The 288,358-nt window shown below is 38.8% G+C and overlaps 6 protein-coding genes across 19 annotated transcripts in view; 2 read left to right on the forward strand and 4 right to left on the reverse strand.

Annotated features, from left to right (window-relative positions):
• Positions 1 to 5,829, forward strand: part of OCIAD2 (OCIA domain containing 2) — a 10,790-nt gene extending 4,961 nt beyond the window's left edge. The window contains 5 exon segments of the mRNA XM_052781016.1: positions 77 to 170; positions 1,032 to 1,085; positions 3,308 to 3,355; positions 4,386 to 4,489; positions 5,746 to 5,829. Of these exon segments, the coding sequence (XP_052636976.1) occupies positions 77 to 170; positions 1,032 to 1,085; positions 3,308 to 3,355; positions 4,386 to 4,489; positions 5,746 to 5,829 (384 nt within the window).
• A 14,287-nt stretch (positions 5,830 to 20,116) lies between these two features.
• Positions 20,117 to 37,705, reverse strand: OCIAD1 (OCIA domain containing 1). 2 transcript variants are annotated; one of them, XM_052780113.1, is made up of 8 exons: positions 37,546 to 37,680; positions 36,640 to 36,724; positions 32,804 to 32,857; positions 32,267 to 32,314; positions 27,307 to 27,436; positions 24,934 to 25,142; positions 23,440 to 23,589; positions 20,117 to 20,557 (listed from the first exon to the last, which is right to left on the reverse strand). In XM_052780113.1, the coding sequence occupies exons 1-8, from the start codon at positions 37,594 to 37,596 to the stop codon at positions 20,520 to 20,522; spliced, it is 765 nt and encodes a 254-aa protein (XP_052636073.1). In that variant the 5' UTR covers positions 37,597 to 37,680; the 3' UTR covers positions 20,117 to 20,519. The 2 variants fall into 2 exon arrangements, with proteins under 2 accessions (XP_052636073.1, XP_052636074.1); XM_052780114.1 differs by lacking the exon at positions 36,640 to 36,724 and having other exon boundaries at positions 37,546 to 37,705.
• A 5,811-nt stretch (positions 37,706 to 43,516) lies between these two features.
• FRYL (FRY like transcription coactivator) lies at positions 43,517 to 220,337 on the forward strand. Of its 12 annotated transcripts, none has more exons than XM_052780108.1 (64): positions 43,517 to 43,699; positions 58,237 to 58,443; positions 116,845 to 117,044; positions 123,459 to 123,512; positions 129,340 to 129,479; positions 129,932 to 130,028; positions 132,470 to 132,549; positions 133,059 to 133,139; positions 133,611 to 133,779; positions 134,812 to 134,904; positions 137,975 to 138,073; positions 139,629 to 139,730; positions 142,534 to 142,578; positions 145,818 to 145,921; positions 146,564 to 146,672; positions 147,656 to 147,742; positions 148,396 to 148,567; positions 149,178 to 149,310; positions 149,563 to 149,670; positions 150,938 to 151,175; positions 151,818 to 152,003; positions 152,094 to 152,180; positions 152,978 to 153,246; positions 153,666 to 153,861; positions 154,802 to 154,926; positions 157,742 to 157,799; positions 159,366 to 159,457; positions 161,092 to 161,264; positions 161,736 to 161,896; positions 162,433 to 162,543; positions 163,475 to 163,629; positions 163,876 to 163,975; positions 164,954 to 165,122; positions 165,883 to 166,142; positions 167,055 to 167,195; positions 168,985 to 169,153; positions 170,480 to 170,564; positions 172,269 to 172,381; positions 174,787 to 174,937; positions 175,290 to 175,393; positions 175,937 to 176,122; positions 177,705 to 177,909; positions 178,841 to 178,962; positions 179,431 to 179,621; positions 180,331 to 180,425; positions 181,645 to 182,252; positions 182,868 to 182,965; positions 183,929 to 184,099; positions 185,099 to 185,239; positions 187,376 to 187,573; positions 188,830 to 188,991; positions 189,277 to 189,351; positions 190,846 to 191,022; positions 193,734 to 193,937; positions 194,834 to 195,004; positions 199,082 to 199,335; positions 201,652 to 201,859; positions 203,875 to 204,024; positions 207,018 to 207,116; positions 211,791 to 211,859; positions 215,231 to 215,248; positions 216,194 to 216,304; positions 217,689 to 217,885; positions 218,256 to 220,337. In XM_052780108.1, exons 3-64 carry the CDS (start codon positions 116,925 to 116,927, stop codon positions 218,512 to 218,514), a joined length of 9,105 nt encoding a protein of 3,034 aa, XP_052636068.1. In that variant the 5' UTR covers positions 43,517 to 43,699; positions 58,237 to 58,443; positions 116,845 to 116,924; the 3' UTR covers positions 218,515 to 220,337. The 12 variants fall into 12 exon arrangements, with proteins under 12 accessions (XP_052636068.1, XP_052636069.1, XP_052636070.1 ...); XM_052780109.1 differs by lacking the exon at positions 43,517 to 43,699 and adding an exon at positions 52,263 to 52,279; XM_052780110.1 differs by lacking the exon at positions 43,517 to 43,699 and adding an exon at positions 55,582 to 55,597.
• Positions 220,338 to 223,474: 3,137 nt separating this feature from the next.
• ZAR1 (zygote arrest 1) lies at positions 223,475 to 225,206 on the reverse strand. Its single transcript, XM_052810947.1, has 4 exons — positions 224,194 to 225,206; positions 224,015 to 224,107; positions 223,848 to 223,922; positions 223,475 to 223,773 (listed from the first exon to the last, which is right to left on the reverse strand). Exons 1-4 carry the CDS (start codon positions 225,148 to 225,150, stop codon positions 223,630 to 223,632), a joined length of 1,269 nt encoding a protein of 422 aa, XP_052666907.1. The 5' UTR covers positions 225,151 to 225,206; the 3' UTR covers positions 223,475 to 223,629.
• A 186-nt stretch (positions 225,207 to 225,392) lies between these two features.
• On the reverse strand, positions 225,393 to 228,169 carry SLC10A4 (solute carrier family 10 member 4). Its single transcript, XM_052780115.1, has 3 exons — positions 227,670 to 228,169; positions 227,050 to 227,191; positions 225,393 to 226,363 (listed from the first exon to the last, which is right to left on the reverse strand). The coding sequence occupies exons 1-3, from the start codon at positions 228,035 to 228,037 to the stop codon at positions 225,848 to 225,850; spliced, it is 1,026 nt and encodes a 341-aa protein (XP_052636075.1). The 5' UTR covers positions 228,038 to 228,169; the 3' UTR covers positions 225,393 to 225,847.
• A 16,728-nt stretch (positions 228,170 to 244,897) lies between these two features.
• On the reverse strand, positions 244,898 to 281,061 carry SLAIN2 (SLAIN motif family member 2). Of its 2 annotated transcripts, XM_052780117.1 has the most exons (9): positions 280,492 to 281,061; positions 270,664 to 270,812; positions 264,725 to 264,889; positions 263,095 to 263,256; positions 261,495 to 261,854; positions 258,923 to 259,060; positions 253,801 to 253,878; positions 249,092 to 249,410; positions 244,898 to 247,561 (listed from the first exon to the last, which is right to left on the reverse strand). In XM_052780117.1, the coding sequence occupies exons 1-9, from the start codon at positions 280,851 to 280,853 to the stop codon at positions 247,495 to 247,497; spliced, it is 1,800 nt and encodes a 599-aa protein (XP_052636077.1). In that variant the 5' UTR covers positions 280,854 to 281,061; the 3' UTR covers positions 244,898 to 247,494. The 2 variants fall into 2 exon arrangements, with proteins under 2 accessions (XP_052636077.1, XP_052636078.1); XM_052780118.1 differs by lacking the exon at positions 253,801 to 253,878 and having other exon boundaries at positions 280,492 to 281,059.
• Between the last annotated feature and the right edge of the window lie 7,297 nt (positions 281,062 to 288,358).

Genomic DNA, 288,358 nt, shown 5'->3' on the forward strand with positions numbered 1-288,358 from the left:
TGTCTTATTTAATTGATTTATTTTTTTCTTCCTGTGAGATTAAATTCAATAAGCTAACCCAAGTTTATCTTTTCAGCCAATGTTCTATTGTCCCATCTCTCACATTCACAGTGCTGGAGAAATTGCAAAGATCTGTGAAGAATGCAAAAAGGAAAGTTTCTAGTACAGAGGTGAGTAATCCAAACTTGTTCTTATCACGCTGAGAATGACTTCTTGATGTACTTACACAAAACTGGCTGCAAAATGCCATGCCATTTATTGTAATACATTGGGTTTTGTTGGAGTATTATTGTGGGTTAACTCTTGTCGTCTTATTTTAAGGTGAGTGATGTGTTATTATAGGGTTAATTGATTTATTTGTGTAATCATTGCAGGTAAAGGTGGTTGAAGTAAGGTCTTGTTTAATATGAACTTACTTTAGCAATCATAGAGCTGGTTCTATTCTTGAAGTCCATTATTAAAACAACCTTAGGAATGTTTTACTTTATTACATAGTTATTCTTGCCTTTGAATGAAAGGCAGGCATGGCTATGTGTCTTGGGTTTGTGAAATTCTTTAGGTGTTAGGACATCTAAAACATCAGTTACTCAGTGCTTTAGTGCCTTTTAAGTCCACCATGTCAGTTTGTATCTAAATTACACATTTTCTGAAAGTAGAAGATTGAAAAGGGTTTCAGCATTTAATCAGTGCTGCTGTCATTACTAGTGTTGCAGTACTGAGAGGAGATATTCAGATTATGGAAGCTATTATTTAATAAATATATATTATGAATTAGCTCCAGGTGCTACAGCATGCTTGATGTCTGGCACTGCGTGAACACATCCTTGCTTTGAAGAGGTAGTAATCTGAATGAGCAGATGTAATAGGTGATTAAGACAGTATGCAAAGTTAATGTTTAGAAGATGAGTAATGTGTTTAACATTATAAACATATAAAACATTTAATGTATAAAACACTTAACATATAAAAGAGTAATGTATTTAACAAATTTTGGCTCATACCAGATTCTTTCCTCCTCTTTATTTTTACAGCTCTTCCTTTGTCTCTTGGGAGCATGCTTGTAACCCAGGGGCTAGCCTCAAAAGGTAAACATAAAAAATACGTGATGGTCCTCAGTTATGAAGTTGAGACTCTGGAATTACTACTGAAATGCAAGTTTCCCTAAAGCCTGCTGTTTTTCAAGATGAATATTCCTCTCACTCATCACCATCATTGTTATAGTGATTCGATCATTATGTATGCATTGCCACAGTCATTCTTTTGTAAGACTGTGAACTGAAAAGAGAATTCACTAGTTCAAAGACTGGTGGCTAGATTCTGTCACCATGGTCACATGTATAGAGTCTTCACTGGGGTTGCTTGTAGGGCAGAGCGTAGTACAACCTGAGCAGGGGCATTAGAATCAGGTACTGTAGCTCTAAGTGTTGGTTTATTTGAAAAATGCTGGCAATGTTTTTACAGTGACCATATATCAATATGAATACAGCTGTGGTGCAAAGGGACAAGGAATACTGCCAAAGTGAGGAGACAGAGGTTTTTTATAGAGATTGTTTGCGATCTGCATGCTAAAACAAAAGAGAATTGTATTCCATTTCTGTTGTGGATGAGCCTGGTTCTACGCATTGCACCTTGAGTTTCCCTCTGGGGGTCTTGACTAATAATAAGGTTGAGGTTACCATTTTGGGTAAAGAGTGAAGGGCATCCACCCTGAAGACCACTGAGATGGGTGTATCCCACAGGAGCAAATAAGACAATCCTTCAGCCTGCATCAGTAACTGGTTACACCAAGGGCAGTTAGGAGAAGACAAAAATCACAGGATCTGAAGCAAGAAGCAGAAAAGAATCCAGGGGCTCTAAGACATGGGTGGTGGGAGACAGCAAATGGAGGAGGTGGAAATGGCTCAGCCTTTTGTCACTGTGTGTGACTGCAAGTCCCTTGTTTTGTTCCAGCCACTATTACCATGTTTCCTCCTCATCACATTCATTTTCTTTTTTACTAAGATGATCAGGAGGACTAGAGTAGAAAACCTAAAAGCGGTGCTATACCACAAGAGGCTGATGTGGGTTCCCTACTGCTTCCTTGACCTATAAGCTTGTAGGCAGACGGGGAGGGAAGGAGCAAGGGAGAGTGTGTGCAGGAAAGCAAAGGATTATGCATTTGAAAAAGGGTGAGTAGTGGTAGGAAGGACACTGGGGTTGTCTCAGTAGCTAACATGTCAGCCTCTGGTACGGGGTACTCAGTTTCTCTCCATTGTACTTGGATGTTTCTGATCAGCTGTGAAATAACAAATGCCCATATTAAATAATCATTACTGTGTGTCAACAACTAGGGGAGGGCCTGTTTAGAAACAAACAACAGTTTTGTTCCTCCCTCCCCTGAGAGACCCAGTTTAAAATTGCATAGATGCCAGTGGAGGAAGGCCCTTGCACTTAGCATAGACTGAATGCTTCTCTGTCTACACACGCCTCTCTGGTGACTGCACACAGTACAGTGGCTCTAGAAGAAGCTGGAGCTTCTGAGCCTCATTAACACTGTCTGAATGCATGTAACAGTGCAAACAGTGTTCACTCCCCTTCCCTTTGCCATGGTAATCTTGCTGCGTGGAGCCCTCCTCCACAGCATGGCACTCCTCTGGCAGACCCACATGCACTCAGAGCCATACTGGTTCCACCTCCTGGTGTTTACTGGGGGGAGGTAGATTTTGGTGGGAAAAGCTAAAGATAATCTTTCGGTTTTCTTATTCAGCACACTGTATTCTCCTGTTACAAGGCCAAAATGTATGATCTCTCCTCTCCAGAGGAGGAGGCTAGATACCCATGGTACAGTTTAACACAAGTTTAATCAATAGCCACAGAAAACTATTGAAGAACAGTTTGGGCCTGCTTGTTGCAGCACGAGGAGCTGGACCCTGAGTAAGAGATTTCAGTTCACTATTATATTTGCAAGGTTGGTTTGTGCTGAAAGATAAACCACCATCTCCTCCTCCGACAGTGCTGCAGGTGTCACCAGTGGCAGCCATGCTGCTTTCATGTTGATTTACACTCCGAACCCCTGCCTGAACTGAATACTGCAAAGTCCAGATTTTTTTCCTCCTATGACTTAGGAATGCCCCAAAACAGATGCACTAAGAACTAGAGGAATAGAAAGAGCCCGGATGTCCTAAATTTGAGTTAATGGACTTTTAAATTTTTGTACAGCATTCACCTTCAGAAATGCAAAAGCTTGTAGGAAGAATACTGTCTTGGTTTTGAATGCTGGTGAATTCCTCAAGTGAATAAGCTTTCTGACTATTCCCTTTTATTTTAGGCATTTTCTCAGCAAGCCCAAGATTTGGTGCATTACCTAAGATGGCAAGTAAGTTGTACCCAATTCTAAAAGGAAAGGAAAGATTGTTTACAGGCGATATGCAGACCTTGGATGCATCTCTCTGAATCTCTTTTCAAACTCTTCCTTTTTTTGAATTTATGAGATGTTACCGCAGTGCTTTAGGGAATCAGAATTCTGCTGTGTTTAAAAAGAAAGGTATGAAATAAGGTTCTTTTAATGTAAACATTTTCAGTAGCAGCTCATACTTACTTAATATATCCTCTCAAATTGGTAAAAACTCCAGTCTCACCTTTGTTTTATAAATAATGTCAGCCACATTGATCAGCCATGCTTAGCAGATCACACAGTTTATGGTATCAAGGAGCCATCGTAGTATAATATATAAAATAGTATGTTCCTTTTCATATGTTCGTTTGGCTGATCTTAACTAATTCGTGAACATGTCGGTGAAGAAAAATAAAAGCACAGAAACCATACAGTACAGTAAAGTACTGCTCTTAAATGGCAAGAAATGAAGTTGATTCCCTCTTCAGCAGAAGGTCAACAGAAAATTGAGGATGTTGAATATTTTTATTTTTATTCTGACTTTGTAATGAGTGAAAGCCCCGGTGCCAGAGTATGGCAGGCTGACATTCTAGCTTTTTAGAAGCCCAGAGAAGATAGTGTTAAAATTTTGATCATTGGAAATATACCATGGTGTGCATACAGGGGTGAGAGAAATTAGTGCTGACGTTGTGAATTAATTTCATTGTGGGCTTTCCTTATAATCCGTTCCTCTCAATCTGAAATCTTATAATTCCATCTGAAATCTTATAATTCCATCTGAATATGATGTCCTTTTCCTGTATGCATTGTTTTGGACCAGTTGCTATGTCTCATGATAGGTAGCTGGTTTTCAATAGTTATTGAAATCATCCCTGTGTAACTTCTCATGTGTTTGTGACATGTTTTGAGAAGACATGATACATGCGATTTGTCATATGATTAAAATGGAGCCAATTGCAGACTCTTGATTTAAGCTCCTGTATTAACAATGTTTTCTCATCTGTCTTTATAGTTGCTGAAGTCTTAAGTTTTGCCATTGGAAAGCTGTCATGCATAGGAGAATGCTAAAAAAAGTTCCAGAAAATTGGTATTGTACCATTTGGTCCACAACAAAAAGGGGTTGTGCTTATTTAAATTATTAATCCTAGATCAAAATAGTCTAAAACATAGTAAAAATTATATGCAGCAAAGCTGTGAATTTAAATTCTGTGATCAGGTCATGAGGTACTACTCATATTCTTAGGCTATATATGACAATATTAGAAACTACTAAATATTCTTCAGAAAATGCAAATTAAACTCAGTGTAATACAAGTTATTAGGAAATCCATGATTTAAATGAAATTATCATACTTTTAAGTGTGATGGAACAGCAGTTACTAGTTCTCTTTTCACGTAGTATTTTGCCTCTAAGCGTCTGATGATCATCTACGATATCACTCGGCCCTTTGAGTCTTCCTTTGTACCATACATTGGGCCAAATATACTCCAGATTTTTTTTACACTAGCCTCATATTTTAATAATTTCAATGTCAGCCCACATTCCAACCTCCTCCTCTGTGGCTTTGTCCAACCTCATACTGTCATGCCAAACCATAAAGAGCACAAACTGCAAGGGGATTTTTTCCACCTTGCAACTCTACCCATATGATAGATCTCAATGGTTGCCTTCTGTCACCTGTCACCTCCGTGTTTTAGTCATTGTTTTCTAAACTTCACGTAAAGTACTCTTTCCTGTCAAACCACACTCTGACTTCCTTCCAAGCTCCTCCTTCAACTGCCAGTACTACTTTTCATTCTCAGTATGGCTTCTTATATGCACCTTTCACACGCAAAATACATTTCCAAAAATCCTACCACAAAATCATTCTCCTCTGTCTTTCCACATCTTTCCCCCATACCAACGTGAGCTTTTATGCCTATGAAAATGCCTGACTGATAATGGGAAGCTTCTTCATTGTTCATATATCTCTCTACTTCCATTCTTCCCCCACATCACAAAGCTATTACTTTCCTCAGTTGGTGTTACACAAAGTGGCTATTCGTCACTCTTTTGTATTACATGTCTTGCTCCTAACTCTGTTTGCTCATTATTGATAGGTACAATGGCAAGGACTGTCTTCTCCTGCTTAGAGAATCCTGTTATATTTTGGCAATTGCTGGAAACAGTAGTTAATAATAATTAACGGGGTTTTATTGGATGAGACATTTAGATGTCATCTTTTGCAGTTTATGTCCCATAAAGCAGTTACAAAAATTGGAGAATATAGGCAAGAGATTACTTCTTCAAGAACATTTGCCAGCATGCTATATGGTTGTATTAGAAGAAATCCAGCAAAATTCTTGAATATTTTATCTGCTTTCAATATTGTAGGCATTGTCATCATACTTGTAAGGAATGTGAAGCAAAATTGGGATTGAATGAGAAAGAAGGATCAATTCCTTCAGCATCTTAGTCCCAGATAGGCAACCTTGAAATCTAAAATAAATTCACATTTTATTTTGCATGTTGAGTGGTATTCTTGTTTGAAACCTTTGGACAATATAGTGAAAATCATGGGTTTTAATCAAAAATATTAATTTTTAATCATTTTGATTAAAATCTGAGCATTATTCAGGGAAATATTCTGTATCTATAGATTCTAATTAAATTTGTTTCTTCATTTTTACCTTACATACCTTTCATGCTAATTTTAAATCCCCCATTTCTGAGGAATTTCTGCTTTAGCTGTAGCAGAGTATTGATTATTCACCTAATCGGCATTAATTTGGATTAACTACTTGTATGAAAACAAATATAACTCCTTTCAATTTCCAACTTTTTTACTTAAGAATCAAATAATTATGGATAATGTTGATATTTAAGAATACATTGAAATATTGAGAATCTAAAAGCAGGCACAGTTGAGGGTGGGTTGGTTTGTTTATTTGGGGTGTGTGTGGGTTCCATCCAGTACTATGGTTTGGCCAGAGCCTTAGTGAGGGTAGTATAAGAGTGGTGCTGGAACATATACATGGTGGGGCAAGGGAGACAGCCCATGTAATGTTTTTTCCCCGGAAAGGGGAAAGTTCCCTTTGTGAAAAAGGAGGCTTTACAGGGTGGAAGGCAGGGGAGTGTTTAAAAAGCACTTTCACTCTTTGTCTATGAAAAACAGGCCAGCAGCTGGGCTTTTTAAAAGCATTTTTCACACATTCTGCTTGTGGTAAGCTGGCCTACATTTCTCACAGGCAGGAGAATGTGTGAAAGTGTTTGTAAATAGCTTGGCTGCCTGCAAGAGAGGAGAGCAGAGGGCCTGTTTGAAATCCTGCCACGTGAGTTTGTTATGGCTCTAACTGTAGCTTGGAACAGAAGTCTGATGGAGAAATTGTTGGACTGAGTCTCTTCAGCATATATTATGTAGGAATTTAGACAAGGATATTGACAATGGTGCCTTTCTTGCTCTAAAGTGCATGGCTGCAATCTATAAGGAGGAGTATCCTAGCAGGACCTGTTTACTTACCAGAAGAGAGATTTTGATGGATTTTTACTATGCAACACTATGTTACAGCAGTAAGGATTGTCCTTAAGGAAGCCGTTAGAATAAATTCCTGGTTTTCATCAACTTTGCTGCTGCTTGATGATACTATGTCAAGAGCTGCAAGCACTCGGCCGCTAGCAGAAAATGCACTTTGGCTTAGGCTCACCTAATAGGGTTGCTGCCAAAATGGGCAGTGCTTCTCTTGTGCCAGCTATAGAGATCGTGAAACAGTGTAGCCCTCCAGATCAGCTTGCTGCTCTAGCTGGGTATCAAGCCCATAAGAAAAGGGAAAAAAAAATCAAAGCCAGAAAACCTTTCTGAGGGGTAACTTGCTAGTGCCAGCATGAAGGAGGGAGCAAGCTAGGCTTAGATAACTGTGAATGAATGTCGCCCTAAATCCATTAGCAGTTGTGAGCTTAATTAAGCCCTTGCACTACTGTGCTGATTAAGTGCTTTTGAAGATTTTCTCTTAAATAAATGTTTGCTTATGTAGGCCAGTGTCCTTACCTATTTCAAATAAGGACCCCAAAGCACATTTAATTGAGGATGGTCACTTACTAGCAATTACCTGTGTAGTGGAATCAAATGTTGATGGTGGGATTTACCTCCACTGTTTGTCGGAGCTGGAGCTTGCAGAACCCTAAATCCAAACACATTTTCTTTTTCAGCTTTTTCCATTTTTCAGCCTTCTTCCATGAGCTGACAGTATTTTTTCTGGTGTACAAGTTCCAATTAGCTTTTAAATAAATTCCAAATTGTCCCAAATACAAAGGAGTCTTGTAGCTGTATGAAGGGAAGAATGCAGGATGCTACAGGCCCCTCTGTTTTCGTCCTGAAACGGGTCCTGGAATTTCTGCTGTGGGACCTGTTCCCTGTTCCAGCTCAGATGTTCGTCAAAGACCTTGATTGCTTTTTACTAGCCACTTAAGTCTTGTCTGTTGTTTAAAAGGGCTAGAAAGCTCAGTCAGAAACATAGCCTGAAAACAAATGCAAGACAAGTGTATTTCTTTCAAATTTTAATTGCTGGGAGGAAAGAGCCATTGTATTTGTGCCAGTGTGGTATTTTGAATTTGCCAGAAATCAGTTTTCATGGACAAGTTTTAGAGACTTAGGAAAATAAATACTGTAAGCATTGTGTTGTTTTCTGTATTGTTGAACAGTGAAAATAATAACCTCATAACCTCTTTCATGTTTTAATCGAAATTCTTCATTTAGCGTGCTTTGCTCTAAAAATGTACAGAGACCCTACCAAGCACATCTCACCACTATCCATGCTAAGCATACATCGCAAGCTCTGGCATTGCCTAGGAGGACCGCCTGGATAAAACTATACTCATGCTGATGAATCTAAGGGTAATTTCTTTTATCCTCAGGGACTTTGCAGAGTTCTTGGAGAAATTACGAAGAAGCTGCACATTTTACATCAAAACCAAGGTGCCACTCAGCTAAATAATGTTCCTTTCATCCCATTTACAGATGTGGTGAAAATGATAAAAATCCTGTGGCTCAGCTTCTTCCTTCAAGGCCTTATTCTGTAGAGAAGAAATAATGTCTTTGGTTTGGTGTAAATAGGGTTATTGGAAGTGCTTGCATAATGTTAGATAGTTCTGTTCATAGTAAATACCAATTTCTTGTAATGCACTTTTTAGTTTTTCTTCTCCTTACTCTTCTCAGCATGTTTTTTTTTTCTCCCTCCAGTGCAATTTAGTTCTTAGTGCTGAAAAAATAAATTTGTCTGTTGTACTTAGATGCTGATAATACTTTGTGTAGCAAGCAAAATGCCATATGCTGGAATGTTTGTCTTCTACGTCAAAAGGAAAGAGTGCAAGGATGTTTAAATGATTTTGCAGTTAAGCAGCTATCCAGTCTTTGAACTGACTCCTTGTTTATGGAGCGTTTTAAAAGTACTAAGCTAGAAGTTCATTACGGTATGGTCACACTGCAATTACTGTGCTGAACCAACTTTTAATATGCCAGTTTTACATAAAAATCCACTTTGCCAGGGATATCAAAAGCATGTGTCACATTCATAATGAGCAAGAAGATCCAGTAGTTTGGAACAGTTTATGGTCTGGGCACAATCCAAGGTTAGTAGATGTTGAGAAAAAATGAGATGGCATGCACTCTATACAAACAGCATGACATAAAAACTTTAATGAAGTATCTCAGGAAGTCAAGAGCAGACATTTCCCCTAAACACAGTGATGGTGTTCACATGGAAACAAAATGTACAGCTACTGAAAAGTTTGTGCTTCACTGTTAGTTGGTGAAGCCCATCTTCTGTGGGTGTTTTTGTTTGTTTTTATACTATGCCAATGGTTAGTAACCCTCTTTTGAACCAGCTTCTTTGGGCATCTTTACCTGGGCACAGAGGGGTTCTGCAAGCAGGGTATATAGAATGTAAAAGTATAAAGTAACTATTAATTGGCTACTACACACAAGAGAGATTCTGGATTTAACAACCTGTTAGGCTAAATGCTCACCACCCTGATAGGGCATTTGGAGAGTCTTTCCTAGCCAGGCAGCTGGCAGCTGGGAGGAGAAAGGTTACACTAACTAGCCTCCCTGTTTTTTTTTTTTTCCCTTTAAGATTTTATACCTTTCCAAATCGGTATTTGCCCTCTTGAATTCATGAACTGCTAAGAACCCCTGTCTGAACAGGGGCTTTAATTTTACACTTTCTATCTTTCTACAGACTTTTTCCACAGCTCTTTCTCAGCAGTCTGAGTCATGGGTACGTAGCTGTGCTGTATCATCAGAGCTGATGCTTGCTGTACAGGCAGGTAAGCCTTGGGGAGCCTTCAGCTGGGGCTACAGCAAGAGAGAGTTACACAACCACAGAGAAGTCAGCCTCCTTTGTGAAAATAATGTAATTATCACAAGTGTAGTGTGATAGCCAGCAAAACTTGTATGGTGACATGTCTTAGTTACTTTCCCTTCATCTGACATCTGCTGTCAAGATAACAGCAACAAACTGCACCAAGGTTAGTCATGCCTGGGTTATCTGAGGCAAGCCGTTAGGTCCGTGTGATGCTGAGGAGGTTGATGCATGTGACAGTCTGACCTTTCATGTCAGACTCTCAGAGGTTGTTCTTGTGGTCAGTGTTACCTGCTGGTGTTACAACTCAGCTACTTAGCTTTGCTTTAAATGTAATTTTGTTCAGGCTTCCTATTACTTTGCTGTAATAAATGTACTGTTATATAAAAACTATTGTCTCCTTTTTTTTCTAAATTTATTTCCATACTTTGCAAGAGGCAATACTCTGATTAGCTAATTGTGTGGATGTAAGTTCTTGAGTTACTGTGACACTGTTAAGAAAAAAAGGCTGTTTGTGAATCTAAGATGTCTTAGCACTAAATTTGTGCATATCAAAGGGAAAATGAGCACAGCTTATGGGTAAACTGTTCTTTAGAAGGTCTTTAAAGCATTTTTCTGTACTTCAGAGGATTTATGTCCAAACAATTTTTTAAGCCTGTCAGGTGTCAGGCTCCACATGATACTCCTTGATCTGAGAAATAACAGGGGGTATGTTTTGGCAACGTTGTTATTTAATTTTGTTAAAATACAATTTCTCAACCAACAATCTAGTCATGTGTGCAGCTGAGCTACAGCCTTTATAATGAGGTAGTAATGATGTTGCAATATTTCTTAAATACAACTTTAAAATTTTAAAATAATGTAAAATTTAAGTTAACTGACTCTCCCAAAAGCACCAGCTACAAAAGGATAGGGAAGACTCATAACTCATTCTGTACCATGTTATTTAATTTGACAAAATTGGAGCCACCTGGCTTTCATTGTGCTGTGACTTACAGGTGTGTTGGAATTTTCCTGGTAGCTGTATGTGTGTTGTAGGGATGGAATCAGACAGATGCTGGATTTTTTAGCATTGGATGGTTTACAGGACCTAGTTAAACTTTTAAGCTTCTTAAGATTTGACAAATAAATATGAAAAAGTGCCTTGTAGTTCACAGGAGAATTTCTGTAAGAAAGCAGGTGTTGGGGTGTTAGTGTATGATATAGAAAGGAACACTTAAATGCATACTGATTATTTTATGTTACTACTTCATGCAAAAGGGAGACAGGAAGAGCTGGACAAAACCTCATGTGCTCTCATGGCCAGAGCCTCAGGATTCTTCTACTTGGGAAGACAAGCTCCTGATGATTAACAAAGAGTGCTCTAAGAACTGTAAGTTAGTACAGCCGTTTTGTACTAATTATGCACAATTTAATGAGCTAACCTATGTTGACTGTTACTATCATCCATTCCATACAAGTCGGTTAAAGAATTTGGTTTTAATTGAAGCAGAAGTTGAATACATTGAATTTAGGGGTGACCTATTAAAAAAAACAGGGAAAGATTTGAGGTAATCAGTTGCTTCTGTTATCTTTAGTTCAGTCTGGAATACAAGGGGAAGAGATCTCCAGGAGGAAAAATAGTTGACCTTACAAAGGATCAAGCATTGTTTATATAGTGCTAAAACTTTTTTTAGTATTTTCTTGTACTAATAATAGGATATACATTCCCTTTTGGCAGGAAGATGTTACAAAAAGGCTAAAAAGATCCAATGAACATACATAGCTTCCTATTAATCATTTGTATCTGGAAAGTAGAGCTTACTTTCTTCACCCAGAGACGAGGCAGTTTAACTGTGCTTAGGCATATCACAGCTTAGTTGAAGTCCGCATACTTGCTAAAATCAAGAAACGAAATGCAACCTTCAGCTGTAATGCATGCAAAGTGAGTAGCTTTATGTAAGCCTCAATCCACTTTATGAAATTATGACTAGAAAAAGGGTCAGAGTAAAAGAGGAAAGCTGTAATAACATTAACCTCAAACAACTGCTTGTCTTTGGGGACTTTTGTATTAGCTGTTTGAAATCATTTTACAGATGCTGTATTCAATCCAAATTAAAAAAAAAAAAAGTTGCGTTTTAGAAGAGGAAGCAATTGTGGGTTGAAAACAAAGCACATTCCTGTTTAAATCCTGACTTAGTAGTTGGACTTTAGGCAAGCCAGCTGGTCTATAATTCTCTTTTAAAACTGGGAATGAAGGGGAGATGAAAGCTCACAAACCAAGTTTTTATAAATCCCTATCAAAAATAAGATTGGGGGCTTATTTAATTATATTTTGAGAGGAGAATGAGAGAATAGAGCATGCTGTGCAAGGACAGTTAATGGGAGGGGAGGGCTCTGGGGCGGGCTGGTAAGAAGAGAGCAAGCTCTGGGGCAGGAGTTACAACAGGAACATGCTGGACCAGGCCAAGTGCGAAGTATGAAAAGGCAGCTAGCTCAGGCACCACTCTGGTACCTCTGACAGCGATCCTGATTTGGGAGCAGCAGCTTCTTCCTCATGACTATTTCTACCAGTGAAAGAGCTGCTGGTAAGTTGTCCTACTCACCCAACTCATTTTTGGCATCACACACAGGAGCTCTATTTGAGAGAGCCAAAGAAAGGGATCCAACTTCTGACGTCAGTATTGCAGTAGTTCCACATCTTGAAAATACCAAACCACTTGTACTTACAGACTTAGCTTTTATAAAGTGTACTGTTTTCCCAAGTGTGTACTTCATTTGAGGAATTGCATCTGAAATATAGGTGGATTTGTAACATCCTAGTCCTATAGTGCCATAAGTATACCTATGACATTATTATGAAGAATCATTACAGCTTTCACAGCAGGATGTTATGCCTTACAAATCTATTAATGTTTTTTTGAAAGAGTGGACATGGGAACAAAGGGATCTACTCCATACTATGCACTTGCTTTGGTATGGGTTTGGAGGTTTTTTGCTTTTTTTTTTTTTCTGATAAGTCTCTCAAGAAAATGAGGCTCTCAAGAAATAAATTAGACTCTTCTCAAGGCCAGTTTAAAATCTAGAAGGCTTGAGAGGGCTTCTGGGGACATGCTAGGGGGCCTCTGGTCAACATATTAACAGACAATCTGACAAAGGAAAACATGACTAAGTTTCTTGATGACAAAATGATAGAGCTAGGAAAAAAATCTCCATACTGAGAGTCTGAGTAATAAGCTTCATTGTCATGGGGAAAAATACTAACTGCATCACACAGTTGGTTTTAAATTACTCTGACATTCTCAGTACAGAGTTCTGGGAGTGATTTTGCATAGTTTTGCATAGTTGCAAGACAGAAGATCGGTGGTCTATGACAGCCAAAAGGCAAGTAGAACATTAACAATTCCTAGGAAAAAACTGGGGAAAAAATAGACTTATACTATAGAGCCATTCTGTGGCATGCCCTTATGTTGAATATTGTGGTGCTTCCAATGCACCTCAGAAAGTGTACAACAGACCTGAGAGACAGAAAAAGGAGGAAAAAAAAAAAAAAAAGAATGACCAGAGGTACAAAATGGTTTCTTCACAAGAGATTAAGCAACTCACTTTCCAGGTTGAAAACAACTTGAGGAACATGATATCTGTAACAGTGTGAAAGATGAGTAGGGAACAAGTAATTGCTGTTTTTTGCAAAATGACAACTGGTCGGCGCTCAGTGAAATCAGATTTAAAGCAAACAGAAAAGAAGCACTTCTTTACACAGCACAATTCCATCATGGAATTCTTGCCACAGGATATGGTGGAAACAAACAAAATGGCTCCAAAAGGCATGATCTATACAGAGGCTTCATCGCTGTGAAACACTTGGATTTGCATGATCCAAATGCAACCTTTGTGTCAGGAAGCTTCTCACCTCTGATCAGAGAAGGACAGGAGGGCATTCCGGTGGAGAATCGCCTTCTAGAAGGATCACTAGCCATCGTGGGAGACAGGGTGACCATTATAGTGATTGTTATATTCCTACAGCTGTTGAAAAACCAAGTTAAGAGCCTCACCAAATGAACTAAAACCCAGGTAGCTAATACCTAGAAGTGGAGACTGAAATATCTTCATGTGCAGAGAGCACAAGATTCAAGATTCCTGAGAAATCACACCTTTAAGTCATTTTAATTACAATATAGTATTTTTCTCTGCTGATGAAGGGTAAAAAAATACTAGGGTGGGAATGGATGTTCTTCCTGTTGTCTTTGACATACAGATTGTTCAGGAGCAATGGAACGTCCAAAGCTGATGCTAGAATCTTGCATAAAAAACCCCACTTACCTGAACTTTTAAGCGTTACTTCCCACATACACACGTTTCGAGCATTCAGCAGCAACACTGTGTTGGTTAGGCACGTCGGCAAGCTCGGGTGTTTTGGAGCAAGAAACAGCTTTAATACTTCCTCCCAGAGGAGTATTTTAAACGCAGCCTTTGCTCATGCCGGCTGTAGGCTGAGGTCTGCGATGGCTGAACTGGCCGTGCCCAAGCTTACTTCCCGCGACATTGTCCCACGTATAATACTTCAAAACACAGGTCTGAAACCTTACCCAGCAGCAAATGCTTGCCATCTAATCACGCCCATTCTCCTGATTAGCTCCACGGATCCAGCGGATCGTAACAATCTTGGGAGCTGCCTCCGGCCGTTGCCAGACACGCAGCCTGCCCTTGTGCCGGTCGGGGTTTGAGACCATGCTGCCAAGCAGCTGGCAGCTCTGGCGGGCGGCCGCCGGTCGGGCAGCTGCTCTGCCAGCCCGCCCTTCTCCCCTTTTCTGCCCGTGCAGCGAGAACTTGCACGGGCCGAAGGGGGTCCTTCGCGTTCACTCGTTGCTCCCGCAAGCGTGGTGTGTGACTTGGGTCTACAACGCAGCCTTCGAAGTCGGCTGATGGCTGCGCATTAACTAGCAAGTAGGGGGGACCCTAAAAAACACCCATGGCTCTTCGACGCAAGCGCATATACGCTGACTGCATGACACTGTACCAGCAGCAATGTTTTCTGCTTAGCAGGGCTTATTTAGAAGACAATTTAGACGTGTTAATAATCCATCACTGACGTTTAGGCGTCAGCTACTGCAACCAAATTCACCCTTTCCTGTATCACGCTGTTTTAAAATGCTAGTTATCCGGAGGTAGTTAGGATTAGCAGTTATATTTAAACTACAGAATTAAGCCAAACAAAATTATTTATTTTGGCATTAGATTTATCCAGAACCTAATTTTAGCTTGATAAGAAAAAATAAAATCTAATGCACTAGAAATGTGCTTCTACTGTGGATTAGAGAGAGTAGAAAAGAATGTATAGCATCCCATGTAAGGAACAAATTGAAAATTTTGGGGTTTAGAAGCAGTTCATGCCAAGATTGCATATCCTGAAAATAGAGTTCTACATCATCACTGAGCAACTGGAAAAAAGCCACAAAGGTTATATCCTATGGATTGTTAATCCTGAATAATTGAGTTTTGGCAAAGGAAATCTATCAAACTCTCAGTTTCTCTTTCATCTTAAGATTTTTTTTGCATTTCAAGGATAAGTGAAAGTTGTATGTGATTGAATATCCTTTTTATCAGATGATTGTGCAATGTCTTTATCATACATCCTTTTTTGTTTACTGCAGTATTGCATTATGAAAGTAAGTAGCTCATAGAAGACTCTTGCTCTTTAGTTTTGCAAAGCTATGCTTCTGCTAAACAGAGGACATTATAACTGCATGTTGAAACTATGCGTATTGTCGTGTATCTTAAAATCTCAGGAAATTTTGAATCAATCAAAAAAATAACAGTAAACAAGTGGTAAATATTAAAACAGCAACATGTAAGTAGCATAGTAACTGGTATTCATTAGCATTAAAGAGAACAAACAGAAACAAATGCGTTAAATCATGGCTGTTAATGTTTTGATTCTTTTAAGGATTATAATGTTTTTATTTATCTGAAGTAAATACACACAAATTATCCCCAAGGGCTTATCATCTACTCTCCAGCAGCTCTCTCAGTAACCGTTAGATCCAAGAATTCATTTACTTTTCGTCACATCTTATAACATGAGCAGTTAGGCATTTCTGGTTTTGCTATATGGCTTTACTTCAGTTAAATAAAAATGCTAGTTGTTTTATTTTCCTCATTATTTGGAAAGAATAATTCACTTGATGATCTTCAATTCACTTGATGATGGACTGGAAATCTGTGCCCTGGCTAAGGTTGTTCATGTATAAGACCCCCTGGTATTCCTTGGTTCAGGTTCTAATGCAGCTACTCAAAGATACCTCAAAACTTCTGTCTGATGATGGTGGTTTATGCCCAGTTCTTATATTAGCAAAGAAAATACTAAAGTATAAACTCAAGGTATATCTGTGTCCAAACCTGCATTGGCTTAGCTGAACTAGGGCAAACCCACATGAACACACCCAAGGCAAGAGCCTGAAATAGTAACGAGATGCAAATTGTCCCATTTATTGCCTTGAGATTAAAATCCAAACATGATTTGTTGATTTCTACGAACAACTTAATAGGTGACCAAACGGTAAAAAGGTAAAGGGATATTAACAGTGCTATTGTCTCACTTAAGGAATTAGAGAGATAACTTAGCCTGGTTGCAGGTCAGACAGATTGGGTTGCAAGCAGAGCCCTACTATGAAAGGTTTGATGTATGTATGACAGCCAAGAAGCTGAGCTGGGTGTGCATCCTCCAGTGTGCATGGATTGAATGAGGTCCTCGCTAAGGGCCACCGAACGAAGAGTCCAGCATGGGGAAAACAAACAAGTCTTTTAGCTTCCAACAAACAGCAGACAAGTCAGGATTGCTTCTTGAATCTCAAGGAGGCAAGAAATTTGTGGGTTCATTTGGGAGTAGTACATATGATTTCCCCAGGCTTCCGCAAATCTGCTTAACTTTCATTCAGCTAATCAAATTACTTTTCATTTACACTTTTCTCTTTCAAGTAGATCTGTTCCAAACAACTTCAGTAGGAACAACCCCCCAGAAAGGTCAGATTCTGTACTTGCTTGGGACTCTGAACATGCCTGCTAATCTGGGAAAAGACAAAAACATTCAAGACCAGGATTTTTGGTGGAGCTTTACCAGCTGTTAAAGAGCTTTTCACAACCCTCTCTCTGTGTTCATGCATGTCAGTAACAACTGACTTGAGGATGATGCTACTAGCTCCTTTAAACTGGCCATGCAACTGCTTATTTTTAAGAGTTTTAAGAAATTGTGAAAGCAGTTACTTTAAAGGTTTTTCTAGAAATGTTCACAGTGAAGCACTTGGACACATTTCCTGGTGTTTGATTTAAGGTGTAAGAGTTAATTTTTTTTATGTAGTTAAAATTTATTTCGAGGAATGAAAGAAAATTTACTTAGCTTTACAATAAATATTGAGTTAATTCACATTTATTAATGAACATGTAGGTATGATGGCCCATAAGACAACTTTGAGTCTTTTTTAATGCCACCGTTTTTGTGGTTAGGTCAGATTGTAAACATACACAACTGGAAATACAAATGGTAATGCAAAGTGAAATTCTTACTGTGATTTTTGAAGAGTAGTGAGGGACCTATATTCCAGGAAAACAGCTGGCCTGGTTAATGAATTAAGAAAAATATGGTGCGTATTAGCTGGAAACACGTGCAAGCATAAAACAAGAGGGTCTATCATGCTTTCTGCACACATTCACCATTCTTACTAGTTCTTTGTATCTAGGCACATTGCTTTCACAGACAATATCCCTGCCGTGAGCTCTAAGACACTTGAACTCAGTTAAAAAAATCCCCCCAAATCATGTAAGTGCAGTATGAGCAAGCTGCTCATGAGTAACTGGGTAGGTGCTATGAAATCAGGAGACTCAAAAAAACCTACTCTGAAACAAGGTGGTACTAATGGAAGATGTGCAGGAAAAGGGAAGGAAGAAAACTGAATTCCCACAGCTATTTAGTAAATCAGGGGTTCAACACACGTTGCCACAGCAAACTGAACATGACCCAACTTTGACAAAATACCAGTTTCCAATACGCTTTAAATTAGCAGCTATGATTGCGAACTCTCCTGTATTTAATACTTATTAAGGATGTGATGTAAAGCCAAAGAATTTTAAATTGTTTCATGGTAAACCCAACTTGTTCCCAAGTACAAAAAAAAGTATGTCCTCTAAGACACATTAACTAGATGCAACAGAATGAAAACATTATATTCAATTTAGGAATCTTATGTATACACAATGTTACCTTAAGCAGAGACATTAAACCTTTAAAACAACAGTAATTATATATGCCTTTTATTTTCTCCTTTAAGAAAGGGAAAAAAAATTCTAATACAGTTTATATAAAACACTGTGTTTGCCACCTAAAATATTAATTTGAGGCAAGACGCTTTGAAGGAAGTCTCATTTTCAGATCACGGGCTTTTGATAATTGTATCAACTGCTAATTATCAGTTACCAGCATACAAAACGAGCATTCTCCAAACACTATAGTTTGTGAGAACTAGGTCTGAAATAGGCATTACCTATTCAGCATTTAAATGGCACAGGGTTAAATACTCTGCCCTCTGTGCCTGTTCTGTACTAGCTGGTCCACAGTCAGTATTCTGCCAGGAAGATGAACACAGAAATAACTAGAAGTACCCAGTAAGACAAAATACATACAGCAGTACATACACAACAATCAGTACTGGCAGGACGGATTCAAGTGTGCTGCACAGCAAATGCCCTGAGATCGAGAACTGGAGAACGGCCAGAAACAGGAGCATAAGGGCTTCAACCAACCCAGGGTTCCAGTGAATTATGAAGTACTTGATTACACATAAGTAAGTTTAGTGGCACAACAGTAACTTTTGCAGTGAATGTTGAGAAACAGAGGGAGTCTCACTTTACAGTGGAGTGTCCACACTGCAGAGGTATTTACATTAACTCACACAGTCAACTCCTGAGATGATCATTCCCTTACACAAATAAACAACTTGCAGTATAAGCATGCATTAAGATTCCCGAGAGAAACAAAAGTTACTATATCCTTATATTCTTTTACTTGAGAAAATCCAGTATCATCCCCAAACCCCCCAAATTAAAAAAAAAAAATTTTATTGGCAAGCTTATTGTTCAATAGTTTGTGTCTTCTAGGTGTTGTTATTTGCTCAATGTTGTAAGCCTGCTCCTGTGTTTTCTCACTTGGAGACTTCTCATTCATCCAAAATTTTCATTTGTTCAAAAGAAAAAACATTTCTTCTTTTTACAGATGGAGACCCACCACTATAGGAATCTGGTCCAGTTTTTATAATCTAAATCTGCCTCCTGTCACTTGCATAACTCACAACTAAGAAACTTAGTATTTTCATGGTAAATCTAACCAGCTTTGGAACAGTGCACTAAAAAACACAGCAATGTAATTCTGGCAGACTTCGTGTATTTTCAGAGTTCTCTCATCACAGCCACGAGAAGCATTCTCTGTAAGTTAAATTTTTGATACAGCTTCAAGATTATCTCATTAGCACATTCCTTTTTTTAGAAGATCAGCTTTTCTGAAAGCAATCTTCCTGTTTTGATTATTGTAAGTAGTATTTGGCTCTTTAAGCATCCTCATCTTCCCCCTCATTTCAGCTGATTGCTCTGTACCCCCCCCAAATAATCTTCTCATTCACGCTGCTCTGCCGCTAGACCACTAAATCAATAAGGTCTCTGAAAATTTTCATCTTGGTAGGTAAGTTATTTTTCATCTCCAACAAGGATGTCAGGAATGCCTTTATGCTATCAACTTCATCATAGCTTTTGCTCCCCTCCAGCCAAGACCCCAAAATAAACACAATGCTGCAAGATGAAACAGCACAGCTGAGACTATGAGAATCCCTAATGGAAGACAACATTTTGATTGAGACAGAGCAGGCAATGCAAACATTAGGAAATACACTTCAGTAATTTTGACAATGTAGCTCTTTTCTTACAGGTAATAATAATGCAATATTCCATTGATCAGGATCTTTTCTCCATAAACATGGGGGTTTTTGTCATGACATGCACAAATTCAGAAATAAGGCTAAATTCACAAAACCCAATATTAACAGTCAAGATACCATTCAAACTTTTACCAAGGTTTGTCAGGTTTAACCTTCTGCACTTAAATGTAGCTATTTTAAATATCTGCAGTTTCATTCAATCATTTTCTTCCAAAATGACTGTCTGAAGAGACCCAGTGTGGGCAAGTCAGAATATCGGTCTAAAAATATAGCTGGCACTCTGAAACTGTTTTGAAAAAACAGTGAAGTATGCTTACTTATGTGTTTGGCTCGGTTCCTCAGCCCTTTTCCCCTGAATAGTTCAGTATTATTCCAGACATTACTAACCAAGCGAGACAACAATCTGAGGTTTCCAGCATATCCCTTTCAGACAAAACAAAGTGAGAGATGAGTTCTACAGGTAACTTTTAATGCAAGTCTTGAAAATTTGACAAGATTCTGATATTTTTCCCTTCCCAACACATGTGATTGCATTTATTTACATATATTTTTACCTTTTGCTAAACATTTATATTAGTTATTGCCAGTTACCCTTTTCATTCTTAAACAATAGCACAAATGGTTTATAGTCATGAACCTCACAATAGCCTTGCTTGCCATTTATGCAAAATTAAAAAAAAATTAAGCCTAAATACTTTTTTTTTAATCTTCCAGCAAGTCAGGATTTTCTCCTCATTTATTAATAGCTGTGCCTGGCAGAACACACCAAAGGTGCTGATACTCGTGACTAATCTAGATGAAGTTCAAGGTAGGTGACAGGAGATAATTTTCTTCAGTTCTTCATTCGGCTCTCACTCATCCCAGGTATCTCCATATTTATTTACTTTAACTAAAGAAAAGAAGAAAAAGTAGTCACATATGATTTAATTTAACTGCAAAAGTTTATCTTACACAGTGCTGAAAAGCATGATGAAATGCATTATCATTTAAAGTGGTGAGTGGGGAGAGTGTCAGTCACAGCACAACAAACACCTAATTAAAGATACTTCTGAATAAATGGGGAGAAGAGTTTGTTAATCATTATTCTTTAATGAATTAATATTCAGTCAAGAGGCCTACTGTGCTAATTCCTGCTCTACAGAATTTGTAATTACTTTGAAACAAATGTAACATGTGGATGAAACAAAGACAATTGGAGGAAACAGGCAAGGAATGTTATGATAAATAATGTGGCTACTTAATCTAGTTACGTGCACAATTGGATGGATTCAGGATAGTTAAAAACATGTTCAAAGACAAACAAACAGAAATCAGTAATCCCTACTAGGAAACTACTCAGCCGTTATTATTTGGCAGCTTCCTTAGTATAGGAGTGAGTCAGAGAGTAAAAAAACCAGGGTACTAGTCTTAACGGATTTATTCAGAAGTATGTCATATGTAACTGAACAATGACCAGAAAGTGAAAAGATGCTCTCTTGAAAGTGAGCTGTAAAGTAGTCTGCAACTGACTGCCATCACTGACAGGGTAAAGGATGGATCTATACGATCCAGTAGGAATACTGACACTAGTCAGGCACCCCTTTATAAATCTACTTGCAGGTTAATGACTAAGCCCACTGGCTATTAATACCTATCTGCAGTAGAATGAGCGGAACAGAGCAGAATGCATGGTTCTTGTTTCAGGGCGATGTCAGCAAACTTAGCATAACGCACTGACAAATCTCTTTTAAGCTGATTGATATTGCACTGAGGCACAATGAGAAGCTCTCTCAAAGTACAATTTGATTTCCATTTCTATTAACCATGGTAGCTGAGCAGGCTGTGCTCATTCCCTGGAAAATGGTCCAGTTCAGATCACTATGCAGATGCACGTATTTGTACGGCTACAATGAACGGAGAAGGCACCAGCAGATGGAAGTTAGTAACTGCTTAAAACTGGTTTAAACGTGGTTTGTTTTCCCTTATGTCCTTGCAACAGAGGGCAGAAACCACTCTCCTATTTGCTAGTCTGGTTCCTATGACACAGAGGTAAGAGGATGAACAAAGGCATAATGACTCAGGATGAATGAACAGGCATACAACAAGTAACATGTCCAGTGGGACACAAGAATCTAAATCAGATCTTAGCTTGCAATGTCAGTAGAATCCCTGAACTGTAGATTTAAACGTGCTTCCGCTTGTGAAACATTTCTGAATTTTTGTATTCCCTCCTTACTCTTTTTCCTAAAAATACAGAGATACTCTTAAAAGTTTATTTACAAATCTCATGCACTGCTCAGTGTAGTTCTGTTCTCAAAGCCTGAGTATAACCATCAAAGGGAACACAGAAACATAACAGACAGAATGCAGTATTTGATCAACATTTTATAGAGGTCTTTCATAGACCTCGAATAACTAAAAATAAAATAATGAATGCATATTCTCATTTCACAGCCACAAGTTTTACCATGGGATATGGCAAGGTTTGCAGAATACTGCTTAAGATTTGCATGTATGGTTTTCAAGCGACTTTTCCAGGCTTTCTATTTGTGGAGAAATAGCTTGGAAAAGAAACATCGCGTAAATCAATGAAGCGTCAGCTGATGGAATTTAGAAGCAATCTGAAACTACAGCTTCAATAGTTTTTTCATGTCTCATTTGGCATAGTCACATGATAAGAGAAAAAGGCTTTCATCCTTAAAATAACAGATTTAAATCATTACCCAATAACTGTTTATAATTTTTATTTCAAGACTGTGTAGGTCTGTCCAAAGACAGATGATCTGGAGAAAGTAATTCACCAGCATTAAATAGACTGACACTCTTAAGTAATGCTGTTCCAAAGCTTACTATCACTGCTTCAGAACTTTTTGCTTTAACATACTTTTCTATACTTTTTACCACCTGTTATGCCTAATAGGAGACATTAGCTATTCCTACAAATCTTGTTGCAACATGATTGACAAGACTGGACACTGCATACAAACCCAAACTGCATACAAACCCAAACAATTCAAGCTGACTAGTCCAGCAGTGTGTTAAATGGTAAAACATTCCTCTTACTAACATCATTTTCACAGATGCCACACTAAATTAAAAAAGTTCTAGAGCAAGCAATTATGAATTGCTTCTGTGTCTCCTTTTCAAAAAATTGATTGAGTCAGAAGGTTGACTGAATGGCATCTTATTCTTCAGGACGTTGCATTCTTATTTTGCTGTGTAAAGTTTTGTTTTTCACTGTGAAAACAAATCTCAATATTCCTGCCAAATACTGTTTCCTTCCTTTGAGTTTTAATGTAGAAAACGAACCTCTACAAACAATGCCTCTATAGAAATCCACTAATTCCACATGAAACAATTCATAAAAATAAATACCCCCCTCCAAAACCATCAACCATGTGCTCTATTTTGAGAGAACAATGCTATCTAAAACATACACCCTCTTCCATAGCTAAAACTCTTCAGTATAGCTCTGAGCTCAGAGAATTCTTTGTTGAAAGAGGTTGTTCGATATATTCAATAAATCAAAAGTTATGAGATTCTCAGTCTGGCACCAAGCAATATGGCTAGAGAAGAGAAATTATAATTTGCTATTGGAAGATCAATATTTTTGAAAGAAGAATTTATCTGAAATCTAAAACTACAGACCACATCACATATGAGATACCTGCAGATACGGTAAAAATAAATTGCTTAAAGGGTAAGCAGAACTGAGCCTTGGGTTTGTAACCATTTTTAACATTATTGCCAATATTTGAATTTACTACGTATTTCTGTAAATCAGTGTATTACCTTCCTTAGCTGGTTTTTCCTGTGAAAACTTGTTTGGAGTTTCTGCCTTTGGTGGTAGCATTACCTCATATGTCTCTCTGTGTTTATTCCTTAATTCCTCATATGTGATGCCTTTTTTTTTACGACTTTCTTCTGGAATTGGAGCAGGATCTGAAAACAAAACAAACATCAAAATACTAGAAATAGCATCACACACCAAAACTTGGCTACAACCTGTTCTAGAATGCCAGTTAATTACAGCTCAATCCCAAATGAAAAGGAGCATGACAGCTGCAATTCTAAATGCAACTGACAATATATGTGTTCTTTAATTAATCCATTTCTTTTAGCCTTTTCATTTTGTCAAACTGCTTTGGAAGACTGGCAGTTAACTCCTTTTCTTCATTTTACCCAACAGAAATCCTAACAACCATGTGGTAGCTGATGGATAGAATAGTTCTGGTCACTTTATGTAAAATTTATGATAATCATACATTTGATATATTTAGGATTTCTGAAGAGAAATCTAGGTGAAGCTCAAGGGTTTGCACTCAGGCTTTAAATTCTGCTTTCAAAGAATTAGGACTATATCCATCATACGTCACCTGATAAACATTTTATCCTTTTATCTACATTTATAATGCAGAAATCTTGGTTCTATAATTAAGGTTCTACCAACTATTGATATTTGTGAGGAAGTGTAATTACCATTTCCTTGACACATTTACATCTGATACTTTTAGGTAACTAAAACCGAGTTTCATGAAAGGGCTTTTTTGTGAAATAAAACCTTTTCCATAAAGGAGTTAAAAAATCCAAACTAATTCAAAGTACAAAACTCTGCACTTGACAGTAACTTCCTCCTTTGTGTACCAGAGACCTGAATTCAGAATCGTGGAAGGAGGGGAACAGCTGCACAGAACAGTACTTGAAAACCATTTTAATTCTCTGTGAGAAAATCAGCTGTTGCCGGACAGAACACAATATGCATTCAGTTCTCAGAAGATTTAAATGTTTGCCACCTTATAAAAAAGAGTTTAATGTCACTGAATTATAGTAGTATACAGTTACAGCACCACTGCTAGTAAAAATTAAATAACCTCAGAAAGGATAGCAGACAAATGGTAGAAACTATAGCTTATTTAGTGCAGTGAAAGGATGGCATATTCACCTTAATTTCAGTCAAAAAGAACTTCAAGTCAGGCTGAGTTTTTTGCAGGTTTAGTTTCACAACAGGTTAAACCACGTAAGTTCATTTACAATCTTTACTTGCAATTAGAGCTACAAAGCATGAAGAAAACCTGAATTTAGTTTACAGTTAGAACACAAAATAATACATCTATCTATCTTCTGTGTAAAAATTCTGGGAACTTCAAGCCATTTCATTCAGAACCACTATATAGTACCATGTATGTTTGCATGGGATTAAAATACCTAGTTTAGTAAGAGCAAGTATCTAAGAGAAAGGCAAGTCATTGTACTACAAAACCTGCTAAATATTAAGACAAAACACACCTTGAACAGTGTAATCGGTGATTCCTGTAGGTGAAGATTCATTCAGGGAAGCACTGAATGGAACGGGTTCATAACTTGAGAGGGCTCTATCTGTTGAACTATAATCATCTGAATAGCTAGAAGAAAGTGGAAATCCAGATCTTGGAGAAGAAGATTCAGTAAATGACTGAGAAGGCATGTCTGAAAATTCAGATTTCCGACTGGAACGGCTGGAAAATAATACAATTAAATACAGAAATACTAATGTTAAAAATGGAACTATAAGAGTAACAATATGTGCAGTTTAAGAAAATATTATTTTACTCTAAATGGTTTAGTTTCCAACATGAATTATTGTCTTAAAAAAAAGTTTTGGGTTTTTTTTTCCCCTCTACATTGCAAAGATCTATATAGTCCCTTCCCCATCACTTCCCTTCCTCCCAGAAACTTAACTCATGCCTGAAAATCTCCAGAACAGAAGACAAAAGAGAAAGTATTTTGGACTTTACAAGACAAAAATGACAATCCCTTCCCCCAGGGAGTCTTCAGACAGAAAATGCATCAGACACAAGTAGCATACAGGGTGTGCCCATGTAACTAGTGGTAGCATAAACTATAATTATTTTTAAAGGCCTTTTAGGAAGAATTTGCAATTTAAAACCCTTCATCATTAGAAGCTGCTGTAATTGATCAGTACCAAATAGCAGAAGAAAAGGAGAATGAAGAGCTGTCTTGGAGAAATTAAATTATGAAGTTTTATTGAGTTGCTGAATTCAGCAGGAACATTAACGAATTTTCTCTTAAGAGAGAAAGGTAAGATCATATAAAGAATATTCTGGAAACTGATGCCTGATATTCTAAAGTATTCACTACATACTCGGAACAGCCCTGCAATCCACTACACAACATGTCTCTCTATCAAGAATGCCACCACTTGGTGCCACTAGAATGTCTCTAGAGTATTTATTAATTTTTAACTTTAAATTTCTGCTTAGCTGTACTTTTTGTTCCATATGAAAAACATCTGCAGTTAGTCTTTGTATTATTCTCACAATAAACATACAGAGCTATGCCATTTTATTGCCTCAATTATATTTTTAAAGTATACGCAAACACAGCTTTAAAGAACTATCTAATCTTTTAGCTCCCTACCTATTTTTAACTGCAAATCAGAATTACCAAAATACATTAATTAGAAGATGTAAAATGACCAAGAAAATGTAGTGATTTCTGTTGCTGGCTTAAAGTAGCATGTGTGGACAATAATGCAATTTGAATGAATATAACCATTCAACCAAGGAAAAAAGGAATTTATCACTTAGGACACAAAATTTTACAGATACAAAAGAATGGGCCATTAAAGGTTGAAGGAACTTATTGGTGCAGCAGATGATGGCATTTAAACAGTTCTCACCTAGAGTAAACACAGTTAACGATCATGACAATTTCTTATTAGAAACTGGTGGGGAGTGAAGGGACAAGTCCAGCTCCAATTCAGCTGAGTTTATACTGTAAATGTATAAAGTGGTAATTCCTAAAATTATGTTTGATGCCATAAAAATGTACACATTTCAAAATAAAGATAAATCTCACAGACCAAACTGTCATAAATCTAAACGTATAAAGTAATTAAGAATTTAATCAAATCCTTTATAAACATTTAACAAATCTTAGCACATACATAGCAGGACTACTACTCACTATCCAAACACTATTCTCCCAGTTTTGAATCAAGGCTTTAAGTGAGATATTCCGAAAGTAGTTTGCAATTAAAAACCACTTCATGTAGAAAACATTCTGGAACAAAACAGGAAATAGTTTTAAGAACCTGATGAGTTTCTCGTATGTACAGCATAATGCTGTTACAGATGTAAAGGATTAAACAAACAGCAGTAAGTTTGACCACCATGCTTCTTCCTGCACTGATATTGTTTACTGAGCTCTTTCCTTTGATAAACACTGAAATCATTTCCACCCTCTTCCTACTTCAATCAAACTAAACTATGGGAAAAACTTCCAGAACGTAACACTATTTCAGTTAACTTAGTTTACTTCTAAACTAAGGAGGGAACTTCTGCTGTCACACTACTGTAAGTAAATTCCACAGGAAAACATCATCTTAATTTATAAGGAATACATTTTGCTAAGTAAAATGTTTTTCTACTCCTCAAAGTGATCAGTTGTATGTAAAGAGCTCAAAATGCATGTTTTATAGCTGGCCAACTGGTAACAGAAACAGCTTCCTGAAAGTGGTAGAGTTGGGGTAATAGGGGAAAGAGGGAAGGTGCAGCTCTGAAGGTCTTTGAAAGCTGCAAATGTAGCCTTGATCTGTTGGTGTTTAAAATGTCCTATTCAAGAATAAGTTTTAAATTTAAAAGAGAATTAAATTCTTACTTATGTGAACTATGTCTCTGAGCTTGTCGTAGAACATCTCCTATTGGGGAATCCTTCAGTTTCTTAAATTTCTCGCTACAGATTGGCAAGTAGGATATCTTTCCAGCCAGGTATCCACACATTCCAGCAACTTTTTTAAAAGAAAAAAAAATGGTTTTATATGCTGTATCATAATATTCAACATAGTTTAAAAATAATAATTTCAAATAAATTATACATTATCTTCAGTAAAAGAAAAAAAACCAGTTTAGATCTAAACCAAAAACATGCAGCAATCATCTCTCTCCACTTCCTCTGCAGACAAAGGTACTAAAACCAAATGCAACAGCTGAACAGAGACATAGAACAATGATTTAGACACGGCATGAGCATCAGATGATTTCAGCTAGTACTTGATTAATGAAAGGTGACAAAAAAAGGAAAATAATTGCCATCAGTTTTTCCCCAAGATCCAGAAATAACGATTAACTATCAAAGATGATAAAACAGTCAGGAATCATCAAAGGCAGTAAATTCTGCTAATTTAATCCATCGGAACAGTCAGATTTTGAAAAGGCTTTCACTAGTACGAAGAGAAGTCTAAATAAACTTAGCATTAGGCTCAGTATCTTCTGAAGAGGATTCTATGATACAGTTGCTGGAGGGCAAACTACTGAATTAGCTGAACCCTTGCAATCACTAGGCAAATGCTTTCAATTTAGTGCATGAGCTATCTTCATCTGCTAGACAGGACACAGGAATGAATGATCATGATAGTTCTTTCCGGGCTTAAAACTGATGATTTGATGGAAATCAACTGGCTCCTTCAAGTTTTATGAGTGGGTCAAACGGCATATGAAGGATTCAATGGCAATCAATAGAAGTTTTGTTGTTGACTTTGCAGGAGAAAAGGACTAGACCCTTCTTTCATATGCAACAAGTATTTTCTAAATACAAAGGCTAAAGATTCTCAATCATCTTTGAAAAGAGTTAATTACCAGTAACATTAATCCTCTGAGGTTCTCACACTGTAGATTACATTGCCTGGCAATCAATATAAAAGGGGATTCTACCCTGCCCTGCTGTACCGATACTGGAATTGTGATTCCTGTTAGTGCTGGTTTTGGCTGGGATAGAGCTGGTTTTCTTCAGAGTGGCTGGTAAGGGGCTATGTTTTGGATTTGTGCTGGAAACAGTGTTGATGATGCAGGGATGTTTTTGTTACTGCTGAGCAGTGCTTACACAGCATCAGGGCCTTTTCTGCTTCTCACACTGCCCCGCCAGCGGGTGGGCTGGGGGTGCACAGGAAGCTGGGGGGGGACACAGCTGGGACAGCTGACCCCAACTGACCAAAGGGATACTCCAGACCATAGGACATCGTGCTCAGCATATAAAGCTGGAGGAAGAAGAAGGAAGGGGGGGACATTCGGAGTGATGGCGTTTTGTCTTCCCAAGTAACCATTACGCGTGATGGAGCCCTGCTTTCCTGGAGATGGCTGAACACCTGCCTGCCGATGGGAAGTAGTAAATGAATTGCTTGTTTTGCTTTGCTTGCGTGCACAGCTTTTGCTTTACCTATTAGACTGTCTTTATCACAGCCCATGAATTTTCTCACTTTTACCCTTCTGATTCTCTCCCCCATCCCACTGAGGGAGGTAAGTGAGCAGCTGTGTGGTGTTTGGTTGCCGGCTGGGGTTAAACCACGATACTGTTCTAATGTCTGTATTTTCAAAAGGAGGTTAAAAATCCTTTTCCAAGGGAAAAGGGAAGAACAGCCACAACTATGAGTGAAGTTTACAAATGAGAAATGTGAGCGTTTAGCTGTTTAGCAGTTCAAAAAAATTGGAAGACACCTCAAATGCTGTAAATATGCACAAAGGGAAAAATTACAAGCCCCTAAAAGGAAAAATGGCCCAACAAGAATTCAAAATAAATGTTTAGCAAATTAAAGCTAAGCAGTAAAGATGATTACTCTTTGGCATAAATTACGAAGAGGAGGTTTCCTTTTCTTGAGGCCTTCCAGTCAAGAAAAGTGGAAGCATCTCTCTGGAAGATGTTTCACCCAAAGTAATTATTGGCTAAAATATTTGGCTTCTCTTATTACAGAACTAACAGCCAGATGATCCACATTTTTGAAGCTAGCACAGTAAATTACATATTGCTTCTCTCTGCTTCTTCTGTATTCACTGTGACAAGCCCTTAGAGAAGCTGATCAGAGATCAATAAAAGAGGCCAGGTCCCACTGCAGGCTAACATGAAGTAGGATATACGGATCTTACCCTTCTTTGCCAAAGAGGGGTAGAGGACCAATATCTCTGTGCTGTGTTGAAGGGGATGCTGTCAATGTAGTGTATCAGTCACGACTAACCAGAAGTTCCATTAAATTGTCAGAGTGCCTAGAAGGCTACTGAGAAAAGTTATGAGTAATTCCTATAGCCAGAAGAACATCCTGGAATCTGAAAATTCCTATCTAGAAAATGAAACACCTCTCAACTTCCAGATAAAACCAAGAGGGGCAAAGCAGGGAAAGATGCAAGACAGAGACTAAAGAAAATCAGACTCAACTGTGTGTGTTAGATATAAAAGACCAATTACTGTAATCAGGCATAGATACTCTTCAGAATAAGAATCTAACAAGCACAAGTGACACACACACCGTTATCAGACAGACTATTGTAATCAAGATGCAGCAGCAATATGCTCAGATCAGTGACACCAGAAAAGCAAGAACTGTCTTGTTTAACATCAGCTAGCAGCAGTGCCTGGAATTGCATATGCTCTTCTTTCAGAATTCATGGAGGAAAAAAAGCCAAACCAACACACAACTGCACTGCTTCCTTTAATCAGATTTCACTGCAGGAGGAATGTGCAGTTAAATTAGGAGACATAATTTGGACCTGTAAACTATGTCCCTGGCAATAATTTTCAGGAAGATCCTGCAGGCAGTAGGCACATCTGACCTAAGTAATATGAGGATGAAATGAAAACCACTTAACTCAGGCCTTTGACACTCCAACTATGTCCCAGAAAAATCCCCATATTTAAAGTGCACATAAATCACACCAAGTTACCTACTGAAAAACAACCAAAACACACACTTTATGGAAAATTCTTTTAGTATGAAATGAAAGTCCATATGCCTCCACTGTACATAAAAAAGGAGAAGCCAGAAGTATTTTGGCTTCTAACCTTAAGATCAAGAATAGTTGGTCCAGTCCAGCTGCTCCTTATTTTTTCCCTTGATTCCAAACTTAGTTCTATTAAATAGGAGGAATGTGGCCCTTAATTAGAAATGTGTAGGAGCTATCAGGAAAATAGTAATTCTATTATTTATTAGAAATGTTTGTGTTATACCATTGTTTGGCATTCAAAGAAAGCGAGTAGAATTTAGCATAAACAAATGGCAGCTCTAGTCTCTCACATTCATTTATCTGCTTAAACAACACTTCCTTCACCACAAATCATGGGTTTTACCCTCTTCCCACTGAAGTAAACTGTAAGAGTAACTGGCTGTATCTGGGCAGATTGGCAAGATGGCAACTTCCTGTTTTACTGTCATGTATTCCATTGAAAAGGTTAATTTATTAATTTAGTTTTGATTATACTTAAATCAAAATCATTCACATGAAATTGCTGTTTTCCTACAATTGTACATACATAATGTCCAGGAAAAAAAGGCACTAAAATAGCTTGAATGGGACAAGTGAGACCCATGAATAAAGACCTTCAAATTAGGAAGGGAGGGGTGCGTGTACTCTGGCAAAGTAATTTAAAGTAAGCTTGTACAGTATCTATTTACAATGGATTTATCTTAATTATCACATTACACTTGTCAAGCAATTTTATGGAAAGCCTATAAACAAAACTTGTCCAAAACATGCTGCACAAATTCAAAGACGGTGAATAAATGAAATGTTCTACTTCTTGACATTGAATAGGTTCTTGCAGTATAAGATGTTGTAGTTAAGAAACATAGCTAAAAAGTTGCTGACTGATAGAATTAACTGCAGGAAAGTGAAACTTATTCGTTTGATATATCAGATCATTTACTAGTATCTCCAGGCACAGTTGTACCAATGTAAGCATTGATTCTATAAGTGCCAGATTCTCCACCTGGGCCAGGATAACGCTTGTTAGACATACAAACTGGGGGATGAGAGGCTGGAGAACAGCCCCGCAGAAAAAGAACTGGGGGTTTGGGTTGATGGCAAGTTGAATAGGAGTCAGTGTGCCCTGGTAGCCAAAAGGGTCAACTGTGTCCTGGGGTGCATCAAGCATAGCATCGCTAGCTGGTCAAGGGAGGCGATTGTCCCACTCTACACTGCGCTGGTGTGGCCCCACCTTGAGTACTGTGTGCAGTTTTGGGCACCTCAATATAAGAAGGACATCAAACTATTAGAGTATGTCCAGAGGAGGGTGACCGAAATGGTGAAAGGTCTCCAGTACGAGACCTACAAGGAGTGGCTGAGGTCACTTGGTTTGTTCAGCTTGGAGAAGACAAGGCTCTGAGGGCTGAACTCATCACAATGTACAGCTTCCTCAAAGGGGGCAGTGGAGGGGGAGGTGCTGATCTCCTCTGTCTGGTGACCAGCGACAGGACACGAGGAGATGGATTGAAGCTGCAGGCTGCATCAGGGGAAGTTCAGACTGGACATTAGGAAAAGGTTCTTCACTGAGAGGGTGGTCGGTCACTGGAACAGACTCCCCAGGGAAGTGGTCATGGCACCAAGCCTGTCAGAGTTCAAGGAGTATCTGGATGACGCTTTTAGTTATATGGTTTAGTTTTATGTAGTCCTGCAAGGAGCACGGAGTTGGACTCAACAATTCTTATGGATCCCTTCCAACTTGAGATATTCTATGATTCTACAGAGTGGAGTCACAGTGAATCAGCCAGCTAGTCTCATGGGAATTACATCTGCATAACAGACTCCAGAACCTAAGGCATGAATACAAGCTGAATTTATATGTAGCTTTTACTTACATGCAACTTTTGTAAAAGAGCCAAATCTTGAGCTATCTCTTAGAATACCTGAAAATGAGGATCAAAGTAATTAGTAATAAGTTATTAAGAATTAAGCTGAAAAACATCAACTGTAGTTATGTTTGTAGGCTAGTTTGTAGTTATGTTTGTAGGCAGCAGGTTACTCTTTTACACTTAATGTTGAAGAAAATTCAAGAAAACCTAAGATCTGAATTTCCCATAAAATTATAAAAATCTAAGAATTACCTCTTTAATCATATCACACACAGTATTACTACACACTATAGAATATATTGTTTCATAATCATCGAGATATTGCATTTGTCAAACAACATAAAATGAGCAAGAATTTGCTTTTAATTTAAAGTTTTCCTCCTTCTTTAGTTTTAGGAACTGCAAGTCATGTAGCTGAAGAGGCTGAACTTCTTTTAAGTACAAGTAGATTAGACATTGTATTATTATAGTAACTTTATTAACAGCAGAAATATATTTCATCTCAACAAATCCAAATTAACCCGAAGTATGTTTACACTTTACCTCTCCTAATTAAGAAACTAGTAGCAAGCATGCTCGCTGCAGCCAAAGGAAAAGCTGTGAAGAAGAAGAAGAAAAGTTGCTTAAATTATGATTTTCAGTATTTTCAACCAGACTTAACAAAATATGCAATAAAGTGAGAGCTGCTAGGCCTTACTAAGCTCACTTGTCTAAGAATATAAACATATATATAATTAAGAAACTGTATATAAATTATTAAACATTCTCCATTCCAGTTTTTAAGACCTACTACAAATTATGCAGTACTGGTTAATAAGTCATCCTGTCTTCATTAGACTTCATGCTTTCTAAAATACAAAAGCCAATGGCAGATGGGATAAAGCTCTAAGGACAAGACTCCAGGTCTAGCTGCAACTGCTACAGCAGCAAGGTGCAGAACTTTAAACCAGAGAAGCATACACAGTTCTTCAGGATGGAAGGCAGTTACACAGAGGCCAGTGCCTCTAAAAATTTTTGATAACCAAAAGTCTTGATTTTAACATAAGAACTTTGGAAAAAGTCTAACTCTTACAGAGATATAAATCAAATTGATTACAATTAGGTAACATGTTTTACTGATCAGCAAATTAAAGAACAGGGCAACTTTTTCTGTAGCTTACGGATCAAACTATACAACTCAGGGGTAGGGTCAGGAATGCAGAGAAGATGACAAACATGGAAAAGTATTACTGCCTATCGCAATCAGCTTAACGGTTCACGTCGATTTTTATCATAATGAAAGACTTCAGGTGGCAGGAAGCATTTGAAGATGGCAAGAAACAAAAGGAATGCTTATTTCAAGCAATGATAATCATGAATTGGGAAGATTAACTTTGAAACTATTTGTAAAGACCACCACCCCTACAAAAGATACAGTGACACTGAAATAATGAACAAGACAAAAGACTAAAGTTAATTACATTAAAGATTTAGATATGTCATAATGAAATTACATCTTATGCAAGTCTGAAAATGTAGATGTTACAAAAAGGCTCAATGACTTTAACCATACCTAGAGGGGATATTTTTGCAACAGCGCTAGATGTTTATAGTGTTTTGATGCACACAATCTGCTAATTAGGTTCATATTTGAAGATAAATGATATTTTTTAGCATTTGGACAGCACAATATTAAAGTATACTTTGCAAACTAACAGTTTATTCCTTCACAAATTCTGACAGGTCTAAACTAGGTTAGGAGTCCAACCAGCATTTTAGGGTAAATATGACTGGATGTCACTTTTAAGAAAAAGTATTGTCTCCTTGGTTCAAAGCAAGACTACAGTAACACTTCAAAATAGAGAATAAGTTCTTCCAATCTATTAAAGATTAAAACCCTGATGCTTTTAGAGATACTGGACCTGGATTTTCCAAAATTTAGAGTTCTAGATTTTCTGAGATATAGAATGGCAGTGCAGATTTGAAGCTAAACTGTAAGAGAAAAAAAAACAAGGGGGAGGGTGTGTGTTAAAAAAAATAATTTAAAAATCTGCAAGAACTTATTACAGAGAACTTCAGTCTGACCCTTAGAGGTTTGAAATGATCTACAGGCCCAACACAAATATTCCGGACATCAAAGACAGGTTACACACTTCAGTGGAAACAGCTGCTAGTATGTGAGCATATAAATGACTTGAAATGGTAACTAGAAATTAGAAGAATAATAGGTAAATGAAAATTGGGTTCATACATAAAAACTAATATGAATAATTATTCAAGTGTAGAAAAAACAAAAGCAGCTTAATAAATCATAAAATATCAATGCTTTTCACTGCTATGGGCAAAAAGTACTTTTTCTGCTTCAGGAACAGAATAAATTACAGGAAAAAATAATGGAAGGCTGATACATCAACAGCACATAATTAAGGATGGGAATGTAACGTACCCTAGTCAAAATGGTTTTCTGAGGAAAAAGTCATATTGATCTGGTTTAATTTTGTTAGCGAGATTAAAAGTGCAAAGGATAAAATTCTGGATTGTAGTGTGAATTTTTAACAGTATCAGAATTTATATTATATGATAATGTGATTAAAAACTAGTAATACCAGTAAAGCATACATTAAACTGAATTATGAAATAACTAGCAAGCATTTCTGAAATAGAAGCTGGCAACAGAAACTACAGGAAAACAGAGGGGGTTTGTAAGAATGGGTAAAAATTGGCTACACTTGAAATTTGAATAAACAAACTGAAGATACACAAATTTATAGTAATATCTGCGAATAACAAGAACTGATACAATAAGAAGTGAGGATGTCAGGGCAGTCACACAGGCAGCCCATACCTCTTGCAAAGGGACATTCAAATAATATGTATTTAATACAGGAAATACAACAATCTAGGTACATGTGACGCAGAACAATGAAACAAAGACAGGAGACCTAGAAAACAGTGATGGGCTTTAGGCTCTCCCAGTGAGATAACAGCACAGTGCACAACCCCTGGAAAAAAAGCTCTCAATTACTTTTGTGGCACCCTAAAGTGAAATTACTCAATAAACTAATTTGGGGCTTCTCAAAAATACCTTCATGTTGTTTCTTCAGTCTCTGTATAAAGATGCACAGGGCAGTAAGTTACGTTGACAATCAAGTACTCACAGCAGAACACCTCAAGAAGAACAAACAACGCCCTCCCATCTTGTCTTTCAGGTGAGAGATTATCAATAAGCCATAACCAATCATCATCTTACTATTAATGAACCTGACTCTTTTCACTTACAAAAATATAAGGAAAATGGCTAGATTTTAGCAAACAAGCTGAAGGTTTCCAAGTATTTGAATAAAAGTGGAAGAGGAGAATGCCAAAGCAATGGAGAAAGATAAAGCAGAACTTGGGATCATTAATTGAAAATCAGAATGCCTTTGAAGTTGCCCCTGAAAGTACTGGCTTCCAGGAGAAATCAGAGGCCCAGTGTGCTAAATTTAGCAAATCAGCTGCTAAATTCTTCATCCGTCCTGGTTTCTGCTAAGCCACCTATCAGCATCAGAAGTAATCTACCAGCGTGCGATAAAACAGTGGGTAACAATCACATCAGAAGGCTTGTTCAAACCTCCTGACCAGGTGCATAAAAACCAGGTATGCCTTGGACATTTGGATTACAGAAACAATGTTAAGAAGTAAGGCAATCAATTCTCAAAGTTTTCTGAAAAAAACCCGTAACATTGGTATTTCAAGTAAATGAAGATGAGACATAAAGTATTCTGTGAAAACAATACAAGTTTATTATACCTGTGTACTAGCTGTAGTACAGAAATCATTACTGACTGCAGAATCATGCTTGAGAATCTTGCCTTTTATTTACAGGGGAAATACGCCCAAACGTCTGGCCATGCAAAGACGCAGGAATTTTCTCCAAAAGTTGAGCTAAGCGACTACTTATACACTGTTCTTTTCACAAGTCTCCATAAAGACAGAAAGCAATGGTTCTAAGTTAAACTGTTTTATTCTTGCATTCTAGAGATAACAACAAAAATTGAAAGTAAAAATGTAGAAATAACAACAAAAAATATTCAGAAACATAAATGAGACTCCATTAATTGTATCTGTTTTCAGACTTTTAATAAGCATATTAATTTAAAATATGAAGGGATCTTGTTATAAAGAATAAACCTTACAAATTATGTTGCACCTTTCACAAAATTCCTGTCCTGCAAACTCCTAACAAATGTAAGTCTTACATGTATCAACATTTACTGGGATGCAATTTTAGACTATGTGAAGCTTGCTAATGAACTGTTGTGATATATTGACCTGGGCCTGCCTTCCTTAATGTCTCAGATAACAACAAAAACTAAGGGTGGAAGAAAAGCAAGCCAAATATACCAGCAAACAGAACTTACCTCTATATCGGGCACTCTCTTCAGCACATTCCTTGAGGAGTCTCCTTTCCTCCTCTGTTGGCACATAAGGCTTAGGTATTTCCCTCTTTCATTAGGGAAATAAATTAGAAAAGAAAGAGCAAAAGAAAGGTTTGGGGGGATTTTTCAATTAAAAACTTTGTCTAACTTTCACACCTTGTAACGCCTGTACTTTCAGACAGCTATATTCAAGGAACTGGTGCCTTCTGTCTATAAATGTCACGTGAAATATAGCATTAAAAAAATCCAGTGCTTCTGCAAATCACATGAGAGAGGAGAAAACATTTTGTGCATAGTCAAATCCCAACTCACTCCACTCCTTTTTCTTCAGAGAAGCCTGCTTTGGTCCTTTGCAACCAACTTTCCAAACAGATGGAATCTGACAGCTCATTAAATCCCTTTTAAAATATTTGCCAGCGTTTTAATTACACAACGCGTGTTGGCCGTTTACATGCATGTATTTAGGGAAAGCTGGCCAGCTGTTTTGCCATCAGGTGAGAAGTTTCTGCCGGAGGTGCGTGACCCCCTCCTGCCCTGAAAGGCGTGCGACCAGGCACCCTGCCAGATCGCCGACCGGGAGAAGGGCAGACGTGAGAAAGCCGCCGGTAGCGGGAAGAATACCCCCCGCCGGGACCCGCCCCCCGCGAAAGGCCGCCGGAAAGGCCTCAAGGGCACTGACCCGGCGCCTCCGCGGGCCGCCAGGGAGCTCACGGCAGGGGCGGGCGAAAGGCTGACAGGAATCCCCCCTTCCCGGCCCGCGCGGGGCGAGCGCAGGCCCCGAGCCTGCCGCCTCGCCCTCAGCAGAAACAACCCCTAGCCCCACCGGGCTCCCGCACAGCTCTCGCCGTGCCCCCTCCCCCGGCAGCGCCGCCGAGCGAGCGACAGTACCTCGGCCGGGTCGCCGACCTCCCCGCCGCCGGGACCCTGCCCGGCCTCCATGGCGGGGCGGGGAGGGTAGTGCGAACCACCGCTGACCCGGAAGTCGACGCGACGGTGGTCGACGCGCTGGCTCCGCGCGCATGCGTGGAGGCGGTGGCGGTGTTGGGGCGGGGGGGTCCGTCCCCGTGGAGTGTCGTTAGGCCCCGGGGCTGCCGCTCGGGGCTTGCCGGGGCGGCGGGCGCTCCGCCGCCTTCCCCGGTGTGGAGGCCCGGCGGAGGGGCCCCGCGGTCGGCTGTGAGGGCGGCGTTGCTGGTGAAGCGGGGGCTGCGGCCGAGGGCCGCGTGTGTCTTCGCCTTCGGCAGCGGTGTGTCCTCGCTGGGAAAGCCGAGTGAGGGCGGTGGAAGGGCCTAGAGGTAGCAGCTGAGGCTCAGAGCGTTCCTTTCAATCGAAAATGTTTCCTTCCTGTGCTTTATCTTGTTTCCTGCTTGCTTAAAGAATGCCACCCTCTAATACGTTTGCAAGCAGGCACTGCTTCAGAAGTGGTGAATCCCTTTAAAAGTAATCCTGACGTGGTCGGTTTTGTTTTGCACAGCGTTAGTACGTGCATCGGTACTTCTTGGCTTTGTAACTGACTTGCAGTTTTTGATAAATGGTGGGAAAAAGCTTTTATCCGTCCACGCCTACCTTGAGTGATAGGTATGTTACCAATAGGTATGTTAACTCGTTGCTGGAGATACACGGCCAGAATTGACTAAACGGAAAGGATGTCTATTACCTAAAAAAGAGTTTATTTGAATCAGGACCAGGCAAGGACCTGGTGGGCAACTGTCTGAACTTGAAAGTGGTAGAGGTTTGGTGGTTAGGATTGTATTGAAGTGGGACATGAGGAGTCTGTGTGCTTGCCTCTAGCTAATGCTGTTGAAATGGCAGCACTAGTGGATGCTTGCAGTTTATCAGAAATCAGGAGAAGTTGAGGAAGATTAAGAAAAGGTGTTTCTGATAGTGTAATGTATGCTACGGCGTTTTCTCGTAAACGTTCAGTACTGTGGCTTGAATTCACCATATCCTGATCTGCCTCTACTTGCCTGGAATGCACCACTCCCTTTAAGCCTTTCCTGGAGCGACCCATTGTCTCTTCACCCTGGAATTCAAGTGAAGAGGCTTAAATTGCTACTGCCTGATGGCTGTACAAAAAAAGCCCATGCCTGAAGATGGGAGAGGGAAGGTTTTAGAGATTGGAGGTGACTGAAATTAGTAGGGAATGTGGATGTGAAATGTCTGAAATTAGTAGAGTATGCAACTATAAAATGAACACTGTGAGCATGTGAAGGACCTAGGACAAATGGACTAAGGAATGTGTGTGAAGTAGTAGGTTTGGCTGCCTGGAGTGGCTGGCCGCACCAAGAAAGCTGTAGAGGAGATGGATTTCTGAGTATTGGATTCTTGAAATAAGCTGGGAGGATAGAAACAGAAACTATGTATCATGGCGTTCTTAATTCATGGCTCTCATCATACAATAACTACATTTGTAATTTGTGTGAGATTGGAAGTAATCTGTGTTATCAGGCAATCTTCATTTCTGCCTGTCACCTGGGCCCACCCTAATGAAGCAGTCTCCAATACATGAACATGTTATGCACATTATTATTCGGCAGGCAAAAGATTTTGGCCTCATCAGCTCACGACAGTTTTATTTATGGGACTGTAGCACACTTATTAAGGCAACTTATTTCATGCTTCTTGCCACTTAGATTTCACTACACTCTAGGCAAAGAGTACAACTGGGTTTTTAAAGCCTGCCTTTTTGTACTGTAGGGCCTGTTTATGGACTGCACCTTCTCTAAACATGGAGCTTCAATGGGGAGGAAATGGCTATCAGTCTCCTTCATTGAAGAAAACAATGACTCTGAGCTGTTGTTTTGCCTCTCCCTTGTAAAATTAATAGTTATCCATTCAGTTTTCTCAGTTCACTATCCTCAAGTCCCTTAGACTTCCAATGGGGGGGGGGGGGAAGTATTAAAATCACGCAGCAAAACGGTGAGTTTACCATCTTTTAAAAAATCTTACCTAGTACAGTGTGCTTGTGAGATACTTAAAGGTACTTAAAAGTTTCACCTGGTTACACACATCCATTGTTAGCTTAGAACTGCAGTTGTAGGGCCATATTCAGCATAGATGGTAGAGCATATCCACATCCTTGGCACTGTGTTCTCTGTTCCTCAAGCCTCTTTTTGAAGTTCACCCATAGAAAGAAATCTTAACAAGGATGCCCTTTTTGACATCTGGTCTACTTCTACCACTTCTTTTATCCTCATGCCATCTTTCATGCAACTACTGAGAACTTCAGTTTAAAATCGGTGATGGTATCACCAAGTCCTTCTGATGCATTACATAAAATCTTGTCCTTGGGCAAGGCTTAAGGCTAGCTTTTTAACCTCTTCCTATAAATCTAATCTCTTGAATACTATTCCCTTCTCCTGTGACAGGTGTTGTTATCCAATATGGTACTTTTGTTTTAAAAAATCTCTGCACTAGAGTAGTCCTTTACAGATGACAAGGCTAACATTATTTCTTGGGAAGTTTTGAGCTGTTTGTTTTAATGACATGCACAATGACGGTTTGATGTTTCAGCAACTGTTTTGTAATTGCTGTTTTGTGTGTTTTTAAACAATCTACAAAACTGATAGATTATTTGTAAAGAGGAGTAGCGTAAAGTTATGTATTTTTGCACTGCCTCAGGAGTCAAAAAGCTCTTTTTAGATGTATTACAACTCATTTATGACTCTAAACTTTTTATCTTTTATGACTTGGTGTCATCCCAGAGTAATGAATATATTTGAGATTCAAAATACTGTAATACTGAAACTTGATGGTTAACCTTTGGAAATTTGAAATTTCTTTTGAAGGAGATGCCTCAAAGAAGGAGAAAGGAAAACTTTCAAACAATAAGATTCTTTTAAAATGAACTGATTACTTACGTAACAAGAAGTTGGAAGGTGTGAAAGTCAGATGGTTTCTAATTGCAGTACTTTGCAAAACAAATTCACTGGTGAATATTCAGAACTCTTGAAGCTGGAGCTCAAGAATTAATAGGGTGAATTATATGTAGACTATCAAGTGGTTTAAAAGCTTATCTTTCTGATAAATTCTTTTCCATCTCCTTGTTCAACAGTTAGTGACAGGCTTTATACAGATCCACTACAAAACAAAGAGGTGGCTTAACAACTAAATTTAGTTTTACGATACTGCACAAGACATAACTGAAACAAGTAGACGTGTGAAAGAGTTGGAGTATATGCTGATCCGGTAAGGAAAGTCGCCAAAACAAGTACTGGAAGTTTATGTGCTCAAGTACGTAGCTGGAATGGTGATTGGTTTGGTTTGGTTTGGTTTTTTTGTTGCTGTTGCTTTTTTGCTTGGTGCTCTGGACAATAGAGTAAAACACAACAGCTGAGAGCTGTTGATTCTTCAGTGGCTCCCAAGAGTTAACAGGACTGTATTTAGAAAAATCACTCTCTCCCTAATGAGGAAATAACAGCTCTTCATACCAAAAAAGAGCATTGTTGTAACCACTACAACTGGTGGCAAACAAAGAATCAGTTATTTGCCTGAAGCATTATGGCACATCAGCAAGAACCAATAGTGGGTGTCTGTGGAGCTGATACTCAAAGCCTCAATTAGTAAGGACTTTACCCACATTGATAATAATTACTATTAATAATAACTGGTACTGTAATGTACTTTGAAAAGTACTTTACGTGTTAACTAATCCTTAGGGCTATTTTGTAAAGCAGGCAGGTAACAGGAGAATCTGGGTTCTGAAAGTGATATGCTTGTGCATCCTGTAAGTTCAGGTGCTCAGGGTTAAATAACAATGGTCCGATTTTCATTGGCAGTGAGGTTCAGCTGCTCTCATTTCAATTACAGGTGTGTATATGTATTTATTGGGAAGATCAGGCTGAGCTCCTAGCTCGGGATACCTTCAAAATCAGAAGCAACTTGTGACATTGCTTCAGCCAATTGCCTGAAATTATGCACTACAGCAGTAGCAATGAATCCTGTTTTTCTTGTTAGGTGTTCTATTACCCAACATTTAGACTGTGGCACAATTGTTAAAATAGAATAAAAAAATACTCCATTCACAAAATTCTTAAATCTGCAGGAAAGAGGTAACCTAAAATATTATTCTCGGCTACCAGTGTATCATTATTTTTCTCCTCTCCTGCTTTCTTGTTCCTACTGGTTTCTGCAAGTTGATGTACATTATCTGTCTTAAGGGTGTGCAGCACATGGACATAAGTAGTTGACCATGAAGGGACCTTTTACTCCAAATAAACCAGAGCTGTACAAAGCATGTAATAGAACTTGGAGCTTCTCTTAACTGAGATTGGCAGCTGTTGTGCTGGTGCATTTGTTTTTTGAGTAAAAAGTATGCTTTTTACAGTTCCGTTTTTGTCGGGTATGCTTATTATAGTACAGTACTTGCAAGACAGGCTTATATTTGACAGTGGGGAAAAATGGTGACTTCAGGATTCTTTCTAATACTGTTTGCAGATCTGGTGTTATTTTATCATGCTTGACATGTATTTATTTTTCCTTTTTTTCTGCCTTTTGTTTTTTGGTTTTTTTTTTTTTTCCTTTTCAAGCCTGGAACTTTTAAGGCACTTCAAGAGAAAATATATAGTAACTTTCTAACCACTTAAGATGTTAATGTTGGTACTGTTTCTGTTTTTATTACTATCGGCTCCCAAATCTTTGCATTGTCTAGAAACGCGTTGTTACATTCAGCCACCAGACGCGTTGTATTAGTGAAATCCTAGCCAGCCCTAGTATGGGATGACTTTTCTGAGGATGTTGTGGTGAATTACCTCATTACCTTGCCTTTCCGTCTGTGTCACTTGCATTACGATAGACCTTGCAGATTGGCGCCTGGGGCAAGTACGTGAAATCAAAGTCGAGTGCCAATGGCAAAAGCAGCCGGAGCGTTTTATCTGCTGTGCAGGGGTGGTGGAAGCGGCCCCCCGCCCTGCCCTGCCCCGCAGTCTTCGTCGGAGCCAGCCAGGCTACTTCTGCGGGGGAAGCCCAGCCGTTCGCGTTGGTAGAACAAGGCGAATAATTCCTGGCAAAAAGGCGGCATCTGTGCATTTGCTCAGCTGGCCGAGACACAAGTATTTGCCCTTATTCCCGGTGGCGGGGGGGGGGGGGGGGAAGGGCGTCTTTTTCGGCGGTTGGCGAGGGGCGAAAGGGAGGCCGTGAGGAGGGCCGGCACGGCGCGGCCTGTCCGGCGGCACCCCTGCAGGGCCTCCTCGCTTCGTTAGCGAGGAAACTTCCTGGATGTTCCCCAGCCACGCCGCTGCATGCCCGGAGGGGCGTCTTAGTCCCGGCTCCCTGGGCGATACCGGCCGCCTTAACTGGTTTTTAACGACGGCGATCGGTCCTGCTCTCGCCGGTGGCGGGGAGGCTTCCTGGGCTGGCAGGGGACTGCACCTGTCCCGCCGGCGTCTGAGGCCGCCCTCCCGCCAGGCGAGCCCGCCGCCGCACCTGCGGGGAGCAGCTGGGGGCCGGGGCGCTCCCCGCCGCGGCCAGGCTGCGCGGGCGGGAGTTCGTCCGCCGTCCCTCAGCCGCCGGGGGAGGTCCGCGGGTGGGGGAGGAAGGGCGGGCAACGGCGCCTCAGAGCGCTCCCACGGCCGGGACGCGGAACTGGCTGCCGCCTCGGCCTATCGCAGCCGCAGGAAGCTGGCGGGCCGCCGCCAATAGGAAGCTCGGCTCCTCCCTCGCGGCCTTGCGCTTGGCCGAGGCGTCGGGCGGGGGCGGGGCCCGGAGGGCGGGCCGGACGCTCGGGAGCCAACGGGAAAGAGGCGGGGGGGCGGCCCCGCGTGAGTGCTGCGCGCCTGCCCCAGTGAGCGTCGGTTCCTGGTGGAGCGGCGCGTGCCAATGGGGAGGCGGGGGTGGGGGGGAGGCGGGGGTGGGCGGGAGGGACGAGCCGGACCGTCGAGTTACCGGAGGGGAGAGGCAGCGTCGGGATAAAGCCGGCGGGGGATGCCGGCGGCGCGACTCGCTCACCGGCTCCCACCAGAGTTGCTCTGAAGGGGACCGTAGCCGCGGTCAGGCGGCGGCTGCCCGGGGCTGCGACGGGAGGCAGCGCTTCGCACCGGCGGGAGAGGTGAGGCGGCGGAGCTGGGACCTGGTCGTGGCTGAGGTGGGGGGGAAGGAGGGGGCCGTCCGCCCGCCCCGGCGGAAACGGAGCGCGCGGGCCGGGGCGGGGGGAGCGGTGGGGTGTTGCGCGGCCCGCGCCGCTTTGTTTACGGCGGGGAGGGGAGCGCAGCGTGCCGCCGGGCGGCCCAGCGTGCCGCCGGGGGGGGGACGGACGGGACGCGGGGCCGAGGCGGGGAGGGCTCGGCCGTGCTGGCGTGCGCTTGGCGCCTCTCAGCCGCCTCCCCACTGGGCCGGAGCCCCGGCCCTCCTTCTCTGGGGAGACGGAGCCTCCGCCGGCCCCCCCCGCGGCCCGCGCCCTGTCTCCTCCCGCCCTTCCGCCCCGGCCCCGCCCGCGCAGCGCGGCCGGCGGCGGGGTGCCTGCCCGGCCTCCCCCCCCTCCCGGCGCGGTCTGCGGCCCCCCGGAGCCCCCGGGGTGGGCGCGGCGCTGGCACAGCCCCCGCGGGCCGAGCGGAAAGCAGCCGCCGCCGGGCTCCTCCCGCCCCGTGCCCGCACCCGTCCGACTGGCTCCGGTCGTCCCCCGCGGCAGCGGGGCCGGACAGCTGCCGGCCTGCGGCGCTCGGCGGCCGCCGAGGCAGCCACCGCCGCGGGGGACGGCGGGGCCGGGCGTGCGGCAGGCCGCCCGGGAATGGCGGGACGGAGCGGGGAGGGTGGCACGGAGCCGGGCTTTGTTCCCGGCCCCGCCCCAGCGCCGCTGCCGCCGCCGCCGGGGGGTGCCCGGGGGCTGCGCGGGCGCGGCGGGGCTCCGGCGGAGAAACGCGCGGGAGTCCCGGCTTGGGGTGGAGAAGGCGGCGCAGGCGGGCAGCGACCCTGCCGTCTGCCGCTCCCGCCCTCGGCGCGGCTGGCCGCGCTCGCTCGCCTGCCGAAATTTCGGCGAAACTTGCTGTAAAATCCCGAGCGTCCAGGCGAAGGTACGCGTGTGCGCGCCCTGCGCTGCCTGTGTAGCGCTTCGCTGAAGGAGTCGCTTTAAGGGGCCGGTAGGACCGAACTTGATCCTAACGGCACCTTAAAGACTCGTTTTTACGTTCTCGCGTAGGCGTTATCAGCGAGGCTTGTAAGTATTGCAGGGGCTTAATTAGTCCGTCCCCCCCCCCCCCCCCGCTTTCATACATATGCTTCCAGTGTTTTGGCTATGTGATGATTTTTGTTGACTGTAACGACACTCAGCTGCTCAGCGAACAATTCAATTTGTGTCTTAACCAGAAATCACTGGTCTGGCGATCAGGATTAACTCCAGGTAAAACGTCCTAAGGAATCACATGGAAAACATAAAAAACCCCTCCAAAACCCCAACCCCAAAGTATTTTGGTGGTCACTCGTACTGAATGAGTTGCAAAAGCAGTTTGCTAATACAGTTTTAAGAAATAGTAAGATAGTCTGGAGGTGAGGTAGCAAGAGTGTAACCTGGACTTCCTTCAGAATCATGGTTCTGAAATGTGCCTTAGGAAAGAGATATACTAAAGCAGAAAGCAAGTTCGTCTTTACTCTTACGTGCACTGCACATCTCCCAAGCTCAGACTTTGTGTAGGGAGAAAGGCTTAGATGGTAAGCCACTAAATGCAGACCAGAAAGAGCAAGGTGTTTATAAGTTATTGTGGTAGTAGGTGAAGAGCCACTCACATGGGCAGGAACAAGCAATGTGGAACATATAGAGTGCTGTGATAAAGAAGGTGACTTGCTGATTGTGGGTTGAGCAAAGAGTGAAATTAACTGTAGTTCTTAAGTATTTCCTCAATAAGTTGTTTCCTCAGTAGGCTGTTTGTGTCGCTTTGCTTCTGTGTTGTTACTGTCATGCTGAGGATATGCCCCGAATACTTCAGAATCTGTGTGGAAGATTGTTGAGCAGGCACTGGGAAACCACACACCGATTCTTATCTTGTGATGCTGTCACAGGAAGGAAACAACCCCTTGGTAAGAACTGTGTTGCAGGTTTATTAAGTTAAGTATTTAAAGATGAGAACGACATTCTCTCTGTCAAAAGCTTCCTCTATCTGCGGTTCATAGAGGCCCTTAGTGGTACTTGATGGCAGTTGTTGTCAGTAGACAACTGACTTCCCTGGGTGAATTGCTGCTGTGAATGGCTCCTTATTTATATTCCAAAATGGATTTGGTTAAAGCCTGTGCTGACTTCTTTCTGGAAGTGGTTTCCTTGGAGCAAAGCGGTGGTATGTTGCTTTGGGATGTTGTAGAAAACTGTTGCTGAACTTCATTTCAAAAGAAAAGTTGTTTAATTCTTCTGTGGGGTTAGTTAAGGTAAAGTTGAAATATTCAACTAATTCTGCTTCTGTTTAGCTGGCCTAGGCAAACCAAAGCACGGTGATAGCTGGTCCTCATGTAATAGCATAGTACCTTTGAGGAGGGAAGTTGAGGGTTGTAGGGCTGTAAGGCAAAAAGTAGAATTGTTCCGTTTTTCATGTCACTGTATTAACACTTTCCAGTGTCATCCTGCTAGGCCTCAACAGCTCAAGAATGGTCCTCAAATGTTTTTTTCACTGTGAGTGTTTGTATCTAATTTTGGGAGGTAAAATTAATTGGTATGCTGAAAGTTTTTGCTAATACAATTGAGAACACGCTGTCTGTATTTACTTTTTCTAAGAACTTAAGAAGATTATTACTACACCCCCACCCCCCCCCAGTGGCTATGCATCAAAGGAAACAACTTGGAAAACAGCATGTTCTGCATCAGGAGTTGCCTATTTTATATGCAGTTTTGTATTTCAGGGAGTTTTATCTTGGTCATCTTGTCTAATGATGGCTACTTCATTATTGCACAGAGGACTAAATGACTTTTTTTTTGTGTGTGTGTGTGTCTGAGTTCCTTAAGAGGCATGTAGGCAAACTTTACACTTCAGTGGACTCGCGTAATACAGAACACGGGTATATAATATGTTCCCTCTGGCTTAGAGAGCTGTGAGCTTTTAGCAATTTCTGTCTATATTTAAGCCTTAGCTTAACAGAAACCATGGGTGTCATATGCAAATAATAATGTGAGAGGAAGGTGCTATATGCACCCATGAGTTGCGTGAGTTACTGTGAGAAAAATGAGGGTAATAGTTCTGGGTTTGTGACCCCATAACTGTAATTACTGACTTGCGTTGCCTTACTGGTAGGAAATGCAATGTAGCTTATCTATCAGTGGGAGGGCAGCTGGTCTAGTGCACAGCCTAACTGGTTTACTGCTTTGTACTGCTTCTGCATGCTCGCACCCAAACAACTTTGAACCTTTATGACTTTTATATCTGTAATAATCCTCCCAGGAATGACTATGGGCTGGAGAGTAAGTGTTGCAATGTTAGAAGGCTTTAGGATTCAGTGTTATTCTTGTCCAGTCTCACTCCAAATCCCAGTGAACTCCAGTAATAGATGTTAGCCAGACTGACTCAGCTACCGTTGCTTCTGCCTTTTTTTATTGATTAAAATAGCAGTTGTTCTTTCTAGTATTTAGCTCACTTACTCTCAGTGTTTGACAGTTAATTCTCTAAGTATCTGTGTACTGCCGTATAGCTCTGTCTCTTCTAAGAGTTGTGTCGTCCTTCCTTCCCTCCCCTACCCCAATAATTATCTATTATAATCCCTAATTCCCTCTGACATGAACGCCTCCCAGGAAGAATGACAGAATACAATCTCAGATAGCAAGTGTCCAATACCATCACTGGAAGATATCAGAAAGGAATAAATCCCCTCAAGCTAGTTGAACAACAGTGTCTGCTCTTGACGTGGCTACAGTTTTGAGGGATTTTTGTGTTCTTCCCTAGTTTTTCCTAGTGATTTATGTTTGCATGCAAGAATGGAAGAGGAACAAATATTTTTAGAAAAATGAACTTCTAAAGTTGAGTTTGAGGTTCTCTGAAATGTCTTAAGTATTTGGTCTGATAAAATGGCCTAGTGCCCAGAAGCTGTTACTGTAAGCCTTGGGATTTTAATGGTTTGTTCTTTACATGGTTATTCTTGCCCTTGTCAATGTGAGCAACGTGAATGGTTTTTTGCAGTTAGTGACAATAGACAAAGCTGATCTGCGTGGAGTTTGCACAGATCTCCATACAGGCGTCCCTTTATTCTGCCATGCCGGCTCTGCTTTGGCAGGTGTCTGTACAAGTGTAAGTGAACTGTGCTTTTTCAGAGCTGGTGCTGGGTTAGTCTAAAATAGCTGGCTTTTCAGCAGGGTCTGTAGCAGGAGGCTTGGGACTATTGATATGAACACTTTAGTGGTACTGCTGGTCACTTTGGAGTTAGTGTGGTGACCTATTTTCTTCTTTCTCCCTGTTTTCCATAAAATGGGAGAAGACTCCTGGCTTGGGCATTTTTATCTCCTCTTCCCTTTGATTTTTAATTGAAATTACTTGAGATGATGATGATAATAAAACAAGCTTTGTGTGTTTTGCCATCTAACTATTGGGTGTGTTTTGCCATCTAACTATTGGAAGATTGCTTCAGATTTAAATAACTGATGCTTGGGAGTATTTGTAATTTTGAGGTTGTATGTTAAAGCAGTTTACATCAGTGGCAGTTGCCAACATTTTTTTTTTTTAGCTTAAATAGCCATGTTTATTTTGCTTATCTTCAGTATATTTCTAGAGAGAGTAGTATAATTTTGCTAAACCAGATAAACCAGACTCTTTCTTGTTTGGGTGAGATGTTTCCTGCTCACCCGATCATCCTAAAATCCCATTGTTGCTGCCTTTAATATATGAATTAGTCTTTTTAGCACACATTGACCAGACTTGTATGAAGTATTCCAGAGAAGGTTCCAGGGAGACTTTATCGAGGTCTCTTAATGCTCTGGTGGAAATACCTTGCCGGTAAACCTTAGGATCCTGTTTTCTTTCCTCAGTCCTCTCAAGGCTTCTCTGCTTTGTCTTTATAAGCTGCAACTTATAACAAAAAATATTACTACTCAAGTGTGTTATGTTAAATGGGATGAGAAGCTACAGGTTAAATACAGCACTCTTAAGTATCACTGTTGCTAACAGTCCTTGGGCCTACCATAGTTCAGGTCATGGTGGGAATGATGATAGTCATACTCATGCAGGAAGTATTCAAGGAGCTCAAAGACACCCCTAGCAATGTGTGAATAAGCAAGGGAGAAGAGCGGAAAGAAAAACTGGGTACCATTTTTAGAGACAAGAATGTGCTGAAAAGATCCTTATGAGAATATGGGTAAGACCTGCTCTGCAATATTCAACCCCACTTGTTTAGCCTTTCACACAAGACTTACTGCTGTTGACCTTTCACTGCTTGTTTTTTGTAGTAGTCTCAAAGACAACAATTGTGTGGGTTTTGCCAGCCCTATGCAGTTAAGTTTATTTGTTTGGAGTAGCTGAATATGATGTTGGATATGTTTATAAAATAAGAGCTGGGGAGAGTGGTGAAAACTACAAATACAGATAGTTTGTTGTACTTGGTCCAAAAGATAAGGCTCTAGTAATTCAATGTGGGAGACTGTTAAAAAAGATTAAAAGAAGTGTAATTCATTAAAAAAAAAAAAAAGTGAAGGAATATCTATACCATAAGGCTTGAGGATGTTATTATAAGATCAGGTCTTGGGAATTCACATTTGAAGTTGATATTGCTAAGATTGATTTTATTTCTCCAGTGACGTTGCCCAGTTTTGCAAAATGAAGCAGCATCTTCTTTTGTAAATGCCATGCCCTAAAGGGGACTTCGAGTTAACAGTAGACCTGGACAAACACTGATTTCTCTGTAGAGAAGCTAGCATGAAAGATAGGTTGAAGTGTTCCTAGGCATTTCTTTCTGTCTTGCATGCGAATAGTCCTTATCAACACCACTTCTGTTCTTGTGCTAAATCAGAAAGAACTGTTAGGGTTGTGTCTGTGGCAGCTGAACATTTTGACGTTGGCAGAATTTTCATGATTTAAATTGAACGGATCATCTTAAAAAAGATTGCTGTAAGCAAAAATGGTAAGATTTCTACCTCTGTAGACGTTGTCCAAAAAAGATGTTGTCCACAAAGCTGAAGAATTAGTGTCATGTGCACTGTGACTGCTGACTGGCCTGGTTATTCCCTGGGGTAGGGTGATGAGTAGTAGCTAGTCCCATGATGGCTGGTGCTGGTGCAGTGACTTGGGGAGCTCCTGGATACCCCACCTCAGCTCATAAAGAGAAAGGAGTTGGGAATGAGAGCTCTTGATCTCTGGAGGAGTAGCAATAAGGGTAGGTCTCCCCGACACCTTCACTTGGATATGGCAAACCTGTTTCTCTGTTTCCTGTAGACACAGAGATCATGGAAATCCTGCCTCATTCCCTCTGTTCCTTCAGTTTAGACCTCTCCTCTGCCTCCCCATTTGAACCTACTTGGTGGTAGATGTTGCATATAAAACTGAGGGTCAGAGCCGATTCTTCAGATGGATTCCATAGATATGTTTGTGTGTGTGTATATATATATATATATTTACACGTACCTACTTGCAGAATTAATAGGTGAATATAGAACAGCTGGTACAGGTGAGAAGTAGTGGATAGCAAGCGTGGGAACAGTAAACTAGGTAGATACAAGTACAAAATGAATAGAACAAGCTTTTGGGGCAGGAATCTGGGAGTCTGTACCTGCAGTTATACACATTTATTTAACACTTGTATACTTTTGGACCTTTGCTGTACTAGGGAAAAAAAACCACCCTGATTTAAAAACATTTAAGAACGTGTCTGTTACTGTATGTCATGATCAACCTTTGATATTATAGTCTGTTATTCAAAATCTCTAAGCCATCAGGTAGGCACAGATTATACTTGTATTTTTGTGGTGGGGGGGGTAAATTGTGTGAAACTGATTTGATCCAATTTGACTTGCATTTTTAAATTAAGAATAAATAGTTCTGTTTTCAAGTATTTCCTAGCCCCTGTAATTTTATAGTAGCTTTTATTGCATGCTCCCTTAAAACCATATCTAGTATATAAAACTCTTGCATATAACTATATAGTTGCAAGACATAAAATCTTTATGTGACTCTGGTTAGAGTGATGCAGGTGTTCTAAGTTTAAGAATTGGCATATGTTAGTGACACAAGTTCTCAAAAGGTATTTTGAATTTAGCAGATGGCTATTTGAAAACTAGTATGCATTTGTTGTGAGAAGAGTAGGATGCACAGGAGAGAGAGAGAGAATATCAGTAGGGCTTTTATAATGTTTTGTGCGTAGAAATAAGAAGAATATTTCAACTACTCTTCTGTTTGTCTTATTGTCATGCTGGAGAATGCTGACTGGCCTGATTTGGGCTTCTGTTAAACTGAAACAGCAAGTTCACGTCTCAGCCCATGTAAATACAGACCCTCTGAACTCTTCAGGTTGAATGCTGTTTAAGAGAAAAGAATGGGTAGACGTGGTCTACAAGTACAACGAAGTCCTCATTCCAGTCGTTGTATTACAAAAGCAATTACCACTACTGCCTTTTATATAGTGTTTGTATCAGATTTCAAGAGGCCAGAGAATATTGTACTAGATTGGGGTATATCAGATATAAGCATGTTTTTCTGCAACTGCTTGAGTAGATAAGAGATCTGCTAGCTGTTATACTTCAACATTGTCTGGTCAGCATATTTGAAGAACTATGAGCATTTTGTATATAGGACCTGAGTTTAACCTCTATTGAGGTTGCTTTGAGGGGAGGGAGCGGGGAAAGCAGCTTCCTACTTTGTTCAAGGGAGTAAAGTGGGGTTTTTGTGGTGGTGGCTTTTTATTTTTAATTTTTTTAAATTTAAATCCATATAGACTTTGGTACTGAATGTGTGTAAAGTTCATGTTGGTTCCTCCTAATGGTATATAATAGCTAAAGAAAAATTTTATTGCCACGTATTTTTCTTTGTACAAGCACAGTAATAAAACTGGTCAGTGATTTAATAGTTTTTGGCACTTTTTGAGAAAGAGAATGTATTTTTAGCTTTAACAGTCTGTTAAGGGAGGAAAAGTAGTACATAAGCTGTTGATTTTTCATTCAATAGTTCCAAGTGCTTGAACCCTGCTAGAAGTTGGTGTCCAAAAGCTTATTGAATTGAAAAGGATTGTTGGTTTTGGTTTGAGATACTTTCAAAAGTAGGAAATTGCCAAAAGCAGTTTGAAAGTGTGATATAAGTTCCTGTTCTTCAGATTTAATTATTTAGTTTCATGTTTATAGACTGATTTTTAGTTTAGTCTGTGCTTGCAATTCATTTTGTAAAAAGGAGAAAAAGGAGTTTAGTTTGTAAAGCCATTTGGCATTTTTTGCATTTTTCCTGTTGTTGCTATAGAGGTGGTGGTTCAGAGGTTGGAATTCGAGGCTTCTTGCCTACACTGCATGCTCATGGAAGTTCTCACTTTTGCTGTTGCTGAAACTTTGTTAATGTAGATAAGGTGAACGATGGTGTTCAGATCAATGGCTGCAAGAGCCTTAGTAGGAGCCACTGCAAATGCTCTAGATGCACTGTTTTGTTTTGTTGCAGGCAGCAGTGCATCTGAGGAAGAAGATGGTTGTTGCTCTTGGTTATGGTCTGCCATTTCCCCTCCCCAGTGCATGTGAAATAAGAAAGAACAAGTGATGGTAAATGTCTAGGTGACATAAGATTAGGCAAGCTGGATTCTTATTCGTTACTTCCCTTTGAAATACTCGTGTGTACTATTTAAAAATTTGCTCTGACACAGACTTAGTTTTGGCTGTTTTCCTGGTGGAAGCAACATCCATTTGAGGTAGTCCTAATATATGGATTGCTTGCAACCTCTGACGCTGAAAGAAGAGAGCTATAATTTTTTGGTCCTCTGCAGATCACTTGCAGATTGGACACTCTTATTTTGCAGTTTCTTGAAAAACAGCACAGAAATACTTTCTCTCAGATAGCTAGTCCCAACTTAAAATTGCTATAAGAGAAAATAATGAAGGTCACTGTTGTGGTTTAACCCCAGCCAGCAACTAGGCACCACGCAGCCACTTGTTCACTTCCCCCCTCCCTCCCTCCAGTGGGATGGGGGAGAGAATCGGGGAAAAAAAGTAAAACTCATGGGTTGAGTTAAAGACAGTTTTAATAGGACAGAAAGGAAGAAAATAATAATGACAATAATAATAAAAAAATAATTTGAATATGCAAAAGTGATGCACAATGCAGCTGCTCACCACTCACTGACCAATGCCTGGTCAGTTCCCAAATAGTGATCCACCCACCCTGCCTCGGCCAACTCCCCTCAGCTTATATACTAGGCATGATGTCACACAGTATGGAATACCCCTCTGGCCAGTTTGGGTCAGCTGTCCTGGCTGTGTCCCCTCCTGACTTCTTGTGTCCCTCCAGCCTTCTTGCTGGCTGGGCATGAGAGGCTGAAAAATCCTTGACTTAGTACAAACACTGCTTAGCAACAACTGAAAACATCAGTGTGTTATCAACATTCTTCTCATACTGAATCCAAAACATAACACTACCAGCTACTAGGAAGAAAATTAACTCTATCCCAGCTGAAACCAGTACAGTTACTTTTTTGGGGCCCAAAATAAAATCATTGGTTCTGTATTACAGCTGAGGAAACACTCCTCTAAGTCAACAATCGGAAAATAGCAGGGGTGAAGGTGGGAGACAGAGGGCGTTAGCACCAAGGGGAGGTGTAACTGAGCAAGTCTTGCATCACCCTGGCTTCTGAAGGTAGTGGGTTCCTTGGGCTGTGGCACTAATAAAGGCAATTTTTATTAAGAGGCTAATCTGAGAGACTTGAAAGGTCTTGTGCCTAGATGGAAATATCCACTGTGCTCTGGTAAAAACACAGTTTGAGTTTTGGCATATTTCTAATACTCTGAAATGAGATTCAGAAAGATAAAAAGTTATAATCAAAATTTAAAGAACAGGCAGGTTTTGTAGCACTGGCCCAATGGACATGATTTGTGATTCACCTACTATTCTTAGTCCCTTTTTGTGCTAACGAAGGAAAGAAGAATGCAAATACATATTTTTAAATTTTGAGTTATCATGTTCAAGTTATTACATTTGACACCAAGGCCTCCTCTGAAGTTTATCTTGCAAATCCTTCTCAACTACGAGTGGGGATTGTATGGGAGTCTTTTCAATTGAACTTTGTCAGTTTGTAAATGGAGAGCTATTTATAATTCTTGAGAGGAGAAAGTGTTGAACCAGTATAACAAATATAGTTCTCAGGTGCAGATGTTTGGCTATATTCCAAAGTTTTGGTATGACTGAGAGATGCATCCTTTTCTTCTTTTCCCATGATTCCTGTTAGGCGATTTTGATCTGTCTCGTGAGCGTTATCTCATTTCCGCATCAGTTACGTAGAAGCTGAACCTACCTCGATTTCTTGCTTATGACCTATGCATCTTCTGGCTGCAATATCTGTGTTTAATGAAGTTGTCCCCACCTTCCCCCCCTCCCCAGCCTCCAAAAGGCTTGCTTTTTGCATTGGGAACCCCTGCTTCTCTCCTGGTTATGACTTCCATGCTTCCCCATAGTTAATTGATCAGCAGCCACCCAGCCTCACTGGTTGTGTGGATTGTGGAGTGGAAAAAAGACTGTGTTTCAGTAAGGAGATAGTTGGTAAAATTGGGAAAGTACTGCATGACCACCATGTTCTTTACAGCATTTAATAACACTCAATTAGTCATGTAACTGGTTTTAGGTTGTGGTATTAAATATTGTTGTACTTTTGTTAAATTATTAATATATCTGAAACTCTTGCAAGAAGCAAAGAACCAAATAGTTACTAAAAATCTTCTGTTAAGACAAAGTGTGCCAAGCTTCAGTGAAGAAAGGGGGCAGATTTGGATATCAGCAACCTGGAAAGCTTCATTCCCCCTTTTTATTCTTGTAAAATCCAGTCTCATGGGGTAGTTAACTTAGAAATGGCTTCTGTAACATTCAGGTGCTCTCAAACTCTTTTTTTTTGTCATTTCTGGTACAGCCACTAATATAACTTATTTGGGAGGAAAGCAAGCGGTAAGCTAGGTACGGTCTAGCTGTGCAGGCCATTGCTGAAGATAAGGTTGGGAGAATGGAGGAACTGAGCAGCCCCTGAAAATCTTTCAGCCTGCTGGTAGCATCTCCCAGTGCTGTAGTGGAAAAATTTCTTAATTGGTCTGTAACAGGAAAGTCTTATATATGGTCAATATGTTGTATAGTAAATCTGGGTTATAGTTACAATATTTTTTTTCCCTTCCACCCCTTGCGTGAGGGGTGGTTGTAAGTCGTGCGCCTTGGGCTGAAGCCTGGCTTTACTTTGCTCTTTGGCCTGATATGTTTCTCCATTGTATGGGCTCTTACTGCATCTGCCATCACTTTGGGGAGGGAACAAGGGGGACAGTGACAGAGGACCAGAGCTCACAAGGGGTAGTGTGTTATGTTAGGAGTGCTTGTCACAGCAAGTTACTTAGCCAAGCTCTATGAAATGCTGAAGGTACAGGTCAGCCACATGTTTGAGTGACCATGGTGCCATTCTGTAAATCTTTGCCCCTAAACAGGTTTATTAGCAACTTTTTCTTTTAATTTTTTAAAATGATGTCTTAGAAACTAATATAATTCATCTTTGCCTTTATTCTACCGTTGTAAAAGGAAACACATAGCATATTGAAGTCTGCATAGGGTTTGTAGCACGGAAAACACTACTTATAGAGGTTGGCTAAAACTATTAATATTTCTTTCTTTCTTCTGAAGTATCTCATTAAGTCTTTTGGGCCAGTAATTATAAAAAGGCCCTAACTTAGTGTGTTCTACGTATCTTCTTAAATGCAGGTGCTGACACTGATTTCCTGCAACATTGGTTTTAATTCCCTTCCCTGAAGTTTTTGGAAGTGGTCTTCTGTACCACCTCTCCTACATTTAGCAATGGCAAAAAGCGTGCTGTATTGGAGCATCTAATTGCTGCTCAAAAGGTAAAGTTGAGTTCAGTCATGCGTAGTAGCCAACATTATAGCAGCTACTCTGTGAATATAATACATCAACTTGAAAATAATTGAGATTCTCTTTTAAACACATTCCCCCCTCTTCCCCCCCCCCCCCCAAATGTTCACCTAATAAATGTTATATATTCTGTTACTCAGACGGGTTTGAGGTTGGCTGGATTTTTAGCTGTGTTTTCCAATTCCAGGTGTTAGAGGAGTTCTGAAATTTTTTTTGGTATGAAAACTTAGGGGTAGCAGCAGTGTCCTTTGAATTATTTTTTTTTAAACCTTATGATAGCTAACCTCTTGTACTTTGTTATATAGTTTTGTCATGTTCTGCTTCTTAGCTTTTCATAGTTTTTTCATAGAAGTGAACCCCAAACACTGAACCTCCACCTGTGTGATACCTTTGACTTCAACTCTGATAATGTGTAGTTACATTTTAACTTCAAGTTGTAAGCTGCAGTTAGGACATGAAGCCCAATGAACTGCACTCCAGCAAAATGCTGTAGTTACTGTAATCTTTGCTCACATCCGTTTGGAGACTTTCAACCTTCCTGCTACCTTTACTGATACCTTTTTTCCCTGCAGTCAGACTTAATCTGATCAGATTGATTCAGTAGGATGCCTTAGGTTGTATTCGAATTCAACTGTAGTTGTACTTGGAAGTTCTGGGCAGCAGCTGCAATTTTAAGTTTATTATTGCTCAGTATGTACCACTAAAAAACCTGAATACCTCAAATGAGTTTTCCTGTGCCTCCCGCCCTCCGGGCTCTTTTCTAACACTCTGCCAGCTGAACTGAAAAGTCAGTATCTTGTCCTAAAGCTTGGACAGTCAAGTTAGTTCTCAGCTTAACTTTATTTTGTCCATTAAGCAGCTGGGCTATTGGGTAGCGTGCTGGGGCAGGGGGGGAGATTGAATCTGACGTGCTGAATGAAGATGTATGTGTTTGTATGTGTTTGCTCTGGAGACAGTGAGAAGGGAAGCCTCTAAACAGAATGGATTATGTATCTGTGAATGTATGTTTGACTTGAGAAAGTGAGCTAAAATGTCAGCATATGCCAAGGTGGTTTTCTGTCTGGGTATTCTTTCAATTTTATGGAGAGTAATATGGCATGGTTTTGATTTTGCTAAAGTGCTCTTCACAGTTAGTGTAATTGAGGAGGAGTTAAAGGACAGCCAACCCACTCGCTTCCAAACTGGAGTGGATGTAAGGTTTTCCCTTTTCTAAAAAAGGGGGGAAAAAGAAAAGAGTGAACAGTGCTGTTTATTAGTGTAGGCAGGATGAAAGGCCATATGTTTCTGCTGCACAGATAATGGTTTGCCTGCCCTAGTTGTCTAAAGAGGAAAAAGTGATGCTGATTTGATGCGCAGTACTGTCAAATGCACAAACTACAGAAAGCAGTTGACTTTTTTATTGAAGAGTTGCAGTTTAGCAGGTAAAATTCAGAGTTAGAATTTTATCTGTCTTTAAACGCTTCCCTTTATAACTGATCAAATTTTTTAAAAACTTGACTTGCTTTTTCAAGGAATTGTGTAGTATGTTCCCAACTTATATATAAACATCAGCTTGCTTCCTATTTGCAAAAGCTTTTTTAATTTTCCTGCTTGTCTCCAAGTCCCACTTTTAAACTTTGTTTTACATCTTAACATTTTCAGGATGTGGCTTTTTACCTTTCGGTTACACTTATTACGTGGGTTTCTCTTGTATTTTTGGAAATGCTAATTAAAAAGTAGAACAAACCATACATAAGAGAATTGATCATGACTGAATGGTTCACACATCCCTAAAGGAAAGTAGTGCATTCGTGTTGCATCAGAGCATGGATGAAGTCATGTTGGGTGTACAGGTCTTTTTACCTGTAATTTTTCAGGCTGTGACTTAAAAAAAAAAAATCCCCCCCCCCCCCCCACTAGATGATCAGGAGTGGTGGATTGCTGCTGCACGTTAAGACTTGAGTTGTTAAAATCAGTTAAAAGTGCTTGGTCTGCCTCCAGGGTAAAATTAAAAATGCTGAAGTGCTTTTGCTGTAGTTTGGTGGTATAGAAGAACAAAAACAAACTATGCTGTTTAGGCAAGTTGTGACAAGTATGCAAGTTGCATACTAACTTCTGTTGTGTAGGAATCTCCAGAAGTTCTCAAGGCTTTGTTAGGGAGACACAGCTGAAGGATTGTTTGTTTCTTTTTCTGACCACATCCTCATGCTAACCAAGTGTGTGTGGGGGGGGAATCAACAAAAATCAGAAAGAAATAAAAGGACTAATACGAAAAATTTTATTCAGAATGACTTGCATTTGAGAGTGATTGTGTATATGATTAAAAAAGTATGTTCGTAATTAAAGTACAATTAAAACTCTACATAAAGAATGACGTACGTAAAATAGGCTGAGTGTGGGAAGCTAGATTTTATTTTGGTGTCAGTTTTAATTTTTCATGGGGAAAAAATCATTAAGAATCATCAGCAGCTTCTGAGCAGAACAGCAATTCTGAAGACATACATAACAGATTTTTATTGTTTATGACTTTTCAGTGAAAAAAATCAGAATTCTAAAGCTTTTGGAAAATGTTGATATCTCCATTGAGTAAGTGTCTAGGGTTTGACTATGGTTTTTCTCATTTTCTTTTCAGCGTTCTGTACTTCATTTGTCTGTACTGTGTTTGGAGACCTTTCTCCAATATCTGGCTACATACCAGCTGACTTGTAGCTGTTTACATCTTTGTCTACTCTTGCATCTCTAAGCACACGTTGGACTCTGGGGAAAATGTCTTGATGGAGCCATCCTAAGTGTGATATGCTAACGGCTCTCGTCGGTGGTTAACAATGGCTTCTAAGTGGTAAGGCCTTTTTCACAATTCTGTCATAAATAAATTTTCACGGATCCAATTTTTTTTTTCCTTTTTGCTTATGTCTTTGTTATCTATATTGTACTGTTAACACACTTTGAACTACTACTTCAGATATCAGTTATCTGAATAGAAGGGTGTCTGTACTGTGTTAAATCAAATGCGAACATTTGATTTAACACAACATAGTAACTGATCATGGTCAAAAGTGAATGTCTAAGGAAGAGGTTAAGAACAGGGCAAGCAGCCTCCCATCTTCCAATCATCTGCAGCTCGGGGACTTCCTAAGTGAGATGTGGTTCCTGTACATTTAGTAATCCTCAAATTGTACCTTTAGTAATTCTCTCGTATAATTTCTGTATGTTCAATAATTCTCTCAAGTTTTCTTTCACAAACATGTGCTCAATACAAATCAGACTTCTTGGTGCTAATAGTCCTCCTTTACAATGTGCGGGCAGGTGTCTGAGCTCTGTCCTCTTGTGGATGAAGCCAGGTAATGCAGCTAATTAGTAAAGGCAGTCACAATTCCTTATATAGGTGCTCTGTTCTTTACTGCCCTTCACGTAAGCATTTTATCAGTAGTAAATAGATCTGTATTGCTGTCAAGCACAGGGCAATTATTATGGATAAAGCCCTTCTGAGCTGAAATGGATATGGATAGATCTAACTAATCCAACATCTAAACTTTCCTTAAAAAATAAAGCAGTGTACTGTTTCCCTATAGTCAAGTGGTAAAACTGATAGACTGTACTTCCTTTTGGCCTTTGAGAACAGAAAGTATATTGGTGTGACAGGAGGAAAATATTGAAGTGCAGTTGTTATGGTATTTGCTATGTAGACTTTCATATTCAAGACATTCTATATTAATTATGTATTCTATAATATTACTTTATAGAGTGTAATAGAATATTATATGTTCTATTATTAACTAATTATCGTTAATAATTAGAATGTTATATATTCTATAATATTTTTAGCATAGTTCTCGCTTTCCTGTATTGTATTGTCCTAGGTATTCTTTACAGGAGAAGTATATAATAAAATAGAATTTGAATGTATCATAAGTTCTGCCATTGGATCATCTCCAGTGTGTCATATCCCTGTTGTTTGCCTCTGTCACTGGCTTTTATTTCTACTTATAAAACATGCTGACTTGCTCGCTGTCTTTTGTTAGAATTTTATACCATAATTATTTTTGTTCTGTTGTATGTATTCTTTCTCTCAAAAGATAATAAATTTGTTGCTGCAGAAGTTTACCTTGAACATCCATATCTTTCTGTTGCTCAAGGAAGGCAAATACACTTTTTAATATTAGAGTAGGAACTCCGAATCAATCTTTTAAATGAAACAGGAAATGGAAGCAGAGGATTTGAGGATGTTAGTATCATTTTCTACTGTAAGTTGTTCTCTTGTGGGTGCTTATCATGCTTTGGACAACTCTAGTTTTACCTCACATTAAAAGGTTTTAATGATTACGTGTATTTCTACGTTCCTGTATGTCTATATAGAAAACGTGCTCCACTGACAAACATTGAGTGTTCAAGGTTGGATTGTGTAGTCTTTCCTTATTGGAAACAAGGCTGTTCAGTGCTGATCTAGTTCTTGGAATACTTCTCAGTAATTGTACTTCCTATACTTACTGCTAGATGTTTAAAAAGCAATCAGGTCGTAGGTTTAAAAAAATTTCCTTAGCTTCGGGTCCTTAGTTTTTTTATCTATTGTCTGTCTTCAGTATTAAAAACCTATTGTGTTGTGTGTAGGCAATAAACATGGTGGTTTGGGGTTTCTTTGTTTTGTCTTTACCTTTTGCTGAAGTGGAAAAAAAACAAGTTGTCTGTCAGGGTGTATTTTCCTGTCAGAGAATGCAGAGAGAGTCTTATCTCAAGTGTTTTCCTTTAAAAATACGTGTGAGAAGGAAAAATAATACATAACTGGAAAAATGTGCCAGCTGCCATTCTTCTGTGTTACTAATTTACTCCCTGAAATCGGTTCCCTGATCAGCAGACCTGGTTGCTCAGGGCTTTATCCAGTCAGGTCTCAAAAAAACTCTCATGGTGAAGACTACATGACCTCTCTGAAAAATTGTCTGGAGCATCAGTTATGCTGAAAAGCCTATTTCTGCCTAAAAATGAAATTGCTAAACAGTATTCAGAACAATTAATGTACCTGTTCATACATTACAAGTGTGTTTGCAGGTGTAGCACTTATGCTGGGGAAGAAAAACCTTAATCAAAGTTAATTAAGAAAATAAAGGACCATCAAGAGGAGAAAAGGTGGTTTGTTTGTTTTTTTTTCTTTTTTCTTTTTTCCTCTCCTTAAATAATCATTTAGGGTTAAAGTAACTTGGTACTTACTACCCTGTCCAGCGGTTTCATTAGCTCTGTCTATATAAATTGTAAGATGGATATTGGGGAAATAAATGGAAACATTTAAGTTCTTTTTCATTAGAAAGTTTCTATTAAGATGTGGTTTATATTTTACATAGCTCAGTGGCGTTCACCAACTTTTAATAGGGCTTTTTGTGGGCTTTTTTCGCCCTCTTCCTGCTTCATTTGAACATTAGTTCTCACTCTGGTGCCTGACTAGAGGTATGCTTCTGCTGAAGAGCTTTGCAGACCATGCTCACTTTCAGTGACAAACGACTTGCAGAATGCCTCACAAGTGATGCCTCATGTTGTTCAAATAATGTGGAACATGAGACACATCTGCAAGAAAAGAGGAGATGGAAATGCTAATAGGGACACAGAAAAGCTGCTTAACCTGTGAAGTGGGAAAGCTGTGTGTGTCAGACTGGGGGGGGGGGAAACTGTTGAACCTGTTTTGTAGGTTTTCCCTTCCCCAGGATTCCAGGGATATTTTTTTTTTTTGGTGCTGCTCGTGTCTAGAAGGTCAGGGTGTGTTATTCGGGTTTTTTTTCCTTTGGTGGTGGTGGTTTTTTTTTTTTTTTGGTAGCAACATCCAACCTGTTTTCAACCTTTTATAAAGCTTTTTCTTTTTGAACTTACTTTCTGTCACAGAGAACAGCTATGTATCTTTATCATGAATTGTAATTTTTAGTTTGATTAAAACAAAAATATGTTCATAAAGAAATCTTAATGTAATCTACTTGTATATTGAACATCATGTACAAGGCTCTATCAGTGGTGTACTTTAACACCTAAAATGAAATACATTTGGCCTTCAAAGAGACTTGGAACTGTTTCAGATTTCTTTCAGAAGTCTGCGTATGCATCAGCAAGAAGGTGGTGGAGAAAGAAACTTGTCTGCTAACTAACTTTGATCTTGATTAACTTCGCACTATTACAGCTCTGAAATTTATTTATATATAGCTATCTGTATGCATATGTATCTTAAAATCTTATATTTAACACTCTTTTTGGTCAGACAACTATTTTACTATTGGTTGTGGAGATGCTGCTGTTCTCCATGTGCAGCCAGCAACTGTTTGCTTGAAGAGAATTCACTTGAAGAGGTGCTTAATTTAAAAGAAACAGCAACTTCTTTATCAAGGTGTAGAGTAACTGCACAAGTTACAGTAAAGACTTTGTATTACAGTTTAAATCTATGATATGTAGTGGAATAGAAACCAGAAGTCTTTAGGGAACTGGAAAATGCTTATCCCTTGGCTAGTAGCTAATGAAAACACTGTATGTCTTTACAAAACAAGTAGTTTACTTCAAAGACGGGGAGACAATGATAGGCGCTTTTTCAAAGGTTTGGGTAAAGCACAAGTGATGCAGCTACTTCTGATATCTACTATGTAGTTGCAGAGCTTTCCTGTGGAAATTCTCTGTGAGTTCTCCTCCCTTGTGCTTCTGCCCAGCATGGCTTAACACATCCTGCCTTGCTTGGCCCAGGGCACTTTCCACGTGCAGCGCACCGCTGATCATGAAGTTCTCATCTCTGCTATCCTCCTTATCTCCTCCTCAGTAAGTATCTCTGGCTCAGAAATGGCTTATGATGCGGAGCAAGGCTCACTTCTGATGCAGACAATGCAGTAAAAAAAAAAAAAAAAAAAAAGTCCCTGATCCTCTGATTTGAGGCATACCTTAAAGGATATAAGGATTCAGGCTAAAATGTACAGCAGAGTCAAGGAAGGAATAACTGTGTTGTGCGAGGAAGAGGGCCCCCTCTCTTTAAGGTTTACATAGCTAATATTCTTAATTTTAACCACTTTTCATTGGCTTTTCTGTGTGAGTGATGAAAGAGAATCCTAGTGTGGGTAAAATCACAGTCTTGATGCCTCTGTGTATATTTCCATTTGTAGATAGTCTGCTGGCTTGAAACAATCTTATTAGAAGCTGACCTGCATGTGTTAAAAATGTGCATGTAACATTCTCTAGAGAATTTTTTTTCTTCCTGTTTAACACACAGCAACTTGAAAAGAATAGGTGTTTTTGAAAATTAGTTATTAAGAAATGGAAAGCAGTAAAGTGTGCGTTATGGTATCTTCCTTAAGGAGGAAGTAATTCCAGCGTCTGAAACCTTCTTGAAAAAGAATCCTCCTGTCTTTCACTATGACAGTTAGAAGTCTTTTATTAGTCTATTTAAAAAGTCACAAGTGAGGAAAGGACACAGGTCATCTTTAGTCTTTATATTCTAATCAGATGACTGGGGTGTCAATTTTTCTTTAAATAAAGGAATCCTTGCCTTCCTGGGTGATCATGTTCAGCTGTGTCCTTAAATTTCAATGGTTGCCTCTTTCTGCTCTTCAAAGGCAGGGTTTTTTCTTCTTGCTTCTGGAATAGGAACAGGCTTAACCTCTCCTTCACACAGGTGTAATACAGCAATTCTCTTCCAAACCGAAATAAGGAATGTTTTTCTTAATTTTTTTCACAACACATGCTAAATTCACATAATGCTTCTTCTGGTGTTAGAATAAGCCTTTTCAATCTGATGATGTGTGTTATTTAAATCTACACTATCACTATTTTGTCTTAATCTGTATTTTTCAAGTTAATCATTCATGATGCATCTGTCTGTTTTAGAGATCCATCTTAATTTGTGGTACTTGGAAAGAACTAGTACATCAAGGTGCTCCTTGAGTTTTTCTGTTTGTTGCCCCCAGGTCACTTGTCAGAATGCCTGAGCAGTGGAGCCTGTGTGAAGGAGCAGTACCTTTGCCTTGATTGCTGTCTTTTAGGGAAGGTCTGTTCACCCCATTTCTGAAGCTGCATAGTTAGTGTGCCATGTATTGTTTCTGCATTGTTTGGATTTTTTTTTTATTTATGGTGGTCTTGTTTATCTCTCTGCAATTTCATAAGCTTTACTGTGATAATACAACTCATTTTAGCAAGGAAACCTGCATGGGTGTGCATAAGTACATAAATGTTCCATACAGGATAAAAATGGAAGCTTTCTCTTGGGTGGCTCAGCAATTTGTTGGCTTAGGTTCCTTCATCTTCCCACGTATTTATTTAGTGAGTTTGATGTACTGAGATTTATTTATTCTAGCAGTGCATTTAGCAACTGTGTTTTCTTATTTGCTAATAATCCAAAATTGCTGGGTTTTGAACTTACATTCTTTTTTTTCTCCCCTGCTTACTAGAAACATTTTTGGACCTTAATTTAGTACCTACCTTAGTCAGACCTCTGTTTCATCTCAAGTATACTGTAGCTTTTCAAATAGGAAGAGTAAATGAGATTTTATCCAACATCTTACACTGAAAGTTAGTATTTCCTCTCCTATGCTTAAAGCCCTGAAACGAAAACTTTGCCAAACAAACCTGCATTACATCTATTCTCTTTCCTTTCTAGAAATTATAAAAGTGCAAATTGCTTGCCTTTTTTCTTTTAGAAATTAATACAGTCACTTAAAATACTTTAGTTCTGCTGTATGTGAACATCTATAGCATTGAAAGGATAGCTCTGTTTTCTGTTAAACATGAATGACATTTGTAAAATGTTTATGTACTAAAGCTACAATACTGGGGGTTCCCATAGGCCCACATGGAGCTCCTCTGGGAGCATCCTCTGCTGCGTCTGGTGGTTGTTACTGATTGTTGGTTTGTTTTTTTTTTTTTTTTTTCCTCCTTAAGACAGGAGGCAATTGAATGTTAATTAAAAAAACTTGTTCAATGGAAAGAATATCCATAAACATTCAATGTTTGCATACAGAAAAAAACCTTTACTCTCTTTTAGGGTTACAAAATTTACATAAAAGATTTGTTCTAAATTAATAGCTGGTATTCATCTGATGTATTACTATGGTAAATCATACTCAGATCAGGTACTGTCTGTTAAGTAAGTTTCTTAAGTATCTTTCTTTTCCACTGCCTTGAATTTAATATAATCATTATATGTTCCTAATAGGTAAGGAAGGCATCTTGATCTGAGCAGGAGTGTATTTGTTTTCATTTAATACAGGTGCCAATCTTTCTGTAAGCCATAAATGTTGAAGACTTCAGCCCAGAGTACCTAGTACAACTGCATTCATTGTAAGAACTGATAGATTGGGCTGTTTTCTATTTAAACCAAATTACATAGTTCTGGCAGCAGCATTTATTCTTTCTGGTTATGTTCAGATTATATGCAAGTGGAAATGCATTCAAGTTATTAAGTAAAAAGAAGGGGCAAAGGCGTCTGTATTTTGCAGAATTGGAGTGCTGTTGCTTTACACTGAAGGAAACCTTTCATTTAGGATTTAAAGAGGAAACCTACTACCATTTAAAAATATAAGCTTATATATTTCCGCTAGAAAAATCTTGTAACACTCTAGAGATGATTATTTCTGCCTTTGAGATAGGAGAGATGAGAAGGGAGAAGTTTTAAAGTTATGTCCCAGCATATCTGTGGGTAAGCATACATGATATCTAATTTTTTTTTCTGATAATCTGTTAAGAAAATAGATACATTAGTTTTAACTACCTATGTCCTCTGGCTAAGAGCAACCTTGTGAGGTCTCACAGATAGCATCTCTGTGTGAGAAATAATTTATGTTCAGCAACTTGATTTAGCTACCTTTGTTGCTGAACAAAGATGTAACTTAAGAAAATGAAGTTCTTATTTCTTCTATGACTAATTTTAATATTAACATGTGAATCTTGATCTCTAGTTGTACATCCTTCTTTGGCACTGTGGTTTTGTTATGAGAAAGAGATAACACTGAAATTTTATATAGGAGGACTATATATTATATGAGATTTAAAAATACATTGCTCCTCAGCTAATGTGAATCTTGTGATACAAATATTTCACTGTAATACTAGATAATATATGTAGTATTTCAGAGTTTTAGTAGTATGGTCTGTATAATGGAGCACAGAGGATGTACAGCTAAACTAGTAGAGACTTGAATATGTCAGTCCATGCGAATGGACTTGTGAATTTACCCACTCAGGTTTTTTTACTAGGTTGAGTATTAATTTCTACTTTGTGTTTTGCAGTATAGATAAACCTTCTGTGACCGTGTTTCAAAAACTGTCCATTTTGCAAGGGAAGAACTAAAATGGATTAGAGTGGATGAATGCTATGTAAACCAAGACAGAACCTGTATTTAATCTAGATGTGCAGAGGATTTTCATTGGTATTGGAAACTGAGCTTGTCCTGCATATTGTGAACTCAGTAAGCCTGCTTTTTTAAAATAATAGAAGCTATGGAGATGAGTCGCAATGCAAAAAAGATAATTATAGTTTCCACAGGTCAGTCATATTTTAAATATACCTTCCTTGTATAAAATTTTAAGCAATAAACTAAAATTAGGTCAAGCTTGGTAAGGGAAGCAAGATAAACTGGTGCTGTATGCACTTTTGGGATTGGAATGAAGGTTATTTTGAACAATAAACTATAGATTCTTTCCCTGGCCATTTGACTTTTACGCTTTGGGCGTGATTTTAGAAGTTGGCCATTCAAACATGAGGAAATTCTTCTACAGATGTGTACTTCCATGTAGTGCCAGAGAAAAGTCTAACAGAAACAGTGACAATGGCTGTGAAAATAGCCATCAACCAAAATATTTAAGAAAGGTGTGTTGAACCACTGTTGTTCTTTAGTAATTCTGGAGATGTATGTATGTGCTTGGTCTCTGGTTATCGCTTACTGTCTGTGTTCTGGCTTTTCTATAGGTAAACCTACATTAATGGTTGGCAACTCCATTCTTTGTATTTCTGTTCAGCACTTTAAAAGCTTTCGGTAAAGGTTTTCAGCTCTCGATTCCTTAGAGATCCAATTTCATAGCAGTGTTGCTATTGCTGGTCTGGCTTACTGGTAGCTGTTCCACAGAACAGCTTTTTGTTTTTTAAATGTTTTTTTAAAATGTCCTGTGCATAGAAACAACAACATCATGCTTGTCATCATTCACTTTGATCCTTTTATAAGGGAAAAAATCTGTCCACTTCTGTTGTTATGGGATTGTGTAATGACGTCTTCCCTTGGTGTTCCTACTTATATGGGAATGGGTATGATTCAGAGCATGTACTACTCTGGGAGTTGCTTTGAAATGCAAGTTCTTATTTGAAGAAAATCTGCTGGTGGAAGAAACTCATAGGTTTGGAAGATCTTGTGTGATACGTCAGTACTTGGAACAAGCAAGAGGTTAGCGACAGGAAGCCCAGATCCGTATCCTGACTGAGGATTGTGGAAGCTGTGGGATAGACAATACCTTGATCTTCTCAGGAACTCCTAATGAGTTCAGGAAAGCATTGTATTCTTGCATGCAACTTCAAGATAAGAACATTTATTACCTAATACGTAAATGGTAAAGATTTTGGGGCTTTTTTATTAAATGGGATAATATTGCACTCCCTCAGTGAACATAACAGTTGTTTTATGTTCAGCTTCTTCTGATGGATGTATTTTGCCAGGTATTTTATTTCTACTTGTATTTCACTTCTACTAATGCTAACTAAAGCCAAGCTCTTAAAAAACAAACAAACAAACAACCCACCAAAAACAAAGCAAGCACTCCAGAAATCCCCAAACTTCCAAAGAAAAAGCCCCACAACTTTCTCCAAAAAACCCTCCTTAAAGAGCAATTACAGCTTAAGTGACTGGAAGGAAATTGAAACTTTACCAAAAGCTGACAGTTTGTTACTTCCCTTTCATTTCTCAGGAAACAGAAAGCTAGACTTTCTTTGAGAAAAGCATGGGGACAACTGAAACTATTTGCATGTTTACATTAAAAAAAACAATAAAATGAAATAGAAAGGTTAAATGGCTTAGGTTTAAAGTATTTTTTATGCAAAATAATGGCTACAAGTTTACACTGATACAGAGATGGTTTATTGCAAAGTTGTACATTGCTTTGTCCCTGTTTATACTGGTCCTTAGGTTTTTTTTCTATGAAATTCATTAATTGAACTGGACCAAGGAAACCATTAATGCTAAGTGGCTTGGGAATTAACTGTAAAGCATGATTTTAAATTATATGAAGGATAGCCTGTTATCTTAAATATCTTCTAAAACTTTGAAACTTTCTGAAATGTAAAGTTAATTCCTTTAAATATGTCAGGTTCTTACAAGTGGTTAGTCCAAACTTTTGAAAGGTGAGATGACTCCACAATATGACAAATAAATTTTCTCCCTGTGCCTACAATTTGCTAGGTTATGTTGTCTATTCAATTTCTGTTTTTAAAGAAAAGAAAGAGATGTCTGTGACTATGTAATAGTTGTAAAGCAAAAAAAAGTGCAGTGTATACAGAGAAAGAAATGGACTTTGTCTTCCTTACCCCTACAGTCTTCTGTGTGAAATTATGACAGTGTCCTGCTAATGGGCTAACAAGTATAATGCAGCCGTCTAGTACCTCTCATGAGTTTAATGCAGGTGTGTTGATTTATACTTACAGGCTGGACTGCAGGTTCAATTTCTAGCTCTACTGTTTTATTCTGCTTCCAGTTACATGTCTCTGATCTTCACTTTTCTGGGGGGAAGAGCAGATTGTTTTCATTGGGATAAGACAAATTCTTAGGAATTAGGCTTCTATTCTGAGATTCAAGAAGGAAAAACTTCCCGTACTTGGGTTTGTTTGTTTTTGGTTTTTTTTTTTTTTTTCCCAAAATACTTGGGTGCTGTTGTAGTTGCTCTATTTCCTTAGCAGATTCACTCCCGCTTGAAACAGTGATGTCGGGTTTAAATTAGCAAATTGGAGAACTTGGTAATGATGCTTATCTGGTGCACACTAATGCTGTGTTCAATATGGGCTCAAAGATGCATAGTTAAAACCCTTGAGCTCAAGGAATAATAACATTTCTTGAAGGCCTGCAAACTGAGGTAGAGACCACTTTGCACAGCCTGGACCTCTCGCTTTTTCGCACGGCAAAACTCGCACCCTTTCTATACCGCTGGGTCTTTGCTGTTGAAACTGCTTTGGCAGTACCTGCAGCACCAGTGTCTGCAGGAGGGATAGTTTTGCTTTCGGGTTTTTTTTTGGCGTTGGTTTTTGTCCTACTGCCGTGGTCGTGTCGCTGAGAAGCCGGGAGAGAGCAAGGGTTCTCTCCGTGTGCCAGCCGGAGACGTGCCCCACGGCAGCAGCTGCCGCGGAAGGGGAGATCCCGCCTCAGCGGCGGGAGGTTTGCAGTGCGCGCTTCCCCCTTGCTGGCACCGGGACGCCTCCCGCTGCTGTTCCGCCCGCGCAGTGACGGCTAGGGGCTCTGGAAGACACGCTGCCACCGCGCCAACGAGGCCGCCCGGGAGCGTTGGCTTCTGCCGGTGTCCGGGCAGCCCGCGCAACCCGACGGGCGAGTCCAGGTTGAAGCCGGTCAGTCCCCTTTCGGGGCCGGCGGTACCAGCTCCTCGGGCCTGGCCCGGCGTGGCGGCGAGGAAGCCGCCGGAGGAGGAGGGCGGCGGTGGGAGCAGCTTGGCGCCGCCGCCGGCTGGGGGCGCTGCGGCCAAGCCCCGCCGCGCCGCGCTGGCCGGGTGGGGGGCGCGGGGTCCCCGTTCGGAACCCGCTGATTGCCTTGTCGGCGCGGTAACCAGGGCACCACGCTTCCTCCCGGCCTCCAAACCCCCCCAGGACCTGTTAGATATAAAGGAAGTTTCGTGTCCTCTCTCCCGCCGCAAGTAGGACCGGGGTGGGTTTGCCGTAGCAGGGTGGGATAGTTTTAAAAACATTCTGTGGTACAAAACTGAAGGTTTGTAATGCAGGCTCGTTCGCAAAGAGACCCATCAAATAATGCATGTTTATGGTAGGTCACAGGGCATCTAGGCTCTCTTCTAAAATTATGCTTCCCGGTATGTTGTCCGTTTCACAGTTGTCTTTTACTACCGTTATTGCTAACTCTAAAAATTCTCTAGACGGCAAGGCACTTGCAAGTAGTTTTCTCCTACATGGATCTTCCTGTCATTGATCGTGTTCTGTTTTTTCAGCATTTCTCATTGTTAGGATGTTCCTGCATCAGCAGGTTCACCTGCTCTAACAGAATTCCCATGTAGCCGCTCTTCCCGTGCACCCCAGCCAAACAGCTTTGCTGTTTGTGTCCTGAAAGGCCTAATGCAAAGGGACGGTGCTCTGAGAAGTGCTGTTACCCTCTGACCACTCACTGGGTCTCCCGGTGCGGTACTTCTGCACGTTTCATGATCTGTTCGTATTCCCTTCTGATGTGATGTCCTGCTGATGTGGATTCCTGTTAGTGAGGGATGTGGAGCTTGGACGTTATCTTCTTGCTATTTATATTGCTAGCTGTGGAATTGCGACGGGAAGCCTGAATGACCTCAGCAGACACTTCAGTGCAGAACTGGAGTCGTCCTTTGAGTGTAACAGAAGTGAAATACACATGGAAAGACATCAAAGGACTCACTGTAATACAGATAATAATTCTGTAGAAGCTCAACTCTCCCGTACTTTTTTTTATTTAGAGGTTCCAGAAAAATAAAGTATTAAAATTTATCAAATAAGGCTTTTTGTAGCCCGTTTGGTTTCTTTTGTTTAAGGATGAATTTGAGTATAACCGTTGTAAGACTTCTCATATGTTTTCCCCTGACAGATTATCTGTAAAGCTCACTCAGATTGTATAAAAACCACAGTTGTACATTGTACTGTTTAAGGAAGATGGCAAGAGCAACTGTGAGAGGAGTGTATGTGAAATGACATAGGCAGAAACGTAAACTTTGTATCTTACCTTCATTATTTATAAAATTCTGCTTTCATAGAACGTAATGAAGTGTGGAAGTCCTGGAGTTAACTACCATCCATCCATATACATATATAAATAAAAATATGTAAAAATATATAAAAATATGTATATATCCTCAATTATCTTCTGTAGAAAATTCTTTGATGTCCTTTTCTTAAGAGTCAAACAAAAGCCATCCTGAAAGAAAAAAAATCAATCAAAAGCTTTTTGGTTACATCTGCGTTATATAAGCTTTATTAGTTTATCAAGTTTAATATTGAAATACGATCATATGTGTGGTGGGTGGTCTTTATTCCTTGTTTGTGTTTTGTTTATAAATCCTGTTACTTGAAAGACTGTTAGGCTTTATCATTAAAAAAAGTATAGTTTCAACCCTTAGGTTTTTTTATTCATGGCCAATACACATATGCTGCATGTTGTGTAGAAAGTCACACCTTATGCATTTAACTGAAGTGACGCACTAGGTACTTGCACTTCATCTGTCGTCTCCACCCTGTGTCCACATGCATAATAAAACCTCCATAGGGTGGTTAAGAGCACTTTGGTATCTAGTGTGACCCTTTCAGAGGGTGTTTAAGTTAGATACAACTTGAATTATCTGATTACCCCCTCCTTTGTAAACTGCAGTTTGGCAGGTGGCTGGTTGGAAGTGTTCTCAGTCTCACAGAAGTGTCTGAATTCCTCTTTTGTTCCCAAATGATAGAAACTATAAAGTAGGTTTGTGGCAAGATTTTAAGGGCAAAAAAAAAAAAAAAAAAGAAATTCTATAGAAAATAATGCTATTACGAATAAATGATTGCTTCAGTTTGTAATTACTCATGATCTTTTATAATCCCAAATTATCTCTGTGGTATCTTATTATTTGTTCTGAAAACACATAAAACGCTTTTCTGAAAATATATTCTGTGTAATTTTTTTTGTATTGGTGCAAAAAATACTGTGAATGAAATCATTATAGGGACAATTTTTTTGCTTGATCTCCTAAATCTTTCACTGCAGGAAATAATATTCTAACAATGTGTCTTTTATGATAAGGTCAGAATTTTGTATTCCTCTACAGGGAAAAATCTGTGTAGAATTTTGTATTCATTTAGAAGAGAAATACAGACTAACTTGAGTATTTGGGGATTTTAATGCAGATTGGAATACAAAAGATATCACGTTTTCAGTCTATACAGAACTCGCAAAATATCTTAGGTGGCCACTTCAATGAACTTGTACCAAATTTTTCAAGTCGTGGTATTCTTAACTCAATTTAATACTTAAGAAGTGTGACAGTAGAGTTGGTCAGTAAAGGAGTTACAGGTTAATCCAGTTGAGCGGCCCCTTGTGAGCATTGAACTACTGGAGCTCTGAGACCTGAAGCAGGTTACTTTTTCATTGATGTTTTTGTTTGGGGTTTTTTTGTGGTGCGTTTTGTGTTTTTTGTTTTTTTGTTTTCTGGGGTTTTTTTGTTAGGAGCTAGACACAGTAGTGAATTTTGGATTAAATACCTTCTTTTAAGGAATGTATAGTAGTGTGGTATACTTCAGGCTAAGGTTGGATAACTGTGTTGAATGCATTCAGAAATGTCTTCGGACACTGAGTTGCTTTCATAAAAATAACAGAAGGATGCAGGCTGCTCCTCAGACATTCAGAGTGAGTGTTAGTGGATTTCTTCTGGGTGATGTATACAATCTTTGGAGGCAAGTGAGGTGGGAATATTACCTAGCAGTGAGTCTGTGGATCTCCACTCCAAGTCTAATAAATAAAGTAATACTTTCAATCATACAATGATACATATTCCCAAATGTAGAAAGCATTAAGGAATACTATTCTATGCCAATGTCTCTTTTTTCCCTTTGAGCTTTCTGCTCCAAATGCAAGGCATCTTTCATAACGGCTGCTTTAAGCTAAATATAGAACAACATTTTAACTTCCCCCAAATAAAAACAAAAAACTCAGCTAAACCAGGCACGTATGGAGAAGTAGCCTTAGGGATAAAATGGCCATTTGGACTAAATGAGACAGGTTATTTCTGTACTTGGTGTTTTCTGGAAGGTGGTTTGAGTATTTTAAGTGGTAAATATAGCATCAGAGTCTCTGCAAAACAGAACTTAATATTTAATAAATGTTAGTGTCTTCATAGCTAGTAGTTAAAACCATGTGAGAATGCAAATGGTTCAAATTGTGGTGCTGTAGACACTTTGTTTATAAAGCTGGTGCAGAGACTTTCTAAATGATAAGTGTTATCTTTCAAGTGCAGATGAACACTCTCTGTGCACTTAATGAAAATTAAAAGCTGTTGAACTCTGTCAGATAGGAATTTGAAAATACACTGTGCATTTTATTAGTGCTTAAAATTGTTGCAGTGCTAAATACGGTGTCTTCTACAAGCGCAGAGTTTAGCGTGTGTTGGTTAATATAGAGGCTTGTTGTTGTTTGGTTTTCTTATCAGTCCGTACAGTTAGACGTCTTTAAAATCTGCCTTGGGGCAGCTGGCAGCTGGTGTTGGCACCACCCAGGTTCACCGTGACATCACTAGGAGAGGTCTACCTCTGTGCTCAAGGAAGTTGGGGTGGGAGCCACACTCTGTAACGTGCAGCTAAACTGCTGAATTTAGTGAACGCTGAGAACACGGAGGGCATGTAAAAATGGAATTCCTGAAAAAAATTGTTCCCACTGTCGTTTCTGGAGATGTAGTTCCGGATGTTGGCAGTACTGCCCGTGAAAGCTCCCCAAGGCTACTGAAGATGAGACGTGTCAGACTGTTTTCGTTAGGACAGACAATAGATGAAGACGACGAGACACATGTTTTACATCCTGATTACAGCATGTATCCGTGTCATCAACCTGGTAAAAACCGATTACTAAGCTTTTTCTTCAGATCATGATTATTTTGCTAAATTGATGAATTAGATTATAAAAGGCCTTTTTATCACAGTCAGTATGATAATGGTGTCTTTAGTTTTAGAACTATTTTATCATTGACACACTGTCATGTCTTAGCGACCTATTTGAAAGCAATTTTACAGGATTTCTAATGTGCTCCTTGTCTTTGCATGCCTCTGTGACTTTTTTTTCCCCTTTTTGGGATAAGTATCCCCATGTAAGTTTTTAATTTGTAATGTAGCTATGATTAGGCACTAAGAGTTGTCTAGACAGATGTGTGCTGCACCGAGCTCTGACTGCAGTGCAGGGTTCAAGTTTTGTGTCATCTTTTCTCTCCCTGTTTTTCAAGTCGCCAAAGTTTTCAAAGGCTTTCCTTTTAAGAGCTTTTTCATTTCAAAAATGCTTATGCTTTCCTTTTTTTAGTGTTTTGAAGATTGCAGATTTTTTTAAATAAACATAATACGTAAATTAAAGAAGTCAGGTAAAATCTGGACATTGTATAGAGAATTTTTAACTTAAGAACATGGCTAAACTTGCTCATATGAAGTTTTTTTTTTTAACTGCCTGTGTCTAAATATTACAGTGTATTGTGCAATAAAAAGAAGTAGAATGAGTTAATGTTCCTTTTTCAGACAGTTCAACTGGGTGGCAATGGAAAATCCAGTTTTACTTTTTTTTTCTTTTTGCCTTCAGCTAAAATAGTAAGGTCTTGAGCCTTTATGGTCTTGGATCCTGATGGCTATCTGATGCACAGTTTTTACCCTTTGCTACATGGTGGCTATTTTCAGGAATTAGTGTGGCCTTGAAACTTTTTCCCTTATGTGTTTAACTGTAAAGTTGGGAGATGGTGACATTCATCTTATTGGGTGGTGAACTTATAGCCTTAACTATGGAATTAAGTTTGTGGTGGTGGTGGGAGAAAGGGGTTTCCTTGGAAAGACTTTTCTTAGCCTTTCTGATTGTAATATAAACCACTTTTTTTTTTTTTTTTTTTAATATGTCAGGTTGAGTAACGTTGGCAGCTGGGGAAAGTGGGGACAGTTCTGTTTTGTTAAACAAGTTGTTCTGTGTATAACAAATTAGAACAAATTAATGTAATTGTATAGACTATTGAAGACTTCTTACAGAATAAGGTCTGTTAAGACTGTTGCTGCCTATACACTTGAAAACTCTGATCAGAAGCTCATGGTATCTAAAAGAGTGATGCTCTTTTAGCCAGGTTCATGTCCTCATTTAACTTTGAATGCTGTAGAACCTTGAAGTTTGTCATTGGGTATCACCGTGAATGTGCACAGCTTAAATATCTCCGTAAGCATATCTCCTTAATTCTGCTTTCATATGCTGTATTGTGGTTTCTTTATAGCTCTCACTTTTAAATAATATTTTATTTCAAATGTTATAATTTCAGAGTAAATAGAATTGTCTTTGTGCCGGCTTAAAAGAAAATTCTATAGGCTGAAGTTTGTAGACAAAACAGATGCCTTCATCTAATTTTGTTCAATGTTTTGTCGATAGTTCGAGCAAATGAGGATAATAAACATAGAATACACCAGTCCTACTATTGAAGATGAATTCCTCTTTCTTGGTCATTAAATATTTGCCAAATGGTGATTATTAGGAGTGATTTTGTGTAAATCAGTAGTGCCTGACTAATATCACTTAATAGTGTGATGTCATCATTTGCGAAATGCAGACTTATAGTCTGTTCTGGGATCATGCTTTTACCATAGCAGATAGTAGCTGAATCCTCTTTAAATTATCTGCTTATTTCTATTTTTGTATCTTGGTAATGGAATGAACTGCTCTGCTGAAATAGAGCAAAAGAAGTACTGCGTTTACCAGTTGGGTATGCTGCAGAAGGCAGGTGCCGACAAAACAGGTAATAAAACAACAGAATGATTTGAAAAAAAATTATAAACGTTTACTTGCTTAATGTCAGCAGATGTGGTGTTAATGTACCACCAAATTTAATATAATGAAGCTGTTAAGGAGCTCAGTAGATTTTTAAAGCTAAGGTAGTTCATCCTGTAGATATGTTTTGAGTTTGAAACTGGGTTGTTTGTGGTGGTTTTTTTTTTTCTTTTTCCTTTCTGTTCCTTATTGCTGCTGTTTAGGAACATTTTTGTATTAATGAGAATTTAGGTGAAATACCAAGTCTGACAACTATTTTAAAGTATAAAAGTATTTTAGAAGGTCTTAAACCAGCCAACCAAACAAAAAACCTATTCCTGGTATTCAAAGCATAAAAGTATTATTTTGATAATACCACATAGTTGGGTTTGCATATATCTGACCTAAATATTTTTTGTGTGGAATTCAAGTGATGAGATTCTTTTTCTTTTTTTTTTTTTTTTTTGATTAAAACATTCATCAGTGTCGCCTTTCAAAATACTAACTCAATTAGTATATCCTTTGTTTTATAGCCGAAAACAAAACCTTAGAAATATATGGTCTGTGACACATCTTTTAAAATATGTAGCTTCTGTCAGAATAGTTTCAAGTGTATTTTGGAAATCTTTCATAACTGTCTTTTTAGATTTATAAGATTATTAGAACTCTAGAAGAAAAACACATCTTGCTGAATTATTTGCATATGATTGTGTGCATCACAACACTTAATAGATGTTAGTAAAAGAAAAGGCAGTTCTTTTAAATTTGCTGTAGCATTTAAGAATTTACATGCTCCCAGTTTTAAAAATTTCAAAGCTACAATCCAAATCAAACAAAGATGAGCTTGGAGGATCCAGAGAAAGTATTTTCATGTACCAAAAAACACATGCAGATGCGTACATGTACAGACCCATCTAGAAACTATTTCATATTCTCCCTTTTGCTGTTTGTAGCATTAAAGAAGGGGAACGCTGTGGCTGCTCTATACAAAGTAGCAAATGGCAGCTGTACCTGTAACGTGTGAAATGTGCCCTTCTGTTGCAGCTCTGTGCTTTGGTTGTGTTGTAAGGCAGGGTAGCTAATACTGTGGAACAGTCTTAATGGCCAACGGTGTAAGTCAAATCTGCAATAACTGCCCAAGAGATGTTAAATTTATCAGTGATGTATTTGCATTGCTCACAGTGTCCACATTATTTCTGTGTATGGAAAGCATCTCCTTTTGCAAACATTAAACCTGCTTCCCTTCAGGTGCCTCTGCCAGGGGAACAGAAATAAGCCAACAGAATTGTGTTCTTTGGTGGTAAAAAAAAAAAAAAAGAGTATTATAGCTGTAATTGCCTCAGGGGTTAACAGCAGGGGCTGGATAGATGTAAACTGCCATATAAGCACTGCATCTCTAATATCAGCAACTCTGCAGGGCATATTCAGCTCCGTGTTGCATCTCTGATCAGCCTTGTACAGCAGAGGATGACCAGGAGGCCCAGCATTTGTCTGCAATAAAAGTCAGTTTCTGTACCCGAGTTCTGAGTTTTGGTTAGAGAAGACTGGAGGGGTTAGTGGGCAACTAAGTACCATGGCTTCCCCCCAACTCCAATCTCTGTTTGCTTCTCGCTTACATTCAGAAACTGCTCCATAGTACTGTTTGGGATCCAGAATGCTATTTACATAAAAATGTCTAAACCTCTCTCCTGTTTTCTTATCACAGCAGATAGCATTGTTTTGCTTGACTAATGCCCCAGGAAATTTTTCTGTGTATATTTTCCATAAGAAGTAATAAGGAACCTTTCCTAAGGGCCTCTGGAACCAGCTCTTGAAGCTCTTTGCAACAAAACATAGGGAAAGGGGATTTGGTTACATTTTTGAGTGTGGTTTTACAAGCAGGTCAGGCTGATCTAACCATTTGCTGCCAGTGAAAAGGGCAATCTCGCTCCCAGCTGTGCAGCCCTTTCCCATCTCCTGTTGGGCACTGGTGTAGCCTTTCCCTGAGCTGATGCATTTCACAAAGCCAGCAGAAAAAATGTTCTAATGTTTTTGGGGCACTATTTTTGAGATGAATTGGCAAGGGGAATCAACTCTCTGAGAGTGCCTTTTTGGTCAGTAGTGGGGGCAGCATTAGATGTCTTACCATCACCAAAAGTAGCAGTCACCTTCTGGATACCCTCTGTTTAAATATATTGATTTGTGGAAAATGAACTCTTTAATATTTTAGATAAATGGAAACACAAGCATCTCTCCAGACTTTTATTTTAAGTGCAGTGATGATATGCTTTATTATTACTGCTTATAAGCAGATACAATGACCATTGGGTAAATGTTTAAGTAAGGCATTTGCTTAAGATGGAGTCAATAATGAACTGAAATAACGTCCAGCTTTTTAAAAGTTACTTTTTAAAAGTAACGCCATGTGCAAAGGGAGTACACCTCTGACTTTTTCATTTTACCATTAATGTGGAAAATCGACTATAGTTATACTTAATTGTTTAAAAAAAAAAAAAGATGGTATGACTTAGTTCTAGGAGATATCTCAAATGTTTTTGCCCTATTTTTTTGAGATTTGCTTTTTTTTTTAATTGTATTGTGTACTTGGCTGTGTGCCTAATACGCTTTTACTGTAGTTGTCTCAGGGTTTCATCTGAAGAATAGGCATGCAGGAGTTTACAATGAATATAAATATTCTTTTTTCCTACAGTGTTTGTGGGTTGGTTGGGGGTTTTTTTTGTCTGTTTGTTTGTGGTTTTTTTGCCAAAATTTACCTTTATCTCATCTGAAAGAGTGACAAAGTAATTGTAACTTAGTGCTTTTTTCAAGGTGGGCGTCAGTACAACTCAAAGGTAGATCTAGAAGGGCCTTTTCTTCATACTTAACAGCTACTCATATGGATTTCATGAGGAGGTAATTTGTTTTCCTCTGAGATATGGTGAACAGAGCTTACAACTTTTTTAATGCTATTGTTCACTTAATAGATTACCTCTGCATCACATTTGCAGGGTTTTTTTTAATGGATCTTCTGGACTTTAATCACTTAAAAGGTTTTCTGAGGCTTAAGTATGTTAATATAAGGTTTCACATGACAGCTGAACCAATGTAATGCTGCAATGCTGCAAAAAGGAGGTTGTATCCTTTCACCTGTATAACTGTCTTGTATATTCATTTGTGGTGGTCCCGGTGCATGTCTTTCCTTGGTGAGACTGTTCAACTTGCTAAGCCAAGAGGAAACATCCCTTCCCTCCCAATACCAATGGACAGGCAGCAAACTGGAACGCTGTGAGAGCGAACCAACAGCAAATTTAGGAAGTGAGAGTCAGTAATCCTGGCGTTTCGTCTTTTTTCTGTTCTTTTTGTCTTTGTCCTGCAGATTGTAAGCTGAAAAGTCTGAAGTAATGAGAACTCCAGTTTATTAAGGGGAAAAAAAAATATTAGAGGTGAAATTGGACAGTATTTAACATTATCTTTAGGCTAATTCTTCAAGATAATGCAGTTAAAAGTTAGTGGGAGGGATTGTAAATAAAGCAATTATCTCTTTACCTTTGCAATCCACAATTACTTTAAGATAGTTGGGAAAGGCACAAAATAAAGCTTTTGACTTGAAGGAGAGGGGGAGAGAGGTGATAGTATGGGGAAAATGAAAGAAAATTTAACATAGCCAGAAAAACAAAAAAGTCTTCAGAAGATTCTGCAATAGCTGATTAAGGGGATCTGTGAAGTGCTGCAGTCAACAAGATATGGAGAAACTTGTCAAAAATAATTACATATGCTACTGTAAAACCATTCTCTCTATGATTTACTGGTAATACAAGGACATAAAAGTATTCTTTTAAATTCTTTGTGTCTAAATTGTCCACAGGTCTTGAAAGCGGCGTTTTGAGAGGGAGAGAAGGGTTTAGCATGTTGTTCCTTTTTGATTCACGCTGTAAATCTCTTTCATGTAGAACAGATTTTAAAACATACCTGTGACACTGCTGTTTTCTATAATGTCTGCCTGCGATCCAAGGTAGAGTCTGTAAGAGGCTGGACAGTGTCTAGAATCAAAATCTCAGCATATTTTTAAGGAGCCATTTTCCTTTAAGTAAAAAACTATTATCCCTTAAAACACATTAAAATCGATCACTGGACTAAAAACTTCAAAATAACACCTCCGTAATGCTGAAGAAAGTATTTGTAAGGTCAATATAGTATTTACCAACAGGATTAAATCAGCAGTTGCATGTGAAGATGCCATGCTAGTGACATTAGCAATTCAGATTTAAGATAACAGAAAGATTATAATTCAAACATTTTGTTAAACAGTTCCTCACTTTTCAGTTGAAAAGGAAAAAAGTCCGTGTTTCAAATGAAAAAGTTTTAGTTTATGGGTGATCTAACTAGTCTTAATCTCCTCTAGGGGTGTTTTTTCTGTTTCTAATGAAAATGTGAGTTGTGAATGGAAGAGGCAGATATGACATGACATTTTTCAGTAAGTCATGATACTTCTGATGGCTGTTGACAGTTTATTGGCTGCGCTTGTTAGCTGTTTTATGTCTTGATTTGTAGACTTCCATGTTTCCAGTTTCTTTTGTTTTAAGGTCTCCAATAACAGAATGTTTCTTACCCTGTGAGTGCTAACTTCATATGTGTTCCTTCTAAAAAGTATTATGTGGATCCAGACTGAGGGATAATAATTTCAGCTATCTCGTCTTAATCAAAGACTAATTTGGAAAGCCTTTCCATTTTCAGTAAATGGCATTCTTTGTGTCTCTAACTTAGCACTGAAAAGCCTTTAGTTGCTCTTCAAGTCAGGAAATGTCAGAAATGCTTTCTTCAGTGGGGAGTGTTTTCTCAATTAGTAAGTGCTGTTGAAGAGTACCTGTGATTTGGGAAGTAGTGTTCATGGCCTTGGATGTTTTACTCGACATGCATCTTGCTCTCCAGCCAAGTTCTAAAAGGCCCCTGCAAGCAGAGACTCTCCCAGACAAGAGAGTTCTTGGCTTGTGCTTGAAGGTTTTTGGTGTTTGTATTTCTTTATAAAGGACAGGTTTTCTTGTGAGAAATCCATATGCACTACTGATTTGAAGAGATTGGTGAAACTTTCAGAAGGCCTCATCACTTTAGCAATGGTACCTTCTAAAGGGCTTAAGTTCCTGTCTGCAGCAGTTTTTCATGAGACTCTCTGGATGCTCAGGACTTGGTGTACCCTCACTTTATGATCTGTGCAATACCTTTTATATAGAGATACTACCTAAATAATAATAATAATTCTTTAGCTCATTAGTACCATTGAGGTCTGTAGTGACAAGCATCTGTGTTGGACCCTGATTGCTTGGGAGACTTTCATTGCTCATTGATAAGACCAGTATGGCAACATGAGCTTAAGATACTTTAGCATCAGGATGCTGTTGCACAGTCGTGTTAGACACTGACCCCAAACTGTCTGGTGTCTCTGGGCATCTTTTAAGATCCACTGGGGTGAGCCTTGTCTCAGTTACTTCTTTGAGAAGATGACTGGCTGAAGGAAGAATGTTTTTAATTTCAAAATATTTTCTAACTTGAAAGCAGGAAAAACAGGAAGTAAAACACATAAAAGCAGCTTATAACTTGTATAAAAATATTGTATTTCTCCAGTATGTTGTCTTCTGTTGGCTAGAATTAGTTTTAAAGTAATTTTTCTTTATTCTTTGGTTAGGGTTTCCATAAAGTCTTTATTTCATGGAAGGACTGTGTAGAACTGAGTAGTTGAATTTGCCTAGAAGTTGATGGAATTATACCATATACATTTGTAGGTAGATTGTATGTTTGGAAAGTTGACACCTTCATGCTAATTACTGAGAGAAATGAACAGTATGCTAGTGCTCTATCAAGAAATAACATGACTGAAAATAGAGAGCAGCCAGTTCCATGAACAGAAAAAGCCCAAGCATATTCTCCATTTTACCTGATTATCTGAACATGTTTCTATCACCCATTTTCAGTTCTTCATTTTTCTTTGCCTGGTAGAGATTACAGTGGAGTGATACTGTCCCTTTCCATTTGATCTGCTCTGCCAGATGCAGGTGCGTGGATGGAGAGCTGTGCGTGACATTGCAGGTGAAGTGATGAGCTTCGTAGCTGCTGGGTGGTCTCTCCCAGTGCTGACACAGGTGCATCTGCTGGCCGAGACTATTTTGTAGTCCACCAGCTGAGGCACTTTAAGGAACTTTGTGCTGTGGACTACTTGCAGAACTTCCAGACAAGTGTTGCCTTGTTGTAAAGTTTTAGTGTGTGTTAGGTATTTGGTATCTAACTGTTGCATTTAACTGCCTTTGCATTTGTTGTTACTTATTGTTTTCTCCCTTCCTAATTTTTTTATTTCTTTTCTCGCTTTTCTTCAATGTAACAGTGCACTTGCTGAGGATAAAGGTTCAGAAATGGCACTCGTGAATTCCGTTAATTCTGACTTGCAAATCAATTAATGTATTTCTGCTTCAGGTTCCTACAAGAATATCTGTTGTTTCACAGAGATGGGAAAGCTGTAAAATTCAGCATTAAAAGCATTTAATTGTTTAAATCCTGGTGACTAAAGCATTAAAAAATGCACTGTAAACATTTGCTGGCTTTGGAGTGAGGGAATATGCCAATTTAGTTCAACTATGAAGAATGCCATGTTAATGTAATTATTTTATTTATGATACTGGGTGACAGAGCTCCTTAAGCTCCTACCCTGTGTAACTGAAACATCAGGAATGGCAGTTTCAGGAGTTGAAACCTTGAGAGAAAATTGCCCGTCCATGCTTTGCCCCTGCTTGCTTTGCTTCTCCTGCCTGTAACTACAGCTTTCAAAGTCCTTATACTGTGTGTGCGTGGAGCTTGTGAAACTGCTACCTATGTGGGGATTTAAGCTACAGTGGAGTAAGTTGGTAGGCTTGGGCTTGTGAGGAGGTTTAGCACAGACACTTGGAGTAGTTCCCACTTGTAACTGTGCAGTCCCCCATCCCTCTGCCTACTATTGGCACTCCATGGCAGAGGTGGCTGAACCAGACATACATCTGCATTACACGGGGCTGTAAAGTGCTTTAATGCATAAACAGAAATGGGCTGCGGGCTACCAATGGCAGTGGCTCAGGAGCAAATGTTCAACTTTGCTTATGGCAGAGGGAGGAAGGCAGAAATTTATCTCCTGGTGCAGGGCAAGGCAAATATGTGAGTAACTTCAGCTGCTGTGTGAGTCTGGTTGGGAGTCTGCATCTGAGAATGTTTTCTACCCAAGTACTATTGCACTCATAAGGCTTAACAGACTTGGGACTTCTGTGCCGAGTTTACTCCCATAGGTAATTCACTTTAACTTTTTTTTTTAAAGTTTTCCCAGATTAATCCTAAACTCTTGGTGTTTTTTTCCCCCAATGCTTTCTATAGGGATAGAGTAGCTGATCCTCACATAATGCAAATATGATGTTTTCTGTAAAAGTGGCATAGACATCCAGCAGCTTGGGAGGAGCAACAAAAATAGAAACATAACTGATTTGTAGCAGTTGTCTTAAGGCCTTGTAGGGTAACAGAGTTAAGCCTTTCCCTACTCTATCCATTTAAACGCCCAGCGACTAAGCACGGATTTTCTGTGTAGCTCTGTAACTGTTTCCAGGTTCCATTTAAAAGGTTGGTGAAAACTGGAGTACTGGTTCCCCAAAACCAGTACGTTGCTACATTAATGCTGAAGCATAGTAAGGAGGCCAACATGGTACAGAATTGGGCAAATCAGATCTTAAGTCAGTTATTTCAGGTTGTCTGACAGAGACAGAACCGTACTAACTGGGCTTTAGACCTTTAAGGTTTATTTGCAGTCGTGGAAGGTTGAAATTGAGCATCTGAGAGGGAGTAAATCACTGAGTTCTCTAGAATTTTAACTACAGGGATGCCTGTGAAAATTGGGAAACTGGGATTTGTCAGGCTCATGAGATACAGTAACAGCTCGTGTATTGCTTTACCTGTCTCATTTCCTCTTGGAGAGAGGTTGGTTAAACATCATCTCAGAACTGCCTGCTGCGTTGTTTGAAATGTTTCACCTTTTTTATTACTGATTTGTTTCCTTATAATCTTTGTAATTTGTTTCCTTGTAACTGCTGATCTGGAAAGCTAGATTTTCAGGAAGGGCCAGATTGAAATCTCTTTAGTCTAAATCCTTACAAACTTGGTAAGGTCTTTGTTAAAATACCTTGAAAGCTGTTTGATTTTTCAGGATTTAATTATTCTTTCTTTAAAGTCATGGGGGATTTTTTTGGTGGGTTTTGTTTAGGTTTTGTGGTTTTTTTCTTTCTTTTTTTTTTTAAAGGTAGGATTACTAGTCCATCAAGATAATGTGAACTTACTGAAAAGTTAAATATTAACAGTATCCTCTTTGATCTTACTCAAAGACTATGTTCTGCAAGAACATGTGCATCTTCAGTGTACTTTCAGAACTAGTTGGAAAACTCATAATTTACTTTAAATGGGAATTATTATTTGTAGTTCTTTGCCTGAATGCATTTCCTGTCAGTCCATATAATTCCAAATATGAATGTAGTAGGACTGAGAACCTCAAATAAACTTTTGGAAGCAACAGTGACTGCATGTTTTTTACATAACTTAAAAGAATGCCTGTAGGTGTGGTTTTAAAATCGAATATTTATGCTGGAATGATTAATGCAAATTATTTCATAGAGGGATAAGTAGACAAATCATAATTCTGTTACCTCAGCCATCCCAGTAGAAAAGAGCAAGAACTACATTGGGGGTTGGCGGAGGGAGGTAGTATGATATGAATATATTCCTAGAGAAATAAAACAATTGTAGAACTGGGGAATAACACTTCAAATGGAAAAAAACCCAAAAACCCAAAGGAAATGGGGCTAAAAACCTGTAATGTTCCCTGTGAAACATAAATTAATGACACATAAAATGTTATTTCTTTAACTTTTTAAGGTTTGCTTTTAAATGACAAATATTGCTCTTTTAAGATAGCTTATTCAGCAATCATGAAAATCCCCCTACCTTTTCAGCCTGTAGAGGTGAAGCTGAAACAACATCGTGTGAACCATATTAAATTTTTTTTTTTGGTCTTTGCCACAGGCCAGAGCTCTGGCAGTTATAAAACCAGCAGTTGTTATGCATTGCACTTACATTATATACATTGTTCAAAACAGTTGCTAGCGATGTTTCTGGGCAGCTCCAAGAAAATGGCATGATGCTACTTTAATTAAAGAAAAGCTGTACAAACAGTCTTTGCATACACATTTGTAGTAAATGTATTGATCCTAGCAAGTACAGTGATCCTTTTAGAAATGATTTTATTAAATTCTAAATTCTACAAATAAAGAAAAGGAAACGTCTGTTACCTGTACTATCTACAGCACGATAATGTCTGGTCTTTTGTATTGCTTGGGTCCTGTAGCTACTTATAACACCTGGGGCAAATCTTCCCTGTTGTGTGACTGGGCTTACTGTACATGTACTGAATATTACATCTACAAGGTATGTGTTCCTGAAGTGCTGAATTGACTTCGCTTGTATAGGTCAAGTGTGCTATGAATGAACAGTACCATGAATGGACAGTCTAATACTTCCCAGAGCAGCTGGGCTTACTGTGTGTGAATCATATAATGTATAGGTCTATTTGCAGCCTGAAGTCTGCAGACTTAGGTCGCTGAAGTGGCTCAAGCAATTTGCTTTTAGCCATCCTCTTTACTAAAAGGTTTTCGTATCTGAGCAAAAAGCGTGGTGCAGACTGGACACTTGCATTAATCATTTTAGTAGAGTGCAAACAGCTTGCGTTTGCAGATTGAGCGCTTCTGCTTTACTACACCTACAGTCCTATGCTTGTCATGTTCTTTTAAGAGCTTACTGATACCAGTGTGTTCATTCACACATGCCTCACCGTGACTCTTGAGAAAGTACCAAAAACATAGACTTTATAGTAGTCTGTTCCCTTTAATAGTGAAATTTATAACTGGTCCAGAATCAAAAGGTATGCAGATATTGGGATCAGTATATAAACTATGTATTTATTGGAATTCTGTAATGTCCAGCATACTAATGTAAGTATGCACAAATCCTCAGTTTGAATTTCTTTTTGGATTGTTTTTCTTACATAAACCAGCTCCAGATCAAACCTATTGGCTTATAGTTAAATGCAAGTGCTTTCTTTTCTGTCTTTTCTCTGGGTAGTCAAATAATAATATTATGGAAGACTTCCCATATCACTCCAAAGTGATAGGTATTTTTAGATTCCTTTATAGTGGACATACTTGTTGCTCTCAATTTTAAACACAGTATACTTTCCAGAAGTCTGTTTCATTTTTCTGTCTGAAAATCAGGAACTGGAAAAGAATCCATGCTGTAAATGACACTTTCTTACACAGTTTTAGAAATACATGATGATGATGTCTTGTAACTCTACATGATGAGTTTTACTGGGCTCTTCTCAGTGAATTAGCCTTATCTGTGCTTGGCAAGGCTCAGAGGCTTGTAATCCATGTTTTTTCTTTCCTTTTCTACTATTCTTGTTTTGATTAAAAATAAAAGGTTACATTTTAAACTTGTGGTTTATCTTGAAATCTTCTGTTTATTCTAGTATCTGGTAGGTTATTTCATTAACTTAACTCAAAGGCAACACAAAACCCAAGAAGTCCAAAATTGCGTATTTGTCATCTGTGCATCTTTTATTATAAAAGCATGTAAATTGGGTTGTGAGGAAGAAGAAATGTTAGAAGGTTTGTGCACAGTTGTGTAATAAGATAATGCTTACGACACTTGATGCTTATATGATAATGCTAAGATACTGACAGATACTTTACTCCTCTTGTTAAGTGGACTTGTATTTGTTTTCTCTTTTGGGAGGGGGGGCAGTAAAAGTATTTGGAATATGCCATTCTTAAATCTTGTAAATTAATGGTGTCCATTGAATCAAAATTCCTATGTCTGTGCATGTATGTAAGAAAACATACGTATTATTTATATTCATGTAGTATTAAAAGAGGATTTTTTTCAAAATATTTTTGTTTCTAATATTAAATATTCCTAGTCTTCAATACTTCTTCTGAAATCTTCAGAAGGAAAAGCTTATACTCTTGGTACATACAGTTCTCAAAATATTCTTAACATCCTGGAAGTTCTTAATGGGCTAATATTTTCTACTGAGCTAACTGCATTTAAAATTAATTGCTAGTATCCTTGAGGAAGCCCTATCGACAGTGATCAGTAGTTGATATTATGAATAAATAATAGTGCAACAAAATCTCAGATGCCATGGTGGAAAGCTGTGTAACTTGCTTGACCAAACACATCAATGTCATAAATAAATGCAAATTTTAAAAAAGATTTCCTAACATTCATTAACTTTTGAAACACTGCTTTACAGAAATACTGGCAGCTCTTCTGTTTGTTGAAAGTTGTCTTAACAGGACTCCAGAAGGTAGAACATTATGATTAGTATTTCTGTGGGGTTGTTTTAGTGTATCTCCTGGGGTTTCTGGGATTATTGTTTTTTAATAAGTTTCTGGTGCTAATAACTTAAAGAATAAAAGCAGGGGGGCGGGTTAACTACAAAGAATCCAAAGTGTATTTTAAAAAGTCATTATTTTTGAGGTGCTGGGAGAGTTGGCTCATGATTTTGGAATGCATCCTGTTAACAAGGATTCCTTTGAAGAACTCTCTGTAGCCCAGTGTTAAAGGCAGTCAGAGACCAACCGTAATTAATACAGTCTTTCAAATTAGTGGTGAAATTCATCAGCCGGTTCCAAAATCTGACCTTTGTATCCTACTCATAACAAAAGTTGTATCTTATTTAGTAAGAGGAAAAAGGAATGTTTGAAGTATAACTCTGCGTGTATTCATAAAAAGTGATGAAAAAGGAGTGTGAGGTAATGGGAGGTACGACATAAGCAGTATTACCTGAAACAGGGTTATGAAAAGAAAGTTTGATGCAGTGTCCCAAAGAGGTACTCTGTGTGGATGCACATTCTGTACCTGATCTGGGCAGAAACATAAAGGACTATCCAGATATAGGTAGCAACTTCATACCTGATTATAGAAAAAATATTTTTTTGCATGGGGAAATTTGGATTATTTTTAATCTATGAAAACTGATTGATCACACCAGTCTCTTTTAATAAAACTATTCATCTCCTGAACGGTTGTCAGACAGCAGCTGTCTGGATGGTTGAACAGGCTAGTGCAGTGACACGCTTCACTCGCTCTTTCTCCACTGTCCTTCCACTGGTGTGTTAGACCTGTCATTTAGAACTGTTTAGCTGGACATAGACTGGTCTATGTTACCTCCCCATTGGTGATAATTATTTTGTCTTTTTGGGGAGGGGTGTCTGTGTAGATTTGAAAAACAAACAAACAAAACCCCCAACAAACCAAAACCACAAAAAACAAACCTTGAAAGTATTTGATGTACATCATTCTTAAATCTTTTCAACAACTTTAGATAATTCTAATTTATCTGAGGGCACAGGTATGATTTCTTCCTCATGGCTGGTGTACTCTTGGTACAGGGTGGGGGGCAGTTCAGAAACTATATAGGCTTTTTAAAAATTAACTTAAAGCAGATTTAATCAGCATACCTTGGACCCCTATGATTAATTTTTTTGTTAATATGTATGGTGTGGGTCAAGTTGCAGTTTAAATAGACCTAATTAAACTACTGTTAGCAGCCAGTGTCACAGTAGTGTCAGTGTCCAGTTCTTTCAATTTTCTGTATTTGACCCAAGGGTAGTGTTATGTGTATAGTTTGGTGGCAGTTATGGAAACAAGCATTATTTTCTCTGTATCACTTCTTCCTGTCAGTATGCAGAAATCTTTCTGAAATTTTCAACTACTTTTAGATTCGTCCATCACAATCTTGAGGCGCTTTCAGATGTGTTTTTGACCTGTGTAAAGATAACAATGCCTCAAGCTGACAGAGGGCCACCACGTTTTGTTTGCAGCTGATAGTGTGATAAAGCTGATAGTGCTTTACCCTGTGCTGAAAATGGGCATAGGCTGTTGATGGGGTGTCTTGCTTTCTCCCGAAAGAATGGTGGTAAATCCTGAGCCCTATCGAAAGGCGGTGTTGGATTGCATCCCTAGGAATCCTGAAACTTCACAGCTAAGATACTTTTCATCGTGGCCTGTGAGATGATACTGGACGAAGTAAACCATCAGAAATAACAACACAATTTTGACAAGTCCTTTAAAAGATAGGAAGAAAAAAAAAAAACCCAAACTGCTAATAGCTGTAGGTGTCAAAGCTGAATTGCCCGTAGTTCTTTTGTCGGCGTCCACCCTGGGAATACTGCTTATGACCTTCCTTCCTGCCTGCCGCCGTGCGCCTGCTTCCGACGTTCGGATTTTTTTTTTTTCCTTTTATGTTGCTGCTCTCTCGGTGTAGAAAGCTTGTCGTGCTTTTGGCGCCGTGCGGAGGGCTGCCGGGCGGTTTATTTAATTCGCTAGACTTTTAGCAGATCGGCTGGAAGTTTATTTAAAACTCGGTGAAGCGCAGGCAGCCTTTTGCAGTCCTTTTCGGGTTTAGTTGTAAGCAGTTGTGTAGTTCGGCTGCCGGGGGGGTGTGTGTGTGTCTGTCGGTCGGTCGGTCGGCCGGTGTCATCTGGTAGCGTCCCTCGGGAGGAGTTGGGGAACACGCAGCAGAGCCCGCCTCTTTGCTGAGCGCGGCGGGACCCGCCACACCCTGACAGGCGGGAAGAGGCGTTGCCCCCGGCGGAGCGCTGGGGGGGGGGGGGGCGCGCGGCGGGACCCGCCGGTCCCCTGCGGCGGCGGCGGGGCGTGGCTGTAGGCGGGGCCTGGCGGGCGAGGAGGGGGTCCCGTGAGGAGCCGCCGGCTCCGCCCCCGCCGCCGCCCGTCTCCGCCTTCAGCGTGCGCCCCCCCCGGGCCCTGCGTCACCGGGAGGCCGCGCGGCAGCGGCGCGGGCGCCGGCGCCGGCAGGCTCCTCGTGCTGGTGCTGCCGCTGCCGCCCCGCAGCCGGCCGGCGCCCCGCTCCCGCCCCCGGCACCATGCTCAGCCTGCAGGATTCCCTCTTCTTCGAAATTAACATAAAGTCTCTGCTGAAATCCTGGAGCAGCAGCAGCAGTAAGTATGTCGCTGGCACCGAGAGCTACAGCGTCATAGCGGATGGGGTTTGGGGTTTGTTTTTTTTTGTTGGGTTGGTTTGGTTTGGGTCGGGTTTTTTTGCATGCTGGTGTGTAAAATTACACTTCAAAAACAGGTTCTTAGCGGTCCTGTGTGCTGGCGCAACTTGGCATAGCCGGTGTGAGAGGTGAGCAAAGTGCGCTGCTTCCTAGTTGTCATGTAAGATTGTATATACATATCTATTTTAATTTTCTTAGGCTGCAGTTGTTTCAGTGTGATAAAGTTGTTTGCACCCTTTGCTGTCCAGGAGAGGTGACAAGTAGGTGCTCGTCTCTGCGGAGTTATCAAATGCTGACACTGTGGCTAAGTTCTGCCAAGCTCCAAATGCTCCTTTGAAGCAAAACAATCGTCTTTGGACTGAGTGTTTTACAGGGGGTATTATTTTTGTACCTCAAACCCGTTATTATACCTGCAAAAAGCTCCCACTTTGATGTTCTAAATGGCCCGGATCTAGAGTTTCTGCGAGGATTTCTTGTCTTAATTGAACCACCGAAGGCAAGGATGCTGTTCTTTGTGAAGACAGCCAGCCTGTCCTCAGATCACCCCTTCACACATGCTTCAATGCAGGGTCTCAAGCCCGGGAGCTGCCTTGCTGCCTTGTGGCAGGCTCTGCTACCATAAGCGCAGCAGCTTAATGACAGGATGCTAGGAGATGCTAAAGATGACGTAATTGTACGTCAGCTAAGTATTTCACACATCTCAAGTTTCTCGTATTTGTAAAAATCTAAAAAGTCGGAAGCAGGAGGTATCGGGAACCTCAGCTTTAAGTTATGTTTCATTAATTGCTGTTTGAGGTGTATTGGGATGCACAGTTTCCACTTACCAAACACTTCATCAAAATGTCTCCATTGGGATTTTTGCCCAAATACAGCATTGTTTATTTCACTTGTCTGTCTTGTTTGAAGGAATTAGTAGCAAGTTATTTATTGTACAGTGTATTAATCAGTGCTAGGAGAGTATGCAGATATTTAGTTTGTCCTAATAGCTTATTCAGATGTGAGATTTGCTTTTTGCAGTAACTGCTGTAATTCATGTTTTGGACTAATAACTTCTAGACTTACGACTTCCAAGTTAAAGCAATGAATATTTCAAAATAGGCATCGTTATAGGTTTTGCTTTTCACTTTGTTTAGTTTGTGCCTTGCAGATTAACTGTATCTGTTCCAAATTATACCTTGTAATAGTACTTGGTAGTTATTATTGTTCTTGCTGAAATAAAGATAACCAGAAGGGTTTTTCTAATGTTTTATAGTAGAAGTTGAAAGTGTCTCATGAAAACGGTTAAAAATCTTTAAAGTTGATTTTATTAATGTATATTGTTTCCGAACTAAAGTAAACCATACAGTACATTTAGTTACAATAAATTCAATCTACATCTAGATAAATAATTGCTGTATAGATAAGGAGATGAATTGCAGAATCTAGACTAGATGATTGTCAGCTGTAATAAGATAGAGAGTAATAATAATAAAAAAAGGTATCTGAGAAGAGGTTATATATGATGCTATGTTTTCTCCTTTATGTCCTCTGTTATGTAAGCACAATGGAGGGAGATCTTCCTGACTCTTTCGTCAGCAAGTGGTACTTGGATCGTCTACGAACAAACTAATTTTCTGTGCACGCTGATAAGATAGCTGGGATTTATTTCACTTTTTTCCATGATTGTCACTCCGTTTGTGAAAATTGCCATGATTACAGCATAGCTGCATGTCTGCTCTGTAAGTGTGTGAGAGTTGCATTCTGATGGCTTTCCACGGTGCAGACCGGCCAGGAGCAGACCTCTCTATGCAGCCTGTGCTGGGTTTAAGTGTCGTGATTCACATGGATAGCTTAGTGAATTGAGCCGAAGCGGGCAAGCCAGTCGCTTTTCTCCTAAAATGTTTTCCAGTCAAGTGATGCAGTATGTGCAGAACAAGGAATTACGCAGTATTTATGTTGAGTATGTGTTTGGAAATTCAATAAACATGCATATGCTAAGACATTACCTGAGAAAGGTTTTTCCTGTGTTTTCATAAAATTTCCATACGCCAATGCTACTTTTTATGGTTTATATGATAACTTCAGAATTTTGTATACTAAAGAGCATCAGAAGAGGAGTGGGTATGCTTGCATGCATTTCTATGTACATAAAAATAAGCATCTGTAGAGAGTGTTTAAGTATGTAACAGCAGGGCAGCAAAGCTCTATGGGTCTGGTTAAGGGCTTGCTTAGCTGGCATAATGTTGTTGCAGTGCTGGCTAAGGTTTTATCGTAGTTGATCTTTTTCCTTTCAGTAACAACAATGAAGTGACATTCATATGGCCTAGTTTCAGAATGCTGTCTCTGTGCCAACAACTTTAGGCATTACTTCTTTTTAAATGGAGTCAGGAATGTTCTTTTAATCCAACAGTGAAGTGAGGATGTTCCCGCTTAAGAATTATTTGCTTACTGAAGTTGTGGATGTAATGGAGGCTTTACAATGGCTTGTCCTGAGGTTGCTTGGCTGCACAGTATTTAAGGAATCTTAACTGTGATAATGTAACTTAATGTTCTTAAAGTTATGGATTCTGTTGTTTAGTCCATTGCAGTTTGAATATGTGGTCTGTTTAACCATTCTTCTGAGGTTTCTGGTTTTGTAGCAAAAATACTCATTTTGGATGTTATTTCTGTAGATAGGTGTAAGAAAGCTGTCATATTTTGTCCACAAAAACCTTTGTTTGCTTAAGGAGGTCTGGATGCCATGAGAATTACTTTTAGTAATGCAATCTATGGGTTCAAAAACCAAATGTGGTGCTGCTTACAATGGAAAGCATTATGTAATGAATACCTTTCTGTAAGATACGACGTATGTTTTAATGAAAACTATGCATGTATTTCTCAGGCTTACAGTCTCGACAGGAACAACTGCTTTCCAGTAAACATGAGTACGACCCATTACTGCTTTCTTAAAAGCTCCTCTGTTTCTCTAATACTTGGTGTATTAATAATCTTGTCTGGTTCAGAAATAAAGAATTATTTCTGGATAATGAAAAAGAACAAAAGATGTATCTATTGCCTTTCTAATAACAAATACACAGCTTTCTGTTGCTGTGCTGCAGTTGTGGTGTGTCTGTCTGGTGAACAGAAGGGTACACCTGTCCTGTGCATGCTTCTCTGTCCTTGAACTCCGTCCCTACCTCCTTCTGGTAAATCACTGTTGGAGGTGGTTTATGAGATTTTCGTATCGTCTTGCTCAGCTTGATTCAGAAGTCATACGTATATTTCAAGAACTCATACTGGTTAAGAGAACAGGGCTGCTCTTAATGTCGCACCTGCCAAAGCTACATCAAGGTCGCTGCCCTCGACCTCTTTTTGGTAAGGGTTTGTGACAGTGATTTTCAAAGTTACTTGGACTTGTGAGCGTCGGAACAAAGTCATGGCAGGAAGGCGAGCTGTATTGGCCTGTACAGCAGTCATTTTTGAAAACGTGTTATAAAATCTGAAAGAAATGGAGCAACTTTAAAAGGAAGTGAATTATTGGGGCTATGGCTGCCAGGTGCTGACAAGCATGTGAAAACTGGGGAGTTGCCTGGCAGATACTTCTGAATCATTCTTTATGTGAATGAAAAAAGCACTTGGAGTTGAAGAATTGCTTACCTTCCCATAGGATTAGCTTGACTGAAGATTATTTCCTCCTTTACCAACCAAAAATGAACTCTTGGCTCTCAAGAGAGGTTCTGCTCTGATAATACAGTATTTAACAAAGTAGATGTAATGAGTTCATTTTTATCCTGTGGCTTATCATTTGATGACAGCAATGAAACTGTAATTTAAATAAGAAAGGTGAGATCACCTTACAGTACCATGATAGGAACGTGTATGAAAAAGGACCGTATGAAGGCTTGTGGAACAAATGTTTTGTTGCCAGTCTTGTTCTTTGGGAGGAGATGGGGTGAGGTGGAGTGTATGCGGACGTGTGCATGGCTTTAGCAAAAGGACAGATTTGCTCCTTCTTTTGCAGTTTGCTAGTGGATTATACTTTTTAAAAGCGATAAAAGTAGAATTTGTTAATACTTTGGGAATCATTATTGTATGATACATTTCAACTTGTTTTCCCAGCAACTGTTAAACTGCAAAGAAATATAAAACCTGCGGAAAAAATTGGTCTGAGATGTTATGCGATTGCTTTTCCTTCAAACTGTCCTTTGGGGTACCAGTTATCAGTGGCAGTACAGTGCTCTAGAGAACTTTCAGACATCTTTTAATGGCAAGTGTATATTCCAGTGGCAAAATCAGTGTTACTTCACAATCAAGAGAAATCTTATTTTAATGAGATACTATTTTTGGTGCCTTTTAAAGCAATAATAGTAATTAAATAAGCACAATATTAAGTAGGGTGTTAACTTTATTTCTCCAGCATTAAATATCCCAAATAATAATGTGTTCAGTGTTTTTGTAGGAAACTTTTTGTTAATTGTAACCTTTACTTCAAAAAATCATGACAGTTAGTAGTCATCTTGTATACTGAAACTCCACAGACTCTCTCCAGGGAATGTACCCATTTTTCCTCATGATTATATCTTCCAAAATCATTTTGACATACTGAAAAGTGAAATTTAAAAATGAAAGTAAAATCTAAATTTGTGTTAAGTTTTGAAAAAGCTACTAAATTCCACCCCCACCCCCCCTTTTTTTTTTTAATGTATTTGTGTACCTTGTGACAGTAAATGTACTTAGAGATCCCTGTCCTGCCGAAGCAGCATGTTTGTTTGCTGTAGAAGGGATGTAGTGCTTATGATGGCTTCTCCACAGCCTGTCAGTTGTCGTGGGAAAAGCAAGTTTTTGTCAGTAGTTAATCACCCAATAAAATGTGAATGTGTCAAAAAAATTTTTTTAAGGGATTATGGAGTGTAACCTCCATATTTGGCCCTATTTATGAACTTAGGTGGTCTTTAATGATGGCCACTTGTGCAGTACGTCTTGGAGCATATAAGGTCATGAGTCACTGCATTTCCTGATACATGGTGTGTTGGCATACATTCAATTAAATGAAAGGCCAGTAACATTCTGTGTAGTATAATCTGCTATGTAAAGAGAAGATAGCTTTGTTATTTTTTCTTTTCCTTCAGGGTAGGGCTGAAATAACAAGGTCTATAAATGGATGTAGGCTGGAAGGAGACAACTGGGCTATAAGTAGATCATCCAAACTAGGCAAACCAATGTACCACCCTGAAGCTGAAGAATACCCAGTATATATATAAGTGAAAGTTCTGAAGTTGTCAAACTTTCTCATTCCCACTCCATTAGATGTGGGTCAAGTGGGCAGGATGAAGATGAGGGAAGTTTTATAAGATGGCTGAGCTCATCACATCACTTTTGCCGAGGCTTTGCCCCCTGCAGTGCAGCCTTGTCACCTTTTCACCTGCCAACTGTGGTACTTGTCTCATCCTTTTAGTGAGCTGTTTTGGGTCATTACATCAGCAGAAATTTTCTTGGGAAGGTGGAGAGGTTTTTTTTGGTTATCCAACTGAATCATCTCAAGGCAAGGAGGGTGGACATGATGGCTGGTGTGAAAGAAGGGTCAGGACTACCTGCCTAGCAGTGAGAGGCTGACTGCCTCTTGGTGGATGTGTATGGGTGTCTCAGCTCAGCTGGATCATTGAGCCTTGCTCTCACGTGTATTGTGTACAAGCCTTCTTTATATTTGCTCATTTTTCTTCTGCATGACTGAAGCTCTGTGATTATTTTTTCGGTATTTTTGGGTTGGTCTAGCTTTCACTGTTGCTAAACATTCATACCTACATGTATACTTTTTCCCTGCCTTATCTTTGCCTACAGTCTATATTATAACACTTTTTGTGTAGATTGGGTGTAAGGGCATGGATGCTCATTAGGGAAGTGTATGTAACCAGATTTTTAGCAATCATAAGTAGATACGGTTATATAAAGTTTTGGGCCTTACTTTGGACTTTCCTGTGCATCAACATGGAAAATCTTGAACTGTGATTTTTCTTTTTTTTTATAAGATTGTTATGTGTGAAGTTCTTCATATTAATTTTTAAATAAGATTTCTGCGTTGCATTAAGTACATTATGTGTTGGGATATACATAATTTATTTTCATCAGGCGTAGATATGCTAGAATAAGCTTTCCTCTGGGGCATTCTTTCTATTAAAGCAATATACTTTTGCTAAACCCATAACTAGATTCTGTAATGATTCAAATTGCAGAAGAGAATGCTATTGAAAGGAGAAAGCGTCCCACGTGCAAACTACTCTGTCAGCTACTGTTGCTAGAATAAACTGCATGCTCTGCATGGACTTCAGGAAAGCTCCAGATAAACCAATTGCAACAACCCATATCAAATACCCCATTTCTGCTGACTTCTTTTTTTTCTAAACTCTAGCTCTGGTGCTTTTGTATTTGAAGGGGAAAGGTTCAGACACTAGAGATTTAATAGCATTTAAGAGATCACTGACAAAACAGTATTTATTTATTTAGAAAGGTGACTGCCAACTTTAGAACACTCTGTGGAGCAAAACTGTTGTTTGCTATATTATATCCTGTTTGCATGTAGTTACAGGTTTTCCCCCCATGTGGAAAGAAATATTCTTCCTCATTCCTCTACGAAGAGTAATAACGCTAGTCAAAGGGAGCTTTTAAATTCTGTTAGGTACAGTGCAAAATAAAGGGTGAATTTAAACTTAAGGAGGAAAAGGCCATTCTAAGTCAAAAGGGGCAGTTGGAACCTAAAACACACTGGGACATGTTACTGTAAATATGAATTAAATGCTTGAACTCTGACGTTCCCAGTTGCCTGTGTGAATGTCGCAAGCAAAGGTTTATGTTAGTAGGTCTGGTAAAAACTACTTTCTGGGAGAAATTTCAGGGGAGTTTACTGAAATATGATTTGTATAGTAGGCTGCCGAGCTGCAATAACAGAAGAAAATAAAATGTTAAGGCATAGAATTGCTTTGTTTTAATTACTTTTAATATTAGAGTATTAATTATTGAAAAATTAAGGTATAGAAAGAAATAAACTTTGTATCATTGACTTTGCATTTATAACTCTCATTAGACAAATCCAGGGTTTTTTATGGACTGGTCAAGAAGTATTTAAAAAATGGTGATGGCCAAAAAGCTAGAGGTGGAAAATGTTTAAATACAGTTACAAAATTACATGTTTTATGACTCTTTATTTGTTTTCATCAGGTTTTAGACTTGATGCCCTAAGTAGGTATAGTTAGAACAAACAAGAAAAGCAGTATGAGTAGGACAGATTTTACTCAGTTCAGAATAAATGCTACTAATGAATATATAATGCTTTCATAGTAGTAGTAGAAAACAACAGGAGTTTAAAAATTTTCCCTCATTCTTTACCTTTTCTCATCCTTCTTTTAAGAATCAACAATTTGAAAATCTAAAGGGGAGAAAGAGTACTTTTCTTCCAATTTACATAGCATCAGAAATAGGCCGCTAAGAGTTTAAAAACCCAATAGTTTCAAGCTTCTAAAATAAAAATTTTCATTTAAAACATTAATATTTATAGATTTCTTGCTCCAGAAATAGTTCAAGTTCTAGAAGTAATTAATTTCTCAAAGATATCTTAGGAAAGCACAGCATGGGAAGTATAAATGACTCCTCTGGTTCTGCCCGTTGGGCACAGCTGGCATGTGATTTGGGGATATTTTCAACTTTACTTTTTGAAGTTTCCTTTGTAGACAATTGCTACAGACCAGAATGCTGGTCTAGAAAGATGTATGAATGCCTTAAACCCTTGCAAATCAATGCTAATTAATTAATGGGTATTGGAAAGAAGTCTTATATTCACAGTACTATCAAAGCAGCGTAAGTAGCTTTAGGAATTGTTGATTTTCTTCCTTTTGCTTCTTTTATTCATCATCCCTGGTTGCTTCCTTTGTTCACACTACTGAACTAGAACTTAAGATCTTCAGGTTAGGAGCTGTGATGTTTGTGAGGGTGCCGGTGCACCAGGGTCACTGGTCAGTAACAATTCAGTGGCTCTTAATGCAGCCAATGTTAGGCTTAGAAAACTGAGTGTCTGACATCTCAGTGGAAACCTGCCTGCTTTTTCTCTCTTAACATCTTGTTTGTGCCAGCTGTCAGCAGGACATAGCAGTTGGGCCAAATATCACCAGATTTTTACTGTTCTTTCAGCTACAAATGAGGTCTTGTCCTGGAAAAAAAGAGAGGCTGGCAACTGGCACTTTGTTTTTATGACAGCAAAGCAAAGAAAGAAGGAAGCTAACCCAGATGTACTGAGGTATGGCTGAGAAGTTCAAAATTTTTTTGATAGCTGTTTGAAGACACTGTGGCCAGAAACGCATGATAGACTGATCAGGGCATATTAAAGGTGGAGTCTCGCATTGTTCTGCTTGTAGGGGTATTCTTATCTTTGAACCTTTCTCTCTTCAGAAATTAACAGGATAGGAAAAGAGGAAGGAGGAATCCGAAACCTAGAAATTTCCTAGCAGAAGTGCATGGATGAGAGAGATTTTGGAGTCCTTTTCTCTTTTTTTTTTTTTCAATCTTAAATAATACTTTAAAAACCCCTGAAAGGGTACTTCAAGCTATAATTATTCCTCCACAGGAAAGAAAGTAAAAGTGTATCACTAATTCTGAAAGAATTATATTAAGCAAAACAATATGAGCAAAACCAGGTTTCACAAATATGGTGAAAGGTGACCAAAAGGAAAGTGAAAGGAAACTGTTAAAAGTTTTCTTAGCATCTGTCACTGTAGTATTGTTGAAAGGATTGTCTGAATATTTTTTACTTATTTATTTACTTTTAATTTATAATTTGTGCCTGTCTTTTATGGCTGCATTATCCCTGAAGGGGATAGTGTAACTGGAAAACTACAGTGCTCATCTTGGAGAGGACAGGGGAAACAAGAACGTAACTGTGTAATTGAGTAGGGGAGAGAATGGCAGGACAGGGCCTGGGAGGGCCCTAGGGAGGGCACAGACATTGGTTCTGTATTTTTGGAAGCAAGTCTGTAGGATTTCACTATCAAAAATGCGGTGAAGGACGTGAATTATGCCGCCACTGAGCATGAAAACTTTTTGAAGCGTATTGAGCTGAAGTTCAACCTCACTAAATTGAATCTCGCTGTGCCTAACTGGTGTCTTTCTGGAGATGCAAGTTTTCAGAATAAAAAAAATAGTATGCACTGCTTCAGAATCTGAAGACCTGAAGTGAGGAAGTACTGATTCCTCAGTTAATTTTAGTTTAGATACTGGTTTATTAGAAATACTCTTGCACTTTTTTTAGGTCTTTCTCAAGCTTTTGTATCTCTTCTGTACTTCCTTACTTCTGCTAAGACCATTTACATTAATAGTGCTGAGAAAAAAGGTGTCACGTCCTTGAGAATTACTTGGTTTCATTTTATATGTGCAGTTTTAAGAGTAAGGTTACAAAGACTGACTGCCAAAAAGTGATCGTGAGTATTGGATAGCTGTACCTATTTGGGGACTGGGAGAGGTGACAGAGACCCATGGAGGTGCAAAAGACCAGCTGTGCTGTCTTGACAGGATTTTTTCTGCAGGATAATAATTCTCAGGACCCTCAGTCCCTGATTCCTGCTGACTGGGAGTACTGCCCAGAAGCTGTAGGCTAGGCCTGAGTTAACCTTCTGAGTTAATGGCACTAATGTATGTGTGCTTAGCATGTGTCTTACCTAAAAAAAGTCTTGTGAGAGGGGGACAGGATGTTTCTAACCTTTAGATGTATTGGTTTGTCTTGTTAACTTGAAGATGTTTGCTCATGTGTGGTCTGCATTGTGACTCCATTGAGGTGGCAGAGCCTCGTGAAGGGTGACAAATTTTCATCAGCATCTACAGTTAGGAAAAAAACCCGATAGATTTCTCTTGAGTTTCCTCTGTTTTCCTGTCCTGTTCTTCTTGCCAAGTGCAGCTGCTTCAGCAGGGTATTATTGATAACATATTTCTGGAGATTAAAGGCTGCTCCTCCCATTGAGCTGTGGCTGTGGAGAAGCAGTGTGTTGCTGGTCAAACTGCCTCCTGTTCTCTGTCTGCAGAGGAAGAAAACTGTAATCTCGTTCTTCTGTGGGTCTAACAAACTTATAGTCAGCTCAGAAGGGAAGTAGGCTTTTATTGCATGATTAAAACAGCGTGGTGTTTTAGGGTGTTGTCAATACGTCACCATACAAACTTAAATACCACATCATCGGGGAAAAAGATGAGCAATGAGCTCTGGATGTGAAACTCAAGTTTCTAGGTCACTGGCTGAGAGTGTAATTCAGCAGAGCCCAGAGCTCGTTACTGTTTCCTGGTTTGCATTTGGTCTCCTTCCCGGTGTCAGGACCAGAGTGCTCCCTGCTTTGAGGCCCTAACCCCCGACCGAGCTCCCTAGTCACTGCACAGCCCCACCACCGCCGGACTGCTTCCCTCCTCTCTGGTTCTGTCCCTCTCAAAAGTTGTTCAGTTGTGTTTTATTACTGTAGTATGATTAACTAGGTGATGTTTTCTTAGGATGCATTACAGTTTTTGCCTGTGTAACTTTGATATACTGAGGAAGCTTGAGGTCCAAAGGCTTGACCAGAGAAGCTGAGATTTCCAGGGTTGAGTGGGAATAGTTGGGCAACACATAAAACCAGTTTTGATAATAGTATACCTGAGCAAGAATGAAGCAAGTATTGCTCCATCTTCAAAATAATGCTACCAGTGTATTTATATATTGCAACTTGGGAGATGGTGGCATTGACTAGCTATCTGTGCTGATTCTGGTCAGTAACCTAAGTGACCTTCTTTTTTTTTTTTTTTTTTTTTTCATGTAGCAGTAGGAAGGAGTGTTATGGATTATACAACCATTTTTTTATGACATCCTCTACTAGGAAATTTTACCTCTGTTCCTGAAGAGGGCTGGACGTTGGAGAATTTTTAAAGCAGAATCTTAATAGTTTCATATTTTTCTTCCAGTTTTATTCCTTCTTTTCTTCTTTTTGTATTTGTGGTGAACTGTGTAGTCTTCTAAATACCACCCAAATACTGCTCCTGTCATTAATGGCCAAGCCATAGTTGGTGTCAGTGCATACAGTTAGATGCTTAGTTACTTCTCAAGCCTCAAAACCTTGTAGTATTCAAACAGTTCTGAATGTAGCTGTGATGCAGTTGTCCTACCTCACAGGCTGCTCTCTTCAAAATATGGTTTTATGTGTAAACATATTTTTATTCCTGTCCATCAGCATGGAAGACTTTAGAACAGATTTTACCATACTTCATTTTGTAGGCGAGTGTCTCTGTTACTCTGCTGATAGACTGTGGATATTTTCTGTGTCTTTCTTCAAAATATGAATCCTACTGTTTAATTTTTGTCAGAAAACAGTGTAGGAAATACTGTTGCAACATGGTATAAACCATGTAGCAGATGTAAATGTAAGACTTTGTAAGAAGGAAAGGAGATGTTATTTCAAGTAAGAACTGAGGGGAAAAAGGGGTTTTCACTCACTCTCACAGTCTCTCAAGCCCCAGAGCATGTGTGTCCAAGAGGTCTGTCCAGCAGCCGGGCACCAGGGCAGGGGTGTTCAAGGCGTCTGTCCAGCAAAAAGGCACCACGGTGCTTGTGTCCAGCTGTTAGGTCTGGAATCCATGGCCATGGTATGGGAGGTAAGGATGCCAGGTGCCACGTTCTCCTCATGTCTGGGGTTCCTCTTCAGTTGCCAACAGATTTTCCGTATGTGTTTTTGGAGCTGAGAGGGATCAGTGTCTCCATCCTGTCCCACCTCTGTGAGTCATTGTGAGTCGCTATGGTTCTTTGGCTCCAGATCCTGGTGTATTGTGAAACTGCAGGTAGATGTGCGGGGGGGTCTCCATGACCTGCTCCACCCTGGTGCTGTTCATGCAGGCCATGCTGAGACTCCCACTTCCCCCGGTGCCTCCACAGCCAGACCTTCCCGTTCGTACCACTCTGAGCCCTTCAGTTACAGTTCTTCGCAATGCTTTTTAGAGCTTATAAGAATGTATTGTGGAGAAAGGAAACTACTTTCTGAAGTAAATTAGAGTCAGATAAAAAGTTGGAATGAAAGTTGAGGAAGGTAGGAGAAAAAAGCTTTTTCTTTTTCCTTTGAGTTCTAATACATACAGCTCAAATCTTCTAAGTGACCAATTTAGCCACGTATTTTGGAGTTCCATGGACAAGCATATGATAACCTATTTTTACTTCAGATGTGACTAGTCTCCTCCCCTGCAACTGACAAAGAAGCTGTTAACTCTGAAAGCTTGGTGTGTTTATGGTGGCTAAGAATAACGCTGCATGGCACTTAGTATTGTCTTCTTACAGAAGTCCAGTTCAAGTGCTGGCTATGTCTGCATGCTATGTGAGATTTTTTTCAGAAGGTTTGTACTGTGCCCTTGCACGTTCTCTGAAGACTTAAAGCCCTGAAGGCTGTCGTCTGTTTTTCTAAGGAGTTGCACAACTGCAGATTCTTGCTAGTTTAGTTCACTTTTATTTGCAGTTGGCATAGATAAATTTCTTCAGAAGGTCTGGTTAGAAATACAAGTGTCTCATGCTTACTTTTAAAAAAATATTGTTAACTAGGGCTTCATGTGAACTCAGCACTACCTTATGCTGTTAAAGACTTTAGAAGTGCTGAGGAGCCTCAAAATACAGTTCTTACACTAAGCACAGAAGTAAAACAAATTTGGAAAAGTGACCTAGTGAACAATCCTGTATCTTTGTGCTGGTTTTGGCTGGGATAGAGTTAATTTTCTTCATAGTATGGGGCTATGTCGATAGAGCTTGAGACTCTTAATCTCACTATCATGGTTTCGAGCTCCATGTCGGGTGCCAAAAAGGACTGTTGTGGTTTAACCCCAGCCGGCAACTAAGCACCATCCAGCCGCTCACTCACTCCTCCCTGGTGGTATAGGGGAGGGATCAGAAGAGTACAAGTGAGAAAATTCATGGGTTGAGATAGACAGTTTAATAAATAAAGCAAAAGCCACATGTGCAAGCAAAGCAAAACAAGGAATTCATTCACCACTTCCCATTGGCAGGCAGGTATTCAGCCATCTCCAGGAAAGCAGGGCTCCATCACGTGTAACAGTTACTTGGGAAGACAAATGCTATTGCTCTGAATGTCCCCCCCTTCCTTCTTCCCCCAGCTTTATATACTGAGCATGACGTCATATGGTTTGGGATATCCCTTTGGTCAGTTGGGGTCAGCTGTCTCAGCCATGTGCCCCCCAAGCCCAACTTCCCATGCACCCCCAGCCCAGCCACCGGCAGGGCAGTGTGAGAAGCAGAAAAGGCCCTGATGCTGTGTAAGCACTGTGCAGCAACAACGAAAACATCCCTGCATCGTTGACACTGTTTCCAGCACAAATCCAAAACATAGCCCCATACCAGCCACTCTGAAGAAAACCAACTCTATCCCAGCCAGAACCAGCACATTCTTCTAGATAGATATTTGCTAATTTTCATATTCACCAAACTTTTTTCTTCAAGAAAAAATGAAAATAGACATCCTAGACCATCACCAACTCAGCAGTTGACATTGCTGTTTTTCTGTAGAGTTTGCTGAATGAAAGGACTTGGCTCAGAGGAGTACATTTGTTAAACAGAAAAATAGAGACAGCTACACCTAATTTAAAAACAGAGCGTTTACAACAACCTTGTAAGATATGTATGTGCCATCACAAGGAAATTTATGCTCTAGTTGAAAAATAATCAACCTCTCCTATGTGCTAACTCTTTGGTTAGTTGCGCTGGGAACTGAAACCCATCAAAGTTGAATTTACAGAAGGGCTGATCCCCTCAGTGCAGGGCAGAGAACTTTGTTTAGGGAATATGTTCAGATAGGAATTTTTTTTTTTTTGACAATTAAATTTAGGTAGTTACCTGAATGTGCAAAAAATTGGTTTTTGTTGTTTTGTTTTGACTCTTCAGCAAACTTATGGTAAGATTATACTTTTGAAAATGTTGATTTTGTTTGGGTTTCTTTTTTTGTTCCTCGGCATGTTTATGTTAAACGTGACAGATTGAGTTAGTCTTCAGAGGTTTATTTCCCTTTTCAGCTCGTATGTTCATATGGAGGATTACTAGGCAAAACTGACAGAATCGGAGCATAGAACAGTTGTTCCTTCCTGAAATTGATACTTAATGTGTGAGACTTATTCTAACCCTGATTTATGTATGCTTAAGCATATTCCAATGCTCAAATTCATTTGTTTATTCTCTTTTTTTAAATCCTTGTGTGTATATCTAACACTTTAATTTTCAAACCATACCTCAATATCAGAAATACTATTGTAATATTTCTGTATATTTCACTAGGCAGTTACAAAGATGTGAAAATGCTCTGTAAATGGACCCAGTCTGGGCAAATGTAATGTTTTTGAGCTTTAACTCGTAGAAATATTTTTCATCTGAAATATTAATATGCTTATATGGAGCATATTAAAAGAAATTAATGTAGTTCCTTTACAGATTTTTTTCATATAGGTTTTTTTTTTTTCATGATGCATGATTTGAAGTTATTGGTTACTTTATAACTGATGCTCCACAGTCCTTTTCCAAAATAGCTTTTTACAGCAAAGCTGCCAGTATTCATTACTTTTTGCATTTATGCAGGAAAGGTATCAGTTTGACATTAATGAGGATAATTGAGGATAATGAACATAATGAGGATAATGAGGAAAAGTCTTTTCCTCTTTCTACTGGGAGCTGGAATTGCCCACTTCTCCCAAGGAAAGAATAAGCAGGCAGTAAGAGGGGGGTTTTAAACAAACTACCTTGGGTTGTGCTCAGCGAGAGAACTTTTTGCAAGAGCTGCCTGGCTTCTGACACTATCTTTTTGGAAAGAATATAAAACAAATTTGTTGAGCATTTTGACATTGTTTTTTTTTTCTTTCAGTACAGTGCATCAATAGGGTTTTTTTATAGCCTTAATTCTTCAAACTGAGGATGTGGAGTTTTGTTTTTCCAGAGAATTGTGGATTAGGAAAGATGACAGAAGGTATTTAAGTTTCTTTTTCTGTTTGCTGGTTAACAAAGACATGCCTATGATCACTTTGACCTTGTTACTTGATGCATTTTTTTTGTGTGGTGTATATGTATCTGTTAGTATATTGAAAGGAAACAAAACCTTATCATAGATTACATGTTTGCAGTGACAAGTGTTAGAATTAAGTTGCCTGTGCAGCCCATATATCAGTGTGTTTGTATTCCTTTGATGCTATATCCTTGCCTTAGCTTTAGTTTTTTAGGTATTACTTCTTAAAGCTTTAGATTTAGGGTTGAGTTTGTGGTTTTCTTTCTCTTCACGTAATTAGCATACCATAAAAATGAAGTCTTAATTCAGAGTAAGGTCACTCTTAGCATTGCTGTAGAAACATGTGCTTCCTTAACTTCTAGAACAGTGTATATGGTACAAACACTAGCAAATATAATTCTTTTTCCTTCTCTTTCTACTCTTCTAGTCCCCAGGCCTGACTGCTGTATCTTCCCACTGCTGCCTTTGCCTCCTGTCTGCTTTTTAATTTAACATCACTTAGCCAAGCATCGATACAATTTTATTGCCTTTGTTGGCTCATGCTTAAGATAGGATTCAAAGCATCAGTGTGTTTCCAGCCTGGTGCAGCCTTCAATTTGATAGCCCAGGAAGGAAAAACTGGATTTCTCTGTTAGCAGTAAATGTTCTGTTCTCTGCCCCGCTTCCCTCACTCCCATGGGCTGAGCAGGGCACGCTGTCCATGCTAAGCGGAAAGGGCATGGGGGAGAAAGTGTGCGTGCAAATTTACCCGCAGACTTACCTGTCACTTGAGAAGTTGACCATTGTTCTGCAGCTCTCAAACTGCAGTCCATCAGCTGGCAGAGGGAATGGAGAGAAACCAAACTGCCCCTAGCAAGCTTAAATTTGCTCAACAGGTATCTGCATCCCCCTGGACACTTCCTCTTTAAAAAAAAAAAAAAAAGAAAAACGTCTGCTAATGGCAAAATACTGGAAAACATTGATATAGGTGATAGGATTATACATACCTGCTAGGCTCAAATGGTTACCTCACTTCTGGGTCCTTATTGTTGAAGTTTGGGTCAATGCTGTAGCCAGGCTGGGAATCCAGCAATGAGCCATGGGATGGTGTCAACATTTTTAGCTTTTATATCATCAGAGAAAGTTGTAACCGCTTGTGTTTAGAGAAAAAATTGGTAGCGTGATTCATTGGAATTGGTGCCAGATAACTAGACATCTGAGCTGAGCTCCTTCCAGCTGTCCTTCTGACTCCAGGAGTTAGAACTGAAGGAAAGATGTGTGGTGCTTTCACAAGTTATGGCCTCTTGGCAATTACGTGAATGCACAGTACTATCTAAAAGCATGATAACCATGACTGGTATGGTGATGAGCCTGAGCTTATAGGTCCCCTTGAAAGCCAGGGAATACTACTAGCTCAGACTTAGTGGTGGCTTGGTTTACATTTACCTAAGGGCGAGTGGATCAGAAGAACTAACAGAACAAGCCAAAGTTATGCTACTCTATCCTTGCTCTCCGTATTCAAAAGGAAGTTGACATCTTTTCTCCTGTTGCAGTAATAATTTTAAATAAAAAATAAGCACCAGGTACTGCGCTTTAAAATTAGTAGTGTAAGCTTTTTTTTGCAATTTAATCATACTAGAATAGAATTGCTTCTGTGTTTGCACTGTTACTGAAGGTATGATTTACAATGCTGTAGAAGGCCTAACATTGAGGTATAGGAAGTAAAGAAACAAGTTCAGGTTTTTTTGTGCTTATGTGGTTACTCTTTTGAGGGAATACAAAATTTGTAAATGAGTGAAACTTGGCAGTTATATATGCTCAGCTATTATAGTTCAGAGTTTTGAAGGAAACTGAGATCAGAATACATACCTCTGTTACTTGACAACACAGCACTAGTACTTTGCTGCTGCTGTGCAAAGTATTTTGACAGTAGGATCATGTTAAGTCTTCACAATAAGTCTACTGGGAAAGAAGAAAGTAGGTAACAGATGTGTGCTTGGGGTGGTATCTTTTCTCTGAGAAGTTTGCAACTTGATTACAGAACTGTTTTCCAGCAGAAATTCATATATTAAGTTGCTTTATTATATGTGCAGCTTTAAATTGGATTGAAAGCTACAGTTGTATAAAACTTCAGGACAGTAAAAGCATTTCTGAAAATTACCATTGGGAATCTAACTTACAGCTCTGAACCTTTACACTCCTGCTGTTATCCTACTTCCATATGTGATGGGTTGTATTCTAGACCATGGACAAATGAAAGAGACTTATCCTTTACATTCTTTTAAGCTGATCTTGCATGAGAACAGCCTTCTGATGTTGAAGCAAAGCATGTTAAATATATTAGCAGTTTGGAAGTATGCTATTAAATAAATTTTATGTCTCTCTAAGTGAAGGTTTCTGTGAAATTCAAAATATGATTTTTAATTAAAATGGTTTATCTGAAGAGGTTTCTATTCTGGCAGTTGTTCTAGAGAAGGTATTACATAAACTACATTTTTAATGGTCTGACACTTTAATGGTCAGGATTTCCTGATGGCATGCCATAATCAAGAATGACTGGGCAGGACTTGAGACAATTGAGTTCAAACCGATTTCCTCTTCCCCCTCCAATTTCCATGCTTTATCACATTGTTTTCCAGTGTGTATGGTTTGGTCTTTTGGCATCTTGTGCTATCAAAATTATTTTTTAATTTCTTCTTTTTTTTTTCCTGTCTGATAATAGTCTACATGCATGGTCTACCATAGAAGGCTCTGTAAAGTGATTCACGAGTTGTACTCCTTGCATATGCTCATAGCAATTTCAGCCAGTATTTCCCATCTATGTCCTAGCTGTTATGTTGTTACGGATTTTTTAAAATGTAAATATGTAAAATTGGTCTTACATACATCTTAGTGATTTTTTTGAAATTTAATTTTAAATTTCTTGTTTGTAAAGGTAGTTACTTGCACCACAGATGGGACATTCTGCCCTGCCATCCCATACTAACTGAGTTAGAATTACATAGCATGAGAGATCAGGTGAGCTTCAGCAAATATCTTTGAGACTGTAGCTTGTAGCAGCTTTTGCTGCTCTTGAGTCCGACATTCTCAGTGGACAGAGTGAGCCCAGCAACAACTAATAGTCTGTTTCTGACTGGCTGCCCTGGATGTCCTTACACTGTCCTGAATGTCAGATCTGACCTCTTTTTCAACCATTAAATTTCTTAATAAAAGTATGTGTGTTTTCTACCTTCCGTAGATATAAAATACCCACCCATCTGATTTAGGTGATTACATGTGATATACGTGGTTGTTGTTCATCCTGTTCAGTCACAATTCTGTAGGGAAACAGGCTCTCTGTATACAGTATGAGGATAATGTGTTACTCTGCTAACAATTTTTAAGGATTGCTGTGGGTTTTTTTTTTGGGGGGGGGGGGGTTGGACCCAAAAGAAAGCTTTGCTCAGGGATAAACACTTAAATTGGTATTTTGCAATTCAGTAGTCGGGCTGCTTTCCACAGATGAGAGAGCTTTAGAAAGAAGATTTTGCGGGGTTGCTACTTCTCACCTATGTATAAAGGTAAGAGGAATGACTAGCATAGTCCTTGTTTAAGAAGTGGCAAAGCCGGTGGGATTTACCTGGGGAAATGCATAGCCCAGTTTCTCTCTTCTCATGTATCTAAGTTTAGGCAAAAGAAGTATTCTAAAAATAATTTTCCTGATTTTATATCTGTAATGTATTTTGTCTTTCTGCCTGTTCTAGAGTTTCAGTGAAGAAATAATATACCTATTTTATTTTGAGGCTTCTCAAAGTAAAGTAGGGAAGAGACTGCAAGATAATGAACGTCCTGTACAGAGACTGGAATATTTGCTGGTTAGAATTTGATCAGCCATTAAAGCAGCTAGGCAAGAAGAATTTCTTGTTCTCTTCACAATACTTCCTCAGGGAGTGTCTGAATATTAGTATGAAAAAGGGGGAAAAGAGCTATGTGGCAGACAATACAGCAAAAAGTCTCCAGAAGATTTTGGTGATGGGTTGTTCAGAAGGGGGAGAGAGACCTTTCAAGGACTTGTCTGTGTTTGACACACAGGGGACTAACTTCATACATCTCAGACCATGTTCATAGGTGTGGAAAAGATGGAGGAGAAATTTTCCTCTAAACTTAAGTTGATTTTTTTTTTTTTTTTTTAAATAACAAAAAACATCACTTTTAAGTTTGAAGCAGTACTACCAAAACATATTTCTCTTTTGGTTTCTCTCTTGCAGGAGACTGGTTAGATTTCTAGAAAGCATTATGCTAAATGAAAATCTAAAAATTACAGTTTATCAATGCATTTCTCAGAGATATTAACAGCAGTGGGGAAAAACACTGCTGAATCTTTGGAAGGACAAAACTACCTAGTTTTAAGGCAGAACTTCAAGTTTGAGGATCATCAGTAGCAGCACGACTGTATCTGCTAAGGGATTGTAATCTGGCCTAGATACCTAGAAAACTAGATATTGCCAGATTAAGATTTTATGCCTTAAAATTTCTGCTGTGTCTCTGTGTTGGCCTGAAGTAATGTTTCTGTTACTGTTTACTAGCAGAGGAGTCTGCATTTTGGGGAAAGCTAAGATTAAATTTCTTGCCTGTGGTTTCAGAGGCTTTGAAAGCAGAAAACAAGCTTCATGTGAGTACCTGTAACTAGACAAATTGGCAGCTGCTCTCCCAGTTGAGTCAACTTCCCATAAAGAAAGGATGTTCATATTTGTTGGGTGTAGAAAAATTATTTGTATGATAAAGCTTCAGAAGATTTCTGTGAGGTTTTTGTTCTGTGTTTTTTTGAGTCCAAATGAAAGCTCAGCTGTCATAGTACCAGTTCCCACAATACACTCAGAAAACTTTCCTTTCCTTTCTGTATTCCCTCCCAGGGCCATGTGCTTAATTAGGTACTTGTTGAAATAAACTTATCTTCTGTTTATTGATGCAGTATTCATTTATGTTTCTTTGTTCCAGAGCTTGGCTAGAATGTAATATTAACATATCTGAAGCTCCTTGGATAAATTGTCATTAGGGAAGTGTTTCTACTGCAGAAGTAAAATGTAAGTTCCGATTTAGACATGGAGGGGAAGTTATCAATACACATATAACTTCCTCTCACTGAAAGGATTGACTTGGCTTTACAAGCATTACACTGAACCATACCACTGAACTAAGTCAGTTCTAAGCCTGTTTTTACTTCACAGGTGGGTAATCCATTCATCTTATTAACACATGGCGTTTCATAAATGCATGACAGAAGTACCAGCTACTACTGCTAGTTATTTAATTATTTCCATCTAATTCACATAAAATCAGCGAAAGAGAGTGAGGTGAATAAGAATTTGCAGTCTGGGCTTTTAGTCCATGTGGCTTGTTAATGAGATAATGGTTCTTCTTTGCCTGTTCATGTAGTGTAATTAGACATGTGGAGCCACGATCTTTGTTAAGCATTTTCCAGAGATAATTCACTGTATACTGCCAACGCAGAGAAAGAAGAGAGAATGCCATACCTCGTGTCACTGGATGAATTAGTTGTGTAGTCTGTATTGAAAATAATAGGATGTTTGTTCATCAGGAACTATGTAGCTAGACTAAGATATGAGAAATATGGGAGAAAGAGCAGGTTTTGGTTTTTTTTTTCCTTAGTCATGTATATTCTAATGTATTGGGCCTGCTTTCGGTTTCAACTACTGCATTTATATTTGTGGTGTTACCGATCAGTAGGTGTATATTATGTAAAGCAAAGGAATATCTAGGTAACACAATCTATGAAAATTTGTGTGGTCAGTGGCCCTTAATAGATATATACTGGCAACAACTGGGGATTTTATTCATATTTTAGGTTACCTTGTAAAGTGACGTGACTATGGTGTCAGGAGTCTGCTATGCCTCTCCCTTCACTTTCAGGTTTTCATACCAGTATCAAGAAAAATATTTTATTAGGTACTTTTTTTTTTTTTAAACACATCCTAAGAATGCCTCAAAAATGTCATCTAGCAGAAACTCAATATATTAGTCCATCTAAGCACATTACTGAGAATAATATACATCACTGAAAAAATTGGAATAGCATTTATATATAACTGGAAGTGGTTAAAATAGGTATATAAGTATATTTTACAAGTTTGCAATTTCTTCTTGTTTATTGTAAGCTATTAGCACAGTTTTAAATGAGTAACATTTTGCTGGTAAATGAGTGTTAATGAAAGAAATGGAAAAACCTGGATAAATGCAGTATAATGCAGAAGTATCCACCATTTCTGCAAAGGCTGCTGACTCCAGCACTTGTGTGATGCTGGGGAACCAAGGAACCAGCCAGAGCTGCGTGTGCAGCAGTGCTGGCTGTGCATGAAATCAGCTGGGATTCAGTACAGCTAGAGGTAGTAAGGCAGTAATAAATCCAGTTTACAGACAGGCTCCATGCACTATCAGTAGTGGTACGTAGTTTGGACAAAACCCAGTGAAGTAGATCTGGCCGGTCTACTCTGCTGTCACATGCTTTGGCAACCCAGGTAAACTGGCTGGGTAAATGAATAGCAACTGCATCCTCCCATCGCTAGTCTGGAAGCAAATCCAAGAGATTTAAGTGAAGAATGACTCTTTCTTTATATTTGTCTACAGACCAGAGGCCAAGATTTGGAATGTGCATCTGTTACTAGAGCAGTGTATGTTGAACTTCTTTGTCTTCATAAAGATGTTCACCATTTCTCTCATTCAAATCATGAGGTTTTTTCACTGATAAGAGTAAGGAGACTTTGGAAGCAATAGAAACCTGATGGTCTACAGGAATTGTAGAATTGTGAGATAATGATATGGTTATTGAAGAAGTTGTCTGCTCTAGAAAACAGACTGCTGGTCTGGAATACAGGAAACCTAGGTTTAACTGTTTGGCCCTGCTCATAATTTGTTGGGATGATACTGGATAGGTTGCCATCTCTTTTGAGCATTGACATCCTTATTAGGCAAAAAATAATTAATCTGGTAAAATAACTGAACATCTGTTGCTATGAAGCACTGTAACAATTGTTACAGATCTGTTTCCATGTATGTTAATATCACTTCTGTGAGGTAGGATGAAATGTTCCAGATGTTTATCAGAGTAGAAGACAAAAAGCTTAATTAAAACTCCTTTAAATAACCACACAGATAATATTTTCAATCTTTGGGAGTTTTCATATTGTCAGTTGGACATGCAAACTCTATTCTGCAACAAGTATCACAGAAAACTTAAAGTACCTGTTGTATTATGTGTGCTGCAAAAATAATAATAAAAAGCTTAATCATTAAATGTAAGCGTGTGTAAAATGATATACTACCTTAGCAATGAATTTAAAAATAGCAACCAAGAATATGATCTGCTTGATGAAAACTATGAAGGCCCTCTCAAAAGTGTGTTAAGTACCCTTATTTTATAGTTGGATACCTTATTTAAAAAACATAAAATAATTCTAGATGTATTTTCAGATATCTCGAAAGAGGGGAGATACCTGATGGAAGTTTTGCTTCAGTCTGACCATTCCAACTTCCTGAGAAACAGCTGCAACTGAAAGCAAATTTCAGTTAAAGACCTGAAAAACTTAGAAAGTACTATTTAAAGCACATATGAAGTGTCAACATTTGGCTAAGCGTAAAGTAATACCAAAAAAAGTATACAAAAGCTAAAAAGCTAACATAATCATCATTTCATATTAGCCATGAATTAAAATGCACTCGTTGACTGTCACAGGCTGGGGTGCGTTTGTTACCTTTTTGTACCTGCTTTGTATGTTTGAATCCTGAATAATTTCATTGGTAAATAGGACACTACTGATATCCTCAAATACTTGATGCATTTGGGCTATACAGAGAGAAGCAGGATGATAACAGCAGCATTCTTTAATATCAACTTGGGTATTAAGTAACCTTTCCTAGTTCTGGACACTTGTGTTTAACATGAAACAACTTTGTCTCTCATTTAGCATACATCAGGGCATGTTGCCTTTTGACCTAGGAGTATGTTGTCTGTCTAATTATCCTTTGTATTGTTTTACTGTTCCTTGAAACTATCCAAACAATTTGGTGTGGCCCTAGCAACCAAACAATACTGTTTAACAGAGATTTCCTATGGCACTTGCTCCCAGATTTCCCACGTAGCGCTAGCTTGCATCAGAGCAAACAAACAGGGTATTGTTTCAAGTGAATAACATTCAGTGTTTCAAGCAATTTATGAAAGTAGTTTTTTGTTTTTGAACTGTTGCGAGTGGTATGATTTTTGGTTCCAGATTTCATCTGAACTTCTGTAGAATGGTCCATGTTTTGAAGCTTCAAAACAATGTTTGAAACTTAAAATTTCTCTGGCAGCTAAGAGCAGAGAGTGGCTTATGCTTTTACGGCAAAGAATAGCAGAAAGAAATTATTTAATCCTGTCCTGTAATCATATTTTTTTTTCCGTTAAACATGCTATTTAAAATCCACATAGACTCTTCCTACTGTGTTATCGGTTGCAAGTTCATGAGTAAATGAATCCCACTGAACATAATTATACCAGATAATAATGTTGTTTGACCTAGTTAAGGAATCTGATAATAGATTTTGGCTTTTCTTTAAGGAACTTATTAAACACAGTCAAGCTCCCTCCCCTTTTTCCCTCCTATGTGGTTTTTTTTCCTGTGTGTGTTTAACTAACTTACTATTTTTACATAGCAGATAAAGCCATGAACATTGTCATATGCAAGGCAGGAGTCATTAATGTGAACCATTAATGGTGTCATGAATTAGAGTCCTCAGCAAGTTCACAGATGAAAGTAAATCCTAGTCATTTATTCTGCCTTTTGAATACACTGGCATTTCAGCAAAACTAAGATATTTGTAATCCTCTCATGGCAGCATTTGTAATTGCTTCACTCTGACATTTTCCCCTTGATTTTTCAGGGAGGTTTATTACCAAGTGAACAGTTTATGCATGTGCACAGAGAGATTGGTAACATGTACAACCATAGGATAGCCTTAACTCTGCTTCGCTGCTGGAAGAGTTAAAAGGCAAGTGCTGTCCCTGCATTGACTCTCCCCTTTGTGCTGGTGCAAGTGTATGTGCAGTCACGTGGTGAGCAAATTGGACAACTGATTGTGTCAAAATTAACCCGGGGAAAAAAAAATTAATAAGTATGCTGCTTTTCCAATTCAGTTCTTTGCACAGCTGCACACTTGTGTTTGCTTGCACAGGAGGAGGATGGTGCAGGGAAGGAGATAGCTGGCCGGGGGGGATTGCATCCTTTGACAATACTGCAGTTTATGCCATCTGAAGGGGGCTGTGTGAAACTATAGCGAAGGAGTGGGGTCTGTGGCATTGCAGGCTGCTGTAAGGCTGTCCTGGCACCACGTTTCCCTGGCTTCATGGTCGTGCCCTCTGCCTTGCACTGAAATTTCTGCAACACTTCTGGGAGCTGGTCTGGTTGTAGGCCAGTTGCTTCTTTTTTTCTTGTCAGGGTTAGGTTTTTGCCCAGTTTACCCATTTTGCTACCAAGTTTACCTTCCGTTGTCATGTCTGTCGGGAGGATTTGCCTAAAGTATGCCTGGGTTTAGTCAGTCTGAACAGCCTTGGTGTTTCATCCTTAGTGAGAAAAGCTGTTCTGTAGCTTTGAAAATTAACGTGCTAAGATGGTCTCTTACCGAGGATTAGTTTACTAATGCAAAGAAAGTAAAGATAGTACTTTGAAGATTATCAGCTTTAAATGTTTTCTCAATTCTTAAATGACAGGGGCTTTTTAAGGTGATCTTTTGGAAACTGGAGACAGAAATGTATTACGTAAACACACTACGAAGACTTGTCTACATAAAGCAAATTTAGGCTAAGGAGCATGTTAGTCCTTCTCGGTTTCTCTATAGAGTGACAAGAGCTGGTTGAGTACCAGCTTCTCATCGTTCAGGAGTGTGGACTGGACCGGAGCTGTGGCATGTTTTCTTAAGTCCCCAGTCCTGATAATGTGGGGATTGTGGCATACTGCAGTAGGTAAGTCTGGAAGGAGCCAAAGCAGCTGCTTTGCTAAATTTCTTGTGACCAGACACAGCTAGTGATGTTCAAAAAAGGAGATTTAAACTTCTCTCGTTTCTTTCCAGTCCGTTAGCTTCAATGTGTGATTTAAAATAATAGAGACCAATTTGTCTGTTGAGTAGAACAAAGCTTTAGCTTTCTAGAATCTCTCATATTTAGGTGTTTCTGTTTGTTACCTGGCATGGCTTGGAAGTGTATATTCCACCTTTGCACCTCTTCTCTCTTCAAACCTCTATGCTCTTGTTCTTGACACATAATGCATCTCTCTTGTTTCCTGGCCTGCCTTTGGAAGCACTGGGGCTAAAGAATGACAAGAGCACGGATGCTGGAGAATGTGGATATTGTAAAGAAATGAAATATTTTTTAAAGCGCCTGACAGATTTATGCTTCTGTACTGAGGGACAAGACAATCATCAGATATGGGACAAGAAAGAATTTTTCTTTAAAGTCAGGTGTTTTGGGTTGTCATCTTTCTTTTGCAGCATGCACTTCATTCTGTTTCTTAATGCCTTTGTGTACTTTTATCTAGTGAACTTCCACCATAGGGATCTAGAACACGGCAGTGTCTTTGATCTCCCATTGCCTGCACTGTGGCACACACTCTTCTGTGTCTTTTAGGACCTCTGTTACTGAGATCAAGGTGCTAGATCAAAGTGTTGGAGGATGTTCAGAAATGCTTTATGGCATGTGGTGTGCGTGCATGTCGTTCTGGTGTTGCCCTGGCTGCTGGGAACTGAGCTTTGTGGCCTTGGCAAGTCCTTCCAGCCTTGAAGATGGCATACTGCAATTTATGTACAGGAAAAAATATGCATTAGTCCAACTAAACAGCAAGTTTGTACAAAAACTTAGGGGAAAAAACACAGGTTGTATGTAGTACTCACAACATTATGCAAGGTAACCGTCCTTTTTCAGTAGAGGCTAATGTAGTTGTGACCATTCTGATTTCACTCCTGCTGAATTGCTCACTTCACTAATGCGTTTGATAAATGATTACTTTCAGTGGATGTTGAGGAAGTCTGCGTTACGTAAAATCTAACTTTCTGAACTGATAGAAGAAATTATGAATGGCTGAGACTCAAACTTGGGAAGAAGTGAAGTACCAAAGGTTTGGTCTCCATGGCAACCAGTATTTTCATGAATGAGTTGAACATTGAAAAAATGTTTGAGTAAAAGTTGTGGATAATATTTGGCTAATAGGAATTGCACATATACAAGTTGAAAACACACAAAAATTTTGCAAGTTCATCAAAATTGGCCAAACGTATCTCCTCACACTTTAACTGCAAAAAGCCTTAAAGAAGCTTACCTGAACAAATCACGATATGCAATACAATAAAATAGACTGAGACTAGGTCTCTATACAGCTACCTTAGGAAAATAAAATCTTAATATCAATAGGTAAGAATTCTTAATATAAATTCCTAATAGTAATAAAAAAAAAATGTCTGCAGTCATGGAATATGCTTGAGAAATATCAGACCTTTCTGGGTAGATTTGGGGCATCATTAGACATGTCAATAGTTACTTTGATTTATAGTGTGCAAAACAAGAATTGTAATTATTTACTCTAATTGTTATGTGTATGTTAAATTCATGTGTGAGTGCATTCTGATACCTGATTTTTGGTACTGCAATTCACATTGGGTGGCAGCTGTGGTAATAAAGAAAAATTTTTGAGTGCTTAGGGAGAAAAATAAAATTAAAGGTGGATAAATATATGTAAACTTAGTATATGACAATTTCAGTAAAAAGGTGAAAGTACTAATCCTTAGAGAGGGAGACTAATATATCCAATGTTATTTATACTGATTGATTAATATTTCTCGTAAGGAGCAAGTCTTTTAGATTTGTGACTAGAGAATGACGGAAAAGAGTTAGCATGACATGTCTCGAAAGGGTTTGCGTTCTTGTTAGGAAAATCAGTGTACTGACAAAAAGTGTCAAGAGGGGCCAAGGAAATATTTCTCTTGAAGATATTTGGATACCAAGTAGAAACTTGAACTTCATGGCCAATTTATAAAAGTTGAATCAAGATGATGCCTCTCACAATATAGGGAGATAACCCTTTACATTGGACCTTTTGATTTTTTTAGTCATACTTGAACTGAAGATATCAGATATTACCAGCTGTAATCTTTATCATGATCATCATACAGTTGTAGTCAGAATGGGGTAGTTCGCACAGCGTAGGACAGTTATGCATTTTAGCAATGACAAAAATGAGTTACACTGTAAACCTGTATGCAACTTCGAGTAGAATTTCCCACCTAATTTAAAAAAAAAAAAAAATTCTTGTTGGATGTTATAGCTAGTTATTTCCTCTTTCTGGTTTACAGAATTTACCATGGGAATACGTCTGGGTGGTGGACGGGTAAGTAAAGAAGTGACAGGCACTGTGTTTAGAAGCTCTGCTTTATAGCTCTTTATTTTTCTTTTTTTTTTCTCTAGCCTCCACACCACCCAGCAGAGTAAATAAACGCCGAATTTCTCCAAGTGTTGTTTCCACCTGGGAAAAGAGAGGCATCATCATGTCTAACATTACTATTGATCCAGATGTCAAACCTGGCGAGTATGTCATCAAAAGCCTCTTCGCTGAATTTGCTGTTCAAGCTGAAAAGAAAATTGAAGTTGTAATGGCTGAACCTTTGGTGAGTCCTTTTTTTCATAGTATCCCTTGAAATGGTCCTGCTTTTTTTTTAAAATAGGCTGATTTATTGTATGTATGGTTACTGAAAAAAACATCCCCCAGATATTGTTGACTTTTCAAAGGGATTATTTCAAGAATAAATAGGCTTCTGCAAACAGGGTTGCTACCTGGATTAAGTTTTATTGACTTCCTTCAAAACTGTTACGTAGTGGTTACTGGAAACAAGACCTCTTAGTATTCATAAGTTCTGTAAAGATACAAAAGGAAATAGCGACAACAAAAAATGTTCCTTCATTAACACTGTGAAGTGTGTTTCCTGTTGATGTTTCTTTGAAATAAAACTTTGACAATATACTTTCAAGAAAAGATACATCTGGTTTGTTTTCCAAAGTAATGACACGAACACCTGGAAGAATAAAGTAGCCAGCATATATTGCAGATTAGGCAAAATGGAAAATTATGTTGATGATCCAGACCACATGATCTTGAAGTAAAAGGATTTTTTTTTTTTTTTAACTTGGAAATTTCTGGGGGAAAAAAAAGGGTTTTTTTAACTTGGAAATTTACTGAGCAGGCGGGATGCTGCAGCTCACAGAGGGCTGGCTCACACAAGGCCTCTGTTTGCAACTGCTGCCTGCAGAAGTGTTCATGTGCAGAAGTGCACATGTGAGCACTCGAGCCCCAGTTTCAAAACTTTAGTAGGAAAAAATGTTATTAAGCAGCAGTCCAAAAGAACACAAAAATGTGGCTAAACATCTTTTGTGGTGTCACTGATGGAATCATCTTCAACTAAAACCATTAGATCAAAGGCTGAAGAAAAGGGAAACATTTCTTTGTACACACCTACTTAGGTATACATTATATATACGTGTGTGTGTGTGTACCAGGCAAGCCTACAACTTAAACATAACTTGTCTGTTTCCTTACAGACATCCAAGAGTCAGGTGTTTGGGAGGGTTTGATAAGAAAGCACAGAAACTTTCTAGGAAAAGGGGCACGCAAATGGTGAAGGGTACGTAGCTAAGAAGTGAGAGGAGAGCTCTAGGGGTGGTGATGCTGTGGGTGGAAAGGCAGACAGCTCTGCTCGGGGTGGTCTGTGTGCCTACTGCTGCGAATGCCGCTCCCTCGGCCCCTAAACATACGGGGAGGGTAGTGCTTGGCCAGAATGACATGGACTGGCTGTAATTCAGGTGAGCTGAAGAGGGCTCTTCTGTAGACACAGCTAGTTTGGAGTTAAATCTCCTAACCGGAATACTGGTAGCAAGGTAAATATAATAGCCCTGGAGTTCACTTGTGCTGCAAAACAAGAAGAGTGATTCCCACCTCTGTTGTCTGGTGAGGTTTTATGGTGATTGCATGAAGTCTGCCTTAGTCAGGATCTTTTAGTAATAAGATTCTGAAATTGGTATTTTGTGTGTATACAGTATGTATAAAATTCTATGGGATAAAATAAGAAATTATAAATATTGCTGGAGTTGTAATTTGTGAAGGTCTTTAACACTTCTGTCTGGGTTCATTTGCTAAGTTGAATTCCTTTAAACAAAATGTTTTTTAATGCAATCAAATGTAAATTTATACATATAGCCAGCTTTCCTTATTTTATGTTGGTGGGAAGGACAGACTATACAGAAAACCAGCAATTTAAAAGAGGTGCCAAAAGCTTTGGAAAAGTGAAACAACCTGAGCCTCCGTAACACAAAGAGGTAGAAGGGAATCCTTAGGTGTCTCAATGGAAGAAAATACTAAAGTACTGAAGTGGTTTTATTTTTGTACGTAGTATTTGATATAAATACTGACTATTCAGTTCTAGTGTATGACATTTAAAAAGAAAGATAAAAGGCTGAAAGGGCACAGGAAAGGCACTGACTGAGACTGGAGAAAAGGCTTTAATGGAAGAGAGGAAAGCCTTTTATCATTTTAGTGTGATTTGATTTTGTGGGATGGCTTGGCCACAAATAATAATGTGGAGAATATATGTAGTGTTACATAAATCTTTAATGTGTTAGATGAAGCTAGGCTGTTGGAGAGAATTTGGAGCCAGACCAATTAAAGTTAGGAGCTAGGCACTTTTTAAAACTTGAAGATGAACATGCCAGCAGGGGAGCAAAAATTAATTAAATAATAATTTAAAAAAAAAAAAAGTAACTTCAGATCAAGACAGCACCTGGGGGTAAGGGGACAGTACCGTTTTAGCTAGATGTATGGGTTTCATTTAGAAGTAACTGACTTGTGATTTTAAAAAGTAACTAAATGGTTTCTCTCGCTGTGAATTCACTTACCATACTGAGTAACAAAATAGTTTCATTTCACTGATTTAATTAAGAGTTCTCTGCTTGCAAAATTTTAATACTGCAGTTTCCAAAGTTACAGAAAGAGCTTATCAGCAAATGCTTAAAATAAATGATTCAAGTAGCGAGTGTAACCGTAGGAAGGAAGATCATCCTTTTAGTAAGTAAATTAAATTAAAACACTTTTTTTTTTTTTTTTAAATCTTCTAAGTCTTTTGTAGTAATATATAGTTTTAAAGGAAAAAGGGTTCAGACACAATTTATTGTAGCTTAAAATACTCTTCCTCAGCTGAGCAAGGATGACTGTAAGGCATGATACCAGCCTTTCCCAAATGTGGAACAAACTATACCAGTGAAAAAGATTAGTGATAAACTCAGTTACCTTATATTTTGTCAGGCTGCATGTAAATATAGACAGTTAGAATTCAAGCAGAGAGTTTAACATGGTGCCACCAAGTCACCAAGCTGTTAACTAGTTACACTGCTAACTTACTAAACTGTAGTTCAGTCTCATGTTTAAGTCAAAACTAGAAAGAATATTTAAGCCTGTGGCCAACAGCAATGGTTTCATTCCATCATGGAGAAACTAAACTCAGACTAGCACTGTATGCTTTTGTAAGTCTTGCCAAGGTGCTTTCAAAAGCTTGTCTGAAGTCTGTAAAATTTAGCACACCGCATTTCTTCAGCACAGCCTTTCTCCTATGCTGCTCTGACACGGGGGCAAGAACGCAGGTGCTGCCCAGCAACTGGGCTGCAGGAGGCAAGGCAGCATCACTTGTCTGGTCTCTTACTTGCAGCTCGGAGGACAGAAACAAGTGCTCTAGTTCTGCTGTGTTCACCTGAGCCACCCTGCTGAGGTGCACTAGCCACCAGAGGACGGTGCTGGTGAATACTGGAGAGGGGCCAATAGGTGGTACCTTTTTCCATGGGTGCAGTTGTTTGCACAGCACACACATGTCTGTCTACATCCTGATCTCTGCTGCCTGCCATATGTTGACATTTCTGCTTTACACAATGCATGCAAACTGCTCTTTGGTTAATTCAATAGTAGGTTGGTTTGGTTTTTTTGTTTTGGTTTGGTTTTTTTTTTCATTTCACTTGTAAAAGACAAATGTAGACCTATTATTTCCATCTTTCTCTGAACTTCAGGAAGCCAGGAAAATAAATCTTAAATTATTAATTCAGTGAAAGTTTCCAGACCTTTACTTTATGCTGTTGGATAGATTTTTGTAAGTCATATGAGATGACTGGGGCCATGACAAAGCAGAGTTAGAAGACAGCATTGAAGAAAAATAAATTTTAAAGCCATACAAATAATTCAAAGGCCTTGATAAACCTGAGACTGGGTTAGAGAGTATTATTTGCTTATGTCACATTTGTTTGGTCGGTGTTACATTAACTACAGTCATATTTACCTTTTAGCAGTTAGGATCTTTAATGCTGAGGAAAAATAATAGAGAGGATTATGAACTTGCAAGGTCTTCATTCTTTCTGATACTAAAAATCTTAAAAGTTATATCAACATCTAATGTACAGAAGTGTCTCAATTAGTATAGAATGGGGGGGGAAGCTAAACTTTCAGAACTATCTTAAAAATAGTTTGCTATTTATTGACATGGATTTCACTTCATCTGAAGACTTGGAGATTATTTCACTTCTCTTTGATTTGTTATCATTCTTTTCTTTACCTATTTCTGGTTTTAGACACATGCAATGGGTATAATAAACCCAGTGTTTTTTCACCTGTATAATAGTTTCATAGTACCATGCTGGAAACGTGGCATGTTGGGGCATTGTATCATAAGAAGACTTAAGGAACCTGACTTTTACTGTCTTCTTACAGGAAAGTAATTTCTCCATCTTCTCAGGAAATAGTTTTCTAGTTATTTTCCTTCAGCTTATTTAGTAATATACGATGTTTATATAGGGTGGAACATTTCTCGTGTTTCTGCTTTATAGATAAGATTACAATTATTTGTGCAGTTTATCTAAAAACATAGTACAGATAACATGAATTCACCTACAGTAGGCGTTTCCTTATAAAAAAAGGGTAGGGAGGAGTTCTAGTTAAAAGGGAATTCTGATTTGTCAGTGCTCTTTGGAGCTTTTAGTATCTGCTGCAAAATGTCAATTCTCATAACAGTATTTTGAACAGACATAACATGTAAAATTATTTGAATTTGTAGGACTCAAAGAAGTGTTTATTTGCCAGCTTCTGAAACCTTTTCTCCTTTGCTTTCCTCTTTGCACAGTGAAAGAACATTGGCTAATACATCAATTGATGAACAAATAGAACTATTTCAGAATATTAAATGCATTTTCCTGAAACTACCTTCTTTTTTGAGATATTTTTTATTTAGGCATACTGGAAGTATACATAAATGGCAGTGTTTTCTTAGATAATTAAGTGGGTTTCTTTGGATTATAGAAAGTGAAAATAGTCTGATTTATGAATTGGTACCTATGTTATTTCAAGTTATACTTCCAGAGTAAGCAAATGCTTTTTGCCTGGGCAATGTTGAATTCAAGTTTTCAGAGGCTGTAATAGTTGCCAGAGATTGTGTCCTTTTGAACACCAAATGCAGCTGCACTCATCACAGAAAATGCCAGAAATTGTCTTGTATTTTCAAGATTATGATTAGGACAAGTGAAAATAAGCCACTGGTTTGAATCTTAGACTTGGTACATGCAATCCCAATTTTTATCTGTTTTAACATATAACCTCTCTGTTGCAGCCTTGTAAGTGTTAAATGCCAAGCAATGTTGACTTTTAAAATTTTTGTCAACAGCCTTGACAGCATGGGTGTTGTCTCTTACTAAACTACTGAGCAGTTATTTTGTGTTAACTGAGGCACAACCTGTTGAGAGCAGTACTGGCTATCAGTATTGCTGACACCTCCTTTTACATCCCAGACCAGGCAAGGTAACAGCTCTTCCAGCTTACTACTTGACTTAACTTGCTCCATAAAAGCTCTTTGTTTGCTTACTGCAATTTAATGTGAGGTATTAACTCCTTACCTTGAGTACTTTTTCTACTTTCCTCATCAAAGATAACATTTTTGATTCATTTACAATAAAGTGAAAAATAGTTTAAAATTTCTTTAAGTAGCAAGAAATGCTCATTACATCTTTATACATCTTACTGCTTTGTAGTATGCCCTTAAAGCTGTTACTGTGGCACTTGGCTTACCATAAATCATTGACCCTCAGAGCCAGTACATGGGACTTACTTTTTTTTTTTAATCCCCTTGCTGACCACCCCCCATCCCCATCCCCCCTTCCCCTCTCCCCCACTTCCCCTTTTCTTTTTTTACTTTCCAGGATACCCTAGCAAGAGACTATAAAAGTTGTATTTCTTGTAACTGTATAATTTGGTACTCTCCACAGTGACTAGTAAGAATTACTGTTACATTACTATTACAGTTCATGAGTGTTTTGTTTTCTTAATGCTTTAATTCTCACTAGATTATTTTGTCAGGAATATACTGCTCTGTTAAAAGTAAAATTAAATTATGTCTTATGGTACTGGTAGCAATGAAATATTGTAATGATTAAACTAGTAATATTGCATCTTTTCTGTACCTTACAAAGTTATTTCAAATGTAAAGCAAGTTAGTATTGACATAGGTTTTCTAGCTATTTTTCATTGTAGTTCAGGAAAAGCGCAGGCTGGAAATGCATTGAACAATTGTCTCTGCCTTTGTGAAGGCATTTTAAAATTCATTCTTGTAGCTTACAATAACTGCCTTATATGAACATGAATATGCTTGTTAATTCAGATGGGAATGGCTTTCCTTCTAAGTTACACTTGGCACCCACTGCCAGCTATCTCTGTTGAGCATACCGCTGTAGGCCCTGCTGTTTGGCAGAGGTGTTTGACATTTTCTGTTTGTCAGTCTTTAACATTATTGCTATTAAGCTACCAAATTAATTTTAGATCTGTATTCTTCTATTTTGTGAGTACACTTCACATCTTCAGAAATGGTTGTAGATTAAAAATAATGCAAATATTCACATTAAAAGTTGTTTCTTTGTTCTGTGATATAACTGAGAAGGAAGGAATCTATCATTGATAACAGTCAATTGCACTGTGAAATTCACGTTTCTTTTTATTTTTTTCTTTACAGGAAAAGCTCTTGTCCAGATCTCTTCAAAGAGGTGAAGATCTTCAGTTTGATCAGGTAGGAAACATGTAGTTGAAGGCAGTTTTTATTGGATTAAGGTGGCCTCTGTTTTTGCAGAATAGCAGTTCCACTGTTGAAATGACATGGAACATCCACGTCTGAATCAGTGTCAGAAGATTTAGAGCTTGAATGTTAGTTAGACTTTATTTTCCATTGTAGAATATGATAGTAAGAAACTACTAGAATAGATTAATTATTTGAAGGTAGCAGTGAAAGATGCTGGAGGAAAGATGCTGAAATATGGTAGGGGATGAGAAGACTTAATTTATTTCTGTTGCTGTTAACAAGCTTTGTGTAACCTCAGCCTATATCACTTACTGTTTCCGTGTTTGGGGTTCTGCTTTTATAAGCAAATAGCGTTAATTTCAGTAACACAGCTTTACTGAGGGCTTTTTGGTTCTATGGCAGAAGGCACAAGGTAGATTTTAAATGCTACTTTGTCCTTTACTGAGTGTATAGTCACACTGTGAGGCTATTCTGTTTCACTTACTATAAGTGAACTGTACATGGAATAACTCTCTGTTCAATTTATTCATGTTTATTGTCTGTATTTCTAATTCTTTCATAGTATAGGCATGTTTTTGTCCCGTAACTACTTCCTTGCAATGGAGAGGCAGCATTCAGATGAAGCCCCATTATGTGCCTGTTCCTGTTCTTAACTGTTACCGAACAGCGTCTTACTGCATGGAGTTTAGTGTTCTGTCCATGTCTTCTGTAACTGGATTTTTGTTTAATGCTTTCCATTACTCCTTGGATATAGGTATTAGACATTGCAGTGAAATCTGTGGACCTGCCCCTACTTTTCAGTTAATGCCATCCATGTACCTCTTTTCCCTCCCAAAAGAGAAACAAATAATAGCATGTAATATTTGATGTATAATTTCCTTTTCAAAGAAAAACAAAACCACCACCAAAAACCTCACGTAGCCTTTTAATGTTTTCTAATCTAACCTGCTGTAAGGCCATTATCTCCTAAATGAAAGTTTACTCATAAGCAAGGAAAATGGGTGAGGGGGGATAGGGCATAAATTCTTGGTAGCTACAGTATTTCATTGTAAAGCTGACCAAAAGCTAAATAATATGCCTGATAGGGATGAACTAAGGAAATCTGTAAATCAGTAATATTACTAATTTTTCTACTAACTCCCACCTTACCACATTTTTTCCTCAGTTAAGGATGTTTATTATAAATCAGTAGTAGTTGTGTATTAAACTACATGAGGTTCTAAAAATATGCTGAGTGAAGAAAAGTAAAAAATAAAACATATAACTTTTGAAATCTTGTAATATACAAATAAACTTGTTTTCCTGAAAATGTAGTACTCTTAAAATAATTTGTTTTGATTGTTTATGTGTATATGTGTGTGTATGTGTGTGAGTTCTTATTTTGTTCTTTTTCTGTTGGTAATCTACTTTGGGTTCACTGAGATCTGAATTTTAATGGTACTGAATAACTACTTTAGAAAGTCAGAGCAGAATGTCTCCCTTCTGGTGACAGGGATTGTGAATTTTGATAGGGAATTTTGAACGTTGTTTGGCAAAAGGGATTAAGATTGCTTCTCTCTGTTCGTTGCTGGGTGTATGAAACCCATATTAAGATCAATTCTCCGGGAGTGCAGAAGACTGCAGAGTAAAAAGAGACTGGCAAAGTACGGGAGAGAGGTGCATCCGGAGCACACAGCCATAGCATCTAGCAGAGAAGCTAGAGCTGTTGCTGGGCCAACCTTGTTCACCCAGAGATCTTTATGGATTTAGGAATTTGAGTCTAAAAAGTGGCTTTAGCTGTACTGATACGGTGTCTGAGCTAGTAAGCGTTATACTTTGTGAATAAAAAGAGCATGACTGAAACACAGGAGGGACTCTAGGAGTAAGAAGGTATCTAGTTAACACTCATTCTCTCAGCTCAGGAAGTGATAAGAAGAGGGATGGAGGAGGAAGGTGTGTAGTGTTTGTGTAGCCTGTCTCTATCATGAAAAAGTACAATAGCTGTTTAATGGGATTGTAAGTTGTTTCTGTTGGAAGCATAACCAGATCAAGAGGGCTGCTATTATATCTGAGTGTGCAAAATCAAGAGTTTCTAATTTTCAAATAGTACAATTCTTTTATTTGTCACTGAGGTTTTAACTGAAACAAAAATGTAAGTTTAGCTAAGAGAGATGAAAGTTTGGAAAATGAGAAGGGAATTTTTATGTTGTTACACTTCTAAACTGTTAAAAAATATTAGCATTTTAGTACCAGTGCTTTCCCTTTATCATTCCCAGTGCATCAAGAAGCTACCGGAGAGGAATTTTTTTTAGAGCATATATTACATTTCTTAAAATATTTTTGCTTGTACAGCTTGAAACTGAAATAGCTTGTATTTTTCATCTTTTGTTTGTTGTAGGAATCATACTTGGCAATTTCCGACTCTTGTCCTAAGATACCAAAACGTTATGATCACGCAGAAGCATATCTTGGCCATCTCAGTGACTGAAAGCAGATGTGTCTCTGGGGTTCAGGCTTGTTCATTATTAGGCACAACTTGAGCGATGTTTTCAGGATCAGGATTTTGGCCATAGCCGGAATTTGGCCTCTAGCATCTTCTTATAATTGTGCATATCTCTCTCCTTACCTCTCAATATACTGTTGGGTATGTTAAGTGCAGCAATTAGCAATGTGCTACGGCCTTTTAAGACTGGAGCATGCTTTGCTGTTTCATTATGAGGAATGTAAGTATACGTCATGATGACTAGTGCAGGCCTGTTCTCTTGGGCATTACAGGATCTCTTTGTCTGGATTGCTGTTTTCAACCTAGGCATAATTTAATGCTAAACTAAAAGGGGTTTCTAACAATTTTTATACCAGGTGAACTTGAATTTAGTATCCAAGCAGTATGGTAATTATATTAAATAAGAACAATAAGCATATAGCTCATGTTCTGCTTAGCAGCTATGTAATATGAACTAAGATTTCACCTTCCTGATAATTCCAATGCCTTTTCATTAGAATGATATGGATGCAGAACTTGACAGGAAATAAATAATTGTAATGTAAAACTGATTTTTCGTTTCAAGAGAAAAATGCTTTATAATGCCAGTAGTTTCTGGGTTTAGCACTTAACCAATGACAAATTTTTTAATGCGTGTGATACAGCTTGTTTCTGTGGAAGATGATGTAAATTGCCTAACTGCTGGAACATTTATGAATGATAGTAGTATTAATATACTCTGTAAACTTGCAGGTAAACCTCAGGAAAGGGTTTAGTAAAGCTTAAAATGCAGCTTTCCTTTTTCTTCTACTAATAAACCTGTCATTTCAGAAGCAGGGCAGAGAAGTAGAAGTGCTTTGTGGGGTCATTTTACATTGACAGCACAGGGTAGTTTAAGTGTTCACTTAATCTGTTCCTGTCCTCTTGTGTGTGTAGTTGCTGTATGAACATAGCTCTGTGCAACGTATTGGATATATCATTATTTTTAAAGAAAGAGAAATTGTTATTTTTAGAGAAAGATATTGAAGTATTTCCCCAGTGTTTAGGTTATTTGGGGTATGGGTATTGACAGTAAATTCTGGAGGCAAAACAGATTTTGGATTGCTGTGGTTGGTGATAGATCCCTTCTTCATCAAGTTTAGCTTTAGCTTTCATTCTAAGGATTACCAGTTACATTGATGGTTTTATGCTGAGTCTAATACCTTCAGTTTAGTAACTCATGAGAAGGGTTCTTTCTGAATCTTCTTTTTTTTTTAATTCCAAAATATATTAATGGTTTTAACTTGTGATTTCTGCTCATGGCTGGAGTGAGGTCAACAGAGATGGTTGAGTACCCCAGGCTGATGCAAGCAGCAGGCATTTCTTGCACATGAAGTCTCAGTGAAAATTTTTTGAAGCTTTATTGATACAAATGGGTCTTTTGAGTTCCTTTTTTTGATGCTTTCTCTTACTGAAGGATGATGGTTTTAATAGTAGCCCACAAGTATCTCAAATTTCCTCATAATTTTTCTTTCCTCTTCTCTTCTCCATCTTGGTTTTTTCCAAGGAAATTTGTCAGACCTCTGCCACATCAGAAAATTCTCTTGAGCAACATCTTAATTTGTATGCCTTCCTCTTCATCACACACTGCTTCATTTCAGATCACAATCTAACTTCAAAGTGGTAAAATTGAGCTGGTTTTTACTGTCCACTTCTAGAAGTCGAATGTAGGTTGGTTAGTTGACTGGGTATTTATTTTTTTATGGATATCAGTGCACAAGGAACAGGCTTACAATATGCTTGGTTTCCAAAGCACGTCATAAAGATTTCAACATATATTAGTGTAAGAATGAAGGTATTCTAAAAATTTAGCCTTTGTTCTGAGATGCAAGGCATTATAGCAAGCCTACAGAGTATTTCTAGCTTTTGTTTCTTTTCTGTGTTAAAAAGGCTTTGTATGCTTTTGTGTTGCCTGCAATAACTGCCTTCATCTTTTTGTGCAGTTAGCTCAATGTGCGTGCCCCTCCTCCAGCAGGCATGCCTGGTTTTTACATTGAATCCCTTTTTAGTGAGTGTCCTATTGGCAGACAAGAATAGTAAGAGAAAAAGTAATCTCATCATTCTAGTAAAAATTTCTTAATGAAACCTAGTTCCTGTTCAGATTTGGAATATATATTGTTTGTATTGTATACTGGAATTTAAAATTTTATGAACTTACAGAATAAGAATATGATTTTACTTATTTTGAAGAAGTTACTCCTCTTGTTTATATAATTAAAGGACTTCTCAGAGAGTCAAGAATGCTACTTAATTATTGTGATTTGAATAGCTGACTGGTTAACAAGCTGAGTATTCAGATGGTTGAAAGAGATCCTCCTGAGGTTTCCATATGGTCCACCTGCCCCCATCCCTTCCCCAAACCTGAAAAACCAAGATGCTTCAAATGAGGACAAAGAAGTAACGGCATTGATGTTATCTTGGTTTTCCGGAATAACGAATAATAGATAAGTTATAGCATGAGGATGGCTTCTATTGAAACCTCTTATTTGAAAGATGCAAGAGGTAATTAATACATGGTATCAGTAACAAATGTGGTAGGTAACTCTCCTTTTCCAGCCAGTGTTTTGGGGATGGGCTTGCTCCCTGCTGCCTCCTCGCAGGGAGTTTATAGCTGCTTTATGCTGTCTTTCTCCAGTCATTCTTCCCCTCTCCAAGCTTGAACACTGACGAGTTCTGTTTAAGTTAAAGGAAGCCTAGAGAATTTAAGTTTCATACCATGTTAAAGTCTTCCTTCTATAATGGTTTCTATTGCCACTGTTTCACGGAGAACTTTACAGCTCATACGGGTTTTCTAGAAGACAGCACTAGATAGGGGAGTTATGCTGAAAGTAAATGTAGCTTGAGATCTAGACCAGTCAAATGTATTAAAAGTAGAATAGAATATCTAAAAGGCTCTTATTTTTGTTTGTCTAATAACCAAAGAAGCATGTTTTTGAAGGTTACATACTTCCTCAGTTCAGGAGGGTAACCTCTTATCTGTTATTTGTAATGTAAAGGTACATATACTTCAGAGATACATGTGGCAACATTCAAGGGCATCCTAAAATCTCTGCTGTTTTCTCAATGGCTTTATATAGGTTATCTGTATTAATTTATGATTCTGTGATCCCTGTGAGCTTCAGAACACTTTGCTTAAATTAATCATCATAATTGACTTAGTGTGTCATATTTACAGTAATTGTCCTAGGTGAAAATGATAGATAAAGTTGCCGCTTTGTAAAATTTTTAACATTAAAAACCATTTGAAAGAATTATTATAATGCTAAGATTTTTAGATTGCTTTATCATGCTAAACTACTTTTCTTACTTTTTTTTCAGTTGATAAGCTCTATGAGCTCAGTAGCAGAGCACTGTCTCCCCTCCTTATTACGCACCTTGTTTGACTGGTACAGACGTCAAAATGGAACAGAAGATGAATCTTACGAATATAGACCTCGGTCTAGCACAAAATCGAAGGGGTAGGAGTTTTCATTGCAAAAGTCTGTTTCATTTTTGTGGGCTTTCTTGTAAGAAAATGCGTGCTTTGTACTTTTTTGACAAGTATTTTGTATTTGGATCTGTCATTACCTAAGTCTTTGTAGAAAGAGCATGGGCTTCTTTGAGGTAGTGTATTTAACTTGCGTAGATGATGTGCATGAAGTGACTTAGTGATTTTGGCGTTGATTTATAGAAGGAAGTTGGATGCTGATAATTCCAAGCTAGTTTGTCCCTTTTTGAATTGTTTTGGTTGTTGACAGGCCCTTTTAGGAGGGGGCAAGATGTCAGTGCTGCACTAAACCCCAAAGTCTTTCTAACCATCCATTTTATACGTGTGCAACAATGATTGCATGAAAGACATGTATACCCCTTCTCTGCAATATTTGTATTCAGTCTGGTGTATGATACGTGTGTTCTTGATTTCTTATTTTAGAGATGACCAACAACGTGAAAGAGATTATCTACTTGAAAGGAGGGACTTAGCTGTAGATTTCATTTTTTGTTTAGTTTTAATAGAGGTTCTAAAACAGGTAAGCTCTTTTGCTTTGGCAAACTTCTTTTAATCTTTTGCTTTTAATGTCAGTTTTGATCATCTCCTTTAAATGTTTGTATTAAAAACTGGAGCATATATATGATGAGCATATGCAACGCTGTAAATATACTCTCAGTTGCATAAAGCCTTTTGTCTTTCCTGTCTTTTCTTTACATGCCTGCCTTATCTTAGTTCACATGTCTTGGACCCACTAAGTCAAAGCTGCTGATGTACTGCAAAAAGCAAAACTGTAAAAAATAATATTTTATTTATATTCAGTACCTTTTGTCTGCTTAAACATTTTAAAAATACAATGTGAAATCATTGCATGACAACATTCAAATGTCACTTTTTAAAAAAATTAGAAAGGGTATGTAATTTTGCTTGGCCTTATAGTATAGTGCTAGATGATGTCATGCACAATTTCTGTTAATATAACATTTGCATTGGTGTATGGACAAGAGGATAGAGTTTGGCTTCAAGTAGCAACATTTTTTTTCTCGCATTTTTTGAGAGAAGAAAAAGATTACTGTAAGAAACAGTTGAAACATGGAGCAGACTTGACCAAATTTCACGTTTCAAATACTTAAGTAGTTTATGTCTTTTATGTATAGGTACATGAAAATTAAATGGCTTTCTGTACTAAGTAAAGCAAGGACTGTGGTTTAGTTTGCAAATAATTTGTAGGTGATTTCTGTTTATGTGGTTGTGTATGGCATGTTTGTGATATAGGGAAAAATGAAAACAGTAAAACAAAAAAGCTGCCTATCCTTCTTTGAGACATCGACCAATCATCCAAAGTGATATTCCTATACTGCATGCGCAGAGATGCAGAGAACAATATTAAAACCATCAAACTCTCATGTGTTAGTGTTTTACAGAAAATCTTTAGTTTGTGCTCTGTCCCTGCCTAAATTTTCTATTGGCGTGAAAGAAAAAGGGAAATGGAATTGCTTGTTTAGGATTGCAGGGTTGTATGGGTAGCTTCTGTATTTTGAACTGGTATTAGTTTTTCTGTTGAGTAGAGTACATGTTGCCAGTGATTCAGATGTCAGGAGAGGTGCCAAAGTTTTGGTCTTGAAGAGAGTCTGTGGTGAGTCCTGTAATGCTTGGTGAGCCTCTCATGCTTGTACTCCAGACAAGATAGGTATTTTTCTGATAAGGATATTTTCCTCTGCTAAAGACCTGCAATGGGCCACTAAACATAGATACACCACTTAAGAGACTCTTTCGGTCAATTTAATATTAAAAGTTACCTAAAGGAGCGTTTGTATGTTCTGCCTGTAACATGACTCTGCAATTAGGCAGTCAAACAAAGCGCTGAAAGGATGGCTTTTTATCAATAAACATATTTACATTCACATTACATCCATCTTCCTGTCTTCCTGGGAGCCCTATCATTGTTTAATTCTTAAAAACTGGTTTTAGAGGATGCAAAGGGTATGATACAGCCCTTTCTGTAATATGCCCAGAGCAACCAGAGAGAGGGTGACAGACATGACCTATGTAAGAACAAAAATCTTTTGCTTAAATGAGTACATATTACTCATTGTATGAATATGCATGTAAATAGCCAGTTCCAGTAACTGGAAGTTCTTGGACAAATAGCTTGCTTGATGAAGAAGAGTATGAAATTCTCAAGCAGTGTGTGCTTCATTTTCTGTAGACAAGACAGTAATCTTTTCTTCTAATGTATTTTAGTGAAAATCGTAGTCACTCTTAAGCAGTAATATTTGAGTTATTCTAGTCCCTACCTAAATTGCTTTGAAATTTTAAAGATACTATGACTTCATAATTATATATCGTGCTTTTTTTTTAAGAATACATTTGGTTTTTAAGCAAATGTTCTCTTTTAAACCTGAGAAAAGTGGTGATGTCAAAGAGAACTTCAGTAAAAAAGGGCCTTCTAATCAATGGTTGGTTTTGGTTTCTTACTAAATTGTTATTTATTGCTAGGAAGATTTTTATATGTTTGGGCTGCTTTCATCTGCAGAAGGTCTGAAATGGAGATGATATCTTTTCTGCATTCTTATTTTTTGGTTTTGTCTTCCTTTATATCGAGATGAATTGCATTTTGAGGTTAAATCTGTGATAGTAACACCACACAAGGTAGAAAGAGTGGAAAGATGCATAGTTAACCTAGTCTGATAAATTTTGATGACAAATCCGTAGTGTTTACATTACTGTTGTTTATTTTATTATGGATTTAATCCCTAAAAGCCAGTATGCAAAATACTTTAAGAGAATGCCAGTACAGGTTGTGTAAACGTTCATATATTGCAGAATTAACTTGATATCATATGTCAACAAAGGATGTGTCCTTTGACACTAGTAGCAGAGATTTCTACAGGGCATCTCACAGTACTGTTTATTTACTTCATACCTACGTGTATATATACATGCATAGTTACATACATATAAATGATATCTGCATTTCAGATACCTGTTCATCCAGTGCCAGATCCTTTAGTACATGAAGTTCTAAACTTGGCTTTTAAGCACTTTAAACATAAGGAAGGGTAAGTTTCACTTGTGTACTTTAAAATATTTTGTGTGTATTACCAGCCTGTGCTTGATTGTTGTGATTGTTCTCCTTTGCCTCACATGTAACATGTTGGTGATAATACTGTAAACGAACACTGGTTGCTATCTTTAAACTGAAAACATATCTTGAAAGAGCACAGCTGTGTTCAATATAATGCTAAGTTTATTTTGCTTAGAATATGCAGAATGATTTGCACAGCCAGCCAGAGGAAGAAAAGTCTGAGTTTGGATAACTAGAGGTAAACTTCTTATGCAGAGTATGTCTCTTATGTCCGCTCAATAAAACTACATCACTTTAAATGTTAACCCATGCATTTTATGTTTGACTTTCATTGTTTTTATGGTAACAATCTGCCTTTGCTATGGAACAAACTTTTTGTTTGTAATTGAGAACACGCTTGGGGTTTAGAAGAACAAAGTTGTATTTAACGCCTTTTTTTTTTTTTCCTCCCCCCCCCCCCCCCCCCCCCCCTTTTCTCTTCAGGTATTCAGGAACCAACACTGGGAATGTGCATATAATTGCAGACTTATATGCAGAAGTGACAGGGGTTCTTGCTCAATCAAAGTAAGTTCAGTCTCTGACTCTTCTGCATTTGGGGAAAAATCACTCTAGACTTAAAGACTATTTAATATAGCAGCATTTATTAATGACCCCAGTAACTAATCCCTTAAGTGTCAAGTGTAGTCGAGTGTGTTCTGGCGTGTCTGTCTCATGTTCCAGCACAATAAATTTGAACAAATCAAGAAATAATCTTTAGTACAATACTGAATTGCTTTGCTGTCAACTTGTAGGTGCAGGGAAAGGAGGCCTGGTATCAGTCAATAGTAGTTGTTCAGTTATCGAGTATATTCTAATGCGCTGATCATCATAGGCACTCTATAACTAGATATAAAGTATCAGGGTTCATCTTACTTGTGTTTCTTTTACTGTAAGTGCTGTTATCACTAACAGACAAAAGAAATTGGTTCAAAATTATAGACAACATATAAAAGTAACTAAGAATGCAAATAATTGCCATCTATATCGCTTGTTCAGGTTTCAAGCTGTTAGGAAGAAGTTTGTCACTGAATTAAAGGAACTGCGACAAAAAGAGCAGAGTCCTCATGTAGTACAAAGTATCATCAGTTTGATTATGGGAATGAAGTTTTTTCGAGTAAAGATGTATCCCGTGGAGGATTTTGAAGCATCATTTCAGTTCATGCAGGTAAATGAATATTACAGAAAACTGAAATGAGTGTAATTTTGATTTAAGTCATGAAGCTACAATGATGCTTGCTGTGATCAGTCGCTCATTCTACTTGTGTGTTGTCCTTCATCCTTTTCTGTTTAGTTCGTAAGTTCTCAGAGGCATGAATCATTTGTTTCTCTGCAGTTCGTGAGTACCTAGCATAATGAGAACTCATGCTCAATTGTCTCAGTAATGTGGCAAACCTGTAATATATGAATTTATTCGACTAAATGAAAATGGGTAGCAATCAAATAATTTTCTTTCTTTATGAAAGCAGTGGGTTAAAGAAAAAAGTTAGTTGATATGTCTTTTTTTAATAGCTGAGATGCCAAGAAACACTTTTGTTTAAAAACCACTACAGTTAATTTTCAGAGACTTAAAAATCTCTTGATTGTGGATTAAAAATTGTCCTAATGAATAACTTGCCCATTCCACATTAACTGAAGTTACTGCAACTTAGTCATAAATTTCACTAGAGCTATTTAACAGCCATTGACATTGATCTCAATCCTGAAAAAAATGACACATATACAAGTGCTTTAGATTGTGTCCAGAGTGGTAAGTTTGGTGTGCAAACATGTGTATGGAATATTTATTCCTCTGTAAAATTTTCTTTGCATCAAGGTCATCTTGAAAATGAAAATGAGTATATAAAAAAATTATTTTTTAATCATTCAACAGAGATAAGTGTTTATTTTTTAAAACTTCAGAATAATCTGAGGAAAAATGTGCATATTTATATTCTTTTATATTCTGAGTAGAAAGTAAATAGCTATCTGGTATTACAAATGTTCTCCTTTCAATTTCTTTTTAATTGCTAGAAAAACAGGATTTAGAGTTTCTAAAGTTTTGCAAAGTTGATATTGTCAAGGAATATAAGAATAATTTAAACACATTGCATATTTTAAATTCAAACTGGCAATTAGTGTGATGCTGCTAGTGGTTTTTATGGCATAGTGACATTTGTCATCTTTTTTCTAAATATTTTTCTAATGCTTCCTTATTAAGGAATGTGCTCAATACTTCCTGGAAGTAAAAGATAAAGATATAAAACATGCACTTGCTGGTTTGTTTGTGGAAATTCTTATCCCTGTGGCTGCTGTAAGTATTTTTTTTTTCTTCCCTGCTATTCTGATCACTTTCAATTAGGCTATCATTGTTAAAATTGCTTCCATTCATCATCACAATATTACATTTTTACAGATTCAAAAAGGCTATTAAGTAAATTACAAGCACCTACATAATCTTTTAAAGGGAAATGGGTCAGTGTGATTTCTGTATTAGCTAGTTCCCAGTCTTTTTTCAGAACTTCTTAAAACTGTCTATTTTCTAGGCCCTTTTATCACCAGAGCACTGTGTAATCTTATATTTGCTCTAACAATTTGAAATTTCCTTGGTCTAATACTTGTTCACTCAAGGGTCCCATTGACTTTTCTTTATTAGCCGAAACCTGTTAAGTTCTTTCTAGAATAAACTGAGATATGTAATGTTTTTACAGTCTGATAGGGAGAGTGTGAACTCCTATGCAGGAAGGAAGAATGTAGGTTTTGGCTAATTAAAAAAAATTGTTCGTAGAGGTGAGTGTCCACTAGATGTAATCCTTCAAGTGGAAGAGCAGTCAATCATCTCCCATATGTGTCTTAAATCTAAAGCCAGAAATCTTACTCAGCAGCCATGAACAAGAAAAAAACCTCGATATCATCACAGGGTTGGATGTACAGTGCCTATAATGCTGCTTGCGAGAATGCTTTCAGTCAGGACAGGTTCTCCCCCTTCATCCCAGGCTGTTTCGCTCAGTTGCGTAAAGCTTGGTCAACAAGTCAACGGGAAGTTACGGCAGCTCAGTATACCTCAAGCTGACCATTTACCACAAGCTCAGAAAGTTCCATTGTAGTAGATGGATACTTGCTGTGACCGTTGTCTGAAATGATAGTTGTATTAGCAAATGCTAGGCCACAGTGTGTTTGGTGTGCTGTCCTGAAAAATGGCAGGTCGTGGCTCCATGTTACGACTGATTATAGGGGCGTATCTTGCTATATATGGAGAACTGGGAGGTGTAGATCCCGTTTCGTAGAATGGCATCTACAAAGACTAGCAGGCCGGGTGGGGATCCCATCTAAGCAAGCTCGGAGGAAAAAAAAGATAAATCTCTCTGAACTCTGCATTCTCTTTCAAACGATCTGCCTTGCCCTGAGCCATGGGGAAATGCTTCTCTCCCTTCACTGGTCTCAACCTAGGGTGTTCGGGTTTTTTTAAAATTAGGAGGGAGACAATCTTTCTTTTTAAGGCATGACCACAAAGAGGTGGTGTTAGTAGTAGCTGTTTATTGACTGAATTCTTGATCTTACCTGGCCATACTTACACTCTTCTAGAGAAGAATTTCTTGTCCTGTTAAAAAGTGAACACATTTGTCATTTTGAACTCCATAGTTGGTTGGCGGTTGGAGTGGGCAGTGCATAGTGAAAGTACTTAGCATTTAGGTAAACACGAATATTAGTTTGCAAAATCGTAATTTAAATAAAGTGAAAACTGCACGTACAGTAATGAGACATTTGGGACATTTGCGAATTGGGACTATCCAGTGGTAACCGTGGAGGCACGCACACCGGCTGTGCAGAGCACGTGTGTTGTTTTGTGGATCGCTTCCTACAAGCATAGCCTGAATCAGCGCTTTAAATGGTTGGTGAGGGAGGCTTGATATTTCCTTCTGACTCATTGAGTCTTTAATCGTTCCATACAAATGGAGCTTCTTAAATAGAAGTGGAGAGCCCCATCCCAGATTGAGATGCAGTTGAGAGGGTTAGTCATTCTCTTGGAAGATGCAAGATGCAAGTTTGAATCTTTTTGAAGCAGACGAAGGAATGAATCTAGATTTTTCTGTAACTTGGATACAGAAAATTGCTTAAGTGAGGAAGGTGTTGGGTTTTGGCATTGTGACCTCTTTACTGTCATTCTCCTGCTTAGTCATTCAGGCATTTTAAAAAATGTGGCCTGATTTGGACCCTGCAGGTATGACGGCTGACAGCATATTTTACAGTGGGGAAGTTAAGGCTGATCTGTAAGCCCAAGGTTATATCCCAAAGCAACAGTGTGGTGCTGGCAACAAATAATTTCTCATGTGGAGCTAGTGGGGTACTGATCAACTTATAGCTTAAGAATAGCAAAAGATAAATAATTTGAGGGTATGTAGGAAGTGATTTAAAACACAGCTACTTTCTCAGTTCTTTCTTTTTGGATTTGTACACAGATTACAGAGATATTATATACCATTTTTTATGCTTCCCCATCATGAATGTTTTCAGAGTGTTCTTAGCAAGGTGGACATGACACATCTTCTAATAACTCTGAATAATAAAAACTAACAAAAATTACCTTATATTATAGGGGAGTTACGAGTATAGAGGATCTCTTCCAGAAAAGCCAACCCCCTCTCCAACACCCCACCCGCCAATTTGATAAATAAAGCAGAAACAGTATTAAACAGTACGTTGAGAATAATGTTTAAATGGATCATCACAGGTATCCAGAGAGAAGCCTAAGAGACTTGCAGAGGTTTTTATAAAGAAGGTAGCTGCCTGGTTTGTGGAAGGAAGGCTGTTCTGTGTGCAAGGACAGAGTGGGTGAAAAAGGTGTAGGGCTCCATGTATCTGTTTCATTAATTCTGAAAGCTGAACAAAGACAACTTACATGGTTAGTTGGCTGGTAATCCTGTGTATCATTTCCTAAGTTTTCAGTTTTCAGAACTGGAGAACATAAAAGAAAAGGGGAACATTGAAGAGGGCAACAGTGAAAAAGTTATGGGTATTATTTTTTGAAATATATGGAATTATGCTTATGAAGAGTTTCAGTGTAGTTTTTATTTGTTAGTTGATGGCAGATACTTTTTCTTCAAGTAGAGAATACAGGCCATGTTCTTAAAATAGTGGGGTTTTTAATGGGTTTTGGGTTTGCTTTGTTGTGGGTTTGTTGGCTTGTTTTTAACTGTATGGTTGTAGTGTATGATATGATTTCTTTTGCTTCTGTTTATACTTCAGATAAGTACCCTTAAATACTAACCTAATGTGAGATTTAACTTCTGAATGTTCTTGAATTCATGGACATCTTAATGTATATTTAAATTGCCTTCTGTATAAACTTTTAAACCCATTTATGTGTGTATTTTTTTTAATAGGCTGTTAAAAATGAAGTGAATGTGCCATGTTTGAAAAATTTTGTGGAGATGCTTTATCAGACTACCTTTGAACTGAGTTCAAGAAAGAAGCATTCACTGGTATTTTAAAGAAATATTTCAACTTCTCCATTTTGCTCATCTTAGACTTTTATACTAGAACATTATATGAGGAAAAGCTAACAGCTGTATTAATTTAAATCTTAATTCCTCAGTTCAAGTATAATTAAATTCACAGTGTATGGGCATTTGCTCTAATTTTGATTTGTTTCTTTGTGCAAGATACATGCTCTGTTATCTCACTTGTGAGGTTGTCTTGAAATCAATGCTTGTTTTTGTTTATTTTAGTGGATTTTAGGACAGAGTTATTTAACCTAACGTCTCTTCTAAAAAGAACTTGCATTCAGGGAGTCTGCATATTTAAATTATGTTTAATTAAAAGATAAAAGTGTCAGACAAGACTTTTCCAGCAAAATAGCAGCCTGTTAATAGCCCCGCTCTGCTTGTTTTCTCCTCTCCTCATATACTTTGTTTTTCTTTTTCCAGTATTTTTTATTATCTCTTTCAGATATAAATATCTGTGGGTTTCTTTTCCCCTAAGACTGCATCTTAGTTTTTCCCCTAAAACTGCATCTTAGCAAGGATTTAAATCGCTTACTAATGCAGAATTTGGTAACTCCTGATGACCATGGCAGCCATGTTTCAAGTTGATTCACTTCACTTTGCTGGAAATGTAGCGCTAAATTTTGGATCACGGTTGGCATATTCAGTAAATGCAAGTGAATTTAAAATTATGTTTTTCAGTAAATGCAAGTGAATTTAAAATTATGTATTCTCACTTTCATGTTAGAGATGAGCTTTACTTTCTGGTATTCTGAGCATATAAAGCATATGTCATTGTACATGGTTAAACTCCTTATGCAAGAATAACATAAAGTAGTTGATGTTAGTATTCACAATGTGATTTTATTTATGGAGTCAGAAACATGGTTACATCAAGATTACAGTTTGCCTATTCATCCTCATTCTTTAGTTGTGCTCCATAACAAGATAATCTGCAGTCAGATTTGGTATTAATGACCATTATGTGTTCTGTTAAAGTATGTAGTGTTTAAACAAATCTTATGTTACTAAAGCAAAGCAAAGTCATGCTAGTCTGCATATTCACAGGCTTCATTAAATTGCGCTTCATTCCTTACTAAAAGTAGACCTTAAGTAGAAGTAATGTATCTGACAACCTAAAGTCTGCCTTGGTTTTTACTGAGTTGATGATGTTTTTCCTGAATATTCTTCTTAAAGGCAGTTCCCTCTCCCAGTATGTAGGACCCCTTGAATTGGATCATGTGGTTGCAGGGAAAGAGCAAATATTGTATGAAGGGTGAGATCTGCTCTCAGTCTTTGTTTGAGATCAGACCTTGCTAGGAGATGAGCTTCGCTGTGGTCCCACTGCCCCAGTCTTACACCATGAGCTCTTACAGCACATAGGTTATACCCAGGACACTACGCCTGGCATGCGTGTCCTAGTGCGGGGGAAAGGCTGCCGTGCCATGCTAAAACTGTGAGACGAGAACCGACTGTGTGTCTCATTCTCAGTGTACAAAACTTGGGAGGTCTGCAAAGAGCAATTTGATCAATTCTTTTTCCCCCCTACTCATAGGCTTTGTATCCATTGATCACCTGCCTGTTGTGTGTCAGTCAGAAACAGTTTTTTTTAAATAACTGGCACGTTTTCCTGCAGAACTGTTTGTCACATCTAAAGGTAAGAATCCTTTTCGATTCAGGAACTGTTGCAAATCAATAGCGTTTATTCCGATATGTTCTCAGCATTCTCATGCCAAATAAGCAGTGAATATTTGGCTGTTTAAAAGGACACTGTGAATTTTGGGGTTTTCTTTAATTAAATGCCTTAAGTCTCCATTAGTATTAAACTTAGTAGTAAGTATTTGTGATGCTATGTAATGCTGGAAATGGATGTGGCTCCCTTGGGGGCTATCGTTTTTATTGAGTAAAATCTGCAGGAGGAGTATCTGCTAATAAACGCTATTTATGCTAGAGAAAGTACAAACTGTGATTCTTCATGTGCAAATTATATGTGAGAAAATAAGTAGAATGTATAGTAAGTGCAAAATTTCTTTCTCTTGTTCACTTTTTGAAGGAATAGAAAATGAATTGGGAGTCCAGAAAAGATACAATATCTACAGCCTGTGATATATATTTTCCAAATAAAAATTACAGTGTCCCTTTAAATCATGGCTTCACTTGATAGCATTGTAAACATGAGTTGGTTCATAAAGAGATTGAGATACTTAGAAATTAGGGATTTGTATTAGTGACTTTCCTGTAGCATTAGTTGTTATACATGTTCTTTCCTTAATTTCGATTAACATAGTTCATGATTTTGCCTAGTGTATTGATTTTGATAATTTTAATAAATTCTTTGATCCACCTTCACAATATTCATTCTGGTTAAGTATGAGTGACAATTCCGAAGCTTATTAGTAAAATACGTAAACCAGCATGAAATCAAAAGGAAACAGGTTTAGCTGCTTGGATTGGTTTTTAAGGGTCATTTTGTTTTCATGACATCTTTCACACTTTTCTGTTGCTTGTTGGGTTTTTGTATATTTTTCATCTAACGTTGTAGTTCTTTTGCAATATTTGCCTTGATTTTTGTTTTGTTGTTTATTTTGCTTATGGAGGCTGCTTTTGCTTTTGTTTTTAAAGCTTTAAAAAAATTCTTACAGTCTAGGAGTTGCGTTTTTCTGGCATGATGTCCATTGCTGGTAATGGATGTATTAAAACTATAAATGCCAGTGAGTTTAACTGGTAGTTGCTGAGCATGCATTTTATATTTTACTTAGTTCTGTTAACCACTAACAGCTTAACACGTTTACTGTAAGGCTCTATTCAGCAGAAATCCTACATATGAATTTCTGCAATTCAGAATTTGCAGTTTTATGATGCTGTGCCATCAGTGAGATATTTAGGATATTTTATGGTTTGGTTTAATTTGACCCACTGAATACTATTGGTTTTTTGGATGCCTACCTTATTCAGAAACTTTGTTGAGTTTAATCTTGAGAAATACACCTTCACTGTCCTAATGTGTCTTATGAATTACTGTGTTCCTTTGTTTCTGAAGCTAATTAAATGCATGCACTCTATAATAAGTAATCTCATTAATTTATAAATCTGAGTTTCACAGCAGTTTAGTCTTTTAGATTTCCCCTTCCCCATTTTATTTCCTGATTTCCTAATGACTAAAGTTATTTTATTTGCAGTTACATAAATATGTAAAATGCAATAAGGATTCCACATCCATTGTCTCCAGTGTCTTTGTTATTTAATAAAGTAATTTTGAGAGTTACTGGAAGGTACTTTAGAGTACTGAAAAGGTTTATCCACCCCTACTGTATTAGTTAAAATTAACAAACTAATGTTTGAAAGAATGACAACACTGAGACTGTGTCACAGGGATATTCTATGAAAAGTACAGGCCCATTAGCAAGTTGCCGAGAGGTAATGTAGGTCATGGATTTATGGTGCTCACTTTATTCCCTGGTGACTGCCCAGTGCAAATTGTTACCTAGCAATGAACACTGTATGGTCACACTTTGGTGACAGAAATAAGTAATTTCCCATTTGCCGTGGTGTGAAAGGTCACATCTTCGCAGTTGCCCCATAGTACCTGATGCATAGTATATTCATACCTTGCCTTACCCTGCAGTATTTCTGTGCTGCGTTCTACTTGATAATGTTCCTGAGAGCGATCTGAATCCTAATCCAGTACTAGCAATATTTATTGCCCCTGTAAACTCTTTGTACTGGGTTTCAGTGCACACGACCTTTAGTTATCCTCAAAGCAGGCTTATTGTATGGGGAAAACATTCTAGCCTTGCTGAAAGGAGGAAGCTTAGGGGACTGGACTGATGCAAATAGCAGATAAGTGAGTCGTAAGTGTCAGTTTAGACCAGGAGTGTACCAATGGGTGTTTCTTGATATACGTATAGCTGGCCTTGTCCCACAAAGCGGTTGGGATGCTGTTTCAGCATTGAGCCCAGCAGGGCATTTCTTTACACACTGTAGTGTAAGCAAAATTCTGAATTTATTCAGCAGGCAATAACACTGGGTCAGTATTGTGAAACGTTTTGCTTACTTTTTGACTACTATTTAGATAGACTAATTCTAGCAGGTTTGTCAGAAAGCAGATAGATTCTTGGATGGAGCTGAGTTGTTGTGGTATCCTTACAACCTCTTCTGGGGAGAGGAAGGAACATTTAAGCAAGCTGCTGAAATGAGAGAGAAAAGTGTCTATCATTCTGTACCACTGTTGGGTGGAAAAGAATAATTTTTTTTTCACAGTTTAACTTTAGTGTCTGTTACCACAAAACCTTGAAAGTTGGAGGAACGTTTTCTGCCGCTGTAGCAAAACCTGTATTTCTACTGAATAGAGTCCTTACTAGACAGCTATCTGTTGTTTTTGTGCTTTTTTTCATCTAACATGCATGTGCCTTCCATTCTCATGTTTGTTATGTTTTGCTGTCTCACATTGCTTTATTTAGATGCCATCTAACAACAGTATCAGAAAACAAATAGAAACACTGCAGGTGAGTTAATATGTTGTTATAACTCAGTGAAACATTGCTTTGTCTCATGTAGATACTTTGTTTGGGTTTTTTATGTTAATTGTTGTGTTTTGTGCTTTCTTTTTTGTAAAATTGCTGTTAGTACTGTTCAGAAGCAACAGGACTAAGAATAGCTAATGTTTCAAAGATCTCTTTTTCTTGCCAGGGAGTAGAGGAAAAAGATCAGAAAATTATCTAATACCAGTTTTTCCTTGGGGGTGAAAATGTGGCTTTATGAGATTGAGTATCAATATCATAGCTGGTTTCCCTCAACAGCAGTGCATGTTTCCACTGGAAGTAAACTACCTATTCAGATGTATGGTTTTTTCTGTTAATTCATTTCAAAAAGTGTCTTGCATGCGAGCAAACTTGAAAACGTTTTCACAATAAAAAAATGTGAAACTGATTTACTGTAACAACTTGCAGTGCACTAACTTGAAAGACTTTTACACTGTTGGTTTTGCAGGTTTTAAAAAGTAGAAATTGTTTTAGTTCAGAACAGAAGAAAAGTTTAACATCAGTATTAAAAAGTACTTTCTTCAGTAAGTGACTACATTTGACTAACATGGAAAAAATGCTGTTTTGTTTCTTGCCTTCATTGAGATATGTTTTATTGACTCATCTTAATGTAAGACCACTGTGGATTTGCTCTTACTTTTTTGGTTTTGTAACAGAGATACAGTTCTTGACAGCTTATTCCATAGTCTGCTGATAGAATTTATGTTAAAAGTTTTAGGATTTTAAACAAAACTATGTTTGGGAAAAAAAAAAAACAACCAGAGTGCTTTAAAATCTGACAGGCATCAGCTAAAAGACTGATATTCAGCCAGGCTGGTGAATTATATAGCCATATATACTGTATTCTAGTTGGAGTAATCTCAAAGAGAAGAGGAAATACTGACATATTAACACCAAGTATACAAGAAGTATGCCATAAATTAGACCCCAAAAGCCATTTTCTTCTAGCATATTTGTTTAGTTCTGAGTTATAGGAAGAGATAATGAAAATTTTCAATGCTTAAGAAATTAAAAGTACTACTGTATTTATTCTGTAACCCTTTTTAAAAGGTGAATGCCTCCTTATACTATTCTTTTTTTTAACAAAGAAGCAAACTTCGTCATAACTAATCAGGAGTAGCTATATTGGTCCTATACAGATGGAATGTTGTTAACACATTGTAAAATTTCTGCTACCTCTACCATTTTTTTTATTAGAAGTTTGAAAGCCAATAGTAAATTTTTTGTTTTCTTCTGGACCTGTAAATTAAGCTCCCCTTTGAAATATCAGAAATAAGAAAATTGAAGCATTACTCAGTTCTAGACACTGCATTTCAGATAGGCTTTGATAACACGTGTACCAATGAATTCACTAGCCTACTTTGTACATCAAGAATTGTTGGCCTATAGATTAAATGAGGAATAATACCATGGGTTTTTGCTGTTTAAGTATTAAAATCAAAGCTATCACAGTCTCACCCTCTCATACAATTATGAGTGTTTCCTTCTTCCTCACAGTAGCATTGCTGGTAAATTAACTGGACAGTGGGACAGTTACTGTCTGAATACTAACCAGGGACAGGTGTAACTTCTTACTAGTTAGATTTTGTCCAGATCACCTTCCTGAATTTACCCACTGCCTAGTTGCAGGTGTGCTAATTCAGAGGCGATGGCAGGAGCACATTGATGAGTGTGAAGGGAGAGTAGAACAGCATTATCACTGATGTAGACTGGGTTAAGTTATTCCCTCTAATTTCTGATAAACAGTCATGTATGTTGTTTGTCTGTGAAGTACCACTTTTGCCTCTGGTGATTTTGTGATAGGCTTTTAGCCTTTCTTAAAGTAAGCTGCTGCCAAAACCAATTGTCCTGACCCACCCATGTTAAAGCTATCCAAATTACTCTCCTTTGTATAGTCTATTGCACAGACATGGCCATGAAATTATTCGGATCAATTTACTGGTGCGAGTTGGACTTTTCTGACTGCTAGAGTCAATGCAGAGGGGAGCAGTGAGATTGGACAGGAAGGAACCTAGGATGAGACCATCTCTTTTTGAACAGTATGGTCTTAGATCCACTTACACCCTTTGTGAAATTGCGCTCCGCTTGTCCTGGGAGGACAAAGTAGTTTGCTATTCTGACTTACTGGCTTGTGGTAGAGGCCACAAAATGTGAAATGGCTTAGGTTCAAGCATCATATAGATATGTCTTGAAGCAGAAAGACTTCACTGAAGTTGGGGAAGGTGTGTTTTGGGGGTTCTTTTGTTGGTTTTGTTTGGGTGGGGCGTGGGGTTGGGGGGGGATGTTGTTTGTTTTTTTTTAACTGAGAGAATGCCTAGAAGGATGACAACTGGGAATCATTTATTCTGTTCATAAGCTCATACTTATGGCCAATTCCAAGAATCTCGCTCGACACTTCAAGATTATAAATACACCAAGAATCCCTAGTTGGAAAAGGGGTTGCTGGAATTGGTACAAAGGATGATAGTTACGTACTGTTTTACACAGTTTAAGAGCTAGGAGGACCAAAGCAGCTTTAAGAAAAAAAAATAATTGTTTTTCATACAGTGCATAATTTAAACTGAAATATGCCATAAGATTGTATATTAATTCAAGAAAAAGCTAGTTTAATTGTTACAATAAAAATCCATTGGAAGTGAGTAAACACTAACACAGCCCACAGGAAATGGCTAAGTTGGGTGAAGCCTGGAGTGCACACCCAGAGAAGCATCTTTGTGTGCCTGCCCTGTTTTGCATTCTTTTCTTCTGCACTTGCTACTGTCTGCTGTCATAAACTGAATGATGGACTTAGACTTCATGCCTGATCCAAAGCAGCTACTCCAATATTTTAGACAAACTATAAGTTAGTTTGCTTTAGAGTAGGTATTAGTTACAGTGGCTTTCTGAGAAAAGTTCTTGGAAGCAATACACTCTTGGTGTTCATCTCAAGAGGAATATCTGCTTTTTACTTACTCCTCTGCTCTCAGAGTGAAAGCCATGTAAAATAATCTGGAATTACTAGTTAAATATTCAGGTAGTATTGAAAATATGCAATGCAGGGTTGTTTTTATGAAAACATATTAAAACTTGTAGTCAATATTAAACACATCAGTTTTCATTGTTAAAAAAAATTGAAAATATTCTCAAAAGTCAAAAGTGTAATACTAGAATTTTTCTGAGTGTCTCACAGGCAACAGTAACAGGATTTTTCATTTATTTTACAGAATAAAGATCCCAAAATGTCTCGAGTTGCACTGGAATCTTTGTATAGGTTATTGTGGGTTTATGTTATTAGAATAAAATGTGAAAGCAACACTGTAACTCAAAGGTAAGTTCATTATGCAAAGGATTTTCAACTATTGATTGCTGGGGTTTTTTTCCCCCCTAGTGATATCAGAAGAGATCCTGAAGCCAGCTCAGGGATGGTCTAGTCAGGCGAACAGGGGAACAAAGACTTCATCTTAATAGAGGAAACCAAAAGAACTTGATTACTTTGAGGAGGAGAAGGAATAGAGTCTATGATTGTCTTTGCAGGGATATGCAGGGATAGAAGAGGGCGGAGAGATAAGAAGCAGGATATTTATTAAAGTTAAAAGGCACTAATGGTACCAGAACAAGTAGGGTATGAAGTAGCTATCACTAAGTATGGGCTGGAAATGAAAAGGTTTTCTTTATAAATTAGCATCATGACAATTTGGGATAGCCATTCAGATTTTGCCCCTCCTCCTGACTATTACTAACTAGTTTAAAGCAAGATCTTATTCACTTTTTAAATGAACCCATGATGCTGTTGCCTCTGGCATTAGAGGGCTGTACTCCCTGTAGGCGGTCCTACCTGTCATATGCTTCTGTACTATGTAGTAGTAACCCCCCACACTCTTCCAGATTTGAGCTGTGACATCTATGCTATTATAAAAAGTTCTTTTTTTAAAGATTTTTTTTATTTCTCTTTATTTCTAAATTCTTGTAGCCGTCTCATGAGCATCGTATCAGCACTTTTTCCAAAAGGATCACGTAGTGTGGTCCCACGAGACACACCTCTGAATATATTTGTGAAGATTATTCAGTTCATTGCTCAGGTAAGAATCCATCTAGGTAGAGCTATAAGAATAGGATGAACATTATTTCCAAGAAATGTAAATTTAAGGTTAGTTTTTGAAATATTTGCACTGAATTAATGGTCTTATATCTTGAGTAGAATTTCCCCAAATATGTATAGCAAATGAAATGACTCGTTCTGTTTCTACTAGTGGCAAAATTATTTTACCTAAACTTCAATAACTGTTGTGTATGAACATTGTGATGATTATTATTTACATTTGGATTGCATTGTTGTGGGGGTTTGTGTATATATATATATATGAAAAAATACACTAATATAATTAGTATATTCCATTATAATATTTTTGTAAGGGGCAAAGCATTCAAACAGTAATATCCACTTATATTTAGCCTGGAGACTAGCCTCTGTAGACAGAAAAAATATGCAATGCATGCAGTGTGTGTAGTTAGCATTGCATTATGATTTGTATTATTTTAGGTGCTTCTGTTGTCCTAATATCAAAATGCAGGATATGATCTCACAAGATAAACTCTCATTCATCTATAATCTTATAGATTAGAGACATGTTTTCCTGTCTTACAGATAGCTTGTCTGTGCTTCAGCTTCCAAAATTATTTGCTTCTGGTCATACAGGGATGAGGCAGGACACACAGCCCTTCACTGATATATGTTTGTTTCCTAGGGCTCCTCTTTTTATCACTAATATTCAGTTATCTAAAACGGTTCGGCTCATTTGTTGAAACATGTTTGACCTGAGCAGAACTATCTGGGAATTTTTTCAAGAGAAATGGTTCAACCATATCAGGGGATAAGCTGTGTTGAATCGTACTATATTTAAAAAAGAACATTAAGTCATAAGAACAAACAGGAAAAAATGAAATTTTTTTTTTTTTTTTTAACTTTTAAGACATGATACCCAGCACCTATGCAAAGCCAAGAAATTAAACTATGCATATTACCAGAAAAGAGATGATCATACCAATCTATTTTCCTTTATAGGAACGTTTGGATTTCGCAATGAAAGAAATAATATTTGATCTTCTTAGTGTTGGAAAATCACCTAAAACCTTCACTATTAATCCAGAGGTAAAAAAAGCTCATTACTTGCATGCAGTGAGAACAGAGCATTGGGGGAAAGTGGTTAACTATTTTTGAGCCAGGATGAAAGCAGACTAATGAATATCTGAAGGGGTGTTCTGCTAAAACTAAAGAAGTAATTGTAGTCATGCACAATTGCTGTTTTACTTCCACTGAGTAAGCTAGCAGTGTACTACAGTTCAGACTCATTTCAACAATAATTTCAGTAAGTATGTGTGAATTTTTGTTACAGTATAACTGTAAAGCCTTTTTTCAGGGAAGTTGTACCTAGCTTTTAAGGTTCAAGACCCAGTCTAACAGATGAGATGTTTAAGCAATGTCTGTCTTCAGTATGTCATTCTCGACATTCATATTAAGTCCTTTAGTGCTCTGTACTAAAAAATATTTGGTATATTAGCCTGTGCCAAGTCAGTTAACTGGAGTAAGAGTTGTGGGAAGGCACTGAAGGCTTAAACTTGATTCTTGTTACTTTCATTACCTTAATATGTAACATTAAAATAATGCCTGTTCTACTGGAACCATGCCGCTGTCTATTTAAGAGAGGAAAAATGCAATTTGTGTTTTGCCTCATCTCTGTTACTTTAATGTTACAATTTCTTCTGTTTTCTCTTTCCTTTTTCTTCTCTTTTTTGCTATTGAAGAGGATGAATATTGGCCTCAGAGTCTTCCTTGTCATAGCAGATAGCTTGCAGCAGAAGGATGGTGAACCACCAATGCCAACAACAGGAGTCGTTCTTCCCTCAGGAAATACTCTGCGTGTGAAGAAAATTTTTCTTAATAAAACGCTGACAGATGAGGAAGCAAAAGTTATAGGTATGTTGTATTCTTTTGTGAGTTGGCAGTGTGTTTTAACAGAGTTGCTTTGATTCTTTATAGAGAGGGCTGCTAGGCAATATTGACCTTCTGGTGTCTGAGACCAAATCCATGGCTTTTTTTGAAGTGTTTGCACTGCCAAATTAGCACAAAGAAGCCTGAGTGCAATTAGTGTGGTAAATAGCATGGCAATTTTTGTTCTCTTGATGTTAGAACGTCCCAAATGTCCCACAGCTGAAGTGGAGTAAGACAGTTTTGACCCCTGTGCTCTATTGGTCTTCTGTGGATGAGCTAGGCGTCTCTAAAGGACTGTTTCAACATGTTCAAAATTTAAACAAGAGCTAAAATGCTCGGAATTGAGAAAACAGAGAAGCAACTAATGGTTTCTTCCCTGTTTATGTTCTTTCTGAAGGAAACTTGTACTTTCGTGTAATACCTCCCAGTACTCATTTAACATGCATTTCTTTTGACACTTAAAGTGTGTTTCATGTCATCTTTGGTACAAGAAGAAATTTGTCCTAAGCTGAATCAGTGGCAAATATTTTAATAAAAATGTGAAAATGAAATGAGAACAACTGAAAGAGGTGATTGGAACTCTTTGGCTTTTCAGGAATGTCCATCTACTACCCTCAAGTCAGAAAAGCACTAGATAGCATTCTGAGGCATTTGGACAAAGAAGTTGGAAGGCCCATGTGCATGACTAGTGTGCAGATGTCCAATAAAGAACCTGAAGACATGATAACGTATGTACTGAATTATAATATTTTTACTGTCACAGTTATATCATACTGTTTTTATGCTGTAATGCTGCAGATGCCGTCATTAATGTATTACAATCGTTGGCTTCTTGCTTGACTATTAAATGAATGCTAATTTCATTAATTAATGACTAAAGTTTTTGATAGCTCCTTAGTTTTGACATGAAATTGAAAAAATTTGTGGTGTACTGAAGGAGATTTTCCTGTTGTTTTCTTGGTTATAAACTGTTTTTGTAGGGGTGAGAGAAAACCTAAGATAGATTTGTTCAGAACTTGTATTGCTGCTATCCCAAGACTGATTCCAGATGGCATGAGCAGGACTGACCTCATTGAATTGCTTGCAAGGTAAGGGAGATAAAATTCTGCTCTTGGTGGATGTTCCTTTTTAAATCTGTGTGTATAAGAGTTTGTCAGTGCACTATGTAGTGTGAGTCCACTGCATACAGAATCCATTCTTCCTGTTCCCGCCTACCTTCTGCAGTTGGTCAAGTGTTACTGGCCAGAATAGCAGGAGGTGAATTTATCCTGAAGATCTTGCACTTATTTTTAGAGAGAATTTTCTTGAAAAGTAGGAATTTATTTCTGTTGCTTTGTTTTTTGAACTTGTTCTTATCTTTTTGTTACTATTATCATACTTTTTTCCCCTTTTATCTTTTCTTCCTTTTTTTTTTTCTTCCTATTGCTAATACTGTAAATTATCATAAAGTCATTCTTGTTTAACATTACCAAAATGTGAGAGACGCATTTATGGGAAACTTTTTTTTCCTTGTTCTCTTCTAATCCTGCTTCCTTTTTCCAGTTTTTTGATCCAATACTACCCATATTTATCCATCCCTATGGGTAAACTGAGCATTCAGTGAGAATATGTAGTTGTGGTATATGCAGACAGTCTTTACATATTACTAGAGTGATAAACCTTCCTCCTTTCACTTTTTTTATTTTTAATACAAGAATGGCGTTGGTGCAGAAATATAGTATAGCTTTTAGCTTTGAAATTAATTTGCATATAATGTGTTGAGTTACATATATTAAAAAGTTAGTAATAATGTGAGAGAATAAGATTTTTCTAACACTTTTTCTTCAGTGTCAAAAATCACATAAAAGACATAAAGTATTAAGTAATAATACAGTACTGGGCAAGTTTCATTTACCATAGTGGGCTGAGACATATTTTTAAGTATATATGCAAAGGGGTTTTTTGCAAGTTTTTTCTCATATCCAAAGTAAAGCTGCTTTATCTGCAATAATAATCTGTTCTTTCCAATTTTTATTTGAAGAAAGTAACCTGTACATCACAGGGTGCCTACCTACTGAGCTCTAAGGTGGTTGCTCAGATGCATGCAAAGATGTGCCTATATGAAAGACTTGACCATGTCTCTTGAAAATTATTTGTTTATACTAAGTTTTGTGAAGTCTTGCATTATTTTGCTATAGTAGTAGCACCTTCTGATAGTAGCCAGTTTCAGATGTATTCAGAGCGGAAAATGCATCTGTGTGGGAAGTATTCCACATTATACAGTAAAGAAAGAAGTTAACACCAAACTTTAATTTATGAAGGCTGGTTAAGAGTATGCCAATCTGGGGTGATGATACCGCTGTTTTTTCTAAACAGGCTGACAATTCATATGGATGAAGAACTTCGTGCCTTGGCTTTCAATACTCTCCAAGCATTAATGCTTGATTTTCCAGATTGGCGGGAAGATGTTCTTTCAGGATTTGTATATTTTATTGTGCGTGAAGTGACTGACATCCACCCAACGCTTCTTGACAATGCAGTAAAAATGTTAGTGCAGCTCATAAATCAGTGGAAACAAGCAGCCCAAATGCACAATAAAAACCAAGATTCCCAGGTATTTCTAAATAAGGTCCTTTGATGTTAACATGTAGTTTGAATGTACATGCAGTTCTATTAGTAGCTTTTATTGTTTTTGTTAAGTAATAAAAATTCAGCTTACTTTCTTAAAGTGCTTGAAGATTTTTAGACCTATTATTTTAAATCAGTATTTTTGCCAAAAAATTACTTTAATATTACTAAGTATTACAGAAACCCCAATTCATGGCTACATCTTTGCTTACATCAAAAGTCATCATCTGTAACTGGAAATAAATTAAGTAGGAATGGTAAAACAGTAGAACTAGAAAGAAACATCATTTTTACTAGCAAACAGAAAGGGTTCAAATAATTTAATTTTTTACAGTTCTGTATGTAAGAGTATTACCTATTTATTTTTAATTTTTCCCTCACTGCATCATTCTAATGAGAAAGTGAAATAAGAAAGACTTTCTTGTGATATTTGTTTGGACTGAATTCGAAGAGATACCAAAAAAACCAAAGTAGCTGATATTATGCCATTCTCATAATGCAAAATCTGACTAGTAGCCAAAGATCTAAATACCTTATGATCTATTCTGCCATTGCTAATAATGGAACTATAGCTTGACTGTGTTTACTTTTTTCTTAATTTGCTTAAATTCTGTGATGTCTTTCTTAGCGTGGTGTATCCAATGGGGCTGCCCATACCCTTCCTCTGGAGAGGACCCTTTATTCCAGTGTATTTCACGTGGTGGAAGGCTTTGCTTTGGTCATCCTTTGCAGCACAAGGCCTGCCACGAGGAGATTAGCTGTCAGTGTTCTCAGAGAAATAAGGGCCTTGTTTACACTTCTAGAAATTTCTAAGGTAAGAGTTGATGACCCATTCTTGTGACTGCTTAATGAAACTGCTTTTATCTTGGCTTTCTTTGAGCTTTTTGTGTTTTGTCTTTTGTAGAGTGATGATGAGTTGGCTATAGATGTAATGGACAGACAAAGTGCTACTATCCTGGAGAGTTTCATACATCTCACTGGGGCTGACCAGGTATGAGAGTTTTTATGTTAAGTTGGATGTAAGATGAGGTAATTCTGCAAAACTGTCCCAAATAAATTGTATATATGTTAAATGATAGTGTCACTATGATCATGCAAACTTTATCAGCAATTTATCACCTTAAAAACCCAACCAACCAAACAAAAGAAAATCCTCAAAAAACTTGAGGAGTGTTGCGAGGCTGACACTGCCATTGTATGCTTTCTGATCAACAGTGTGTCATTATGTCCACCATATACACACAGCCAGCTATATCTATATCTGTTTTTTCTTATCTTGCTCATAGATTAGAATTTCTCTGAAGCAAAGACCACTGCCTTTTTCTGCAGCAATACAGTGTCTTAACAGTCAATGTGTCCTTTATCCATGATGAAAGCTATAATAACTATCAGTGAATAACAATTGAATTCCATATTTATATATTTATCATTAACTCTTAAGTATCAAGGAAAAGCTTTTCTGATTTTAGGTTTAGCAAGCAAGTTGGAATTCAGTAGTAAGGCTTTTAGAGTCCAGAACCTTTTGGAAGAACTAAGTCATCATGAGTGAAAAGACCTTTTTCTAGAAGTTACTATTTCCTAATATCCAGTTCCTTCCCAAACAGCATGTTTATATAACTGTCCACATTAGGAACTTGTGTAAAAAACCCATAAATTAAGTATTGTGTTTTATCTATTCCAAATGTGGTTTTGACACTGATACTTTATTAGATATTTAACAATGAAGAGATTGTTACTTAATATACATGGTTATTAAATATTGCTTTGTTCTCTTTTTTATGCACACAGACTACTTTACTGTACTGTCCCAGTTCAATAGATTTACAAACTCTGGCTGACTGGAATTCTTCCCCAATCAGCCACCAGTTTGATGTGGTCAGTCCATCACATATATGGATATTTGCACATGTGACTCAAGGCCAAGATCCATGGATTATAAGCCTCTCAAGTTTTATGAAACAGGAAAATCTTCCAAAACACTGCCCAACAGCTGTAAGCTATGCTTGGACATTTGCTTACACCAGACTCCAACTGCTGTCTCCACAAGTGGATATCAAGTAAGTTAATTTCTAATGTAAATACAATATATTATATTGAGTATTCTTTCAAGATTTATCATCATAATGTCATTATGTTTCAGTGAGGTGACATATGGACTGATAATGTTTTCTGTGGATTTAATTCAGCTTTATGTAACAATATATTAAAGCAGTTCTATCTGGAAAAAAAGTTTTCTACTCTAAAAATTAATTAATTCATGCCTTCGGCCATATCATAGTTAAACAGATTTGACTATAAAAGCATACATTATTCATGTACAGGTCTATTCTGAACAATTTCTTCAGCTTACCATGTTAACAATTTTAGAAGCAATGGCATATACATATTTGAAAATATAAATTCAGTAGAAATACAAAGTGAAACCTGGTAAGCTTCATTTACTATACTGAGGTTTTGTTTTTTTCATTTTTAATAGCAGCCCTATCAATGCAAAGAAAGTGAATACTACTACAAGCAGTGACTCCTATATTGGGCTCTGGAGAAACTACCTGATTCTTTGCTGCAGTGCAGCATCTTCTTCAAACTCCTCCACCTCCACAGGCTCTGTGAGATGTTCCCCTCCTGAGACGCTGGCGTCTACTCCTGACAGTGGTTATAGCATTGATTCAAGAGTAGGTTCTTCTACTCCTTACTATAAATAAGTCTACATGTTATTGAAAGTAGAAACACCTGAGGCTTATAATAACTATCATGATTTTCAGAAACTGGTGTAATTTGTCTGAAAACACGTTTTAGTACACATTTGTCATTTGTTTAGGATAGTGTTTCAGTTCGCTTCTCCCAATCCATGCTGTAGAGGCTTTTCTGCTTATGTTTTGTAACCCAATCTCAAAGTCTTACCTAGAGTTAATGAGGACATGTTTTGTTTACCATTAAGGGTTTGGGGGGGGGTTGTTGGTTTGGTTTGGTTTTGGTTTTGGGGTTTTTTTTTCTGTCAGTAGACTTCTGCAATTCTGAGCAAATAGCTGCTCACTTCAGTAACTGAAGCAGTGACCTATTTAGGCTTGATGTATCTTGTTATATTTTTCCCAACTGTGGTTTTCTGTCTGCCTTGTTCTTCTCCTTTTTGGCTTCCTGTAGAAGGTACAGTAGAGGTGAAGATAACTCATGGACTATACAGCAGATTTTGGGGAGAAGCAGCCTATTCCACTTGTTTGTTACCAAGATCCTTTCCCTAAATCTGAGGAACTGTAGACTGAAAGCTTTGTTTTCTCTGACAGCCGCAATGGAGTCTAAGGAGTTGGACACCAGAAGTCTGCTTCCCGTCCCTAAGGAGGGCAGATAAACGTGCAAAGCATCTGTTTATCATGTTGAAGCATTCATTGTCACCTGACAATGAAAATTCAATTATACAAGGAATGGAGAAGTACTTAATACTAGTTTACTATTTCAGAAAGTTTTTCCATGTCAAAGATCAAAAATTTCATTTTTAGCATTTTAAGTCACTGATACATGTGAGAAGACTGTAAAATTACAGCAGATGTTTTAATGTCACACCACCTGATTGTTTGGTAACTACTTCATTCTGTTTTATTCTGGTTTTCTTCTTAGATCATTGGCATTCCATCCCCTTCCTCCCTGTTTAAGCACATAGTTCCAATGATGCGCTCTGAGAGCATGGAAATTACAGAATCCCTTGTGCTGGGACTTGGCAGGACCAACCCGGGAGCTTTTAGGTAACTGTTGTCTTTCATCTGTTTTTATGTTAATTGATTACAAAGCTGGGGAATCAGAGCTCAGAAAAAAACATTTGCTTTCTTTTTTTTAATAATTTTTAAAAAGCTGTAAAAACTGATTACAGTTGTCTTTATCACACCACTAAATGTTAGAAAAGCTTTTTTGAGGTTGAAATAATTTTATGTAGAGGTCATGTCTGCATAAAGAAAAAGAAGTCAAAACAATAGGCAGTTCCCTTTTATTGATATTAAAGGCAGCTCTTATATGAAATAACAGACTGTGTGGACTGTTAACATTTGAAATGTTAATTATAATCATGTTTGTAAGAGTTACCAAACTCTCCTTATTGGTATTGCCAACAAACGTGTTTCTGAGCTCTGTGTGTGTAGGAGTTTAATGATAACTGTAATCTAAAAAGAGATTTTTGGATCAAGCTGAAAAAAAATACCAGTTAGAACTGTTTTTTGACTAGTGCTGAAGCTTCTGAAATTTGTGGTGCATCCCTCTCACCGCTTTTCTTTTTTTTTTCTGTAACTTCATAACTAATACACCTTTGTCATACATTGTACTGATGACAAGTCCATGTGGATTAATTTGGGCACCGGTAACTGATCTACTGTAGCAGAATTAAATCTGTGCCAAGCCACTTGTTCTGTCAACTTAATATCATACATCATGTTCAACATATTTGGATTCAGCTCATAATCCAGCATTTCTGGTTACCCTATTGTGACAAGTCTTCATATAAATGTTGAGTTCAAAACAGTCTACCCAGCCATTGTGGTGTTCCTACCTCAACTGAAATTCACTTTTCTTCAGATCCTAATGTACTGTATTGTCGATACGTATTACAAATCCACTGACGTGAAAAGGAAGCTCTATGCCAGGAAGCCATGAGATTTAAAATGCATCTCTATGCAGCTGTCCTCAACTGACAGCTCTGTCTTTATGGAGGATGGATGAAGAGGGAGAACATCTGAGGGGGAGAAAACTTCCTGGGAAGGCCAGTGCTCAGCATCAGATGTTCTCTGGCAGCAGGCAGCCTCTTATAATGGGGAGTTATGAAGTTGTATCATGCTATCGCAACCAACTCAGCTTCTGCAGAAGAAACCAGGGATCGCTAACACTCTAGGTTTTGAATGACATGCTTCTTTTCTCCAATCACTTGTGTCCCACATTATGGTAGATGAGGAGCCAAAGACTTATTTTAAACCGTAATGCCAAGTCCTTAGTTATAGTATTCCGTTTTAATCCTTTGATAATCTTCTAATTTTATATCATATCTTACTTTGCTCTCCTACCAGGAGTAAAGCAAGATTTTGTCCCATGACTCTGAAGATATACTGAACAGTTTAAATCATAATTGTGCTCTACAAGTCTAGAAAATGCTTTCAGAAAGGATTTCACCAGAAATCCTTGTTTTCTAAATTAGAAACAAGTCATTCTGCAAACTTAAAAAAAAAAAAAATCTGATTCTCATCAGTCTTCTGATTTCTTTATTCTGAATTTTGTTTTGTTTCTGATGACCAGCTTTTTTCCTCTGTCCAGTGTGCGTACTCACACCAGATGTTAACTGTAGCCCACCCTTCACCATTGCAGCTCTGCACTGATTTGTTGTTTTGGTTTTGGTTTTTTTAAGCACTGTTCCTCCCCACTTGCTATGTTTTACTCGGGAACTTTTTTCATTATGGATTATATGTATATGCAGTCCACTTAAACTTGCTAGAATATTCTTTTTCTCTTTTGTTTTCTGTTACTCATCACATGAACTTGTCTAGGTGTCTCTTGCTCTCCATGGGAAGCTGACCCTTTACTATGTTTTAGCACAAAAAAAGCTTCTTCCAAATTCTTGTCTGTGTTTTCTATGTTTAAAGGAAAGTATAAAACAATCCCTAACCATGCTTAAGTGTCTTGTAACTGAGTGCACTGCAAAAGTTTGTGTAGCTTTCTGATCACCTGGACTGTTTCTCTGAAGAAGAACCTTTGAATGATGTAGCAGAGGAGTCAGTCATTTACCATGAAAACTTGGAAGTGGTTTATGCTTTCGTATGTCTGAATTACAATAGCACCGGAAGTAGAAAAATGTGTCACACTCCAACAGATCTAAAGTGCAGGTGGTCGTTACTGTGTTAACAAATATTAAAGTAAACCCAGTATGTTTCTACCTTAGTTTTTTGTCTGTGTCAATCCATACTACTGATCTCCTTCCCCTTTCCCTGCCCCCTTTTTGGAGTCATAAGAGAATCTTAGTTTCGCAGAAGGAACTGAGTAGTAATAAAGTCTGTGGAGCTTCAGAATAACTAGGGAATGTTAACGACAGCGTCAAAGCATGTTGCTTTTCAGTTTTCATAGAGCTAGTCTGACTTCTGTCAGCGTAGTGTTATTGGCCTTAAAGAAATGATCTTTATTAACAACTAAATGCATCATGACAACTGAAAGAGCATTGTGTGATAAGCTGCCAACATCTTTTTTTCCCCTAGTAGTCTCTATTTGCACCATAAGGCTTTGATAAACTCTGAATATGAAAATAAATGAAAATCATCTGTGATAGAAATATGCCATAATAATTGGTGAATGCAGATTTAGTGGTAGTTGTTGAGACATCCGTTTGGTAGTCTGTGTTTAAATTAGGGAATTATCTTTCTGGGAAACATCTCTTAAATGCTGGTTTACTTCAGAAAGCTGCAGGTGCAGAAGGAAAACCTGAGGGTGTTTTAACTTACATTTTAACACTAGTTGCTGTGAAACACCTTTCAATTGAGATGTTAATTTAATGGTTGTTTTTATCCTTTTAATTCTTTTATTTTAATTCAGGGAACTAATAGAAGAATTACATCCTATAATTAAGGAAGCACTTGAAAGAAGGCCAGAGGTAATTAGATATTTTCCACTCTATTCAGTACACAGTTTTAACTATCTTCTCACAAATGGTAGTAAAGAAATGTTAGTTATGTTCTTCAATTCTGCACCTAAAAACTGTCAGTATACCAGATAAAAAGGTGAGATGTTACTTTTTTAAATGATTGTGAGGTGTTTACATTAGAAGAGCTTTGTGTTTTAAGCTCTGTATTATTGCTGTATCAAAGAGGTTTTGTTTAAAATAATGAAAAAATTACTGTAACCTTTTCCACATTCTTTTATTTCCTTTTACCTAAGCATAGTTTTACACAGCTGTTACTTCATTATGTCATCAGTAACATGCCCACAATTAGTAGTACCTAAGACATAGAATTGAGTTTTACTGTCTACCAACTTTGTTGTGTTTTGGTTGTTTTTTTTAAATGAAAAAGGCTGTAAGCTCACCTGACTGCTCTGACTAAAAATTTTCTAATGGAGAGCATGTTTTACAGGAAGGTTTAGAAGCCTCAGTAGGTATTCATAGAAATAATAAACTCTGCAAACACAAACTCAGAGATGATTACTCAGTATTTTTTGTGGTAACCGTCATATTCTTGTTTGTAATAAATTTGTAATTAAATACAGATGATGGAAAGGAACATCACTGCTGTTTCAAAATGTTACTGGGCTATAGTGTGTTTTGTCAGTCTTGCATGCAAATCATAGAATCGTTTGGGTTGGAAGGGACCTTTAAAGGTCATCTAGTCCAACCCCCCTGCAATGGGCAGGGACATCTTCAACTAGATCAGGCTGGTCAGAGCTCCATCCAACCTGACCTTGAATGTTTCCAGGGATGGGGCATCTACCACCTCTCTGGGCAGCCTGTTCCAGTGTTTCACCACCCTCACCATAAAAAACTTCTTCCTTACATCTAGTCTAATCTACCCTCTTGTAGTTTAAAACCATTATCTCTTGTCCTATTGCAACAGGCCGTGCTAAAAAGTTTGTCCTCATCTTTCTTGTAGGCCCCCTTCAGGTATGGGAAGGTTGCTATAAGGTCTTCCCCAGAGCCTTCTCTTCTCCAGGCTGAACAACCCCAACTCTCTCAGCCTGTCTCCATAGGAGAGGTGTTCCATCCCCCTGATCGTTTTTGTGGCCCTCCTCTGGACCTGCTCCAATAGGTCCATGTCTGTCTTGTACTGAGGACCCCAGAGCTGGATGCAGTACTCCAGGTGGGGTCTCACCTCCCTCGAAATATGTAGAATCACCTCCTCAAAATATGTAGAAAGATTGGCATTTGTACTTCATTGTTTTATATGTTGCACTTTGCAACAGGAGACTGATAAAAAACATTATTTTGATAATACGTGTAATAGCAAACCTAGTATATCTTGGAGTTGCAACAGGGAAAAATTTTGTTCATTGTCTGGTTTATTAAAATTGCTAGCAATTCTAGTAACTCCTCATCTTAAAAGGTTGGTACCCCTGATAATTGATGCCAGTTGTAGTACAGATATAATAATGCTTTTATATGCCATGCTGGTTTTATACTTAGTTTTTCCTCTGCTTCATTTAATGTTGTGTTTCCTCTGTTGAATAGAACATGAAACGGCGCAGGCGTCGAGATATTTTACGAGTACAACTAGTACGAATATTTGAACTGTTGGCAGATGCTGGTGTCATTAGTCACAGGTAGGGGCAGCACTGATGACAAGATGTTGTTTATGCTTCTGCATTAAGTCATTAGTATTCTTAGGACCCAGTATAACAACCATGCAAAATTCTTCAGTGAGTTTTAGTATACCACTAAATAAATAGTCATGGTTTTATAAAACTTGGAATTTTGCTGGCCTTCTAATCCCTCCCTCCCCCATGCTCTTTGTCACTGTGGTCTGTGTTTTATTTAAAATGCTATTCCCCAGGACATTGCTTTGAACAGGCAGTGTGTCATGTTCCTTCTTGTCTGTGTGTGCTCAAACATCGCACCAGTTACGCAAAACAGAAAACGCAAGTTACAACTATTCTGTAATCAGTCTGGAATTCTTCCTCACCTGGAGTCCTGATGCTAGTCAGCATGTCCTGTGCAGAGAAGGCTGCTGCTCATTAATATTGGACCTTTTTCTTTCAGAGAGAGGCAGAATGTTAACTAGGTTGGGTTTTTTCCTCAGTTTACCCTACTTGTATAGGGACACTTTGAAAGAAGACTTAAAATTCTGGCATATGTTTTACAAGTCTCTTAAAAATTTTTTTTCTATGCAGGTGGAATTGTATAAGAGGAAGTAGGCTAGGAGATGGTTAGGCTAGCTCCTCCCATTCTGTTAGACAATGATACTTAAATATTTATTTGTCAACCTTAGCAATATAATCAGTGTGAAGTTCTCAATCTTTAAGCAAGCTACTACAGTATATTTCAGAATGTTGCCTCAGAAGCATTGCTAAAATGCCTTTCTTCCTTTTGACATGCTTTTTCAGAGTACAGCCTTTAAAATCGTACTCTCCCTTCTTATCTTTCAAGGTACTCACTGGTGTTTAATTAGTGTATGTAAAATATCTCCTAACCACAGTCTGCACCCTGGAACTTTGTCAGCTTTTCTCTCTGAGGCCAGTCTGGCTCTGTGGTGGAAGCTAGCAAGCAATTAAGGGCTACCATAAACCTCCTCATCTTGCTTTTGGTGTGCAAGGCATGCTTTTTGGTTGTATTCAGTACAAATGTGGAAAGATGGTGGAGGGAGCTGAGAGGAAAGGAATTGCTGTTCTAACAATTGTTTTTCAAAGGAGGGCAGGTTTGAATCACATGTAGTCTTTAATCTCCTTATTTAGTTTAATACAGATGTCTGGTCAGATGCTAAAGCAATGAAGATGGGAAATGAACATATAAAATGAATAAATTGCTTTCATCTGTTAATAGTCAATAGCATGTCATGAAGTACTGAACGTCTTGACTGACTCCCAAAAATCAGTATGTAATATGGAAATCTATAGTCAAGTAGTAGTAATTATTTTTTCTGGTTTACAGATAGCATGGGTTGGGGGGAGGTGTTGGTTGGTTGAGGGTTTTTGTTATTATTTTTAACATTTATTCCCAATATAAGAACTAATTCTGTGGAAGGATGAGTGACTTCTGATAGTGATTATTAGTTTGCTTTCACTGGAGCTTTTTATTTAACACTGAAATAGAAGCTGGGTGAAGAAACGAGTTTGAATTAAATCTTTGCAGTGTTGAGGTTGTAGGGTTTTTTAAAGAGAAAAAAATAAGGATTGTTTTCAAAAATTATTGTATGTATTTGTCATACTATTTGATTTTTTTTTTTAATTTTATTTTTAAGTGCAAGTGGTGGCCTTGATAATGAAACACATTCCCTCAACAACACTTTACTTGAGTATGTCGATCTAACAAGACAACTCCTAGAAGCAGAAAATGAAAAGGATTCTGATACATTGAAAGATATCCGATGCCATTTTAGTGCCTTAGTGGCAAATATAATTCAAAATGTTCCAGGTATGTAAAAATGCTTTAATAACTGCTGATGACTGTATTTAATATGCAGTACATTTAAAAAACCAAAACCAAACAAACAAAAACTAAACTAAAATCCACTTTTTAGTTTCAGAATACTTTCATAAAAATAATTCATGCCATCAGTTTTGAATAGAACTTTAGCAGCATAAGTTTTTAAGAGAGATTTTTGGTACTGTTTGGAAGCGTATAAGTAATTTTCTGATTTAGCAAAAGTCTTGTTGGTTTGCAGTGCATTTAAATTCTCTGGACTAATAAATAGCTTATTCTTGTACACTAGTGGCATTAAACAGGACAATAGTAAACCTACATCCAGCTGTTATGATGCTGAAATAATGTGTCTTTACATTGATTTTTCTTTCTATATTCATTCTTTGGGTCTGTTTCTGTTTTATGTACTTTATTTTAAAGAATGACAAGAGGAGTGTGTCTGACTCTGTGCTTTTCTTACAGTACACCAGAGAAGAAGTGTCTTTCCGCAGCAGAGTCTACGCCACAGTCTATTTATGTTGTTCAGTCATTGGGCAGGTCCTTTTAGTATCATGTTTACTCCCCTGGACAGATACAGTGATAGGAACATGCGAATAAACAGACACCAATACTGTGCATTAAAGGTATTTTAGCACTTTCTGAATTTTGGAAACAGATTGTTATGTTAACTTTTCTAATGCAAATTTAACATTTGGGCTTTTTGGATGTGGTTTTCACATCCTTGTTGCCATTCATGACTTAGGTTTTTTTCTCTTCTGGCTACATGTGTATTTATGACAGTTTGGCTTTTTCCATACTGTAAACTATTGCACTTGCTATAGGAATTTCTTAAAATGACTACTAAATGTTCACTTCAGTGACTGTAGTCCTCAGTTGCCTGAGGAGAAAGGCTTTCATGTAAAAGTAAATTAACAATCAAACTGACCTATTAACTCTTACATATGTCAGCATTTCAGTATTGACAGTTCCTTGTATTTGGGAGTTGAGAAAAGTATGATTTGATAATTTCTTGACTAAGATGTTAACAGTTTTTTATTAGCCTTGGTCTTCCTCCCTTGACTGAATAGAAGTTAGTTTTCTGATATTTTAATGGACTTGGTAAAAGCACTTCCTGTATCTGTGTTACTAAGATGTAGTGTTTTTCAATTACTTTCTAAAGGCTATGTCTGCTGTACTGTGTTGTGGGCCTGTTGCAGATAACGTCGGGCTCTCATCTGATGGCTACTTATACAAATGGCTGGATAATATTTTGGATTCACAAGATAAAAAGGTAATACAGGCAATGTCAACGTTGGTTTGCAACTATCAGTGCCTTCAACATATGCTTTAATGAGTTTTGCAGTCAGATTGGCCTAAATGCTTTAGAGTGTCTTAAGCTCAAAGCTGTTTTAGTAGTGCGTATTTTTGCACTGTCTTTAATTTGTGTATTCACCCTGTTGAGGAAGGCAGTCCCTAATCACAGTGTAAGAACAGACAAAACAGAATGGAAGAGGAATGGGCAAAGAGTGAAACATTGTGTATTATTTATAAACTAATCGGCTACTAAGTTGTAGTAATAAGCAGATCTTTTAGAAATTTAAAATGGATAAGATTTTGAACATGAACTCTTGTGAGACTGTAGAGTCCATTGGGGGTCCTGCAGAGAAGACCAAGCTTTACATCTAAACAGTAAGGCAAGCTTTAGATTTAAAATGTAGGGCCTCTATTGCACTAATACTATGACTACATAAAAACACAGCTCCAGTGGGCTGCTTTGATTCAAGAGAATATGCAAGTCTCAACATAGATCTATCCCTTGTGTCCCATTGGAATTCCTGCATATGTTTAAGTGTTTTTCTGTACCTGATGCTTTCAGGTCAGTGTTCAGGTTGTAGTAAGACAAGTGAAAATAGTAAATAGCTCAAGGTAGCCTTGGAACTGAGGAAAACAAAAGTCAGTAGAGCTATCTAGTTATTTGCTTCAATAATTTATGACTGTGTGTGCAAGTTGAACATTAAACAGTTTGATAGAATTACCTATTATTATTTTAAGCTGTGGTCTCATTGTTTTTAGGTGGAACAAATTTTGTGTATTGCAGTTGTTTTTTGGTGTTTTTTTGTTTTTTTTAATTAAATACCTATTTCTCTATTTTATGCCATTTTTGTAAGGTGGTCTTTTTTTCTATATTTATAAATATGTATTGGTTCTTTTCTGGAATACAGGTTCACCAGCTAGGCTGCGAGGCAGTCATGCTGCTCCTGGAACTCAACCCTGACCAGAGTAACCTCATGTACTGGGCTGTAGACCGGTGTTACACAGGTTCCAAGCGGGTAGCAGCTGGCTGTTTTAAAGCCATAGCCAGCGTGTTCCAAAACAGGTACTACAATATTTTTTCAAAACTTTGAACTTTCATTTTCAAAGTGTGCTTTCACATAGAACTGGGTTTTTTCCTCCCCCAAAGGGAAAAGATCACCCCTGGTTGTGTGTATGTGTTACTAGAGAAACTTTTCAAAATGTTATATTATCCCATACCATATTTCCTGTAAAATAAACTTTAATAAATTCAAATTTTAAAAAGCCAAATGTAATTTTACTTTATTTCACACTTGCAATTTTTTCCTAGGGATTACCAGTGTGATACAGTGACCCTCCTGAATCTGATACTATTTAAAGCAGCTGATTCTACTAGGGCTATCTATGAAGTTGCTATGCAACTGTTACAGGTTTGTAAGATAACTTTGATTTTTTTTTTTTTCCCCTTTAAAACAAGAATTGTCCTGTGCATTTAAAAAGAAAAAGTGTTGTCCCTTTAGTAATGAAATACAATGTACGGGGTTTTTTTCTTCTCTATTTTAGTACATAGTTAGGCCAGATCATTACCTGGCACAAATAGGCTTCAGTGGCAGCGTGTCATGTTTTCATGAACTAAGCCCAAAACTTGTATTTTCATAATATCTGCTTTTTCAAGAGACAAAACCTAAATCAAGATTCTTCTGGTTTGGCCCTGAAACAGAGTGGTATATAGCTCCATTTGTCCAAGAGCACCTCAGAGAGAAGTATATTGCTTTCTGTCCCTTTACTCTGTCTGCTGGGGTAGCAGTCAGTTTTCTGATTTTTACATTAATACCAAACATTTTTTCATCTATCTGTGTGGAGAGATGTTATTGAAAATCTTGTTAGCCATTTAATTTACTTTTGTATATTCCTTTCCGAGGTCATCTGCGGGTAAGCTTAATCTTACAGGCAGCGTTACTGTTTAAAAATAAATAAATAAATCTATGCTGCTTGTGGCTCAGACCACAAGTCTTGGGGTTTTTTTCAAAGGTTTTTGTTGTCAGCTAAATTCAACAGTAAAGTCCCCACTGAAGTCACACCTCTGTTGATATATCAGCACTCACACCACCCTCCCTTTCAACCCCATCTTTCTTCTCAGGTGAACACCACTGCTTAAGATCAGCCAAAACTGACTTTTAAAGTATCAGACTGCTTTAGCCTCCTTCTGCATCTCTGCCACATCAAAGATTACGTTGCTCCTATCAATGTCTCATAGATGAGCAGAAATTGATATTGTTTGGAAATATATCTGCACAGATAGGAAACATTAAATGAGAGTAGATACATGAATTGAGAAGGTGATTTTATATAAAGATTTCCATTGTAGCTCTATACTTATCTTCAAATTCTGAATGTTACTGTTGTAGATCTTGGAACCAAAGATGTTCCGTTATGCTCACAAACTGGAAGTTCAGCGGACGGATGGGGTTTTGGGTCAGCCTTCTCCTTTACCACATCTGTATTCTGTGTCATATTATCAACTGTCAGAAGAATTAGCAAGGACTTATCCTGAACTAACACTTGCTATCTTCTCAGGTATGGTTTTAAAACAAAACAAAAAACTTCAGTGGGTCAAAAGCATTGTACAAAACATGTAATCCTTATTTTTCAATAATTAATTTATATGTAATTCACTAAAAGCAGGACAACAGACAACAAGGTAACATCATAATGAATGGAGAAAATGGAATTTACTGAGTTGCAATTTTTGTTTACTTGTATTTGAAATATATTCAAGAGGAAACAACATGAATCAAAGATCCTTTTACTGACTTTCTAATAGCCATGAAAAAAACACATTAGAGAAATAATTTGCAACTGTTTTTAAAAATTATTCTTCTATTGTTCTTCCTAGTGTTTTCTTGTTTACTGTAGATTGCTTAAAAATATTATTCCATAGCATTTTTAAACAATTACAGAGTAATAACCTCTCACATCAATTAAAAAGCTACTAGGACTAATATGAGGAAGAAAAAATTTTAAGTGCTTTTTTGCTAAAGTTGGTACATTTTTATATAATCTAGGTTTTCAGTTTCCTTCCCCAATTAGAGGAATATATGTGTTTGCGTATGCTAATGTGGTTTCTTCAACATACTGTTTGTCAGCAGTGTCTTCAATTAGCTCTACTGAAGACTGCGGACTTTTTCATTATGAAATGGCACTAGTCAGCTAATCAAAAATATTACGTGTGTATCAGCATTACTTCATATCAGTATGGTCTACTGGGCTCATGATTGTTGTCATTATTACCAAAACAGTTCTCATTATTGATTTGCAATTTATGTTTGAATGACAGAAGTAAGTCAGAGAATCCAAACAGCTCACCCAGCTGGGAGACAGGTGATGCTGCATTATCTGCTGCCATGGATGAACAATATTGAGCTGGTAGACTTGAAACCTTTGCCAACCGTTCGTCGGCAAGATGAAGATGAAGAAGATTCTTTGAAAGACAGAGAAATAATGGTGAACAGTAGACGATGGCTACGAGGAGAAGGCTGGGGATCACCACAGGCTACAGCTATGGTTCTGAACAATCTGATGTACATGACAGCAAAGGTAAAACTAATTAAGTGTTCTGTCTTGTTCCAGTGGATTGTTGTGTTCAGGGTGTGAGAAATTCCTGTTCAGAGATACTGTTACTTACAAGAGATGTTGTTCATATTTGTTGAGTTGCTTATGTATACCCAAACTATACCATATAGTTGTGAAGTATTATGATAAACACTTAATATGTAATACAAACGTTACAGTAATTGTGACATAGTAACAGTATATAACTGTTGTTTTGCAATATAGATGTCTAGCTGGGTAGATAATACCAAGTCGCCTGTATACCTGTGATCTCAGAGTGGAGTTTTGGAACCAATCTCGTTGCCAGAGGCTGACAGACCCTCCTCCTTCCTGTGATAGCTACTTCCGACAGAGAAAAAGTATTGGTCAAATGCAGTGCTCCTGCCAGTTCTTGATATCTTTGAATCCTACTGATGAGAGATCATGTTTTAAGCTACAAATTAAAAACTCTTTGCAGCCTGTGATCCGTGGAATTTTATTCAGGATTGTCAGCGACTGGGAGAATGGGTCTCTGCTAAATTTAGATAGCTTTTTTTTATTTATACATAAATAAACATATAAAAATAGAAATAAATTCACATATAAATAAATATGTGTATACTTATATAATGTATAAAGTTTATATTGTGTATAAATAAAATATATAATATGTGCAAATATGTTTAGATATATTTTTATATATTTATAGCTATAAAAGAAAAGAGTTATTTCCAGAATGTGTTTATAAAAATGAATATATATGAAAGCTTCATTCTGGAATGTTAAAATGGCAACAGCTTCTTAAAGGATTTATGTCTCCTTTTTCTAGAGCCTGTCCCACTTGGTCAATACGGATCACTTTCAAATACAATGTTTTCTACTGGAGTTTTCAGGAGAGATATTTATTTTGTTTTCTAGTATGGTGATGAAGTGGCTTGGTCAGAGATAGAAAATGTCTGGACTACTTTGGCAGACAGCTGGCCAAAGAATCTGAAAATAATTTTGCACTTCCTGATCAGTATCTGTGGAGTGAACAGTGAACCCAGCCTTTTGCCTTATGTGAGTATGTGATATGTCTCTCCTTAGCGCTATTGATATTCTAAAAACTAGTTGTGTGTCTAGCAGCAAAGATGACCAAACAAAAAATGTGAGGTTGGATTTCTAGTATCAAAATCTGTAGCCCCATATTTTGTGACCACTAAATACTACGAACAAATCAAATTCAGTTCTTTTGTTTGAGTTACTTTGGACATCTGTGTTGAAATGTCAGTATCGGTTTCAGTTAAATCCAGCATTCATGGAATGGGTTTGAGAAAGGAAATAAACCAGAAGGGATATCACACCTTAAAGATAGCTGAGGCTTTCTTAAGACAGCTCACTGAATATTGGAATTTACTCAGGGTGATAAGTCTGAAAGAGTCCACTATCTGTTTTATCAGTTATGAGTTGTCAAAATTCAGGATATACTAGGTGGGCCATAGACCTTATTTAGTGAGTAAATCATAAAAAATGGAAAAGACTTATTAAAATATCCACATCTGTCTTAGCATTTTTTTGTTCCTTTATCATAAAAAGGAAACTTAAGAGTTTGGTGCTAAATTTAGATTAATTTTATTAGAAGTATATACTGAACAACTCCTTTCCATCATAAAATGCAAATCTACTGCAGCAGTTGGTTTCTGTTCGTTAAGAAGAATTAAGATAGTTCCGTAAGTAATATTTTCATTAGAAAATTATTATAGGTTTTGCTAATAGTAAAAAAAAAAAATGGATATGAAGTAAACAATCAGGACCTATAATATTAAGTTCTTACTAAGGACAGCTTAAGTTCTTCATTGATTGGCAGTCATTTTCATTGCAAATCAGAAAATCTAGCTTAATGTTGTAGCCCAAAATCTTTGCGTGCAGAGTTTGAACAAGGTGACAAAGTAATTCCACAAATCAAATGCCCTGGATCACTTGCTTACTGTACATCTTTGAGTTCTCTCTAAAGGATGGAAATAAATCACTGAGCAGTAGTGACTCAAGAAAATGTCAGAAAAAAAAATATGAACTTACTGATGTCTACAGTAATCACTGACTAGCACCCATCTGCTGCTGCTTAGCAGTGACCAGGATTATTTTGCTGAAGTAAGACGTAGTGGAGAATCCTTAATTACTATATGCTTAATAAAATATTGCTATAGTTAGGTGTTTATTCTTATCAGAGTATATAAAGGCCTTGAGCATTTTGGGAATTAAATGTTTTTTCCTATGCTATAATTTAGGATAGTCCTAAAAAGCAGACAGATAATATAGTAAAATAAAGCACCTGTCACGCCATGTAGGGACAGTGTGATTATTCTCACATGACCAAGTATTAAAACACCCCCCCCCCCCAAGCCCCCTCAAAACCAATTTTATTTTTTGTCAAAGCATATGTGAGAACACTGCAGAATAGCATGAGGAAAAATATACCTGCTGGAAAAGAACAGAACACAACTATGAAGTATTGAAAAGAAATTATATCAGAATACATTTGCTCCATTGTTGATCTCAGGTGTTGCTAAAACCTTAGTAAGAAAATTGTTTGCTTCTTAAATAACTGTCATTGAACTCAGAAGACTTACTTTCTTACTCTTATGTTTCCGATGCTTGCTGCTCTTGAAAGCAATGAAAGCGGTTTTGTTTGCCTTTAGAACTAGAGTAAGTTTCATGTATCCTCGCTTGCAGTGCAGGTAGATATTGATTCTAACAAGTTTCTGTATTCAAATCTCTTATTTTCCTTTTTTTTAAATCAAGTCACTGCAATAAAAATTTTATTTATGTACATACTATTTTACATACATATACTTTTATTTGATGGCAGGTAAAGAAAGTTATTGTTTATTTGGGTAGAGATAAAACAATGCAACTACTAGAAGAGCTGGTGAGTGAACTTCAGCTTACAGATCCCGTCAGTTCAGGAGTCACCCATATGGATAATCCACCATATTACCGCATTACTTCGAGTTACAAAATCCCCTCTGTCACTTCAGGTGAGAATTTCTTAACTTAAACTTTTATTATTGTCAATGATAACTATGCTATTATCAGTTATAATATTGGAGTTCATGTATAAATATTCAATTGGAGTACAATGTTCTGTTTCTAAAAATAAATTAAGGTACCAAGTTTGCTTTACAAGATCTGCAGTTTTTGGTGCACCCAGAGTTCTTATTAAAGAACATCAGATAGGTTCACAAGGAACAGGTTTGTATTAATATATGTTAGACTTTGTCCGTGTTCAGATCTTGCGCTGTTTACCCTCACTATATCACTTTTAAGTCAATTCAGTCAAACAACTGGGAAAATTTATCTGATTTTAAATCCACGTAAGTTGTTATATTTCAAGTTCTGTTATAGACACAGGCTGCATCTGTAGGAATTTATTCAAGAGGATTTAAGTACACTGACTTAGAAGAATTTATTTAGAAAGAATTAACAATTAACAATAGATCAGTCATCAAAAAAACCCCCACTGAAAATACAGAAACTGTCTACCTCGTGCTTCAATCCAAGAACATGCTGAAAAATGTGGGGAAAAGCTGTCTGGTTTTGGTGAAGCAACTTTCAAAGTAAGCCACAAAAGACATGGATGGTAGGGTATCTAAGCAAGGACTTAGCTTTTGTGCTGCAAAGCTGTCAATGTTCCGAAGCAGCCTGCACCTATCACGTAGGGACTATCTGGATCACAAGGTGGGTGCATTGGCACTTGTTCATGAAAGTGTATAAAAAGTATGAAAAAAAAATTACGGGGCTCTTGCACTTAAGTGTAATTGAGAGTAGCAAAATTTGTGGGGAGGGTGCAAAAGTATTTCTGACTGTGGTAAGCTATTCAGTGTGATGCTTGCAAGTTTCACTTAAAAAGAAATTGATAGAAGCTTCACTGCAGGCTGTTAGGTTTTAATCCCTAATCTGTTTGTGGTTTGAATTAACTGTATACCAAAGTCCAACTACATTTTATGGATTACTATAAGGTATAGCATACAGGAAAGAAGGAAATGGGTCTCTAGATCGTGCTTCAAAAACAAGCCTTTCTACTTAATTTACATTGAAGACTCAGAGATTCCTGGAATGGATTCTTCTGATTTTTTCCAGTTAGTGAAATTATGGTAGCAGCTCCGAATCTTTTAGTCTGAACAACAATTTGTTCTTGGATGTGAAAGTAATTTCTGTGGCTCAGTTTGTATTTGTGCTAGCTGCTGTAGTGTAAACCTGGTTAGGGCTCTTGGCATGGACAAGTAAATAAGGGTCATCATGTAGTGCTTAAGACTGCTTTTCTTTTCTGTTGACCAATCTTTTTCTTTATCCATAATTCACAGGTACCACTTCTAGTAGCAATACAATGGTAGCTCCCACAGATGGCAACCCTGACAGTAAACATGTAAAAGACAATAGTGAAGAGAAGTAAGTATCTCCTCAAAAAACAGTTATTAGTTGAATCACAGGAATTCCTGCTAGGTACTATAAATGTGTACATCTCAATGGCTCTAGGTATGTCTACATTGCAGGAAATACCTGACTGTAAGTTTTGTAAGTTTTAAGCAACAGAACTGGAATACTATTTGGGATTAACAGTAGCAGCCTCAATTGTAATTCGAACTCGAAAAGCTGTAGAGGAAACTGAATAAATAAAGGGACTAATCCAGGTCAGGCTTTGTATTGCTATAGCTATGTTGTTATTGATGCCTAAATTAGCTACTATTACACTGAACTGTATATGTTTACATAAGAGAAATTATACTGCAGATACATCAAGGGCAAATGTTATTAGTTTAGTAATGTAGTCAGTTCACCAATTGGTTTCCTAGCTCGCTAGAAATCAACAGTGCCCCTGTGTTGAAAGCTAGTTTCTTCTCCCATTTAGGGTATTTGGATGCCTGGTATCTGTGGCAAGATCCCTTCCAGCTAGCTTTAAAACAGATACCTCCCTCCCTAATTTTTGAGCTTCTTAAGAACAATCCTTTGGAGAAATTTGCCAGACAGTGGTACCAGTGTGAGGGTGGTGGAAAGCAAACAGCTGACGTAGATTTAGTCAGGGTGTGGACTCAGAGCTCAACAGTAACTGACTGTGGGCATGCTCTCATTTTGTGTTAAATATGAGATAGCTAATCTCAATGTGAAAAGGAAAGAGGGATTCTATGATTAGCATGAGAAAAAGTGTGCACAGAAAAAAGTGCACACGTGCTGTTAATGGTAGAGTAGCTACTATGCGGTAAATTCACAAACCAGTTTATTTTGTGATGACTTGTTTGAAAGCGGTAGTAATTCTATTTCCAACATAATTTCCCAGCTGGACACTTTTTTCCTTCCCTAGGATAATTATGTCAATATAGTTAGATTAGTAAATGAGACAACCCCCATACTTCAATGAAATGGCAGGGGGTGGGGGGCAGGGGGCAGGCTGTGTGACAATAAATCACAGAAGACTATGGAATCTGAGGTGTCATTCAGAATTCAGCCTAGCAAGGCACAGATAAGTATTTGGCTGCTATGGGGGCTGGAGCTGAAGGAACTTGTAAAGTCATGAAGGCAGTTTTGAAAGTCTCTGTGAGTTTTGGCACATGCTGTAGGGTTGTCTAACGCCACCCCAGGGTATATGCTTTTTGATAAGATATACCATGTACATCTTGGACTTGCCAGGAGGAGAGAGTGTTAGCAAATTATGTAGAAACAGCTTGGAAATTGTGCTTTTGGCACTCCCATTTCTCTGATTTCTTTATCAGATTAGTGAGGTGGGATCTTGGACTGTGTGTGTGTGTATATGTATGTCTGTGCCAGATCAAACAGGGTTTTCATTATTTTGCTCAAGAGTGAGAATAACTTTCTTAATGTATAATGGTAACAAATATTTTAATGTACTTAAATAAAATGATCTAACGGAAATATAATTTATAGTGGATTATCCCCTTGAATCCCCCTTATCTAGCATTGCTACAAGAGGTGTGTCTTATACAGCTGAGAAGCTTTGGCGTCATATTGATTGTCCTTGTAAGATGAAATATTTTTGCATAACACTTAGTTTTGCTGCAATACAGTTTTACTGAGAGATGCTGATTAATTTTTGTCACAGAATGTCAGTTACTAGTGCTGCTTTATTTGTTCCTACAGTTATGTACATCTAGACATCTACAGTGGGTTGAACAGTAACTTAAACCGCCAGCACCACAGACTAGAATCTCGCTACAGCAGCAGCTCTGGAGGATCATATGAAGAGGAAAAAAGTAATATTTTTATTTAATAATATTCCTATGAATAGAAACCAAAATTTCACAAGTTTTGCTGAAGGTTGTGGAATGTGAGGAAATAGGCATTATCAGTGTTTTTTGCACGAACTTATTAAAAAATACGGGTCTTTTACATTCCTCGGTCTTAGTACTGCTATTGAAGTGTAGTATACATTTGATTACAATAGAACGTGCAAGGAAGATAACACACTTTCTTTCCTTCCCTTGTCCTCTGGAACGAGTTGTGAACGTCTTCCCAAATGAAGCAGTTTTACTTTGTATTTTCTTTGCCAGTACCAACACCAAAGATAGATAGATGGTTAGACAGAAGAAACAGGAGAGAGATTAGCAGGAGGAACACGACATGAATGAGGAAATAAATGATGGAAAAGAAGTTAAAAAAATAGAAAATCAGAAGTAATTGTGCTTTTAAATGATAGCACTCCTTGACCTGTTTAAAAAGAAAAGGCTACAAAACTTTCTGAGAAGCCATAGCAAAGGAAAATACAGCAGGGAAAAGGATCTTGTATACCTCTAATTTTCAAGCTTGTTTTGAAAATGTGGTTTGGGTTATTTTTTGTGATCTATGGTCTCTTTTTTCTGAGGTGCAGAGGTAAGGAAAAAGAGATAGACATTTCTCCTGAAGCTCCATGTACTTTTGGAGACTTTTCTTAACGGAGGCTTATTAACTGTAGCTACTTTTGTACCAGTTCCTAAGATATAAAATCATCATGACAATGCTAGGGAAAGCTAAACAGTTCATGTAATCAGGCAAAAATGAGGACAGTGGTCAAGACAGTAAATGATGGTTACGTTAGTGGGTTCTGTATGCTTTGTTAGAGTACTCATTTGACTGAAACTCGTTTCAGCTAACAAGCTGTTGGTAATTAAAATTACTTTGTACTTTAACCGTGCATGGGATTATCAGATATATTTTGGTCTGATCCAGCTCATTATAGTGCTCCCACAGACTATCTTAGGTTTCACTCAGTTTTTTATTGACAGGTGATTTTGCTATGAGGTGTCTGGGTATGGTACAGCACATGATACAGTACTGCCTTTTCCTTACCTTTCTTGTGCTACTGAACAACAGGATGTAAATTTCTGCGTTTTGAGCATTACATGTCGGTATGGAACCTAGTGTGTCCCATGCTGTATCGAAGCAACAGTCTCCCTTAGGATCTGCTTACGCACTGCTTAATGACTGATTCTTTGCAGACTGTAAAGGTTAGAGTGAATATGTGGTTTGCATTGCCTCTTTCAAGAAAGAGGAACATAATGTCCTCTACAGAGCTTGTTGTAAGGGCCAGGCATACTGATGCAGATCTGCTAAACTTTGGGTCAGTGTCAGGTTGGTGGACCTTCTGGGCAGCCAGTGTGTTTATTACTGCTTGGATGGGTGATGTCCAGTATCATAGTTGTGGTCATTTTCATCTTTGTTTGCTATTTGTGATAGCAACACAGAGTATCCTGAAGCAGGTGATGATTCACATACGCCATCAGTAACAAGTTTGTCACTTCCAGTCAAGAAGGTGATAATGAGCTGATACATGTGTGAACTTCTGAAACTTTTGCAGCTATACTTCCAAAAGGACAACTGGTAGAATCACTGAAACACTGAACTGTTGAGGCAGTCTCCTTACTTGTTTGTAGCTTTTACTGATTGTTCTGAAGTCCAAGACATCTAATTTAAAAACAGAAAAATATTTTGGATGTGTAACAGTATACTCTCACACCAAAGAGCTGATGTGTTTCTTTCACTTTTGAAGCTTTCTTAAACAAAACCTAAATGTCTTTCTGTGTTTTCTTGACAAATTTGCTGATTTACTGAGCAGTGACTTTTGTCAAGGAGTGGGATTGGGCTATGCTGGTGTAAAGTGGCAAGTTCTGAGTTGCCCCATATATCAGGCTGGCATTATCTGACACATATAACTGGTGGATTTTTGCTAGTGAGATCTATAAAGAGGTGCTCTTGAGAAATACTTCCTTAGCCTATAATGAAATGAAGCTCTTCAAAATTAGTTCAGTACGATCTTGGGACCCAGCCTTAACTTCCTATCCGACATGAGGTATGAAATTCAAGGAAATTATATTAGATCACTTTGCCTTTTTTTCCTTATGTGCATCCATGTTCCCTATGTGCATCCATCGTTTTTATGAACCTATTCGACAAAATCTTACTCTGTTATATGTGTAGCTTCTGTAGAATCATCCTTATCCTAAAAAGAAATAATGACTTTTTTTTTTTTTTTTAAAACTCTGCCCAGCTACTACTGTTTATGGCTGGTTCCCCCTCCCAGATCTCAGCTTTTTAAGAATTTAAAAATATTTCTTTAGAAGACTATATAATACAGAAACGTATTACATATATATTTCTCTGGTTTACTTGTCTATTGTGTTAGGTGATTCAATGCCTCTGTATTCAAACTGGCGGTTGAAAGTGATGGAGCACAACCAAGGAGAGCCTCTACCTTTTCCACCTACTGGAGGTTGCTGGTCACCATTGGTGGATTACTTGCCTGAAACTTCTCCTCCGGGCATGTCTCTTCACAGGTAACTGTTTTAACAGTGCTGATGGCAATTTATTACATTTTAATTTGTGTTGCACAAATATAGTAATTTAAAGATAGCAGATTAAAAGACAGATTTAAAGACAATAAATAGTGCGCTCATTTTCTGCAGTTTTACTCACAAGTCTAGCAGTTTAAGATTTCTCAGCCTTTTAATTTGGAGGACTAAAGTTTTTCTGTCTTCATTATGAGCATTCATCTTTTCCCGTGTAATAGAACTTTGTGGATTTTTATAGACCTAAGAAAGAATACTGCTTAGTAGCATATTAAGCTCTTTGCAGCTTTTTGTAAAGTTCATGTTACATTCTTCTAACAAATTGGTTTTTTGTTTTTAGATGCAATATAGCAGTGATCCTTTTGACTGACTTGATAGTTGACCACAGCGTAAAGGTGGAATGGGGAGGATACTTGCATCTTTTGCTTCATGCAATTTTTATAGGTAATTCAATTCTTACAGAAATATGTCTAGTAACTTCAGAACTGTAGCTATTTATGTAGCTGTTCTTTTCCACATTTAAATTAACATCTGCCATGGTACTGAAATCTCATTAATTTGTTAATATTTACATTATTTAAAAAAATTCAACTAAATATCTTTCAGCTTGATTAATGTGAATATAATTAAGAGGGTTTTTATGTTGTTTGAAGGCAGTTTCTGTTGGAGCCTCTTTTACCTCTTTCTCCTTGTAGAAGACACAGTAAAATTCAAAATTTTTCTTTGTTTCTCTGTGTAGTAATTTTCATACAGAGCACAGATTAAGTTCTTACTGCTGTGTGAGAAACAAGAGGATATATTAAAGTTTGTTAAACTGTATGCTTTTGGTTTTGTATTGAAACACTGAAAAAACATTATCTAGTGAACTATGTATCTATTATTTGGTAAAGTATAACAGACCAGTTTGAATACTGCTGGGTTTTTAATAATTTAATTCAGCGTGTCCTTTGAATGTAATAAAGCTTTTCCATTTTCCTTTTGTGTTAGGTTTTGACCACTGTCACCCTGAAGTCTACGAGCATTGTAAACAGCTGCTTTTGCATCTACTGATAGTGATGGGATCTGGCAGCAACGTCCAGTCTGTTGCTTCTGTCCTACTCAGAAACAGAGAGTTCAATGAGTCCAGGGTGCTTACTGTCAAGCAAACTACCCATTTAGATTATACTTTCACAGGTACGCTTTAGATTTATTAAGTGTTGCTTGTTAAAATGACATGGAAAGTTATCTTGTCTTCCAGGCATTATTAAAATTTCTGTTATTTGTAATATTTTCCTGAGTCCTTGGCATTAAAATGTATTTCTTCAGATTTTAATTAAGTCAAAATGAATATGGTTCACATTAGCACTTTGTGCTCAGTCATCGGAGTAGGGAGCACAGTTGAATGATTAAATAGTAGTGAAAACCACAGAGCACGCTCTGTGTTTTGGATCTGTAATACAGCAGGTTTTATAATGCCTTTGAAAGTAAAAACCAAGAAGATACACCTCTTACTTGTTTGCAGCAACTTTAAATTTCTGACTTTTGTCAGCTGTAATTGCGTTGTTCAATAGGCTATCAGAATACTCTTTCGAGATATGACCTTTTAATGTTCACCTTAACATTACAATATTGTAATTATGCAGGAAACTATATATTTTCTATGTATCTCTTTATGAAAGGAATATTTTGATGGTGTGAGCCTATTGTAGTTTCTGAAGAAACGTGAAATAGTTCAGTTTTTTTGAAACCTAGTATTTCATATTATTTCAGTAGGTGGCAGCATATTGCTATACAATGGGTTGGTCCTGTTTTACTCACATCAGAAGTGGTTTTGTCACTAACCAAAAATACTTGTCTGTTTTGTGAATTTGATATTCATTGCAATGAGAAATTAAAAAGTGGGCATAGTGGAAGAATTCTTTTATGTAAACCTATTTGCAGAACTTTACTAGTGCACCTATATGGTGACCTATACACTGTTCCTGGTGATTAAGATAAGGTGATTACAGGTATGCATGCCTAGCACAAGGTCAGACAAGCTAATGTTAAATTTTATTTGAACCAGCTAATATGCCAGTCCAAACCCTGTGGCTCTGTAGAGTGAAAATTTGTGGTGGATGTCAGCGAGTCTCAAGCTTATGTACAATTATTACAGTCAGAGGTTCGCGTCCCACTTTTCCTTGCCAGTTTACTTTCTCCCAGCACCTCGTAGATAGATAGAGGTGTAATGTGAGGAGTTACTGCAGTTGTATTTTTATTGCCACGTGATTCTTTACACGGAGAGAAAAATCTTATAGCAGCAAGATTAAGCTAACTTCAGAGAAACTTTGTGCAGCAAGAAGGGCTCTGCTTAGAGTCAATTTGCTAGCTAATACTTAGTGTTCACTGATTTAAAGTGCTGTCAGTTACACTGGGACTGAGTTTTAACAACAACAAAAAATTATCTGCACAGTATTAGGAAGTAGTTTATATCATATGTCTCCACTTATTAAGATGAGATGCTTCAGAAACCACTAAGCTGTCATATTACCAATACAAAATCAAACATAATACAGTGGTTTTGAAAAGGAATCTAGCAGTTGCTTATTAAGGGTCCAGTCATGTGAAGACTTTGCATATATCGGACTTGTTGATTTCATTGAAATTATTGCATCCATTAAATTATTCTCATTATGTTTGCTAAGTTATTGATTTTTTGAGGACTGTTTTTTCTTTTTATATATTTAATATTAACTGTCAACTTAAGAGCGCATAATCATCTTGTTTCTTATTTCAGCAGGTGTTCATGATTTTATACCTGATTACCAGCCCTCCCCAATGACAGACTCAGGGCTTAGTTCAAGTTCTACCTCTTCTAGCATCAGTTTAGGAAATACAAGTGCTGCCATTTCTCATCTGCACACCACAATCCTCAATGAGGTTGATATTTCAGTAGAGCAGGATGAAAAAGTGAAAACTCTCATAGAATTTATTACCTCAAGGTAAGATTTCAATTTTCATTTTTGTCGAGACATGTATTTTGTGGAAATATGGCAAAAGCCTTACTGTTTGGCATCACGTTGTCTGATTTTGTCTCTGTTTTATCAGCAGTAAGAGATAGTTTAATCCTGAAGTGTTTTTAAATGATACAGCCTATGAACAACTCTAACTTTCCAGCAATTTCAGAGAATTTTGGCCACCCTTTTGTGTCCTGAGTGTTTAAAAGTCTTTTGCCATGTTCTACACAGGTCTGTTATCTTTGCTTGCCACACAGTTTATAAAATTCCCTTTTCCCTCTAAAGGTTTAGGGCTGGAATACATAAAGATAATTAGGGAGCTGCAAGATTTGTGTGGAGTTTATGGATTACCTAGTAGTAGAGAGCTGGCTATTCAAAAACCAGGAATTTGTGGCAAAGAACACCTGTAAAACCATCAACACTTGTGCAGTTTGTTTGATGGTTTATATAAAGCTTTCAAGATTGTGTAAATCTGAAATCCTGCCTGTTTCTGAAAGCTTTTGATTACTTATGCTTTACATCAGCCTAAACTTACAATAGTGTGGTGTATTGATGGGAAGAAAATGGGAAGAAAGGAGATTGTTTTAAGAAGTGTATACTGGTATTAGTTGTACAGGTTCTTTATTAGATAACTAAGTATTATCGAACAGAGAACATCTCTTCCTAAACTTAGGCTGTTACTTCAGTTGAATCTGATATATTGCTTTTCACCTTGTCTTAACTTTTTGTATGTTGTTGTATAATATTGGGCAGTTGTCAACCTTCTTTCCATTTGTGTCTGCAGTTCTACATGATTTCTTTTATGTGGTAATTAGTAGATTCTTTTGCAGTTAACCTTAAGGTTAAAATAACATTTAAATAATATTAATGACAAAGGCTGTTTTATGTTCTGTTTACTCTATTTTTATGTTTTTAGGAAAAGAGGCCCACTTTGGAATCATGAAGATGTTTCGGCCAAGAACCCTAATATAAAGAGTGCTGAACAGTTAACTGTGTTTTTAAAGCATGTAGTATCTATATTTAAACAGTCTAGCTCAGGTATGTTAGAAAATGGTTGATGCATGATAGAATGTCCAAGTCTGCAAAGTAAATGAATTTTTTTGAATGCCTGTAAATTTACGGGTTATCTATAAAATCACTCTAGGTGATCGCTTACTGCTTCTAAATAATAGATTTTTCTTTTGTATTGCACACTTCAGTATCTATTATGACAGATTTAAATATAATCTTTTAGGAATGAAATAAAATATCTTATTAATTTATTGTGGACACTTAATGTTCAAATCATAAATGTTTTATTCTCTACAAGTCTCTCCAGTGTTAAGTATTATGGAATACAAGTTCATATGCCTGGAAAGATTTTAGAGAGTAATACTTGAGAAAAATGTAGAAGATGAGAGTATTTTAAAGTTAGGAATGACTTTGGCAATTTACTCTTCACTAAATTCAAGTGGTTTTGTTTTTCATAAAGCATTGTGTTGCTTAAGTACTTATTTGCTTTTATAGGAGGATTTCAATTGGAACACCGTCTCAGTGAAGTTGCTTTGCAAACTGCGCTGTCGTGCTCCTCTCGACATTATGCTGGGAGGTCATTTCAGATTTTCAGGGCTCTGAAGCAGCCTCTTACTGCATCTACACTTTCTGACGTTCTCTCCAGACTAGTAGAAACTGTTGGAGATGCAGGAGAAGAAGCTCAGGTATTTGAAATTTTTCCGCCACTTTCTTAGAAAGCTAAGTCTGCCTAAATGACATAACTTGCGTTATTATTTTAATGATAGTAAAATTTAAAAGCATTTTTTATTCAGTTGCTTTTTATTTTTAAATAAAGACATTTCAAATATCAAACCAGTTTTAATCGTGACACTTTCTGAATTTTCACGTGATTAAATGATGAAAAGATGAGCTGTGCACATTCTCTTCTACAGCAGTAGGAACTTTCAGAGAGTTTGATACATCTGTTTCCTGAAAACACCTTCTCTTTCATGTTAGAGAATCCTGAGATCAGCCATATAAAAAATAATTTATGTTTTCTTTTATTAAGAACTTAACCTGATAAAGTGTTAACAGCCATCAACTTAATGTCATTGTACATCTAAAGAAGTGGATCTCATGTTTTAATATTGCAAAATGAGAGTCTAAATGACTCCATCCTTAAGTCCATCCTTAAAAATAATGCAAACCAGAATAAATTCTGTGAATATTTGGAAATAAATTAAAGTTTTTCCCTGTCTTGAAGCTATATGGCTAATTTGAGCTGTCTGATCAGAATTATGTTCTAATTAAAGCATGAAATAATAATTTAGTTACTGATACTGATTTTATATTTTTGTATCACTACTCACTAGGTTTTCTGTGATCTTCCTTGTGCATATTGCATAATTTGTAATGACCTGTGGCTTTCCCCAGGGTTTTGTCATAGAACTGCTTCTGACCTTAGAGTCTGCTATTGATACGTTGGCTGAAACCATGAAGCATTATGATCTGCTTTCTGCCCTTTCTCAGTAAGTTCTTTTATTAGTCAAGCTACATTACACATTTTTATACATTTGAATTATTAAAGATCCATATTACAAATGTAATGAAATAATTTCATGTTGTCTTTGCAGAATAGTTGTATCCTTATAGGAAAATTGCCTGCTGTTTTCTGTTTTTATCATTCTGCTTCAAGCAAAACTCCTAAGAATCTAGATTTTCTGAAAAGGATCTCTGCTACCTTTCCAACTTACCCTCTTGGGTCCAATTTAAAAAAAAAAAAAGGTGTGCCTTATGGCTCAATTCTGAAATGTCATCTGTTCTTCTGAAACCTCTTAAAAATAAAGACACTGAGTACATTTAGAACTTTTTTTTTAATCAGGCCCTACTGACCTTGATTAATAGTGTCATTTTTAGGGGGTCTTATTTTTTCCCCATATATATAATGAAGGTAATGACACCAATCTTTAAAAGATAATTTAAAATAATTTAAGGTTCACAGATGAAAACTGCTGTACTGCTATAAATACTTTTATTCCAGTGTTAATACAGAAGAAATTTCTTCAGTTACAGCAACTGCTAGTCTGTCTTAGGCCTCAGATGATTTGTCCATAGATGAGAGAAGTGTAATTGAACAGTCTGAGTCATTTGTGTGTCTCATTACAGTCCGAGTGGTTAGCTCAATGACTTTGTAGCAAACTGAAAAAAATCCCTAAATGTACAGACGTCTTTATTTGTTTGACTTCTTGGCAAAGTTTTTGAAAATGTTGAGATTTCTAGGAATATATTTCATTTCTCAGCATCAGAACTGGAAGGTGTTGGTTTCTCTAGGTCAGATACTTCAGACAAATATAAGGTAATAAGTAGATAAATTTCATTTATTAATTCATTCATTTTTCTACCTTTATCACATGTATAGGGAAGTTGGAATGCTAGATCTTCATTTGCAGATAATCTCCTATGTGCTATAGGCTAATTTTTCAGATTTTACCAAATTGTTATGTAATTATTTTGGTATTCTGGGATTGTACAGTCTTGTCCTTATGCCGTAAGGATATTTTAGTAGTATATATAGAAATCCTGTATTTTCATATATTATAATACTCTTCCAGTGATGAAGCAGAGTATTCACTGTGTATGTATATATGTGATTAGTGTAACATCTTTTTCCTTTCTTCTCTTTTTCTAAACTGTATGTTATTGAAGTATTTTGCATGGAATAATATGTAATACTGATTTTTATTTTAGAACCTCGTACCGTGATTCTGTAATGGGAAACAAGTATGCAGCTAATAGGAAAAGCACTGGACAGATAAATCTAAGCACAAGTCCCATTAATAGTGGCAGTTGTTTGGGGTACTACAGCAATACCAGGAGTAATTCTTTGAGACTGAATTTAATCACTGAGCGGAGAGGCGACCGTCGACGGAGCAACACACTGGATATAATGGATGGAAGGATAAATCATGGTGGAAGTTTGGCCAGGACTAGAAGCCTTTCCTCCCTGAGAGAGGGAGGGATGTATGATGTGCAGCCCACTACTGACCCTGTCAACTTGATGGCCACCATATTTTGGATTGCAGCTTCATTACTAGAGTCAGATTATGAGTATGAATACCTTTTGGCTCTCAAGCTACTCAACAAGCTGCTTATTCACTTGCCTCTGGATAAATCAGAGAGTCGGGAAAAGATAGAAAAGGTGCAGAATAAACTGAAATGGAATAACTTTCCAGGCCTTCAGCAGCTTTTCCTAAAAGGCTTTACTTCAGCATCTACACAAGAAATGACAGTACATCTCCTCAGTAAACTCATCACAATTTCCAGGCATGCTTTGGTGGATCCTTCTCAGTTAGCAGGTATCTTTAGTAAATGTATGTGTAATGAAAAAATATTTTTTCATCAAATTAAGTGTAATCAAAATCAGTAGTAATTATGCATTTGCGTTAAAAAAACCCGTTCCATTAAATGCTTTTGGCAGTTGTCGATGTTACACTGTTAGATAGTGGGAATACATCACACTGTGATTATCTGCGAAGAAATACTGCACATAAACTTCATGTATTGACTATTAACTTTCAACTTGCTTACAAGTGAGTTTTAAAAGCACATGTATTATTTTTCATGATCTTGTGCTAACTAGCTCAATTAGTACCATTTCAAACATTTGCACATTTTAGAAACAATATGACTGTGATGCCTAAAGCTACCCAGTTTCATGATAGTTTTGCTTAATTGGTCTGGTGATGATTTTGTTTTCATCTTATGCATATTTATACCTAAGACAGACACATTTATATACATTCTACATACATACACACTTAGGTACATGTACGCGTATATATAATTTATATGTCTGTGTGAATGTATGTGTCATGCTGTAAGGGTTCTTAAATACCAGATAACTCCACATTACATTAAGTTTTATTAAAAATCTTTAGGGCTCATATAACTGTGTTTATGTATGTGTTTAGGATTTCCCCTAAACATCTTGTGCCTACTTCCTCATCTGATCCAACATTTTGATAACCCAACTCAGTTTTGTAAAGAAACAGCTGACAGGATAGCAAAGGTATGTAAAATGATGCCTGGAGAAGTATCCAGGAGTTTATACCAGCATTGTTTCTGTATTTTTCTGCTCCCTTATGTAATACTTCTACGTGATTCTAACAGTAATATAGAACTAACTATAAAAGTTCCTATTTTAAAGATGTGATCTAGTCCCAATTTATATAGTTGGACCTCATATCAACCCCCAAGTTTCCCTTTGTCAATGAAAAAACACATTTAGCTTATTCTATAACATTTAGATGTAAAGAACAAATTTCATTATTAATGATACCAGTTATTTTTCTTACTTGTCTGATTTTTCAGTTTGTCATTTTAAACGTAAGCTTAATCAATTTTTAAGCACACTTCCTAATTTACTTATGAGAAGGAAGTGATCCCTACCTTTCGGACTGGTAGGTGGAGAAGAAAAGGTAATACGTTCTTGCTATTACTTGTACACACTGATTACCCCTGGAATATTTTTGAACTGTAGCGTCTGTTAAATCAGTGCATGGTACACACCAACAATCTCAAGCCAGGCTGGTGGTACGCTGGCCTGACAGTCTGCATTTTAAGGAATAATGCAGAAAAGGGAGTAAGAAAGTGCTGTCTGTCACAGGAGATGCAGTCATAGCCCTCTGGCTGCCCAGACTGTGATACGTATATCACTTAACTGTGTGCAGGCCATCTCAAAGGAGTACATGCCTGATGCAAATCCAGAAATTACTTCTGTCCCTTAAATACTTGCACTACTAGCTAGGAACACTAGTTGAGGTAAGTTTGGTATGAGTTGTAGATAAACTTGGAGCATGGATGCCACAGTACCAAAATTCTACAGAAACTCTAGGTGTTGCTTGTGTGATTAGTTCAACTTCAGTTATTAGAAAATAGAGTCAAATCTGGGAAAAGCGCATAATGACTTCTCAATGCTTACGTTAAAAATTTTTCATTTCTAGTATAATTAAATATGCTTTTTGCTTTTCAGGTTTGTGCAGAGGAGAAATCACCAACTCTTGCCAATCTGGCTCATATGATGAGTTTATACAGTACACACAGTTACTCCAGAGACTGTTCTAACTGGATTAATGTAGTGTGTAGATATTTGCATGACTCTTTCTCAGATGCCACATTTAACCTCGTAACGTATCTTGCAGAGGTAAATTCTTAGTAAAAGTGTATCTCATGTTGACGGTCTGTGATCAACATTACATTTACTCATCGCCAATTCCTTATTTTTCATGGTTCTGAATATTGGGGGAGGGGGAAGCACATCTTCCATAATGGGACAATAATATTAAAATGTTCTAGGATATAGGAAAGGGATGACTACTGCCACTTTTTGAGTGCAGCAATTTAAATGTACCTTGAAACGATAATCCCTCTAAGGAAAGATCCTTTTTTATGATAGTAGTGTTTTGTAGTAGATATTTATATTCTGTGCTACATGAATAAAATGTGCGCACTGTCTTGGCTTTACGAAAATATACTTAGGGCAAATTTTTAAGAGACCTTTTTTCATCCAAGTACACATTTAAAGATGTCCTTATCACAACTTAAAAAAATGTCAAAGTTTAATTGTAAGTATTGCATAGTATATAATCAAAGATAATTTAAATTATAGAATTCAGTGTATGATTCTGCCAGGCTTTCATACAGGAAAACTGTTATTACCTTTAAAAAAAGTACCTTGTGTGAAAAGCTTGTAGAGCTTGTCCTTGAAGTATATCCCTTCAAACTGTGTACAAATATTTAAAAAAATATTTTCAGTTCTCATGAATTACTTTATATGTACTTATTTTGTTTGTAAGATTGTGTTTACCAGCTTTCTTTAAGGCATAGATGTAATTGTTTTTCATACAGCTTTGAGATTTTGAATTTGTATGAACAATTCTATTTGGTGCTTTAGATCTGTCCTAACAAATGTGTCAAAATTAAGGGAAAAAACTGAATTAGGACAGAAAACATTGTTCTATTGCATTACATTTTTTTAAATGCTAAAACAAAGTTTTGAAAAACAGGAAGTGGTACACTTAAGTTTCTTGAAGGGGAAGATAAATATGTATGGAAGCTAGCTATATTTTAATGTTTGTTTTCACTTTTTGCTACCATTAAAGGCCCTAATTAAACTCTGTATTTTAAAAACCTTTTTTTTTAGCTGTTAGAGAAAGGGTTATCCAGTATGCAACAGTCCTTACTGCAGATCATTTACAGTCTTCTGAGTCATATAGACCTATCCACAGCACCAGTGAAGCAGTTTAATTTGGAAATCATAAAAGTTATTGGTAAATATGTTCAGGTAGGTACTCTGAAAAACTATAAAAGCCTTTCTGCTTATTATCAAAGTGGTAGTGAAATTACACTTGATTTGGGGGGGAATTAATTTATTTCAGGTATAAAAATAGTTCTTCAAAGTCAGATTCTGTGGTATTTTATTTTTTGTCCAATGTACTTAATTCACTATATGCTTATGTATTTGTCCAATTTGATTTACATCTTGTGGGACAAGTTACCTAGGTGAATGTGCATATCTCTGCAGATATAGGCAACTCTACATGTGTAATTAGAGGTGATGATCCTTCAAAGGAAATGTTATACTGCTAAATACTGCACAAATGTTTTATTTAAGTGTGTGTGTTTTCAAAAGGAAGTTTTACAGTTAAATGCATCTTTAAATCACTTTCACTAATATATCTGTGAGGAACATTAAGGTGCACCTTAATAAATTTGAGTGCATTTTTTATTAAAGAAGGTCCCCAAAAGATGAACAACAGTGTTTTGCCCTAGGTAATTTGATCCTTTGTACTTGCAATACAGTTTACTGAAAATCTCTTTCATGGAAGAAAGTCTGGCATCCTGCTGAAAGATTTTATAAAAATGCCTGGAGCATAAAACCATTTCAGTGCACAATATTCTTCTCTTCCCCCCACCCGCCCCTGCCCCCGTTTTCTTTTTTCCTGAATGCCATTATTGCCAAGTGTATTTCAGTTGAATGGTTTAATCATAATTAACCAGCAAAAATAGTGTTCCCTGGATGTTTTATTATTGATGGGTATGTACTTTAGATATTGTGCTCCTGTCAGAGTGCATTAGGCAAAATGGAATGATTAGCATAACTATAGTTCTCATGGCCTGACGGCTGCTTCCTTCACCTCTAACCTTTATCTGAGCTTTCTATGCAAGCCCACACTACCATGGAATGTAATCTTAATTAGATGTTAGCTATCAAAATAATGGTACTAGCAAAAAAATATTCCAGAGGAGCCTATGTATTTTTGATACAGTAAAACTTGTTACTGTAAATGACAAAAGAAAAGATCATAAATGAACATGTCTTGTTTAAATGTGGTGCTACTAGGCTGATTTTTTTAGTCCTCTGCAATCACAATGCATCATAGCAAATTTAAATTGCTACAGGATGGTTCAAGTTTGACACTACTTTTTTTATGTTTATGATGCACAGAAATTCAGGAGATTGTTCAAGACTCATTATCTACAAGGAGGCATATACTAAGAGCATTGAAAGTGGTGTTTATTTTTTTAATGCAATAAAAAAATTATTTAACAAACATGGCATGCTAATTTAAAAAAAAAAAAAAGAAAAAGGCAGGCATCCTGCTAATTTCGAACACTGGCAGGTTTACGTTTCAGGTAGAATCCTACCATTTTCAGGAGTGTAAATCTTAACCTTCACAAGGTGCTGCTTTTGGTGTAAGTCTCATTTGCAATTCATTCCACAATCTCTGTTGTTGAAACTGCTGAATTATTTACATTACTTAATCATCTTTTTAAGGAGAGTGCACTCAACTCGGGCTCTGCCTCTCATACTTTCATGTATGTATGTATGTTCTCATACTTTTGTCCTGGCTTTTTTAAGCACTTCATTGGTTTGATACTATATAAAAACCTTGTAAATGTTTTTGTTTTTTTTAAGATCTTTGAAATGTGTGAGGAAATATAAAGCACAAAATATTTTTGTCTGTTTCAAATTCAGTTTACTCTGCCCATAAGTGTAAAATAATTAAAGATGCCAGCGGGTGGAAGTTGTTTTGCTTTTAAATGCTATCAGTTTTTATCTTCTGGGGCATGAAGGGCAGATACTTCAGACAATGGTAAAAAACGTAGTGTAAATATAGGGAGCGAAGGACATGGAACAAGAGTCTGGTGTGGCTGGCACTGTGACTTGGAGCTAGTGAGCCTGCATGGCTGGACCTGACCGCCTGCAGTGGGATGACCTGATACCTTGCCACTGCCTTCCTGGCACTTCAAGGTCTGAAGCTGCCCACCTGTGTTAGCACATTGCAGCCACATATAGAAGATTAGAGCTTTTGGGTTTGGGAATCTTGCAACGGATCGGTGCAAAATCCTACTGTACATTAAAAATGGCTGTCTTGTTTGAAGTGATTGTTTTGTGATTTGTGTACATTCTCTTTAGAGTCCATATTGGAAGGAAGCCCTTAATATTTTGAAACTGGTGGTGTCTCGGTCAGCGAGCCTTGTTGTACCTAACGATATTCCAAAGACTTATGGAGGTGACATAGGTTCTCCTGAAATCTCTTTCACGAAAATCTTTAATAATGTCTCCAAGGAGCTACCTGGGAAGACCTTAGATTTCCATTTTGATATATCAGAGGTAATTATTATATTTAAATTACAATGCAATACTGACTTTCTGTTGCAAACTCAGATTTGTTTTCTGTTAGCCTTCTACATTTATATATTTTAAAATATCATTTTTAAGAATGGCAGATGTTGAAGTTTTACATACATGTAATTAGAGTCATACTGAAAGATAAACTTTGAATTCTTTTATGTTGTGTTTTTGCCTTTTCTCCCCTTTGAATGTCTGGAGAGTTAATTACTAAAAGTCAATAGGATTATTCTCAAGGGTATTTCAGCTGTGTCAGAGAGCAGGCTAATGCAGCTGGCTGCGGCTTGCAGCTGAACATTCCAGGCTTTCATCAAGTGAAGGGTTGTGCATTCAAGGGCTGAGAGGATTAAAACCCTGTACTGCAGTTTTGGCGTGACTTTCAAACGGGGGGGAAAATTTAGAGGAGAGAGTAGGATACAGAATATAGGAACCTCAGTGTGAGATGGATGCAACTGGAGAAAAACCTCCTGTAGTTAAAAACAACACCCCTACCCCCCAATTAGGGTTCATTAGAACTCAAAATAATATATTAGTACAGCTGATACTCATTCTATGTCTGAAAAGGGGAGTATGGCCAAATGACTGCAGTGTAATAGAGGGATGTTAAAATTGTGGAAACTTTAGAAGTAATCAAAAGTAAGGGCTCCTGGTTGAAGCTGACCCTAGGTAATGATTGGAGATACAGATGTCTTAGGAGCATTACTTAAATTGGTAAGTGAATTTCTTACTGGAAGTTTCAGTGCATGCAGATAATTGAGAGACAAGATGAATTCCCACAGAGTTCACTGGAGTAGCATTTGCTGTCAAAATGGCTGAATTTGATCTTTGGTTTTCAGAAGTGTGCATGTGTTAGTGAAGTTCCTTGTCTGTGAAAACAGTTTGTTCATGTCTGTGAATGGTTCTTTAGAGCAGCTTTGCATCTTTTAAACTTAGAACACAGTTGTTTTTAAAGTGTGTTTAAAAAATATAACTAGATTGTCAGCATAAAACTTGCATAATTCAAAAACCCACAAAAGTGGGCAGAATGGCAGCCTGCTGCATAGGGTAGAACTATTCAGCTTTGTATTTCCCAGTGTACCGATGCTCAGTGGATTAGGCATGGGCTTCGTAGAATGCTTAAAAACAAACAAACAGGCAAACCCTCCTACATTTTATATAAGACTAACTTCTAAAATCAAATGTGTGGTCTTTACTAATATAGATTTGAATTTTAAGAAAGTTTTTGTTGTCTTTGATAGACACCAATTATTGGAAATAAGTATGGTGATCAACACAGCGCAGCTGGTAGAAATGGGAAGCCAAAAGTCATTGCTGTTACCCGGAGCACTTCTTCAACTTCCTCAGGCTCTAATTCAAATGCATTAGTTCCTGTCAGCTGGAAGAGACCACAGCTATCTCAGGTACATGGTATCTCAAACACATTATACATATATTATAGACATTATTTATGAATGTATAAAAAAATTGTTTAAGTGTAATTTGAAGTCTATGTTGTGTCTTAGCAAAACAGTAAATGCATATAGCATAAATTAAAAGCTAATACTGGTGAAAAGAAAAAAGTAGTAAGATTCTTTTTAGAGGATGTCAGGATGCGAGATGACTAGTCAAAATGCAGATGTTTTACATTTTTACCTGGACCTCCAGCAGATGCCTTGCTATGTGATTTTCTTTGGTATATTTTTCAGAGAAGAACTAGGGAGAAGCTAATGAACGTACTTTCTCTGTGTGGTCCAGAATCTGGTCTTCCCAAGAATCCTTCAGTAAGTGGTGTTGGTGGTTTGGTTTGGTTTTTAAATTCCAGTAGTGAGAATGCTGTTGCGTTTTCAGGTATTGGTGAAGTTATGAAGAGCGGTTTTTGACAAACTGGTTTGGGTTCAACACTTCACAAATCCAATTGAAGAATTAAAAAGAGATGGAATCATAAGTAATGAATTACTATTATTCCTCAGGAAGTCCAGTGGGCACCAGTCTTTACTAGTCAGGTTTCAAAACAGTATTTAAATTCAGCCAAAATCTCAGTGAACTTAGGTCAGTCTTGTAGGGGGAGGACTATATGTTTTAAAGCAAACATAAATTACTAGGTTTAATTCTTAATTCTTATCTTACGTGGTTATCAAAACAAGATTTTTTTAAAGTCTTTGGACTGGAACTCAAATCTGTCCTTTCCAAATTAAATTAGTTGACGGCTAAGGAGCTCTGTTGATCAGACTAATCCTTAATACTTCTTCACAGAACAGCAGGGCTACACTGCTGCTCCAGAATAGTGTGTTGTATGTTTGAGGCTGTATGAATTTTAATTGTCTTGGCTAGAAGAGGGCATTGAACTAGGTCTCCCCTGTTCTGAGTAAATCTCTATCTAGTCCATTATAAATAAGATGCACTTCAGAGAGAAGAGGCAGGAATGGCTGAGGACTGCAAGGATGTTGATGCTGTATTGAAAATACCATAGAATCCATTGAAAATGACCAGTGGATCACAAGCCTTCAAACTGACATGGATATCAGTAGGAACAATAGTCTTAACTATTGAGCAAAAATAGGCCGATGGTGTTACTTTCTGTGTATGGCATAGAAAAGACACCCATTGGCATTCTAACCTTAATGGTGGTGATGGCATTAAGAGCTTTTAAAATAAAGTGAATAGCCTACCTTGGTTACGATCTAGAATATTGTTTTTTATTGTGACATAGAAGTTCTTAGCTGGGGAAGAATACTGATGGGAGGTGGATCTTTAATCTAGTGGAGGAGTTTAAAATAAATAAAATTAGATGCCTGAAAGCTGAAACTGAAGACATTTTAAAAAATTCAAATGGAAATAAACAGCAAATTGTAATTTGTGAAGATTATAATCACTGGAAGCCAGCATTGGCTGCCTTTATACAGTCCACAGAAATTGGTAGGCGAAAATTACATGGCCTGTGTCATGTGGATGATTATCATGATGAATTTTTTTGTTTTTAAGTTTGACTAATATTGTGGTTATGGAAATGAAGGTTTGGGGATATATTTTTCTCTTTATTTGTACCTTTGCAACTCTCAGTTACACTAAGGAGAGAATGATATCATTAGTTTAAAGATGTAGTTTAAAATCCAACTAGTCTTGAAACAAATTGCAGTCTGCACTTCCCCTGGTATTGTCATTGTAGCAGCACACTAACTGCCACTAATGCCATTAAATTGCAGGAAGCAGGATAGCTGACTTTTGGAGTTACAGAAGTTGGAAATTTTTATTTCTATTTTTACCCATACCTGCAGGTTGTGTTTTCTTCTAATGAAGACTTGGAAGTTGGAGATCAACAAACTAGTCTTATTTCAACAACAGAAGAAGTGATTCAAGAGGAGGAAGTAGCTGTAGAAGACAATACCAGTGAACAACAGTTTGGAGTTTTTAAAGACTTTGACTTTTTAGATGTTGAATTGGAAGATGCAGAGGTGAGACCTTGGGATTTCTTCTGTGTATTTCCATTTGAGAACGTTTTAAAAATTAGGTTATGTTGGTGCAATTCTAAGGAACTGGCAGCTCTTCTAACTAATCCAATTGGAAAGAATTTATGACATGATTGAACTTAATTTGCACTATAAAGAAACCCATGTCACAAACTTTGCAGTGTTAAGTTGTTGCAAATTGTTGGGTGTTTTTGGGGGAGAGAGTTGGGATTTTTGGGGTGGGTTAAGTGACTTAATCTGAAAGTGAACCGATATGACAGTATAAGCCAATGACAGGATGAACACCTGGGTATCATGCAGTAGAAAACTTAATTATGGAACAATATGTTAAGAAAATGGTATTATCTTTGTTCCTGATATGTTTCTGCATTTTGAAAACATGAAGAATAGCTTTCAAAGTTACAAACTGTATGATACACTATCTCATTATATACGATTGATTTGGTCACCATAATTGCTTGCATTGACTTTGACATTATATCTGGTTTGTTGCAGTTCTTAAATTTCCTCCACTTTTCCTCCTGTCAAAAAAGAGAGAGAGGAGGTAAAATAAAATTAAGAAATAGTAAAGATTCTGTTAACATTTGTTACTTGTTTGGGATAAATAAAAGGTTTCAGACCAGAATTTGCTGAAGCGTCGAAGTATGACTGCAAAAGGACTGGGGAGAAGAAATCAAATGCTTTGTAGTTTCTTTCAGTGCTTTTGTTACAGTCTATACAAAATAGTTTAATTAGTAATGGAGACCCTTGCAGGTCATGAGTGAACAAGCTACTAAGAATATCTGCCTATCTAAACACTAAGATTATTCTTCTGATTAATCTATCTCTTTTTACAAAATCTTGCTTTTTTCCCCCTAATACTTTAGTTTTATCTCACTTTCTTCATGCTTCCTCTGTATTGCTTCACTTCAGCCAATATTTGCATCTTGTAGGAAAAGTACAGGCTCAGCATGGTCTATGGCATATATGTGACCACATACTATAGAGCTACAATTTCCTATATTGAATGCAAGTGGTCAAACAGTTCAGAATCAAGGCTCAGTAGTAGTAAAACATTATTTTAACGCTAGATGGGGCTTTGTAGATAGGATGCCAAAAGTTGAAAACGTTGCCAAACCAAGTTAATCTTTCACTTCATTTTCTGTATTATTTTAATAGCAGATCATAATGAAGAAAAGACAGTTTCTTTCTCATTACTTGCCTGTATGGAACATGTAGTGCAATACTTGGGAAAAAAAGAAAAAAACCACAGATTGAACAAATTTAGGGCATTACTTATAAATTGTGCACTTGATATAAGAGCAGCCTAGTTTGCACCAAAACCACAGAATATTCTTTGTTGCTAATAACTAAATGTCAACAGTATTAACTGGAGCTTTTACATTAAAATCTGAGTAATATTCAGATTAAACTTAAGGGCTTCAGCCCACAGTAGCAGTACTTTGTTGTAGTTGGGATTCTTTTGCTTTGCCGTAACTTTTCACCTTTCTTGGAGCAAAACAAATTACTGAGAGAGAAAGAGACTACAAAACATTCAGTTCGCTTTGCATATGTAGTGCATCATGAAGATCTCTTAAGTTGCCACAAGAGATACTCACTCTGTTAGAGCAGTTTTGGAAAACAGTCTTGCACATTTGGGGCTAGATGTGGTATTTTAGTAGCTGTCCGTAGACTGGTGAAGTGAACTGATCAGGTTTTCCATCTTTCTTAGATGAATTGTTGAAGGCTGACAAGGTGCTTGAGAAAATCAAAGATCATTACTGTACTTGTGAATTAAAACAATAGTGTTTTTAAGATATGGATTTCACTTAGTATGTTTGATGTTTGAAACCCAAGTATCCCAGCTTTACAATGTGCGAACAGAAAGGATCCAGCTATTGGTGGTGTTTAGGGTGCATTTCATAAAACTGGCACAAAGGAACTGCTAAAACAGTTAATGAAGGCATTGTTTTTTCTACAACTTGTACATAATTAATGTTGATGGTGCTTTGTCAGTTGGATGTGGTCAGTTTAGATTTATGTGTGTTAGTTAAAGAATTTCATCTAATGTTTGTTGAAACAGTTGCTTTACATGTTACACTAGAGAAAATGTATCATGAGCATGCTGGTTTTAGTGTTTTGTTGTCGGTTTGTTTATTTTTTTTTTTTAATCAATCTCCCATTAGAAAGAGAAATTATTTTCAATACTAGCTTTTTGACTAAAGCTTTTTTTCAGAGCTTGAATCAGTCTTTTACTGTTGGCAAATCTTATGTAATAAAACATTTTTCCCTGGTTCTAGAGTATCTTTAAGTGTTTGTCCTCGTTCTTTCTAATTATATGTGTTTTCCTTTTTGCTAACCAGGAGCTGCAGGTAAGTTGCAGCCTGGTGCCCTGGCTTGTTCATCTGTTGTTGTCTGTGGTGTGTTTGTACTTTCTAGTCAGATATATAAAATTGATACTGATATAGTTCTAGATTATATATTGAGTTACTTTCCAAGAAGATATTCAAAAGATTTCTACTTCATTTGCCATATATTTTAATTTATCTACAAACATCATTTAACAAGGTATTTAAAATTTTAATAAAATTAAAGGGCTGATTGAAACTCTGTTCATAATGCATTCAGTACTTGTGTTTTCTGTGTTGCATTTGTGTATTAATTTTATTATGTTGAGATTCGTATATAGATGTGTGTGCAAACTTTTTTTATTACAGGGTGAAAGCATGGACAACTTCAACTGGGGCGTTCGTAGGCGCTCTCTTGACAGTATTGACAAAGGAGACACACCGTCTCTTCAAGAATGTCAGTACTCTGGTAGCACACCCAGCTTGAACTTGACCAACCAGGAAGATACCGATGAGTCTTCAGAAGAAGAAGCAGCCCTGACTGCAAGTCAGATTCTGTCTCGTTCGCAGATGGTAAGTTATTTTTCTGTGAAAGGAATCTGAGAACTTAAGCTTTCACTTGCACTTTTAATGGATAAGTATGGCTCACACTTTCAGCCTAAGTGAACTAAAGAGGAACTAAATTAATGTGGCTAAGCTTCTTTTTCATAACAACATCAATGAAGGGAAAGAGTTACTTTACCTACTGGTGGTACCTCACAGGCTTATAATTCTAGTACAACATTCATTTGTTGTAGTGTCTTTATACTTACTATATTTGTTTAAATATAAGCACAAAATTGCATGTGTTATATATCAAGTGTGTGTCTTTGTGGATTCCTAGCTTCAAAAAAACCCCAAAATACTAAATAACAAGAAGAGCAGTAAGTGCTCCCATGGGAGCCTCAGTTGTGTTTAACCATCGAAATCGCTAATTTAATTACGGATTTTGAAGCATGTGTACGTATAACTAAGGAAAATCAAGAATGCTGGCCACTCAGAAGTCTGTCTGCATTACATAAATGAAATTAGGAAAAAATTGACTGGACAGGTTGTAGCAGGGATAGTATGCTGCTTTTCAGACTTTAGGTGAAGTTTGTATTAATGTTGCCCATAACAAAGAGCTCTGCTCTCCAGTGTTTTTGGTCTAGCATTTCACCAATGCCAAAGACCTCTAAGAACAAGAAAGGAAATAAATTTCTGGATCCCAAGGATAGCTTCAAACTTCTCTTCAAAGTTACATCTTACAGAAATGCATGTGATGCTTCTAACGGTTTTAGTGTAAAGCTGTTAAACTTGTAATGTGTGAATAAATTCAAATAGCTAACCATACTGAAACTGCCTATTTCAAAACTAATGTGTTCTTTCCCTGTAATTTATATGTTCAATAAACTGTGACGAGTTTCATGTTTCTTTCTTTTCTGTCTTAGTTAAACAATGATTCTGCCATAGACGAAACAATATCAGATCATGCTGGTTTATCACTTCAGTCTCAAGATTCCACTAGCAGTGTGGGAACAGAAGAGGTGCTTCAAATCAGAACTGAGACCCCAAGTTTGGAGGCTTCTCCTCTAGATAACTCTAGCAACCAGCTGCCTGAGGTGGGGAGAAATGTGGGCTGGTGCATGACTGATTTGGGCTCCTTCTAGTGTTTAGTAGCAACTTTGCCTTTCTTTTCAACTGAATTTTCATCTGTTACACTGATTATTTGATTTGCTTTTAATATTTCTAACCTGTTGGAATGTTCATACACAATGTTCCCTCAGTATGAAAACCACTTGGGATGGACTGAGGGAATTTACCACAGGTTAAAAATATTCTTGAAGGGCTGATAATGATCATTTCATGGTGCAGAATGAAAATAGGCAAATATTCAAGATGCTTTTACTTGATATGGTTGAAATCCTTCATGAGCAACATTTTCTTTCAAATACTTTTTTTTATCCCTGCTCCATACCCCCCCCCTTTTTTTTTTTTTTTTTTTTTTTTTTTTTTTGCTTTCTTTGGGTTAATGTGATTGGTGCTATGTGGGAATAAAACCTCAGGCCAGCTGTGTTAGCAGTTGGTTCCATTAAATAATCCTTTAAAAAGGACCACAGATGCTAGTGGTATACTTTTTTGGAAAGGCCTGTGTGGACTGAGACAGATTTCAAGCTAATGGCCACCTGCAAATCTGTGAGTACTTCAGTTTCTTCGTTTTTAAAATCTTTTGAATAATTTAAAATTTTTAAAAATTCATTTAAAATAAAACTCTCATCTGCTACAATTCCTACAATATTTAGCAGTTGCAGCTAAAACTCAATATGTTGGTTTTTTCTTGAATTTGAAGTGGCTTGATTTAGGTGGACTTTTTATCTCTTCAGTTAAAATTATTAATGCTGCTGGCAATCTTATTTTTATTTGGATAAGCATTGCTAATCCCATCTTTAACAGCACATACAGTTCTATTGAGTTTTCCAGAAAATTAAGCTATTCCTATGTGCATTTGAATAACCATTGCACAGTTTACACTTAAGAATGAGTCTTCAGCCAACTTAGTTTAAGCAGTCAGCTGCCTGGTTCAAGTGACTGAGGTTTCTGAACAAAGGCTCTAGTCTACCTGTTTGCTACCTAGAAAATCACTCTTATTAACAGGCAAACCACCCACCTAGCTAACATTTAATAAAGGTAACTGTAAGAACAAAAGACATACTTGGAGTACAACAAAGGGAAAGTATGGGTGACTGGTTTCCTGTGATTAAAATCCTCGTGTTCTAGAAGTGTAATATTGTGACTTTTATAAAGCAGCTTTTTCCCACATTTTTCGTATTTTTCCATTATGATTATCTATACGCTTTTTTTAAAGTGTTTGGTTATATTGCAGTTGATAAATTGTCTTACCTTTTGTAGAGCACCTGTGCTTAGATTGTCAAACAAATTGTTCTGTTAGCGCTTCATCTGCTTGTCTACAATATGCATTTGTGTTCCAACAGAATTTTGGGTGAGGAATAACACTTAATCTGGATGATTTTTTTTCCACATAGATGTTTTATGTTAAGATTTCAAAAGGGAGAAGCGATATATAAGCTGGGATTTTATAGAATGAAATTCACCACAATAGAACTTTTGTCTTTGCTGTTGTTCACTTGTGGCACATTCTCAGCTGTAATTCATTTTTATGTTTTCATAGTTCTTTCTGAGACTGCCTTTATACTTGGATTCATTGTTCTTCTGCAGCTCCCTTTATAAAATCACTATACTTCTGATAATTCAGGTGAAAACATTCACATAAAAAACCCACCAATGTCATTAAAAATATTGAAAACATTTAAACTGGGCTGTAAAATAATTTCATGACTAAGCAGCATCCAGAAAAAAGTCACTATATCAAAAAAAAAAAAAAGGGCAGCTGCAAATGCATATAAATACAATTACTAAATGTGATGTGTTCCAGGTTTATTTTGTGCTTGTTAGAATACAGGCATCAGTCAAATACATGTTTTCTTCAAGCACAGTTCAAACACTCAAAGTTATCTCTCTACAAGAGTTAGCTATCTAAGTTGGATTTTGTTGTTAAAAGGGAGAGCTGGCTTTATGCCTCATAACAGAATGACCTTGAACATTTGCACACTATCAACTCAGTGAAAAATTTGTGAAGCCAGTAAAACTAATGTTGTTCTGAATTCTTATACTGCACAACTCACAGCATAGTGCAGTTGGTTTTTCCTATGCTCATATACTTTACATATAACTCTTTCAACACAGGCATTTCATTGCATACCAAGTGTCAGTTAACAAAATGTTTTTAATATAAATAAATATGTATCAAAATTTATCTAAGGTAAAATAAAAAAAATTGAAGCCATTATTTAAAAACAAGTGTGTGTGCTGGTTAGATGCAGTTGAGTTCCTTGTTCCTATTGTAGGGATGCTGAAGAGTTAAGTAAATAGTTTACTTAAATATGTTTGGCTGATCCCCAGTAATAGCACGTATTTTTGCAAAAGGGACATTTCACATTCCAGTTGGGAATGTACAATCTAGTGTACAAGAATATTTTCAATTTTGTACAATAAGTTTTACAAGCTTAAGTACATGAAAGTTTCTGACTAAAATGATTCTCTATTTTACTCACTTGCACTGTGGATTTATGAGGGAATGGTTTACTAGAAGTAATTTTCCTTGGGTTCTGTGTAGTTGTCAACTATATAAATCACATCTTTAAGATACTTAAAGAACATTCACATTGGTAGTAGACATGTCCAGTGTTACACAGAAAACTTCAGAAATCAGGAGTCATGGCACCATGAAGATTAACTTAGCTGCAAATTTATTAACTAGCAGTTAAGTATTTTCTAAAAGTGTATCCCTCATATGTACATCTACCACACATGATCAGTGCAGCTCTGTATCATATGTTAACATCTATAATAGACCACTGCTTCAATCCAAATTATTTTGCTGTGGTATTGTAAAAGTGTCTTACGTTCCCGTGTGCCTTAGCTGCTCAGTGTGACAAAACGGCTGTTCTGTGCAATAAAATCCCAGATTTAACTTTTACAAAAGAGGCATTAGAAGCGAGGTCACTAGCTGTGTCAAATGACAGCAGTGTCATATTGAGGAGTACCATAGTCAAAGTGAGATAAGGTTAGGATCACTGTGAAAGAAAATTATAAGGTTCTGTTTAAAGGTGAATTATCTTTTCTAATATGTGTACAGTTATTTATCTGTCAGAGGATCTGTTTAGACTGATGAAAGCCATGAAGTGATGTGTATGCTTAGAGGCTGTCCAAAGGTTTGTTGACCAGTCTTGGATATGCCAGTAGAGGAAGACCAGCACGCTAAGAATGAAAACGTGTGATAATTTGTGCCTAATTTAGGAAATAGCAAGTACAAGAAAGTGTTGTGTTTATTCCACAGAAAAATCTAGTAAAAGGTTTCAAATGGATTCATTGTAACTTAACTAAATCTGCATTCCTCTGTTCAACATAGCAATGTTAATGAGTATAATAATGGTAATGGAGGAAGAGGGAAAGGAGAAAGGGTCATTCTGATATTACCTACCTGAGTTTAATCATTGTCTCTTTATAACTGCTGGTGATGGAAAGCCTATTTAGAGATTCAGGGTTAAACCTTTAAAGCTCCCCATATTAACAGTAATGGCAAAATAATAAAAATAGTGGAATGTCCCTTTTCCATTGTTCATCTGTTACACTGTTGCTCAGTTATGCTTTAGAAACTTGTTAAAATGGAGAGCAGAAAGGAGAAGAAATGTTCTGTACTGGTTCCAGACCCCAAATGCAAGCACGAGGCAGTCATTTTGGTCCTTAACTAGAAAAATAAAATATGAAAGTCTTGATCGTGTTTGTTGTGATCTCAATATGTTTGAGGCTATTTGAAGACATTTTTCTGGGACTGTTCCCTTAACAGATTTAACTGAGTGTATTTGAGAAATTGTGTTTGCTATAAGTCAGTCATATTCTAGTATATTAACGTTAACCAGAAGTTATAAACATTACAAACAGACTGCCTGTCTTTGCTCAAGTAAAACCGTGTGAACAATCGAAAGAGCTGAATGACCGAAGTATAAATGGATATTTGTAAACTATTTTTTATAAATCTGTTGCTTTACCATAATAAAAACTGATAAGAATATGTAAGCCCTGACAATAAAAGTAATAAAAGTATGTTTGATTCACAGGAAGGAAGTTCAGCAGTAAGGGATGAACAGGTTAGCACTGCTAGTGAAGACACTGGGTTGTATCTACTACAAGAACAACAAGACTGTCTGGTCTGTCATGAATCTCTTGAGTTGGAAGAGATCCCAGAATTGGCAGAGGCAGCAGCTCCTGAGAGCTATTCTGAATCTATCTGTGAAGAGGATGTCACTCTTGCTTTGAAAGAGCTAGATGAGAGATGTGAAGAAGAAGAAGCTGACTTCTCTGGTTTGTCTAGGTAACATTAATATTGTTTCTAAGTAACAGAAATTACATGTTATCAGTGCATGAATCAAAGAAAGTAGGCTTTCTTATGGTGTGCAATTTTCCATGAATCTCATAATACAAGTATCTAAGATGATGTTTTGCATATCTGAAATAATGGTTGGTTGGTTTTGCCTGTCATAGCAAATAAGCTCAGTACTTTGCTCAGTGGTCATTTCTGGTACAGAGAAAACACCCATGCAGGAAAAGATGAGAATTCTTGAGTAAAAGAAACCTAGCACATTTCATCACCATCAGTAGGACAGAAATGTGAAAAGAGGACAGAGGGCATTTTGGAGCATTTTCTTGGCAGCCACCAGCTGCAAGCAGTATAACATGGAAAAGCCCTTGAACTGCTCTGAATTATGGCAGAACCTATTTTGGTACCCAAAGACAGGAAAAGACAAGGAAAAAAAAAGTTTTGTTTTGTTTTCATTTTTCTTAATCAAAGGTCCTGTAGGAGTCAGACCCATTTGTCTTTGCCCAAGGTTTAGTTTCAGTGTTAAGGTTAATCAGTCTCTTGTACATTTCTAAGATACTTTAAAGTGAAATAACATTTTTCTATTTTTTAACATGGAGAGCAAAAATAACTATTGAGAGGAAGAGTTACAGTTAGTCCTAGCTGGTTGAGTCATATTTAAAGGGAAACCCTAAGTCCCTTGAAGGTAACAGTCTAAGGAGGAGGGAAAACAAACAACCCCAAACAAACAAATAATAATAATTAAAAAAAAAAAGCAAACAAAAAACCCAAACCAACAAACAACTCCAAACAAATAATAATAATAACAACAACAACAACAAAACAAAAAACCCAAACCAACAAACAAAAAACACCAAACCAAAACAAACAAAAAAATTCCAAATTGTTCATAGGTTCATTCATACTTAAAATTGGTTCAGAAGTTTAGATTGAATAATACATAGACTTAGTGTATATAGGAACATAGACTTAGTGTATATTCTGTCAGAGAGATCATTTAAGGAGCCTTTTACAGAAAAGGACACAACCAGAGCTGTAAAAGACCAAGTTGTTTTAGAAGGTTCTACTGGGACAGAGACAGAGAAATTGCATCTTGTAATCCCATATGCAACCTACTGCAATATGCCTTGCAAGAATTAAAGGCTGGTACCAGGTAGTAGCAGTTTATTTCTGTATATGGAACTGAAAAATCTCTTGAGGTTTTACTTTATTTACACTAAGCAAACAAACAAAAAACCCCATAGCTCTAGTTTGAAGAGCGGCAGAGGTAATTATTTATAGGGTTGATACACTAGTTAGAAAATACCTGAAAATCTTTTTGAAGCATTGCTTACAGATATTATTCAAAAGGATTGCATCTTAGCTTTTGAGCTTTGTGCTACTAAAATGAACATACCTAAAAACAGCACCCACAGGTCTTAAGACATGTTTAAGTCTTGTTTAAGACATACTTGGCACTGCTGTGAATGAGGTGGTTGTTACAGAGAAAAACGCTATGTGTTTAAAAAAATTATTTTAATAAACTATCTATACTTGGAGTCCTCCCACATGTATTTTTGTTGCGTAAGTACAATTATACAAGAAGAACTGTCAAAATGTATCGTTCCTTGTAATACAGGAAATTTTAACAATTAAGTTAATGATTTTAAGTAGTAGCATTGATTAATTCACAGTTTGATATTTTTATTGGATGTTTGGTGCCTAATGGAAAGTATGACTGTAGAATGCTCTTTGAACAAAGCCCCATTAAATCGATTGCCCATAAAAATGAAAGTGTTCCAATCTATCTCCATTCACTTACGATGTTAACTTAAGACAGTTATAAAACAGTATTACACTGCTAAATGAGCTCTTGTGTTTCTCTTAAGGAAGGCTAAAATTTGTTATAGATATTGGTGGACCATATGTTTAGATGAATAAAAATTTGAAAAATTGAATGATAATGATAATTCAGTTATTGGGGGCAAGAAAAAAAATAACCAGTTTTCTGAGTGGTGTATATATACAGTGCTGTATATAGCTATATATAAGGTACAGATAGCCCTTTGTCTGTAGATATGCATAGAAATAACATACTTTAACAAACTTTGGAGGTATTTAAGAATATAAGCAATCTTTTATATTGCAGTAGCAAAAGTTTCTGATTTTTAACTCTTTTCTTGGTTCATAGTTACCTTAGCTGATTGATTATTTATTTTACAAATCACTATTCTGAATTCCAAATTCTTATTTTTAATTCTTACCAAAATGAAGGGGGGTTTTCCTAAAAAATTTACTGAGGAGTTAATTTCTGTTGTTCGTTATTCATAGCCAAGATGAAGAAGAACAAGATGGTTTCGCAGAAGTACAAACTTCCCCACCTCCTTCACCATTTCTTTCTGCCATATTGGCAGCTTTCCAACCAGTGGCATACGACGATGAAGAGCAAGCCTGGCGCTGCCACGTCAATCAAATGCTGTCAGATACAGATGGATCTTGTGCTGTCTATACATTTCACGTCTTCTCAAGATTGTTTCAGGTCAGTGAATTGCCAGTGCATGGTTGTTTGTCTGAAATCCTTTCCTCCCGCTTTCAAAACTATTCTTCCCCTCCATAACTGCAAAAGCCACAAGATCATGGTAGCAGGAAGCCTTAGAAAGCAAATCAAATGCAGACAAAAAATCTACGTTGCTAAAAGAATGTTATATGGTCATACACTATTTTTCCATGGAATATCTGCTGTATTCATTGTCTAGGAGTGATTCTAATCAGGGGAAAAAAAAACGGCTTGAAAAAACTATTTCAGTGTTTCTTGTAAGCTCTTAGTACAGGCTGTGTCCCTTCTTTTATTTTCTGAACGTCACTCAGGTTCTGTGCTGATTACAGAATTAATGTCTTCCTCCTGGGTTTTCTGTGGGATTCATTATTATGGGATCGCAGCATGACAAACATTAATGAATTTATCTTGCATCTGTCTTGTGAGAAAAGTTTTTTTTCTGCAGAGAAATAATGGAAACACCAGGAGATCCACCAAAGCTGAAAGTTTCAAATGCCTCTCTTTAACTATATTTACCTCATAGATCTGGTATCCAACACAAAATGCTAATGGCTTAATTTTTCTGGCTCCCTCCTCCCTGTATGTAGGGGGTGGTTTTTTCACATTCTCAAAGTGGTACCACTTGGACATACATTATTCTTTGCAACTTCTTATGGGATAGGAGAAGTGCAATTAATCCATTTTATTTACAGGCAACACGCCAAGTGAGCTAAGAGCAGATTCAGTACTACAAACCAAGACCTTGTGACTCCAACTCTTTCTTCTATCTCCAATATTAATTTTGCTTGCTGTTTGGTATATCATAATAAATTTCTCAGTGAAAGGCTCACTCCGTTTTACCATGCTAGCGTGCATTTTCTCTCATATATATGGGCAGGTTTAGGGTTAGTACCGTGAAGTAACTTACATGTGAAGAATTCATACTTTACCTTATCCACTGAATAACAAGTCTGTGCATCTGTACCCATTTTCCATTTTTAGTTGAACTAAGTATTTTGCCACAGCACTGTGACATTCCTGTTACTGGTTTTAGATTTTTGTCTTTTGGCTTCATCTAGACAACAGGGGTTTAGTTTCTCTGTATTACACCAAAGTTCAGCTGCAGTTGCTTTTCACACATTCATTCATTTCCTGAAAGCGGTAAAATGGGAGTTCATATTCTCTTGTGTGCATTGAAGAGGGAGCTAGAAAGAAAGGTGAAACTTTCTGTGGATTGACAGGATAGCCCTCAGTCAGCTGGAAAGGTGGATACTCTAGGAAAAGGGGCAGTAGCAATCCAGGGCTCGAGTCTGGGCAAAGAAGCATTCCTGAGGAGTTGTTACTGGGTACAGAGGAGGGTTAAAATGATGAAATGAGACCCTGGAGGTCTTGTTTGACTGGACCTTTCCATTTTGCCTTCGGGCTCCTACACTGTGTTTAACTTTGCAGCTGTAAATATCATCTTTGTGTAGTTTTATTCTACAGGTAACTTTCTAGGATTTATGAAATAATATATTGCAAAGCGCAGCGTTGTATTAGGCCAAGCTGACAGTCTACATAACTGAACATGATATACATAGGACTGATTTTTGAAGAAGGTAGAAACCCTGCAGGTGGCAGTTTTGGACACAGATTGTGCTACACAGGTCGTATTCTGACTCATAAAACTCTTGTGTATAATTTTCTGCAACACAAACACTTGAAAATGAATTGAACTACTATCTATACTGCATAAAGACAAATAGTCATCCAGCTATACTGATGCTAAAGACCTAGATGTGAAAGGAGTAATTGTCTTTACATATACAGGCTGGTGTTATTAATTGATTGATTGATTGCATTTTCTGGAGCTAGTTTTACATAAATATTCAGAGCAAATTATGTATTAGTTTGTAATTTAATTACAAAAATACATGCTGTCATGATGCAAATTTTTCCTGAAATTCTTAATCTAAAAAGCCAGAGGAGGGGTAGTAAAATACAACATAAAATAAATGTTTTTCTGATTTGATTTCTAGACCATTCAGAGGAAGTTTGTATCTATAACAAATGATTCAGTCAGCTTTCTTGGCGAAAGTCTACAGCGCATTGGAACAAAATTTAGAAGTTCTCTGGAAGTGATGATGATGTGTTCAGAATGTCCGACAGTCTTTGTGGATGCGGAAACGGTAAAAATCTTATAAACTTACACATTGAAATACCTGTCTGCTTAAACATTTTTATTAACATACAAAATGATGTTTTAATATTTGGAAAATAGCAATGCTTGGGAAGATTTTCAAAGGTTTGAATAAAATGTGTTAATTATATTTTTGCCTTTTAAAAGGTTGCTGTCTAACATCACTAACTGAAACATTCAGATGTAAAAAAAAAAGGATGCTTTTTATAATTTAAATCAGAAAGGAATTAAAACATTAGGTGGCCACTATATATCATAAACATTTGAAAACACAAGTGAGAAGTGCATTTTCTCCAAAAATAACCTCCAGCTGTAACGAGGAACAGAGGGAACTTGCTGATACTAGATACCACTAAAATTCCCTTACTATTCTTTACCTTCCCTGCTTGTTCATATTTATTCTATACTCTTTGCACAGAGAAAAAAAAGGAAGACTACTTATCTAGTAGCAACTTTGCCTTTTTAAACTGTATTGTTTATGTATGTATTCAATGATGCATGAAGAAAAATATTCTAGCTACAGATATGTAGTGAAAGCTTTCGATTGTTTGTTGTTATGCAAGTTGAAATCTTGGGTTATAGTAAATATTACTGTGAGAAGTTAGCTCAATGTTCAGCAGCAGTCAAAAAAAGCTATCCTAGATTAATTAAGAAGAGAGACAGCAAAACAGAAAACATCACTGAGCTAATGTACGTATGCCTGATATACCTACATCCTGAATTTTGAGGACAGTTCTGGTCCCCTGCTCTCAAAGAAAATACGGTTGAACTGGAAAAGGTTCCAAGAAGGATCACAAGGATTATGAAATATGTGGTATGGCTTCCATATGAGTATGCAGGCTAGGATTTTTCAGCCCTTTAGGGAGAGAAATCTGTCCATAGGTGTCTTGATTATCATGGAAAAGTGATAGAAATTACTGTATTGTTGTCTTATTTGATGGTAAGGGTGATCGAATTAAGCTAGCAGTGACTTACAAAACATACAGAACCAAAGATAGGTGATCCTTCATGTGATACATAATCAAACTGTGAAACCATGTCCTTTTTTACAGTGTCTGTTCATGTTTTCAAAAAGCAGCTAAAGAGATTCATGAAAGAAATAGCCCTGGATAGGTTTTTGAATATGCAGAACAACAGACAGAGTCTAAGAAAGCATTCTGGAGCAAGTGGATCACCACCTGCTTGCCCCGTTTTTCCCTTCCTTAAGCAACTGTTATTAGACATTGTCAGATGAGTTACTGAGACAGGTGGATCTTTGGCCTTGACCCAGTATGAGACTCTTCTCCTGATTTGTTTTTTTCCCTTGGTGTTAAGGGGCAATTCTGCTCTTACACTCTCACTTTAGAATATGGACACCAAAAAAAGCATGATATGGATAGTGAATTCCAAGGGAACCCTGTGTAACGTTTTTTGTTTGTTACACCACTTGAAAAGCAGTAGAAATTAACCAAAAGAAGAAATTTGTTTGGGATAAGAAGCCACAGAAGAATTACACTACTATCCAGCTATAACAGCATGTGTGTTTTAAAAAATAAATAAGTAAATATACATAAATACAAATATAAAAAAGGAACAATGAATATATATGCACACAAGTATACAGACTTGTATGTATGTGTATGTTCGTATGTATGTGTATGTTCGTATGTATGCATATACAGACTTTAGTGTTGTTACATTGGCAAATACTGTGTTAGGTAAATCTTTCCTCTCCAATTAATTTTAACTGAAATGAACCTACTTGTCTATCAGATTACTTCTCACTAAGAAAGAATGTCTAATCCAAAATAACGTTCACGCACGAATCTTTGGTTTTGTGTTGTGTACTCATGCACACAGGATTGGCATTTGGTTCAAATTTGGCATTTGATTCATTCAGAAAGTAGTTTTCAGCAGAAAGATGCCCCCTTACATCAAAGCACGGGTTCATGAGCGATTTGGGAGCGGCTCATGGCCTACTGCTGATGTGAGATGCCCACTGACTTTGCACTTTGATGTTATTGCACACATTGAGTGCAGAGTGGCATGGTGCCACAGAGCTGTAACTTGCTGCTTGGTTGATGCGTACGTAGAGGTTGGGAGTAGCAGTATTTTAATGTGGTGGTGGAATAATAATTTTGATGCACTTGGACAAACACGTAAGCATCATTCCCACCCCTGCCTGAGTAATGTGGGATACTGTGACTCTCTGTGCCACAATTTTGTGATCGCAGTCTTGCGCTTGCACTATTCAAGCTGACCAAGAGGTACCAGGTAAAAGGGATTGGAGAAAAGTACAGAGCTCTTAATGTGTGCAAGGGATGACCAGTGTGAGGGAGGAAGCATCATGTTAGAGGCATGATTATTACAGAAAGTGACAGGAGAAGGATTAATAAGAAAAACCTATGTGGAAATAAAACTACAGGGAGAAATTATGTGGAGCAAAGCTGAGGTAAAGGAGATTTTGAAACTATGTTGAAAAAGGCAAAGTCATTAATGGTAGAAAATTCTTCAAACACCCAACAGTTCCTGCTTTGATAGTTCCTGGTTCCTACAGACTGAATCCTTTGCTGGTGGTATAGTTTGTGTGTTGAGAAGGGCAAGTAACCCTCACTGGACACTCCTTAGGTTGCTACAGGAGCAATCCAGCAGTATCTTTTTTCCTGCTGCAGGCTATTCTATTTACACTAGCTGTGTGTATATCAAATATTATTCTTCTTTTTGAAAGATCTAAAAATCCCTTTGAAATCGCTCTTTCAGTTGTTAACTAGGTACTGCCCTTCTTATTTTGGAATCAAAACTGTTGTTCACTGATTTAACTGATACAGCTACCTGTGTTAGTTTACTAAAGGTGTCACGAATGATCTGTACCCAACTAATTCTAATTTGATTGTTTTTCCAAATGTGGACTTGGAATTTCATATTCTGTAATTTAGATACTAGACTACATGGATTATAGTCAGATGTTACATGACTACAGAGGTGATGGCTTTTATCTTGCAGCTAATGTCTTGTGGCCTGCTAGAAACATTGAAGTTCAGTGTTCTAGAGCTCCAAGAACACTTGGATACCTATAATGTCAAAAGAGAGGCAGCAGAACAGGTGAGTCTCTCATTTCAAACCAAAAAATATTAGAACCTACTCATCAAGGAAATGTTGCAGGTCTTTCTCTCTCAACACAGGTCTCTAAAAGTAAACTGGGGGAAAAAATTCTGAAACAAAATCCTGTTTCCTTTTCTTCCTACTATTCTATGTGTATAATCTGAACCTGAGGTTTTTCTTATGTGTAATTCATTTTTGTTGCACATTATTTCTGAAATTGATTTTGAAAATATAACATTGCACAAATGCACTAGCATTGGGAAAAGTGCATTCCTAATTTAAAAATCCTCTTTTAAAATTTATTCAAATATTTTTAACACTAATATTAATAAATCATGGTAATTTTTTTCTTTATAAACATTCTGGCTTATTTTATTAGAAGGGTGGGTTTCACCTCCAGATTAAGACATTTTACAGATAACTATCTATATGTGAATTAAGTACCTTAACACCCATAGTATTCAAGGATCGAGTCAATACAATAAAAGAAATCAAGCAAGCAATCCATTTTATACTAATACAGATACTGACTTGTCGCTCAGCTGAATAGGTCTTTAGACTTCTTTTTGTTGACTGGATCTCTGCTGACTGTAATGGCGGCTTAAACAGCTGTGTCATACATAGACATAAATTTAGGTGTCTCATCCTGCAACTGGATCCCATTGAGGCTGACATTTATGTCAGTTATTTAGAATAATACCATTTAGTTTTCAAGGTATATGTCAGTGGTTATATCCATTTTGCAAAGAAACACAAAGTTTAAAAGTTGAAAACTTCTGTAGCAAGGGTCTGTATATTTGTTTTTGTGATCCTTTGTGTGAACTTCAGGAAGGAAGATGCTAAGTTCAAAAAACTGAAACAGGTAAGATTTCTATTTCAAGAGCCAAAAGAAAACATGGATCTACAATCAGTTTTGCAGGTGCAGGGAGAGAGAGAATATATGGGGCTTTTGTTGGAGAGAGAAAATGATTCCTAGGAAAATTAAATATGCATTTGAAGGAATTCTTTACTGATCTCAGCAGCCTGTGAGGCCATGACAATGGCCATATAGGGAAGTTTGAGTGATGCAAAACAGAACCAGAATTCAAGCCATGACATCTTGGCAGAACTGTATTTTGCAGCCCAGGTGGCTCCATGTTTCTTGATCATGCTGAGTTTATTAGGAAATGATGCCCTCTGCCTTGCAAAGATTGCTGACAGCTCTTCTGTTGAATAGAATAGACATCCACTTTTTTGTGGAAAGGATCTCAAAAGAAACACAGTTTCCTCAAAACCAATGCTGAAGTATGCCACACAGCACTGTTAATGTAGATAAACCGTTTCAAGGATCCAAGCCAGCATTTCTGCTAGAGAGTTGCTGAATTTTTTGTCTTGCTCTGTGGTAATAAGAATTTATTTGTAAACTAACTCATGAGGTCTAATATAATGAGCTACATTTTGCCATTCAGGTTTAATCAGAAACAAAGTGCTCATCTAGTGACTAAGATTACCTTGCTCAATGTAATATTTAATGGCTGACAACCTCCAATGCATAATGCTGTCATCACTGCTATGAGAAAATAATGTATTTTATTCCTCATTTTAGAGAGCAACACTGAGGCACAGAGAGGCGAACTGATTTGCCCCAGGGTCAGACAGGAAGATTTGAGGCAGGGTAGAGAGGAACTTGTGGGTGGGGGTGTGTGGAGGGGTGTGTGTGTCATAGCAATAACAAATGGTGGTTTTTGGTTGATTTGTCAGAGTTAAAATTCAGTCCCTTTCAGATGGCCATGAATTCACTTAATGTATTTTTAGCTAATTTTACACTGCCATGTATCATATCAACATAAATCCATGCCAGATATTAAGAGCTTGTTTGTATTTTACTTGATAGAGGAATATGGATATCAGTTTGATAGCCTCTGTCATTATATCATAGTGAAAGAGTGTTGTTTTTCTGTAGTGCAGCTGTCAAAAGGGTGCCCGGTAACATGTTTCTGTGATCAGCCTGTCTTCTGCCACAGGATTTGTGAGTGACTGGAAGAGGAAAAAGGCTCACAGGATGAAAAGAATTGTTCTGAAATAACAGACAGCATTTTGCCAGGGGGTTATTTTTATTTAATTATTTATAAATAGAAAGAAACAGTACTGAGAAGGAAGCAATTTTTAGCTTTGATCAATCATTTCTTACTCTTGATAGCATGTCATTTAGCTAATTTAGTGCATTATTTAAGTATTTATTTAGCATGTTAATTTAGAAGTAGTGACTAATTATCTCAGATGAGTTATTTTTCTAAAACTTTTTTTAAAAGCATTTCTTTAGCTGTTGGTCCTCAGGTTTTTTTTGTATTGGTGTATTATATAGCATATGTAGACTAAGAATCTTCCAAAGCTACTTCTCAGATCTGTTTTATCAGTTTTCTTACTCTGTCCTATTAAACAGAGTATAGGGAATGATTGAAGGAGACTTCTTCAAGTCAAATCTGAATTTCTGTTACTGCAGGCAATTGTGCTATGTATCCTGTTCAATCTGAAAATATTAAGGCAAAACACATAATAAGCTTATTGCAGATCCTTGCTTTTTTTCATAGAAACATGCAGAAAAATGATCAAACTAAGCTGGTTAGGCTATTGTATAATAACGTAAATATAAATTAACAGATATTTAAATAAATATAACTTGCATGTTAATCTGGTATCCTCTAGAATCAACCACTGGAAAATTCTGTACATTAACTTCTTTAATGAAAAATTGTTGTTTAAAGTTTACCCTAATAGATGATGTTTGTCACTATCACTGCTGTGTGTTGTACTGGCATTCACATGAATCAAATGTAAGAAGAGGCTTGGGCTGCACTTGCTTGGAACTCTTACCTATGCACTGAGATAAGAGAGAGAAAGGTACCTATAGTACAGGTGGTGGTTTGGGATGTCTATTTGGGGCTTAATCTGGCAAACCAATCTGTGCTATGACCAAGACAAACCACAGACTTCCCTATATTACGCTTTCAGTAATGCTCTTCACCCTGTATCTTTGTAGGAGATATATGGGGAAAACATAAATTGATGTAAAGCAAACATATAAAGAAGATTATTTTGTCACACAATCTACTGCTGTTCCCAAAGAGAAAATTTAGGTCCTTCTACCATACTGAACATATATTCTGTAAAAATTTTTAGCAAATTGATTTTGTCACCTTCTTGGAGCTACTGTTCTATTTCCTTGCAAGGAAACTGCTTTGACTTCATGTGTGTATTAGGGACAAAGATAATGAATCAGATAAATGAAATGGAAAATATAAGGTTATATGTATATCATAACATTCTAGACACACCCTTTATTCAGACTGGTTTTAAGATTTTAAAAAGATCTTAAAAGGGTAGTGTGTGAAAATAAACACTAGCTTCCCAATTGCTGATGCTGTTTGTTCCAGTGCAAACCTATTCCATTGTTACTGATGGAGGCTGTCAGATAAAAAGAAAAATGAGATTTGCTGTGTATGTTGGTATCCATGTCACTAATTGAAACTGACATCGCGGTGTTTAGAGAATTCTATTTCTCCTCTTGATAAGCACACAGGCCTAGTTAATTCACTAAGTAACCTTTATTAAATTGAGCAGATGGGAAATCACATTTTTCTTTTTCTTGCATCAGACAAAGGTTAGAAAAAGGTCACTAAGATTTCCTGTGAGACTCAAGATACCAAGCACACAGTATGCTGAATTATTCTTCCTTGGATGTATAGAGCCTGTTCTTCATTTCAGAAGATAATCTGCACTTTATCTCAACATGACACATTCCCATTTCAGTAATACCTGAATTACCTCATGCTTGCAGTTGTTTGCACTGTACAGAAAAATATGCTGGGCAGTGTCGATGAGATGATCAGGTCGTATTATCCAATAACATATTTGATTCTGCAAATGCTTTATATTAACACTTTTAAATTTGCATGGTTTGTTAAAGCTAGAAGAAATTACCTACTGAAATGAATAAACTTGTCTGCTATAGGAACTGGGGTTAAATACAGCCCTATATTCATGAAAGAGAGTAGAATCTGCATGTGCGTTGTATAATGTGAGAATACTTCCTCTCCCTGGCTTATATGAACTGGAGGTGATACTAAACTCCCATTGAAGAATATTTTTTTTCTTTCCACCCAGTAAACCTGCACTTGCATCTAGTTACACAGGAGAGCTCTATTTCCTTCTGTTTCTAAAGTAGTCCCAAGAAATGTAACAGGCTTACTCTTACTCTGTAATTTGAATTAGTGCTCTATTTTAAATGCTGAGAAATCATGTTGGTGTAAACCTTGTGCAGTAAGTAAAGAGAAAATACGATCTCATTTAATGAAAGGGATTTTTCTGCCTCCACCCTCCCACACGTCTCGCTGTAACAGTACCCAAATTCAATCACAGATTAGTATTTATGCTAAGTGTACTATCCCCATCAGGGGTAATGAAGGCTACAGGAAATTTACAGTGGAAGGGGCACAATAAGAACTACAAAGTGATGTATCAGAGTGGAAATCGTTAGTGGAAACAACATTGGTAAACAACTGATTTTGTATCACAATTTGTTACGTAATCTGAGAATGTGCAAGACTTGATGAAGTGTCTTATGCAGTTTTAGCACAGTCTTCAGTTTGCTCTGTTTCAGAAGATGTTTAATCTTGTTTGTATTTATTTTTGCAGTGGCTAGAAGACTGCAAAAGAACATTTGGTACTGATGATGGTATTCATGGCACTAACACAGATGCCCAGGTAGGTGTATGTCATTTGAGGGTCTCTGGATATGAGATTAAAAAACATCTATTGCATAAAAATTCCAATATTTGCAGAGAGATTAAAGATGTATGAAAAGCTTTTCATTTCAGTTATCATCCTATCTTTTGGAAACTTGGATTCTCATGAAGTAGTGGTCTAATAAAACGGGCTGTTTTTAATAAAAGTTGGCAACCTGTCTTGGGTTCTAGACTTAATAACACTGAGTAGATAAGCAGACTAGATACCATCTGTGTACGAGCAAGTCTGCTTTTCTGCAGCTGTTTCTAGAAGAAAAAAGATTAGCATTCTGCTTATATGCTCAGATAAACTGTCTAGTCAAAAACCTCTACTGAATTTAATATAATTAGTACTATATAAATACATAGAACCTTTCTGGAGCCGTTATTTGGGCGGGAAGGAACAGGGAGTAAAGTAGCAGTATGGCAAAAACCTCATTAAACACTTCTGTCAAAATATCATCTAACAACAATAGGTGACATAACCTATTAATATTAGTTCAATATTTTGTATGTATTTGCATGGCAGTCATCCATGTTTAATATTACTAATTGCTATAGTAAGTGGTAGCTTTTCCCAAAGCAGACTTTTTTTTAATAAACAATAGCTGCATAATGACCCTGTAGATAAAAAAGTAAATCCAAAAACTATCATTAGGCGGTACAAGGAATCTGCCATCTAGAGTCCTGTAATAGGAACAGCGAAAGATGTAAGAAAGCAGAATTGCAGGTAGCAGATGAACTTACCTTTTCACAATGACAATTTGACAAAAATCCCAAATCCAAGCTGAAAAAGGAGGAATTTTATTCCTTTTATTCAGTTGAACTCTATTCGTTGATGCACTTGGTCATGTTTCTGCTGCTGAAAATGTAGTGTTCAGCAACAGAAATGTCTACTGCGTGCATGGACTATTTCTTCTTTTACACAGTTTTCATTTGCTGTCATATATGGGTTTTTTTCTTTAATTCTATCACAAAATGCACCTGAATTTTTGGAGTAGTGCAACGTGTGAGAATATACTGTTGATTTTTATACTGCATCAAAGCTGCACATTTAAAAAAAAATTTTCATGCGGATAAGCATAAGTAATACAGCAAAATAATTTACTACCATTTGCAAGGATTTTTGCTTTGCCTATGAACACAAAGTTTAGCGCATTTTACACTTGGTTTACATCTTCATATACTGACTGGTACGCGTTTAGAAATATGTAACAACATTTACTATTACAATACAGTAGATGTTCTATATACCGATAAAGAAGCAGCATTTATGTGTTTCAGTCCGTATTTAGAATGCTGTTTATATACACCAAGAAACTGTTCTAATGTTTAACTGTTAGAACATAACTGTTCTTACCATGAAGGTAAATGTTACTGTTGCCACTGTATAGCTAAGGAAACTAAGAAATGGAGGAAAACCCACATGCAGGCTTTCATTTAGCTTGTATGGAGAGAATCCAGGATTCCCAGTGAGGCAGTTTTGTCTGTTCTTCCCCATTTCTGCAGGGTTTGAAGATAGCCTCTGAAAAGGAGTTACGTGACCATTCACATTGATTGTTTGTGGGGACTTGTTTTGATTTTGGTTTTCGATCCTAGCCTGCAAGGCATGCTGGCAATTTTTTCTTTATGTGCTCCTTGCACTTGCAGGTTCAGTTAAAATCATTTTAATATATAGTATCTACTGAGAAGGCAGAGTCCTGTTATCCTGCTTCATAAATATACACAATTTACAGAAGTTCTAAATTTATTCACAGAAGCTTACAGTGACTTGAGGGAGATTAAGAAGTTACCAAGTGTAAGATCATTGTTTTAAAAGTCCTTGTAAATGGAGCATGAGGCTGATAAGTCTATCCAGTCAACCAGTTAAGGCTAAAAATATGCAAGTGTTGTCTTGCTCAGGAAAACAGAGCTGCTTCATTCAACAGATATTTTTCATTCACTAACACAAATAAGATTTTCTTACTAATTTTTAGCACTGTGGTCAATACAGCTAAGGAATAGTGAGATGAATTCTGTTCTGGCTCATGCATTGCCAGCAGGCTTGCAAGTAAATCTAATTATTGGATTTTTGCTATTAGTACTTACATGAAAGCCTGAAAGAATGCATCTGGACTCTGGCTAGACTGTTTGTACAGAACTGGCAGGTAGAAAAATTAGATTATTTTCAAGTGAGCAAGTTATGTGAAAGACACTGAAGCAGTACAAAGCTGTTTTTAAAGGAAAACCTCTCTTGAATTTTTAGAATAGCTATCAAGGTGTGATTTTGGGGGGAGGGATTATTTATGGCTTACGGTAGTAATGAGACTTGGCTTAAAGAACACTGGAACTTAATTACTAAAAATATTAAATAATCGACCCTGCCATTCCTCAAAATCTGATTCTCTGTGCTTCATTAAAGTGAGTCATAGAATTCTTGTTGACTTTGGCAGTTCAAGATCTTATCTCTTCGCAGTGTTCTGTGCATCAGAAGTTTTTGCTTATATAATAATTGTGCTATGTATATGATAATACAGACTATGATAATACAGACTACAGAACAAAAACATGCAAAGTTTATAGCCTGTTAAGCACATCGTGTATAACTTACTATACACATTGTGTATAACTGCGCTTAGTAAAGCTCAGCTGCTTCTGCCTGTTGGAATCGGGCATCGGTTACATCTTCACGTTTACTATGACCATTGTACTTGCTTAAATGCTGTCAATATGCTTAGTGCTGTACAAAGCACAGAAGTGAAGTTCCTGTCCCTAGTCTCAAAAATGTATTTTCTGATGATTTCTCTCCCTGTCCCTCTTTCCCAAACGTTTTTCTGAAATAGCTTGTAAAAACCAAGTGCAGTTAAATTACAGAAATCTCACAATGAGGTGTTGAGAATTGAGTTTAGCAAAACCAAGAATTTTCTAAATGGATTCAAAATCTAAATTAACATTAAATCTCCAATTTTAAAAGGCATTATTTTTGCTTAAACTATAGTGGTACAGAATAGTAAGAAGCATTGTACAGATGTTCATACCTAAGTGTCTTCATTCTGATTTCCTTAAAATTGCATACCTTTAAAACTACACAATGTATAAAGACCAGAGAGGGTTGTAAGTGAAGTATGTTACTCATGTTGTGGGACAACAAAGACAATGCTATCTATCGTTAGTTATAGCAGCAGGTAATTTCACTTCAAATTCAGCCTGTTAATTTTTTCCATTCAGGGTGTATTTGGAGCATGTTACTTGTATTTCTTCCTTCATTTTACCTGGGACATCTTTTACCCTAATTAAAATTATTTCCTACACTAATTCTTGATCTTTTTTTCTTTCTTTGTATTTTTGTGACCTGCTCATCTTCTTGCTTAGCAAATGGAAATTCTAGCAGTAAGTGACGGTTCTTGATTTATCAAATACTTAACCATGCCAGTCACCAAACTGGTCTCCATCTGTCTTGTTCATTGTGACATAGTGATGTCTTGTCATAGACTATTACAAAAATGCTATGTGCTTCAATTTTGCATCATCTAACCCATTGAACTGTTGGTCCTTTGTAGATAATAGGATCCTGTAGTTAGTAGAATGTTATAGAGGATTATTCCATTAGCACTAGCTTTTATGTCTGTATGTGAAGCAGTATTAACACTGTCAGCACTTTGACTAGTGTTTTAGATGCATAAAAATGGAAGCAAGACAGTGCGTAAGTTAATGCTGCTGTTTCATTTCATTAAGAATATATCACGTGGTATTTTCAAAAATAGAATCAGAGCTACCTTTTATAAAGGAAATGTTATTCTTGCCTCCAAGAATGGAATTATTCTCCTCTTACTCCATCAGGCAGTTGTAAGCTAAGGGCCAGGTTATATACTGTGCTTACATATTTATATTAATGGTTATGAAAAATTCCATACTTACAGACCACAACTGCTTCTTTTGAATATTAGATCTTGAATTTAAAACAGTAAAATAGCAACAATAAAAGTAAGTGATCTATGAAACTCTGTCTTGGAACATGACATTTCAAAATGCATTTTGAATCACTTCACATCCCACCCCAACCCCCCTTCTTGGAAATGTAATTTCTTATTAAAAAGTAAACTTTAAACCTATGTGAGAGAGGCTACCTGTAAATCTAGAACTGAATGAAGCTTTCATCTGCTTTTCATTAGCTTCCTGCTATGTTAGCTTCTAAATCTTTTTGGCATTTTCTTCAGTAACCAAGTAACTAATTTTGCACATTCTATACTGAAGAAGTTGTCATTTATTGTCTCTTGTATTGCATAGTAGATGTTTTGCACTTCCTGAATATAATAATGTTGTTTACATTTGTAGGAGCTGGAGTTGTGTCGGAGGCTATACAAGTTGCATTTCCAGTTGCTGCTTCTGTTCCAAGCCTATTGCAAACTCATCAGCCAAGTAAAAACAATCAAAAAAGAAGCAGAGGTAATGAAAACCGTGTTATTTAGCTACTAATTGTTGACATTTTAAAGCCAAACCATTTAAAATACATTTTGATAACATTTCCATCAGCAGTACATCTTTTTAGAAACTGAAGGAGGGTACCAGCTGTTTTATAGCCAATTAATAAAAGATTTAAGTAAAGCTTGCAAGAATTTTCTGAGATGTTCAATTATCTGTGTTGATTTTTGTACAGCTTGAAAGCTCTTAAATAGACAGGAATGCAGGGAGTCCAGTGATGAAGATTTAAAATATTTCAGTAGCGCTCCTGGTGTATTCTAATCAAGCTACAATCAAGGAACATCAACTCCAATCAACAGAGTTCTGTGATGAAGCCCCTTTCCATCACCCCAGTGTTTCCTGTTGTGAACACCATCACTTGCTACCAGCTGATTTATATAACTGTGTCACTTCAGCCACTGTGCAATTACTCTGCAACCTTAGTCCCCATCCTAAGTTAGCAGTTAGCAATGTGTTCTAGACATCTTATGCCTGATTTTTAGTTGTACTAACTTTAGAAGTAAAATGTCTCCTTCAGCTGTGCACGTGGTACATATGTGATGTTAATTGAGTTAATCTGAATGCATTATGCTATTAATAATGTCTTCTGAAAGTTCTCCACTGGGTCTGTAATGCAATAAATAGAGGTAGCAGGAAAAAAAAATAGTGCTGGTCTTGGTTGATGTAGTAGGGAGGAAAAATGAAAAAGCAGAGTGAAAGCCTTTGGGTTTTGAGTAGCTTAGGAAAAAGTGATGCATGTTTCTTGCTTAGATTTCCAGATTTTTGTAAAGGTTGCAGAAAAAGTGAGTTCATTTCTGTCTGAAGAATGTTGTGGCAGCTCAGCATCACACCAGTCCTACTTCTTGCCTAAGTTAGATGTAGAATCATATTCTGAGCGACGGCCTTGTCTTTTTCTCATACATTGGAGCTAAAGCTGAAGATAGTATTGTATACACTGGCTGCACTACAGTTATTCTGCTGGGTTACCAGTCTTCCAGATTTTTTCTTCATATTTAAGTTGTCCTTGTAATAACACAATAACTGCTATACTTTTCCCCAATGTTTAATACTTCTTGTCAGTTTAATTGTTACTAAGTGATGTGGGGAGAAATGTATTTTTTTAAACAAATTTTAAAAGAACTATGTAAGGTGTAAACTTAATGAGGGAAAGCCCAAATACCTGACATGCATGCTCAGGCCATTAAATTAACTGCATACTTAAGCAACGGCAGCAAATATTTGGATGTACTTTTTCTGCCTCTCATTTATGATTCCAAAGAGGAGGAAAAATGTAAGTCTGATCTGCTGAAAGTTAATTTGGCTGAAAATACATTTAAACTAGAAAAGGTAACTCTCATATTTGTTTTAGGTCATAAACATGTCTGAAGAACTTGCTCTTTTGGAGAGCTGTCTGAAAGAGGCTGAGGCTGCGTCTGATAGCGGCATCGAAGAAATTGAAATTGCAGAGGCTTCCCAAGCTAGCACAGAAACAGCTATTCACTCTCTCATTGAAACCCTGAGAAACAAGGAGTTTGTGTCAGCTGTAGCACAGGTCAAGGCTTTCAGGTAAGTGCTTAAGGATTGCTTTTAGACCCAAGTTTGCTAATGGGCCTTTTTAATTTAAAGATAGGGATAGGCACTATTCCAGGGTTTTTTCAGCTCTTGCTAGATGTCCTTTTTGAAAAGGACAAGCACTGTTGCTTCATTACAGCTTGTTCATACACATTTTGCAATTTAAAAAGAAGCAATTCTAGTAGTACTTGTTCTTTAGAATTATCTCTTAGAAAATGATACTGTTAACTGTTGGGACTCTATGGAAGAATTTCTTGTGTTTTCCTATGTCTTCCGTTCAAATGTCTGTTTAAAGAACAAGAATACTTAAACATTTAAACTATTTTTTTTTTTTAACGTTTAAATCCAAATTGTGTGTTTACAGATCTATTTGGCCCCACGACATCTTTGGCAGTTCTGAAGATGACCCAGTTCAAACATTGCTGCACATATATTTCCGTCATCAGACGCTTGGTCAAACTGGTAGCTTTGCAGTAGTAGGCTCCAACCAAGATATGTCTGAGGCCAGCTCAAAGCTGATGGAACTTAATCTAGAAATTCGAGAGTCTCTACGCATGGTGCAATCCTATCAGCTTCTAGGGAAAATCAAACCAGGAATAAATCTTGTGAGCACTGGATTCTGAACAGCTGTCATTTAGAAAAGAACTGATGATGAAGATGCTTCAGACTATTATTGAGCACCTTTCATAAAAAAGCCAACCTCCAGCAATCCTGACAACCAACACAGTTTCATCGCAGCAAGAAATTGTTTCACCAGAAGTATAAGTCTGAAAATTGAAGTGAACATCTTACTTGACTGCTCTTTCTACACAGTAGCTGTGTGGCAGTAGTATTTTTTTATTAAATTTATGTATAAAAACTACATGAAAGGAAAAGGGCTTAAATGTAATGCATACATGTGCATTATTTTCTGTTGTAACAGAACTATAAATGGTGTTTGCAGCAACAGCCTCTAAAGGTTGAATCAATATCGCAGGTGGGATGAGGCTAAAATCAAGGCTCGTTCATTTTGGCTGAAGACCTGCTAGGCTTCCTGGCTTTCCAGCAGTAGTAGATATAATCATCAACTAATACCTAATGACACACTTTGCAAAGTCATGAAGAATGTGCAGTCAAACATGAGTAGAATGACTTATGACTGCAAAAACCATTGAATTCTCAATGTTTTATTTGCTTTTGTTGTCTGTAACAAGGAAATGATGTGTGTGAGTTAGAATGTATGGCTATGTGACAGGTGTTTTTTGAAGGTATGGATGATTGTTAAATAAGGTCTCAGAGCATGCTTAAAAGAGCTGCAAGATTATTTTTGAAGAAATTTTATTTTATTAGATCTAATCCTCATAGTGTGTAAATGTTAGGACATTTAATAATATTTTAAACTGGGATTTCCCAGTGTTTCTAAAAGAAATAATATATCTGTTAACTTTATTGGAATGCTGCTCAGTTCTCTGATCAGTGCTTATGTTACAAATATTGATAACAACTAACCAAAAAGTAGCTGCCTGCAGAGACTTTAAAATGTATATTAAAGATATATGCTGCCCATCAGCAATTCTCATTAGAAGTTAACTTATTTTATTCTGTATATATTCTAGAAACTGTATAGTGCAAAACCAGTATTTTTCTTGTAAATTTGTGCAATGCACTGTTAAGACAGTAGGTGTATAAAGCTATGAGGGGAAGGGGGGGTTCTCCCTATCAGTAGTCATATACATTACTTGCAGTCTGAGTAGTCTGCAGGGTTCAAAGAGTTTGAATGCATGTATATGCATCTTCATGACTCGACTCAAGCCTAAGGAATTGGGACTATATAGAAAAAAAAAAAAAAAAGACTGACTACCAAAACATGCAAACAGGCAATATACTTACAGTTCAGTGTCAAAGTCTGTAGCATAAAACAAACTGGATTCTGTTGAAACCAATAGCATTTTGTAAAAAAAAAAAAGAAAAAAAAAAAGAAAAAAAAAACAGAAAAAAAAAGAATGTAGTCCCATGATTCCTGTGATTTGAAAGGAACACCCAGTATTTTTATATATATCTCTTACCCACTGTGATTTTTTTTTTAATGGGCTCTAATTCCAGAGTTTAGAATGTAGAATTGAAATTCTTAGCTCTGCCTTTTTGGGGGAATTGGACCCCACTAGAAATGTAATTATGCTGAAATGCATTAATTGAAGGCACTGTGCACGCTGTTGGACTGCTGACAGTAGTTATGTTAACCTAACAAGCTCTGTAACTGGTCAAGGCACATCCATAATCACTGTATTTTTTTCCCTCTCCCTGATAAAATTGAATTATTTTGATGGTTTTTGTGGTACTGTAGATGGTGTTCTTATTTAATAAGTATTTACGGGGGGAAAGTAGTTTTATTTAGTGGTACATTACACTCTTATTTACATCATCTTTTACTAGCTTTTTTTGTAAAAATAAAAGACATTGTATCTGTCATTTTGTGTATTTTTACAAGCTAGAGTTTAGATACTTTAGCTAAACAGACTAAACACTGACAATAGAGGCCTGGGTGCCCTGAAATGATGTTTTTTCCTTTCATGTGCTGTCAATGCAACAGCATTTTCCTAGGCATCTTCTGAAGTTGTTAAAGGATTTCTCATGCAACTCCAACCTGAATTTATATACATAATTCCTTATGTTATACATCTTCCTCCATTTACAGTGACTAGTGGAACTTGCCCTGTGGAGCATACCCATGCTAGTTGACTGTCTTTAACACTGCTTTAACTTTGTGAAGCTTTTCCAAAATAACTCATTCTCAACTGTCACCCTGCGTTACCTGGTGCCAGGTGTGTGCCAAATCTGAGGCTACAGTAAAGCTGCCTAGAAACAAGCAAAACATCAGGCATCTTCTGTAAGATGCAGCAAATACAGCACTGACTGAGCTAACACGTGCAAAAGAATCTCTTCATGAAAAAGCTGTACAGGGCAAGTTCAAGATATCTCTGAAGAACTGGCAGCATGAAGGCTGTTCCTTTCTGCTTTGCATAAGCACATAGGTCACGAGTAGCTTTCCTTCTTTCTGCTGAGTCCAGCAACCAGTGCCCATGATACACAGTGTATGCTGTCAAGGATGTGACAGAGCAGTGAAGTGGAAAAGGATACAGAACTGTACTTTGGCATCAAGCAGTAAATGCATTGCTTGTATTTATGTAAGAGGAATGGCATGTAGAGCTCCCTGCAGAACTGAGGCATGCTACAGGATGAAAGAAAGCTTGTTTAATATTGCTGCCCACTGCACTCTGCTCCTCCAAGCCTCAAAACCTTGCAGTAGCTGATGAAAGCAGGGGCAGCTCTTTGCCACTACCTGCCGCTTGGAGCCTTTATCCACTGCTTGTTTGGACCAGTTGCTGTTGAAGCACACTGTACAGTTCAGATTGGCTAGGCCTGTTCTACATCTTACCAAACAGAAGCAACTGCTGCTTTGACTGTAGTTAGTAGGGATGGCAACTCTTAAGTTGTACTAAATTTCACTTTGGGCTATTACTGATAGTAATTGCATAAGAGTCACCATAGTCACAGCAAGCAGTCCTCAAAGCAATGCTTGCAAGGACATCTGTATAAGTAGGAAGCACTCGCCTGCTTATATTGCTATGAGTTGCTGTATGACTTCACACTGACATGGCACAGAGCTTAACTTCTCAAACTCATCACAAGTCTCCCACACTGCAGGCATCGGGAACAGACTACAGCTGGCTGTTACAATGGGGAAGGCAAACAGGGAAACAGATTGAAGAACATCCTTAGAGAGGAATATGCTTGGAAATAGAGACATCCCAGATCACAGTGGCAACTGCAAGCTGAGGCAGACCATGGGTAGACAGCTGCAGTGGTGGCCTCAGCTGTGTTCCCCCTCAAGCTGGAGACTTGCCACTGCTCATTACTGTAACTACAGGCAAGTACAAGGCACACACATCCACAACAGAAAAAACTGCCCAGCTGCAGTTGTACTTTTCAAGTCAAACAGGGCAAGGACAGAACTTACTGTGAAAGTCTGAGCGAGCTGGTAAAGCAAGGGATATTTCCTTTTCCTGTGATATAAGGGAAAACGCTTCAGATAGATAGATAGAAGCACAAAATAAAGCAGTACCCCATTCTGGGGGTGGTAGGTCTACTTGTTCCTAGAATGCCTCATGCTGCTATAATAATGACTGGAGCAAGAATAAAATAAAATTACTTGGCAATAAATTGGTGCTGAGGCATTAAGCCTTAGTTACTGCAGCAAGTTCAAGGGGCATGTTAAAATAAAGCAGGAATCTACAGCAAGATGAGTTAAGCCTACAGAATTAACACTCACTGCCCCTCTAAATGGACATTTGCTGATACAAAGGACAACATTTGCCTACCCTGCCATATACTAACTCCCATTTAGAGATGCAAGACCACCTGGAACTGACTCAGTTACACAGCATGGGCTCAGACTGGTTCCCCCTTTAGCCTTTAAGGGTCGTCTCGAGTAGGCTGGGACAAGTGTAGGTAAGTTTGTTATAGCCAAGAAAAACTAGTCTTTCCAAATACAAACTACCTCAAGAGTTCTGCAAAAGGCTTTGTGCTTTATTATGCTCAACTTCAAAATTAACAGCTTAGCATTCTCAGAAAAGTATGTTTTCCTCTAAGTTTACCCAATGCCCTGGCTACAGGGTAGAGTAGTGGGGTGTAGGTTTTACTAGCTTGTGAATCTGCTCAGATGGTAATGCTATAGTCCTGGAGTCACCTTGTAACTCTTTGCTGAAGCGTGGTGTCCCTACAGAGGCCATTACCACTGACAGCACCAATAGGCCTCAGAAAGCATCATCCGGGAAGTAACCACACTGCCATTACTACCAAACACTAGAAGTACAATTCCTAGTTGCGAATCCAACCCCAGAAGGGTGCAGGAGTTTGATCCTTCCCTGCTGGCAGACACCTAAACCATAACTAGATCAAACTCTTCAAGTGTAAGCCACCAAGTGCACAGCTCTTGTGCATCATCTGCAGGTACAAGAGGAAGCCAGGCAGATGCAGTTAACCATGCTGCGAGCCTTTGAAGCGTCACTTCTCTTGATAACCTTGTGGAAGTAAAGATGGGCAACGCATTTACCAAGAGACCATAACATCAGTGACTCCCTTCCCCAGCAGTTTGTGAGAACTGTCCCTGAAGACACACCAACCACAAGCTTTCTTTGGCTTTAGTCTACAAAACAAGATGCAGACCAGCTGCACCGGAAGTGACCTAGTTGTAACACAAGATTTCTCAATCATTTTCTAGTGATGAAGAACACGTGCAGGAGACTTCCTACATGCAATAGGAGCGTGCACAGTAGGTGAATACTACTAGGTGTTTTGTTCATGAATGATTTTCTACTACCTACTGTAGATGTCAATTTGATGTTAACTTCAAGCGTTTGATTAGTTCAAGGATAGGAGCAGTGACATCCTTTCCCACCTGAGGTTCTGCAGGGTCCTGAGCCAGCTGCCAAGACCATCACTGATTTACAAAACATTATTTGTAGGCTCTTCCCGTGTGCAAGGTCCAGAAGCTGCAATATGCACCCTCTGAGCTGGGCACAAACCCACCTGATCAGTTGAGCGTGCTTTGCAGTACTTTTATTTGCATGCTTTCCTAGCGACACCTCACCATGTACCTTCAACAATACCACCACCACCACCAAAAAAAAAAAAAAAAAATCTGCTTTACTTGCAGTTTTCTAGAAGAGCCCTAAACCAAACCAAAAACCCCATCCCACTCAGATGATGTATTTGAAACTGAAGGTGCTATCGCAGGAGAGGCGTTTCCCTTTGCACCTCCCACAGAGGTCCTGGCGGTGGGGCCTCTTGGGATCCACGTGGCGCATCTTCACGGGGCAGGTGCACCTCGTCTGCTTGCAGCTCTGGGGGAGAAGGCGGCGGTCGGCGGGGGCGGCCCGGGGCAGGGCGGCCCGGGGCGGGGCAGGGGGTCCCTTACCTGGCAGGTGATGTCCTCCACACGGTAGGGGTTGTAGGACTTCTGGCAGGTCCGGCAGAACTGCCGGAAATAGACCTGGAGGGGGTAGGGGGGTGGGGGGGAGGCCGGGGTCAGCGGGGGCGGGGTGGGGGGGGGGGCCGGGCCGGGCCTTTCCGAGCCTGCCCTACCTTGTTGGTGCCCTGGACGCACCAGACGTAGGCGCTCTCCCAGCGGATGTTGCAGTCCTTGCAGTGGTAGTAGCCGTACTTCTGCTCCAGGAACTGCCGGGGACAGCCGTTACTCCACGCGGCGGGGGTCTCCCGGGCCAGCCCGGCCCCGCTCCCCCCCCCCCCGGGCCGGCCCTCACCTGGAAGCGCAGGCGGGTCTTGCCCGCCGCCGGATCCCGCTTCTGGGGGGCGGCCGGCGGCTCGGCCTGCGCTGTTGCTGCTGCTGCTGCTGCCGCCGCCTTCTCCTCGCGGCTCTCCTCCGGCCCTGCCGCCGGCGGCTCCGGGGTCGCGGCCGGGCGCTGCCCTAGCGGCTGGGCCGGGCGCTGCTCCAGCGGCTGGGCGCCGGCCTCGGGGGGCTTCTCCCAGCTCGCCCGCACGGCGGCCGCCTCCGCCTCCCGCTGCTCCCGCGGCGCGGCCGGCTCCTCCTCGACGGCCGCCGCCGCCGGCTCCTCCTGCTGCTGCTGCGGCCGCCGCTCCGGCTCCTCCTCGACGACGGCCGCCGCCGGCTCCTTCTCCTGCTGCGGCCGCCGCTCCGGCTCCTCCTCGACGGCCGCCGCCGCCGCCTCCTCCTCCTCCTGCTGCGGCCGCCGCTCCGGCTCCTCCAGGAAGGCGGTGAGTCTGCGGGACGCCACGGGCGAGTAGACGGCGATGGTGCGGGGGAAGCGGACGGCGCGGGTGCTGGTGGTGGCGGGGCTGCCCTGCTCCTGCTCCCGCTCCTGCTCCGCCTCGCGGGGCCGCGGCCCGGCGGGGGGGCCGGGGCGGCGGCGCAGCAGCGTGCGGGGCCCCAGGGAGCACTGCACCGAGGCGTCCTGCCGCGGGTTCACCTGGACGCCCACCTCCTTGGTGTTGGCCTTGCGGAGCCGCGGCGTCAGGTTGGGGTTGACCTGGGAGAGGATGGCCTTCAGCTGTGCCCGCTGGTAGTTGTCGAAGTAGTCGGCGGCCGCCGCCGCCTCCCCATAGCCCGAGAAGTAGCCGCCGCCGCCGCCCCGCGGCCGCCAGCCGCCCGCCGACCCCCCCTTGCCCTTGGGCGGCGGGTAGCGGTAGGAGTAGGGGTGGTAGGCGGCGTACAGGTAGCTCTCCATCGCGTCCTCCGCCATGGCGCCGGACCCGGGGTAACCCCCGGGGGGGGGCGGCCTTAAATACCCCCGGGGCGGGGCCGGGGCCGGACTTCCCCCGCCCCCGACGGGCGCCGGCCTCGGCGGCCCCTTCTTCCCATCCCCGCCCGGTGCGGGGCCTCGGGCAGGGCACCCCCCGCCCCCCGCCCAGCACAGCACCCCTGGTGAACCAGACAGCGCGGCCCTTAATTGCCCCCGCGGAATTAATCAGGGGGGAACACGGATTTGGTTCAGCTTCGGCATGTATTTGCGGTGAGAACAACGAGCACAATGCTTTTACAGCGGGTGGGAGGCACGGAGATGCTCGCGCGCGAGGTGCTTTGCCCGTCCGTCCGCACTGGTGCCGCGTTGGCTTCGCCTCTGCAAAACGCTCGGCTCCTTCCTCCTACCCACTCCTGCTGCACTCAGGCGGGCAGGAACCTCCTTGCGCGAAGACGTATGGTTACTGGTTTGCGTCGCAGTGATACTTTTTCCTTTGTTGTTGAAATTTTTTTCATATTTATTTTTGAGGAAATACAACTGTCACGGTAATAAACAACACATCACCTTGCACAATGGGAGCGGCTGGAGAAACGATGGAGGCCGGGCAGCTCTGCTTGCGCCACGGCGAGCACGGCCGCAGCCCGGTTGCAAGCACAACACACATCACTCGTTCCCGGGTGTCGCCTCCTTATCTCGCCTAAAGCGCCGTCTGGGTCGGCTCCAGCTGAATGGAGTTGTGCTCCTCCGTGGTCACTGTGCCGTACGAAGTATCGGCCACCTCCTCTTCCTTCAGTTTCTTGTAGGAAATATCCGTGTCTTCCTCTTCACCGAGTGTATCTTGTTTGTAGCTCTCTTTCCCACACATCTTGTATACCAGCACAAAGAGTCCCGCTTCTGCCGACTGAAAAAGCGCGTAAAGCAAGGGAAACATGTACATGCTCCCTATGAGCTCTGGGGGGAAGGTGAGTTTTAGGATGGCGGTGCAGAGCTGGACGTTTTGGCACCCTGTTTCCAAAGACACTGTTCTCCTACAGTGTGGGGGCATTTTAAAGACGGTGGCTAAGCCGTATCCCAAGGCGTACCCCGCTAGAGGCATCAGCACCGCAATGGCGTAGACAGACGCAGGAATATGTGCTATCAGATCTGGGCCCAGCATGGTCCCAGTCAGGATGAACAGGATCACCAGAGTCACCAAGAGGGACCACAGGGAAATCTGACAACAGATACAGACATTGATAAACAACACGGGGTTATTAGTTTAAAAGCATAAGCATAGCAGGTAGAGGCTTGATAAAGAGTCTAAACTGCAAAACATGGCTGCACTGCCCTTTCCGGGTTTGCTCCTGGCTCGGGACTTTGGTGGTGTTTGATCATATCCCGGGAAAGGAAAGGGCTGAGACCGCCGTCCATCACCTTGCTTTGGGGTGACTTGCTGGGAAACTAGAGAGCCAGGGCTTGTGCTTCACTTTTCCTTTAGTAATTAACCTAATTTGTTTGCCTGTTGTTACTGTGCCTGCGGGTTGGTTTCGCTAACCCTGAGCGCAGCAGGAGCGGGGAAGAGAGCAGGATGCGGGGGAATGCCACTGCTCCAGGGCCCTGGGGTGTCTCCCGGGGTGTAGTGCCACGCTGCCCTCCTTCCCGTGCGCTGGGGGGGGGAACCAGCCCTTTCCCTCACTTTCCGACTCTGCCCAACCGTTTCATGTCAAGGCTCCAAGTCCTTAAATTCCACCTAAGGAGTGGAATATGCCTGTGTGAAGCTACCATCGGTTCGGAGGGACCAGAAAGGTTACTGCCGACGGACACCCCTCTCCCGCCCCGTGGCCGGTGCGGTCCCCGGGCATCCACCGCAGCGCGGCCGTCCGTCCTCCCCCCCCCCCGTCTCCCCGGGGCCGTCCCTACCTTAACCAGGAGGTCGGCGGCGCGGGGGTGCCGGTATCGGATGAGCACCCCCAGGCCGATGGGCAGCAGGGTGCTGCCCAGCGTCAGGCTCACCGCCCCCAGGGGCAGCAGCTGCACCAGGGCCGTGTTGATCCAGTGGCGGCTGTAGACCCAGAGGCACAGGGGCATCAGGAAGAGGGCCAGCAGCGTGGAGGAGGCCGTCATGATAATGCTGCGCCGGGGGACAGCAGCGAAGAGACACCGGATCACCGCCCGCCCCGCCGCGGGGGGGGCAGCCCCGGGAAGCCGCAGCCCCCGCGGGAGGGGGGCTCTGCAGCCGACCGGGGCGTTTCTCACGGCAAGAGCCCCTCTCCCCCCCCCCCCCGCCGCCCCGGCGGGGGCGCGGGCAGGCAGGCTTTTTAGGGAAGGGGGCAGCAGGCGTGTGTCGGGGTCCGTGTAAGAGCCGCCCGCCCCGGGAGAGGCAGGAGAGCGGCGCTGGGGGCTCCCAGCCGCGCCGTGCCCGTCCGTCCGTCCGTCCGTCCCGGCCCCACCGCCGGTGGGTGCCCAGCAAACCCGCCCCGCGTCCCGGGGCCGCCGCAGCCCCCCGGCCGGCTGGGGCCGAGGGGGAGCGGGGCGCCTACCTGAGGTTCATGTCCCCGTCGACGAGCACCGACATGAGGTTGGAGAGGTTGCCCCCGGGGCAGCAGCCGCACAGCAGCACAGCCACGGCCGCCACCTCGTCCAGGGCGAAGATGAGGGCCAGGAGGAAGGCCAGCAGCGGCATGGCCACGAACTGCCCCAGCAGCGCCAGCAGCAGCCCCACGGGCCGCCGCAGCTGCTGCCCCAGCTGCCCCAGCTCCACGGCGCAGCCCAGCCCCAGCATGGTCACGCAGAGCGCCAGCCCCACCAGCACGCTCAAGCCCTGGCTGAGGGAGCGGTCCCCGAAAGCCTCGCCGCCCCCCGCCGCCGCCGCCGCCGCCGCCGCCGGGGGCTGCGCGGAGCCGGCCATGGGCTGCACGGCCCCCGGGAGCCGCCGGCTCCCCGCCGAGCCCCGGAGGAGCGGGGGGGGCGTCAGTGCGGGAGGCGGAGGCGGCTCGCCGCGGCGGCCGGCGGAGCCCGCATCCCGGCCCGGCTCAGCCCGGCCGGGCGCTGCTGGTCGTGCTGCGGCCGCTGTCCGTCCCTGCGCGCCGGCTGTCGTCTGCTGCGGGCGCCGCCCGCCCGTCCCCGGACCCACGCGGGGCCACCCCCGGCGTGGGCGGTGTCTCGCTGCCGCCTCGACGGCGGGCAGAGCTCGGCCGCCAGCGCCGCCCGGCCCCGGCGGAGGGAAGCGCAGGCGGCGGCGGGGGCTCATGGCCGGACCCCCCCGCCCCCCCCCGCGGTGCGGCCTCCGGCGGCCCGCTTCTGGAGCCGGCACAGCCGCCTGCGTCCTCCCGAGGGTCGGGGCAGGGCCCGGCTTTTCCGGCGGACGAACTGTGGTGTCGGGGGATTTACTTTGGCGGCAGCATCGGAAAGTCAACCGGTGTCACCCGGTGTGGGTGGGCAGCACCGGTGCCCCGCTGCTGAGGGACAGCCGGGCTTGTTCCCCCCCCCCCCAGGCAAATTGCCGGCTGCTGTGAAGGCTGCGGGAATGGGTGAGGAAGGATGGAAAGCTCTTTTAGGAGGTCGGAGGGGGCACCACTTTCTGCTGGTGGGGTCCCAGAAGCTTGTAAGGAGAGGTGATACCTTTACAGGGCAGTCAATGCAAGTGGAGGAAGCAGGCAAGCCTGCAGGCACACAAGTCTTCAAACCAGGGAAAGAAATGTAGTCCATCACCCAAAAATCACATCCAAGGGTGACTATAGTCTTGTCAGTCATAAAACTGTGCTTACAACATTCACGTTTCCCTTATTTCATACTTTTCATTTAATAATTGTGTGTCGCCCTGTTCCTTCAAAAGTGAAACACTGTATGGGACACCAGGCTGGGCTCACAAGGGCAGGAGCTCCCAAGAGAGGAGGGCAGCCTCCGAGAGCAGGATGGATGTCGGTGACGCTTACTCCGTGCCCTTGGCACCGCTACTGGCCGTGTCTCCGGAGTGTGACCATCTTTTCTTCTTTCACTCAGAGGATTTAGAGGGGTCGCGGCCACCGCTTCACATCACCGCTCCTGGGTGGGAGTAGCTGGCTCAGCACATAGCATCCCCAGGCGCTGCCCCTTGGCTTCTACACTGAGCATGCCGCTCTGCTCCGCGTGGAGCACCTCAGGTCGCAGCTCAAGGCGGACGCACCAAATTTAAGGAGAGAGCCTATGGGAGCTGCCCTGACTGGCTGCTTGCCTTAAGCTCCGTCAGACAGCAAGTTTCGCAAAAATTTATCTGGGTAAAATTTTAGGCTGTCCCAGGATTCGAGTAGAAATTATTGGTGATTCAAGAGAAAAACAGACTATTCGCTTATTAAACCTTTAATTCTTACTTGGGGCACAGGTGACACAAGAAGTGCAAGTAGTACCTAGTGAGAAAATCCCAGGTATGGCAACTTTGCCAGTACGATGCCAAGTTCAGTATTGTTCTGCCTGTGTTTGTTTCCTTGTCATTAGCCTAGGGAGAGTGCAGGGAAGATGTGTCATCAGAGCTGAACAACCAAATAGGACCCGGATTGCTTTAGTTCATTCATATTTTGGGGCTCTGTCTGCTGCTAGAGGAGGGGAACGCAGCATCCGGTTGGCTTTCTGAGCCAACAGTGTTCTCTGGACTTAATTTTCAGGTCTGCATATGCAGAAAAGTGCTTTCAGTGTATTTATTGTGCTTCTTAAAGTCTTAACCACTGCTATATCTTCTCTCGTCCTTCATGTAGCCAATATTTGGCTTCACAACATGCAGGTCATTTGCTTATCATACCCTTCCTGGTTTGTAAGCAATGCCCGCGCGGTTTCCCTGCAGCATGACCAAGCGGAGTTCACCATGGGCAAGCCCAGGCTGGGTCAGTCATGCAGAGTGCGAGGTGGCTGCTTATCGAGCAGGTGTGAAGGGCACAGGCCAGGCCTCCTGTTTTATCTCCCAGTGTCACTCCCCAAACTCCCTGCTTGAGCAGGGCTGGGCGTGGGAAGATATTTTTGTGTCATAACGTATGACATATATCGTATAGGCAGTTATAGGAGGAGTTCAGTAAACCTAGATACTGTGAAGCAGATGCGTCCTCTTTCAGAGCCCACCCAGTCATCGTAAACTTCAGTTTCAAGGGTCACTGAACTATAGCGTTTCTAGTGGGAAAATGTCATGAATGCATCGTAACAAATCAAGACCTCTTGAGATTTTTCTTAAAATTTATCATCAGCTGAAATTCAAACTTAACTCTCCATCTAAACAAGAGCAGTACTGCTGACTTCAGGGAAAGCCAAGTCTGAACCCAGCCGATGTGCTTCGCTAATTGTCTGTCCAGTGAGTACCGTCACCCCGGCCAGCACCCGGCATATTTTCACATCCAGCATGTAGAGTGAAAAAACATTGTATCTGCCGGTGAGCATGGTTCTTGTCTCTTTAACTTGCTGCAGGCTTTCCCGATATGTCATTGTTAAAGTACAGTCTGGAGTCTGGAGTGATGCCGAGTAGTTTTGCAGCATCTGCCTGCAAGGCAGCCAGCTCACACGTAGTGCACACCACGATGTATCTGAATCAATGGCTAATTCCTTCTCTGTTTTCTTTTGTGGAGGGCAGGAGGAAGCATACTGCCTACCTGCTATTATTGGAAGCAACAGATTGACTATTTGAATATAAAAAGATGTGGCAAATAAACCCGGTCATATATCATTCTCAAATTATTCCTCGTTAGTCCTGCTGTTGAAAAATGGGCGAGAGGATAAGAGATAGCAAGAGCAAAAAGAGGGAGAGAGAAAGGACTCATTGAAATACGAGCTGCTTGTAGTTTGTAGCCTTTATAAATAATATTGCTTTATGGTATTCTTAGGAGCGGTTTGATTTCCACAGGAGAGCACCTGTGCTATTGTTAAAGAATTTTCAAATGTGGGTTTCTCTAGGTTTGCTTTATTAACAACTCAGAGTGGGGCCACCACCACAGTGAATGGCAAAAGATAACTCAAAACCACCTCCTATATATATACAATTTTACAAAACAATATGCAATTGATGATTTGCCAAAAGAAGTTCTAGGTGTTCTTCCATGAACTCTCAGTTCTCTATTCTCCAGTGGTTTCAAAAGTCCAATACATTTGCCTGTCTCAGCTGATTCTTATTGTCTCATCCCGGTTCTTCTGAAGTTAGTGGTCATAGGCAGAAGGTCTCCGGTCACCACAATCACTTATCTTCTTACACATCAGAAATCACCTTTGAATTTCTGAGAATCACTCAGGTTGTTTTATTAATTCATCTTACTCTAAAGTTAATCACTTACTCTTATCTATTCTTATGTCTTAGGTCTAGGATCTATGATCCTTTTTCTGTTGATTCAGCTTGACTGGGTTTTAAGCCAGCCATGGTGAGGGCTACACAAGGGACAAATAAGCAGCTTATGCATATTGTTTTATAAGCACCTGCATTCTATTAATCACATCTAAAACAATCTCTAATCATTAGTTATATGCCTGATATGAATAGTCTTAGAAACAATGAGGCTTAAGGCCTAGTTCCCTTTATAGCTATAAAGCGGTCTGGAGTAGCAGGAGTCCTTCAACCACTAGGAATTTTGTTTGCTCTTTTATAAGAGGATTTTTTGTGCCTTCCCTTTATTTAACTGGAATCAAAGGTGAAAAATAGAGGATAGGCTTGTAAGGAATTTTGGCAGTGCTCTAAGAAATGAGCAAAGCGACCTTGCTGTTCGCTCAGCTAGTGACCGCTCCTGCACGTTGTATGGAAACATTGTTTGAATCACTTGCTTCTCCGGCCAGAGATTAAAAGCATCTGGCATAGCCCAGGATCATTATAAAATTGCAATCACTATGTATATGCAGCGAGGTCCCCTCGGTGGCCCCCAAGGGAAGTCGCTGTGGGTGTTGTGCACTGTGCTGAATTTGGGGCAGCGAGAGGAGGTTCGGTGTGTGCAGCCGTTACGCCCGTTGCTCCATGCGCTCAGGAGCCTTGGGCAAGAAGGGTTGGTTTGCAGATCTCAAGCAAGTTATGGATAAATCACAGTCTTGGACTTGGAAGCCTAAATCCCGACCGCGCTGCACTTCGGGCGCATGTGCACGCTGTGGTTGTGAGCACTACGTAAAAGCAGGATGGTGGGGTGGGGTGAGAAAGCAAAGGGTGGTCACCCCCTCTTTTCCCGCTCTTCCCACTTCAGCTCGGTATCCATTTCAGCTCCCCGCTCCTCCCGCCCCAGCTCGTTGCGTGCTGTGCCCGGGTCTGTGGGAAGCGGCGGAGCTCAGCTGCTGTGGGATGGCATCATCCGCCCGTAAGTCATGCTTTGCCTCTCTGCATGTCCGTGCTGGCTGATTTGTGGAGCTGTGCCGGGCGTTTGCAGAGGAAGAGAGGCCTCCGGAGGATAGTCCTGGAGGATGGAAGGCTTTCGGTCAGCACCTTGAAGCGGTGGTACTGCCAAAGAAGCTGGGGCAAAATACTGCCGTGAAAGTGATGTTCAGGTGAGACGTAGCAGGAGTGGTTTCTGCTTTCCAGGGGATGTACAATCCCTTTGTTTCTACTTTACTTGCTGCGCACCTAGGTTAGAAATAAAAATAGAAATAAATAGGGATATAATAGAAATAAAGAGGAAATTTAAGACTTAATAGGAGAGTAGTCATTTTCCATGGAAAAAAATAAAGTCTTTGCTGTCATTGTCTTGGATTAAAATATTCCTTAAGGGTATTGTGTGATCCCCTATATGCGGTTTAGGGTAAACTTGTGGTAAACTCTGTGAAATGCATGTTCTTGTTCTTATTTATAACTTAGATCCAGAGCGGTTATTTTTGTGGCTTAGGAGAGTTAGGAATTGGAGCATAATTGTGCAGAGACACTGGTGATTTTGCTTGTTCTTCCATGGTTATCTTTGTGCTAGGAAGGACGTGTCAGCTGGTCCTTTGCTGAGGTGGGTCCCTCTCTGGTACATGGCTGCCTCTCCCTCCCTCAAGAGCAGCAGCACAGAGAGGAATTTGCACCTTTTGTCACCCCTGCCTGTAGCTCACCTTCACTGAGCCAGCGACTGTAAGATCTTAGCAGTCTCATGGCTTTTTTTTTTTTTTTTTTAATTTTATATTGTTTGGGAGCTGGTTCACTAAACAGGTGAGAAAATGCATTTTTGAAATAAGATGAAGCGTTGAGATCTGTGCCATTAAGTTGTCCCAAAGAAACCTTCCTAGCCAGACACAGACAGAAACTGCTTTGGTGAGGATGCGCTGATCAATCGATGTTGCTCCTGCCCCAAATGGCGTGTGTTTCACACAAAGGCGGTGTGCGGTTGGACCATGTCGGTGGAGAACACACAAGAGCCACGGGTTTCCCGTTAGTTCATTGCTCCTGCAGCTGTCTGTAGTGCAGAAGGGCTAGGACAGACCTGCCTTCCCTGCCTCTCAGGATTCTCTCCTACCCTTCAACATGACACCTGGCCCCATTGCAGCCCTGTCACCCTTCATCCCAAGCTTGCTTTTCTTAAACTCCCCTCTGTCCTGCCCTTCGCACAGCGCTGGGGCTCGATCCTGCTCGGTAAATCTCCACATTAATCAGCATCTTTTATCCCACGGCCAGCATCCTCGACCAGACCCAGGGTTTGAATTTCAGGGTGGGGAAAATTAGGTACGTGTCCCTTCCTCCCCTCCTCGTCAGGAGTCATCGCTGTGTCCCTGTTGTCTCCTCTACAGGTGGGATCCCCCCAAATCATCCTTCCCTTCCCCTTGGCCCAGGTGGCAAAGGCATCCAGGCACCCTCCTCCTCCTCCTTCCTCTGCTGTGCTGCCTCTGCCTCCTCCTCTTCCCTGCTGCCTCTGTGATTTCTCCGTTCATGGGAGTCCTGTGCCCTTCTCCCTCGGATTCCTCTTCCAAATGACGCCTGTTTCAGTCCAGCTCTACTCCGTATTTACGCCTCCCTTGGGAGCAGTGCTCTGCAGCTCATAGCCTCCCAGATTTTATTAAATTGAAGTGGTGTGGAAGGGAAACAGCACAAGCCTCATTACTCAGCTGTGCTGACTCCTTTGTGTCCCCGCTATCTGTTCAGTCTCTCTGAGCGGCTGGGGACAGATCCTTACACTGAAGCTCTGGGTTAGCAGTCAAGGGCAGAAATTATTATAATAAAACCCTCCTGTTATACTTGGTGTTCCCCCATGTTTATTTTTAAGATGGCTGAAGACCATTAATCAGCAAGTAAGTGCATGATAACTTGGGTCGCAATGTTCCAATAATTCATAATTAGAACTAAGTGTTTAAGGCTGCGTGATCTGCCTTTTAACAACAAGGTGAAGAGATCTTTTGCCAACCATCCCATTAGAAAAAAGGCTTCTGGTCCATGAAGGGAGATGAAATCAGGTTTTGTAAATTGATTGCTGACAGTCATTTGTTGAGGCAGTTCTACCCCTACAACCGTAAAACAATTGCTAGCAGCAGTTTTTTTCCTTAAGCAATTAAAATGCCTTTATGTGAGATACCTTTACCCAAATTCAAATAAGAAATAATTCCGCCTCAGACACTGTTCCCTTTTGTTGCCATTTGATCTTTTTCTGGAGTTGGAGTATTATCAGGATTAAGATGAAAAGTCGTAATAAAATAAATGACCTGATGACTAATGTATGCCTTGGTCCAGAAGAGCCAAAATTAGCATCCTGTCCAGCCAGGCAGGGACAGGAGGTGAGATGAGGCTGCCTCTGAAGGCACTGGATTCAGTTTTAAAAGTCAAATGGTATTCTGCACCACAGGCATAGGTCTCGCTTTGCACGGGCTCTCACAGGCAGATGGTCTTCATCGTACTTTAGAGACAGGCGTGTCTTGGATGTCGCAGCCCTAATTTACCTCCCTGCAAGTGCTGCAAACAGCCGGTTCAGCATCTGCAGAGCGGGGGGAAGGTGTGGGGGGGACGCTGATGGCAGTGAGGGGACAGCAGTGTCATCGAGGCCAGGGAGAACACTAAAAATGGGATGTCCACAACATTATAAATGGTGGGGCTTTAAAAGGATGCATGTGCAGTTGCAGGCCCAGATCCAGCTGGCTTTATTGGTTTCCATTGCCCATTGAGGCTTCCAGCCCCTTCTTAATTTCCTGTGCAGGAACCTGGTCAGGATTAGGGACATAAATCAAGGGAGGTAATATGGAGGTAGATCACACAAATGTGGTTTTGTGCCTAGAAAATCTGTATTTTGGGTTTTGCAAAAAAATGCCAGATCAGAGTAAATGACTGTATTGTCTCACAGAATAGTTTAAATGTCAAAAAATGCAGAAGTAAATTTAATAATACCTACAGCAGCAGTTGCTTCATAGTGTATTTATTTAATTGAAGAAAGACACCCCAAAGACAAATTACATCCCTCTCCCACCAAAGCTTTCTCCATATTAAAAGGGATGTTAATGGTGAGCCCCATGAGAAAGATATGAGTTAATAGCATCGATATTCTATCATCTCAGGTTACACAAAAAAAACCCCTTTGCACTCAGTTGCCATTTGTATCGCTGCATCGAAGGTGCCTGAACGTGGACTAAGACTGTTTTGTGTTAGATACTGTACAAACATAGAATAAAAATGCTTCTTGTCCTGCTGCCAAATTTTTACCACATAATAAAAATTAGTATCAGTAACGCTGATCAACAAATAAGCAAGCCCTTCAAAATAGGTGCACTATTACCTAAATTAAATCTCAAGCTGTCTAGAAGAAATCTCAGGCAAATGGGAAGAAATAAATCTCAAACATAATAGGAATCTCTTAAAACTTGCCTTAGGTAATGTTGTATATTAATCCCATGAAAACGGCCTTGACGCACTGTGTTATGTGCACTTTTAAAGCCACGATAAAGAAGGGCATTTTTTAATAACCTAAAGAATGTTCTGAATTTTGACCTATGGTATCAGAAGAAGTTGCATGTCGCTGCAGCTGAGGAAGATGTACCCTAGGTTTTGTATACCTGTTGATTTGCCAGGAGGATGAAAGCGTGAACGTCTTCGTCAACAAAATTTTTAATTTCCTTTCTGGGGTGTGTAAGCAGAAATGCCAGGGATGAAGCCAGGAGGATATTTCTTCCTGCCTGAGGTGTCCACTCTACCACTAGTTGAAAGTAGTCTCTTTGTAATAACCTCGTAAGTCCACAGAGGTACAATGGGTTTCGGCTGCTGTAAGAGAGACTCAGATTAGATACGGAAGGGGCAAATAAAAACAATGGTGCTGGAGGGCTGGACAGCCTGGGGAGGCAGCGACGATCCCCCAGGGAAGGTCAGGCAGACGTCTGCGCGGTAGGGTGAGTGGCAGCGGCTGACTTCGCTTTGGGGTGCCGCGGCGGGACCGGGTGACCCCGCCAAGCTCCTCCTGGCCCCCGGTTACCCTGTTCTCTGGTACCTTCTGCGAATGGGCTGTGACGCCCGCTGGTATCGATAAAACTTCACGTCTCTCTGTGGTGTAACTGCGCTTGCGGTCGTAGCTGCTGGTAGCATGCTGGGGATCACTGGGGTCTGGCCAAGCAGGAAACGTCAGGCGGGGTTTGCAGCCCAGAACTGAAGTCTGCAGCCCGAACTGCTTGCAGATTTTATTAAGATGGCAGCATCTTGCATGCTGCCTGCCAGATAACAGGGTTTGGACCGAGCTGTTTAAGATGGGATAGTCGGAGGAGGGCATGAAAAGCAGTCAGCCCTTTATTTCAGGGTGAAAGAATTCAAGAAAAACAGAAGATCGGAACAAACGTGTACAAAACGGCCACTTTAAGAACTCCTTATGTCTGCCCAGTCCATGATAATGTCAGAAAGCAAAAGATTAGGAATATTACTGAATTTATTTTAATGTAGTAAATATATAACATTTATGACACATACACTTTTTTACACGTATAATTTCTAAATAAAATATTTTACCCATATATACATGGGTAGCCTAAATGCTGAGTAATGATCAGTAGGAGAGTCTTGCTGCTGAAGTCAGTGCAAACCAGGACTGTAAGAGTAGCTACCCAAAAAGGTATGTCAGGTATCAGTGCTCAGCATTGCCACCCAGCTGTGAGCCATACTGTGCAGTAATCCCAGGCCCAGAAGGAACGTCCACCCAAACAAACCCTGCCCAAACCCTGCCAGGCAAGGGAGCCCTGTGGTGAACTGGAGCCAGGGATGGACAGGGAGATAATGGAGTAGCCACTTCCCATGGAAATACAGAACTCCTTGCAAAGCAAATTGCTTCAAACTGACACCAAGAAGCCCAAACAAAAAAAACAGGTCCCAAAATGCTAGGTGCTAGGCAAATCCAGCTAGGGAGGAGTTTCTGTCCTTCCCCATTCCCCAAAGAGTTCATTATCGAGTGCAAAGATACAGGATCATTACAGTCTCATGCTCATGTACAGCTGGAGAAGTAATACACTGAGATTAATGCACCTGCTCGAGATCACACTGGAGATAGTGGCAAAGCTGCACACTGGAGACAAGTGCACTGAGCTCCAGCGGGTACCTTACTCCCCAGGAGTAAACATGTACAGTGTGATCCCTTCATCACCACAAAAAAAAAAAAAATCTGTCTCTACAACTGCTAAATGTCCACAGAATCAATTTTCACTTGTAGATTCTTGAAGTATTTGAGCGGTATTGCTGACACACTCCGTAGGACATGCTGTAAGCTTTGAGCAACCACCTTCAGTCTCTATAGACAAATATGAACTCTGCTCCCAGAGAGGCTCCGCAGTGAGGACGACTTGCTGCGCTCCTCCAGCAAGCAGCAATAACCAAGCATGGAGATTTCATTGCACGGACTTCTTTAAACCCTTTGATTCAGTGGCACAGTGAAGACGTCCAAGCAGTCTTGTCCCTTCAGGTGGAGAAGGCTGCCTTGCAGCTCATGGCTGCTCCCTCCCCATCCCTGCACCATGCCAGCACTCACCGTTAGCATCCTGGTCCTTTTCTTTTCAAATTCAAGAGATTTTTGGCAGTGATCTCAACCTTTACTCGATAATGAAAGATCTTATCCGAGAACTAAGGGGCAGATTTTAGAAAGACCTTAAGTAACCAAAAATTCAATTTTAAGGGCATAACGAACAGTAAGAGCAGTTGGGCAACCAATGTACTGAGGACTAGTATACCAAATGAGAATTCCACTGTCGCTTGTGCGAAAACTCAGGTCGCAGCTGAGCTCTTCCCAGGAGATTTATTGGATCAGATGCCCAAATGCAGAAGCCCTGAGAAGTCAGGCTCTGCAGAAAAGGAGACTGGCCCATCCTCCCTGTTGCAGAGTAGTAACAGCATCAGTTTGCAATCACTGCTGTTGCCCCAGAGCTGAAGCACTCCCTGTGCAACACAGGCTCCTACAACTCCCCCCCCCAAGTAATTTCACAGCCGTGTCGGTGGCAGTGGGAGTTGGTGGCTCATTGCTACACTTTAAGTTGTTCAGAGGTGCTGCTCTGGAGGTAAGCTGTACTCGAGTGCTGTGTTAACTGCAGATGGACCTGCCGCGGAGAGAAGAGAGGAGTGCATGTCTCATGTAATCCACGCCAGTTCTGAGTAGCTCAATACAAGCCTTTTTACATCCCGCAGTCCTGAGATGATGCTGTGCGGTGCTACATACTTAGTTGGGAAAACCCAGATCAGTGGGAATATAGTTCTGAAATCTTAAACGTTTCAGGAGGTTTAAATCTACCTGATACTGAGTAAAAAGCCTAATGGGGATATTTCAGACTCTGTGATACATCTGAAAAATAAAGTCCTAAATCATAAAATCTAGATGACAAGATTAAACTATCAAAACTGGCATTGGAGCAGTCACTGATAACCTGGGGTGCAGCCTGGCATCTCCAAGAAAGGTGATGTGCAGGAAAGATAAGCTGAATTTTTCTCTTCTCTTTTAGATAAAGTCATATACCTGTACGAGAGGTAGTTTTTACAGCCAGCTGTGCACAGCTTGGTCTTCCCTCAGCCTGGGGGTTTCCTGGCATAAAGGCAGCTGTTAAATTCGTTCAGGACCTCATGGACAATTTAGTGTAAGTAAGTTCAGGACGATGTGGTGAATTGAAGCTGAACTAGACTGAACTTTGGACTGAAAAGCACAGAGAAAGCAAGACCTCCCTCTAGTGGCTGGAGAGTCCTGGAAAGGAAGCAAAGAGAGCAAAAAAGAAAACCCAGCAGTATCTATAAGAGTAAAAAAGGCACGAAAGACAGTAAAATAGAAGGACTAAAAAGAGTGCATAAATGGGCTATAAATGTAATCTACCTGTTGTTTTGAATTTTGAACTGAGGTTCCTGGTAGGCAGATTTCAGTGATTTGCTTTGGTAATTAATGTTATTTAATTCTCTTCATAATGAGGAGGATGCAGAAAGTTGGAACACACTGATAGAATCTGCTAATGAAAAAACTTGAGAGACTTGGGATGGGGAGGGCAGCACAGAAGAAAGGCCCGGGCAGGGAGTGGGAGAGATGGGCTGAGCCAAAGCCCCGCAGAGGGTAGGTGTTTTGAGCCTCCTAACGAGAACCACCTATTTTTTCATACTTCAGTTCTACCACTGAAGCACTCAGCCCATGGAAAGGAGCTCTAAGCTGACATGGTACCTCAGTCAAGGTGGGAAAATAAGGGTTAGAAATCTGTAGAGCCTGCTACGCAGTAGCAAGCTTTGAGTAATAGGTTGCAAGGTGTTTTTGGAGAAGGAGTTTTTCCATTTCTTCTCCTGACAGTGGGCCATTGGGCAGGAAGGCTGGCACTGATGGCTGGAGAGGTGCAAGTGCCTGCAGAGGGCTGTATTTCACTGCCCTGGGCAAATTTTATTGTGGAGATAAATCATAAAGGTTTATGAAAAGCCCACCAGGTTTTGATTAAATCCCTGTGTTCTTTTGCTCAGGAGAAAGTAGCCTGAATTTGCCAGTTGTGTTACTGAAAGCTGCTTTACTGCTGAAGGAGAGGGCTGAGCTGGGCTTGGGCGCTTTACCAGACCCATGCCTTTAAGCAAGGCCCTTTTAATATTCCCACAGTACGTTTGTGTACTGGGGCAATACCATTCACACTCAGTGGAGCTGAGTCTGTGTGAATGGCAGCATAAATATAGTAACTAAATCTTTGTTGATTTTTTTTCAAAGGGAAAAGAAAAATCCCTCAACTCTGACATTTACAACAGACATTATCTGCTTTCTGACATTTGGGCTTATAAACCGAGGTCGACTGAATTTCTGTTCTTAACTTACCCCACTGTATCAGACAAGATATGAACTGACTTGCTGACCCTTTCTCTAAATAGCAGTGCACCTGCCCCTCGCTCCCAGCACGTGAGTTATAAAGACTGGTACTTATTTCAGTGATGACGAACTGAGCCTCAAGAAAATAAATGAAGCGTCCTCAAAAGTGTACATCAGAGCAGGGAGCTGACGGAGGGTCTCCTATAGCCCAGTCGTGCACCATAATGAATTTTTTTTTTTTGATCCCACAGGTATTCAGGAGGGCTGTGTGCACAGACTGAACAGTGCTAGCTCTGCACCAGCAGCCTGGGAGGAGAGGTGGGTGATGTTAGCAATGGCTGCTATGGCTATGCAGCTGCACCCTCAGGAGGGAGTTTCAGGGTAGCGGCCGTGACTGTGCTGCCTGTGCAGGCAGGGGCATTGTGTGCAGGCTCAGGAGCTGCCGGTTCCTGCCAGCAAGGCTGGGCATGGATGGAGGGGAATGCTCCGGGCTGCTTTCTGAGGCAGACGGTGGGGACATCATGTTGCTGTCACTGACATCCAGGCATGGCTTTAAAAGGATGAGAATCAGGACAAGGTTTTCATAACTCCTTTGAAGACAGGTCAGTTGAAGCAGCATTAACAGTCGTTTTATGAGTCTGCATTAGCCTGGTGGGGAATGGATGAACAGAAACAATACAACCTTGCTCTGGGCTTAGTGGTTGGGTGAGTAAATGCAGGGGTAAATGGATGACTGTAGAGCTGAGAAACGCGAGGTTAAGACAGGAGCTGAGGCAGAGCGTGACGAGCAGAGGGTTTGCCTGATCTCCCCCCACTCCCCTTTTCTTTGAGAGGGGACTCAAAATGGCAGTGTGTGCATCAACAAAATTTCATTTCTAAAGGAGGAGAGCGATGAAGATATATTTAAGATGGCACAAAATACTCCTGTCCTGCTGATCTTCATTAAGACAAACAGTTCTGCTTGAAGAACGATTACTTAGTGCTCCTTTAGTTCAGCAGGTCCCAGGTTCGATCAGCCAGCAGTGCAGCTGGCCTTACCCTCAGCCCCGAACAGGATGCAAACCAAACTCCTTGTAATCCAGAGCTGGGTCCAGCATCACTTTCTCCTGTCAGCATTTTGGCACCCATCTGAAGCACACAGAGAGCAGGAGCAGCTCTGAAATGATATGGCAGTATTAACCCTGCTGAGTAAAAGGGAGGTAAGGATCAGTCGGGTAACTAAGCTTTTGTAATGGGTTGTACAGGTTGGTTTGCTGATAATGTCTGAAGGGAAACAGAAAAACTTAGGAAGAGTGCCTCAAGACAAATATAGGTGACTGAAAGTGCAGTGATGCTGGGGTTAGAGCAGGGGGCACCTAGTCCAGCCCAGCAGCCTGTCACTGTCCATGGCCAAGGCAGGATGCCCAGGAAGAGCAGGAGGCCAGGGAAAGCCCAGCGTGCCCATCCCCCTGACCACACTGCTGCCACCGGCATGTCACAACCCAGACACTTCTTGTTCACCTATGTGGCTTTAAGCAGCCAAGAGTGTGCAGATGTGTAAGATGACCTGCTCCCTTTTTCTCTTGGCAGGACAGAGGCAGGGAACACCACAGAACACAAGTGTCCTTATTCACCTTCCTGTTACTACATAGAGAGTTCTCATGCAAAAAAGCTCCAAAGGCTAACATGGACCACTTTAGTGTTTTTGAAGAAATTAACTGTCCTTCTTACAGAAAGAAACTAGTAGTTAAATTGCTCTAGGAGTGCTTTTTCCTTGAATGCAAAAAAGCAAGCTTATGTAGAAACCAACAGAAAAGTATACTACTTAACTAATTTCACCAAACACTTTTAGCAAGAAAATAGCTATGTCAGACCAAGAAATGCTGGTGTTTTCAGAAAGGAGTTATCAATCATATGAAATTGATTCCGTTAATTTCAGTTTTATCAATGGACATAGCTATAAGAAAGCTTGAAAAATGTATTACGCCAAGTATCTCCCAAACTGACTTTGCAGTTGAGGGGGGCCAGGGTGGCAGGTATTCACATGGTTCTTCTCACAGCCTTGGTGCTGGAGGAACGCGGAGGTAGCTGGTGTCAGGCTTCTTGAGACCACAGGCTGGGTGAGGGCAGGGGGAGAGTAGTTTGACATTAGACCAAGTTGTTTGTACTAGCAAGGTTTTTAAACAGCCTCTCATAGCAGGGCTGTGAAAAGTTGCAATTTTGGCTACAATCTCGAGATTGTAAATCATGGCAAAGAGAATGGAAAAGAACAGAAGTCTTAGTTTGTATTCTGCATGTTGTGCGTGATAACCAAAAGTCAAGAAACACTGGGGATGGACCACACAGTCACCTTCTCAGTAAGACATATACCACTTATCCCTAATATGCTGATTTTTTGAATCTCACTTGCTGTAGCTGACAACAGAAGTACGCTTTCGAGGATAATTTAAAAGAAGCAAGGAGGGCTGAACACTCTGGGGGAGAAGGCATCACATGACATTCTCTTTTAAGCTTTATCTCTGCAAGGTATTAAAATCATTTTCTAAAAGAAAATGGACTTACATGATTACCTATGTTGATGCTGACGATAGGAGCTCAGATTACAATAGAAGCATCTTCTTTTTTTAGTCTTGTAACAGATATAGTCCACTTTGGTCTCATGTGAGAGTGCCACACAGCACAGAGAATCTCAGGCTTTCCAGCTTTCAAAGCTAATGATTTTTAATTATTTTTTTAATTCACTGTTTGTAACAGGTGTGGACAATGTGCCAAGTTGAAAAATCACTTTGCTGCTAAGGAATCATTTTAGCTACCTGTTCCTTTAAATCCTGCTGAAGATCTGCAAATTAGTTTAATCACTACAATTATGTTTTGTGTCCTCTAGGTGCTTAATGTAGTCACAACAGAGTTTATCATTTAGTGTAAAAAAGGACAGTGATGCACAGTACAACTGCGTGAGATACCAGGGCTGAAAATACTATTATAAAACAAACCTGTGGAAAGCGAGTCTAATGGAATCTGCTCCTCTCAGTTCTTTTAACTCTTCGAGCAGAGAGCATCTTTTCTCTATGAAGTTCTGTGTAAAACATGGATACTCCAGAGAGCACCCGAATCCCAGCCTCATCTTCCTGAAACAAGACGACTACAGATACACTGCCTGTAGGTGTCAGCCTCGTACTACAGAACAGCATATAGGCAAGTCAAGAACAGGTGGGTTTTTTGCTTTGTTTTTTAAAATCAAAGCAACCTCGCATCACACCTGTTTTACTTAAAATTAAAAATCTCAAGTTTACTCCTGTTCTTACAGATCAGGAGGGAGAACTAAAGACATATCCCTGTCATATTTTGTTTCCCACATTTTTCTCAGAAATATTTTCTGAGAAAAGATGTTTTAAATGATCAAAACCGCGTGCTCTGCAGCCACCCTGAGACTTCAGCAGCATACGCAACTTCAGCCTTCTGCCTCCTTACATGTTCATCGCTTATTTTTCTTCACCATGGCAATCAGACTCCTAGAGGGTAACACACTATCAAATAAAACATGACCTAGCACTTCTGTACCAAAACCAAAGGAGCTGTCATACCTTCACTCAAGAGAACTGTAGAAACAATATTTTCTATCTTGAGTCTTGCAATATGATGATGCTAATTATAAACAATACTTTAATAAAAAAAGAGTTTGTTACAGAAACCCACTAAAAGAGAAGCACAAAAGGCTATTAATTGCCTGTGATTTTGACACTGCTCTATTTTCCTGAAGGGGTGTGGGGCAAACAGTACTTGACTGCAGAACTAAAAAGCAATGAAAGGAGGGGTAGTGGATCACATTTTAGAAGCAGTAGGTGTGAAGCCAGCTCCACATAAGTAGGTCAGCTAACTAGGGGGAAACATCTAGCTTTATTACAAAATAGGGGACTATGCTGGGATAAACAATTAATAGCGAGCCTCACGGGTTAAATTTTATTACGTGGCCACCAAATAGAAGTAAATCCAGCTTAACTTTATTTACCAAAGTAAGAAAAAGATCGCATTCACACTAGTATTGGATATGTTGCTTTGTAGCAAAATGCAGATTACAGAAAGCTACCAAGTTCAAAACAAGCTTCTTGCTTGTATGTGAGCCAAAAGATAGAGGCATTCATATATGAGCTAGACAAAACGCATACTTAACAATTCAAAGAAGGCTTACTAGGTACACTTTTACATTGCTCAATTTTCTGCATAAATTCCAGAATTTTCAAAATGAAAAATTTGTTTTGTGTGGTGGTTTGAAGTGAGCACAAATCCTGTAAACATAGAACAGCAGCTTCTGTACTTAGAATTGCACAAACAAATCACTCTGGATGAAAATCCAGAATACAGTTTTTCACATAACTCTGAATTACACATTGTCCTTCTAGAGCAGAGGCACAACACAAGTCTACCTCAGTCTGTCAATGAAATCACAGTTTTCACCCAAATACAGCATTGTACTCAGTTCATGAATTACAGGGGGCAGAAGCTGATGTTGGTAACTTCTGGCAAAGTGAATACGGTTCTTGAAAAACCACCCACCCAACCAAAAAAGCCCTAAACCAATACCCTTTAAATTTCTAAAAGCTTTTAAAAACAATTTGTTATAAAAATAATGATCCAGGAAGTATTTTGTGGTAAGAATATTTTATATATATATTTTTTTTTTTACACTTTTAACACTTACAAAAACATTCAAACACAAAAAAATTAAATAACTTTGGAAGCAGAACAAGTCCTTCTGCCTACACACATACAATAATTCCGAGCTGTTGGCACAAAAAGTAATCCACATTCATAAAACCCTTACTACTCTATCAAACATAAGTTAAGTAAATCATAGGCACTAGTTTATCAAATCCATATTTCCACACTTCTGCAGTAAATCTCTAAACACAGAGCCCCGTGATTTCCTGATATCAATAAACTGGTAATGCACAAAGGCTTTCTAGTAAACAGACAGTCTGTCTTTTCAGGAAGTCATTTGCTGTATTTCAGGGGAGAACAGCAGAGAAAAGAATCCTTATAAAACTAAGCTGAACTTACCCAAGTGATGAATTACTTAACTTAAGGAAACATACACAACAGTTTGATGCAGCCATGGTAAAACCCCCAATATCGTCATCTAAACTGACTTTCAAAATTTAAAAGTCAAGCGTTTGATAAAATCCACCAATTAAAATTCACCTTTTTTCAATGAAGACTGCAGCATTGCTTTGTAAAATGCTGAAATGTTAAAATTCGGGCTTTAGTGAGAATATGCGCATTTGATCTTGTCCTCTCTTCTGCTTAATAGCGATATGAGATATTGACATCCATTATCTGTGCCAGTGAATGACACAAGGCTAGATTAGTGGTATGTACTGGTCTACTGGTGCAAGGTAGTTTCTTTACCCCTGCTGAAATCTTACTGAATTACAGTATATTTGATACCCTGACTTCAAAGTCTCAGCACAGATCTTGGTCTGGAGTGTGAAGTCATTCATCAACCCAAAGTCTGCTTGAGTCATTAGAGCTGCAAATTAGTCTCCACTCCTTCCTATTTGGCTTCTTCCAAGTGAAGTAGTATTTGCATGGCTTTTCATCCAGGAATATGTTAATGCTGGCCTAAAATTCAAGTGCTAGAATTTCAGGGTTAGTTATCCTCTTAGTGGTGGGAGTCAAAATACACCAGCAGTTCCAAACTCAGATACTAACGGGGTTGAAGGCTACCTACCATCCAATCCAACTTGTAGTGTTTGTCAGTCATTGCACAAAGGATATACCATTCACATTCTCTTACTTCATCAACTGTACATCCAAAATACCAAAAAAGCTTCAAACAAAATCCCTTCCATTTAACTATTCCACCCAATACAACTTTAGTTACAAATGTTTGTATGATGTCTTCCAAAACAGAAAACAATGGTTCAAATGCTAAATATATGAGTGAGTTGTTCTGAGCAAATGTGTTAGAATAAGTCAGAGCCACCAGAGGAATTTAATAGCTTGTAAACAGACATAGCAGGTTTCATACTCTGTTACCAGTAAGATACACATATGTAAGGCAAAGTACATATTTAAACACACTTACATGGGCAATATCTTCTGTAAAAATATTTACAATTTAAAATAAACCAATTTAAGAAATGGATGAAAGTAAAAAAATAGGATACAGAAAACTCCCTCATACCATGGAACATCACCTAAATGAATATCATTTGGCATCAAGAGTCAACTCATTACCTTAAAATTTTTATGTTACAAGTGCATAGTTGTGTTTCCTTCTCCTTAACTATCAGCATTTACAGTTGCTCTAGGCTGCAAGCATAATGGTATGGTATTAGAACAAATTAACATTACAACTTGCTCTTTCCTTTGTAAGGAAACCTGCTATAAAAAAAAAGTTTTCCCCAAACAGTGAGCCATGTGTTAAAAATGTGGCTACAATAGCAAAGGCCATCTTTCCTGAGCCAGGAACTTTAAGGTTAGAAAGATTGTACAACTGATACTAAGCCCTTTTGGCAATCAAACATATAAGAGCATGTAAAGCTGATAAATCAACATAGGAAAGATGCAATCTATACTGTTGCATTTGTGTCTGCTACATTCAAACCTTTAATGTTAATAAAAGCCATGGCTACTACTTACTGTTCTGCCTAATCCTCCAGAGTAAATTCTGATTCTTTCTGAAGGATGTACGTACCACTTTCCCCAATGAGAATCTCATACAATTGTTAAAAGCAATGTTTCACTAGCACTGTAGCAGTCTGCAATCAGAATATTAGCTCTGATTAACGTTGCCTTGTTTCAATAGTACATATTCACCAATCTTTTTGCTGAATTAAAACAGTCTGAAAATGAAGTTTTGGACAATGCAAGTTGACTGTTATACTTGCTGTTTTTCAAGATGGGCATTTCTTTGGCATTTGTTAGGTTTTTGCCCAGACATTGGCCACTGTCATAAATGCTCATATTGATACGTTTTAAGCAAGCAAGAAACCCCCCCCAGAACTGATAGCAATTTAATGTAGAAGTGATTGTATGACCACCAAACATCTGATGTTAGATGTCAGTAAAGTGCTGCTTTATAATCTCTGTCAGTTTGTGCTAACTAGAGACAGAGAAATCTGGAATTTTCACAAATCCCAAAAGTCATATCTGAACAGTTTGTATAATCAAGCTGTCCTTTAGCCTGGTGAGGAAGCATCCATGAGCACTGGAACTTTGCATTAAACTTTGCAGTTCAGTAGCAGCCATCTTTCCAACTCTCATCTTTCACGTTGCCATAGGTTTTGGGAGTGGGTAATGATCTAAAATAAAATGAGATTATTTTTCAGTTTCATACATAACTGCCAAAGTCTCCATCTACAATACATAAGAATTTAAACATTTTAAAAATAATTCAAATATACACTTCACTCATTTACTTCTCAGCAATACAGTTTAAGATAAACCCCGAAGTATTTTCAGTTTCAGGTTCTATGTGTTGTGCCTTGGCAGCTACCATGTCAGAAAAATATCTGCATAAATAGAAAACTTTTTACTATTATACTCTGTGAGAATACAAACTTAATCTGCCACCATCTAAAAACAGGCCATTTTTTTCAGTGATGTCTAAACAGGAAAATCCTTGTTTAGAGTATTACATTTTGCTTACATCAAAATCTTGACATTCATAGATACTTCATTATTGCCTTGTGTACAGATACAAGAAAAAGCTCTCTAAGTTTAATAGGTGAAACACTTTTCTATAAGGTAAGTTGTGATTTGGACAACCACACTTCACTACTATTAAGAACTTCCTGTCAAAAACAACTGCTTTTTATTACACAAAGTTTCATACTGCTGACAGTGCACACTTGGACTGCAAAACAGTCAATACTGTGACAAGTCACTTGTCACTCCCCTGCCCAGCACTCACTGCAGAACAGAACTCCCACTTTGCTATTTACAGCTGGTTTATCTTTTTTTACAGTACTGGAGACCAACTCTTTATCCTTTCTGTTTAAGGAGATTCTTAATATTTCTCATCGATGTCTGCTTCTTTATGTCAGCTGGCTTCCACTTAACACCTTCAGTGAAAATCCACATCAGCATGGCATTATGAGCACATATTTTAAATTATGTATCACTTCCCTCTAATTCTCCTGAAGACAAACTGTCCATGTAGCCTTTCCAGTTAATACTCAGTCTCTCTTGTGGTTGTTTTCCAAAACACTCTGACATTAAGCAACTTCTACAGCTGGGTGCTAGCACAGAGGTTATGTTTAAACTGAAAATTCTGTTTTGTCCTGTGGGTTAACTGCATTGATTTTTACGTTAAGTTTAGCAAATGCTACGGATGCCTCCTCTGTCCCCATGTGTCTTCCTTCCTAAAGTTTCTAGTTGCCCAAGGAGAGAAACTGTTCTCACTGTGGTACCACTGCTTGACTTATGGATTACAAGAGGAAAATAGTTCCTACTTCAGAATGTGTCACTCAGTGGTACAAATGACTTTTCACTTGCCAGCTACATTTTGCTAACTTTTTACGACATGCAGACAAATTCTTATTGCCTTCTCAGCCCAGACTAAAACACTTTATTTACTTAGTTCAGTAGCTTTCATTATTCATTTCATTTTCACTCCTTCACCTGTGCTCTCTAATTCAAGAATCTTTTTCTCTCAGTTTTGCTTCAAAACTATTTTGGAAACATAGGCAAATACTTCACATGGAGATCTCCATTTCTGTTCTAAAGACCTTTAGATCAAAACAAGAACTGTAAGAAGGAGCAGCACAAACACACAATGTTCAAAATTCATTATGAAAACTTCAAACTAAGACTGCCTGTCACATACTCACCTGCGAACAGGCTGTGCAAGTTTGCTACGAGGCACTGGGATGCCCCCTGTAGAAGGGGCACTGGGTCTGGGCAAACCACTCCTCATCCCTGCTGTCCCTGCTGGTCTGGTAAGAGTAGTACTGTTAATACTGCTGGCAGGGCTTGGCAAGCCTGGACTCTGGGCTGCAAGAGGCCCTGGTGAAGAACTACTGTGTGTCAGCTGTGTGGCTTCTGGAGAAGCAATTGAACCAGGTCCATGGTTACTAAATGCTTTCACTGGTTGTCGGAGAGCTAGGGGAGACGGTGCTGCAGGTGAGCGGAATTTACTTGAAGAAGGTACTGGAAAATAAAATGCAGAAGTTACTTTCAAGCTTAAGTTATGGTATAACTGAAATTAAAACCAGGAAATTACTTTATGTGAATATTCAAACACTATGGAATGTATAATGGAATACAGCCAATCAAGCAGCAATGAGAAACAGGAATTCAGATGTCCTTTTTGTCATGTGTTTTTGATACCATAACTCTCATGCCCCATTTGCTTACTACAAATATTTATTTATCTGGATTTATAAGTAATACTAGTAAGGCTCTAACTGTTATATCAGTCAGGTCAAAAGAAATAGAGGAGAACATATTTTTTAAGAAGAAATATAACTGCTTCAGAAACATGTGAACCTAATTCCCATCCCTGAAAGAACATGGTGAAGAATACAGTATTCTAGCGCAATACAGATTCAACGTGTGTATTAGCTTTCAATGATGAAATTCTGGGTGCAGAGCATCTTAGTGTTTCTTTTATGCGGTTCTTTTTAACCAGATCCACTGAATTAGCATTCACCTAAAGACATAGTCATGTTGCAGATTTATTGGCTGATGGGGGGAAAAAAAAAAAAAAATAAGGTCAGCCAATGCCCAACACCAAAGACATTAAGGTGCTGCTCTGAAACTTAAACCAGACAACTATAACAATTTATAGCCTTCCTCTTCTTGCAAACATTATCTAAGTTATCAGCATCACTTATATCTATATTCAAATACTTTGTATCTGAGTTATTATGCAAGGTCTTTATCAAGTCCTTTCTGGGAAAGGTTAATAAGCCAGAATATTCAACAGTTCTTTGATAATGCAAAACCTTAAACACAATTCTTCACATGAGAAACATTTTCAAATTATGCATAATGTATCACTAAACAGAATACTTACACTAATCTATCATCTTAATACTGAAATGGAATTTCACCAGCTTTTCCAAGTGATTAGGGTGGGTCAGTAACAGTCGACATAGGACAATCCAATCAGGAAAGTAAAACAAAATTACGTTTACATTTAGTGAGTTTGCATGAACTATTCTTTCCTCCACTAAATAAACTTTTTTTTTTTTTTTAACACAGAGACCAAAGTTGCATCTTCTTTGACAGATGTTGTACATAAAGAAGATGGTCCTTCACATAGCTTTTATTATCATTTTACAAGGTAGATCCACTAAGAACATGAGGAGTGAGAGAAGACACAAGTAATGACAGGAATGTGGCATCCTAAATGGGGTACAGAGGAAGTGGTAGTTTTCAGGTTGTATTTTGAAGCCATTTCTTATAGGGGATGTCTAGGAAGATTAGTATGTGCCTCATTACAGATGTGAATTGGATTTGATTCCTTTCTGGATTATCCAAGAGGGCCTTTCCACCAATAGCGATATCAAACACAGCATGAAGCCGCTCATGGGAAAAGCTGACAAAAAAGGTGGCAGAGATGTCAACAATACATGACAGCTGGTAAGCAGCAAGGAGAATAAATAAAAACCTTGGTGTCAAGCCAGAGGATGGATTAAGGAAAGCATTAACAGCAGAATGACTGGACAAAAAGAGCAGCAAAGTGCTCCCAGGACTAAGATTACATACTAGAAGTTTTTAAAATGTGACATTGCCTGTAACATTGGTTCAATCAACTCTGCAGAATTTCCAAGTGATTCTACAGTGTAAACGTAGGGAGCTTTTATCACTAAACTTCTCATTACAACACTTGCTTGGAACACAGATACAGCATCATGTTAGCAACTGACCAACAGAGCAATGCCAGTGTATAAAAACTGAATACAGCTTTGGGCCTCTTATAGGCACAATGGGGGAAAAGGTTTTTAGGTACAGAATATAAGCAATGAAAAGCTGTAAGTGAAGAAAGCTTGTCACATTCCCAGTGAAAGTAAGCATCCAGTATATTAGTCCTCTCCATTCTCTCCAGTTTTCTGTTGACCATATTTTACCACGCTTCCAACTTGAGCTGTCAATTCATAAAATGTTTCCTGTCAGCACAGCATTGCAGACATTGCTGAGAGCTGTATTCATTCTTGTACATAAAGGAATGAATTGTCTTCCAATGCGCTGCAATCTCCAAAGCAGTCCACATGATGCGATCTCTGGCAAATTGCCTAGTAATTCTGCTCTACATATAAAGAATTTTGTCTTAGACCAGTTTTGGATATTTAATAAAACTCAGTTTGGCCTATTTGTAAGACAGGATCACAAAGAGTGAGGTACTGCCTTAGTCAAAGGCTATTTGATAATTGTATACCTATGTGCAGTATTGAGCTGATCCATGTTAAATAAAAACATGTAAACATGTAAGGGTAGTGCTTAACAACTTTACACAACTCTATCTCCTTAGAAACTAAACAACTAGAACCAACTACAATTAAAACATCTGGTAACAATAAAAATAAATGGCACTGTACCGTCACGACATTTAGATTTCCCACCCTCTCTAGATTCTGTCCTGGATTGTGGGCAGGGGGCAAGAGGTCCCCACCTGACCAAGTAGAATGCTGTGAAGCTACCACCTTACCTGGCTTGCACCCCAAGACCAGCTGCTGCATGCCGACTTGAAACCAGAATCAATTCTAACACAGTTAAATCATAACAATCGTGATGAGATGATTAAGACCGATACAAAAGAACAGATGAGGCTAAACAATGGGAATTGATAAACTGTTCTGCCACCTCAGTACAGGAAAGACGTGGACCTGTTGAAGCAGGTCCAGAGGAGGGCCACAAAAATGATCAGGGGGATGGAACCCCTCTCCTGTGAGGAAAGGCTGAGAGAGTTGGGGTTGTTCAGCCTGGAGAAGACAAGGCTCCAGAGAAGCCTTATTGCAGTCTTCCACTAGCTAAAGGGGGCTTATAAGAAAGATGGGGACAGACTTTTTAGCAGGGCCTGTAGCAACAGGACAAGGGGTAATGGTTTTAATCTAAAAGAAGGTAGATTCAGACTTGTTTCATTACTGCATAATGCATCTATACTTGTGAGAATCTCAGATCAGAAGCAAGAAAATCAACAGATCAAGGACTATAAAATAGCAAATAACTGAAAAGGACATGTTGGGTCCTCATTTGCAGTGAGGAATGACAGCAACTATAAACTGGAATACGTAACTGGCGGTGCAACATGCTCTGTTCCTCATTCTCTAAGGTTTAATAAAACTTTACAAATAATGTAAACTCAAAGAGAAGTTAATTTTCTGTACATTTCCACAGCTCCAGACTAGGCCATCAACCTAATAAGCGTTCCAGACATCCAGATGAAGGTGAAGGCATGGCCAACTGGAAAGACAGCACTGAAAGCTTTGCAGAGGAATTGAGATGGTGGTCTTATGCCAAAGCAGAACATTGAGACTGTTAGAGACCTATTAAGCCATGTGAATCTGTTTCAAAGTCATTATACTTTGCTAAAACTTTCTGCATAGAATGAAGTAGACTCAAAGAAGTTTAGCATTGTTAAACTGCTGAGAGAAATGCATGCATTTTGTCAGCCACCCTCAGCACCTGCACGAAGGACTTTTACAATCCTTAAAGGATTCCAGCATATATAGAGCTTATGAATTGGTCTCAAGTGAAATATGATCTTTAAAATGAGATCTTTTAGACTGTAATAGACAACAGGACCCATTATGCTTAAAACCAAAATCATGAACTAGTTTTGTCTTAGTAGTGAAATTGAGACAGTGTCACATATAAGGCTGCCAGAATTAATTAAAAACCAGTTAAAACTTGTCTAATTGGATTAGAGACTCAATATATTTCATTTTCTCCTCAAAAAGAAGCCAACTTCAGCCATTAGCAAACTGGAATATTACACACAATAGTCTCTAATTCCTTGAGAAAAAAATACAAATCTAAATTACTGTATGTTGGGTTAATCTTCCAGTTTTGAGAGGAAAAGAGAAAGCGCAAGCATGCGCGCATGTACGCGCAAAACAAGTTGACATACTGTGCTCATCTTTTCAAGGATAAACTCGTTAGCTTTTGTTTCCAGCACAAAGGATGCTATTTTCACTTGCCTGCCATATTTTTGCACAATCAAAAAAAGAACAATTTTTACAACTTTTGTTTTAAAAATGGTATTTTACAATTCAAAAAATTCCTATCCAAATGTAGCCCTAACGAATATGGATTCAGGAGCCTACTTTTCTAATCCAGATTTCCTCATTAACACTAGAAGTCACCAATCCTTGGATTTTATCTCAAAATCCAATTTAATACTTTTTCTCCTATATAATGCAGGGTTGTGTTTTTAATGTTTAGACCAAAAAGTTAACTTTCATACATCAGGGACCACTTGGTTAATCTCGACATGCAACAGCCATTTTATTAGTCTAGAATATGTGAGATTTAATGCAGGTGAACAATTATCTGAGATTTGCTGGAGCTTGATAAGAGGTTGTAAGTTAATTACCTCCTTTTGTAGATGGAGTTTGAAGAAACTGTTTGGTTTTGAAGGCAGCACGAGGCAAATTTTTCTGCCTTTGCAGAGCTGTTGAAAGACAAGAAGTGTTATATTTGTCTAAGAAGATAAGAAAACTAAATTTACTGGGAATTTCAGAATTGCATCCACTTGTGAAGCATCAAGGAAGAGAGTAAGACACTCAAAAAGCTGTTATGACTCTCGAAGTGGTGGAGTTTTTTAAATGGTGCTTGCTCTTAATGGCAAAGAGTTACAGAGGAGCGTGTCAGAAATTTTGCAGTGCAAAATGCGCAGATTCTGTAAGAGTAAAAAGCTTCTTGCAGGGCAAAGCGCCCAGAAAGGCAAAAAAAATTAATACACCAAAGGGAGAACAAGCCACCTAGCAAACATGCTACAGCAATACAAGTACAAGATTAGATACAGAGATGAAAATTAAACTGTCATATTTGACCTAGCAAGACTAAACTTTTCAAAGTTTTCAAAAAAATATTCTAACACTATACAAAGGCATAAATCTTTGTCTAAACGCGATCATCAAATAAACAAATTGTATTTTTCAGTTATGCAAACATAAGCCATTTTGAGAGATGTCTAGGTTTTTTCTCGTGAAAAGAGTATGCAAGAGGTCTCGAAGATGTAACACTGAGAATTATCAGCTGCCAGCATGTAGACAGCATGAGAGAAATTGGTTTTTATTGCTCCTATGTCCTGCCTTTTTTCTAGTAATGTTCAAGGGCTGATACTGCCTTGAAATGACCTCACTACCCACCAGTGACCGAGAGAGAAGCCAACATTCCAAGAGCTGCAGAATCTTGGCAAGGAGAGAATTACCTATTGCCAGAAGGAACGCATCAACTCAGCATATTTTCACCACAGCGTATTTAATGGGGGTAGGAGGAAAGTAGTCAATGAAATAAAGCTTTGCCTACACAAAGGCTTCTTAAAATGATAATGTATGAATAAACATCTCTGCTCACCTCAGTGTATGGAGTTTTATAACAGCATAAAACTGACTGCACTAGCAAGGCTTAGTTCCATAGTGAGAAGGAAGAAAGATGGGGGAACAGCTGTGCATAAAGATCCTGACCCTGAGTAAGGAAGCTCAGTAATCCTATCACCAATTGGTAGATATCACTATGAAGAAGGTAGGGGAAGAACAATTAGAATCCTAATAATATTAGTTAATCCTTTTCTAAACTTGACAGCATATAGTAACTGCCATCACCTTTCCTATCCTTCAGTCAGTGCAAAATTCACAGTATTTTGTGAACTACAAAAGTAGTTCATCATGTGTTTTACCTTCATTCTGAAAATGTGACTAGGTCATCTATTCATTTTAGTCTTAATAACTAACTAAAACCTGTCATTTTCAACAAACAGCAAAAAGGAATTAAAGTGTTTATAAACATGATAAAATGCTGTCTCTGGTTATTAAGAATAAAAAACCTGTTCCTTCTACCAACTAGAATCTAATGCAAAAAACCATATAGCAATATGCAATTCCTATTCAACTTCTGGCACATGGTCTTGCTATAAACTTTTAAGGCATACCCACGAACGGCCAATTAAGCACAGTAAGATGTTTAAAAATGAGCACAATTCCTAGGAATTTAGTGAGGCAGACCACTGGCCAGAGTGTTTCTGTCCACAAGTATTCCATTATACCATTTTTTACTGAATCAGTGTTTTTGTTACACCACACAAAATGAAAAACAGCTTCGTCCTTCATATTTATGGTCTTGAATTTAGTTTGCCCTAATTCATTCAGTTAAATATGCTGCTGCACATGGCACTAAGTTTCTTCCCCCATCATTATTTACACTACTTGCAAGTCAGAGATGTGGGATGATATGGAAAGGATTTAAAATACACATATCTAATTCCTTCCTTCTCAATGGAGACTCCAGGAAGTAGACTCAATAGTTAAACAATTCTATGCACTGAATCACTGAAAAGAACTTCAGGCAGTGCAACTTGAGCAATGCTGAGAAAACATGCAGTTTGAGATAAGCGTGGAATGCATGCTTACCCACACTATTTGCTGCTCTTGAAGTGCTCCATATGCTATTACACTACCTGTCACAAATGGTGCACGCTGAGTACATGTAGTTATGTTTACTTCTCATTAACTGAACTGGAATACTGGAATGGTTTCCTCAAAACATACACTCCCTTCTTTTACTCTGAACATTCCAAGGAGCTGGATTTTAGCAAGCAGACTAGTTATTTTACTGATAGCTTGAACAATCTACAGCTTAGTTCTTTGAAAAAGTATTATATTTAACTCTGCTTGAAGATTTGACATCCATGTGCTAATAGTGCCAGGTAAGCACAAAAGTATCACACACAATCCACTAGAAAGCGTGTAGCTCCTATGTGGAAGCCACCCTAGAAGTTCTACAGCTTTGCACAATCTATGTGGTGTAGGACCCAAATACAGAGACTACCTGTCATTCTAACACTTCAAAGTCTAAGATACCTATTCCTTGGAGGACACAACTATTACAGCATCTTACAGTTTTAAGGTGAAATACTTAATAGCTTTCATATAAAAAAGTACTTTCTGCACAACAGCATGGAGAATCAGATGTAAATGAAAATTCTAAGTTACAACTGCTATTTAATTTACTCAGTCTCTTTTCAAAAAGAATTTGGATTTTTCACCACATTACAGCTAAAACTTATAATGCCAAATGTTTTCATGTTTTACAGTTGTACCTCTAAACATATTTTAAGTGTCTCCTCTCTACTCTTAAACAAGCATATACAATTTGCCTGCGTAACCATAACAAGAATTGTCTTTTCAGAAACTTACTGGATTCCTAACTCATTTTTGAATGCCAGCAACCATAGCAAGTTCAGTATTGCAGCCACAGCAAATGTGCAAGTAAATTATGAACAGCAGATCTTTGACAAGGAGAAGAGTAGTGACCTCGGGTGGCAAGCCAGCATCCTTGCAAAGGTAAGCTCATGCAAAACTAGCAGGTATATGAGGAAGCTTTCAATCGCAAGACCCAGAAGTCATTGCCAAGGGAAAACAAAAATTTGCTGCAATTTAACAGTGCTTTGTGCAAGGTGACAAAATATAAAACCAATAAAACAAAAAGTATACAATAAAAAGGACACAATTCTGGACATTTTTATACAATGTACAGTTTTGCAGAGAATTTTTTAATCCAGACTAAGCAAAGATACTTACTCATTGACTTCATACACAAACCGTTTTACGATTGTCAATAGCAAGACTCTGACAAACATCTGTAAGAGCAGGGAAACTGTAAAAGCTAGAAGTCTGGGCTTTATTAGTGATACTTAACTTACATTTAAATGTAAGTTGGTCTAGAGTGGTTCACATTTGGGGAAAGATTCCCATGAAAGGCAAGCAAATTTACCTAATTATTTAGGTGATTACATAATGATTTCTGTGATTCTTAGTGCACCCACAAGTTGAAAAAATTATATATGTATAAACATAAGTCACACTACTTTGGTTCCTGCAATGAAGTAACTCACTAAATATTGAATATTGAGACTTCTGCTGTCTGATCTTTCCATAAAGTTTCACTGTGAATATACTTTTAATACTGGAAATAGCCTTCTAGCCAACTAAGCCGCCCTCTGTGCTCTTTGCTTCCCAGTTCACTCAATTTTAAAACACCAGATAAAATTTGTACAGATTTTTACTAAAAATACTTTTTCTTTCATTTTATTTCAGGTAATTTTGATTATTCTTCCTATCACAAAAATAACACAGTTGGAGACCTGCTGGCCAACCGCTCCAAGTGCATTATAGTTTGATAAGCCTGCCTAACAGATAACAATCCTGCATTTGAACTACACACATGCCCTTTCAGTTGTAAATCCCACCTTCTGAGTGTTTGTGAATAGTGGAAGAAGGGGGCAAGGTGAAAGGATGCTGGGGTAACCTATATGAACAATCACAAGGTCACACTAACTTCTTTGGCTACTTTATCACACACCTGGGACTCACTGTCCACACAACCCTTATAACTGGTCTGAGCCACTATAAAGATAGAAATCTTGTAGTCTTTGGCATAGTCTGTATTCCTTATTCTGTATTTAACTGTATTTGTTTGCATGAACACACTGTTTTGAAAGGACCGGTTAACAAGGCCAACCAGGTATGCTAGTATGCCTGTTCAATAGGTAAAAAAAAAAAGTTTCATTCACAAATATTATCTTACATTCCCTGTCAAATATTTAATTACTGATGAACTTTTATCACAGAACTTTTATAGTTCAAAGCTCTACACATAATAATATTCATAATGTGTTCTTTCCTTGAAAATGTCACACAAGATTATTAAATTCTGAAACTTGTTTTAAAATAAAATGGTCAGGAAACATTTAAACAGGAACTGTCAATATTGATATATAAAGAAGCACTGCATATTTAAGTTGCATTTGCTTTGGCTTATTTAAGGTCACCATTTTCAAGAGACTTGTGAGATTAGCAGCATTCTCATATCAGCAGTTCACTTTTGGACAAACTAGTGGCCACTAGTCCAGCAATGGGCTAATTTATTTCATGGGACACAGGTTCATCCAAACCTTTTCTAAGTAGTAACCAACACTTAAAAAAAAAGTAAATAAAATCTGCAACTGAATATATAATTTCCAGGTGACAAAAGAAAAGAAACTGCAAACAAGGGTTAAACTTGCATGAATGTTTTCAGATCAGGTTTCACTAGTTAAAAAAAGCAATAAACATCATCTAGGTACATATTTCCATAGCCTAATAAGTTTTTGTAGTCTGAAAATAAAATTCAACAGTACAGAGCATTATAACTTCTGTAAATCACAGAAAAGTTTCTGAAATGTCTAACTACTGTATTAATACTCTTTATAGTACTTCTACATATACTTTTAAGAAACTATGAATGATACCTTAGTAAGAGATCAGACATTCTTTGAATATAATCAGTACCAGATTTTGTGTACCAAAAAAGCAGATTCACAGGTATGATTAAAAATCAAGATTAGCATCTCTAGTGTGGCATGCAACGTTTCTCTTTGCCATGAAACTGGAAGACAGCTGAGTACCATCACTTAATTCTGAAATATACACTGAAGTGTCACTAAAGGTACTTACTGGCTGAGGCTTGAGGTTGAATGCGAGGTATCCCTCCATTTGGCACTTGGAAGTTTGAGTCACTTCTGCTGTTTTTCACAGACTCAGCTTGGATGTTAGATGTCCTGGACAGGTTTGGAAGACTACGCCTTAGTTTTTCTGTACGAAATAATACAAAGATACCACAACATGTAGTCTGATGCTGGACAAACTTCAGGTTATGAACCCATAGTTGAATCCCAAATCTAAGTAACACAAAATGTTAGCCATATAAAACTACATTGCAATTTAAAAGCGTATTTTGTTACATTACAGTTCTCCCATTATCCTGAATTAAAGTTCTGTATTATTCTCAGATCTATCACATACAAAAATATTTCTATAGAAAAAAGCAGAATGTGCCTGTGGTGAAAAAAGTCAAGCATAGTGTGTTTTGAAATTGAAACATATCTGGATTATGATTCCCTGGGTTTTGTTCTACTGTTATGGAAATTGAATAGGCAAACTTAATTTGCAGTTTTTCCACAGTTTTCAACGTCTTTACCTAGAAATTTATTTATAATACAGAGTGCTTGCCTGAAGATTAAAAACACACAGTTATTCTTTGAGTCAATTTTTGGGACTACTCAGTCCCATATCAGCACATTATACAACAAATAACAGCCACCCACTCGGAAAGAAACTCTTCATACACAACATTCAAAATTATTGAAGTGTCCAGTTATGCTTCACATTTCACATATGACTTGACTATTCAGCTAATACTGGTTCTTCAAGGGTCTTCTAAAATTTGTACCATTGCTCACAGAATACAAAAAGACACCATCAAATATTTCTCAAGTCTAATGACATTCTGTATCTCCAACCCATGCAGAGCTGGGTTGATGACATACTTTTGATAGAAGACTGCAGATGCCTTGTCAGGAGGAATGGCCAACCTGATTCTGTAGAGGGATGCAGGAAAGAAGTATGCTAACCATGCACAAGCACTAAAGATGAAAACAAAAGTAAGAGTCTTCATAGGCTGAATGTTCCTACACGTGTACTTTCTGCACTTAGTAGCTTACATTGCTTTGCACTGCAGTTGGTACATTGTGGAACCCTATCAATCAAATTTCCCTCTAACCATTCTAGAGAAAAAAAAAGAAATCCCAAACAACTTTTTTTGGCTGCTGCTGTATCAACTCTGAATATCCGAGCAACATTCAACTGCACAAACCCCACTGTAAGACAATTCCTTGGAAGTGTTTCAGAAGCACATGATCACACGCTCTATTTGGATCCCTCTGGTATGTGGGATACCAGCTTTTGATACCTTGCCTCTCACGGGATATTTTTGTTGTAGCTCATCTAGCATACATTAAGACTTTCCTGAAACCCCAGAAAAGAATGGGAAAGGAATTCTCAACTAAGTCACAATATAATTGATTAGCTTTTACTTTGTATGTTTTCCTATATACCTAAAGTTTCCCCAAACCACTATTACTAGATGAGACTTAAGCTAACCCTTCCAAATATATTCTCAAATAGGTAATTACATTTGCAGGACCCTCTTACCCAAAAGCTCTAGCCTAGCACGCTGATTTTCCTGATTAAAATTCTAAAATTTCTTAGTCAATGAAATTCTGTAAGTGGCATAGAACTCTTTGCTGTATTGAGGGGGCGGGGGGGGAGGACGGGGATGACACACCAACAATAAAAAAACACCCAGAAAATAAACTGTTTAAAAATGCATTTCTACATCATCTCTACTACAGACATTTTGCATCCAGCTTACCTGAAAGATGAAAAAAAAAAAAGTGAATTCTTAATATCTAAATGTATATTCTTTCTGAATTTAAGATTTTATTTGCCAGATAACTACCGTTGTTAAAATGGGAATATGCTTATGAAATTTCAACCGGGTTAAAGGAGCTTCTGCCAGACTGCTACCAGGAAAAAGTACATTCAAGAAGCAAAATCATATCAGGATTGCATTATTTAGTTCTATGCCAATATAGTATAAATGTGTCAAGTTTACTGCAAGCTTTATTTTTTATTACGCAGCAGTTTGCACAGCTTTGAGATTATCTAAAATATCAAAAAAGTGCATGACAAGTACTAATATTTTTAAGGCTATGTTTACGCTCAAACAATTCAGAGTCCTGCACTGCCAGAAGCAAGCATTCAGCTATCTCAGAGGCTACAAGCATGCATAAATTGCCATGTTACCCTTATATGACCACAGTTACTTTCCCTGCATTTTATTCTGTCATCTGCAAGGCCTAACCCTACTGGTGAATGATAGTTTCCCTTGGGCTCTGCTTTGTTTTAGTGCATTTGCCTGCCAAAGACAGAACTTGGTCACCACAAAACTCAATTACACCCGGCGTGACTGGATAACATCTAAAATAAATATAAGCCTGTCAACTCATCTAACTGTAAGGGTTCCCCAGCAGAACTTAAGCTTTGCTTGCTCTGCTTTTTCTTCAACAACTCTGAGATTAAACCATGATGTTACACAGGCATACAGTTTTAGCAGTGCACACTGACCAAAATCCTTTACAGGAACTACACAACTACTTGTGTAATGAATTTGAGACAGAGCTTTTACCTTCACTTTTGACATTACTAGTCTGCAAATCCGTAGGATGGCCTTGAAGCGAAAGGCGAGGTTGCTGTAAACGGCTAATCATAGGTTGGGGTGACACTCTACTGTATTCTATGCTTCGAGCAGGTGATCGGGAGCGAGGTGAATTTCTTGGAGATTGTTTTGGTGAAGGCCAGGGGGAACTGCGAGGTGATGGTGAGAACCTATTAACAGCAGGGTGTACTGTGTGATGTGTGCCATCTTCTTCATCTTCTAAACTCTGCGCATCGAGCTCCTGATCACTGAACGTGCCTCGCCTTGTAGAATTACAAGAAGAACCAGAACTACGCCGAGAAGCAGTTGCTGCATACTCTTGCCGGAGGCCTGGCAACAATGAGAACATTGTTTACTTGCTTCCAGCCTACAAATGGTTCAAACTAGACACAGTGCATACAAATATCTACCCAGGGCTCAAACTCACATTTGGTTCACCTTAACTTTTATCTGAGACATTAAATTAATTCCAGATTAGTACCAAAGAAGTTATCTACCAGCTGATAGTGTCTTGAAATAACTAGGTGAGCTCATTCTTTTTCCTACTACAACAATCATCAGTATAGGTGTGTCGTGTACTTGTTCATCTTCTCTCCCAGGCTGGATACTAGCAACACAGGCTACACTTTAATTTTGATATCATGTAACACCCTATAACAATTATAGCAGCCACAAGGAAATGTCTATTGCAGTGTATTAGTAAATGTAACAAAAAGCTATATGATAAGCTACCCATGGAGAAACTTAAAGAGTTGTTAGACCAGTGGTCTCCAAAGTGGGGTGCATGCACCCCACAGAATATGCAAAACAATCCACTGGGGTGCAGAAACAAAATTTTGTACTATTACTAACATAGCATTTTTAAAATAGCATTTATTTCATCTTTATCTCATCCTCTTAAAATTTGTGGTTTTGCGTACATTTGTGTATTTTTGTGTATGTAGTATATTAGTAGAGTAGTACATGTATATAATTCATAAAAAAAAAAAGTATATTGGGTGTTTGGGTTTCTTTTCCACTGATGGGGTATGCAGTAAAAAAGTCTGGAGACCACTTAGACAACTGAAATTACTACCACTTTCTGCAGTCTCAGAGGGACAAAACGACAAAGTCTCAACTAAACCTATAATAAAAGAGAGATATCTACATAGGTGCTTTTCTTAACTATTCTTTGTCATATTGAGTTTACATTTTGGTGATTTAAATCATGGTTTAAGCACAGATGTCAACAAGACTGGATTACATCAGGAAGGCACGTATCTCCTGAGAAGACTGGTGGCAGGCAGTAGTCCAGTCTAACGACCATCTTTTTAGTATGTACTATATGCTACAAATTCATATTCTAGCATTTCTTTTGTCCACTGTTCCTAAAGAATGCTTCTGCACAGTAACTTCCTTTCCTCATCCTGGAGACAAAAGTCCTTAGCCAACCTTCTCAGGAGAACTACATTTGTACATCCATAGTAGAATCTACATCCCTTTTCCATTCCTGCTAAGCAGGTGTTACTGCAGTTATTCAACAAAAAAAGATCAGCTACTCCACTTCGTTTTCCGGATGGAAAATACTTACTTTCTTCCTGCATTCGTGCTAAAATTTGCACATCTGTAACATCATTTAGCTTGTAATTAGACCCAATAGAGTCTTCATCCATCTCTGATGCACTTAATTCACTGTCCAGAGAGGACTGTGGACTTAGCGGAGGATTTCTATCTGCTGAACTTTTAAGATGACCTATAGAAAGAAAATAAAGTAATAGGAAATGTTTGAAAAAAAAAAAAAGGGGGGGGGGCAAAAAAGGCAAGTTGTATTTCCTTTCCTAGTGAAAGAACCACCAATCTGAAAACAGATTATGACTGAGACGTTGAGACTGACAGATCATTTGAAACATTTGATTGCAAACCTAGGCTGAAAATATAATTTACACAAGTAGAGCTTAGCCATTACCTTCTAAAAATAAGCAACTCCATAAAATCATTATAAAGGTGGTAAAACAAATTAATGACATAGTCTGGTCTACCTGTACCAAGTTTCAACTGCTATGAAGTCTGCACAGCTCTTACAGAAAAAGCAACCGCATACCTGTTCCACTTGTGCTTTCATTCTCATCTCTGCACACTACCTTGTAAGACATAAGTTTGACTATATCTTTCTTCACAGTAAGGACTTGCTGATCCAATGAATATTGATTCAGTTTGGAATGCTTAAAATACAGTTTATCTGAAAATACTTCCTGTTCTATGTATACACCTTTGCTAAACTATAACACACCAGAAAAAACTCTTTCCATTTGCTGCCTTCTGGCTGACACCCCATTGCCAGTTACATTTCATCTCTCTGTCCTGCAGGCAGATACAGCATTGTAGCACACAACGCACAGTAGAGCTACATAGATTAAAACAAAACCTGGGTAATGGCTCTGGTGAATATACTGCAGTGCAGGCTTCTCTTCACAAGTCCCCAGCAAACTACAGATAGCTGGACTGTCAATGCAATATTTTTTCATCTTCCCTGCAAGCTAACTCAAGTTAAAGTATATATAATAAGCCAACATTCTGACTTCAGAGTAGAGATATGTTCCAGGCATCAATTTTTCTGATGCAAAGAAAGTGTCTATGGTGCAGCATAAAGGCAGAAAACATTGCCAGAAGTTAGTGTTTACACTGATGACTGCAAAGCCTCATGGAATGCCTTTAATTAAAACACATGCTTCTTCCTTAGATTATATTGTTCACATGTCAGAGGTACTGATGGATACATTGCATACCAAATGTTTCAGTTAATAAGTAATAGGCTAGTTGCAAAGACTTTACAATTACCAACATCTAACCTTTAAACACCTACTATGCAACTTACATCCCAGACAATTACAGGGCCAATCCTAGAAGCAGCTTACGTATGTTGGGACTCCACAGAACTAACGCTATGTGTTTTGGTCTAACTGCTAATATGCATCAGTGATTTTAGGGACATGGACATCCAGAGAAAACATTTTAAATGTATCTCATGCCAGAAAGTCTGTAAAAAAGCCTTTTCTAAAAAGCTTACATACTGCATGATGCAAATATCCTACAAAAGACTGAGAAGTTTTTGGTGTCTTTCTTACTCTAGTTCAATGCAAATGTAATCTATTTGAGCACATGTTTTTGAAAGGAAAAGGAGGAAGAAGAATGGGAGAGACCAGACACTCACACACACTTACCTGAGGTACCAGGAGGTATGAGCTGTTTCACTAAAGCAGATTTCACCGGTGTTGAGGAGGGAGAGTTGAAACCGCTGCTGTAGGGGCTACTAGTATTTGGACTATAGGAGCTCGCATAACTGACTGCACTGAAAGGGCTGCTATACAAACTCTGTCTCTTGAGAGCTATATGAAAGAGGAGGAAAGCGACAAATTATACTGAAGGAACCAATGAAAAATGAATACAATACTATACAGTATCTTCAGTGTGATTTAATTACTACACAATTCACAGTAGAACATTTCAGTCACCAGGAAGATTTTAAACTGACTTCTTCGTCTCCTAGACACAACCATACCATGGAAGGAGTGGGAGAAGAGGGCAAGACAAGGTAGCAACAAATATTTTCCTCGTAAAAATGAGATCCAAGATCACTACAACTGATCTCTTCTCTTCAAGATATTCAATGTAGGCATTGGGAAGGAGAAGGGAAGCAATTCAAAAGACAGTAGTAGTTAAGCTATGCTAACATACCTCCTACGCACAATTACATACAAACCAGAGCACACCATGAAGTCTAGTTCTCCAGAATTCAGAGACCTGTCTAGATCACGCAATATTTCAACAGTAACCCCAAGACAGGCACTGCAGAACTAAGCAATACCACCTATAAAATTCCCCAAAGAATACGCTAAAATGAAAAACCGTTAAGCATGGCAAATGCTTCCATCTATATTTCTGCGTACCATGAACTTACTGGGCACAATAAAGCAAATTGACTGTAGGATTATTCCCTTCTGTATACCTCCTGTTCTAATGCTTTGGTATTTTTATGTCCATGGGGTTCAACCCTTTCCACAACATAAGATCTAAAATTGGGTATTTTGCTATTTATTGTAAATATTTCAATGCTAAAGTGTTTTTAGATTAATTTTAACCACTGGCGAACGTTTTCAGTACTATACTGCAATTCCTGTAGTAGCCAGGTATATGATTTGTATAGTTACTTAAATGACTATTTTATTCATAAATTTACATTTTATTTTAGTATAATAGAAAATGGAACTTCAATGGGGGAAGTGGGAACCAAAGGAGATTTGGTCACTTTTGGTAAAATCAGTTCCTTCATTGCTGGAAGTATTTTATGCCAAACAGAATTGTATTTTAACAAAGAACAAATTAAATTGCAAAACATTAAACTGAAAGCTAGAGATCCAAACTTTATGGTGTGTAAATCTAAATTAGATTAAGTTGCAGATCACCTAGCTGCTAAAAACTAAACTCTCTTCAAGGCATAACAGTATTGAAACTATACACATATATTATAAACTGACAAGAATAGGCCTGGCAAATGCATGGCAATATACTCAAGCAGTTCTAAAAAAAAAAAAAAAAAAAAAGCATTAAGCTATTCAAAGAATATTGTGTGACATTTCTGTTACTGAAAAAGGGCTTCAGTTAGGGCAGTACTAATTAGGCTACCAATAGTAGTAGCTAAAAAAAAAAAAAAAAAAGGAACTGAACTCTAATTTGCTTACTAAAAATCCTTTTATTCAGTGTAAGATTTTTTTGTTGTTGTTTTGACATTACAAGAAGCCAAAAGAGGCAACAGTTGCATGAAATGCTGCTTTCAGCAGCGCCTGCTTCAGCTCCTCCTCCCACCCCACTTTGCTCTCAGTCACTACCTCCTCAGTTATTCAGTACAAGCAATGGTAGGGCTGCACTATTATCCAGCCTAATAAGGTGGATTTAGGTTAAAAACATCAAGTATTTTAACTGATTGCACCAGTGAATTAGTTTTTAGTAGCGCCCAAAAAAACGTATCATCCAACCAAATGGATGGCAGAATGCACCACAGAGGCAAAAGCAGCAGAAATTGAAGTTGACTTTGCAGCAGATTCCTTAAATTGTACCTCATGTAAAGATCCTTTCTGAAGTCTAAACCAGTTAATATTACTAGTGTTTGAATTAGAGTGAAAAGACAGTTATACATAGAGGCTGGAAAGTTTATATTCCACCTTTCACTGCAAGTCTTAAATGATATGCACTGATTTCAGCAATTAGTGCATTAAATGAATTCTAGCAAGTATTCTTGAGGTACCTCCAGTTTATTTTGAGAGCGTCAGAAGGAAAAAATCTCCATTTTACTACAAAGCTCAGTTAACAAAACTAGTAATTACAAGCCATTTGTATTCTGGTTGCCTCTGATGAGACAGCTCCTTTGATAGCAAGTTCTTCCAGCATTCACATAGGAAACCCAAAGCTTCTATTCCAACTGAATCTTTGTTCTCATGCCAAAAAATTTACTTTTCATCTCTTGCTGAAAATGACAGTAAAAAACCCCCTAAAATGTAAGTCTGCACAACAATTCTTTATTTCATACTTATTACACAGACAAGTATTTAAAAATACTAACCACAAAGTAGAAAACAATTGTACAACTGTATAACCTTCAAAACACGCTCTTCATACATATCCATAATGATACAGAATATTTGATCGCATACAGATTTCTTTAGATGAAAGAAAGCATACTTTTGTTACATATAAAAAGTATGCTCTGGTACATAATGACACTTTATATGGTATAGCAGTTTCACCCTAGTTAACGTGAACTTCTACCTTCCTCAACACTTTATTTTTCCCCAGGAAAAAAGCTGGATTCAAACTATTTTTCTGACCTACAATTCCTAAAGTTTTTCCAACAGGGATTTCTGTAACTTAGTAAGACATTACTATTTTTGCAACAACTAGAGATACGGTCTTTATTAGGAGTGTCAGACAACATTAGTAAGACAGATAACTCATTTTAACATTAAAATGATACTATATTAGATGAAACATTAGCTTTCATAACACCAGAGGGGAGGGTTAATGATCCACATTTTTATTTTAATGTAAATTTTCTTATTATAACATTCAGAAACAGTATGCAGCATCTAATTTATTTTAGTCAACATCTGGTTAAATTAGTGTTGAATCTCTCTTTTGCTCTAGAAAATAGGAATAGAAAAATTTGAGTGCAGAAAACTCATGCTTAAGTGGTTCAGAAGATCTACTGTATTAATTGGGTGCATTTTTCCAAATGCTAGAGACCTGATATTTATTTTTCTTACAATTAAGTGACAAATTTATTCCAGCTGTCCCCATAGTAATTCAAAACAATCATTAGCAAAATCTATCATCAAGACCAAAGGTAGCTAAATAACAGTTCATTCTGAACAAGTTCAATGCTTAACTGAAAAGTCAAACTCACTCAGCATGAAAAATATGTCAGTTTTTACATATACAGCCACACAGTTCTCCTACCAGCTATACTGATCATGCATTTGATTTCAAATATTTAAATAAAAACTGCCCCAGTAAAAACTGCAATACAACCAAAGTTACTCTTTTCTAATTCTGTGCAACCGTCTTGAGAGCATCTCTTCCAGAAATTCTTCCACCTAGTATTTCTGTTCCTGCTGCTGCTTTCTTGATGTGCTCTACCCATATACGATTTTAGACCACCATGCGGTAGAAGCCATGGTTTGCAGCCAACACGAAATGCACTCTTGCACTTTTCACAGGGACTTGAGGCATGGCTAAGAGAGCTCTTTGCACCAGAACATACATACCTAAGGTTCCCTCTAGTCTGAACATGCTTCCAACACTGACGAGGACTCACTCTGCAATTGTAAACCTCAACTAACAAGCAACAAGGCACTGTGCATCCTGTGTTCTCAGTAACTGCCCACAGTAACATGGAGCTGAAAGCTGCTCTTCCCTCCTTTATTATCACACAATGGAAAAGGTTACTTTGTAAGAAGGAAGAGGAAAATGTGGAATACAAGAGTGCATTTGAGACTGAGAAACAGCAAAAATATATTAGATTAGAAAGACGTAACAATAGGAACTGACAAAGAGAAAATAGTCAAGGCAAAGGAAACACCAACAAGGATTCAGGAGAGAAAGTAACAGTAGTGTGAAGAGCCTTATCCACAGTCTGGACCTGCAACTGATAAACTGAATGAGTAATTAGCAATACGTTAAGTGATGGGTCCATGAAGTACAAGTACTATGTAAAATACAAGTCCCAAGATATTCCAGAAATTGTGGGGTAGGAAACACACACAAGGTTACAAGTAGCACTACTTGGCTTCTCCAGTAAAGCTTCCTGCTACCCTGTATCTGTAAGTAGGCTGGTTGCTCTAAAGAACAATTTTCTTTTTTGTTACAAATTCATTTTTCCATGCAATCTGCTCCAACCAGCAGTATTAGTGCCCATCTCTTCTACTGCTAATGTTTTCCCCTATTAGTACTATAGATGAATTGTGGTATTCTTGCAAGTATCACTGCCAGAGGCAGATTCTCAGGTCTATGGAAAAAAAAAAAAAAAAAAAGGTAAAATTGCCTAGGCACATCATTTGAATGATCAAACTTTCAAGTTTGTCCATTTCATAGGGAAGCTTCCTGCCACTCTGCTTCAACTATGACTGAATTTTTAAGGATACCCTAAGGGTATCCATTTGTGGTACTTCTGGAAGATTTCTACTCAGTTCTGAAAAGAAGTTAAAACCATGAACAGAATTGTTCATGCCTAACCTAACCGCTATCCAGTCCTAAATACTCAATAGTATTCAAATTCCCAAACTTGTATCATCATTCCTAAATCCCTGTGATCTGGGTACTTTTCATTGTTTAGAATGTCAGTCTTTGCCTGTGGCAAGCTATATATCATGTTAACTGTTAAGGAAAATTGTTAATAGACATTTGTCAAGACAGCATACACAAAGCGCAAGAAATAGGGGAAGATCAAAGGTGACTCATACTGAAGGCACTTTCACCATTATGCCCACGATTTTTATAAGGATAAGAAATGGACTTTTCCTGTGACGTACCAGTAATGTTTTCAAATTTTATTAAGAATGATTTTAGTACAAACCAGAATAAAGACTGAATTGCTCCAGAAAACAATCCAAGGAGAGGAAAAAAGTCAGTCAAACTCAGCACAAAGTTTATGTATAACCATGTAAAGGAGCTGGCAGTTGGGAACACTCCTGGAACTGTGTGTTCACGTATTCTTAGCTCAAGTCCAGCCATTCCGCTAATTCCTGAAGATAACAGTTAAAAAAAAGATAGATCACATGTAGCACAAGACTGCAAAAAGATGGACATACAGGGAGAGAATAGATATTAATAGCAAGAAAGAAAGTTATGTCTCAGCATAGCTTTTTTTTTTAATAAAAATAGGCTCTAACAAAGAAATTAAAATAAAGCAAGAAACCAGCTGGACATAGAATTCTAATCAGATATTCAGTGTTTTGCTGCTGGTTTGACATCAAAAAGGCTGGGAATAAGAGCAGAGAATGTAGGCTTTCATCCTCACAGGGCCAAACGGTCAGTCCTCCAGTTTTGAATATAACCAACTAATTTGTATCAAGGAAGAATCATGAACTCTGGATTTTTTTAATCTGACTGTGACAACATCTTAAATTATCGAGGATGGGAGGAAAAGAAATCAATATTACCTCCCCAAAGTATTCAAGAACTTCAGCCTCCATTTCCTTAGATGAAATAAAATACCTCGTCTAGCAGAAAACTAAGTTCCATGTTAACATACCGACAAGCACCTAACAATTATGATAGTTTAATACAGACTTCTATTATTTTAAAATAAGACAAGAAAATCTCCAAGTTAAGGACATAGTTTCTTCCTGAAAACTTGGGGCGAAATTGTAACTGCAGGTAGTATAAAATTCCAAAATCATGACTCATGGTCTAATGCTTCTTTTAATTTTGTTTATACAGTCCAGAAAATGAGTAGAATGAATTACTGTTCACAAACCATAATGAAAACTTTAGACAGAAGTAACTGCTGGATCTCACCCTCTTCTCTCATAACAATCTATCAGCTAATTCTGACTCTGTTTCAGAATAAATATGTATAACCCAGTGATATTAGTATGCAGGAACTCACCTGACATTGTCTGTTCCAGCCTGTGGATCAGCGACTTTTTAGCACACTCAACATCAGGACTTGGGTAATCCAATACCTGCCTGCACCAAACTAATGGACTGACACATTTTTGCACTGGAGTCAGTTTCTTCTTTGGGGATGTATATAACCTTAAAAGGAAAGAAAAAAAAAAAAAGGTCTATGAAGACAGACAAAATGAGTGTAAGATCAGGCATGTAACAAAATACCACATACTATGCCATTTTTGTACAGTATCTACAGTACAATCCCAAAATGCAGAGAAAGCACAAGTTTTACCTTTAAATTAACTGGTTTTGGATACCGTATAATACTGATAACACATGGCTGCCCAAGGACTTCTGGCAAGAAGTGATGCCTATATTGCTACACTGGGATATACCAACTGATACGCCAGAAAAAAAGTCTTCACTTTTCAGACACGTTAGATATATGGACAATTTCACTATGTCACATAAATGTACAAATCAGGATTAATCTTTTCAGATTTAAGTAACATTCACCTGAAAAAAAGGAAATAAAGCACTATGCAATATGCAACTATTGTTTTCCTGAACACAAAGATGTAGCTAGTGATCAGCATCTTAATAGCCAAGGAACAGTGCTAAAGTGCACAGAACACATCTACTATTTCAGTAGCCTTGAACAATAAGCATTTTATTTTTACTTATAATTTGTATCCTAGCACCTGATCTCTTAGTTTTCCTTTGAACACTGAACAAAGGGACTATCTCTGTCCTAAGGGGTTTACAGTCAAGCATTAAGAACAAGGAACAAGAGATAATGCATGTAGAAGAGTAGAGAGAAACAATGAGCTCATATTGTTCTGCAGGACATGCTGAGGCCTTTGCCCATCAGCATCTCCATTCATTTATTTTAACATCAGCATTCCATGACTGAAGAAAGAAGTATTCCAGTTTAAAGGCTCCAGAAATTTTGCTGAAAGTTTCCTCCTCCCTCAACAAACAGATTAAAGGAAAAGTCATAACCAATCACACACTCAAAAAAGGGATATTTAAGCCTTATCTTTGGACTAGAACCAACCTTAGAAACGTGCTTCAACAAAAGACAAGTGAACAACAAGATCCACAGCTCTAACTAGAGCTTATGCATATGCAGAAATGGTTAAATGAGTGTTTCTTCACCAGTAATGACAGACTTCATACTCCAAGTGAATATGGTTGTATGCCACACACTGTAACTTAAGAACATTTGACAGCCTAATCAGCCATGCTTTCATACAAAACAGACAGCAAAAAATCTTGTTTCCTTTATACCAATGACATCAGCAACACGGAAGTTATTTCCCACTGCTCTGTTATGAGATTATTAGCTGATCCTTCCTCTGTAATTCTAGAACTTGAACTCTGTTTTATAAACAGCTTTAAAAGATTTTTTTTTTTTTAATTACTACCCATAAGATCACTTCTTACAAAAGCTTACCAAGAAGCATACTTATAAAACCACCACGAATATCTCACCCAAAACACTGATCACTTTGTTTAGAGCATGCTCTGAAACACTCTTCCCTCAAACACTGAAATTCAAAAGCTATGTTCACTAAGGCAGGAGAGGATTTTTATTAGCTGTCAGGTTTTCAAACGAAAATGAAGCTGTTTGTAACAATGCAAATAGCTGCTGCCACGTACTACAGTCCCTGTGGCTTACACTCCGGCCAGTATCATGCTGGTCATTAAAACGGATTTTGTAGAAATCCTTACAATCTTCACAGGCACTCTGCCCACAAGAAAAGCTAAGCCCATCACATATTCATAGCCCTGAAGATCCTTGGAAAGCACAATGATCACTCAATTTTTACAGTCCTATGCAAACAATTACACAAATTGCTATACTTTCTGTGATTATCTGCACGTAGTTAAAAGTAACATTTAACATCTACTAGCTAACACGTCAAATTTACTGTCTTTTTAGCATTTATTTGCCTGTACTCTTTTCTGTCCTAAGGTACGTTTACACAATACAAATAAGCGTCAAAGGCAACAAAACCAACTTTTGTGCTGTACAGCCTAGACTCACTCCTAGCTCTCTGGATAGCTGACATGCCTTGCTGTGTTTGAGAAGTTCCACGTGCATCTGAAGTGTTTACAGTAATACCCAGTATAACAGGCAAGAAATTAAAGTGCATGTCCTCTTGGAAAGACACACAAAAGGGATACCTTTAACAAACCTACAAGACTACTCTAATCAAAATGGCACCTAGTATTTTAAGCTCCAACACATTCTTTTCTGCAACTTCCAAGTGTTGCATTTGTTTCACAAGTAGTTTATTTACTGAAGCAATCTAGGCTCACACAGCTCCCACTTTTCCACCTCCCTTTTTAACCAAAGATATATTGCAGATTCTCCCACCTCTTTCCAGTCAGTTGTTTTTCCTTTAACAGCCTTTGTTTCATACCCTACATTTCAAGAAAAGACAGAATTTTAGAATATATATATTTCATGCAACTCCACTACCTCACGACAAACACATGTGCATTGATGCAGTAACACAATGGCTCTTCCAGAACACTTTCTTGCATATCATGCAATTACAAAGTCTCATTATTATAAAGTAGCACTCTTAATTTCCCACCTGACAAAGAACAGCCAATCTCAAGTTTTGAAACTGACAATTCTAATTGCTTTACCTAATTTGGATTAAAAAAATAAGACCAAGGGCAAAGCTAAGAATCAGAGTGATGCTTCTACTACTTCTTCCTCTCTTCCCAACAGCAGGAGGGAAAAAAGAACAGAACAGAGACTGTGAAATATGTACCAATAACTTCATACAGCTAGGTGATGATCTTTGTCCAACTACTGTTTGACCCAAAAGATACAGGTTCTTCATAGCTGAAGAGCTTTCCAGAAGAGATTCATTCCTGTTTGTACCTATTAATGCATTCTACAGCAATGCAACAGCACTGATTGGCAGCACAGCAACTTCAAGATTGAAAATGACCAGTACGACCTCATACATCTTTAAACACTACTAAATCACTTTCTCAAAACAGGAAGTTGAAAATGATTGAGGAAGCTGACAGCTTACAGTTACCACCCCAGTACAAATGTTAACACACCAGAAACCTACATTCCAGTTTCTCCACAAAAGAGTAAAGACTCTGCAATTCAGTAACACAAAGCCAAGTACAAGAAAACAGTATATAAAAAGAAGGCCAGGAGCTTCAATCTATTTTCAAACAGCATTAAGAAGCCCAGACACTATGATTCTGCTGCACACAGTAATATTCCCTTCCTTCAGCTGTCGCTAGTCAACTATGCCACAGCAGTGCCAATCTGAAGTTTAAAGTGGCCAGGGGCTCCACTGATTAGTTCCAGGAAGACACAGCAGAAAAAGGGCAGAGCTTTTGCAGAAAGACTACGGTCACTACAAGCTCATAGGATAATGTCAGGCAAATGGGGCAAGCTGTAGCATTTTGAACTGGGACACAGCTGAGTCAGAAAAGGCTATGAAGAAAGACGACACAACATTGAGGTAGGAATGGAATATCTGCATAGGGATTACCTCACCTGAGGAACACCTCCCAGAGCATTAGAATACAAGCAGCTAGTTGCCACAGGCATAAAACCAGAAGCCAAGATTCTAATCAGGAAGAAAGGAAGTCTTTTTCTATCAAAATCGTTCTACTGCTCAGTAGAAGAGTGAGGGAAAAAACATGCAGATGAATATGAAGTCGCAGATCTGAATTAGAAGATAGCAAGTGGAAGGAACTTGAGTTAGAGCTCATTTATTTTAGCTACATTAAGTGAAAACTAGCAGGTACAATAGAGGCAATGAAACGAGAAACATGTTGCAGGCAAAAGCAGGATCGAGAAAGCAACCTGAAGAGAAGATGTGAAGAAATAACAGAAATCTAAGGACACACTGCTAAGAAATTCCCCTAAAATACAGGAAGGAAATTCCACAATGAAAAGCTACTAAAAATAAATAAATAAATCAGGAGACAATAATACTGGACAGTCTTAGAAACAGACAATTTAGAACACAACAGTGTCAATTGAAACTCTTTTAGATCAATCTAAAACTTTCAGGAGATCCTATTTGGAGCTATTTACATAAGTTTAAATTTAAGATGGATTTTGAATAAACAGCTACAGGTAAAGATCTGAAGAGAATCTCTGGTTGTAAAGAACAAAAAACAAACCAAAACCTAAGTGACATCCCTGCACATGTGGCTCACAGATTTCCTCTTTCCTCCTCCAACACCCCTGCAAAGTTCCTATCCTGCAGTTGTAACTGACTGAGACACATTGCTCAGCCTGTAATTACTAATTTGTTGGTGTACTTTACTGAATGCTTCTAGTTGCAAGAGATGCATGAGTTACAGCAAAACTCCAGGCCTCTCAAAATAAGGAGATGAATACTACACAAACGCTTTGATAATCTCATTAAACCTTCGTATTAAAGCAGCACGCCTCAACTACATGATGCAATTTTCAGGTAGAACTGGGAGGATTCAGAGAGGTTGCAAAGTGCAACTGGGAACACAACTACCTTCCTGTCACCAACAATTAAAGATAGTTAGCTGTGCTCTGGCTAGTTGCTGGAAATTATAGCCATTATTCATTTCCTCATCTCAAAAGAACATGTTGCTGTCTGAAAGGGATGTTATAGAATGGGAAAAGGGGCCTTCAAAAGCTTGGAAGGCTCCTGTAACACCATCATGTAGCTTCCCCAGAACTGTCACACAAACTGTACACCTGTCTGCTGTTTGAGAAGCTTTTCAGAAGGAATTTGTTAGATCATATATGCTCTAACATGGTATTGTTGATACTTAAACAGAATAGAGAAAAGCTGAGAAGTTCTGTGTCCTATTGTACGTGTTCCAAAATATAAGCTCTACCAACACTTACAAAAAGTAGAAATGTGAATCATGCCTAAACAAGACATGACTATAAGGTAAATTTCAGGAATACCATTAAGACAATACAGGAAATTTGTATCAAAGCTTTCATAATATCAAAGTATCAAACATATTTAAAACCCATAAATATCACACAAGACGTTTAAAATGGAAAAAAGTTCTTCCTACAGTCCTCAAACGTCCATTTCACAACAAACAGATATCTCAAAGACTTAAGTCAAATGGAATATTATTTGATGTTACGCCAGTAGTTTTATTTGACAAACTGGTAGATTCTCTAATCCTTAGCGCTCTCTCACATCCTTCTTTTCAAGTTATCTTCCTAGTTTGAAAAGCCATTATCTGAATTTGGTTTAAAAAACCAAACAGCTTTAAATCAGATTGACACTTAATGTCACAAAATGAAAAGCATTGATTTCTCTTTTACTTAGGTCACAGGGCAGGAATTGATCAGAACCTGTCCAGTTTCCAAAAGGCCTAAACCCAATTAATACAATGCCATTTTAGCAGCTGAAGAGGAACAGCTGCAATGTAATTTCAGCAATGGGAGTTCATTCAGGTGCAGCTCTGTCCTAAAACACTCACCCTACACCTTACTAGTTCACTACAGCAAACTTCAGAGTTCCAAAACATAAAGTTAGTGCTCAAAGGACATGAAGCAATATGAGCTGAAAGACAATCATTACTATCATGTTTTCACCCTCTGTATCTCAAAACAGCCACTAAGCCAACTTACTGGAATGGATGACTAGAACAGAAACATAGACTATTAAAAACAGGTGCCAATTTAACAGAAATAGCTGCTGAATGAGAATAGTAAAAGTACTTGCTTTTCATTTTAACTAAACAGGATACCAAACCAATATGAAGTCTTCAAAAACACTAAAAATATTACTTTGAACTATTAACAACCCACCAGTAATTTCACTTTAAACACACAGTAACTGTCTTTTGTTTGTAAATGAAGTCATTCAGCTGTTAGCTATTTCAGCCCTACCAAGGAGACTTTAGATCGCAGTGACATGAAAACATTGATAAGTGGTAGGCTAGCTTTTATAGCACAATCATTTAAAGAGGACACAACTGTTCTCAAGTTTGTTGAGCAATCATATGTACAAAACCTATATACAGCAAGCTCTATACTCTTTTATGCACACACTGTATATAAATTTTGAAAAAAAAGCACTGTATGTTTTCCTCACATTTAAAAGAAAGCTCCTCAGAAAGTTTAGGCAAGTGACTGTGTAACAAGTTACCACAAAGCAAGTGACAGTGGATTCACAGCACATTAACTAATTACAGTAATTGCCCACGTGTGCACACTTATCCTGCAATAAACTCAGGACAGCTCACTTTTAAAAAGCAGCACAGCAAGCCACCTTGCATACTGTTACCAGGTTGTCTTGAACGTGCTACACATCCACACCCAACCTTACCCAGCAAGTCAGGCAAGGAGCTGCATACCTCATCCTGCCTCTCTGAAGATTTCTCCACTCTGGTCCCCCTTCCTGCCCTTTTGTCTTTTTAATTAATTAATAAAAAACACTTGTTCAGATTGAAATTTGAAAAAAAATGAAATTTGATCCAATGTGGTTCAAGAACAGCTAAACAGGAACACCCATAGATTTCCAAAGTCACTGGTAGCCTAATCACTTAGCAGGCCTAAAGCAAAGTCTCCACAGGCCTAGGTACAGCTCAGTACTGTGTGTGTATGCATATGTGCCTATTTGCAACCTTCAGTACCCTATTAGGAAGAAAGTTTCAGCATATTAAACAGGCCTCAGAAGCATATGGCCAAGAAATTCAATCTAAATTCACTGAAATATTTTTAGTTATTTGCCATGTGATTTGAAGATTGTCTCATGTGCTGAACTGTTTAAAACCTAAAACATATCTGGATTTAACTAACCACAGAAAAGAAAAATAAACAAGCAAAAATATAAACAGTCCCAAAGTTCACTAATACTGTTTTAATAGCTAATGCTGCTACTAAAGCAGCAGTATCAAAGTTCTTTTCACTTATTAGTAATTTAGGCTAGTTCTACCTCCTCCTCTCATTTTTCACTTTATACTTCTGTCCTGCACAGACTTATCTAAAAGCATTTAAAGAATTAAAACCTAAAGGTGAGCCGATCAACTTCAAAATGTAGGTTTAAAAAATCATGTCAGATTCCAGTATCAATTTCAGTCACAGTATCAACTGTTCCATCTTAAATTCATAGCCAAACTTCACAGGCACTAATCTCTTGTGAGCATTGAATGTAAAACAAAGTAATTTTAGCAGTGAAGAAAACTATTCCTTCTGCCATTACAAGGCTGCAGACAATTTCATAATGGGGTATATGAATACATGGACTGAAAAAATGCCTGTAGTACACAAAACAGAGAAGAACAGAGATAACCAGCATCCTTCATCATCTATTATCTCCCACAGCAAGGTCCTTCTGAAATCAGAAGGCAAATCTAGGCTTCTCTATGTAGGCAATCAAAACAAGCAAGGTGAATCAATTTTTTATGCACAAACTGTGATTTAAATTTAGTTTGTTTCCACGTGAGGTTTCCTCAGCTGCTAAGTGGTCTTTGATTTCTACAGTGGTATAATCTTATAGTTTAAACAGGATTTGGGGTTAAGCAGTAGTGATCCAAATCCGTTTGAACCTGAAAGAGTTCACATGAGGTTTAAATTTCATTGGGTACGTTCACCCTTTCAGTTGATTCAGTTACTTTTTGAGTGACCTTGCCTAACCGAGGCCTTAAGAGTGGGATCTTTATGAAACAGTTTAAGAGAAATCCACTTAACTCACAACATCCCTCCTATTTTCACAGGCTTGTTTTTGATTGTTCCACAAGCCCTCTGAAAATTTCCAACTTCATTTAGAGCAATGACCTCCATTTCTCAAATGCACAAAGTCATCCTGCCTTCATAAGAAAAAAAAAAATGGTTTGAGAGTATTTAGCACCTCAACAGTTGAATTAAATGGTGTTCAGAAATTCCAGGAGTTTGATTTCCGTTTTTATAAAGCAATTTGGAAAAAAAGAATCATCAACCTAGCCGGACTACATTTATCATTAAGTGCATATTAAATTATAGCATGAAAAGACAGTTTTTAAAATTACATAGCCGTATTTCTCGATATGTACAATAAGTAAATTTTAACAACTGCTCTTTTCTATGTGTATGCTTTTGTGTCTGAGTCATTGTCCCATGTGTGAGATTGAAAATTAGTATTACAGTTGCTAAAATACTAGTAAAGGAATGAAGACATGTAAGAGACTGGTCTTAAGTTTTGTTGCCTTTTGAGGACTAGAACTTGCATCGAAACATGACTGAATCCACAATAACAGGCAGCGTAAGTAATGTGCGAAACACCTGACACCAGCAAGAGCAGTGCTCAGTGTACTATGCCACCTGCCCATGAGTGTCCAGAACTGCATAAACAAAAACCACACAGCATTTATGCTGTCACTGTCACCATATGCTCTGCTGTGACATTAACTTTCACTGAAGAGATGCATTATGTTGCCCATGATTTAGGATTAATATATAAAAATGATAACATCTATTGTCACTAGAATTCATGACACTCACAAATTTCACCATCCCACTCCAAACTTACTGTGCAAATTTAGTATATTCTATTTCCCTCACATGCTATAAACCAGCAGATTACAAGGCATAAACTGAGAAATAAGAGTAGCTGCCTTGCACAGACTCATCATCTGGAAGATGATGCCTTGTGTTAATTTAGTAAGCTCGTGTTGGATGAGAATAAACTTCTGCTCTCATACTTCTCCAGTGGATCAGGCTGGACGTCAGGCAAATGACTTCTCCAGGGAAGCACACACACTGTCTCCTCCCTGAGCAACTAAAACATTGCTCATGCATGGCATCATTCCAGCGTTTTTAAAGGTGTTTCTAACTCCGAAAGACATTTTTGTTTGTTTGTTTTTTAAATTTGTCTGCATGTTCGCTCCCAAAGGCCTTTGTAGATGAACCTACAACCAGTTCTGACCCAAGTCGGACTGCTTTTGTTCACTCTTCCTCCCTGCACACGCTTCCCTTGCGTTTCTCTGTGGACAATGTGCTCCTCTCCACTATTTCTCCTGCAGCTCTAACACTGCTCCCCAACTAGTGTCATAGGAAACTTCAAAACAACAGCTGGGGGACAGCATGACATTAAGAGAGCAAACCTTCTCGATTCTCAGTAAAAGCTCATCCGAGTGTAATAAAGACAAGGTGAACAGCGACCTGCAGGTGTTTCTGCTGGAGCAGCAGGGTAAGCAGCCCATTTAAAAAGAGAAGAACCACCTAAGGTAAACAGTGGTCCTACATCATTAGCAGTAAATGAAAACACCTAAGGACAACACATTTATGAGGTGGAGTATATTACATTGCTGCCTTCACAGCTGAAAATAATCAAGGCTTAAAACATGCTTGATGCACACCTGTAGTATAACAGTACCTGTGGGCTAATTCTGCACTACCCCAGAAATCTTCCACAAGTTTCTCGACGCCTCCATGCTTCCTGGACTTGTGAAAACACTGACAACGGATTTTGCGGCAGAACTGGAGCCTGCTCCAGTCTCCAAGTGACCCGATGCAATACCCTCACCGCGGCCGAACAAAAGCACAGAGCTGCAGGCCTCCAGGGAGGCGCGATGTGATGTGCAGGAAACCCGAACACCCTTCCCCCGCAGGCGTCAGTGCACCTCGGAGAGCTAATCCCTTCATCCAGCCCCAGAGGGCGAGGCTGCCTCCCCACACAAAGCCCCGAGACCACCTCCGACACCACCAGGCACACGTCTGGGAACGGCACCTTCCTCCCGGGGATGGCGGGGGTAAGGGCAGGACGGTGCCCTCCCCGCCTGCCGGCGCCGGCGGCGAGGGGCACCGGCACCCCATCCGCACCCCGGCCGCCTTCCTCACCAGCCGGTCTCGTCCTCCTCGCAGCCGGCCAACCGCTCCAGCTCCTCCGGCCTGAGCAGCGCAGCGTCGTCCAGGAGGCCGTTGCCCTCCTCGCCGGCCGCGCCGCCGCCGGGCTCCTCGGGGGGCGGCCGCCGGGCGGCGACGGCGGCCCTGGGGCTGAGGCAGCGGCCGTCGGGCGGGGAGGCGGCGGGGGGCGACGGGGAGGGCCCGCCGCCCAGGAGGCGCTTGGGGCTGGCGGGGGCGGCGGGCAGGGCGCCGTGGCGGCTGCGGAGCTGCTCGTTCTGCTTCTCCAGCTTCTTCACCAGCTCCTGCAGCTTCCGCACCTCCGCGTCCGCGTTCACGCCCGAGCCGACGTCCTCCATGGCGCCCGCCGGCAGAGGGGCGGCTGCGCGGGGAAGGGCGGCCGCGCCGCCCCGTCTACATGGCCGGGCGGCCCGCGGCGGGGGAGGGCTGTGGCGGGGCGGGGCGGGCCGCGGGCGCTGCTGCCGCTGCCGCCTCCTCAGCGGCGCCGGCGAGTGGTGAGGGGGGCGGAGGACGCCAATCCGGCCGCCGCCGCCATCTTACCACCTCCCCCGGCCCGTCCCACCGCTCTGATGTCACGTGCGTCGCCCACAAGCGTCACCGCTCGCAGTCGTTTCTCGCTCTGTTGGGGAGGAGGAGTGACGTTGCCCGGGGTGGGGCTCCCCGCGGCCGTTGGGCGCTGCCGGTCGCCTCTCGGCGGCCCGGTCAGGGCAGGGCCCTGCCTCACCGCCGCCTGGCGCCGAGTGAGGGGCTCCTCCGGCAGCCGCGATCCTGAGGAAACAACCTGGCCTGGGCTGGCGTCCCGTCCCGTCCCGTCCCGTCCCGTCCCTTGGGGGCCGCAGGTCCCACCCAGGAGCTGTACACGAAGCCCCGGGGTGCCTTCCCAAAATGCTCGAATCCTCTAAAGGATACGAGGTGTGCCCCTGGTCCAAGGCCCTGGCGATCGTCTTGGGCCCTCTGTGTGTGAGAGGTACATGAACTGCAACCTGGATATCACTTGAGCCTTTCGTGTTGTATAAGTATATATATATATATTCATATAAAAAGTAATGTGGAAATGCCATCTACAAGACTCTTACACCTTTAGGTTTAAGGAATTAAGCGGTTTGGGTCTCCAAACTTCATCTGCTGGCATCGTGGGAATGCTCTGCCCACCCCCTTCCCCATGCCACTGTGAGACAGTGCCCGTGGTGCCATCCCTTCACCATTCTTTCCCTCTTCCCAAGATCCATCTACTTAACAGCTTCATTTTGGAGCCTGAAGTTGCCGGGGAGAAGAACACCACAAGTGGGCTGGGGGAGGACTGGAGTCCGCAGGGGATGACACCACAGACAAGTAGCATTTACCAGGCTCAGGGAGGGAAGAAGGGAAACGAGACTGGGGTGCTCAGACCTGTGGGGTGTGCTGAGGAGGTACCAAGCTTGGGGGCAGTGAATGCCGCACGGTGGTTTTTGGGTTGTGTTAGGTACACTGCAAGGACTGCTGGGGTGTTGAGGCTGCCAGACAGGACTCTACAGCATTCTTATGTATGGGGACAAGGATGGGGTCACTTCCTTGCTTTATGAAATACTCTCCCCTCATACATTCAAAGACTACATTAGCTCTTTATGTATGGCATTGTTTGGGAGTTTATGCTGGGGTGGTTATCCACTGTTACTGTTAGGTCCTCGCCAGAATCCAGGCCTTTGATCCATAAATATAATTTATATCATTTTTACCTCCAAACCAGCACCACCTTAAGTATTTAACTGTATGAAAATACTTCTGGACTGGCATCTTTTAATAAAGTGATTTAAATTACTCTTATGGTGATCGTTGTTATCTGCTAGCAAAACAAACTTTTTATCAGCAGCAAACTTTACCACAGATTTTGTATAACTGTCACAACTATAAAACTATTACACAGATTTGCCCCATGAGCTGAGACCTTTGGGACTCTGCTCATTGATACCGCGTTGATAACCATCAATGGCAACCCTTGGAGACTGGTCTGTAAACCAGTTTGTAAATCCAGCTCATTCTTTCTTAGGTCTGTATCATTTGGCACTACGTCAAGTGCCTTGAGGGAATCCAGATATATTCTATGAGCACAGTTACTTTATTAACAGAACTTACAGTCCTCCAAAAGGCAAGCAAAACAATAAAAAGATTTTTTATGATAATGATCTTGTGTGACACTGACACTTTCAGTGACACTGCTGACAATTCAGTGGTTGGTGGGTGTAATAGTGATCTTAACCTATGCAGGGAAGTTTATTCCAACTTAGAATATTTATAGCAGGACCACACAATATAGCTTCCTTATTCTTCAACTGTCCTCAGTCCAAATGTCAGTGGCATGATAAACCGTTTCAGTCACTTGCATTAATCATGCTTTTATAATAGCAGTTGAAGGAGTTTGGTCCTTTCTATCTTGTAGGTACTGGGATCAGGATGGGGCTGGTGGCTGGGGCTGGCAGGTGGATGGAGTGTGAAGTGGGGCTGTGATGAAGGGCTCTGCCAGGGGATGTAGGCAGACAGCGTGGAGAAGCACCAGGACCAGAAAGAGCCCTAGGCTCCTGGGAGCTGCTGAGTCAAACTGCAGCTGTTCGTGGTGATTATGTCATGTTTAGGGGCCACCTCTGTGATGTAATGAGGCAGCTCTGAGAGCCCCCGAGTGGTCTGTGTGCTGCCTGCATGCTGCCTCTCCCCCCTTCCTCTTCCTCCAGCCCCTTCTATGGTCTGTCTGTCCCCCAGATTCCCTAACCCAACATTCTGTACCCTGCTCACACCATTACTTTGCTGCCAGCAGCTCTAACAATTATTTCTCCCTACAAGATACGCTCCCCGTAGCTGTGTGGATGGGGGGTGGGTGGGTGAGAAAAAAGTTTGAGAACTGCTGAATCATCTGCTATTTTTACAAAGAGTAAAGGCAATTGAGATGAACAAAGGGAGTCACTGGTTAACAGTCACCATAGTCTGTGCTTAAATAGCAAGGACCATGATCGTGCTTTCTCATTCACTTTTATGCTGGGAGTGCCCTTCTCATGTTTCGGGAACTGAGGAGCAGCAAGGCTTGGACCAGAAGCCTCACATTAAATATCAAGTCAATAATGGGCTTCCATGGGCTTCTCAGTCATCAGATTCCAAGCTTGCACTGGCCAGATGTGAGAGACCACACCCGAGAAGAGGCCCCTGGGTGATTATACACAAATAGCATTAACTGATAGAAATGCCACAAAAACGAAATCTTTCCACTGTGTCACAAGAGCAAGAGAAATTCCTCTGCATGTGAAATTAGACTTGTTGCAGATTTTTTCTGAGCAGCTGCAGTTTGCGCCTGTGCTGTCTTTTCCATACACATGGAGAGGGAAGGGAAAAGCAGCATTTCCACAACAGTATTTTCCAGATCTCAGTACCTGCATGGGTGCTTCTCTTCTCTGACTTGGGGCAGGTTCTTAACTCGCGTGGTGAGAGGAAATGAGGACCACTCCCTCCAAAGGAAAAGAGGCCTGAGCAAGGCTCCCATATCACTCAAATAACTTAGCACACAGCCCTCTGACAGGTGGTTCCTGAGTAAAAGGCCACTAGGAGCCTTGTTCTGATGGCCTTTGAGCTCTCTAGCAAGAACAACCTTGTGGTTAGTTTCTCATGGCTGTAATTTGCTGCATTGTTGTTTTTACATCTGGCAAAACTGTTAGAATCTGACTTTGAAACCTTTATTTCAGTTGTCACCTGGGAGGACAAAAGATCCCTTGGAGGGAAGAATACATGAAGATGGGCAGATGCATGGTGGGAAGTTAACATTTGTAGCAAATATTTAACTTCACGCCTGGAAAACTAGGCTGGGTTTTAAGCAGCTTTGTTTAGTCTCCTGCAGAAGGTTGTTGCCTGCCAGACTTCTCAAAGGAGGTGTTCAGCAGGCCCACACACATTCGTGTTAGGCACTGTTTATCTAAACCTTTGACAAAATAGAAAGTATCATTTGTGATTACAATGTATAGTTTGTGCAAACATTGCATACACAGTGGAGTAAGTATGCCCCTTTCATAACACATCCCTTTCAGAGTTAATTTCAAAACTGTTCAGCTGGTTCTACTGAAAGAACCGACATTGTAACTTCAATTATTTATAAAATACATCTCTGAGTATATCTGGCCTCATTAGTGGTGAGACAACATATTTAGCCCTTTACATTAGACTGAGGTTATTTGGAAACTCAAACATAGTTAGTGTCTCTGCATGCATCTTCAGTAACTGTCCTCTAGAAACAGCAGTGAGCTTTGTAAAGGCATCTGTGCATAAATACACTTAAAAGTCTTTATAAATAATTTTAAAAAGGTATTTACTACTGACCCTATCATGGATGAGAGAGAGACCACATTCATAACACTGGTCTTCTTAGCAGGTTACAAGCCTGCCTGAAGGGCAGACAGGATTCCAACTAAGTTCTGGCATTGAAAGTACTTCTATCATTGGTATCATCAAGTATAAAATATAGTTCTTTGGCATGAATTTATATGCCTCTTCTTTTTCTGCACAGAAAAAAAGATGTTAACATTTTGACGACCACCATCTTTAAACATGTATTTTATGCTCCAAATCTGGAGCAAGAGCAATTTTAAGATACTGCACAAACAGATTCCTAATGAGGCTGGTATTCATGGCATACCATGTGGCTAGAAAATGTATGAACAAATATGTACTTCAATCTTTATAATTTGTATAATTAATTTACTGATTATTCTTTTCAAAGATTATCATCACAATTGAGCATTGTAATAAATCTTTCATATCACAGAATCACAGACTGGCTGAGGTTGGAAGGGACCTCTGGAGGTCTTCTGGTCCAAGCCCCCTGCTCAAGCAGGGCCACCTAGAGCCATTTCCCAGGACTGTCTCCGGATGGCTTTTGAATATCTCCAAGGATGGAGACTCCACAACCTCCCTGGGCAACCTGTGCCAGTGCTCGGTCACCCTCACAGTAAAAAGTAAATAATTGTTTCCTCATGTTCAGACAGAACTTCCTGTGTTTCAGCTTGTGCCCACTGCCTCTGGTCCTGTCACTGGGTACCACTGAAAAGAACCTGGCTCTGTCCTCTTTGCACCCTCACTTCAGGCTTTTATACACATTAATAAGGACCCCCCCCCCCCATCCCCCGAGCCTTCTGTCCGCTAGGCTGAACAGTCCCAGCTCTCTCAGCCTCTCCTCATAGGAGAGATGCTCCAGTCCCTGTATCACCTTTGTGGCCCTTTTCTGGACTGTCTCCAATAGCTCCATGTATGTCTTGTTCTGAGGAGCCCAAACGTAGACACAGTACTCCAGGTGTGACCTCACCAGTGCTGAGTAGATGGGAAGGATCACCTCCCTTGACCTGCTGGCAGTACTTTGTCTGATGCAGACCAGCATACCATTAGCCTTTTCTGTGGCAAGGGCCTTTGTTGCTGACTCGTGTTCGACTTGGTGTCCACCAGGAACCCCAGTCCCTTTTCTGCCAAGCTGCTTTCCAGCTGGGTGGCCCCCAGCATATGCTGGTGCATGGGGTTGTTCCTTCCCAGGTGCAGGACTTTGCACTTCTCCTGGTTGAAGTTCATGAGGCTCCTGTCAGCCCTTTTCTCCAGCCTGTCAAGGTCCCTCTGGATGGCAGCATGACCCTCTGGCATATCAGCCACTCCTCCCAGTTTTGTGTTACCAGCAATCTTGGTGAGGGTGCCCTCTGTTCCATCATCCAGGTCATTAATGAAGATGTTGAACAGGACTGGACCCAGCATTGACCCCTGGGGTACAACACTAGTCACTGGCCTCCAACTAGACTTTGCACTATTGACCACCACCTTCTGGGCCCGGATCTCTGCAGACACCCCACTTACTATTTGAATATTCACACTAAGTTAATCATCATGGTATCTGAGTACCTTCTGCAGGTTTAAGAGCTTTTGCTCCTTGCATTTTTTACATATCTGCATATATAGTTCATTAACAAATGCAAATTCTGTTTTGTCATGGTGTTAGCTACCAGTATTTCATGTTTATCAATCACTTTGAAATAACTTAATTGCTCGTTAAAGAACTGCTGAGCTCAACATACTTAAAATGCTGTGGTGAGACCGAAGTGACTCAGAACACTGGGAAAGGTTTTTCTGTTGTCATGAAGATTCATGATTTATGTTTATCTGCAGACTGCAGTGAGCTCATTCACTTGGGTAACATTGAGTGAAACCTTATATGTCTCCACCCACATAAAGCAATCTTCTGTTCTAATATTCAAAAAAAGTTTCTAAAGTTACTGAGAACTCTCCTGACACGCCTTTATTAACAAGCCAATGCTGGAAGGAAAAAGATTTCACTGCGCTCAAGAAGTTCTTAAAACAGTTCTCCCTGTGCACTTTTTTAACAGGAAAAAGCACCAAATCTTCTTGAGAATGCAAAATAATTGAAAAGTAAGCAACTTTCAAATACATTCAAAATTTGAAAGGCTGTATTTACATGCATACTGGAAAAGCTAATAAGTTTCAAATATTTTTTTGCTTAGATTTTCATGAAAATTTGTAACTGAAGGGGGGACAGAGGGTGCACAGGTAGCATAGACCAAACTTTGCAATTATATTAGGTTTATGCTCAATTGATTCATTAATGACTTGTGTTTAACAAGGCTGTGCTTCTGTCTGAAGACAATATGCTAATATGGACAAAAATAATTAAGATTTACAATCAAGAGAGGAAGATGTGTGACCAGTTTTAAAGGTGGATGTAGTATCAGAAATACTGTATGCAAAACAAAAGAATTGACAAAGAAGCCTGAGCTATTACCTCCGTACTTGAGCCTGGAGAGAAAATGAGAATACGTTATTTAAGAAATAGCATATGGCTGTATTACTAAAAACTACAGAGTAATGCAACTTCAACTTTTGCCCTTTCCTTTCCTTTCCTTTCCTTTCCTTTCCTTTCCTTTCCTTTCCTTTCCTTTTCCTTTCCTTTCCTTTCCTTTCCTTTCCTTTCCTTTCCTTTCCTTTCCTTTCCTTTCCTTTCCTTTCCTTTCCTTTCCTTTCCTTTCCTTTCCTTTCCTTTCCTTTCCTTTCCTTTCCTTTCCTTTCCTTTCCTTTCCTTTCCTCTCCTGAAAGCATTTGGCTATTTTGCACAGTACAGAAGAAGGTATCCGTCGCCATCTAGTGACACCCACGTTGCGCCTGAGTCGGAATCGGGCACTTCAGCTGAGCCTTCCCCGGGAGAAGGTTGTGCACCAGGGCTCTTGCCAGCCTCTTCCAGAGGATTTGAGGTCAACAGACCTCGGTCACGGCTCTGGCGGCTTCGGGCTCACTCCGGAGGAGGTGTCCCAGAGGTGGTACAAATGTGCACGGAGAGTTTCTGGTGGGACAGCTCTGGCCATACCTGTGCTGTGGGGAGGTAGCACGGGTAGGTGTGCTCTGGCCTCTGCGCTGACGATTCTCTGCCCCAGATTTTGGGAGCACTTGGAGAGGAACCCCTGCTCATTCCACGGAGGAAGAAATTCCTTGTATTCAGACGATGCCATAAAGTAAATCTTAGGGTGTAACTGGTCCCAACACTTACTGATCTTCACTTCAACATCAGTATTATTTATCACAGTGTCATGATTTTTTTTCTTCTGGATTGTTGCATGGTATTTTTTTTTAATATATCAAATGAGGGCTGATTTTACCCAACAGTGGTAAAAAACCAAATAATGCGTAAGATCGAGCAAAACATTCCTGCTTACGTTGCTGCTTTTTCTAGTGCCATTCACTCTGTGGTCTCCTGCTGCTCCACTAAACTAGCTAGCTCCAGGGAGGAGCTGAGTTAGTCACTGTGGCCTCTGCCAGCAAGGATGAGCAAAAGGAAAGGCCCTGC

The sequence above is a fragment of the Harpia harpyja genome, chromosome 2 (genome assembly GCF_026419915.1).
Source record: "Harpia harpyja isolate bHarHar1 chromosome 2, bHarHar1 primary haplotype, whole genome shotgun sequence".
NCBI lineage: Eukaryota > Metazoa > Chordata > Aves > Accipitriformes > Accipitridae > Harpia > Harpia harpyja.

Coding starts and splice junctions, on each gene's coding strand:
- OCIAD1 (XM_052780113.1), bottom strand. CDS start 37,596: ATGGAGGCCGGGCAGGGTCCCGGCGGCGGGGAGGTCGGCGACCCGGCC. Junction 36,725..37,545: donor AGGTCGGCGACCCGGCCGAG/GTACTGTCGCTC, acceptor CCCTAATGAAAG/AGGGAAATACCTAAGCCTTA. Junction 32,315..32,803: donor TAGTTTCTTAATTAGGAGAG/GTAAAGTGTAAA, acceptor CCTCATTTTCAG/GTATTCTAAGAGATAGCTCA.
- ZAR1 (XM_052810947.1), bottom strand. CDS start 225,150: ATGGCGGAGGACGCGATGGAGAGCTACCTGTACGCCGCCTACCACCCC. Junction 224,108..224,193: donor AGACCCGCCTGCGCTTCCAG/GTGAGGGCCGGC, acceptor TGTCCCCGGCAG/TTCCTGGAGCAGAAGTACGG. Junction 223,923..224,014: donor GCGTCCAGGGCACCAACAAG/GTAGGGCAGGCT, acceptor TACCCCCTCCAG/GTCTATTTCCGGCAGTTCTG.
- SLC10A4 (XM_052780115.1), bottom strand. CDS start 228,037: ATGGCCGGCTCCGCGCAGCCCCCGGCGGCGGCGGCGGCGGCGGCGGCG. Junction 227,192..227,669: donor GACGGGGACATGAACCTCAG/GTAGGCGCCCCG, acceptor CTGGGTCTACAG/CCGCCACTGGATCAACACGG. Junction 226,364..227,049: donor CCGCCGACCTCCTGGTTAAG/GTAGGGACGGCC, acceptor ATCTGTTGTCAG/ATTTCCCTGTGGTCCCTCTT.
- FRYL (XM_052780108.1), top strand. CDS start 116,925: ATGTCTAACATTACTATTGATCCAGATGTCAAACCTGGCGAGTATGTC. Junction 133,140..133,610: donor GGGGTTCTTGCTCAATCAAA/GTAAGTTCAGTC, acceptor TCGCTTGTTCAG/GTTTCAAGCTGTTAGGAAGA. Junction 153,862..154,801: donor GTTATAGCATTGATTCAAGA/GTAGGTTCTTCT, acceptor TTTTCTTCTTAG/ATCATTGGCATTCCATCCCC.
- SLAIN2 (XM_052780117.1), bottom strand. CDS start 280,853: ATGGAGGACGTCGGCTCGGGCGTGAACGCGGACGCGGAGGTGCGGAAG. Junction 253,879..258,922: donor TCAACCTCAAGCCTCAGCCA/GTAAGTACCTTT, acceptor GTCTTTCAACAG/CTCTGCAAAGGCAGAAAAAT. Junction 249,411..253,800: donor AACTCCATCTACAAAAGGAG/GTAATTAACTTA, acceptor TTTATTTTCCAG/TACCTTCTTCAAGTAAATTC.